The following is a 259,746-nucleotide window of genomic DNA, read 5'->3' as shown; positions in this document are numbered from 1 at the left end:
AAAAAAAAAAAAAAAAAAAAAAAAAAAAGAATCTGTGCATGGAGCCTGCTTAAGATTCTTTCTCTTTCTCTCTCCCTACCCCCGTCTCTCTCTGTCCCTGTTTACTTGCACACACTCTCTCTCTCCAAATAAAAATAAGCAAAAAAAAAAAAAGCAAAGACACTTGTTTTCAGGAATGCCTTTAGAAAGGATACAGAAACCAACCAGCTGAAGGAAGAACATCTGATAATGCCAAATTGAAAACAATAATTATAGTTCATTAGAACCAAGTGAGGATGAAAGGCATCCTAAACCAAAGGCTAGGTGACTAAAACCAAAGACACTGCTACAGAATGTGTTAGAGAAATCACACAACTTCCAATGTGAGTTTGGATATCTCCCAACTGGGAGTCTGGGGGAGGGGGGTGTTAAAAAAAAAAAGTTTAAACACTTTGATATACATAATACCTTCTCCTCACTTGATAATTCAAATGGTTATTTGCTGGAGTTCCAGCAACGCTCCACAGTTCCAGGGGTCCCTGAAGGATGGACAGTGTCGGCGAGGGAGGGATGAGAGAGTCAGAAGATTCTTTCTGGTCACCAGCAGGCATTTCTGCACTGTCTGTGACTCAACTTTATTTTATGATTAAGTGTTTGGGGGGTGGCACATAAGTGGCATTCTGATAATTCTTTGATCCGTAAAAATTCTCCAGAACACTGATATGTATAGGTATATGGAGAGCAGCCCAGAAGTGGCATTCTGATATAAACAAGATAAATTTTTTAGCATAATAAAGGCAAAAGTTAGTTCTTTGTGAGCAGGGGTCAACAGCCTGTTTATCCCTTAATGGGAGGTAATAAGAAAAACAGGTTTTTCAGGTAAGCAATGTTGCTCCCATAACCACAAAAGAAGTTCCTACAATAAGTTCCTTCCCAAAGTGCAATCAGCATATCAAGGCCAGATTGAGTCACTCCAAATACCAATCAACAAGGTGCCTTGGGGTCTGAGCTCAATCAGGGGGTGGATATCTGTCACCATCTGACGGTAAGTGTCCATGCAAACTTACCTTAACCTCACAAGGAGCTTTTCTCAACTAGTGAGTTCAGAAATGGCTCCCGACAGTTATTATAGTAAAAATAAGGGGTATTTGTTGCGTTTACTAAGATGCTACAATTTCTTTTTTAAGACAAAAAGTCTAGACCTCCGAGTTAAGGACTCAAGTGTATAAAACTTAGGCAGTAGTGAAGACTGTAGGAATCAGCTTCAAACCAGTCTACAACTCAAACCACAGGAGAGAATGACTTTCAGGAAACAAACCTTGAATTCATACCCGCAGGAACACACGGAGTTCGGTTACTTGCACTTGCTGATCAGGCACTTACAAGCCAAACTCCAGAAAAGTCCAAAGCCAAGAAAAAGAAAGATTAAAGGCCCATGATAATGAAAGCCTGCTCAAGCACCCTGTGAGACTCTCACTCTCATCAAGCAGTATCATCCACCACAGCGCAGCTTCTTGGGGAACCGAGGCAAGGGCATTTCGCCATCTAACAGATGCAGCAAAGTGGGCACTCAGCTGAATGCAGGAAAACAAGTTCTTTATCCCCACTGAAGATATGCATGTTCTTTGTCTGTGACTACTAGCCTCTTCTGTCAGGCACCACGTTGGTATCACCAGCACCACTTGCTGCCTCGTCAGCCTTACTCTCAGCTTCTAGCACAAGAGCAACCTGGCCTCTGGCTCCCAACCCATAAGCAACCTGTAACACAATACAGACCCTCCACACTACGCCCTATAAATAAGATAAACCAAGGGCAACAAGTCCTTAAATAAGCAGCTGCCATTACCTGCTCCCGAAATGAGGCACCTCACCTAAGCTGGACCACAGCTGTATCTATCTAGAGTCCGTTCCCTGCCAAACTCCTGAACCCTGACCAAAGAGCAGGGGAGGTGACACTGTCACTCAGTCCACCTGCCTGCAGCCATACAGAGCACTCACATGCCACTGCCTAAAAGAGGTACCCTATCCATTAGGCCAGTCCAATTCCTGCCTTGAGGTTACCTAGAAACATTGCTTGGGGGGAGGGGGGGAGGGGCAGACTTTAAACATACACCTTTTATTTTCCCTCTGTGTTAAACAGAAATATTACCGTTACGTAAAATCCATACTTTTGTCACTAAACACTAACTCACAGGAGAGTTATTTTCAAAGGGAAACAGAACAGTGATATTTAAGTGAGAATCCAAGACAAAAGATAATACCAATAATGTCAAGATTACCCATGCTAATGACTGCTTTGCTGTTTCCAACATTAATGATGGATTCTTAGGAGCACAAACATCTGACTCTGCTCCCTTGTGAAACGCAACTAAAATGAGTTAAGGGGGAAACAAATCATAAATCAGAGACACCAGCAACAGAGACAAAAACGGATGACCTGTTTGAGTTCAAATGCTGACTCACTCATTTATAAATAACTTTGGGCAAGTTACTTAACTTTTCCAAGTCTTAGTTTCTTGATCTATAGAATGAGAGTACCAACACTTGCTTGACAGATATTTGGGAAACTGGGTGAAAAAACATGTAAATATGGGCATAGTACCTGATGTTTACTAAAATTCAAGAATTGGTAGCTGCTCACACGGCAATTACTATTATCACCATTACTTCCTCACTAGCCACCTGACTAAAATTTGCCCAAAACATTCCAGAAGACAGAAACACATTAGGCTGCTTCTCAAATGGCTTAGAAGACTCAATAAATTAAGATGCCCTTGAAGGTCATAATTTGAACATTATACACTAGAAGTAAAAGCAAAAACTCATACACAGAACAAAAAACTTCACTGAATATCACAGAACCAAATCCATCTTTAAAGGAACAGGAATATATATTTTTTTCCCTTACCTTGCTGAAGTCCACATCACTTCACAACTTATTTCAACACTTCACTATTTGTATCCTGGAGCAAGATCTACTGCATAAACTAAAACTTATCAGATAAAAGTCCTGCTGTTGGTCTCTACAGAAAAACACACCAGCAAATTAGGTGCAAAATATCCACAGTACACACATGCCAGAAAACCTATAGGAAGTTTTAAAATACAAACCATATTCAACAATTCAAATTATTTTTTTAAGTTTATTTTTGAGAAAGAGAGAGAGAAAGCAAGCATGAGCAGGGGAAAGGCAGAGAGAGACAGAAGAGAATCCTAAACAGGCTCCATGCTGTCAGCGGGCAGCCTGACGTGGGGCTTGATCTCATAAAAGACCTGAGCCGAAATCAAGAGTTAGACGTCTAACCAACTGCGCCACCTAGGCGCCCTTCAACATTTCAAATTATTTTAAATGTGAACTGAAATCATTTTAAAAGCACTGAATCCTAGAGACTAATTTAAGAGGTAGAAAGAACAATTGCCTGTGTAATCTGGCAGGTCTGAGCTCTGCCTTTTACTAACTGGTATGACTTTTAGCACAATACTAAACCTCCCGAGCCTCACTTTTCTTCTTACCTCACAGGAGGCTAACGTGAGAATTAAATGAGATAATATGCCCAAAGAGCCCTGTAGGTGCTCCAAAACTAAGAACTGCTATAATTACATTACTATTTTAAGAAATACAATTCTGGGTTACTTGTCTACAACTGACTCATTCACAATATCCTGGTTCCTCTAGTTATCCCTCTCTGTACTTTAACTGTAAAAGTTCCTACCTTATCTATCTGTTCTTCAAAAATGATAATGTAATGATCAGGTGGGGCACGCCATTCTTGATCTCAAGGTGGTAAATTCAAGTCACATGCTAGAGATAACTTAAAAATATAATCTTAAAACAAGTTTTCTTAATATGTATTTACTTATTTAGAGAAAGAGAGAACATGAGCAAGGTAGGGGCAGAGAGAAATAATCTCAAGCAAACTCTACATTGTTAGCACAGAGCCTGATTCCGGGCTCAGTCTCATGAACCATGAGGTCATAACCTCAGCCAAAATCAAGAACTGGATGCCTGACCGACTGAGCCACTCAGGTGCCCCTAAAAAAATTATCTCATTTTCTTTAACTATAACCATTTTTTCTTAAAGTTTATTTTACTTATTTTGAGATAGAGTGAGAGCACGGGAGGCACAGAGAGAGAGACAGAGAGGAAGAATCCCCAGGCTCCACACTGCCAGCATAGAGCCTAATGTGGGGCTTGAATTCAGGAACCATGAGATCATGACCTGAACGGAAATCAAGAGTTGGATACTTAAGCGATTGAGCCATCCAGCTGCCCCTGCCAAAAATTTTTTAAATAATGATAATGTAAAGGCAACAAGAGGTCCCAAGTGTACCCTAATACAGGGGACAAGAACTAGGTGACCCGCCATCACTCAGAGGTCCGCTCATGTAGCATTGGCCATTACCAAGTAGCAACCACTTCTTAAGCCTAAATCAACCACTCATCAAAGGGCAGACAGACTAGGCAGGGAAGAAAGTTAAACTTTCCGTCCCCATGATCAAATTCAGAAGCAAATATACGAACAAAAAAACATGACAGCCCACGTTCTGTAACCTGTTTGGTAGTTTATTTTACTATCTGCAGTTTTTTGTAGTTAGACACTACCAATTTTTAATTTCTTTACACATCCAGTAAGAAAGAAAAAAGGCAGAGGTAAGGAGAAAGAAACCATATATTCCCGTAGGGTGGCAAACTGGGAAGCATAGCAAAGCTTCTAGAGACAGTAAGGAAAAACGAGTATCTTCCAGAAGAATAGTACGCTATCCCAACAAGAGTGGTATCTGCACTTTCTATATCACTGATGCACACATTTCGTAAATTCAGTCCTTGAAATTAGAGGAATTTTACTTACAGAATGTACTAACATCATTACGAATATGCTAGTGAAGAACCTTTGTCAGACTCAGTTCTTTTCTGCAGTCTCCCTTAGTAAGCATTTACTGAACACTGTAGTCGCCCAGGGTGATCCTGCAACATATGGTGGATTCCTGCCCTCAGAGATCAGATCAGTAGGCAGTTGGGGGCGAGGAGTCAAATAAAGAAATCACTACCAGGAAGAGTAAACCCTAGACATTCTCATTCCCAGGTACAGTCTGGCCATTAGACAAGCTGGCTGCACAAGCACATGCAGGTGGATATTTTCTCACTGATTTGTTCAGCAAATAATGAGAGCCATAAGTAAACAGGCAGCTAGGTCCCAGCTCGGGCCCTAATTCCCCTCGTGACTTCAGACAACTCACTTCCTGCACTGGCACTGGTTTCCTCAAACACCAGGAGACCCTTTCTCCCTTTAAATATAAGGGACTTGCCTCTGGTAGTGGCTCCACCCCGCCCTACTCAGAGTGGGTACTTTAAAAATATATATATTCTCAGGGACCAGGAGTCAATGGTGTTGGGAATTAAGCACTAGTGTGACTAGTGTGACCGTCGTACCTCATTCCCTCCACTTACACTGAAAAACAGGAACTTAACTATTCGTTCATGAAGCCTCTTCTGTGTAACTTACTCTACCTTAGAGATAAAAACAAAAAACTCTATACTAACACGAAATAAAAAACCCCCTGAGCTCCAGAGTTCTCGACCTGGATGAATAAAAGGATCAAATGTGAAAAAAGTACAACCAAGGCCCTAAGAGTAACCACTGCACAGCTAAGAGCAGGTGAAACGGAGGGGGCCGGCCGCACGCGCGAGCGCAGTTTCAATACGAATCTGGATTTCTTAAAAAGGGTGTGATCTCCGTGCGGGAGGAGCACAAAAAAGGGCCCCACTCTACTCGACCAGAGAGCCGGCACCAGGAAACCCGAGCCGAAGGAACGGCGGCGGGCCGGCCCGGAGCCCCTGCTGGGAGCTGACTGCGGCGGGCTGGCAAGGAGCACCCGCGGAGGGGCGGACCGGCGGCGGGCGGGCGAGGAGCACCCGAGGGGGGCGGGCGAGCGAGAAGCACCCGATGGGGGAGGATCGGCGGCGGGCGGGCGAGGAGCATCTACGGGGAGCGGACCGGCGGCGGGCGGCTGGGAGCATCTACGGGGAACGGACCGGCGGCGGGAGGGCTCGGGAGGGGCTGGGCGGCTCTAAGGGAGGCTCTGGAGAGACGAGGGAGGGGAGAGGGCGCGGCCGAGGGCAGTCCCTCCAGAGACGCGCATAGGTGGGCGGCTCTACGGAAGGTTCCGGAGGGGCCAACACTGTGGGAGAAGAGGGTGCGCGGAACTGGACGGCTCTAGCAGAGGCTCTGGTGGGGCCGACACCCCAACGGGAGAAAAGGATGTGTGCCGGGGGTCAACTCAGAGGGTCGCCGAGTGGGCGGCGCCGGAGGAGGCTCTGCTGGGACCTACGCCCTGGAGGGCGTTCTCTCAGAGGGGTGCGGGGCTGGGCGGCTCAACGGGAAGCTCCTCAGGGACCGACATTCGGGAAGGGGAGGGCGTGCGGAACCTGGCAACTCCAGAGGAAGCTCTGCGGGGACCGACAGCGGAGAGGGGCGGGACGCTGGCCGAGAGGGGGTCTTCTGGGAGGAGGACGGGGCTGAGCGTCTCAGGAGAGTCTCCAAGGGGACCAACCCCGGGTGGGTGGAGAGGAAAAGGGGCGCAGACGGGTGGGCCCGGCCCGAGGGGGCTCGGGGTTCGCGCGGGCCACACAGGGACAGTTAGTTACCTGCGAGCTATCCGGCAGCCGCCGCGTACCACCGAAGCAGGACCGCGAAGCGCAAGGACGCCACCGAGGCTTTTCAGAAGCAAATGACTCACGCCTGCGTCCTGGCCGCCGTCCAACGTCACACCGCCGTGGCGCGCATGCGCCTGGCCGCGCGGGGCATGCCTGGAATGGTCCTGGGAGGGGGGACGGAGGCAGCCTCAATTCTGCTGGAGTAGAGGCTTAATTTTCAACTGAAAAGGAATTGTTTGCACCCTGATCTTGCGTCTAAATATAACCCTCCAATAATAAGAGCCATGGCTCCATAGAGAAATGAGTGGCTCTAGAGGTGGGGCAGGAAAAGTACAACCTAGAGTCTGGAACTTGATGTAGCGCCAGAAATAAGGAATGCTCAAAAAATAAAATCATGGAGGCGTGTCGGAGAATACAGAAGTCAACCTGAAAGAGCACTCCATGGCCAAATCTGGAACAATTTGAGCAGTAAAGTTATATAGTATTGGATTATAATTTAGAGTATAAAACAAGTCAACTCTTTTGTAAATAAATGACTAAATTAATGGGGAGAGAAATCTTTTTTATAGAGGAATTCTAATTAATCAGCCCCCATCCACCCCTCAAACTGCATAATGACTTCCTCCCCAAGAGTGAAATGTGAGAAGGGGAAAAAATAACTTTACAGTGAAAAACCTGACAAATGCTACTAAACCATGTAATCAAGGTTGACCTCAGCAGTGGTAGTAAGTCATGTTGGTAATATTTACCCCTGACATGATGTAATGGAAATGTCACTTTTCCGGTGGTCTTCCGCCCCATTTAGTGATGAGAAAAACATCAGGCAAATCCCTATTGAGAGATATTCCACGAAATACCTCACCAGTACTCCTCAAAACTATGAAGGCCATCAAAAATAGGGATACAAGATGGTGTCCTGGAACAGAAAAAGTGATGTTAGTGAAAAAATTGGTAAATTCTAAATAAAGTCTTGATTTTAATAATAATTACTGGTGATTTTGGTTTTGAAAATTGTGCCATGATTATGTAAGACTTAAGCATCATGAGAAACTGAAGAATATACTAATTTTTCTGCAAATTTAAAATTATTTCAAAACAAAAATTTTATCTAAAAAAAAGCGAAGATAATGGAGGTGGAAAAGGGGAAATGTTAGTTACCTCTACCAAGAAACTTTTATGATGCTCTCAAGCCCCTGTGGGACCTCTGGGGTCAGGGTAGGGACACTTCCTGAAAAGTGGCCTGAGGGAACCTTGGGCAACCCTACTCCAGAAAAGTAAATACTGTGTAAACATTCATCAAGCTGTGCACTTAAGATTTGTTTTCTTTTCTGTGATAAATAGCAAACATTTAACTGAGTAAATTTAAAGATCAAATTGATTTTATTCAAGGATTCATGAATAGGGTAGCATCCTATCTAGTAAACAGAAAGGAACTCCAATGAACTGTAGAAAAAGAAATGTTTTTAAAGGTGGAAAGAGGATAGAAAAAGAAAATTATTAGCAAAAAATGCATTGTTTCAGGCAAGGATGCCTTGCTAAGGAGATCAGAAGGGGTCTATCAAGCAGACTATCTCTCTATGCTGACCAAGTAATTCCATGTTGTATGGTTAAAGGTTGTATTCCTGGGAGGCTGAAACTACACTTAGGTTAGGTATTAAGTCTTGGTTTGCTACTGTGGAATTTAGCACAAGTGACTCCATTTTGAGACTGCTTTCTTATTTTTAACATCAGCATGTAAACTCTCCTCTCCCCTCCCCCATCACAAAATTTTTTTAATTTAAAAATTGGGAGAAAGGCAAATTTAATGGTCTTCAAAAGTCGAAACTGTGATGGCTAGAGCTCCTGCCTTAACCTAGCTTTTCTCTGGGAAAAAAAATCCAGGATGGGGAGTTCTGTGATGCTTTCCAATCTAATCTTTTGTAAAATAGCGTGACTTAGTCAACAAAGAGTTCAGAGATTGGAGTCTTCTATAATTCTTCTGGTTCCACCATCCAAAAATGAGCTTAAACATATTACCTGACATCACTGAACTTCCTGATCATCTCTCAATAAATAAGACTAGCCCTATCTTCTGTGTTAATCTTAGGTATCTTTCAAGGCTTGGAGTTGAAGTGTCCAAAAATACACAAGCATTTTGACTTTGAGCAATGGGGCTGTGGATGACTTATTTCTTCTTCATACTTTTCTGTATTTTCCAACTTCAATTAATCACTTAGACAATAGGAAAAAGGTAATATTTGAAACTTATTTGGTTTAAATAGATGTTCCAGGAGCTGGAGCAGAAAGTGTCTTCTAGTAAGTTTTCTGGTTTAATAAAATTGGCTTGCTTTCTTTCCTTCTTTTTTTTTTTAAATTTTCCAATCTCTTTAATCTAAATTCAGTTCAAAACAGTTCTCTTAGACTATTAATACACTATTTCACCATACATAGCAAAGCTCACAAGCACTCACCAACACCATATCTTGTGCATAGTTACAAACACTTTGTTCAATAAATGTGGATTGAAAAATCACAGTGTGCCAATTGCTGGTGATATAAACAACAGCAACTTTCAGATCCTAATCATCCTGGACTCCTGGGACTCCATAAGTGGAAGCAGGAGGTAAATGAAAGTCTCCTCTGGAGTGTTCTGACATGCTCTCAAATCACCTAAGTCATTTTGATACCAGCATGCCCAACTTGCTGCCACTAGGCCTGGTGCTGCATTTGATCCAAAGATGGTTGCAGGGTACTCTCATGAGGAGCAGTGCTCAGTAAAATGGGTTTTCTGTCCAAGTTTACTGACAAGAAAGTATAGGAGGAAAAAGGCCAGCTGTGGGGGTATGAACACCTGCTTTCCATTCCCATATCTGCCAATACTGAATATGTGGCCACTGGTCTAGAACTGAAAGGGAGTTTCAAGGAACCACGCTAGGACTCTGTATTCAGTGGTCACCTGGCAACGTGGCTACATAGAATTTGTGGTCCTCAACTTAGTCAAACCAAATTACGTGCTCCCTGTTTACCAGTACTAAAACTGAAGAAAGAAAATGTTAAGTTTTTTTGTGGTTAGAAAAGAAATTCTAAATAGGACACGGGGGTGCCTGGCTGGTTCAGTTGGAAGAGCATGACACTGGTCTCAGGTTCATGAGTTCAAGCCCCACACTGGATGTAGAGATTACTAAAATAAATAAATAAATAAATAAACTTTAATAAAATAAATAAGACAAGACATGACGTAATATGTCATGTCTCTCCAGGTCACATCCAACTTTATTTGGAATGGAAATCTCATGAAAACAAGCTTGCTTCTTGGGTCAAGCCAAAGTGAAGTCTAGCCCAGGACTAGGAAGCCCTTCCACTCAGCTTGCTATACCTTTGCTCTTCCTAGATAGACTCTGAAACGGTTTCTATTGGGTAGGAAACAATGAGTTTTTGCATGTTTAAATTTGACTTTATTTTGCCCTCAACATGCACTGAAAAGCCTTAGTTTTCTTTAGACAATTGAGCCCATTTCTTTTGAGGAGAGCAATTGGGTTTTTGCCCACTATAAACATGAAACTGTCCATGCACACAAGAATGGGGAAGAGAGACAGGGCACAGCTGTTATTGTCCCTGTTTATAGGCCTATTTCTCACCACATTTCCCTCTTCTACCTCACACCTGCTCTGCCTATTTAAACCATTTATATTAAAGTGAGTCCCTCTCCTCCCCTATTCATCATGTCCTCTATTACTGCTTCAGTTTGCTGTGTTGCTTATTAAACACCTACTTTCTATTTTATAGAATTCCTAGGAGAGAATAGAAAACCAAAGGGTGTTCCTGGTCTGCTGTCTTGAGTCAGAAGCTTCCAACCCTAATTGCTTTCTACTGTGTTCAACTGTCTCTAAATATCTGGTTAACCAATAGTACTCTTAAGTTCTTTTCCAGGACTATTGAGGATTCCTTCTTTTAAAAATACCTCTTCTAGGGACACTTGGATGGCTCAGTTGGTTGGGCATCCAACTTCAGCTAGGGCATGATCTCCTGGCTCCTGAGGTCAAGCACACGTTGGGCTCTGTGCTGACAGCTCTGCTTCAGATTCTATGTCTCCCTCTCTCTCCGCCCCTCCCCCACTCACATTCTGTGTGTGTCTCTCTCTCTCTAAAAAATAAATAACTATTTAAAAAAATAGTAAGGGGCGCCTGGGTGGCTCAGGGCTAAGCGTCCGACTTCGACTTAGGGCATGATCTTACGGCTCATGGGTTCAAGCCCTGCATCAGGCTCTGTGCTGACAGCTAGCTCAGAGCCTGGAGCCTGCTTCGGTTTCTGTGTCTCCCTCTCTCTCTGACCCTTCCCTGCTCACACTGTCTCTCTCTCTCTTTCTCTCTCTCAGAAATAAAACATTAAAAATTTTTGAATAAAAAAGAATAAAAATAAAATAAAATTAAAATACCTTTTCTAGCCTGGCTGGCTCAGTCGGTAAAGCATACAACTTTTGATTTCAGGGTCCTGAGCTCAAGCCCCACGTTAAGCATGGAGACTACTTAAAGTGCTAATAAAGTCATTAATGAAAATAAAATTAATAATAATAAAAAACTAAAAATGCCTTTTCTTTTCCCTTAACTGCGCTTGGAAGGGAAGAGTAGATCCCTATACTGAATCCAGTATGCAGAACCAAAACAGTTTTGCACTCTCAAAAACTTTGCCTCCAGCTAGATGGTAAAGGGAAAAAAGTCCTGTTTTCCTATTAGCCGCTCAATTTTTAAGCAGAAGGAACTCAAATAGATTGACACAAAAAACCCTAAGACTCCAGTAGAGAAACAGGCAAAAAAAAAATATGAGCAAATCATTCACACAAGAGAAAATGCAAATACAACAAATGAATCTTGTAAATGAAGCTTGCCTGTAATCTAACAAATGCGAATTAAAACAAATGGTTTTTCAGTGATCAAATTTTGAAAGGTTCTTAATGAAATGTTCAATACAAGGATTTGATGAGACAGGGAGTGGCATCCAGTGCTTGTGCAACTATAGATCGCTGCCATCCTTCCAGAGTTAAATCTGATAGAAGGTTTAACAGAAGTTTAACATAGTTCATACTCTTTAAACCAGTAATTCTTTGAGGCAATGATCCCATAATAAACAGAAACTCTGGTCAAAAGTTGTTTAGAAGGATTATATCAGGTGGATAAGAAATAAGAGTTAAAACAGTTGTGACATAAAATTGCACATTCAGCTTATTGGCAAAAATTTTAAAGTTTATACTAAATGTGACAAATATGTGAAGCTATCAGAACTTGTATTTTACTGCAGATGGTATAACGTATTCTAAAAACTTTAGAGAGCAATTTGGCACTATTTAGTCAGTTTTAAGATGTAGGTACCCTATGGCCAAATAATTCTGCTTCTTGGTCAATACTGCAGTGCAGTATTTTCCAATTTTTTGACTGTCGCCTACAGTAATGAATTTACTTCATAACCCAGTACATAATATATGTAAAAACATGTATACTAAAAATGGGTGATGGGCACTTTTTGGGATGAGCACTGGGTGTTGCATGTTAGCGATAAATCACGGGACTCTAACTCCAAAACCAAGAGCACACTGTATGTTAGCTAACTTGACAATAAATTATATTAAAAAAACATATATATGAAGAATTACAACGCAATACTTAACCATACTCTTGTGCTAGGCACTCTATCTTGCTGTTTTCCAGTCTAGTTCACTCTAAAATGCAGGCAATAAATGACTAGGTTGATTTCATGACCTGGGACTGATATTGGGTTGCTCTTCAAGAGATGGTTGCTCTGATTATGTACTGATGCATAGCAAGTCACCCCAAAATTTAATGGCCTAAAACAGCAATTTATTATTACCATGTCTCATAACCTGGACTGATATTTCCCTTTATATTAAACAGTAAGATTTAAGTGAAATAACCTTGTTGGTACTTCACTTGCTTGTCAATGACATGAGTGACTTCTTTCCTAAGTAGGATAGTAGTTTTTTGATATTAGAAGAATATTTCCTAATTTTTGTGTGCTATTCATAAAGGGAAAGCTATAGACATCACGCCCTTTGAAGTTTAATCTATATTAATATTTTCTCTTACATATTCTTAAGTCTGTAAAATTGGTAAGCAATAAATTAAGCAATATGAAATTGTTTAGTATTATTCGACAAGTTGCATGGTGTAGATAGTCCTTCCATGGTCGAGTTCAGGCTACATTGTGACCTCATGGAGAGGAGGCAGGAATGGGAGCCCTGCAGCCTAGTGTTATACAGCATTTCCACCAGGCAGGTCCAATAGTCCCAAAGAGCCTCAGGGCACAGGCAGCAACAAAATACAATAACTAGGAAGGGATATGTTTTTGAGTCTTTTGTTTTTAACATCAAATTTCTATAACCTATTCTTAATAATTGTGCTTGCCAAGTGTCTTGCCAAATTCCTGAAAATGTGTCGTGTGGCTTTCAGGAACCAGTGCAAGCCACTGTAAGCAGGTCCCAGGCACCCCACTGAACTGGCTCAGCTGTTCTCCTGGTGATACATGTGTGGGCTTCTTCCCATTTTTGGCTATTATCAATAAAACTGCTATGAACATTGTACAATTTCTTTGAATGGATGTATGTTTTCATTTCTTTTTGGCAGATACCTACAATTTATTAAGTGGTAGTATGGGTATATGTTTAGTTTTTTTAAGAAATAACAATACCTTTTCCTAAAATAATCATGCCATTTTATACTCCTGCAAATTTGTGAGATTTTATTTATTTATGATTTAATGCTAGAATGTGTAATATATTCATATATTTCACAAGAAAAACAAACTGTGAAAATTATTCCTCTCATCCCTGTCTTCCATTTGCTCAGGGCCCACTCTGTCCCTTGCCTCATTACAGGTAATCACTGGTGTTAGTTTCTTGGATGTTAGAAATCATGTCTGTATTCACACACAAGTAAATACATAGCTTCATTTCCCTTTATACATAATGTTCTTTAACACAGTTATTTTAGTTGGCTAGGGCTGCCATAACAACCACCACACACAAAATGACAAAAATTTATGTTCTTCCAGGTTTGGAGGCTGGAAGTCCAAGATCATTGTGCTGGTAGGATTAGATTCTCCGAGGCCTCTCTCCTTGGCCTATAGATGATCCCCTCTGTACTGTGTCCTCACATGGCTATCCATTCATCTGTGTTGTCTCTACCCTAATCTCCTCTTCTTAAAAGAACAACACAGATGAATGGAGGACATGTGAGGACACAGATTGGTTTAAGGCCCACCCCACTGACCTCCTTTTAATTTGACTATTTCTTTAAAGACCCTGTCTGCAAATACAGATTCTGAGGTACTGAGGGTTAGGGCCTCCACATAGGAAGTATGGTGAGAGAACACAATTCAACCTGTCAAAACAGTTCCATCCTTTGCCTTGTCCACTTAACAATCTACCTTGGTGATATCTCCATTTCAGTTTATAGAAAGGTTGCTCATTTCTTTGAGTTATAGAGTAATTATTGTATGGATGACCTAGTCCCCTATTGATGGACACTAGGATTGTTTCCAAGATTTTGCTACTCTAAACAATGCTGCAATGTATAAGCTTGTACCTATTTCATTTTACACCAGCATCTCTGTAGACAAATTCCCAGGAGTGAATTGTTGAGTCAAATATTTTGTGTATACTTGTCATAATACATCATCAAATGGTCTCTTCTCGGCTCCAGCAATGTGCCTACTTCCCCAGAGCCACATCAATAAGGTATACTGTCAATTTTTTGGATGCTTGCCAATCAAATAGGGGGAAAATGCTATCTCAAAGAAATTTAACCTGCATTCTTCTCTTAATGAGCGAAGTTGGATTTTTTTTCACATGATTAAGAGCCATTTACTTTTTTTTCTGTGCATTCCTCTCACTGTTTTTCATTAAGTTGTAGGATTTTTTTCTTATTAACTTCTGAAAGTTCCTTATGCTAGGTAGATTAGTTCTTTGTCTACCATATATGTTGGAACTATTTATTCGTTGTTAATCATCTGTCTTTTGACCAGGTTCATGCCACTTTTTGCTAAATCAAAGTTTTTCATAGTGTGGCTTCTGGATTTTGAGCAGGAGTTAGAATGGCCTTCTTTACTCCAATATTAAAAAGGATTTTTTCCTGCGTTTTCTTCTTGTCCTTTTATGATTCCATTCTTAAACACTCATATCTTTCTTCATTTGGATTTCATTCTAATATGGTGTAAGGTCTGGACCCAATTTTATGTTTTTTTCAGATGGCTATATTTTTGTCCCAATACCATTTATTGAATAATCGATATTTATCCCCAGCGATTTCCCAAAATTATTCGGGTGCATTTCTGGATTTTCTGTTATAAATCATTGGTCTGTCTATTCACTTATCAGTGACACACTTCTTTATTGAGGATTTTATTTAAAAAAATTTTTTTAGGGGCGCCTGGGTGGCTTAGTCGGTTAAGCGTCCGACTTTCGCTTGGGTCATGATCTCGCGGTTCGTGGGTTCAAGCCCCGCATCGGGCTCTGTGCTGACTGCCAGCTCAGAGCCTGGAGCCTATTTCGGAGTCTGTGTCTCCCTCTCTCTCTGACCTTCCCCTGCTCACGCTGTCTCTCTCTCTCCTAGAAAAAAAAAAACTTATAAAAAAAATTTTTTTAAAACTCATGACCCCAAGATCAAAAGTCAGATGCACTACTAGCCAGGCAGGTGCCCCTTTATTGAGGCTTTTAAATATGTTTTCTTATTTTGTAAGGTCTAGTTGCCATCCCCCTCCCTATTACTCTTTATTTCCAAAGTTTTCCTTGGCAGATTCTTTCTTTTACTTCTTCTTGTTATTTCCTATAGGTAAATTAGCATCACTTCATCTAGTTAAAAATAGTTATTGGTGTTTTATAGGAATGGTACTTTAATTCAAAAATTAATTTAGAGAGCATTGACACGTCTTTGGTGTTAAATCCACTTATCCAAGAATATGATTTTTTCCATGTGTTTAAGTGTTTTTTTGTGGAATTCAGGAGTTAAAGTTTTATTCACATAGTTCTTGTGCAATTCTTATAAAAGTTTATTGCTAGATATTATGTCATTATATTCATATATTTATATATATTTTCCTGTATCTTTGTATAATATTGATCTTTTATATCATTTCATTATATCTTCTAATTGGTTATTTAGATACGATAGCTATATTTTTTCATTTTGATTATTGCTTATTGCCAAATGCTCTTATTGTTTATATAGTTTTTCAGACAATCCCACCTGCTTTTTTTTTAATGTTTTATTTATTTTTGAGATAGAGAGAGAGCATGAGCAGGGGAGGGTCAGAGAGAGAGGGAGACACAGAATCCGACGACAGGCTCCAGGCTCTGAGCTAGCTGTCAGCACAGAGCCCGATGTGGGGCTCGAACCCACGAACCGTGAGATCATGACCCAAGCTGAAGTCGGATGCTTAACTGACTGAGCCACCCAGGGGCCGCAATCCCACCTGCTTTTGACCTCATGTGTAAGTGAGAAGTAGAATTTTGTTGTGTGAAGACACTGAGATTTTGGGCTTGGAGCACTTCCTAGCTAGCCTGACAGAAACAAGTGAAAGAAAGAAAAAGAAAGAAGGAAAGAAAGAAAGAAAGAAAGAAAGAAAGAAAGAAAGAAAGAAGAAAGAAAGAAAGAAAAGAAAGAAAGAAAAGGGGGTATCTGGGTGGCTCAGTCAGTTAAGCATCTGACTTTAGCTCAGGTCAAGATCTGATGGGTTTATGAGTATGAGCCCCATTTCGGCCTCTCTGCTGTCAATGCAGAGACTGCTTTGGATCCTCTTTCCCTCTCTCTCTCTGCCCCTCACCAGCTTGCTCGCTCTCTCAAAATAAGGAAATAAAACTAAAAAAAAAAAAAATTAAAAGAAAAAGAAAGAGAAGATGCTCAACACACAAATATTTTAGGGTAAAATTCTTTGGGAGGAGTGGAAGAAGGAGAAAAAGGAGCAATTAAATTTTTAGTTACAGAACTTACTCATTTATTTTTAAAAGGAAAAAAGTAGGAATTGAATTACCATAGTGTTTACATTCTCAAGGATGTTTTAAAAAGTAACATTATGGGGCGCCTGGGTGGCTCAGTCGGTTAAGTGTCCGACTTCGGCTCGTCCGATTTCGGCTCGGGTCTTGATCTCATGGTTTGTGGGTTCAAGCCCCGTGTCGGGCTCTATGCTGAAAACTAGCTCAGAGCCTGGAGCCTGTTTCAGATTGTGTCTCCCTCTCTCTCAGACACTCCCCTGCTCACACTGTCTCTCTCTCTCTCAGAAATAAGTAAAAAAGTTTTAAAAAAGTAATATTGTTTTTTAAAAAATTTTCTTAATGTTTATTATTATCGAGACAGAGAAACACAGCATGAGCAGGGGAGGGGCAGAGAGAGAGATGGAGACAAGAAACCGAAACAGGCTCCAGGCGCTGAGTTGTCAGCACAGCGCCCGACGCGGGGCTCGAACCCAGGAACTGTGAGATCATGACCTGAGCCAAAGTCGGAAGCTCAACCGACTGAGCCACCCAGGCGCCCCAGCATTGTTTTGGTTTTGGTTTTTTTTTTTAAATGTCAACATTTACAGCTTGTCAGAAAGGACCTCCTTTGCAACTACTTTAATCTGCACCGAACTCTTACAGACATGTTAGGTACAGTCTTAAGGAACTGTTTGTAGTGAGTGTCCCTCCAGATCTGGTTGTTCTTTGCACAGTCAGCAAGGTAAACTGCCCGCGTTCTCTCTGTTGAATACAGGCCCACAGGGTTGTCCTGTTCTCTTCAGACCCCTAAAAAAGACCCATCTCAGCCTGCACCTCAGGATTCCTCCAGCTCTCTCCACAGCGGACTCACTCTCAGCTCAGGCTGGGACCTTGGAGGTTCTATTAATGTCAAGCATGCAGCTAGAGGTGTTCTGGGAAACTAAAACCCAGAACTACCCCTTTAAGAGCAAGCGCTCTGACGCTAGATGTTGGGGTTTGAACCCTGAGTGGGCTTTCTAACAGCGTGTTTTTCAAGGCTTGTCAGCCTCTTTGTGTCTTAATTCTGTCATTTGCAAAATGATTTATCACAAGCATTAAATGACTTAATGAATGCAGACCACAGGAAACAATGATTTGCAGAGTGAATGCAGCGCCCGTAGCTTCTACGTGGTGCCCCGCGTCGCTGGGACATGCTTCGTTGCGACGTTCCATGAGGTGTTCAAGGCCGGGCTCCCTGTTGCTCTGTGGGGCAGCACTTCGCCTCGCCTGCACGCCCCTACATTACACCAGTTCCTGGCTGGGGTGCCTAGGGAGCCTTGTGCTGTTATCACCATGGGGCACCACAGCCAGCACACCAACCGCCACTGCACCTTTGCGTCTGCATTTACACACAGTTTCCTGCAGTACGGTGGCAGGAGCTTAGGTATTTTAAAAATACGAAATTAAATACATTTTTTCTTATAAGAAATTAGTCCACTTCTATGATTCTGTTTCAATACGTTTCCGTATCGCATTAGAACGGCAAAAATAACGCGAGGAAAAGTAGTCCATAGTGAGCACCTATTCCGAAAGGTCAACACAGACGTCCCCACGAGTGCCCCCGGCCACTCAGGCCTCTCTCCCTACAGCGCCGCACGCCGCGACCATCGGGAAGCCCAGCCCGGGGTGACACGCCGCGCAGCTCCCTGCAGACTCCATCCGGGCGCCTCTCGACGCCGGCGGGAGCGCGCACGCCGCCTCCCCAGTCTGGGCGGAGCCATACAGTCACGTGCCCGGCGCGTCCTCGCCGCGGCGCGCTCCAGGCGGAAGTGAGGTCGGTGGCTCGGTGGCTGCGCAGCGTCGGCGGGGAGCGCGGGCTGCGGAGAGGCGGGCCTGGCGGAGCGCAGCGACTGGAAGCGCGAGCCGGGGAGGCGGCGGCAGCGGCGGAGACGGGGGCCTCGCGGCTCAGCCCCCGCATCAGAGCAGACCTCCGCGGCGCTCGCCCCTCGCTGAGCCCCACCGCCGAGCCCGCCCCGGGCCGGCGTGCACTGGTCACCAAGGCCCAGGTCGCCGCCGCCGCGGCGCGGTGAGTGCGGGCGGGCGCCCCCGGGCGGGGGCGGGGCGGGACGCTGCGCCCTGTCGGGCCCCGGGCCGCGCGCGGGCCCAGGCGGCGGGCTCGGGCGGCGTCGCTGCCCGGCCGGAAGTGCGGCGCTTTGTGCGGCCGGCCTGGGGCGGCGCCAAGGTCGGGCCGGCGGCTCGGGGTCGCCTGGCGCCCGGGCAGGGGGAACGGCCTGGCGGCACCCGCGGCGGTAACCCAGGCTGTGCTTTGTCCGGTGGGACGGATCTAGCCTCTGGGAGCCCGAGGGAGGCGGAACTGGGCGCGGACTGGTACGCGGGCAGGTGCGGTGTGGGCGGCGGGGGACTGCTACCCAGGTGGCTGGGGAGAGGTGGAGTCAGTGCACAAGAATGTTCTCTGGGCCTTTATAAGGACCGACTTAGATCAGGTCAGGAACACGTATGAAAAATGGGGAAGCAGCAGGGTGTTGTTTTCTGTAACTTAGATTTGGGATTCTTGTGGTTGCAGTCATTTCAAATGTGTAAACTAGTCACCTTGTCTACCCACAAAATAAAAATGATTCTGTTTGCCTGGCAGAAGCTTCGTGTTCGCTCTCCAACTTGAAAGGCTTATTAATTTCTTCAGAAAGGATGTTTCGTGGCCCAATCTGGGTTAACTTTAAAGAGGTGTATCTTTGCAGCAAGTCCACAAACGGTGTTTTTCTTCTGCGTACTCAAGTGTGCGTCTTAATGGGCCGTATGAGTTAATGTTTTATTAAAGTCATACATAAAAATATTCGGGAGTGTTTTTGGCATGCAAGAAAAAATTTTAAGTGAAAAGGTTTGTCTCATTCCCACACCTTAAATTTTCAAGGCTCCTTGTGTAATTTGAGATGATTTTCTCAAATAATTACGTGAAAAAGTTTAAAAGTTTTTTCTGTAGACAATAATAGGGATCCATTTTGCAACTTTGGTAAGTAAAGAAGTAGTGGATTATTTTTGCTTCGACAGCCAATTGGACTTTTTCTAATGCTGAAGCTACTGTAGTGCATCTTGAGGATTTCTCTTAAGCTTTAAAGTGGGCTGGCTTTGGTGGGAGCGTGGTTACTTATCTTTAGTCGTGTTTGTGAGTAGATGGAAGCTAAGGTTTGGTAGCGGTCCTGAAGGCCTTAAGAGTTGGAGACAGCCGAGCCAGCTGCCAGTGCCTTCTGTTGGGTGTCCTTGTGCAGCGATTGCTAAAAGTGTTGAGCAGGTAGCATCCCCTCCTCCTGGCTCCTGACCCTGGAAATAGTGGAAAGATTGGGATATGTGTCTGAGGCAATTACCTGCAACTCAGGAGGAAGCACCATCTGCTGCTGATGCTGCTCCTGCCTTCTTTTCAGGCCCTGATAAATTTGTTAAGATTTTTAGTTACTGTTCTGCTCTACATCTGCCTTCAGCTCATTTCCACTTTAAAAATTGTAATGCCAAAATTCCTTGAATTTTCAAACACTGAGAAAACTGGTAGAGATAGAGGATTAGAATTGGAAAATAAGAATTTATGTGCATTTTAAAATATTTTAATTTTTTATATATTCTGTAGTTTAAAGGGAAGTTTTATTTCTCACATAAACAGCTTCTTTTCCTAGATCAGTTGAGAGCACTTTAAAAATATATTTTTTAATTTATTTCTGAGAGAGAGACAGTATGAGCAGGGGAGGGTCAGAGATAGAGGGAGATACAGAACGTGAAGCAGGCTCCCCAGGCTCTGAGCTAGCTGTCAGCACAGAGCCCAGCGCGGGGCTCGAACCCATGAATGGTGAGCCGAAGTCTGATGCTTAACCGACTGAGCCACCCAGGCTCCCCGAGAGCACTTTTAAAACAATACACCAGTGTAGTAGAGTGATAGTTATTTTTCTTATGCCTGTGTTCCATTGTACAGGTATGTCTTTGAAGTCACCAGTCCTGTGCAGAAATACAAGAATTTCTTCCGATTTCTACCTCAGGAGTGAAGGTAGAGTTTGAGGGAGTTGAAAATTTTCTCCTCTTAAAAAAAAAAAAGTTTATTTTGAGGGAGAATGAGTGTGCACACTTTAAATTTTTTTATATTTGATTAGTTAGATATGAAAGCTGAACCCACTGGCCAATCTTAACATCATCATAACAAGTCAAACTGTTTTAACACTACATGCATCCTCATGTGATAGAATTACTCTGCATCACCTAAGGGGTACTGCTACAAAAAACATTACCGTATGAATCTATAGATCCTATACATCCAACTTCTAGTTTACGGAGAAAATAAAGGAATAGGATGAACAACACCATGGAGCAATCAGACAAACCCAAAAGTTGGGGCATTCTAGAGGACAGTTATTTTTATAACTAAAATCTTTTTACAGTTTTTTTTCAATATAAATCAAAATCCTAACAAAATCCACCTAATGGCTTGTATGTCTAAATCTATTTGAATCTAGATCTGCCCTCCCCACCCCTCTATCTTTTTTTAGACCATTGACTTACTGAAAAAACTGGATCATTTGATTTTTAAAATGCCCTCTTTTAGTTTTTCTGATTGCTTCAGGGTATTGTCCATTCTGTTCCTCCAGTATCTTTGTCTGTAAACTAGAAGTTGAATGTATAGGATCTATAGATTCAGACTGTAGTGTGTTTTGTAGCAGTACCCCTTAGGTGATGCAGAATTAATTTATCACATGAGGATGTATGTAGTATTAAATAGTTTGACTTGTAATGATGATAAGATTGGCCAGTGGGTCCAGCTTTCATATTCACTAATGAATAAATAGAAGTGTTTCAACAATTCTGAGTTACATATTTTTTAACTTTAGTTTGAGAGAGAGAGGGAGAGAATCCCCTCAGGCAGGCTCTGAGCTCTAAGTGCAAAGCCTGGTGCCAGGCTCAGCCTCACAGACTGAGATCATGACCTGAACCAAAAGCAAGAATCACATGCTCAGCTGACTGAGCCACCCAGATGCCCCTAAATTTTGAGTTATATTTTAAATAAATGATAAATGTCTGAGCTTCGTGGTTTTGTTTGTTTGTTTGTTTTAAAGTAAGCTCTGTGCCGAATATGAGGCATAAACTCAACCTAGAGATCAAGAGTCACATGCTCTCCTGACTGAGCCAGTCAGGCGCCTCTCAATTTCATATTCATTGCTGTGAAAAGTTATATTTTTTGTTAGTTCTTCTATTCAATAATATTCAGAAGATACACATAAGCTACCTGTATGCCAACCATTGGTGAAATGCAAGGAGAAAGAGCTAAGAAAATTATTTTCCCTATCCTTGAGGCTCAGAATTTTGGAGGAATCTCAGTTTTTGAATAAGTAACTTAAGAACCTTTTGACATTAATTCACAGACTTCGTCTTTATATTATTCAGGCCTTTTTATTGAATAAGAGAGGGAAGTGCATCATTTTCTTTCATCAATCTTGTTGTATTTTCTAAGCCTGTAATTTTTAATTCATTAAGACTTTTCATTCACTATAGGAAACATTATTAGCCTCTGGGGAAGTAAAAGTGCTTTTAGGAACTATAACTTCTGAGTAGTTTGGAACTTATGCTATTGAGAATTCAAGTGCAATTCTGTACATTTTTAGTGGCAAATGCATAGTAGAACTGTGTTATTGGTTTGCAGTGAGATCCTTATGGCAGGAGAGCTTTATGTTATTCAGTGCTTTCCTGAGTTATTTAAAAATTTTGGCTAGTATTGGGGAGCCTGGGTGGCTCAGTCGGTTGAGTGTCCAGCTTTGGATCAGGTCATGATCTCATGGTTCTTGGGTTCGAGCCCCGCGTCAGGCTCTGTACTGGCAGCTCAGAGCCTGGAACCTGCTTCGGATTCTGTGTCTCTCCCTCTCTCTCTGACCCTCCCCTGCTCACCCTCTCTCTCTCTGTCTCTCAAAAATAAACGAAACATTAAAAATTTTTTTTAAATAAAAATAAAATTTTTGGCTGTTATGAATAATGTTATAAACATTTGTGTACAAATTTTTGTGTGGATGTATGTTTTCATTTCTCTTGAGTATTTACCAAGGTGTAGAATTACCAGGTCATATGGCAAGTTTTGTGTTAAATTGCTATGCTGTTCGTAAGCTTCATTGCCTACTTGAATACATCTCCTATTCAGCCCCACTTCCATAACCATATTTGCTGATTTCCTACAAGTCCAGTTGCCCAATATTCCTGAAGTGCATCTTGCATTTTCTTATTTCTATGACTTTTTGGGATCCTACTTGTTTAGAGCCTGTTGGAAATACCACCTCTATAGTCAAGTTTTTTCTGTACATTCATTTCCCCCCCTCACCTGTTGAATTTTTGTTCTCCTCACCCCCTCAGAACAATTTATTCTTTTATGGTTCTTAATGTGGTTATTACTAGTGTTTGCTGTATATCATCATTATTCATGTCTTTTGTATTTTAGGACTGGGTCGTCCAGTACAATAGCCGTCACGTAGGTGTGACTGTTGAAGTTAAACTAAAATGCAGTTCCTTACGTGTGTGAGCCACATTTCAAGTGTTCACTAGCAAGCCATTAGTGGCTACTTTACATGGACAGAGTACCATATGTTTTCTTCACAGAAAGTTCAATTGGACAGCACCTTCCTCAATTGTAAACTCAGAACTGGGACTGGGACTTGGTGTTTTTTTTTTTTTTTTTTTTTCTCTCTGTGGCCTTTGCATAGTGCTTTGCTTATCTTGAATTCAGTTGAAAAAATGAAATTAGATCCTGGCACTGAATAGAGAAACAGTTTTGGAAAGTATGCACATTCTTGAGAGATCATAGTCGAACTACAGAGATAAATAGCATTTGTGAGGGCTTCCACAATTCTTATGTTGTACATCCACTAAGAATGGGTTAAAAGTGCAGGATAATAGGGATTGGCAGTTGCCAATTTATTTTTTTGCCAGTTTGCTTATTCTTAAACTGTGGGATAAAATACATAATTAATTCTCCTGCTTGCTTTCTGTGCCTTCCTATTATTTTCTCTCATCTATGTTGTAGACATGTACTGTCCATTATGATAGCCTCTAGCCTCAAATGACTATTTAAGTTTAAGTTGAAGGTGCCTGACTGGCTCAGTCAGAGGAGTGTGCAACTCTTGATCTCAGGGTCCTGAGTTCAGGTCTCACTTGAGTATAGAGATTACATAAATAAACAAACTTAAAAAAAATAAATTTGAGTCAGATAAAATTTAAAAATCAGATTCTGCAGTAGCCAAGCCATATTTTGGGTGCTCAGTAGTTACTTTTAGCCAATGGCTGCCATATCGGAAGGCATAGAGAGCATCCTCATAGTTGGAGAGAGTACTGTTGGCCCGTACTGATCTAGACTTATCTCTTAGCTGTAACTGTGGATGTCATGGTAAAGTTGGCACCCGCCTTGTGGTTTAGAAGTTTAAAAAAAAATTAGTTCTTCAGATAATGAGTATCTGAATCACAAATATTCCTCATTTATTCCTAATTTAGACTAGAGCTTATTACAAAGGTTAAGGATGGGAAGGACCTTAATTATTTTTTTGTGTGTTGAGCTGCTTGATTATGAATATGCTACGTGAGTCAGGTAAGCTGAGGCTTTGAGGTAATTTTTGTGGTATGTCTTTGTAATGGAATTTGATACCTAGAGTGTTTGAAAGTGTATGTGTTTTTTTTAGAAAGTCAGCAGGTACTTGCACCTGTTTTGTACTAGACACTGTTATTGTTGCTGAAGGTATTGCAGTAAATAGGACCAAGTCCCTTTCCCTGTCTGTGTGGGGCCACTTTCTATTGGGGATGTGATGAGGGTGTTTTACTAAACAAGTAAATATATGTACGTTTTATTTATTTGTATATTTTTAATTTTTTTTTTTAGCATTTATTTTTTGAGAGAGAGAGCGCTAGAGTGTGAGCAAGGGAGGTACAGAGAGAGAGGGAGACACAGAGTCTGAAGCAGGCTCCAGGCTCTGGGCTGGCTGTCAGCACAGAGCCCGACGTGGGGCTCGAACCCACGAATGGTGAGATCATGACCTTAGCTGAAGTTGGACGCTTAACCGACTGAGCCACCCAGGCGCTCCTACAGTAGACTTTTTAAGAGCAGTTTTAGGTTCACAGTAAAATTGATTGGAAAGTACAGAGAATTCCCTTATACCTGTTGCCTGCCATCCCCCCAACCTGTGCTGTTTTATTTTTAAATTTAAGATCTCCCATAATCCTTACTGCAGTGTAAATCAGTGAGTGACTTACTGGATGATGAATACAGAATAGTATTAATTGAACTCACTTTCAGAATACATTGGGTGATAGAATTCAGAGGAGCTTGCTGAAGATACCAATGAGAATCATGTTTCTATTGAGGAAAGTAAATTCATGGTTGTAGCTGTGTAAGTTGAACTTTACAGGGTAAAGTTTATGAGAAAACATTGGATGGGTTAATAGAGTTGCTGGTTTGTAGCTGATTTGTCTTTTAAGAAAATATATATTTCACCAAAGTTATTTAATAAACAGAAAAGTGCAAAAAGAACACTAACCCCACCCCATCTAGAGACAGCCTCTGTTCATATTTTTATGTTCTCCCAGACCTTTTCTGTTTGTGTTGTATGTATACTACATACTACATGTGGGTGCAGATTTGAGATCATACTAAATAATGCAGCATCGGTCCCTTCCTTTTTTCATATAACATGTGTCAGTCATGTTCTTAAATATTTTAAAAAGTAGCTGTGTAATATTTCATATTCTGAATAGATCTGGTTTACTTAACTATTCTTTGTTACAGGGACATTTAAATTATAAGGACATTTTCTCACTGTTTTAAGCAGGGCCATAGAGCACTTTTTCCCTTAGCTTCCTGTGGACTGAAGAAGCTGTGAAGGAAAGTTTACAGTGTTAGGGGGGTGCTCATCAGGACTTCTGGCCTTTCTTTGCTAAATTGATTGGCAGCAGCTTGAAATGCTTTGGTTTTAGTAGACAATCTGAGGAGGGACTCTTGCTATTTGCTCTTTTGAGACTGATGTTGGAGATAAACTGGAGAAAAAAGTGTTTGGCTAAATCACTGTTCTGTTTTTTTTTTTGTTTTTTTTTTTCCTTTTTAGTTCTTGAAATCATGAATCCTGTTTATAGCCCTGGTTCTTCTGGGGTTCCCTATGCAAATGCCAAAGGAATTGGTTATCCAGGTAAGCCAAGTATTTTGTTTTGTTACAGAACTTTGAACACCCAGTAAATTGCCATGTCACTAAGAATGCTTTGAATTGACAAACCTAGCTCAATGTGAATTACACAAGGAAGAAAATGTTTTGGCTCATGGAACTGAAAAATCAGGAGCTAGGACTGACTGGTCAAAGCTTGATCTGGTGGCTCCAGCAGGTGGTACTGGGATCTAGCTTCTGCCTCCTGGACTCAGCTTCACTTCCTCAGGATTGGCTTAGTGTTGATCATGGGTTACACTTCTCCCCATTGTGGTCTCTCTCTGGTGTTCAGCCCCTCCCAGTAGTATACCTGCTATGAGCCTCTCTGTATCTGCTCTACAGGAACCCTTCCTGGGGCTTCTTGTTCTCTTTTCAGACCAGTCCTGGGGTGTGTTCTGATTGCACTCAGCTTCTGTCCCTGGGCCAAGGAGGAGATTCTACTGATTAATTTAGGTCTTAGGCATATTCTTCCCTTATTGGAGTCAGCTAGTCAAACTTGGGCCTTGAGGGAGGCAGTAAAGCAAATTTGGGGGAGTAGGAGCTGGTTGGTTCAACACAGCAATGATCATCCTAGTTGGTGACATCCAACATGGGATAATTTGATTTTTTTTTAATTTTTAAATTTTATTTATTTTTAATTTTTTTATTTTAGAGAATGCATGTGAGCAGGAGAGGTGGGCAGAGGGGGAGAGAGAAAATCTTACGCAAGCTCTAACCTTAGTGTGGTGCCTAACTCAGGGCTGGATCCCATGACCCTGGGATCATAACCTGAGCCAAAATCAAGAGTCGGTTGCCCAATCCACCAAGCCACCCAGGCACCTCAAGGAGCAATTATTTATAATGTTAAAATTGTTTTGTGGATTTTGATAATATGGTGGAACAGATACCCTTAAAATCCTGTTGCTAAAAAAACTCTAGAAAATTCAGTAAAACATTTAGGGTCGCCTGGGTGGCTCAGTGGGTTTAAGTATCCAACTTCGGCCTAGGTCATGAACTTACGGTTAGTGAGTTCAGGTCTCACTTTGGTTTCTCTCCTGTCAGTGGGAGCCTGTTTCAGATCTTTGTCTCCCTCCCCTGCTTGTGTGCTCTCTCTCAAAAATAAATACTTTATAAAAAACTGAATAAAACATTTTAAAAATAACTGAACTTGGCAGGGTAGTGAGCAAAATATCTGTAGCTAAATATGAAAGTGACATAAAAACCAGTGCATTTGGCCATTGAACTCATAATGAGCTTGTCCTAGGTGCATTTGCTAATTGTTGGTTTTAACAAGCCACATGGGGACAGAAAGTGAGGCCTTAGGCTGTTGTGAGGCTGAGAATTGGGAGTGGCACCCCTCATCAATCTTGTTCCTCCTGAGGGTCATACTCCCAGGGAAGAGGTAGACTAAAACAATTCTTTCACTGGCTCCACCAGGGAATTTTATTTCTGCTTGGGCTCTAGGAAGGGGGAAATCTTTCCTAAGACTTTATAACTAGTCAGGGATGTTGGAGGCTCTACTGTGTATTACTCAAACTTACCAGGGGGTCCATAATTGAGAAACTAACATAAAAAGTGGTCTGCAGCCTGCATTACCCCCAAGCACCTAACAGCAGCAAATGCAGAACTGCTCTAGAGGCATATGTTCACATTCCAGGTTATGTGAGTTTTCCACAAAATTCTGCCTGTTAACAATGCAAGTAAGAGTCACCAGTCATGATGGGGCGCCTGGGTGGCTTAGTCGGTTAAGCGTCCGACTTTCGCTTAGCTCATGATCTCGTGGTTCGTGGGTTCGAGCCCCGCGTCGGGCTCTGTGCTGACTGCCAGCTCAGAGCCTGGAGCCTGTTTCAGAGTCTGTATCTCCCTCTCTCTCTGACCCTCCCCTGCTCACGCTGGCGCTCTCTCCCCTAGAAATAAATAAAAATATTAAAAAAAAAAAAAAGAGTCACCAGTCATGATAGACTGCAGAGGTAGAACATCAAGTAGAAACCACATCACATAAACAAGTTTAGAATAGTTGAAGATCTAAAAGAAAGAATCAGAATATAAGAGGGGAATAAGACACTGAGTAGGGAACATAAGGAACCAAAGGAACTTAAAAAGGAATGCCATTTGAAAAAACATCAGGTTAAATTGCAGGTAAAACACTGCTAAATGGGGGAACCAGGATATCAAATAAGGAAAGCAGGGGAGGGCTATAGGAGAGCAGTTGAGAAATCAAGATGTCAGAATGAGAAGATTTGGAGAGAATTAAGAGCTCCAAAAGGTTGAATAGAGAGACTAGAAGAAAAGGAGTGACAGAATTTTCTGGAATTGATAAAGGGAAATTTAGTAATAAGACTTACTGTCTTTAAGTCATCAGACTAGTTTAAATAGAATGTCAAATAGTTGAGGAGAATCCTAGGTGGATCTGGAGCAAGGGAAATTGGCAAAACTCTGTGGTATTAGTATTGCCTGAGAGTAATAAAACATCGTTGCCTTTCATATTCCAGTTCTGTGCAAGGCACCTAAATTCTGTTCCTGTTCTTTGGTTGGTCAAAAGCAGGGATTGGCACACTTTATGTAAAGGTCCGGATGTAGTATATAATTTAGGCTTTGTGGGTCTCTGTTAAAGCTACACAACTGCGACTTTCCAGAACAAAAGCAGCCATAGACAATAGTGAGTGTGTGTTTCAGTAACACTGGAAACCGCCTCAGTAGGTTTATTTTTTTTTCAAAATAGGAGTGACTCTTCATGTATTTTTTTTCTTGCTTCCTTCTCTCTTGGGACTTACATTTACAAGTGTATTCAATCATTTTACTTTGTGTCTTGTCTTTTGCATCTTTTTTATCTTTTACATTTTTTTCCTCTCTAAGCTTTAATGTGGATATTTTGTACTAATCTGCTTCCATTTCACTAATCTGCTATTTCTTCTCCAGTTAGCTATAAAATACATTTATTGAATTGAATTTTTTCATGAACTCCCATGTTCTCTTTTTTCCAACGTACTAATCACAGCTATTTTAAAGACCTTGTTTGGTGACTGCAGTCTGTGAATCACCTGTGGGTCTGTTTCTGTTGTTAGTTTGTCCCTTTTTGTGTTTGTTTCTCAGCCATGTGGTCCTGTCTCGGCATATCTACTGTTTTTTCATTCAATGTAATACACAGTGTATTAAGAATTGTAGGTGGGCAGTCCCTATCAAAACCTGTCAAACCTATCAAAGTCCCTATCAAACACCAGCATTCTTCACAGAGCTAGAACAAACAATCCTAATTTGTATGAAACCAGAAAAAAACCCCACATAGCCAAAGCTATCCTGAGAAAGAACACTAAGGCTGGAGGCATCACAATTCCGGACTTCAAGATGTATTAGAAAGCTGTAATCATCAAGACAGTATGGTACTGGCATAAGAAGAGACACATAGACACACAGATCAAATGAACAGTATAGGCAACCCAGAAAGGGATCCACGAACATATGGCCAACTAATCTTTTTTTTTCTTTATTGTTTGTTTTTGAGAGAGAGAGAGAGACAGACAGACAGACAGAAAACAAGCAGGGAAGGGATACAGAGAGAGGGAGACACAGAATCTGAAGTAGGCTCCAGACTCTAAGTTGACAGCACAGAGCCCAACATGGGGCTTGAACCCACGAACTGTGAGATTGTGACCTGAGCCAAAGTTGAATGCTCATTGACTGAGCCACCAGGCGCCCCAACTGATCTTTGACAAAGCAGGAAAGAATATCCAATGGAATAAAGGAAGTCTCTTTAGGGGAGCCTGGGTGGCTTAGTCGGTTAAGCGTCCGACTTTCGCTTAGGTCATGATCTCGCGGTTTGTGAGTTCGAGCCCCGCGTCGGGCTCTGTGCTGACTGCCGGCTCAGAGCCTGGAGCCTGTTTCAGTCTGTGACTCCCTCTCTCTCTGACCCTCCCCTGCTCACGCTGTCTCTCTCTCTCCTAGAAATAAATAAAAATATTAAAAAAAAAAAAAAATTAAAGGAAGTCTCTTTAGCAAATGGTGCTGGGAGAACTGGACAGTGACATGCAATAGAATGAACCTGGACCACTTTCTTACATTATACACAAAAACAAATTCAAACTGGATGAAAGATCTAAGACAGGAAGCCATTAAAATCCTAGAGGCGAAAGCAGGCAAAAACCTCTTTGACCTCAGTTGCAGCAGTTTCCTATTCAACATGTTTCCGGAGGCAAGGGAAACAAAAGCAAAAGTGAACTATTGGTACCTCATCAAGATAAAAAGCTTTTGCATGGCAAAGAAAACAATAAGCAAAACTAAAAGGCAGCTGATGAAATGAGAGAAGATATTTGCAAATGGCATCGGATAAAGGGTTAGTATGCAAAATCTGTAAAGAATTTATCAAATTCAACACCCAAAAAACAAATAATCCAGTGAAGAAATGGGCAAAAGACATGAATAGACACTTCTCCAAAGAAAAAATCCAGTTGGCTGACAGACACATGAAAAAATGCTCAACATCACTCATCATCAGGGAAATAAATACAAATCAAAACCACGAGATACCATCTCTCACTTTTCAGAATGGCTAAAATTAACAATTCAGGCAACAACAGATGTTGGCAAGGATGTGGAGAAATAACCCTTTTGCACTGCTGGTGGGAATGCAAACTGGTACAGCCACTCTGGAAAACAGCATGGGAGTTCGTCAGAAAATTAAAAATGGAACTAACCTATGACCCAGCAATTGCACTACTAGGTATTTATCCAGAGGATACAGGATTGCTGATTCGAAGGGGCACGTGGCACCCCAGTGTTACAGCAGTGCTATCGACAGTAGCCAAAGTATGGAAAGAGACCAAATGTCCATCAACTGATGATTGATAAAGAAGATGTGATACGTGTGTGTGTGTGTGTGTGTGTGTGTGTATGTAAATAGGTATAATGGAATACTCAGCAATAAAAAGGAATGAAATCTTGCCGTTTGCAACAACGTGGATGGAACTAGAATGTATTATACTAAACGAAATTAGGGCAAGACAAATATGACTTCCTTCATATGTGGAATTTAAAATACAAAACAGATGAACATGAGAGGGGAAGCAAAAATAATATAGGGAGGGGGACAGACCACAAGAGTCTTAAATACCGAAAACAGGGTTGCTGGAAGGGTTTTGAGTGGGAGGATGGGCTAACTGGCAAGGGGCACTGGGGAGAACACTTGTTGAGATGAGCACTGGGCGTTAAATGTAGGGGATAAATCACTGGATTCTACCCCTGAAGTTATTATTGCACTATATGCTAACTAACTTGGATGTAAATTAAATAAATAAGACTTGTAGGTGATCCAGTTGACGTCTTCCTTTGTGAGGCAGGATAGCATGCTGATTGAGCTTTTTTTTTTCAACCCAGCTTAATTGAAGTATGATTGACAAATAAAAATTACATATATTTAGTTTGTACAGCATGATATTTTTAAAGGTATAAATGATGATTTAATATATGTATACACTGTGAAATAATTATCTTAATTGAGTACCTTCAAATGTCATCACATTTGGAGATTAGAGTTTGAACATACAAATTTTGGAGGGGACACAAACCTTCAGTTCATAGCATGCCCCCACACCAACATGTCCATATATTCTCATGTCTCTTTCTGTTACACAAAAGGTAATGGACACAGATGGAATTAGAAGTGGGCATTTTGGGGGGAAGGATAACACTTGAGAAAGATCTAATGAAGAGGAAGCAGAATGAGGTAGAGAGCTTCAGGACTGTGCTACAGTTGCTGAAGTCTTAACCAGCTCTTGGGAGAGCCATGAGGGAAGTATTGGTGGTTAAAGGAGGCCCTCATTAGGCAGAAGTCTCCTTGGGAGTCAGCCCACATACTCCTCATGGCTGAACAGAGGGTTCTTTTCTGGAATAGAGATGCAGGTGGTGGTGTTCACTTTGCTTTGTCAACTTAAGATATTATAGGAGTCATTCCACGTTGGTTCACAAGGTTTGCCTTGTTCTTTTTTATATTTTACATAATGCTGCTGTGTAATCTTGTATCTTGTGGAGTTTCCAGAGTTCATTCAACCAGTTCTTTGGATAGATGTTTGAAGTATTTTGGTATTCCAGCAATATTGCACCTTATGTTGATTGTGGGAATTATTTCCACGGTGGATTCTTTGAGATGGGATTGCTGGTTGAGAGAGTAAACGAATACGTAATTTTTAAAATACTGACGATTTCCCTTCCACAGGATTTTTATTGTTTTATATTCCTACCAGAAGCGTGTGAGATAGATGGTGGTTTCCCCACAGCCTTGCCAACAAAGTGTGTTTTCAGCTTTTGGATTTTTGCCAGTCTGATGTTAGAAATGGGATCAGTGTAGTGGTAGTTGGCAGTTCTATCCATGTCTTCTATTGATTTTTTTTCTATCGGGTTTTTTTTTTCTTAGTTTTAATGATTCATATATTAAGAGTATTAACTTTTTGTCTGTATAATTTGCAAGTATTTTTGCTTTGTATTTTTTTTTTTTTTAATTTAGCTTATGGTATCTTCTGAACTTTTATTTTCATGAAGTGGTTAGTCATAAAAGTGATTAAGATTTGGGATCACTTCCAGTCTCTTATAAGAGTAGAGTCTGGGTAGTGTAATTTCTAGCTCTCCAGTGTTTCTGTCTCAAAAGGGAGCTAGACTAGATGTTGAAGGAAACAGTCTGTAGTACTTGCTGTGAGGGGCATTTTTAGGAAGACAGTGCTGTGGCCAGGAAGATTGACAGGAATAGGGAGGCACAGTGCTTCTCAACCTTATTTATTAGAGCCCTGCAGATTAGAATTAAGAAACTGAAGATGCTACAACCAAGACCAGTTAAAGCAATGTTTGCGAGGAGCTGGGGAGGCAGTCTTTTCAAGTGTTTCTGTGTGAGGGTTTTGTGTGGCCACAGTGAAGAACTTTGGACTAGAGTAAGTGGGGTGAGCTGTGCTGGGGCCCTGGGTCAGGGTGGTGATATGCTAGTAGGATTTGGTGGTGTGAGTGGTGTGCGAGTGTGGTGTACAGAGGATGTCCTGTTGCTGGTGTTTAATTACACTGTTTTAAATACTTGTTATGTGGGTTTTCTCTTTCATTTTAGAACACAGTAATTCATTGTTGGAAGGTTAGGATAGGAAGCGCCAAACAAACATAATAGTAGTGTTCCAGGAACCTCTTAGACACAAGACAAGTACAGGAGCAGATGATGCCCCTGGAGGATTTATTGGTAGAATTTATGGAGAGGACATTTGGATTTTGAGGGAGTTGTTGCAGAGGCCTACACGATAAGATCTAGGTCAGTAGTATTTAAAATTTTCTTTTTAACCATAAACCTTTGGAAAAGATTTGTAAGTGGATCCATAGTACTGAGAGAAGTTAAAGCAGCAGGGTGAATCGAGGGCAGGCTCCAGAGCCCGCCTGACCTCCTGCTGCTCACAGTTGAGGCCTCTGAGGAATTGTACAGGGTTCATAGGACACAGATTAAAAAGTACCTTCCTGGTCTTTTTAAAATAGACATTTTAAGTCTATTTCAAATGGAATCTGTCCTTGATGTCCAAAATGAGTGAATCTGGTAAACATTTGATCTCCTCACACTGTTTTCTAAGTAACTGGCCAAATGGGAAAGTGATAATATACGAAGGAAACTCAAAATAGCTTCTGCTGAGGTAGAGGAGGATCAGTTTTGTGACAGAGGAAAGCGACTCCGAAACAGAGGATTGTACGTGAGGTGAGACATAGGCACTCACAAATGGGGGTTCCTTGGGAGCGGTAGGTCAGAAGCCCCTGCTTTGCGGGGAGACCCGTGGAGCCTACAGGGCTGCTGCTGGAGCAGGAGGCGCCGCAGACCCAGCGCCTCCAGGCTGTGCTGTGTGCTGGAGACTGCGGGGCGCCTGTAAGGCCCTCTGCCCACCTCTGCATGTGACCACCAGACCCACAGAGATTCTGCTTTGGGAATTCTGTTCAGAATTCTACTCTGTTTTCTCCTTTGTTACTCTTGTGGTTTTTCACTTTGGTTACTCTTACAACCACGATGCCTTAAATATCCCTAGGAGACACTTTCTCTGCATCTCCTTAATACAGTGTCTTTTGAAGTCTGCTGTTCCATTTCAGCTTTATTTACAGGGGAGGGAAAGAGGAGTAGAGAAAGTAACCGCTCTTCATAACTACTCCGTAGACAGTAGTAAAGACTAGTGAATCTGGAGCCTCTTCATTGGCTTTGTGCCCTGAATATAAGGAAGGCTTTCTAACACCCCAGTTGTCACATGAATGGAGTGTTCTGAAGTGTGAACCAGTTGGGTCAGGGGTAGTCCTGGGCATGGGACTTGGAAGTGTCCCTAGGCTGTGAGGAGGCCAGGAACAAGTAACAGGCCCCACTGCTGGTGGGCACCTGGTGACCAGGGTTTTGACTCTAACACTTCCTGTCTCATTTGATGTTTTTGTTGTATTCACATTAGTAGTGGTTGTGGTTTACTGTTATTAAGGATTTCTCATTTGTAATTATTTGTAATTAGGTTGCTTGCAAGTGAGTTGTGAGATTAGATTTTTCCCATTTCCATGTGTCAGTGATGCCAGTTACAGCCCCTTCACCATACGATCTCTTAGCATTCTCATTACTCTTGCTAAGTAGTAAATTACATGATGAAAATCTAGAATAAAACTGGTAAGTTTAAAAGACTTGATTATGATTGCGACCCATCCTAATTCTGAGGAAAGGAGACAACTAGTGACGTACTGCTTAGCATACATACTGCTGTTGGGCTCCTTAAGTCAGTCTGTGGAGAAGGTAAAAACAGCTGGGTCTGTGGGAGCCATGGTTGTAAAACTGTGTTACTTTTCAAGTGGTGACATCACATTGTTCTGTTTTTCTCCAGCTGGTTTCCCCATGGGCTATGCGGCCGCAGCTCCTGCCTATTCCCCCAACATGTACCCTGGAGCAAATCCTACCTTCCAAACAGGTATGCATCTGGTATATGGTGGGTGGCAGAAGTGCTTTGCATGGCTGTGGGAGAGGGTGAAGTGGGAGGGTTTTGAGAAGAGCGGTTACAGAATTAGGATTTGGGGTTGAATTGATTTCTTGGTTCATAAGATTAGCCTTGTTGGGTGCAGTAAAAGCTTTATTCATACTGCATGTAAAGCTCTTGACACTGCCATTACTAGTGTTTGTCCACAACGTAGATCTTCCTTCTAATCACAGGTTACATGATTACAGGTAACTAGTATTTATGAAATAGTATGATTACTAGAAACTAAAGATTATTTTGCCTACTTAATAGGTGGAATTTCATGTTGCTAACATATTCAGACATAACTGATTTCTCCCATATTTTAGCACTTTGGTTATAGTTTTTTATTTCTTTTCTCTGAAGTATAATTGACAATGTTCCATTAGTTTCTGGTGTACAGCATAGTGATTCCACAAATCTGTAAGTTATGCTGTGCTCAAAGTGTAGCAACCATCTGTCACGAGACGGCCCTATTATAATACCTGATTATATTCCCTGTGCTATACCTTTTATAGTTTTAAAAGTCTTATTTCCTCTACATGAGAATATTTTTAGATTTTAGACATTAGTGGTAGAGTTGAAAGTTAACTTGGTTTGGTTCTTAACCCTGTAAAGAGAGTGGGACTTTCCTCTGTGAGCTTGCATTCTGCTCTGGGCTCGTTCCAGGCTCTGTTCGCCCAGAGTGGACTTCGTGATTCTGTTGCAGCAGGAGCCTACACTGACCTACAACTTGGCCTTATTAATCTGCTGAGGTGCTCCTCTTTTTTCATCTCAACTCCTAGCTGCACACAGTTTGATAGAAAAGCAGTTAGCAATATTGTCCTTTCCTTGAATTCTCCTTATTCTGGTAATCATAAAATTCTTCCTTCTGTGATCCTTCTTTCCTTTTCTCCTTTTCTTAAAAAAATGTGTCATTTATTTATCTATTTATTTATTCATTTATTCATTCATTCATTCATTTATTCATGCGAGAGCATGAGCAGGGGAGGGACAGAGAGAGAGGGAGAGCGATAATCCCAAGCAGGGTCTGAGTTGCCAGCTCAGAGCCCATAGCGGGGCTTGAACCCACGAACTGTGAGATCATGACCTAAGCTGAAACCAAGATTCAGATGTCCAACCAGCTGATCCACCCACGTGCCTGCCCTTTCTCCTTTTCTGTTCCTACTCTGACTGTAGTTTGCTCAGCTCATAGCTCACAGGCTTTGACCTTCTTGGCTTGGTCTTCCTGCTCCCAAGCTTTCTCTCTGGTTCATGTTCCCTGCCTGCTTACAGCAGACTTATGTTCCCAGATGAAGGTTTCCTGTGACTGAAGGTGAGACTCTCAGCTTTAAATCACTAGTTATTTGCCACATCGACCTGTTTTTTCCAGAATACTTTTTGTTTTGTGTTTTTGGGAGCTTTTAATTACTGTGTCTCCTACCTGGCAGAGAGTACCTGCTATCTTGTTGCCTATATTTTGGGGTCTGTAATAGAAATCCCTTTCCTGGGATCAGCAGTCTTACATTATTACTCACTGGATTCTCTAACAGCTAAATGACACCACTTTTGTAAACTTCTTTTGTGTAACTTTTTGAAAATAGGGGTCTTGAGGTACAGACGGCATACAGCAAATTGTATGTATTTAAAGTGTGTGATTTTGTGACTTTTGTTATATTGTATATAGTCCTTACAGTAGGGAGTGACCATAGTCTTCATCTCTAAAAGTTTTCTCCTGCCCCTTTGTAATCACCGTCAGGATCGAGGAAGTCACTGATCTATATTTTCTCTCACTATAGATTGTATTTTAAAATTATTGTACAGAGGAATCATGGGATGTACTTTTGGGGGGGAGGGGACTGGCTTCTTTCAATCACTGTAATATCCATGTTGTAGTCTTTTTTTTTCTTTTAATTTTTAATGTTTGTTTATTTTTTTTTTTTGAGAGAGAGACAGAACTTGAGCAGGAGAGGGTCAGAGAGAGAGGGAGACACAGAATCTGAAGCAGGCTCCAGGCTCTGAGCTGTCTGCACAGAGCCCGATGTGGGCCTCGAACCCATGAACCATGAGATCATGTCCTGAGCCAAAGTCGGACATTCAGCCGACTGAGCCAGTAGGTGCCGCATGTTGTAGTCTTTATCAGTAATTCATTCCTTTTTATTGTGAGGTTCCCTTGTAAGAAAATAACACAATTTACTTATCCGTTTCCCAGTTGGTGAACATATGGATTATTTTCAGTTTGGGGCTGTTACAGATGAAACTGCTATGAAGATCTGTGTACCAAGTCTGTGAATATATGCTTTCATTTCATTTGAGTAAATACAAAGGAGGGGAGTGGCTGGTTCTTGAAGCAGGTATATATTTAAATTTGTAAAAAATAGCTAGATTGTCTTCCAAAATGGTGATTTCATTTTATGTTCCCTATCAGCAGTGTGTGAGAGTTCCAGTTCCTTTATATCCTTCCCAACACTTGGTATAGTCATTCTTCTTAATTTTAGCCATCCCAATGGGTGTGTGGTAATACATCATTCTAGTTTTAATTCTAACTTACCTAATGACTAGTAACATTGAGCATCTTTTCATGTGCTTATTTGCCATTTGTAGTGCCTTTGGTCAAGTGTTTGTGTACACCTTACACAGTATGTCAGTTTTGAGTTTGTTTTCTTATTGTTGAGTTTGAGAATTGTTCTTCAGATACATGATTTGCAAATATTTTCTTCTGGTCTATAGCTTTTTTCATTCTCTTAATAGTGTCTTTAAAAGCGCAAGAGTTTTTATGTCTTAACTTATGTTTTTCTTTAAAGATTTTATTTTACATAATCTTCATACCAAATGTGGGACTTGAAATCAGAACCTTGAGATCAAGAGTCACATGCTCCACAGCTGAGCCAGTCAGGCACCCCAAGAGCAAGAGTTTTTAAATTTAATGATGTGCAGATTATCATACTGTTCATTTATGGGTTGTACATTTGGTATCATTTCTAAGAAATGTTTGCCCAACCCAAATCACAAAGACGTTCTGTTTTCTTCTAGAAGTTTCAGAGTTTTACATTTTATATTTAAGTGTGTGGCCCATTTTGGGTTTAGTTTTTGTATGTGATGGTAAAAATGGATTGAAGTTCATTTTTTGCATAAGAATTAGTTGTGGGGCGCATGGCTGGCTCAGTCAGTGGAACGTGTGAGTTTGAGCCCCGCATTGGGTGTAGAGATTACTTAAAAATAAAATTCTTAAAAATAAAGAAAGAAAAAGGAATCAGTTGTTGGTTACTATGTGTGATCATGCTGCAGACTACCCTTAACATGTCATTCTAGAATTTTTCAGAGCAACTCACTTCTACTCATTTTCTTCTTGGAGTATAAGTTAATGTAAAAGCATTCCGACTTTTTTATTCTTTACCAAAAAGCTTCAGATTTGTTTGAGGCTGGCAAAGCTCTTCTCTTGCCCAACGTGTGTAGCTCCCCGAGAGGAAGCTTGGTGTTTCTAGATCTGGTCAGCTTCCTCCTTTGGGGTGCTTCTGGATGTCCTCAGTCTTCTCCCATGTGTCTCCTTTCTCTTCTGGAGATGGGTCCTTTCTTGCTACTTGGCCAGGACTGCTTTCAGGTTGCTGTTGTAACCAAGAATCTGGGGCAGGCAGCTGGGAATAATGGGATTGTTGGGAATGATGCCTTCCTCATTCAAAGGGGTATCTGCTGATAGATGCCAGAGAGTTGTCAGCTGCCAGACTGCTGGCAAAGTATTGTCAGACCTTCTGATTTTTATGAAAAGTTGGGAATAAAGATGTATATGAAATTTGTGAATGACAAAATAAGCTGGGAAGAAACCAGGGATAAAGATGTATATGAAATTTGCAAATGAGAAAATAAAAGGCACTTAGAAGGTCCTTCTCGTGTCCCCCCAGTGCTTGCAGTCACCTTACCTGAGTCTGGGCCACGGCTGTGCTCCTGTCTTTTTCTAGGATCTGCTTGATGTTTTCATACTGTGAATTTTAAAATTTCCCCTTTCTCTTTGCACCAGATTTGTAGACACAGCTAAGGTGTATGTTTGTGGTGTTTGGCTGTCAGAGCTTTGACAGTCCTGATATTGCTTATTTCTTTATTCTTCTAAGTGTGACATTAGAGACGTTGTGATGAGATGTCCTGTCTTCTGCTCAAAGACTCCACGACTCCCCCTCTAGGCGGAGGCATCATTCGTTTCATCCTCATGGATGCGTGTAACAGGCTGAGTACCCATGCAGCAGAGTGGGCTGTCCTTTACTTGGGATCGGAGCAATTTATTGGAAAGAGTTTGAGCTGCGGAGTTAGTTTGATGTGGCTCAAATCCAGACTGTATTACTCCTGGGAAAGTTACTTTATTTCATTTTTGGCATTTGTATAATGTTTTTCTTTTTAATATAATTTATTATCAAATTGGCTAACATGCAGTGTATAAAATATGCTTTTGGTTTTGGGGGTAGATTCCTGTGGTTCGCTTATGTACAACACCTGGTGCCCATCCCAACAAGTCCCCTCCTCAGTGCCCATCACCCATTTTCCCTTCTCCTGCTGCTCAACCCTCAGTTTATTCTCTGTATTTAAGAGACTCTTATGGTTTGCCTCCCTCTCTGTTTGAAACTATTTTCTCCCCTTCTTTTCCCCCATGGTCTACTGTTAAGTTTCTCAAATTACACACATGAGTGAAAACATAGGATATGTGTCTTTCTCTGACTGACTTATTTCACTTAGCATAATACCCTCCAGTTCTATCCACATTGTTGCAAATGACAAGATTTCATTCTTTCTCATTATTGGCATTTGTATAACATGTTTCTCAGCTATATTATTTGAGGATTCTGGTAAGAAGCATGCACAATCAGACTCCTGTGGCCCTGAGGATGCACATTTAGACTTCTCTTCTACTCCCATTTACAGTCGTGAGTATCTGAAATTAATATTTACAGTTATCATATAAAGTCATAAAGCATACAATTCTTTGTAGTAAGCTCTATTTAAGAAGTGGTTTTAACACTAGATTAGCACACATTTAGGTATTTTTTCCCCTGAGTTTTTATTTTAATTCCAGTAAGTTAACATACAGTGTAATAGTAGTGTCATGTGTAGAATTTAGAGATTCATCACTTATATATAGTACTCAGTGCTCAATCAACAAGTGTCCTCTTTATTACCCATCATGCATTTAACCCATCTCCACCCACCAGGACAGATTTTTTACTTTTTAAAAAAATGTTAGAGAGGTGTGCACACGAGAGGGGGAGAAGCAGAGAGAGAGAGAGATAGAGACAGAGAATCCCAAGCAAGGTCTGCACGGCCAACACAGAACCTGACACAGGGCTAGAACCCTGTGTAATGAACCGCAAGATCATGGAGCAGAAATCAAGAGTTGGATGCTTAACCGATGAGCCAGCCACCCAGGCGCCCCACTTGCACACATTTTAAAGGGAGAAAAAGTGTTATTAGGAGTAATGAAGTAGTTTCCTTGGTTGCTTGCCCTACAGGGCTGGATGGAAGATAAATTGGGAAACAGTGAAATTATTTCCGTGAAATAAGACCCCAGGTTTGTTTAAAAAATAAACTTCATTTATGGCAGCCACACAGGAGAGAGAAGTCTTTACAATGTTACCAGGTTGTGGAGTCATGAGATCTGTTTCTCTCTTGTTTAAATTAAAGGTTTAACATGCACATAGTTTACAGATAACCTCATTCTCCTTCCCATCCCTGTTACTGTGACCACATGAGCATCCTACGGTCAATGGCTATTTTCTTCTCCCTGGACCTGGTATCCTAGTGTGGGCCTTATCTTGGGGGTGATTCTTCTCCTCCATCTTGGATTTTTTGTGCCCTTGCCTTCTGCTTGATTTTTTTGTCTCTCAGTTTACTCTTCGGTTTTGTGGAGGATCCCCTTCAGTAGTTTCCCAACGGTATGGGAAAATCACAATTTTGAGATTTTTCATGTCTGAGGACATTTTGTTCTGCACTCACACTTCCAGTAGTTGGCTTATAGAATTCTGGGCTCACAATTGTTTCCTCCCAGAATTTTGAGGATATTGCTTAATTGTTTTCTAGCTTTTGTTGTTGCTGAGAATTTTGATATCTTGCTGACACTTGATTGACAATAACTTGTGTTTCTCTTTGGTACTCTGTAATATTTTTTTTGTGTTCAGTGTTTTGAAATTTCATGGTGCTGTGTTTTGGTGCAGGTCTTTCCTCCTCACATGTATTTTATGATCTGAATTTTCTTTATTCTTTTTATATATTTTTTAAAGATTTTTCTAAGTTTTTATTTAAGTAGTCTCTACACAAAACATGGGTCTTGAACTCAACCCTGAGATCAGAAGTCACATGCTCTTCTGACTGAGCCAGCCAGGCACCCCTTTTGTTGTGAATTTTCTAAATAAACGTCTTTTATGCTCAGAAACTTATTATATAAAATCTTGTGTGGTATATAGTACTTTTGGAATAAATGATTTATTCTAATATTAAAAGTTTATGGCACTGCACAGTTAGCAGTGTAAGAACAGTGGCACTATACATGAGCTTTCCGCTGAGAGGCAGTCAGCCAGCAGTGACTCACTTGTTTGATGAGTGAAAGGAGAAGGGTTCTAATCACCTTGTTGTCTGTGTTGCAATGGTATGGTTGGTCTTTTTCGGAAAGGAGAATCTGGAAAGTTACTAATATTTTTAAAAGACTGGGTAGTGAACGTATTTGGTTTTGTATTGTGGATGGTAGACAAGTGTAACAGTTATTTTAGGAGACCGTTTCAGTTTTGGATACTGTGCGATGGGGTGTGTGTGTGTGTATTTTAAGTTTCCTATTGAGGTTCTCCTGTGTGATATAGTGCTATATGGAACAACAGCAACAAAAAGAAGGTACCTAGCCTAGCATACACTCAGTTCTTAACTTGACTTGAGAGAGGTTTGCTTTCCTTGAAACTGATTTGTCTTAAGTGTTGGATAGAAGGTGCCTGTACAAAAAAACCAAAATTTTCTGGTTAGTGTTCAGACATAGCTCATAGGTATAAGAGTATGCTGTAAGATAACATACATTAAAAACCATTGCTGTCATTAGTAGAAATAGTGGGTGACTATTTTTCCAACATTTTATGGTGAAAAATGTCCAATATACAGAGAAACTGAAAATAAATTCATAGTGAACTTCTTCATGTGGACTGCCAAGATTCCACAGTTAAACCTTTTAAAATCAACTTTTATTTCTTTTTAAGTTTTATTTATTTAAATTATCTCTACACCTCACATAGGGCTCAAACTCAAGATCCTGAGATCAAGTGTCAACATGCTCCATGGATTGAGCCAATCAGGTGCCCCTAAAATCAACTTTTAAAATTAACATTTTACTTTTGATGTGTTTTTACATTTTATATTCTTTACATTTGATGTGTTTCAAAGTAAGTTTTGGACATCAAATACACTTGACCCCATTTACACATGTCGTTAATATTTGTAGCTCTGGGGCTCCTGGGTGACTCAGTTGATTAAGCATCTGACTCTTGATTTAAGCATTTGACACTTGGTGAATTTGAGCCCCGTGTTGGGCTCTGCGCTGATAACACAGATTCTCTTTGGGATTCTTCCTCTCTCTCTGCCATTCTCCCACTTGTGCTCTCTCTGTCCCTCAAAAAACAAACAAACAAACATATATATATACTTATATATATATATATATATATATATATGTACATGTATACACACACACACATGTATCTATTTGGAGTTTTATTTTGCTTTTGTTTTCAGGTGAAATTTACATATGCACAGATTTTAAGTGTACCATTCAATTGTATTTGGACAAGTGCACACACATAGTAGCTTCTTGGGGTCATCTCATCACCTTCAACAAAGCATATCTATGAGACAGATGTTGCAAAAGAAACCTTAAGAGACCTGGGGCAGCTGAAGGGGTTTCTTGCAACAGTAGGCCCCTGGCCTCCATTAGAAGAAGAAAGGAAAGGCATTTTAGGTTGACCATTCATTGGTTGTGAGTGAAGGACTTCACCTTTTTTCAGTGGGTGTGGTTGACCAAAAGTGATTCTGAATCAGAGACCTTTCTGTGGAGGGCTGTATGGCTAGGTTTTCCTTGTTTGGGCTTACACTGTATTCTTGGAAGCCTGCTTAGGTGTGTGCGGTCCAGACTCCAGGCTCTTTGTGCGGTTTGAACAGTGACAGAGTCTTGGACTTTCTTGTTAGGAATAGTGATAGAGTTTTTAGAGGCTCTTTTTTCTCCAGTTTTTCATCTAGGTCGTGAATTCGTTGCTTGTGTGTTTTCACTTCCTCCAACAGCTTCTTTTTCTGAATCAGTTTATCACATTAGGATCAGTGAGATGATGGTGCATGGTGGGCACGTTTGTGACCAGTCATGTTGATGGAAGCACTCACCTGAGGAGAGTGGCTGTTCATTATTTTCACTTACCGTTGATCGGGCAGTTAAAACGAATTTCAGAATAATGTAGCGAAACCTGGACCTGGAAGGATCTTTTCACTCTTCAGGGTGAAAACGGAAAGCAGCTGAGCTTGGGAGTTGCCTGGTTTGGACAGAGGAGTCAGGACTCCCAGTCAGCTCTGGGTTTGTACTTGCTCCAATACCTGGGTCTGGGTGACCTTTTGAATAGTAGCGTCTTTATCAGTATCTTCATAATGAACACCATGAAGGGCATTCTGTGGAGTGAACCTAGGCACACAAAGTTCATGACAATTATAAGGAGGACCTCTAGGACTGACTTGGTCCTTGTAGGAAAGGGGATTTCTTTATGTGGCTTAAGGAAAGAATCATTTAAAGCTGGTGCATTTCCTGGGAGTCCTTCATTCTTTCTCTCTCTTAAAATTTTTTTTTAAGTTTATTTATTTATTTTGAAAGAGGGAGAGAGAATCCCAAGCAGGCTCTGCGCTGTCAGTGCAGAGTCTGATCTGGGGCTCTGTCTAACAAACAGATCACAACCTGAGCCAAAATCAAGAGTCAGACCTTTATCTGACTGAGCCACCCAGGTACCCCTCTCTTAAATTAAAAACAAAATATATGTATACTTCTAACTACAGTCCTATAATTATAATTAAAATTTTTCAACTTTTTTTTTTTAAGTTTATTTTTTGAGAGAGAGGGAACTTGCTTGTGAGCAGGAGAGGGGCAGAGAGAGAGGTAGATAGAGTATCCCAAGCAGGCTCCATGCTGTAAGCACAGAGCCCAATGTGGGGCTCAAACTCACAAACTGTGAAATCATGACTTGAGCTGAAATCAAGAGTTGGGGACACTTATTGACTGAGCCACCCAAGTGCCCTTAAATTTTTCAACTTTAATTTCTTTCTTTTTTTTTTAATTTTTTTTTTTTTTTTTTTTGTCATTGAGAGGCAGAGAGAGACAGAATGTGATCATGGGAGGGGCAGAGAGATAGAGAGACACAGAATCTGAAGCAGGCCCCAGACTCTGAGCTGTCAGCACAGAGCCCAACGCAGGGCTCAAACTCACAAACCAGGAGATCATGACCTGAGCCAAAGTCGGACGCCCAGCCAACTGAGCCACCCAGGCTCTCCTCAACTTTAATTTCTTAATATTCAGCTTGATTTTTAAACTTGAGGTATAACTTATGCAAAAAGCCCATATATTAACTGTTCAACAGATTTTGACAATTGTACATAACCTGAAATTAAAAAAAAAACAACACTTTGATCATCCCAGATGCTTTCCTTTAGCCTTCTCCAAACCACCCCTCCTGTTTCTGCCTCCACATTTATATGCTGGGTATTTGTACAGTGTGTGCTCGTGTGTGTGTGTGATCTTTGTGATTTTTCTGACTAGTGTTTATTTGGATGTAGCATAATTTATCCAATCTCCTTTTGATGAACATTTTGATTATTTCCCAATTTTTGTCTATTATGAATAAGTTTGGTGAACATTTTTTTAATCAGTCCTATTGTGAATGTATGTTTTCATTCTTCTGGGGCAAGTATCTCAGAGTGACATGCTGGATCCTATGGAAAGGATTTCTGTAGCTTTCTTTATGAGAAGCTGTACTGACACTCCCATGAAGTACATGTGAGCCATTGTAAAGAATGAGAAATGGTATCTGACACTTTTAGAAAGCAGTTTTATTGATGTATAATTTATGTATACAGTAACTTAAATTTACATATATAATAACTTAAAAGTTATTTTAAGCATACAGTATGGTGTGTTTATACAGATATGTACAGATGTGTAACACCATCACAGTAGACTGACTTTGTTCCCCTGAAAAGTTCCCTCATGCCTGTGGTCCCCGGGCACCACTAACTGATTTTCTATCATTGAAGATTAAGTTGGTTTTTCCTAGCGTTTCCCTTCAGTGAACTCAGCATGCATTCTTATGTCTGCCTTCTTTTGTATAGTGCTTTTTGAGATGTATCCCATGATGTATGTCATAGCAGTTGTATCATTTTGGTTGCTGACTAGTATTTCATTGTAGAGATGTACTGGTTTGCTAGTACACATTGGGTCATTATGAGTGAATGACCCTCTCCTGCCCGCCCAGAGAATAAGCCACTGTTCTGTGCTGGGTTGGGGAGTCAGGCATCTTCCTGCTTACTAGATAGTCTCTAGCCACTCTTCCAGATTGTAGATGTCTGTCAACTCCTGGAACATGTGCCAACAGTGTCCAGGTGTGCGGGAAGGGGCGTTCCTGATAGCAGGCTCTTCTCCACCCCATCCCTGCTGGCTGCAGTGCAGCTTCTTGAGTCTACCAGATCATTTTCCACTTCTGCTTTTTAGGTTTCAGAGTTTTGTCTTCTCTTCCATTCTTTCTGTTTGTGGCTTTACATTTTTTATTTATTAATCTGACTTATTTTCCCTTTGTGTGGGGACAAAGTCAAATGTATGTATTCAATTTACTGTCTTTTAAAAAAATTTTTTTTAACGTTTATTCATTTTTGAGTGAGAGAGAGAGAGAGCAGGGGAGTGGCAGAGAGAGAGGGAGACGCAGAATCTGAAGCAGGCTGTCAGCACGGAGCCTGATGCGGGGCTCGAACTCATGAACCAAGATCATGACCTGAGTGGAAGTTGGATGCTTAACCGACTGAGCTACCCAGGTGCCCCCTGCGGTCTTAAGTCAGATCTTTTTACTTACCATAGCCCTGGTGTTTGATAAGTACCCACCCCCCCTGCACTTTTTGCTGTGATAAACACTGTGATAAGCATTTTTACAGTTGAGTCTGTTCCAGTCCATGCTTTTTTGGTGGACTTATGGGATATAAAGACATACTTTTAATAAATATAAAGACATACTTTTAATGCCAGGTTGTGCCCTAAGAAAGTGTAACCATTTGTATTCCTACACAACAGGTATCTTTTCTCTTCCTGTGTTGAGTATACTCTCAGAACTTTCTCCTCCGTTTTTTCCTTCTCCCCCAAATGCCACCTGCACTCCCCCCCCCCCCAATAACATGTATCAGGTCTAGAAAGGAGGTCAGATCTTTGTGGAGGATGGACTGGTCCATAGTGGTGTCAGATCTTGACTGTGGTCAGGGCTAGGACACTACTTGGCTCCTCCCTGTGCCAGGCTGAAAGTGGGTTTGAATTAAAGCTTTTGTTTCTTTTCTTTTTAGATTTTATATTAGTTTCAGGTGTATAATGTGGTGATCCAGTTCTGTGTATTGCTCATTGCTCAGCACAATAAGTGTACTCACCTCTCATAGAGTGTCATTACAGTATTATTGACTGTGTGTATTCTGTCTGCTGTACTTTTTATTTATCTCCATTACTTACTTATTTTATAACTGGAAGTCAGTACTTGTTAATCCCCTTCACCTATTTCACCCAACACTATCACCTGCCCAGCCCAGCAACCTCTGCTTTGTTCTCTATGAGTCTGTTTCTGGTTTCTGTTTTGTTTTGCTTTTTAGATTCCACATGTAAGTGAAATCACATGCATCATATGGTATTTGCCTTTCTCCATTCAACTTATTTCATGTAACATAATACTCTCTAGGTCCATCCATGTTAAGGAAATGACAAGATCTCATTCTTTTTTATGGCTCAGTAATATTCCTCTGTGTGTGTGTGTGTGTGTGTGTGTGTATGTGTGTGTACGTACGTACACGTGTACATGCATATACATGACATCTTTATCCATTCTGTCATTGGATACTTGGGTTGCTTCCTTATCTTGGTATTGTATAAAATGCTACAATAAAAATAGGAGTGTATGTATTTATCTTTCCAAACTAGTGTTTTCATTTCTTTGGGTAAATACCTAGTAGTAGAATTATTAGATTACATGATATTTCTGTTTTTAATGTTTTGAAGAACCTCCATACTGTTTTCTGGCAGCACCAATTTACATTCCCACCAACTGGACCAGGGTTCGTTTCCTTTGCTCCACATCCTCCAGCACTTACTGTTTCTTGTCTTTTTGATAGTAGCCATGCTGACTGGTGTGAAGTGATACCTCATTGTGATTTGATTTGCATTTCCCTGATGATGAGTAATGTTGAGCATCTTTTCATGTGTCTGTGAGCCATTTGGTCTCTTCTTTGGGAAACTGTCTATTCAGGTCTTCTGCCCAGTGTCCATTTGGGTGGTTGTTTTAGTGTTCTTTATGTATTTTGGATATTAATTCCTTTTCAGATTTATTTGCAGATCTCTCCTCCCATTCAGTAGTCTGGTTGTCTTTTGTTGATGGTTTCCTTTGCTCTGCAGAAGCTTTGTAGTTTGATGTAGTCCTAATAATTTATTTTTGCTTTTGTTTCCCTTGCCTGAGAGATCCGTAAGTATGTTGCTAAGTAAGGCTAATGTCCAAGAGATTATTGCCTAAATTTTCTTTTAGGAGTTTTAAGGTTTCAGGTCTCATATTTGGTCTTTAATCCATTTTGAGTTTATTTTTGTGACTAGTTTAAGAAAGTGGTCCAGTTTCATTCTTTTGCATGTAGCTGTCCAATTTTCCCAGCACCATTTATTGAAAAGACTGTCTTTTCCTCATTGTATATTCTTTGCCTTCTTTGTTGTAGATTAATTGGCCATATAAATGTGGGTTTATTTCTGGGCTTTCTATCCTGTTCTACTGATCTATGTGTCTCTTTTTGTGCCAATATCATACCGTTTTGGTCACAGCTTTGTGTAGTATATCTTGAAATCTGGGATTGTGATACCTCCAGCTTTGTTCTTCTTTCTCACGATTGCTGGGGTTCTTTGGGGTCTTTTGTGGTTCTATACACAAATTTTAGTGGTATTTGTTCTAGTTCCGTAAAAAATGCTATTGGTATTTTGACGGGGATTGCATTGAATCTGTAGATTACTTTCAGTAGTATGGAGATTTTAATGATTCTAACTCTTCCAGTACATGAGTGTGGTGTATCTTTCCGTTTATTTGTGTTTTCTTCAGTTTTTTGTTTTTTTTTTCCATCAGTGTGTCCTACAGTTCTCAGAGTATACGGTCTTTCACCTCTTCGGTTAAATTTATTTCCAGGTATTTTTACTGTTTTTGGTGCAATTGTAAATGGGATGGTTTTCTGAATTTCTCTTTCTGCTACTTTGTTATCAGTGTATATGAATGCAGCAGATTCCTGTATATTTTATGTTTTGCAATTTTACTGAATTCATTAATTCTTTATTATAATTTTTTTTTTTCACTTTATTTTAGAGAGCGTGAACTGGGGCAGAGAGAGGGAGGGAGGAGGGTAGAGAAAGTGAGAGAGAAGGAGACTATCCCAGGAAGGCTCCACGCTCAGCGCGGAGCCCAAAGTTAGGCTCAACTCCCTTGACTCTGGGATCATGACCTGAGCTGAAATCGAGAGCCGGACGCTCAACCAACTGAGCCATACTCAGGCTCCCCAGTGAATTCATTTATTCTAACAGTTTTTGGTGGAGTTTTTAGTTTTCTGTATATAGTGTCATGTCATCTGCAAATAGTGATAGTTTTACTTTTTCCTTACCAGTAGAGATGCCTTTTATTTCTTACCTGGTTGCTGTGGCTAGGACTTCCAGTAATATGTTGAATAAAAGTGGTAAGAGTGGACATTCTTGTCTTCATCCTGATCTTAGAGACAAAGCTCTTGGTTTTTCACTGGCCACTGGCTTCTTTGTTTCAGGTTACACTCCTGGCACACCTTACAAAGTGTCCTGTTCCCCCACCAGTGGGGCAGTGCCACCATACTCCTCCTCTCCCAACCCCTACCAGACCGCTGTGTACCCCGTGCGAAGTGCCTACCCCCAGCAGAGCCCCTACGCACAGGTAGGCTTGGGTGTGCTGTGGATCTCTTAATTAAGTGCCCTTGGGCATTGTGCGTGTGGGAAGGGTTGGTTCTCTCTGGGCTCTGACCCATGAGGCGTGGAGCCCTGTGATATTGGTCTCTCCTCTTCCCTGCAGCAGGGCACATACTACACGCAGCCCCTGTATGCAGCACCCCCTCATGTCATCCACCACACCACAGTGGTGCAGCCCAACGGCATGCCGGCGACAGTGTACCCTGCTCCCATCCCTCCACCTAGAGGCAACGGCGTCACCATGGGCATGGTGGCTGGGACCACTATGGCCATGTCAGCAGGTGAGTCCTGAACCTGGGTTGCCTATTTTATAATGGCATGAGAGCCAGGAGAATGGATAGCTCACTAATTCTCTGACCTTAGTTTGATTTTTCATGGCTTAACTTGTGTAGAAGGACATACTTTTTGGGAAAGGAACAGCATATGATCCTTCTTTCCCTCCCTTTCATTTCCTCCCCTTCTCCTTTTGGTTGAGAGGAAAGGTGTGGGGTTTAGGGTGGTCAGCCAAGAACCAAGTACCCTCCCCATAGGGTATGACTGAATAGTGATCAATGTATTTGACAGGTGAGTTGAGCCCTTAGTAGTAGGGCTGAGGAGCATACCAATAAGCCTACCAAGCTAGAGCAGAAGGTGATCACTTTGTATCTGGGCGAGCTGGCCTTCCTGGTACTCCATTTAGTGTAGGCTGCAGGGCAAGTTGTGTGAATATTGGTGTTTGCATGAGTCTAGGAAACCTGGCTTTGTATTCATGGAGATAACAGCTGCTTATAGAAAATCTTGGCATTGGTCAGCTTTATTTCCCAAGGCTTCCTTGCTCGATATTAAATCATGGAGAGAGGAGACTCCTGGCTAGGCTGTGCATATATCCCTGGGACTGTGGAGCCCCCAGTGGGCATATAGGTTACCTGTGTCAGGCAGCCAGGTATAGAAAATGTAATTGCTTGCCCATGGCTGTGTGTGTGTGTGCGCGCGCGCACGCGTGTTTTAGTACTGTTCCCTTGCTTTTCCACGCCCCCCACCACCACCCTTTTCACTATAGGGAGATTGTGCCAGAGAGGAAGATAGCATGTACATTTCTGCTCTGAGCCTCCCTTGTATTTGGTTTTCCCAGACTACTCTGAAGGCACAGACAGAAGCTGCATATTTGAGGCACGTGGAGGGAAGAATGGCAGGCCTTGCACTGCTTGTGGGCAGGGAGATGGGAAGTGAGGAAGAGCAGGGTGAGGCTGTTAGGTTGGAGGCTATGCTTATCCACAGGGGACTCAGAGTGCTGAGTTTTCTGCAGTTCTAGGGAAAATACATTCATTTTCATGTAGGTAGAAGGTCATGTAGTTTGGAATCTCCCTGCTTCCCTCTCTTTAATTTTTACCATCTTAACCATTTTTACTGTATAGTTTAGTAGGGTTAAGTTTATTCACATTGTTGTAAAACAAAGCTCTTTCATCTTGCAAAACTGTAGATCTGTGCTCATTAAACAACAGTTCTCCTTTCCCCTGCCCCACCTTCCCAGTCCCCAGCCCCTGGCCACCTCCATTCTACTTTCTGGCAGTTTGACTACCTGAGATACCTTATGTAAGTGGAATCCTGTTGGATGTGTTTTTCTGTGACTGGCTTATTTCACTTAGCATAACATCCTCAATATTCATCCATGTTGTAGCATGTGAAAAATTTTCCTTCCTTATTTGTTTTATTTTATTCATTTTGGGGGACGGTAGGGAGGAACAGAGAGGGAGAGCATCTTAAGCGGGCTCTACATTGTCCCTGTGGAGCTCAGCGTGGGGCTCACAGTCATGAAATGTGAGATCCTGACGTGAGCTAAAGTGCAACGCTTAACTGACTGAGCCACCCAGGTACCCAAATATTTTTTCCTTTTTAAGGCTAAATAATGATTATTTTGTTGATTATCATTTGATTTGCAAAAATCATCGAGTATGCTCATATGAAGGGGAGGCACAAAGCCTTCTACAGACATTATCATATGAGCTTGCTGTGTTTATACGACTTTGAGTTGTGTATGACCAGAATTCTGACAGCAGTCTAGATCACACACACACCCCTTCCCGTGTACCTCCATTCTTTTAAAGCAGGCCAGGCCAGAGCTCTCTGGTCAGGCAGCATGGAGCTGCGTGGTGACATAGGCTAGCCTCGTGTGGGTGGTGCTGCCTGCCATTGAGACAGCTGCTCTTTCTTCCAGGTACCCTGTTGACTGCCCACTCCCCAACTCCTGTTGCCCCCCACCCAGTCACTGTGCCCACGTATCGGGCCCCAGGAACGCCCACCTACAGCTACGTGCCCCCTCAGTGGTGATCACCCTGCAAATGTAAGTGATTGGGGAAGCCTGGGTTGGCTTTTTTTCAGTACAGAATGGCAAATTACCATATTTTAAGCACTAATGAGAAAAGTGCTTAAATGCGCCTGTTAATTCAAGGGCAGTGTGGCATTTAAAGTTTTGTTCTAATTTGGACTCTTTTACAAAGTAGAAGGAAAGAAACCATTGAGTACTTGCTGTGTCCACTATATACTTTGTTCCTTTCCTCGTCTGTGCTCTAATCTCCCACTGCCTCCTACAGGAACTAGGATTCTGGGTGTCTGGTTGTAACCAGAAGTCTCTCTAAGGTCTGCGGGAACCAGGAGCAGTGGCCTTTCCCACTGCTGCCTCCTACTGGGTTTTATTCTCCTCCACTTCAATGAAATACCTTTTTGGAGTAGCCATGTGTGCTGTGTGTGACCGTGTGTGTCTTTCTCCCCCTGCCAGGTTTGAGGATGGAGCTGTGCAGTCACATCATGGAGGTTCCACAGCTGGTGCTGCAGGCCTCGCGCCTCCAACCTGGACTTTCTTCTTAATGCTCTCAACACTTAGCTAAACACTAGGGCCCAGCCCAGCAGGTCCCAGCGCCATTAGTTTCCAACTAACTCTGTGGGTTGGTCTTAAAGCAATTCCTGTTTTGTGGGCTGCCTGGCAACTTTAGCTAACTGTAATGATAAAAAGGGAGTATTAATCTATTCTGAATCATATCTAGTTGAATGCATGTTTAAAAACAAACAAACAAAAAACAAAGCTTGCTCAATCTACCTGCAGTGACTGATGCAAACCATCATATGCAAAACCCAAAGGAATGGAAAAGCATTTTACAACTTGTATCACTAATGCACTGTTGTAATGTATGCAGAGTCTTAAAGTTTTAGGTGTTAAAGTGAATTTCTTCATAGAGTATCTGAAATCCCGTAGATGGTTCTTCAGCCTTTGGGGTTGATGTGGGTTGCCAGTTGGTAATGTGGACTTTGAGTTTTCAGCCGTCTGTTTCTTTCACACTGACTGCACGGAAGAGAGTTACAGGGACAGGGAACGTGCAGGGTGGGCCACCACCGCCTGGGGCGCAGCCAGCTTACTGAACATCCCTTTCTTGCTGTTTAGGCTTGCCAGACATTGTGGTGTGGACATTCTTAGAGATGATCATGAAAGTGTAGAGTTGTATGGCCAGTACAGTTAGGGGTAAGAGGTCATCTGTGTATCAACAAAGCGGTTTTCTCTGCCATCTAAATTTTTATTACAAGTCTCCTACACATAGAGATGAGGTTTTATGTATCTTTATTGGAAAAGTCCTATGTAGAACTAAATTATTTTCCTGGGATGGAAGATATGTGAAGGAGAAACAGCCACACTTGGAGGAGATAGTGGTTTCTCCTTTGTTTAGCTTAGAAAACCATTCCTTCCCCCCCCCCCCCAAGAAGTTTCAGTCCACAGAAAACCTATGTAGGCATTGCTGTTCTCCAACACCCCCCCCCCCTTCCAAAGAAGGGCAAAGATTTCAGCTGTCTGTTATGAAGAAAGTTGAATATCTAAAAGAACTATTAAAAGGGAACAAAACTTGGTTTGAAATGGTTTCTTGTAGAGAGGCCGGGCTGTGGCTGTGTTTGGGCCCATCCACCTGATGGGGACTTGTCATCTAAGACCATCTGAAGAGGACTTCTGGACATGAGTCTGGGGAGGGAGGGGCTGGTGCCTCTGGTCTGTGAGCCATGTCTGCCCTGTGTAGCTGAGGGCTCTCAGCACAAAGCAGGTATGGACAGCAGCGGCCCAGGCAGTGTCAGAATGCCTTTGCCTGCCACGTTTTATTCAGAAAGGATTTTGTGTTTAAAGTCAGAATATTGTACATAAGAAATGAAGAGGATTTTTTTTTTCTTTGCTTAAGTGTGCCCAACTTGTGTCAGTGGCATTGTGTCTGTTCACAGAGGGGGTGGGAGGGTGAGGGTTGTGTTCCCTTTTAGTAGTCGGTCAGGTGGGGTGGGGTGTACTCCTGTTCACCCCATCATTTCAAGTGTATGGGCTTCGGTGGGGAGGGGACCCTGCTCTTACGTCTCTGGCAGCTAGGTCAGGGCTCTGGCACTGGTTTGGCATTTGGCCCCATTTCGTGAGTGGGACACCTGACCCCTAAGCCTTTGGTAACCTTATTTTTTTTCTGGTAAATACCCCATAATTTTCTTTTTCACATTTTGTTTTATAAGAAGTTTAGGAATATTTTTGCATGGATCATTGTAAACAGAAAGTTCCTTATTCCTAATGTCTATTAACATAGTGTGCTTACTGATGAGTACTTTAAATTGCTTCATTAGCACTTAAACCACGTGTGTGTGTGTGTGTGTGTGTGTGTGTGTGTGTGTGTATGAGAAAGAGAGAGAACCATTTACCCCAGGCGCAGTTTGTGTCCACTTTAACTCTGTGTTGGTTATTCCTTCTGTACATTGGATGGTTTATAATATCCATGAGGTTCTAAGGGTTCCAGGGCTGAACTGATCAGTAATAGAAAAGTCAGTTTCTCCAGTTTAGTCTAACAGATTAGGAGAAAATATGATTTTAGTATCTATTTTTAAAAGGCCCTAAATATCAAAATGGGAACACACACCCCCACCCACCCACCCCTGTGTATGAGGGTGGAGTCATTTGAGCAGAGTTGTGTAGGACGCTTCATTGGGCTTGCTTGAGACATGGTGTACACAGGGTGAGCATTCTCACGAGCACTGAAGTAAATGGGGTTTTCAAGAGGAAGAAGGTTGGGTTGCGTTTTGCCCCCATTTACATCAGCTTCATAAACACTGTCCCCCCCCAAATTTTTTAAAAATCTTTTTCGCTTTTGTGAAGGGGAGTTGGGAGACTTTATCAAATACTGTTGCATAATGGAATACGTCTGTGTGGAAATCTTTTCACATCAGGGCATCAGCTATCAAATATAATGAAAGGTAGATCTTGTCTAGTAGGTAAGAATCTGGACATACAAATAGTAGCAAAACTATCATAGACTGTAATTTTAACAGCAGTTCCAGTAAAATTAAGGAATAGAACTTCTGTTATAAAAGTGTATAATTTGACATCCCAGTCCTAATTGTGGAACATTCAGAGAAACTGCTTTTTTTTGTATGTGACATTCCTAACTTGATACTCTTTAGCTGAATTATGGTTCTTTTGGAAGTGGAGACAGGCAAGCAAAGGACCTAATTCCTCTAAACATGAATGTCATCATGGATAATTTTAAAAAATTGTTCTACAGCCTCTCTGCCAAGGTTCATCAGGTCTCTTTCTCTGCTTCTGGAAATTTTGTTTGGATCTGGGCCGAGGCGACTTGAGTGTTTAGTAACAAGCGATGGTCCCATCAGCCTGCTGCCTCTGAGGAGTGAGGCCAACATCAGGACCAGGGCCATTCGTGGGAGGCATGGAGGCAAGGCTCCTCCAGAACCTTTTATGTCTTCTGTATTAAATCTTGTCAGAACATTCTTGTTGAGATGGTTATGAGGCCTACCAGTTGCCATTCTGTGAATCTGTTTCTTGAGAGCTATGCAAGTGTAGTATTTACAGGAGATGAGAGAGGTCTTGAGACTTGGGCTGGGCACTTGGCTGGTTAAGCATCCTGCCCGTCCCACTCTGGGCATACAGTGCCTTGCTCCATCTGGTGGTACCATCGCTTCTATACTAAGAGGAAATATGTTCTTAAGGCATTTTGCATATGCTGATATCTGGTACCTGAGTTTCTGTGAGGTGCCTGCCAGTCGGTGGTGAAAGGGTGGCACACACCAACCACGTCAACATTGGGGCCTACTGCAAAAAGGAAATCCACACTTCCTCACCTGTTCTTGTAAACATTTGCAAACAGTATTACTCTGACCAGTTGGTCCACTTTCTCCCCATCTGGCAGCTAATGGCTGGATGCCTCAGTCATTGCCAGCCTGGGTATTGCCTAGTCAGGACAGGATGCCTGTCTGACCCCTTAGCAGGCTCATAGGCACTTTTAAGGGCGAGTGCTTTGAGGGCAAAGGGCAGCTTCTGGTTCTTTCTGGTGCTTTTTAAGTAAGGGTGTGTGGGGTTTTCTCTAGAGAGGAGTGTAGCTCTGAGGAAGGGCAGACTGCTTAGCTCTCTCTAGCATATCTCAGATGTTTGTGTTTTTTCCCTGAGCTGTTGATTATTCAGCCTGAGCTTTCTGAAGGTGCATCAGACTTTTTTGAACAGACTTGCAGATAACCTGCTGGAGAGGAGGGTCTAGTCTTTTTGGGTAGAAAGTTGCAACGTTGATCTTACATGTTTTCAGAGGATTTGTCTGCCCTACCTCCACTCATCTGAAGAACAGAAAACCCTAGGGGTAACCTTAAAGTTCCCTGACGTGGAACAGGGAAACAGGATAGGCAGGCATCTGTTCAGGTGCCCTGCAGTGGTTTCAGGGCTGTCGTGGTGGAGATGACGGTGTCTTGTTTGGGACTCCTGAGCCCTGTCAGTCTCCCATGGGTTCTTGTGTAGACTGGTGGTCAGTAAAACAGATGGGCCCTGCTGTGCCCCAGCAGAGTCGCCTTGACTGCTCAGAGGAGAGGCCCCAAGGAGCCACGTGGGTTGTGACTATCTAGGAAATGTTTCCCCCCTCCTTTTTTTTTTTTAAATGATTTTTAAATACTGTTTTTTTAGACCGTTCTCTTGGTACTTTTTTTAAGCTTTCGTCAACATTGTCTTCCAGTGTTAAAGGCCTCCCTCACCTGCATTGAACTTACGGTGTCAATCAGTACAAAGGAATGGAACACCCATCCTGAGCCAGTTCCATTACGTGTAAATTCATACTATTTTAATTTTTTATGCAATCTGATGAGTAGATGAGCTCAGATTTAAAATTCTTAAAAGCACGTTTATTGTAACAAGAATTGTTATGTATTAATACTGCAGTTTTCAATAAAGATTGACTTGTGTTGCATAGTGTGATTTTTTTTTTTTTTTTTAATGATTTTTTTTCCCTGTAGGTTTCATTTTGAGGTGGCATGGCCTGGCTTGGAGGTGGTGTAGCTTCTTTCTAGTTAGGAAATGCAGGGTTTGGGGGCAGAGGCCTTGTGCTCTGCCCCCGTGACCTTGTGTAGCACTGTGACAGCACGGTATGTAAGGGTGTGGAGGCCTGCTTCCTCAGGGTACGGGGGAAGGAAGCTGTCCCTGTTTCTCTCCTGGTCCTGTGGCCTGGTCCCCCTGAAGAACACATTCTTCTCCATTTCAGTGAGGAGGTTGCTAAACGCAAGAAAGATTGCAGGCTGTCCATCCCCCAAATTCACATTTGCTAACATCAGCTAAACATGGACTCTGGGGGCAGTTGAGGGGGTGGGGGGACAGGCTTCCAGGCCCGAGGGGTTGGAGGGGCTGAACCAGTGCTCTCCCACAGCTGGATAGACCCCAGGCCACACACACTGTTCTCGCAGGTCCAAGCACTTCCACCGCCACCTTAGCTTCTTTCCACCAAAGCTCTGAGGGTATGGTTTGCAAGTGAGCTCCCACCACACTGGGTGATGGTGGGCTCATCCTTTCTGTTTAAGGAGAAGCCCAGGGCAGAGAAAGGAGACGGGCATAGGAAGGATGGAGCATGCAGAGGAGAAAATGCATAGACACAAGTGGAAAAACCAGGGCTGACACCAGGTTATTTTTCACAAGTTTCTTTATGAAATTAAATGTGGCTTCTGGCTTGGAGAAGGTATAGTGCAAGAGTGACTGACTGTACATGCTGCTGAAGTCCCTTAGGCCAGAGGGGCAGCTCAGCATTCCGCACCCACAAGCCAGGTCCGGGCTGCACTTGGGACCCTTCTCGGCAGGATATGGGCTTCTCTCTAACTCACATGCCCACCAGACTCTGGGTTAGTGGGTCAGTCCTGGATGCTGGGCCCCAGAATTCAGTCCTTATGGCTTCTCACACTCACTTAGGGTAAGGCAACCTTTCTGTGTCACTAATAACAATTACTTTTCCCCATTAGAAAAACAGCACAATCCAGACAAATCGGGGGCAGGCTCTGGAGTCAACCCACAACTACACATGGACTGGTCACAAACCCTGACAGAAGTATGCAGCGACTATGGTTTTGTTTTCTTTCCACTATGAACACATCATGAGTGAAGAGGGTGTCCACAGCCGGGAGCATCTAGAGACAGGTTGGGAGGCAGAACAGGTGGGCTCTGGCCATTTTTGTGCACAGAATTCTGGTTCCCACCCTCCAGGGATGCAAGTTGCCTGGCACCACCAGCTGGGGACGGGGGGCCTGAAGGACAATTGGAGGCAGAGGGGCACATAGCCCAACTTTATAGGGGCTGGAGGCAGAGTCTGCCCAGAGACAACAGGAGGAGGGATGATGTCCAGAGAAGAGGGTCCAGGGCGGCCAGTCTTCTCATGTGTGTTGGCCTGGCCGGTGGCTCTGAGCTGTGGCTCCTAGGAGGCCCCACAGAGGTCCAGAGGGTGGCGGGAGGCTCACCACCATGGGTCCTGCCCCTCCAGCTGGTGTCTTCAGTGTACCAGTGGTGGGGAAGTAACGAAGAATGGGGTGCCAAGCAGCTCCCTCACTCAGCCTGTAACTTCAGTGTGCGTGACACATGCCATGGGCCTCGGAGAAAAAGCTGGAAGCCCGCTGGAGGGCCAGGTCCATACAGTGCTGTTGGGTGGGGAGCTGGCTCACTTGCGGAATGGTGCCAGCCGGCTAATGCTGTGCCAGAAGGTGGATGGCTTCCTCTTGGGCTCCGCCAGTACCAAGACCTGTTGCTGGGGCAGGCTGGCAGGCAGTGCTGGGTGCTTCTGGCGTGCCAGGTAGTAGGGCCGGCTGAGGGCTGAGCGGGAAAAGAAATCAGGGATCATAGGTGCCTAGGGAGCCAGGTGGCAGAGCGGCAGCCTCTGCTTGGTAGGGGGTGGAATGGGGTCCCTCCCATGGGAGGGAACGTCCTTTGTGGGGCTGACCACACCCAGTGGCCTGGGCCACCCTCCTGCCTGTAGAGGGGAGGGCCAGGAACCCTGGGACGTGTGGGGCCCTGGAGCTCTTCCATGGCACAGGCCCCTCGCCAGGCATTTATCAGCTCTTCTGGAATGGGGATATGATGAGCTCCTTGCCAGGTGGCTGTACGCAGGCTTGCCAGAAGGCAGTCCTGCCGGGGAGGTGTGCTGTCACTAATGCTGCTGCTCTGGGGGATGCCAGGGGAGTGACAGCAAAATTATCAACTGAACTCTGACTAAAGCTTTGTCACCAGTGGCCCCTTATCACCCACCTTTGGGAACAAACACCTGGAAAGGGCAGTGGGCAGCAGATGGGACCTACGTGTTAGTTGGCTTTGTTTTGGGGTTCAGAGAAGAGTTTGATCTTGATCAGGTGGTAGGGCCAGGCTGCTGTGGGAGGAGGTAGGGTACCATCCACTTACCTTTGGGCTTCCCAGTGGCCTGCTGCTTGCTGGCATTCAGCATGGCCTGCTTCCTCTGCAGCTCGGTGATGGAGAAGCCTGGGAGGGAGGACCGCAAATGAGACTTATGCTTATTTTGAGGACTTGACTTCCACTTCCTCCCCCTCCCCAGCCAGTGTTCCTCTTGTCCTGTGCCTCCTGGCACCTGGTGTATCCTGCACTTCCCACAAGGTCTGGTGTCCCATCATGCTGCAGATGCTCAGTATCCTGCTCAGCCAGTCGGCCTTGGCTCAGGGGGCCCTCCCTACATCCTTGCCCTGCCCCACCTCTCACCCAGACCCAGTCCTTGATGTATTCAGCATGTAGTGTCCTTCCTACCCTGGTGGAGGCTCTTTCCCAGACCAAGAGTCAATCTGGTCACTCTGAGTGTGAAGTTCAGGGGCCCATGGAGAGAAGAGGAATATGGTAGGGAGGCATGTTGCTTATGCTGGGTTGGGTGAGGTTTCTCAAACCAGTGCCCAAATCCTATTTGAATGCTTTGTGCTGGAAAGGGGCCTCACCAGGTCTCTTACGGAGTGTGTGTGCATATGTGCATGTACACGTGTGGTAGAAGCAAACCTGGACAGATGAACAGGCCCATTCCATGCCTTGGGGCTGAAATGAAGAGGGGCCCTGGAGCACTACCACGCTCTGAGGCCCTCGGGTTGTGGCACAGGGCCACCTCACAGTCTAAGGTTGCCCTGACCTTGCATTCAGGGGAGAGGAGGGCTGGGTGGGCCCTCACAGTGGATCAAGGCTGAGTGGGGACTCGCACCTGTCTCCTGGTCCAGCCGCACCTGCTCCCTCTCCCTGGCGAAGGCCTTGAGCCAGCGTTGTTTTTGCTCAGGCTTCCTGGCACACAGCAGGTGACTCTCTCCCATGGTGCCGCAGAGCAGACGAAAAGCATTCTTGACACTCACGTGGAGATCTCTGTCTTTCCCATCCTCCAGGTCCACCACCTCCAGGCCATCCATGTCCACTCGGCCCTTATAGTACAGCACATCCCGGCGGAGAAGGTCCTGCCAGAGACGCTGTGAGCTCCTGGCCTATATCCTGCTTTTCAAGTCCTTACCTCTGAGGCCTCTGAGCCACTCTCCTGACCTATTTATGCCTTACCGCCTGCCCTGCAATTGGAAGGGCCAGTGGGCTGCACACCCACTTTCCCAGCAGATGGTAAACTCACAAGCGCAGAGTGAGTGTGGTCTGGCTCACAGCTGTGTGCTGAACCCAGGATGGAGGAGTCTTGCCCCTTCAGCGAAATTACTGACTGGCCTGGAGGGCACCCACAGTCTCACGGAGAGGCAGTCATGGACACAGTGGGCCAGGGCCCATACTACACAACAGAAGAGTACCAGGCCTAACAGGCCAGGCCCAGGGACAGTTGCCAGGAGGGTTTCCTGAACAGGGCCACTTGGGCCATGTGCTGAGAGGAGCAGAAGCTAACAGCAAAGAAGAGGCAGCAGGAGCAGAGGACGCCAGGGCTCAGGGGGAGCTGAGGTTTGCAGAGAGGAGAGGTGGCTTTAGAAGCAAGCAGAGGCTAGGTCAGGAAGGAGTGTTCTCAACAGCACTGGACCCTGGTGTGGGCCACCCATGGTCCTTGGACTACTTGGCTTCCTCCATAGAGAGCCATCCTCATTCTGGCCCTATGGGGAAGGGCCTGCTGTACCAAACATCCTCAGGACGTGTCTGTGGTTCCTTTTCTCTGGCAGCTCCTCCCAGCCCTCAGCTTCACCCCCTCCCCCCGGCTCTAAATGGCTCATCCACCAGGACACAGCAGCGCAGTTACCTTCTTGCAGTAGATGAGCTGGTGGTCAAAGAGAAAAAACATCCTCTGCTGGCTCTTGGCTTGTGGTTGTGTAACACGAGTCAACTCCCCCGAGTAGATGAGTTCCGAGCTCCTGACCAGGAGATCTTCCCCCTGGTGAATCCCAAGGAAAACTGTGAGCTGAGTGTATCCAAACTTGGAAGCCCACTCCACTGGGCACTGCTCCCAGCCTCTATCAGAAGTCGGGCGGGCTCCCCACTGACCTGGCCTGCCTGTGGCCCCCACTGGGCTAGGGTCTGCAGTGAGCAGCAGGCCACAGAGGGAGGAGTTGCTCTTGAAGCCCAAGGAAGTGGTGGGGGCAGTGGGGTGGTAGGGAGTAAAAAGGTAGTTTAACAGACAAGTCGGTTGTCTCTGCAGAATGGGGCCCAGTGTTAGCCAGCCATGTGCACACTTGAAATGTGGCTCATCTCTACTGAGAGTAAAATAACACCAAGTTTGAAGACTTAGTATAAAGAATGTGAAATATTTCACTAAGAATTTTGTTGATTACAAGTTGAAATGATATTTTGGATGTGCCGAGTTAAATAAAACATTATTAAAGTTAACTTCACCTGCTTTCTTTCTGTTTCAAGATGGCTACTAGAACATATAAAATTACCTATGTGGCCCCCATGTTACTGCGATTAGACAGCGCTATGCTCAAGAGTAATTAGACCTGGCTAGTCACCAGTGAGCCTTGTCTTTTAGGGACTTAACAAAGTTTTCTCAGCTAAATGTAGTTAGTACCTGAAGCCCCATCATCGGACCTCAAACTTTCAGGCTAAGCACCACCCCACTCTGATTCCTCCTTAGAAAATGCAAACCATAGCCAGTTCACAGCAGCCATTCAGTTTGGGAAAAGTGAGTTTGTAGGGGTCCTTAGCCAGGGCTGGGCCTCAGAAGCAGTCACCAAGAAAACAAAACAAAACAAAACAAACAAAAAACAAAGGCTACATCACTCAGCCCTGCCACCAGGGATTCTAACTCTGTATTTCTAGGGGAGGAAGGGAAGGGTAGGAATCTGTATTTTCATAACTTTTTATGGCTAGTGGGTGGAGGTGGAGAGAATAGGATAGGAATGTCCCCATTAGTTCAGGTCTTTGGGTTCCTTTAGAAGGTGAGACTGTTGGGTATAAGGGGCACGGGTAAGCCCGAAGAATAGAATCAACAATGGAACCCGTTTTGGGTAATGCTGAACCCTTCTGTTGGGGAGTCCCAGTAGTTACTAAACACTGAGGATCTGGTCTGTTCCCTGAGGGCTGAGGACCAGCTCCTCCTGCTGGGCCAGCTGACTGCATGGGGAACAGCATCCTGTGTCACACATGCCAGGCACTCCTGACCAGGAAAGAGGCCACTGGGCCTGCAGCTTAATGCTCCAGTGGCCTGGGCAGAGGACCAGCTTTCCTACTGCCAGCTCCTAGAGCATGGCTCCCACTTCAGCTCCTTCCTAGAGTTTTCAGAGGCAAGCATGATTTTAAAGCAAGGGGCCATGCCCCATGGTATTTTCTGAGCTGTGGGGCCCTCACCTCCCAATCCTCTATGGAGCTCTGCCACTGAGCAATCTTGTCAATGTTTTCAAGCCTCCGTTTCCGTTCATTGATGAGCCGGGCCACATTCTTCATGGCATGTAAGGCTGCTTCCACATCCTTGAAGTCCCTGGGGCATAACAGAGATGGAAGAAGGCTGCACTAGGGAGAGGAGAGAGGGGCTGTGGAACTGCCTCCCTCCGTGGCTATGCCTGTGGCCATTCTTCACTTGTCAGTGCACACTGTCTGGGCACTGCAGAAGTTAATACCCTACTTCTGTCCTCTTCTCTCATTGTAATGACAGCACGTGACAGCTGGGACTGTCTTACTGTGCACTGTCAGTGCATACAGCAGTGTCCACACACTATAAGAACTCAACACACTGGCCCACCCAAGGCCTGAAGAGCCTCAGACTCTGAAAAGCCCCGCCTCTCCAGCAGCCTCCTACCTGTGCTGGGGGTGTGTATACTTGAGCAGCTCGGCCAGCTGCAAAGGGTACTTGCAGATCTTCTGCACTGGTGTCAGCAGGAATCCGTCCAGGGAGATGTCTATCATCTTCTGCAGTAACCGGCAGGCCTCGAAGAAGTACACATACTTGCTGAGCTTGGTAAGCCTGGAGAGCTCCACACAGGCGTTGGGGTGATTGTTGCAGTATTCCGAGTAGATCTGGAAGTCTGCTTGCTGGGGGCATAGCTGGAGGTTAGGACAGTGACCTCCTGCTCCCTCAGGCCACCCAGGCAACTCAGGCACAGCATAGGAGAGGGAGCAGGAGCCTCTGTATTTCCCTCAGAAGCTGGGCTCAGAGGGTCCAGGCTCGCTCTACCTACGTCACTAGGCACAAGCTATGTGGAATTTGGCACAGGGATGTTAGAGACCTGAAAACTCAGGCATGTGTGTGCCCTGTTGCCACCCAGCATTCTCAGAAGATATTTTGGCTGTATGTCAGTTTTTTTTGATGAAATCAATGATGCTAATAAGGAAGCACTACCAAGGCCCAAAACTAGAAAGAGAGAGAGAGAGAGAGGGAGAGAGAAGGAGGTTAAGGGAGATTAAATGAATGCCAGGGTCTATGGCTGTGCCCCCTGGACTGTTTTCGTCCTCAGCCCAGGGCCTTGCTTCTTCCTAACAAAGCTCTGGCTTCCTATCTGAAGGACAGCCACTGCTACTCTATTCATTCACAATGTGACAGATATGTCCATGTGTGTGTATTGTTGTTTTTTTTTAATTTTTCATGTTTATTTATTTTGAGAGAGAGACAGAGCATGGGCAGGGGAGGGGCAGAGAGAGGTAGAGAGAGATTCCAAGCAGGGTCCACACTGCCAGGGCATAACCTGATGTCCCATGAACTATGAGATCATGATCTGAGCTGATATCCAGAGTTGGATGTTTAACCGACTGAGCCACCAAGGAGCTCTTGTGTGTATATTGTACATGAGACTCAGTGTGCCTTTTTAAAATAAGTTCTATCTACCTGACCCAGAGAAAGACTGGGTGTGCCCTTTAGTGACCAGGACTTCATGGACTTAGGTGGGAAAGGAGGGTGGCAGCAGTTAGCTGACTGACCAGTTGCTGTGATGATCACACTGGGTAATGTCGATAAAGTGCTGATCCCCCCCCCCGACCTTTCGGCCCCCATCACAACTCTGCCTGCTGAATCCAGGGCTCCAAATCCCACACTCACTCAGGTACTCTGACCCCACCACACATTACTGCTCAGGGAGTCTAAGGTCTCCTCTTAGAGTTCTGATGCTGGAACCAGGTAGGAGGGCCCTTCCAACAGCCCCCTCAACCACCACCCCCACATACACTGGTAGTAGCCAGGAAGGAACCCACATTGTCCTTGATGGTCTGGCCTTGGCATCCTCTGCTCAACCCCACATAAGTGCCACAGGAGACAGACAGAAACAAGTGCTTTCCTTACCAGGCAAGGCCAGGAATCCATCCAGCCCACACCAATCCAATTAAATTGGCTAGATGCCAGTTGGCATTTAAAGTGGAAATAAGCACTGTACACTACACACATTCCAGTCTTCTCACCGTGTGGGGGAGCCCAGAATCCACTATGACAGCTCTGAGGATACTCAGCAGGTGGCCCCAGCTCAGCTCTGCCTCCTACTTACTGTAGCCCAAGAAAACTTTCAGGCTGATGCTTAGGGCCACCTGCTCCAAGGAGCCTTCTCTGACTTGGTTTGCCTCCCAAACAAGCAGAGGCACTGCTGAAACTGTTGGAGGGTAAGGGCAATTGGTCAGTAGGGGAGTGAGGCCTGGGAGCTTCTGGGAAAAGAGGAGCGAGTTGCCTGGGCTTTAGACTGCAGGGCCCACTTCGGTCTGAGAGGAGGCGGGAATGGGGGAGCCAAGGGCGAAGGGAGGCTTACATGCGCTGGGGCCAGGGTGTGTGCGCGTGCAGGGCGGAGGAGGGGAATGGGGAGCACCAGCAAAGAAGGGCGGAGGGGGACTGCCTGGCTGGGAGGCCTGGAGGGTGGGTCCTGAGGAGCTTGGGCGCTGGGGCGGGGCGTGCTCACGTGCTCCAGGAAGCAGGCGCCCAGCTCGCTCAGGTGGGGGCGCTCCCTGTTGAACCTCTGCTCCAGCGCCTTCACGAACGCCTTCTGGCACCGGTAGATGTCCTCGATGTTCCCAAAGATGGTACGCAGCTGCTCCTCGCTGAACATGTCCGCACGCTTGCGACACTGCCTGATGTAGCCCTGCAGCCCACAGCCCGTCAGGTCTCTCTCCGGACCCCCCCTCCCCGCCACCCTCCTCACCTCCTGCTAGGCCTCACCTCGCAGATGTCGCGCAGGTGCTTGATGTAGTCCCGCTCAGTGCTGAGGATCTCGTTGATGACGTTGGTCCGCATCTGGTCCTTGCTGCTCTGCGCCTCAGCACCTCCATCCTCAGCCCCGCCGTTGCCCTCCCGCAACGCCTCCTCGTCGGCGGGCTCGTCCTGGTTCACCCGCAGCTGCAGGCAGCACGGGCCGGTCAGTGCCCTGAGGGTCAGCCCCCGCTGAGGGTCAGCCCCTGCGTCCCTCACGCCTGGAGGACGGTAGACATGGCAGCCCCCTGCCCCTAACACCTGAGACTCTCCAATTCCTCCAGAGGTGCCCCGCCCCCCCCCCCGTCCCCCCCGTCCCCCAGCGCCCCTCCGCTCCCGCTCCTGCGGTGGTGCTGGACTCAGTGCTGGGAGCAGAGGGGATGCTCACTCTCTTAGGGGTTCGGAACCAGCGCCTGCTCACACCAGCCTCTCTAGGGCCTGTGACAGAAGTGGATGGGTGACCGGGGCCTTTGTGGCTCTGTGAGCTGTAAGTAGGACAGGCTTGGGATGGAGACTGGGCAGTTTATCCATGAGGTCTGAGGCAGGGGAAGCAATGAAACCCAAGGTCTGAGAACTCTACTCTCCATTGCCTTCTGCATGGCCTTTGAGATGTCACCTGGATTCCTTCCTTGGAGACCAAAGGCCACCAAAGGTAGGCCCTGGGTCCCCTCCCTGTGATCTGTTGTGCTAATGACTTAACTTGTCTATGCCTCAATTTTCTCTTAACAGCCATACTGACTGTCCCCAGCCCCCAGGATGTTATGAAAGTTTGAGATGCCCGTCCAAATTTCCTGAACAGTGTTTAGTAAATGCCTGCTACACCGAGTTGTTTGTGGTTATGGCATTCTAACATGCATATTACCCCTGGAGGAATCCACACACCATCATTCAGACCCATTCCCTTCTGGACACCAAGGGCACCTGGTGGGAGGGGTGGGGCAGAGAGGATTTGGTGATGGCTCTGCGGGTGGAGGAAGGTTGAGTCACAATTCTGTGGCTGGCCTTCTTCACATCCCCCTATCCCTACCATCCCCCGCCCACAGCCTTGGGTGGGTGGGGGTCCACGCCCAGCACTTCTGACCCCAGAGCAGTTTCAGGTTTGCACTTCTGAGCAGAGCCACTAACTCCAATGGATGTAGGGAAAGCACAGGCTGGTGCCATACCCGCACGAAGCTGGCTGGAAACCAGCCCTCGCCATCAGCAACGCGACCCCACCACCACTCTCTGTTGGTGGCATCCATTACTTCGATGACATCTCCAGCTTTGAAGCCCAGTTCCTGGTCATCCATGGTGACATGGTCCCAGAGTGCTTCAGCACAGACCACACTGCCATCACTGATGAGCTGTGGAGAGAATCACAGACAGGCAGATCAGTGGGGTAAGGCTGCCCTGGACCTCTCTCCATGGGGCAGGCTGTTCCTGCCTTCTGCCCCCCACCCCTCAGCAGCCCTGAGAAGAGAGGGTCCTATCATGGTACACAGGAGTGGATGGAGGCTCCCCTGAGCCAGCCATTCTTCAGGGAATAGGACTATGCCCTGGGCATGTCTAGACTGGCAGGGCTCATGATGAAGCCCAAAGTGAACTTGACCACTAGAATACTGGTGAGCCACAGAATCTGAGAGGCAAGCACGTTGCTCAGTCCCATGCATAGGGCACACCTTCCTTCCATTCCCATCAGACTACTGATTAAATTATTGCTCTCAGCTTCATTTACCATCTCAGCTCTGCTCTGTGATGCTGGAGCTGAGCACAGCAAGCTACATTTCTTCTGTGCCAGCTGCTCCCTGTTAGGTTCTCCAAAAGTGGCGTTGGTGGGGACCATGAGGCTGGAGGGAGAAGGGGCTTGCTCTCTCCTGCTGGCTTCTTTAGATTTGCATATCGGTGAGGTCACCTGGCAAGCAACAGTGCCACTTCCCCAGGTAGCTGTGGTGCCCAGCCATCATGGTAGCTGGTTTGCAGTGTTTTTCACACTGGCAGAACCAGTCTGTTGGCCCTCCCCTGCCACAGCCCCCAGCACTAGCTGAGCAGCACCTGTCCTCAGACATCTAGGTCCCAAGCCCTACAGGATCCTCAGGGTTAATTATTCCACCTCTTTCCTATATTCCCTAGCTGTGGAGAGGTAGGTACATCTTGCAGCTGCTACCTCTGTAATAGATACCTCACGATTGTTCTAGTGTACTTGGGTTATGGAGTCTAGCACTTTATACCTGGCTCATAATTCTTAATATTAATTTCTCTCTGCTGAAATAACTTGGTGTGTTTCCTTATTCCCATATGGTCATGGACCTCACATCAGGAGGGATGCTTCCCTACCCCAAAAGGCCAGAAGATGGAACTCTCTCCTTAGCCCCCCAGGCAGCCCTTGTGCTCAGAGCTCCATTCCCTGTTGGGCTGATACCTGCTTTCTTGTAACATGGGCTCAGTTTCTGCTCCATGAATAATGAATGGCTCTGGGGGCTTAGGACAAGAGGAGGGGTACATTGGGGGCTATACAATTGGTGAGATTCATGCCCCTTTCTGCTGGGAACCAAGTGTTAGCTCTGACTATCACAGCCATGGGCTGGCTCTTTGGTTAAGCAGTCACAGCCTCAGAGCATCACCAGTTAGGATCTCTGCACCAACTATTTCCTCCTCTGAGCTGCTTGCCTCTGCCCCAACTCATGAATTGTGAATTGTCCCTTGGCTTCAGGTCCAGTAGGGCCTTTCTTGGGTGCTCCCAGGGCAGTGTGTGTGCTGTTCCTCAGACTGAAATGGGAACCAGAGCAGGGCTGCAGCAGGACTAGCTGGGTCTTCATCTGAGAGTTCCAGTAGCTAAAATGTTTCCCCCAAGCCCTGAATGGGCAGGGCAAAGGGTAGGGTGGGTACCCAAGTACCAGAGCCCACTCAGGCTGGAGCCTTCCCTAGGGTAGGGCCTGACCAAGCACATTCAGAAACCTTCTGTTCATGTTTTCTGGGAATGAAACCTGCTCCAATCCTCAGAATGATTTAACCTTTCCTCAGAATGATTAAAAGTACATTTACTCTCACATGCAACAGCCATTCAGGGGCTGCAGATTCCCAAGGCCCACCCAGAGACTCTGGGCACCAAGCACTGGGTTATTTCTGGGGAGCTGCATGCCTCCTCAAGGGACCATTACACTCACCCCAGCTAAAAAGACCTACTACAGGAAGGTCCTCTTCTGCAAGAAGGCCTAGCCCCCAGGACCAAGACCTCTTGGCTTCAATATGGACAAGATGAGACAAGATGACTCAGTGAGGCCACATGAAAGGGGCCAGCCTGCTGTACCTAGGGAGCGAGCACTAGACTGGGCAGCCCATAGCTGGCACACCCCACACAAGCAGGCTGCCACTCCTAGCCTTGGAAGATCTTGCCTGAAGACGAGGAAGAAGCAGAATATTCAAGGGTGGTATGGGTGAGCCAATGAGAATGTGGGCCGCAGGCTAATGTCCTCTCTCAGGGACAGTGATCACAGGTAAAAGGATGTGCATCAGGACTGAAGGTGTATGTGACCAGGGGTGAGTGTGAGCATAAAGATAAAGGGTTATGTGTGTGTGATATGGAGGGATATGTGACTACAGGCTATTTGGGTAGTTTTGATCCTTGGGAGGTGGGTGTTCTGAGACCCCCTCTTCCTGCACACACCATGACATGCACCTGCCAGCACATATTTACATACTCACTAATGGGATGCTGCACTTTGATCTCCTGAGAACAGTATGCCATATTGCAGGTGTATGCTATCCATCCTCAGTTCACACCAGCTACACATGCAGGTCTCTGGGACAGCATGGAGGCTGCCTTCACTGCTAGAGCCCAGCAGAAGTGATGCAGACATACTCACACAGCCCAGCGTCCCACCATTTCTCTTTCCAGGTTGTTTCCTACTAATACTAACCAGGCTTCCTAACCCCAGGTTTTCTCAAATGAGCCCTGAGCAAAAACCCCTCTTGTAAGGCCCAGTGCCTCCTCCCTCTGCTTTATTCTGCCAGCCCTTGCAGAGAGGTGCACATCATCTGCAGTGGTTTCCTGTGTGGCTGTGGGGGAAGGGCTCCCAGTATGGGACAAACAGGTAGGGCTTCCCAGAGAGACCATGGTTCCTGACCTTTATGGACAAGCCCCAACACCTGCCTTGTCCAGTCATCCAGAAGCCCTTGGTGGTGGTGGTGGGGGTGGTGGTGGTGGTGGTCACTTTTGTCACTTCCTTGTCCTAGTACCTTGCTGTGCACAGGGGGTACTTGACAGACTCACAGCCTTGAGAAAATCCCCTGATCTCCCTGTGGTTTGGTCCCCATCCAAACCCACAGTAACAATGTGCTCTTCCTGGGCCACAAAGCTCCCCTATAGATCCACAAATGGGAGGCACTCTGGCACCAAGACAAAATGTAGCTCCAAGAGGTCAGAGATGCATTCTACCTCCAGGACAGTCCAGAGACCATCAGGGCCCACACTAGATGGGTTTCTGGGCTGAGGCCCTTCCTGAAGCCCTCTGTCCAAGGCACAGCTGCACAGAAGCCCAGATTGGAGTCCAGTGGGCTGAGGGGCAAGGGTCGTAGGTTCATTATTGGCCTGCAGTGGGGAGCAGAAGCTGGCTCTGAAACCTGGGCTGTTAACTGGAGGCAGGTGGGGAGAGGGAGGGGGCAGGATCCAGTGCAGTACCCTAGAGATTTTGACAGGCTGGAGGAAACCAGTCTTTACCTCAAAGTTCCTCCTGATGCCCACTCACCACCCTTCCCACCCTGTGCTCCCTCGTCCTGTCTCTCACACATGCAGGCTGGTGGAAGATTCCAATCAGACAGTCTGGGAAGGAGTAGGTTCAGCTTCTTCAGGCCCCCACCCAGTAGGGGATACGGGGTTTGGGAGTGCCCACATTCCAGGGGTGCAGGAGGGGCTCTGCCAGTAGTGAGGGCATACTGGCTGAGACCACTTAGACCCAAAATGGATAAAACGACTGCAGATGGCATTTGCACAGGAGCCTACTCATCTTCCCAGACATTTTTCAACCCACACAGAAACGCGCATCCAGTTCCCCTCACACAGCAGTCACATGGACATTTTCCAGAAAGCCACAGACAGCCGTGTCCACAGCTGCGTCCGCATCCTCAGTTACACACCGGGACGCGCCATTTTAGACACACACACACACACACACACACACACACACACACACGGCACAAAGGACAGGCAGAAGAACCCCGTGGCACAAGGGTCACTAAATCGCAGGGTCACCTGCGGGGCCGCACACACCGGGCCATGGCACATGGAGCTGGCAACGGAGGCCTCCCCCTGCCACCCTGGATGCAGGGACCACACGGGCCAGGCGGGGTCAGCCTGCGCACCTTAGGCCACTGCGGGCTGGGAGGATGCAGCTGAAAGGGAAGATGCTCGGCGGCCGAAGGAGCCCAGCGCCGGCTCCACTCACCCCTGCGCTATCCCCCGCGGCGCTCTGCCCCCAGCGGTCAGCGGAAGGCCAGCAGGAAGATCAGCACGACGTTGATGAGGACCAGGAGCGCCAGCACGGCGAAGACCACCACGCGCTGGGCGCCGGGGGGCAGGTTGCAGCGCAGCAAGGCGCGCAGGGCACTCCCGGGCGCCGCGGGGCGTCGCCGGGACTGCGGGGCCCTGGCCATGGCCCCGGCCTCCCGGCCCCGTGCGGCCCGGAGATCCCGCCGCGATAGGGCGGGAGCTGGGCGGCCCGGAGCGCCCGGAGGGGGGCGGAGCCGCTGCGCTCGCCGGGCCCGGGGCTTCTCCAGCTCCAGCTCGCAACGTGCGCGCCGCGTCTCCCAGGCCCCGCAGCCCTAGCAACGGAGCCGGCCGTAGGGGCGGGGGATCCGGGGCGGGAGGGGTGAGGACTCTCGGGCTTGCGTGGCAGCCTGCCCCGGGCGCCTCCTGGCGGGGAGAGGAGGGGAACCTCGACGCCCACCCACCGATCCGGCCCTGCAAGGACCAGGGGCACAGGACCGCGGTGGTGCTTGGGGCAGGGGGTGGGAGGAGGTGCTGGGGGAGGGCGGGGAGGAGGTGCTGGGGTGCCGCAAGGCTTCACAGGTATTGGCGCACCGGGGCCGTGCAGATAGGTCACGGGGCTCTGATTCCCAATACCAAGAGCTGTCTTGGCCCTCACTTCAGAAGAGTAAATGCATCTCGGAAAGGTCAGGTAATATGCTCACTCATAAAGTCGCCTAGGAATACAGGGATGGCGGAGTTAGGATTTGAACTCAGGACATATTGAGGCATCATTCACATGGAGGTACTCCAGGAAGGTCCTGACTCAGGACTTCTCCTTATTGACCCATCCCAGCAGCATTTAGTTCCTTTGTGTTTTTTTTTGTTTTTGTTTGCTTGTTTGCATTTAGTTCCTTTGGGAAAGTAACTGGCTTCTTCAACGGCTACTCCTCTTCCCCCCCACCTCCAGCCCCAGTTTTATTGAGGTATAACTGACAAAAATTGTATATATTTAAGATATATACAAGATGATCTTGATGTTTTGAAATAGGTATATTATTGTGAAATAATCACCACAATCAGGCTAATTACCGTATCTATCACCTCACACAGTTATGTATGTGTGGTGACAACACTTAAGATCTAATCACTTCACACATTTCAAGTAAACAACACAATATTTGTTAACTATGGTCACCATGCTACACATTAGATCTCCAGAACTTAGTTACCCTGCATAACAGAAACTTTGTATCTTGTGGCTGACATGTCCCCATTTTCCCCTCCCCCAACACCAGGCAATCACCATTCTACCTTCTGCTTCTATGACTTCGTTTGACTTTTAGATTACACATATAAGATCACACACTTTCATCTTTCTGTGTCTGACTTATTTCACTTAGCATAAAGTCCTCCAGCTTCATCCATGATGTAACAAATGGTGGGCTTTCCTTTTTAAAGGCATACTCCCTGATACATATACCACATTTTACTCGTCCATTCATCACTCAATGAACACTTAGGTTGTTTCCAGGTCTTTAATACTGAATAATACTGCAATGAAGATGGAAGTGCAGATATCTCTTCGAGATCCTGATCCCATTTTTTTTGGAACACCCGTGAATAGGACCACTGGATCATATAATAATTCTATTTTAAATTTTTTCAGGAGCTTCCATACCGGCTGTACCAATCTACATTCCCACCAACAGTTTATAAGGGTTTCCTTTTCTGCACAATGTCACCAACCATCTTTTGTCTTTTTAATAATAGCTACTCTAAGAGATGTGAGGTGATATCTCATTGTGATTTTGATTTGCATGGCCCTGATGATTAGCGATATTGAACATCTGTCCATATACCTGTTGGCCATTTGTATGCCTTCTTTTGAGAAATGTCTATTCAGGTCCTTTGTCCATTTAAAAAATGGATTATTTGGGGTTTTTGCTATGGGGTTGTATGAGTTACTTATATATTTTGAATATCAGATATATGGTTTGCAAATATATTTATCAGATATATGGTTTGCAAATATATTCTCCCATTCCACAGATTGCCTTTTCACTCTGTTGATGGTTTCCTTCAATGTACAGAAGCTTTTAGGCTTGGTGTAATCCCACTTGTCTATTTTTGCTTTTGTTACCTGTGCTTTTGGCATCATATTAAAAAAACCACTTCCCAGACCAGTGTCGAGAAGCTTTCCTCTGTTTTCTTCTAGTAGTTTTATGGTTTCAGGTTTTGGTTTAAGTCTTGAATTCATTTTGAGTTGATTTTTGTGTATGGTATGAGATAAGGGCACCATTTCATTCTTCTGTGTGTGGTTCAGCAGCTTTTTAAAAAATCCTATGTCAGCTACACAGGAGTTTCCACTGTCTCCCTGACAGAGGCTGTAAACAGCCCTGTAGGCTTCAAAGCTCATCTGCAGGTACCTGTCATTCCATCCACAAAGATATGCTATGTCACAGTCACCATGCCCCTCTCATGGATCAGAAGGATGTAGCCAAGGAGCCCAAGGAGACTTAAAAGCAGGTCAGAAAGACGTGCTCAGAGTTTTCCAGGCTCTGTGCTCAACACTGTGCCTCCTGGGGCAGGAGGAGTCATGGAGCATGTGCAGAGGCAGGCGTTCACACAGGAGTGACTGTTTCTGTATGTTCAGGTTTCTGTGTGCATGTTAGTACTACATGCATGTGAGTGAGTACAGATGAGTGTACCTGTGGGCACCACCATCCTGCGGAACACCTCAAGCAAGTGCTGGGATATATGTGTGCATGTGGGTACCCATGTGTGTGAGCCAAGGGGAGGGTTAGGATGACATCCAGAGAGGCTGTCTGCCTTCCTCAGATCTGAAGGTTCTGTTCCCATCTGTCTGGTTGTGAGGGGAAAGCCTTTTTTTCTGTTCCTATTCAGTTCAGAAAACTAGGCTCAAGATTTTCTCCCCCAAGTTCTCAGAAGGATGGTGGGATAAAAGAAGTCATCAAAGGCTCCTAGCCACCCCAAATCCAGGGCTCATCTGTAAGACTGTGTGATACTCCCTCTTGGTAGGGTGTGGTTCAGAAGCCCTGACTTTGGGCCAGATGTTTCATGGTGGTCCTGTGATTCCAGAGCTACTGGACAACAAGGAATAGGGCACAGAGAGGGCTGTTCTGGGAATCCACTAGGCAGCACAGTGCTGAGTGCTGTGGGTGTACAGCATGCTACCTGCTGCTGCACTGGCCTCCGGGGCATGTATTAGGGCTTCAGCCATGGCCCAGTTCTGGGACATGACCTCTGTCTCCCCTGTAGCTGACCAGCCTGTGGCAGAAGAACCTCTGAACCTGGGTCAGGGCCAAGAACTAAGAGGTGGCCACTGCCTTGCCAGGCGGCACCCAGACTTTAGATCCTGGTGAACTGGAGTGATAGCAGGGAACACATTGGCAACATCTTTTTGTGTATGTTTCTATGACCAAAAAAGCTAAGCCAGAAAAGCTTGAAAGCAAAGGCCTCAGCCCTTGAGGGGTTCAAACTGGATGGTTCCAAGCCGGGGAGGGGAGGGTAAGTGGAGGTGGTAGCAGGGGGTTGCAGGGAGCGATGGAGGGTGACAGGTGTTTGCACAGATGAGTGCCAAGCCCCCAGCACTGTGGCTTGGGGAGGGATGAGGAAAACAGCTCTGACTGTGCTGGCCAGCAGACAGCTTACAGCTCTGGCCCAGGGCCTCATGCTATCCCATATCATGGAAAGTTAAGTGCAGTTGTTACCCAACAACAGGGATGCAAAAGGTATCTGGGGCACTGACCAGTATCAAGCTCTTCTCTTGGGCTGGTGCAAGAAGAGGTTCAAGAGCCAGGTAGGCCTTGGGATGGGTCTCCAGGGTCACAGCCACTGGGGAAGACAGAAACACCTGGAGAGAAGGTCAGACTGTCTCTATGGAAGAGACACAAGCTGGTCTGGGGTCCTGAGTGTCCTCTTAGTGTTCCACAAAGAGTTTCTGAGAGCTTGAGGGGAGCAAGGCTGTTTTCTATCCTCAGGTGACCCTACGGCCTGATGGGCCAGGACAGTCCTGCTTCCCACCTGCTGTGCTGGCCTAATTATTGGTTGAGCTCCTATTATGCTCTAAGCCCCAGGTTAGAGGACACGATTTATGTCTGTCTGCCCTCTAGTTCACACTTCACCTCTTCTCAGCAGCAGGATCCAGGAACTGTCCTTGACCCCCCCCCCCCCCCCCCCCCCCCCGCCCTCCTGGAGCAGGGGCATCAGGTGCTTAGAGCAGGCCTGGATACAAGGCCCTCAGAGCCATGCAGGCAATGGGCAGAACTGAGAGGAAGACTAGCTCCACACATGTGCCCTCTGTTAATGCAGCTGTGACCTGGCCCCTAGAGAAGACGCTGCCAGCCATAGCACAGAGGAGTGGGCATCAGCAGACCCCAGGCCTCCGGGCTAGGAGCCATGGCCTCCCCTCCTCTGGTCCCATGTCACAACTTAAGCGGAGGAGGTAGGGCTGGTGGAAATGAAAAGAGAACAATGTCTTCTAAGATACCTCCTCCTTTCAGCCCTCAACCCTGGAACAAAATCCTTGGGTTAAGGATACCCTTAGGCCTGACTCCAGCCCAGCAAAGCAGGCTCAGAGCTGTGTGAGGTAAGGAAAGGCTGGGAAGAGGGTGAGGAATTTGGTAGACAGACCTAGGCCTCAGTCATGGTTGTCTGGACAAGGCACCAGACAGGATGATGCTGAACAAAGAAAGGGACACTTCTAAGCACTACAGTTAACTCATGTTACAGGGTCTGGACAGTCACAAGGCACAAGGGAGATGCAGGGAATAAAGAATGAATGATTCTGTGTCCCCTTTCACTTTCCGCAGGGCATAGACATGCACTGCCTGCCCCTGTCCTTGACAGTCCTACCTATTCTGTATCTCAGGGCCTGGGATATTATCTGACATTAATTAAATACTCAGTAAATATATCACATGCAACATACACATATACACATCACACCCACAACCTGCATGTGGATGTGTTTGTGGGCAATGCACTCACTTCTTCTGTATCCAGAATACAGAAATGCTTCACAATTCTCCCCTGTGTCTACTGTGCTTTGGGCGGGTTTGAGCTCCCTTCTGCTTAGGAAACTGAGATGTGGCATGTCCTTATGAGGTCAATACAAACAAGAAGGTGCCACAACTTAGAACATGATACTCAGATGTGTTGGAAAAATTCAAGTGAATATGTGATTTTACAGCATAATAAATATTCTTTAGTATGGGCTCTTCTCTGACACCTGTTGCTCTATAATCTCTAAGTATGAAACTCATGTTGACCCTAGCAAATCAGCTTGCCATACATGTGAACCAGCAGTGAGTGCTAGTGTGTTCAGGGGATTCACAGTGGGACTTCATTGCTCTTGGAAGGCCAAGCGAACTAGTCTTATTGCAGAACCACATTTTATATCTCTTCAGTTTCTAATAAAGTGGGTCTATTCAATGCTGCCAACAAATGGGTGCTGCCTTTCCTAAGAACCTTATACACCTGGGTGCAATGACCCTCCTACAGCTGCCAGTGGGGCTCAGGGGGCACATCCACCCGACAAGAGAAAACTGAGGCCCTGAGGGAATGACTTGCCACATGTCCTACACTATCCAGGGGCAGGGTGGGAGGGCAGATGCAGTGCGGTCAGCCTCCAAACCCAGGGCCTGCCCTTCATCCTGTGTTGCCCTGAAAGGGGATTAGAGGTACTGGTGGGTCTCAGGAAGGAGAGCGGCCTGGTGGTGACTGGCCAAGTCAGGAGCCCAGCCTCTAACCAGCATTAGCTGGCTACATCACTGGAGAGGGGCTCCCCAGTCTGACCCAGCTGCCCTCCTGCATGATGTGACATGTCCTTCCCCACAAGGGCATGTCCAGGAAAGACAAGTACCCTGAAGCACTGAGCACTCTAAACATAGGATACCACATCACCACCCATCCACTCAGGAGCCTCAAATACCAAGAAAGACCTTTGAACCAAACAAGAAACAAACTCTCTAGGCAGCTAAAATAGGTGCTATCCAATTCATAATCATAGAGGTGGCCTCTGCTGGAGCCTATTTGTTCTCTTAGAGCAGCCCTAGCTCTTGGCTTTCCTCATCCAAAGCATCTTGGAATGAAAAACTTGTCAAGGGCCCCAGAAGGCACTTCCTTACCAGCAGCAAGATATGACAGACCAGAATTTCACCATCAGGTAAGAGACAGGCAACTACGTAAAACAGATGCAAGAACTCTAACCATGCAGCACTGATGGCCTTAAAAATCCCCACACCTCTTCAGAGTCTCTAAAAGCTTTATGTTAGTATTCCTTCTTTGCTATCATCCTCATTACTGGGAGTGTACTGAGAACCCACCACATACCAGGTTATTTACATTATTTCAGTTAGTCCTTATATAAGCTCATGGCTATCCTATTTTACAGTTAAGTAAACCAGCATTCAGAGGGTTAGCTGCTCAGAGCTCTACACCTGGTACTGGGCAAGAAGGAACTCCCATCCAGGTATGGGAGGCCCCAAAGTCCAGATTTCCTCTGCCTACACCACACTGCTCCCCACCAGGGCTGGGGCCCAAGACTGAGGAGGGCAGCCTGAGACTTCAAGAAAAAGCAAAACCACTATCTGTGAATTCTGCTTAAGAAGACATGATTTTAGGGGTGCCTGGGTGGCTCAGTCGGTTAAGCGTCCAACTTCGGCTCAGGTCATGATCTCACGGTTCGTGGGTTTGAGCCCCGCTTCGGGCTCTGTGCTGACAGCTGGCTCAGAGCCTGGAGCCTATTTCAGATTCTGTATCTCCCTCTTTCTCTGATCCTCCCCTGTTCATGCTACCTGTCTCTCTCTCTCTCAGAAATAAATAAAACATTAAAAAATTTAAAAAAAGAGGACATGATTTTAGAACATCTTCCATTCAAAATAGATTATGAGAAACACTTAAAGAAAGGCTTTATGTTTTGGAAAAATCAACTCATTTAACTTATTTGAATATGTATTCTTTAACAAATGGATCTTGAATAAAGCATTATTTAATGACTGTTTTAAATCATTTATTCAAACCTGGGCCTGGGGAAAGAGTTCATCCACCATCAACAGTTTGTATCCATCTGTCCAGTAGGTAATAAGGACAGCACACTCCTTGAGGGTTTCTGAGAAGCCCACCAGCTCATTCATTCACTCAAACTGTAAATTGATCCCTTTCTGGGGTGCTGCAAGATCCTGGGTGGTCAAATTCTGGTTTTGATGAAGCAGAAATGCATACTGGCTCATGACCAGGAAGAGAACAGGGTGTTGTTATGGATGTGGGTTATGGACCACATTATGTTTAATGCCCCCCATCCTGGAATTAAGTAAAAGAGAAGAAGGGGAGAGAATAGGTGTATAAGTGAGAAAAAGAGAGGATTCAAGGTCTCAAAATTTCTCTGTCCTTGGAGAATGAAAAAGGAGTACTCGATATGGGAACCAGTTTTGCCTAGAGGAAGTTTGTCATTAATTTCTTCTGCTTAGGTAGGAAAAGGAAGAAAAAAAAAAAAAAGAATAACTTACACGCAGTTGTCATAGCAACCACAATAAGTTTTGAGCTCTTGGACTCAATAGGAAAGAAATCAATTTTCACTTGCCTCACTCCCCATCCTATCCAGACAACTTCTTGGAGGGAGGGGGCTAAACCCTGGCCTTCCTTCTACCAAGCAGGGTTCTTGCATCCAGGATGGCTTACAGGGGCTATTGGGTAGGATAGACCAGTACACTTTCATCACAGGTCCTGGGTCATGCCTGCCATTCTGGGTCCCCTGTAGGCCCAGGAGGACAGAGGGGTGGGCCCTGCGTTTGGGTAAGATCTGCTGGTGGATACCATATCCTAAAGAGAGAACCACAGACTGAAACTGTTGTGTGCATGCTGGTGCCACTGCCATCTGCTTAGAACACAGAGCTTGTGGACATCTAGGTCTGTGTGAACATGCTGGACTCACCCTGACAGCCAGGCCATCTGTCCCAGTCCCATCCCTTCACCCACGCAGCCCTGACCCTACCTCGTTGATGGCCAGCTGCTCACCACCCCCTCCAGGGTGGCTGTAGTGGTGGCTGGAGCTGTGCAGGTCCTCATACAGGTCTTCCTCACTCCCCGCCTCGTCAGCACGGATGCCCGTGTCCAGAACTCCATCAGGGATAGCTGGAAGGAGAGACACCAGCTGGCAAAGAGGAGCTGAGGAAGAGGGGCAGGCAGAGAAGGAGACGAACTTTTTTGGGATAAATGCTCCTTTAAGAGGAGGGAGAAAGACCTGAGAACTAGTTTCTCAAACCATTTTTGCTGTGAACACATTATTTAGTTGAAAGAGGACCCTGGTTGCCTTTCACCCCATCACTGTTGATCACCTACCATTCAATCCCCACCAACTCCATAAACAGGGAACCTTGGGTATCGGCTAGACAGAGTATGGCACTCAAGAGCCCCTCCAGCTGAGCCAATGTGCCAGGTATGGTAGAAGACCCTTAAGAATAATGCTAACACTTTATTATGAAATATATATATATATATCTCCAAAGAAATATATGGTATATACATTTAAATATAGTTAGAAAATTAATAAAATGAACTCCCATAGTACTTATTCTGCTTAAGAAAAACACCAGTCTTAGAATTCGACCGCCTGTATGCACTACTCCAATCATATTCCCCTCTCTTCTCTCTTTCCTTTAGAGCTATCCAATATTTCAAAGTTCTATAAATCATACCCATTCTGTGTTTAGCATTTATTTCTGTCAAGTTTTGCATCGTTTGACGTTACATAAATGGGACCATCCAGTAGCTTTTCTTTGGCTGACTTTTCCTTCCTTCCTTCCTTCCTTTCTTCCTCCTTCCCTCTCTCCCTTCCTCCCTCCCTCCTTCTCTTCCTCCCTTCCTTCCTTTCTTTTTTACTCAACAGCTTTTTTTGGGTTATGCAGCTGTGACTGATTCAGTTTCACTGATGCACAATCTTGCATTTTATGAATATGTCAAATTTTACAAATCCATTGCACTGCTGGAGAGCACTGGATGCTTTTCTGTGTTGTTGCCAGTGTGAACAATGTCATTGCAAACATATCTACAGACCTCCTGGGCACATGTCCCAGAGTTCCACTTTGGACAGTGTTTCTCAACTCCTTTTCATTATTAACCCCTAAAGAGCCTTTTATACTCTAATCATCCTAATCATCTCAATGAAAATTTAATACCACAAATATATCAAATGTTATGTTCTGTGGCTCTTTGGAAGGCCACAAACTATTGCAATACCTAAGATTTTTGCCCCATTTGTCAAAATCATTACCCTGGTGTGAATTCATGCTCTAGGGGGCAGGTGCCCAGGTATGGCATTCCTGGGTCGTAGGTATGCCGAACTGTTGCCCAAAGCTATTTTACCTCTTAAGACCTCCGACAGTGTGTATGAAAGTTCCCATCACTCTGAGGACTGGCATTGTCAAACACTGCTGACAGGCTGATGGGTATGGAATGGTATCTTACTGTGATTTGAATTTACCAGTCTCTGATCACTAATGAGGTGAACAGCTTATTTATGCTTTAGGGTCACTAGTATCTCCTTTCATATAAAATATCTATGTCAACTGAGCTTGTTGATCTTTAATGTAATCATTAATGTAAAAAAATCTATTTCTATGTATGTATATATGCACATACACTGTCTCCATTCTCCATACTAAATCTTTGTCACCCACATGTATCATAAGTACAGTCTCCCACTTTGTGGTTTGTCTTGTCTCTTTAAGTTGCTTTTGATGAACAGAAGTTCTTAATTTTCATATAGACAAATTTATCAATCTTGTCTTGCATGGTTTATATTTTTTGTGTTTAGGAAACTCTTCCCCACCTCAAAGTTATAAAGATATTTTCCTATGTTATCCTTCAATGTTTTATAGTGTTTTTTTTTTTAAGTAGGTTTCATGCCCAGTACAGAGCCCGACATGGGGCTTGAACCCATGGCCCTGAGATCAAAACCTGAGCTGAGATCAAGAGTCAGACGCTTAACTGACTGAGCTACCCAGATGTCCCCTATAGTTTTTCTTTTGACATTAGGTTTTTATTGCACTTGGGAATATGTGTATTGTATATTATGTATTGTGTGGGTTGGAATCTGCAGTACTGTGGTTTATCATAAATATATATTTGGTCTTCCACTCCATCCAGGCAAAGAGCTCCTAAAATCCTTGGGATATCCAGTGATAAGAAAGAGAAGGGTTTTTTTTTTTTTTTATGTTAATGATGACTTCTAGAAAGCCCCTAGGTAACCTAGGATGGGGCTGGTTGCCAGGGGAAACAACCCTGAGATTAGAGGTTTAGAACCTTTAGTCCACCCCCCAACCTACCTCTGGGGAGAGAAGGGGGACTGGAAGTTGAGCCAATGGCCAGTGATTTAGCCAATCATGCCTGTGTAATGAAGCCTCTTTAAAAACCCCAAGGACAGTGTTTGGAGAGCTATTGGGTTGGTGAACACAGGGAGATTGGGGGAGAGTGGCGCACCCGAAGAGGGCATGGCAGCTCTGTGACCCTTCCTGCATAATTTGCCTGTACATCTCTTCCATGTGGTTGTTCCTGAGTTAGACGCTTTTATAATAAATCAGTAATCTAGTCAGTAAAATGTTTCTCTGAGTTCTGTGAGCTGCTCTAGCAAATTACTTGAACACAAGGTAGGGATCAGTTGGAAACTCCAATCTACAACCTGTTGGTCAGGAGCACCTGGGGTTTGTGACCAGTGTCCGAAGTGGGAGAAGAAGGGCAGTCTTACAGAGCTGAGCCCTGTTAATCTGTGGGATCTGATGCTATCTCCAGGTGGAGAGTGTGAGAATTTAGTTGAATTGTACGACACCCCGCTGGTGTCTGAGAATTACTTGGTGGCGGGAACACACATGATAATGGGGTCCAGAACCTTTAGAATCCAATTTCATTTTTTTCTTTAAGAATAAGCATTTGTCTGAGCACATTTATGGAATAGACAGTCCTTTCCTATGGATCCACAATGTCTGCTCTGTCCTTAAGTTAAATTGTTGAATCTATTCTTGTGGGAGGCAGAGTAATGGACCCCAAAAGATGTCAAAATCCTAATCCCTGGATCCCATGAATATGTTATTTTACATGACAAAGGGGAATTAAAGTTGTAGATGGAATTAAGTCTGCAAATCAGCTGACCTCAAAATAGGGAGATTATCCCGGATTACCCGGGTGAGCCAAACATAGTTGAAAATATTAACTTTCAAGACTCACCTCAAGCATTACCTCCTCTGTGCAAGTCTTATATGACACCATCACTCCAAGGACTGACATCGGCTTCTATCTCACTCCCGAGGTGCTTTGTACAGACAATGGTTATGGCATTTATCATACGTCCCCTATATATTGCATTGTCTGACTGTCTCTCCCAAAGGCAGTAACCATGCCTTATTCATTGATGTAGACTTCTGTAAGTGTTAAAGAAATGAATGAGTAGACAGATGGGTGGGAGAATGGTGTACAGAGGAATGACAGAACAGATGAATAAAAAAGTGGAGAGATGAATAAATGAACACAGGGAGGGCTGGAAAAGAAACAGATGAAGGCAGAGCCTATGAGGCCTGGCAGAGCCAATACCAGGAATACAGTTAAAGCTTCATGCACGTGGCTGAATATGGTGACAGAAGCACATGACTTGATGAGAGCAACGCCCTGTCTCTGGAACTGACCCAAGAAGCCCTGGCAGCAGTGGCCTGAGCCCACCCTGGGGGCAGGAGCTAATAGCTCTGCCCCAGAAGCACATGACTTGATGAGAGCAATGCCCTGTCTCTGGAACTGACCCAAGAAGCCCTGGCAGCAGTGGCCTGAGCCCACCCTGGGGGCAGGAGCTAATAGCTCTGCCCCTGATCCACATAGTCGACAGTCCCAAGGAGCCCTCATTATTTTTATTTCACTTATGTTTTAAACTGTTTTATAATGGAAAGTTTGAAATATGTACAAAGGGAGAGATGACAGTGTAATGAACCTTGTACACCGATCATCCAGCTTCAACAATTCTCAAACATGAGGGCAATCTGGCTACACCATCTATAATCCCCTCCCCACAGATCCAAGGTGTGACATAATTCCATCTGTAAATACTGTAGTACATATTTATAAGAGATGAGGATTCTGTCTTTATATACATATAAAAAGATAGCTGCAATACACATCTAAAACAAACTGTACCCGTCAAAATTTGTCTGAGTGGCATAACTTCTCCTCTAGGGCATTAAAGAACTTTTTTATTTTGAAATAACCATAGAGTATAGGGAATTGTAATGGTAGTGAAGAGGTCCTGTGTACCCTTCACACAATGATTACCACTTACGGAATTCTAATATAATACCACAGCCAGGAAAATGACCTTGGTACAATGTGTGTATATGTTTCTAAGTCATTTTCTCACATGTGTATATTTGTGTAACCACCACAACAACCAGTATGTAAGCTTTGGAGGTTGGCTTTTTTCACTCAGCCAAAGGCCCTTGAGATCCATCCAAGCTGTTTGTATTTAAACCTCATTCCCTTTCATTGCTTACTAATATTCCATGCAATGGGTGTACAGGTTTATTTAACCAGTCAACTCACTAACAGACATACAAGTGATTTCCAATTTTACACTGTTACAAATAAAGGTACTATGAACACTTGTGTACAAGTTTTCATTTCTCTGGGATAAATGTAATTGACCACGAGTGTAATTGCCAAGTCATATGGCAGAGCTCAAGGCAGGGCTCGATCTCATGAACTATGAGATCATGACCTGAGCTGAAATCAAGAGTCAGACATTCAACTGACTGAGCCACCCAGGAGCCCCAAATGTTTAGTTTTTAAAAAACTGCCAAACTGTTTTCCAGAGTAGTGGTACCATTTTACATTCTCACCAACAATGTATGTTTCTCAAGAATCCTTACCTGAATTTGGTATTGTCACAATCTTATATTTCAGACATTCTGATAGGTACAGTGATATTGCATCACGGTCTTAACTTGCATTTCCCAAAGAGCAGGTGCTGTTGAACATTTTTTCATGTGCTTATTTGTCATCCATATATCTTTAATGGTGCAGTAGTCCTTCAGGGTTGTTTTTTTTTTTTGCCTCTTTCCTAATTAGATTGTTTATGTTTTTGTAATGTTGAGATTTGAAAATTCTTAAAAAACACTTTTTTTTTTTAAATAAACTCTGCCCTCACATGGGGCTCCAACTCATGATCCCAAAATAAAGAGTTATGTGCTCTCCCAACCGAACCAGTCAGGAACCCCTGAAAATCCTTTTTTTTAATTTTTAATTTTAAATTATATATATTTTAAATATTTTATTTTATTTTTAAAGTTTATTTATTTTGACAGAGAGAGAGAGTGCAAGTGGGGGAGGCTCTGCACTATCAGTGTGAAGTCTGACATGGGGCTCAAACTCATGAATTGTAAGATCATGACCTGAACCAAAGTCAGATGCTTAACCGAGTCACCCAGGCTCCCCTAAAGATTTTATTTTTAAATAATCTCTACACACAACACGAGACTCGAACCCACAAGACTAAGATCAAGAGTCGCATGCTCTACTGACTGAATCAGTCTGGTACCCCTGAAAATTCTTTATATTTTCTAGATGTGAATCCTTTGTCAGATATGTGATTTGCAAATATTTGCTCTTAGTCTGCAGCTTATTTTTTAATCCTCTTAAATAAAGGTTTTTATGGGGGAAAAATTTTAATTTTGATAAAGTTCAATGCATTGATTTTTCCTTTCATGGGTCATGCTTTTGGAATCATGTCCTAAGAACTCATCACAAACCCTAGTTCCAAAAGATTTGCACTTACATTTTCTTCTAAAAGCTTTTTACCTTTTACATGTAAATCTATGATCCATTTTGAGTTATTTTTATTTTTTTATTTTTTGTCAACTGTTGTATACCTAGATAAACTAGATGATATGGACAGATTCTTAGGAACACACACTTAACGAAACCAACTCAAGAAGAAACAGAAAATCTTAATATACCTAATATTAGTAAGGAGATTGAAGCAGTAATCTACTCAAAAGAGAGAAGTCTAAGATTAGAGGGCTTCACTAGTGAATTCTACCAAACATGTGAATAAAAATTAGCACCAGAGGTGCCTGGGTGGCTCAGTTGGTTAAACGTCCGACTTCAGCTCAGGTCATGATCTCATGAACGCTGGGATCGAGCCCTGCATCTGGCTCTGCATGGACAGCTCAGAGCCTGGAGCCTGCTTAGGATTCTCTCTCCTTCTCTCTGCCCCTCCTCTGCTCATGTGTGTCTTCTCTCTCTTTCTCTCTCTCAAAATAAATAAACATTAAAAAAGGAAATAATAAAAATACTTAGAAATAAGTTTAATGAAGAAGGCCAATGATGTGTACACTAAAAATTATGAAACACTGCTGAAAGGTGTTACAAAAAAACCTAATAAATGGAAAGACTTTAGAACAATCAAGCAGATAATAGAGTTTCTGTATACCCCACACTCAGTTTCCCTTATTATTAAGATCTTGAGCTACATTAGTTACAATGAGTGAACCAATACTGATATATTATTATTAACTATAGTCCATACTCTTCTTCAGCTTTTCCTTAGTGTTTCCTTAATACCCTTTTTCTGTTCCAGAATCCCATATCACATTTAGTGATCTCCTCAGCTCAAGATTTTTTATTTAGGTTACACAAAGGCTCACTTATTTAAGCTTCTGAGAGTTTTGTTCATTTGGCAAATAAAACTTTATGGCATCTATAGCACCAGACCTGAATCTCCTCTGTCCCACAAGGTCTGCTTGTAGGGTTTTATCATAGGAAAGACCCTGAACTTCTCTTGTCCCTGATAGTCTCTTATCCTTTTATGGAGGGAGAGAATAACTTTTTCTGAACATTTAGAATGTGTTGTTTGCTTTACACATTAGATTCAAGCCTACCTATGAGATGGGTAATATTAGACACATTGCATAGATTAAGACTTGAGGCCCCTGGAGGTTAAGATGCTTGTGAAGGTCTCACAGACAGCTAGTAGCAAGGGCAGGATAAAACTTGCCCAAATGCCCGCACTCTTTCCTGAACCTCCTGAGGGCCTCCTTGCTGTCTTGCATTCATGTGCACACAGCTTCTTGCTTCCCACTGTCCTTCTTGTGCATCAACCACCCTCCTACACCTGGCTGCTTGATGTTTCCCTATTACTCAAAGAATTAAGTACCTGGGAAATCAAAGTGCAGGTCTCCATATCTAAAAGAGGCTTTGTGATCACACTTACTTCAAAAAGCAGCTACATTAAAAATGTGACATGTCATGCTTTAGCAAGAAGTGAAGTGTGGTTTTTGACACATGGCAATTTTATGTTAGGCAAATGCGAAGTGCTAAGTTTGTCAATAACTGTTCCTCTAAGTTTAGACTCACAAAGTTTACATAATGACTTTGATTTTGTATTTAATATAACCAGCCCACAATATCCTAGATCATAGACATTTGGAGTACACATCCAAAGGTGGCAATATCTTTCACCAAATTTCTGGTAAAGTTTTAGTAAATCAATATAATACACTACCCTGTAATATAATAAAATGCTATCACATGCTTAATAAAAATTTTCATCTTTACCTCAATACCCTGCAATGCAATAGAATTATATCATATATTACTGTAATAATAAACTTCACTGCAAAAAATTAAGTACCAAATAAAATATCATGATTGTTTATGGTAGGTTATAGCTGAGTCAGTTATTTTATTTTTTTTTTAATTTGCCATTTTGTTTTTTTTTTGAGTCAGTTATTTTAAATAAATTGAGCCTTTAAAATGATGCAACTTCCTTCTTTTAGTGTATAAACTGCTTAAATTAAATGCAACAGCATAATCTCATGTTATTTAAAAGGTGCTTCTGCACAAACATTTAAAGAAGACTTAATGGCAATCTTTCTCAAACTCTTCCAAAAAACTGAAGAAGTGGGAACACCTCCATACTCATTTTATGAGTCCATAATTACTCTGATGCCAAAGCCAGACAAAGACAAAATGTGAAAACTGTAGACCAATAGCCCTAATGAATATTGATGTAAAAGTCATCAAAAAAATACTAGCAAACCAAATTAAACAGCACATTAGGAGAATCATGCACTATGACCAAGTAGGATTTATCCTTAGGATGCAAGACTGGTTCAACATATGATAATCAATGAATGTGATACACCACATTAACAAAATAAAGGATAAAAATCACATGACCATTTCAAGAGATGCAGAAAAAGTATTTGACAAAATTCAATACCCAGTCATGATAAAAAAAAATCTCAACAAACTAGGAATAGAAGTACCTTCACATAATAAAGGCCATGTATAAAAGTACCACAGCTGGCATGGTAATCAATGGTAAAAACATGAAAGCTTTTCCTCTAATATCAGGAATAAGACAAGGATTGCCCACTCTCACCACTTCTATTCAACACAGTACTGGGAGTTCTAGCCAGAGTAATTAGGAGGGAAAGGCATCCAAATTGGAAAGGAAGTAAAATTTTTCCTGCTTCCAGATGACATTATCTTATATATAGAAAACCATAAAGACTTTTAGAAAAACTATTAGAATTAATGAGTGAATTCAGTGAAGGATGGATATACAAAATCAAGATACAAAAATCAGTTGTGTTTTTTATGCACTAACAAACAAAAACTATCTGAAAAGAAAAGGAAGACAATTCTGTTTAAAATAGCACCAAAAGAATAAAATACTTAGAAATGAGCCTAAGGAGATGAAAGACTTATCTACTGAAAACTATAGAACACTGAATAAAGAAATTAAAGAAGACAAAAATAAATGGAAAGACAACCTGTGTTCATGGATTGGAACACTTAATATTGTTGAAATGTTCATACTACTCACAGTGATCTATAGATCAATGTAATCTCTATCAAAATCCAAAAGGCATTTTTTTAGAAATAGAAAAAAAATTATATAATTCATATGGAAACACAAAAGACCACAAATAGCCAGATCAGTCCTGAGAAAGAAGAACAAAGCTGGAAGCATCACACTTCCTGATTTTAAACTCTATTACATTATAAAACTATACTACAGTAATTAAAACAATATGGTACTGACATAAAGACAGACATACAGACTAATGCAGCAGAACAGGGAACTTGGAAATACACCCATGAATATATGGTTAGCTGACCTTTGACAAGGATGCCAAGAATATACAATGATGAAAAGACAGTCTCCTCAACAGACGGGGTTGGGAAACTGGACCTTTATCTTATACCTATATCTTATACACAAAAGTCAACTGGATATCTTATACACAAAGGTCATACTGGACCTATATCTTATACACAAAGGTCAACTCAAAATGGATTAAAGACTTAGATGGAAGTCCTGAAACTGTAAAGAAGAAAACACAGGGGAAAAGCTTATGGCATTTATGTTGACAATGATTTAATGAGTATGACTCAAAAAGAATAAGGCAACAAAAACAAAAATAAGCAACTGGGATTACATCAAATTAAGAAGCTACTGCTCAGCAAAGGAAACAATTAACAAGGTGAAAAGGTAACCTATGGAATGGGAGATAGTATTTGCAAATCATATATCTGATAAGAAGTTAATCTCCAAAGGAACTTCTACAACTCAATAGCAGAAAAACTAAATAACCCGATTAAAAAATGGGCTAAAGACCTGAATATCTTCCAAAGAAGATATACAAAAGGCCCACAGGTAATATAAAGATGCTCAACATCACTAATTATCAGAGAAATAGAAATCAAAACCACTTTGAGATATTACTTCACACCTGTCAGGATGGCTAGTATTAAAAAATAAGAACAAAAAAACAGAAGACAAGTGTTGGAGAGGAAGTGGAGAAACTGGAACCTGTGTATACTCTTGATGGAAATGTTGCCATTATGGAAAACAGTGTGGAGGCTCCTCAAAAAATTAAAAATAGAACTATCATATGATCTACTAATCCCACTTCTTTTTTAAAAATGTTTGTTTATTTCTGAATGAGAGAGGGACAGAGTGCAAGCAGAAAGGGAGATACAGAATCTGAAGCAGGCTCCAGGCTTTGAGCTGTCAGCACAGATCCCTATGCAGGGCTTGAACCCATGAGCTGTGAAATCATGACCTGAGCCAAAGTAGGACGCCCAACTGACTGAGCCACTAAGGCACCCCTACTAATCCCACTTCTGAGTATTTATCTAAAAGAAAAAAATCAGAATCTCAAAGACATATTAGCATTCCCATGTTCATTGCAGCATTGTTCACAACAGCCAAAATGTGGAAACAATTTAAATGTCCATTGACAGATGAATAAAGACAATGTAGTGCATACATACTATGGAATAAAAAAGAAGGAAATTTTGCAATATGCAACATGGATCAACCTTAGGCACATTATGCTAAGTGAAACAAGCCAGTCACAGAAAGATAAATATCGCATGATTCCACTTATATGAGAGATCAAAAATAATCAAATTCATAGAATCAGAGAATGGAATTGTGGGTTGCCAGTGATAGGAGAGAAATGGTAGTTACTAACAAATGATCATGAAGTTTCAGTTAAGCAAGATCATAAGCTCTAGAGATTTGTTCTGCTGCATTTTACCTGTGATTAACAATAATTTGTTGTACACTAAAAAATTTGGTAAGAGGGTATATCTCATGTTAAATATTTTTACCAAAATAAAATAAAAATTAAAGAAAAATTGGCTTTGGTTCATCACGAGGTTGTCCTGCAGCAAGGTGAGGCCATGCATGTAAAGCTTTAATGTTCAGTTCATGGAGGCGAAGCATGGCAGTATCAGTTTCAGGTTGAGGTACCTTCTCAAATATTGTTATGTCTTCACATGCACAATGGAACCTTCAGTGTTAGCTGGGCTTTCCTTTTGATGGTTATTCTAGCTAACCTCTTTGTTTGGAAGATCTGTACCTCTCTTCAGCTAAGATGGAACATTCATGCATGCAGCCTTTCTTCAGCCTATAACCAAAAAAAAGGACCCTGCCTAACATACAGTTATACATTTTAAATAACAAATATAAATAAATATATTGCTACATTGGAGAGACCTAGAAGAACTTATGCCTTATACCAATCTTGATTATCATTTCTTTATAAATATTATTATAGGTATCCTTATGCCTCTTTCTACTGAGGCTAATGATTTTTCACTTTCAGCATTTAATATTTGAAGACATTGTATTTATCATTGGTCCCAGATAACTGCTGAAGTGAATCCTTTTGCAGTGATTATAGTTTTTTTTTTTAATCAGAATAGTTTCCTGGATCTTGAAGATGTAGTTTTTATACAAGTCTTTCATATTGTACATGTAAAGGAAATATTGGTAGACTTCACTTCCATCGTTCTGTCCACAGCGTCAGCTGTAGAATGTTCTTGCAACACGCCTTGACTCTTGTTGTATGAATAACTGGTTTCATGATGAAAGTGCTTTTCCACCCTGTGCTCTGAAGCCTATGGCTGTGTAATCATCAGCATGAGCTATCTTCTACTTGCCACAGCTACACCTGGTTTTACATTCAGATATGTGGACATTTTTGCAACATAGTCATTGTAACAGTTTCCCATGGATGGTTAGGATGTGCTGTGAAGCCTAGATTGTCATGTGCCCATGACGTGCTCTGCGAGGGCAGTGCTAGACAACAGTGAGGTAGCACCTGCCCGTGTCCCACCAGGTTGCTGAGCACTGCTCTCTCCTGGTGGTTTCACATCCTTCTGGTATTAAAGACTCACTTTGCTTCTCTAACCTGGTGCTTTCTCTTAAATTCCTGGCTCATAAATCCAACCTCGCTGCCTCTTCTGCTTGGAAGTCTGAGAGAATCTCAAAGTTCATATGCCTGAAGCAGAACTCCTGACCATCCACCCAACCTGCTTAGCTGACAGGCATCCTTGTCCCAACAGCTGACAACTACACTCTTTCAGTTGCTCAGAATGAGTCTTAGAGTTCTCCTTGACTCTTTTCTCTCACAATTCACATCCAAATCTATCAGCTCTGCTTTTACTTTTTTCCCCCAGAATCCAACCATTTCTCATCCCTCTACCACCAACCCCAGATGCAGGTCATATCACTGCCCCCTTCTTACAGAGTGACCAAGAGCCTCTTCGCTGTCTCCCTGTTTGAGCCCACGTCCTCTACACAACAGCCATAGTGTTCCTTGGTACAATACAATCAGATCACATCACTCCTCTGCCCAATACCTGTAAATGTTCCTATTTACTTTCCAATAAAAGTCAAATTTTCTTCCTGGCTTGTAGCCTGTCTGGTCTCATTTCTTCTCAAGGCCCCCACCCCTCCACTCCAGCTCTCCTGGGTTCCTGACCAATCCAAGGATTAACCAATTAAGAAAACAATTTTGATTGAAGCTACTGGGAACCACTAATGTGGACATTACTAGCATGCACTGCTGGCCAAAGTAGTTGACACAGAGAGGCATGTGTTTATATCCTGACATTTGAGGTTCAAGTCCTAGAAAATTGCTGCACTCAGACTTCCCAGAAATTCCATTTTTCTTCTTCTCTGCTACCATCCCTTTTCCTATCAATCTTGACACTGTCTATTCAAATGATCATATTCTTTTAGACAGATAAAATAAATTTACTGAAAACTACTTTTCTCCCATTGTCAAAATATTTTTCATAAAAATCCTGGCCATGGGTATGAACACTGTGAAACTTAGAGTAATCTGGGGATGGGGGAAAGGGGTTAAAGTTGGGATAAAGAGGGCTAAAAGAACAGGTATGCTAACATGCTTGGACTATTTTGTTTTACTACAAAGAAAATGCAGCCTAAACCTTTACGATTCAGATTCAGCAAATACTGCATTTATTCCTCTGTCATGTGAACTAAGTTATTTGTCTTCATTTTGCATTAGAGAAATGCTATAGCCTGGAGAGCTTGCCAAAATCACAGTGGTAAACTGTGGCAGAACGGACTTACAAACTTGAGTCTTATGTCTTCAAGTCTGACACACATATCTCTGCACTATCAATTTGCCAACTTCTTGGTGCTTTTCTTTTTCTGAAGATATGTCCAGAAAAAAGACATTGTCCATTTTGGATCTACTTTTAAAACACAAATGTGAATGAATTTGATTTCTGCAGTAGAAAAGTCCCCTGAAATATGATAAAATGTAGGACTTTATTACCAAGTGTGCAAATAACTTAATCTCAGTTACAATACTAACGCTCACTGTGACTTACACCCATCCTTAATTATTCTACTTAGAGGTGTTTAAGGTTAGGTAAAACTTATTTTCCCATGTCAGAAAATGTCAAAATATCTCCCTCAACTCAATAAATAAAATATTTTTATCTCAAGGGCTTCTAGTTAATAGTGCAATAAACTATCAGGAAAAACTCTTCCATGGGTAATTATACCCATTGGAAAAAATGTAAATGTCAACAATTTGATGGCCCAAAGCAGGATGAAACTAGAGGTGAGAAAAACAGAACACTACTGGGTGAGTTTCCTGCCCTTCTTGCTTTTTACCTTAGGGCAGACTCCAAGAGCTGGCTAAAACTCAGGTAGGAACCTGAAGTCACAGTCTCATTGTCAAGAGAATCAGAAAACAGGATTCAGGGTGATCATAAAAGCAGGAGTGAGGACGACAATCCCAGAAAAGAGACAATTGAGAAGAAACAGCTACAAATAATTTCTGGGTGGAACTCTGCCCAAATCTCTGGCTGACTCCTGAATTCTGGAGGTATGGGGAAGAAGTCTACCTAAGGCTAAAAAACTGAACAGGAATGTGAAGTTCTAATTCAGTCACCTTAATATCTTGATAAAAGAAAAGCAAACAAACAAACCCATACTACTTTTCAGACAAATAGATTACAGAGACTCTACAACTTATCATTCAATGAGCAATATACAATCCAAATTTATTAGATACATGAAGAAAAGGAAAATGTGACTGGTTCTTAAGAGAAAAGTCAGTCAAACAGTGATACTAACACTTAGGCAATCCAGATGTCAGAATTAGCAAATAAGTTATTGTGAAAATGCTCAAAAATATACAGGAAAACATGCTTTTAATGAATGAAGAAATACGAAATGGCAAAGAAATAGAAATTATAACAAAGAATCAAATGGATATTCTAGAACTGAAAAGTATAGTATCTTCGATAAAAATATTCACTGGAGATATCAGAGGAGAGAGTCAGTGAATTTTTTTTTAACGTTTACTTATTTTTGAGAGAGACAGAGTGCTAGCAGGGGAGGGGCAGAGAGAGAGAGGGAGACACAGAATCCAAAGCAGGCTCCAGACTCTGAGCTGTCAGCACAGAACCTGATGTGGGGCCCAACTTTGTGAACTGTGAGATCATGACCTAAGCTGAAGTATGACACTTAACGGACTGAGCCACCCAGGTGCCCCAAGAGTCAGTGAACTTAAAGATAAGCCAAAGAAATGATACAATCTGAAAAAGAGACTTTAAAATGTTGGAAAATAATGAACAGTACCATAGGGACTTGTGGAACAATATAAAATGATTTAACATTTGATATTTAACAGGAGAGAGCGAATGGGGCAGAAATAAGTCTTAAGAAATAATAGCCAAAAATTTCACAAATTTGGTACAGAGTCAAGGTTATCAGTGATCTCCAAGCAGTATAAATAGAAACATAATTAGATAGATGTTAGTTGAATGACAGTTGACTTCTCATTACGAAGACAGAAATGTGTGAGAGTATCTTTGAATTGCTGGGGGCTAGGGGAGAAGCTGTCAACTCAGAATTCCATATGAGCAAAAATGTCTTTTTTAAGAATAAAAGTAAAATAAAGACAACTAAAAAAATGAAAACTAAGAGTGTTAGTGATCAGTTGATCATTATTGCAAGAAATATTAAGTTCCTCAGATTTCAATGAAATGATAACTGATGATCCTTAAGAAGGAATGACAAGCACCAGAAGTGGTGAAAATGTTGGCACACACAACACATTCCTTAAAAAAAGTTAACTTCTTCAAAACACTTAAAGCAAAAATTATAACATTATTTTGTGAGGTTTATAGTTTATGTAGATGAATATATATGGCAGCCCTATCATAAAAGATGAGAAAGTGATAAATATCAGGTTCTTACATTTTACATGAAGTGGTATAGTTATTATTCTTGGTAGACTGTGAAAAGTTATATATGCTATATTCTCTAAAGCAAGAATTATAAAAGAATGCAAAGGAATAGTAGCAAGCCAATAGTAAATAAAAATGAGATTTAATAAAAGGAATCAATTAACCCAAAAGAAGACAAGAAAGAACCCAGTTAAAAGACAGAGACTGTTGTGAGAATAGTCCTTATTTCTTGATCTGGGTATGGGTTGCACAGGAATGAAAATTGTGAAATTCATCAAACTATACAGTAATTATTGTTGTACTTTTATGTATGTGTATTATAGTTCAAGAAAAGTTGTACAAAGAAAAAACATATTGATCTAACTTTGCTGCTTCTAGGATTTTATCCCAAGAAAATAAGTACTTATATAATAAAATATCATGCAGCCAAATTCAAAAGGATGATTTGTCTCTCTATATATTAAAACAGAAAGTCACTAAAAACATAGTACTGAACAAAAAGTAGGTTACAAGCTGATAAGTAGAATGTAACCTTATTTTTTAAAAATAGTGAAAAGACAAATAATAAAAAGATATACACATACAGGAAGTTATTTACCAAAGTGTTAACAGTGTTAATTTTTTGAATGGTGGGATTTCAAGTGAATTTAACTTTAATAATTTTCTGTTATTTTGAATTTTCTAAGAACATGTTATTTTCATAATTAGGAAAAGCAATAAAGCTGTTTATATTTAAAAAATACTTGGGAAAAGTCAATAAACTAGTTTTTAAAAAAGTAGGAATAACAGCTAAGAAAAGTTGGGTGAAATATAAAAAAAATCTGAGGGTACTAGGGAGATATTAAAGAAGTAGGAAATTACAGGGCTACGATGGAGGAGAGGGTGAGGTTAGGAAGGCATATGCAGCGTTTGGGCCAATTTTCATTTCAAGGATTTACCAATTTCAAACACAGGGACTGAAAAGCTGAGCAGAAATTTTGAACAGACACATGGGGCTGAGGGACAGGACATTCTAATGAGGAAAGACCCTAGTAAATTCCCAAAGCTTTGGGTTGGGACCTTGAGACCCACACCCTAGAAGTAAGAACAATCCAGACAGACCAGCTCTCATACAGGGTCTGATCCCAGATGTGAGGTGATTTAAGATTGATAGTGCCACTAGCTAACTGCCCATAAGAAATAAAGGCTTCTCTAGTGGGAGATGAGATCACTCAGAGCCACAAATTATTTCTCAAAGTGTTCATATACTATGTTCAGTATTCAATGAAAAATAATTAGGCATAAGACAAGATACAACCATGACACTGAAAGTTAAGAGAAATAATCAACAATAGAAACATATCCACAGTGCTCAAAATGAAGATGTGAGACCCAGGCTTTAAAATAACTATGGTTAACAGGGCGTTTGGATAGATTAGTCGGTTGAGCGTCTAACTCTTGATTTTGGCTCAGACTGTGAATTCAGGGTTGTGGGATGGAGCCCCCAGCTGGGCTCTGTGCTGAGTGTGGAGACTGTTGGGATTCTCTCCCCCTCCCTTTGTCCCTCTCCCGAGCTCACACACTCTCTCTCGCAAATAAAAAAAATAATTCAAATAACTATGTTTAATACATTGAAGAATTAAAAGAAAAGATTGGGAAGTTTAACATAGAACTAGAAATTATAAAAAGAACAAAATGGAAATCATAGACCTGAAAAGAGAAATAAGTGAAATTAAGAACCCACAGAAAATGTAACAGTGTATAGATATAGTTGAAGACAAAGATTTTTTTGTGAACTGGAACACAATTTGGAAAGAATATTGAGACTGAAGCACAAAGAGAAAGAAGGTGGAAAATATAGTAAAGAGTGTTGAGAGCATAAAAGATACAGTGAAAAAGACTAATATGGATGCAATTGGAGTGAAGAAAGAGAGGAGAGAGAACAAGGGCAGAAGAAACAGAGATACGGTCTGGGAATCATTCCTTACTGACAAAGGATGTGATGCCATAGTTTTAAGAAGCACAGTCAAACCTGATCAGGATGATTACAATGAAAAGTACTTCTAGCTCATCAGAGTAAAATTATTGGCAAAGACAAAGGGAAAATTATGAAAGCAGCCCTTGCTTTTAAGTAAAGTAAGACATATTGTTGCTAACAATAACAACAGGCCAGGAAGGAGTAAAGAAGCAGGTCAATCTAGGTGGACGTTGACTGTGCGCAGTAACAATATCTTGTGGAGTTTAAACTATAGAAGTAAAATACAAACAACAGGGTATAAAAGGTGGGAGGAGGTAAATTGAATGAAAGTGCACTGTCTTCGCATTGTCATGGAAGTGGTAAAAGTACCACATTATACTTTAACTAGTCAACAATGTTGTAATATGTAGGCTAACCACTAAATACATAATAAAAGAATGTATAATTAATTAAGTTAATGGAAGGGAAAATTGGGGGAGAACTGACTTCTTTACAGTAATGGATCTTCTAATCCCTTACCAGGGTATATCTCTTCATTGGTTCAGGTCTTCTAATTTCCTTCACTTATTAGTATAGCTTGCTGTGTACAGGTCTTAAATAACTTTTATTAGATTTATTCTTAGTGATTTCGTATTTTCAAATGCAATAGTAAATATGTTATTTTAAAATTTCATTTCCTAATTTTCTATGTAGAAATACAATTGATTTTTGCATATTGGGTTTGAATCTAGTGCCCTTAAAAATTCACTTATTAATTCTAATTGTGTCCTCGTATTTCTAGGCGCATCACTATCCTTCCTGATTACTTTCCAATGGAAAGACTCAGATTTCTTGAATTATGAAATCATGTCATTCTGAAATAATGAGGTTTTTCTTCTTTTTCTTTTGCCATTATTATTTCTTTTCTCCTGCCTTGTTGTTCTGGCTAAGATATCCAATACAATGTTAAACAGAAGTGGTGATGACCAGCAGCTGTGTGGTATTTCCAATCTCCAAGGAAAAGCTTCCAATATCTGACCATTAAGTATAGTGTGCAAGGGACTTTGTTGTTATTGGTCACACTTTTTAGTGTTAGTTTAAGTTAAAAAAAGCATGAATCAATGCTGATTTTATCACATGCTTTTTCTAGACCTATTAACATGATCTTATGATTTTCTCCCTTATTGTCATGGTGGTCAGTTACATGGTGGTCAGTTACCAATTTGTTTTGTTACTTTGTGGGATATAACTGACAAAGTATAAAACTGATGTATGTTGACATACATATATACCTGTGAAGCCATCACTACACTCAAGATTACTTACATTTGTCATCCCCAAAGGGTTCCTCATACTCCTCTGAAATCCTGTCCTCCATCTATCTCTGCGGCAAGTGCCACTATGCTTTCTATTAATATAGACTAATTTGGATTTTCTAGAATTTTATATAAATGGAACCATTCAATCTTTTTTGTCTGCTTCTTTTGCTCAGCATGATAGTTTTGAGATGCATCCATGTTATTCTCTGTATCTGTAGCTCATTCTTTTTTATGTTGAATAGTATTCCATTGTGTGGATATACCACATTTGTTTACCTATTCACCTACTAATGTACATTTGGGTTGTTTCCAGGTTGTTGTATTTTTTTTTTAACTATTTTTTAATTTTTATTTTTATTAAAAAGTTTTTAATGTTTATTTCAGAGCACAAGTGGGGAAGGGGCAGAAAGAGATAGAGAGAGAATATGAAGCAGGTTCCAGGCTCTGTGCTGTCAGTGCAGAGCCCGATGTGGGGCTGGAACTCAGGAACCACAAGATCATGACCTGAGCCAAAGCTGGATGCTTAACCAAACCAACTGAGTCACCCAGGTGCCCCTACTTTAAAGGATTTAATTTTTTTAAGTAATCTCTACCCCCAGATGGGGGCTCCAGCTCACAACCCTGGGATCAAGGGTTGCATGCTCCACCACCTGAGCCAGCCAGGTGCCCCTCCAGGTTTTTGACTATTAAAAATAAAGGTGCTATAATTTTTAGATTTATATTTCCATTTCTCCTGTGTAAATACCTAGGAGTGGAGCAGGTAATACATTAGCTGTATGTTTACCTTTTTAAGAAACTGCCAAACTGTTTTCCAAAGTAGTTATACCTACCAATAGATTTTTGAGAATTTAATCAGGTTAGATATAGTGGGTGATGGGCATGGAGGAGGCACTTGTTGGGATAAGCATGGGGTGCTGTATGTAAGCCAATATGAAAATAAATTATGTTAAAAATAATCAGGTTAGATGTGTCCCTTTTTTTTTTTACAATGCAGAATCCGCATTGTTTGTTAATTTTTTTTGTTTAGAGCTTTTGCTCTACTCTAATGAGTACGTCTTGTAATTTTTCAATGTTATATGGCCTCAAAAAACAAACTGGGAAGTATTTACTCCTTTATTATTCTCTGGAAGAGTTTATATAAGATTGGTGTTATTTCTTTCTTAAAAGTTTGGTGAAATTTAGTAGTAAAGCCACATACTCCCATTTTCTTTTGTGAGAAGGTTTTGAATTATGAATTTAATTTCTTTTTTAGAAACAAATCTCTTCGCATATTGTTTCTTCTTGGTTAAATTTGCTAAGTTGGTTTTTCTAAGATTTCAAAGTTTCAAGTTTATTGTCAAAATGTTGCTCAAAATATGGTCTTTAGTCTTCTTTAAAGTCTGTATGCTCTGTAATGAATTCTTTCCCCATCTTTACACTGGTAATTTGTGTCTTCTCTCTTTCTTACCCTCTGTGATCACTCTTGGTAGGGGTTATAAATTTTAGACTTAAAAAAATTAATTACTAGACTTTTCAAAGGAACATTTGTTTTTGTTGATCTTCTTTATAATATGTTTGGTTTTATATTTAATTAATTTCTTCTCTCATATTTAGTTTTCCCTTCCTTCTATTTAACTTTGAGTTTAACTTGTTCTTCTTTTTCTAACTTCTTTAGATATATACACATATCTTAAACAATCTAAGGAGGTGTAAGTTCCATTGTGTCTGACCGAACACATTTGGAATACTATGTCTGGTACTTGGTAACATACTTTCAAGAGGAACCCTCACAAATATGAGCATGTCTGGTAGAAGGTAACTAGGACAATGATATGGCTATAAACATCAGGAACAGTTGTAACTATTGATGGTTATCCTGGCAAAGGGAAAACTTGGAGGCAGAGGAGATGAGAAAGATTTTCAGGCTTCTGTAGGGCTGTCACATTTAAGAGCAATAAAACTTTATTTGAATTATTTCAAAGCATAAACAACAATGAAGAGCTACAGGAAGGCTGATTTTGGCCCAGTATAAGGATGAAGCCTTCTCTTAAAGCAGTAAAGTTTTCCAAAATTAAAATTAATGTGTTCAATCAGGGAAGAGGGGAATAATAATAATAATAATAATAATAATAATAGTGAGGGGATTCTTGCCTGTGGTTAATGATTAAACCAGAATGGCCTTTAGCCATTTGGGATATTCTTCTCCTAAGCCAAAGGCTAGCCTTAGTTGTATGCACATATTACCACTACATGCCTATCCCATGAGTATTGTTAAAAAAAAAACAAAAAAAAACACCACAGGCCCAAAATGGAGACACATTTTGTTAAGAACCCCATATCATCAAGCAAGACTTAATACCTAACTTAATTGCAATTTCAGCTCCTCCTCCCCCAGGAATGTAATCTTTAATCTTTAAATCAATTTGAATTTCCTGGTCAGCACTAGGAAATTTACTGATAGACCCTTTCTTTCCGGCCCCCTGAGGAGGGCGGCCTTGCCTAAACAATGGATTCTTTGCTAATAATTTCTTTTTTTCTGCTCCCTCTCTACCTTTAAAAACGTTTCCTTTTCTGCAGCTTGATGGAGCTCCTTTATATTTGCTAGATGAGATGCTGCCCAATTCATAATGGTTCTATTAAATTATTCACTTGAGTTTTTGTTATTTAACAGTGTAAATGAATATAAACAGTTTCACTAAATAGAAGAGGGGACCCCTGGACTGGCTCTCACTGCCAGAGCATTTCCAGCAGAGCCCAGGGTGTGTCCTATCCTCTTAGAAGGAAATGGGGAGGCAAGGCTAGAGCAAGCCAGCGTAGCCCCAGGACAGATTTTTTAAAGTCAATTTCTGTTCTCCTCCCATCCTGCCATGTCCCACGACCCTAGGACACCTCATTAAAAACAAAACTCCTGCATATAAAATCATGATTGTAGATGAACGGAAGAAGGAAAGTCTTTACGAAAGGATTCATAAGATTCCTTTTAATGGTGGTAGGAACCCACTCCTACATCCAATGCATTTAAACAGCTCAGCTTTTCTTTTTTTTCTCTAATTATGAAACAAATATGTTTTCATTGTAAAAATTTTTTAAATGATATTTAAAGTAAATAGTGGAAGACTGCCCACCATACTCCCTGTATAAAACACTATCGATAATTTGCCACATATCTTTCTAGATCCATATTCTATACAAATGCATATGCATACAAGTCAAGATTCAGCTTTTCAAAATGTAACTTATATATCTGATTCTTAATGTTAATCCAAGGAAAAACAGAACCAGTGAGCACTGAATGCTTCTTAAATGCAGGGCATTTTGGCAGGAACTTTAACATTATTTATAGTGCTTAATTCTCATAAAAACTCAGAAAGTAGATTTTATCGTCCCCATTTTAAATCTGAGAAAGTGGACATGAAGAAAGATAGTGATTTTCATAGTAAGTGCTTGAGTCCAGAGTTGAACCCAAGACTTTCTTCATTAAAAATCATGCACCCTCTACTGTTTGGACTCCTAGTCTCTCGAAGATTGCAAGAAGCATCACTCCATTATTGTGCTTCACAACCAATATACTGATGAAGAAATTTGGCTCCTAAACAGAGAGAACCTTGAGTTACATAAACTAGACATAAACTAAACAGTCGCAACAAATGGCAGCTCCTTAATGTTTTATTAGGCAGATCCTATAACTCCTTTCTAATGCATGTGACCATGACTTGTGAAATACAACCTTTCTTTCAAAGGCTAACCCGCTCACCTGTGAGGATGCAATTTTCTCTCCTCCTCAGTATCAAAGCTCCTCTCCCCAGTCTCTAGTCACAAGTCTTCCAAAGTCTGCTGACAAGGCAGTTCTCAAATGGGACACGAGGTCCTAGGTTTTAACTGTATAGAGAGAACCTGGATTTTCCCTTGAAGAGCCAAAAATTAAGTCCTCCATTAAGAGAAACCTCGGGCTGCACATAGCCCCAGTCCCAGTTCCAGGAAAAGCCTCAGATTGTTCAAGGCTAAAGCCATCCTCAGGCCTCAGATCAGCTAATCAAAAAAACATTCCTATGGTCTGAGTCAAGGCTGGGAACTGCAGATACAAACTAGCCAATTTCTCACTGCTTGCCTGAACCCCACGTGGGCCCTTTGAACTCACCTCATAATTGGTCATTTTCAAAGGATCCCACCAAAAGTAATGAACACCTCACAGATACTGAATGGTCAAAGCTGTTACCAGGGGTGCTGTACAGTTGTAATTGGTGCTCATGTGATGATGCTACATGTACTGTAACACCCCCATCCCTTACTCCTTAAAAACCCTGTTCACTATTGTTCTTGGCTTCACCTTGTTGCCATGACACGGGTAGGCTGGTGAGCCCCTGCTCCAGCTTGTCATAAAGACCCTTTTGTACTTGCATCGGTGCAGGCTCCTTGGAGGTCTCTGGGACTCGCGATTCGGGCACAACACCCTCAGTTTTTATTTTGAAAATGGCAAACCTGAAAGTGTGCTCTTCATCTGGATTCACCAGCTGTTCACACTGCCACATTCACTTTATCTAGTTTTTTTTTTTTTTTTAACTGAGATACAATTGACATATAACATTGGGTAAGTTTAAAGAATACAACATGTTGATTTGAGACATTTATAAATTGTAATGTAACACCCCATAGCAGCATTAGCAAATACTTGTAATCAGGCACATAAGTCTTTCTTTTTGTGATGAGAACAATTAGACTCTGGTCTCTTAACAACTTTCAAGTATGGTATTGTTGACTATAATCACTCTGCTGTGCATTACTTCTCCAGAACTTACTTAGCTACCAGTTGCAGGTTTGTGCCCTTAAAATAACACTTCTCTCACACATAAGTGATTTATTTCGCACACTTTGTTTTGTGCTAAACCATTTAAAAGTAAGTTGTGGCCATGGATACCCTTCACCTTTCAAAGCATGAGCATGTATTTCTGAGGAAAGACATTCTCTTACATGAGCACAATACCAGTATTAAATACTAGAAAACTAACATTAGTTCAGTAATATCAGCTAGCCTATAGCTCACATTAATGCTCCCAATTTTCCCCTAAATAAGTTTTTATTACTGGTTTCTGTGCCCATAGTATCTCAGTGCCAAGGGCAAAGCCTCAATAACAATTTGATGAATGAATGAACCTAACACTTGGGGTCAGGTAGGGTATCAGGTATCAGGTGTCAGGAAAAGGCCACAATATTTACACTCTGCATTGATTGTTATATCTTTTCAGTTTCTTTTAACTCAGAAAAGTAGGCCACCATGTTTGGAACACCTACTTTTGTGTAACTGGCCTCATGGTATTCTAAACTTTTTCTTCATTCCATGTTTCACAAATGCCAGTACCTGACTACCTCCATGTACTGTTATGCATGCCACACCTGTCATGTTTGTTGTTATGCCCTTAGTTCTAGCACAGTAACTGAAGAACATTAGAAAATGCTCAATATTTGTTGAATAAATGAATGAACTGAACTAAGTAGAATTTTTAGATTAATTTAGGAAAGAGATGAGGTTTTACCTCATATTTAAAAAGAAGTTTTCTAACTTTCAAGTTTTGTTTCAGTAGAATTTTAAAAGCTTCTCTATATAGCTCCATCCCATTTCTTTTCAAGATACAAAGGTATCTTGTAATTTTTGGTAGAGATACATGTGATATCTTTTCTTGCATTATTCTTGTTTACATATTAAAAATAGTTGATTTTTAACATTTTATGTATTTTGCCTTTTATATTGGAAATATAGTTCTGTGCACCAATTTTGTGACCAGTTACATTACTGAATCTGTTTGCATCTAATAGTTTATTTTCTTTAGTTTTCCAGGAATAAACAATAATCTTCAAACTATAATACCTTTACCTCCTCCTTTCCAATTTTTATGCCTTTATTTTCTTTTTATAAAAAAATGTTTATTTATTTTGAGAGAGAGAGAGAGGGAAAGAACATGCATGCATGAGCAGCAGCATGAGCACAGGATGGGTGGAGAGAGAGGCAAAGAGAGAATCCCAAGCAGGCTCTGCACTGCCAGCTCAGAGCTTGACAGGACTTGAACCCATGAACCATGAAATCATCACTTGAGCAGAAACCAAGAGTTGGACACTTAACCGACTGAGCCACAAAGGCTGATTTATTTTCTTATCTTACTGCATGTGTTGGTACATCCAGAATAATAATAATAATAAAATTTGAGTCTTCACTATGTATTAGAAATTCAGTTAGTGCTTTATTATAATCTCACTTAATCAAAAAAAAAAAAAAACCTTCTAGATAGGCACTATTGTCTCAGTTTAAAGAAACTGAGATACAGAGCATTTAAATTAACCTGCCTAAAATCACATAGCTGAAGAAACAGTGAAGCTGGATTCAAATCTGGACATTCTAGCTCCAAAACCCATGCCCCTCAAGCCTGACTTTAAGCTGAATATAAAATCCATGCTTTGAACCAAAAATACTCCAACTAAACTTTTTCTATAGAATAAGCCCACTCACATTGCATACAGCACAGCTCAGGACTAGATATGTCCCTCAGAAAGGCAAAACCAGGGGGGCAAACACCCCTCATGTTTTAGGGGTTAATAAATCCTCAGAGGATCCCCTCCCCCTGCCTCTTGCAGCCCTTTCTGAGGTAGCTGAAAGTGGAGAGCACTCACCCTAGCCCACCCCTAACCAGAATAAAATCCTAAGCTACTACCCACTCTTTGCTTCAGCTATTCCAGACATGCTGGGAGTCCACCCTATTCTCCCAGAGAGCCCCCTATGTGAGCAATAAACCTTTTCATAATCTCTTGGTGTATGTGTGGTGTCTTCAGACTCAATATCTATCCCAGGCTGACCAAGTAATTGATCCTGTCTTCCATGAGGCAACCATGAAACAATATGCCAACACTGGACTAAATAAAAATGTGGAGATGCTGTCTCCAGAAGGTATCAGTTGAAACGTGGGTACAGATCATTCTTCATTCTCATATTAGCACAGAGATCTAGACCTGGGCTCTGCAAGGATGTGGGTGGTACAGAGGCCACTGCGCACACTAGAGGTTGGCTGAGGGTGGCAAGTGCCTGTGGCCCTAATGTACAAGCCATGGAGGCAGAGCCTGGGGCTCCGACTTGCAAGGACTATTGACACCAGCTCTGGAGGTGTGCCCAGGAGGGCTTAGCTCTGCTGCTAAGTGAGCTCTGTCAACCACTGCCCTTCCTGAGCCTTTCTTTTTGTTTTGAGGAGAAATGACAGGGGAGCCTTGGGTGGCTCAGTCAGTTAAGCATCTGACTCTTGGTTTCGGCTCAGGTCATGATCTCATGGTTTGTGAGTTTGAGCTCCATGTCCAGTTCTGTGCTGACAGCTCGAAGCGTGCTTGAGTTTCCTTCTCTCTCTCTCTCTTTCCCTCTCTCCTGCTCTCTTTCAAAAAATAAATAAATAAACATTAAAAAAAGGAGAAAAGTCAATCATAAAACGGAAACATTTCATAATGTAGTTTAAAAACTAACATATCTTGATTCCAAATGTGTGCCCAGAATTCACACTACAATTGACCCAGGCTCCTCCCTAACTTATCTCCCCCACAGGCAGGTCCAGACCACCAGGGGCTTTGGGAGGCTCTGTGGGGTGAAGCTACCCTCCTATGATTCCCTCCTCAAGATGGCCCTTTGGCTGTTAAAAGCTTTGGGGCTTAAAAAAGCCCTACTTCAACAAAAACCCTTTGTGAAGGATCTCTGCATAACTATTTCAAAGGCATTATCATCCAGTTATCCTTCTTAAGTTCTTTCTGACTAAGCCCATCAATTTCACAAAAGCCTATTTTCTAGAAGACAGATCTGAAAGCCATCAGCTGACAGACATATAACTGCTTAGGTTTGGATTTCTAGGCTAGGTTGTCAGATATTATTTTCTCCTCAGTGTTTCTGCATTTTAGCAGCATTCTAGCAAGTGTTGTCACATATTATCCAGAGCAGGGCAGACTGCTGGCTAAGTCAGAGTTCAGAAAAGATTATCTCAATCTTAATATCAGGGTCACTTGAGTCTCTGAGACAGAGCAGACCTTCCTAGGCAGCTGGGTTGTCATCTTTCCAGATCCAGGAAGTCTGGACAGAGTGTCATTTAGAATTTTTTCAGCCACGTGCCCACAGGCCATTCATCCTAGTGCTTCTGGGGACTCAGTGAACCATACATTCCCATCAGACAATGTTTACTGAGTGTCTCTGCTTTGACAGAACTCTGCTCAGAGGAGAGAATTCTCTGCAGAGATTACTGGAGAAATTGTAAGAGATGGTTCTCATGCTCAAGAAGGAAGAAAATAGGAGTGCCTGGGTGGTTCAGTCGGTTAAACGTCTGACTCTTGACATTGGGTCAGGTTGTGATCTCACAGTCGTGGGGTTGAGCCCTGCATTGGGCTCAGTGCTGAGGGTGGAGCTTGCTTGGGATTCTCTCTCTTCCTTTCTCTCTGTCCCTTCCCTGCTTGCGCATGCATTTTCTCTTTGTTTCTCTCAAAATAAACAAACATTTTTTAAAAGGAGAAAATAAAACTAACATTTACTGAGAAGTTATGATACATCAGGAATTTCATATATATTATTTTACTTACTACAAAGATAGGGTGAAACAGGGATCACCACTGTCTTATAAATAAGGAACTGAGTGAGGCTCACAGCAGTTGTGATCTGGAGTAAGTGGGAGGGTGTGGATGTGAAGTAGAGCTATATCTAGAGCCAACTACTTTCTGCTGAGAAACCAAGGTGAACAGGATGATAGTAAACAACCAAATGCAGAGGAATTGCAGGCACTCTCATGTACAAGGCACTAAGGGAGACATGTGGGCTTGAGGATGTTTCCAAGAATCAGTGTCTCTGGAGCTGGACCTTATATAAAATTGGGATTTGGGATAGCGAGAGGAAGGGGCAAGGAATTTGGGCAGGATCAGGAGTGGGAGAAGCTCTGAATTGTCAGGAAGACTGTGAGGGGCTCTGGACCACTGGAGAAGAAAGGTTTGTTTGCAGAACTTTGGAAAGATGAAGATGGAGAAAGTTGCTATGAGTACAAAGACTCCAAATCCTTGTGGAATTAGCCATTTTGATGATAAATAATTTTGGCTCCAGATTTCAACATGGCCTTTGGAGTACACAATTGTGTCCCCATATAAAAGAGTCAGTAGAACCAGTAAGGTAACAGGCATTCTTGAACTATAACCATGTGCCTAATACTCCTGTTATGATCTATGGAAAATGGGGCAGTCTCCTTAATGAGACTACCAATGCATGATAAACAGTGAGGCAACAATGTACATAACTTCAACCAAGCTGTTAATAGAAATCGCAGATATTGGCAGTCTTGCCACTGTCCATGATACACATCAATAACTGAGCACAAGACTGAAAAGTTGTCCAGGAATGTTATAGCTGATGATCTATGCTCTCCATGGGGGCAAATGAGTAACCAGAAAGGAGCTAAGAAAGACAAATATGGGCTGGCATGGCCAGGGAAGGGTAGGTATGATCTGGAGAGCAAGAGAAGAGAGGGGAAGGAACTCAAAATGAGGTTACTAAGTGCATGGGTGGAGACACACAAATAGGAACAAGCATGCCGGTACTTAAGAGTCTATTTTGGACAATGCAGCAGATGTATGTAAGGGATCAGAGGAAGCGCACCCATGTGAAGAGGTCCACTCAGACAAGGGAAAGCCCTGGATGGGAAGCAAAAGCACCTCTGTTTTATTCACCTCATGGCACCCAGAGAACTGGTCTGTCTGTGCCTGTACACCACCCAAGGGAAGGGATAGTGTTACTAAATATATACAGAACACAGATCTCAAAGGAGGTGCAGACACAGCAGAGTGAGCCTGGTCACTCTTCTGAACATACTCTGAATCCAGATTGCTCTGCCCTTCCTATATTGAGGTACACATATCCTCAATGTCTCAGCAATGACCTAGTCAATCACTCCAAGATTAGATTCCAAATGGCTCTACCTAATGCTGGGAAGAGCATCTTAATTTGCTTGAACCCTCCACCCAATGCTGACCCCTTCAGTTTTCAACTAAAAGTCTCAGTAGCTTTTCTCCTATGGAGCCATGTCTCCCATATCCTGCCCTGTGCAGTGACAGTTTTAAAATTTAAGCTCTTATATTTAGGTCTATGCTGTATTTTGAGCTAATTTTTGAATATAATATAAGGTAGGGGCCCAACTATATTGTTTTGTGTGTGGATGTCCAGGTGTCTCAGCACTATTTGTTGAAAGGCTATTCTTTCATCCAGGGAATGGTCCTAGCACACTTGTTGAAAATTAATTGAATAGATATTTAGATCTATGTATGAACCCTTAACTTGATTCCATTGACCTATATGTGTATCCTTTATTTTTTTTATTAAAAATTTTTAATGTTTATTTTTGAGAGAGAGGGAGAGGGACAAAAGGAGAGAGACAGACAGACAGAGAGAGCAAGCATAAGCAAGGGAAGGGCAGAGAGTGAGGGAAAGAGAATCTGAAACAGGCTCTAGGCTCTGGGCTGTCAGCACAGAGCCCAATGCAGGGCTTGAACTCACGAGCTGAGAGATCATGACCTGAACTGAAGTCAGATGCTCAACTGACTGAGCCACTCAGGTGCCCTGACCTGTATGTGCATCCTATGGCAGTTCCTGTAGCTTTGTGGTATGTTTTGAAATTGGGACCTCTGACTTTATTATTTTTCAAGGTTGTTTGGCTATTCTGGTTCCCTTGAAAGTCCATATGAATTAAGTTCAAGATCATCTTTCAATTTCTGCAAAAAAAGGCAGTTGGGATTTTGATAGGGAAAATACTGAACCTGTTGATCATGGGAAGTTTTTCCATTTAGTTAGGTCTTTAATTTATTTCAGGTATGTTTTATAGTTTTCAGTGTGTAAGTCTTGCATTGTTTTTGTTAAATTTATTCATGAAAGTTTTCATTTTGATGCTACTGTAAATGGAACTGCTTTTTAAATTTCATCTTCAAATTGTGCTGTGCTAGAGGATAGAAATAGAACTCATTTTTGTGTGTGATTCTGTATCCTGGAATTCATTTATTAGTTTTGATTTTGTGTGTGTGTGTGTGTGTGTGTGTGTATGTGTGTGTGTATTCTTTCAATTTTCTTATAGAAGATAATGTAATCTGTGAATAGAGATAGCTGTACTTCCTCCTTTCCAATGTAGGTGCCTTTTATTTCTTTTCCTTGCCTCATTGCTCTGGCTAGAACCTCCAGTACAATGCTGAATGAAAGTGGTGAGTGCAAACATTCTTGCCTTATAAGTAGGATGTTAGCTGTGGCCTTTTCATATATCCCCTGAATATCTTCTGGGACTTTCCAGACTGATGAGATTCCTCTTTCCTCAGTGTTCACAGCACCCAGTACTTCTGTCTACAGAAATACAAACAACATCACTGTGCAAACATTCCTGATAATGTGTGTTTCACTGCCCCCTTTACTGGTCTGGTTCCTCCTTTCTGTGAATGCCAGGAGCAACTTCTTGTTCCCAACTATATCCTGCCACCTTGCCCAAGGACTGACCCACAGTAGGCACCAAACACACCTGGTGCAAACATCCAACTCAGACATTCCAGCTCTCAGACATGGATCCCAGAGGGTCTCCTTTGGCTGGCACCCTGTAGCTCTGTAGCTTCATGTGAAGTTCTGAGGGGAAGGACTGTCTCCAGCCCTTTGTTCTGGTCACACACAGCTGCCACTAGTGGTCTTTGCTTTGCTCTGGGCCTCAAACACCCTGTTCAGAAGTAGAAGTGAGACTGACCAGGTCCTCAGGAAAGAGTCCCCCATCCAGGGGAAGTCTGGAACTCAGGTCATGCCCAAGGAGCATTGGAGCATCTGGGAGAGGTGGAGTGAGAGGCCTGAGGACAACTGGTCCTCACTAACTCTGGAACACGGCCTGTGGCAACTCCCACAGAACTGGCAGAACCTTGCTATGACACTTGCACGTGTATAGACTCGTCAGTGTCTGTGCTGAGATAACCACATGCTGGCTCATGATGCTGCGCATCCCACACCAGCTACCAGCTGTGAATACTGGTCTTTCCCAGGGAGGCTTCTACACTAATTTGGGTACACAGTGGTTTGCACCATCAGGCAGTGCTCTTGTTTTCAGTCTTGGACAGACTGGCAAGCCCAGAGCACAGAGGCTGCCTGTAAGGCCCACTCAGACCCTTGGCTCAGCAGCACAGGACACTGCACTGGCTCCTTATTCACCTCCTCCCATTGTGTCCACAAAGCACGGGTACTGGGGTTCTGCCCTTGGCCTTCTCCTGTTGTCTCTCTTCCTGCGTTTTTATTTCCCCTTTGACCCTTTCAAAAAAATCTCCTATGATCCATGACTAGCTTGATATCCACTTTCCCTCTCCTGAGTACTCTGCTGCTCTGACATTTCCTGGGCAGGCCCTGGAACTCTAGTCAGGCCATTCCCTCCGTTTGAAAGGGCTCATCTTTTAGGGGCCTCCTTTATCATCCCTTTCTGATGCTTCAATCACTACTGACTCCCCAGATCTCTGGGTACAGAGTACTGTTCATGGCAGTCCTTGAGTGCACTGGCCACCCAGTCTTCCAGGTCTTTCAATAATTGATGCAGGAAGTAGAAGAGCAAATGGTCACAGCTGCTGTCACTAATATTTATTATTACCGCAAACAATATTGGAGCTCTGGGATCAGGGATCTCTGCTTATTGCTCTCTGGTCCCTGTGGCCCCTTATCCAGGTCTTGCACAAAGTAAGGATCCCCAAATACGTTCAGTGAATGCAGTAATTAGAAGCCATCTTGTTTATTCATTAAAACAGTTCCCATAGGTGACTATTTACAAAAAGTATGAACTTAAAAGTATAAACCACAATGTTGAAAAACTAATATAGGAGGGAGACCAATAGCTCATTTAGATTGTACATTCTATTTATGAAGGCTGATTTTACCAAGAGCTTTCTTCCCCATAGCTTTCTTTTCCATTTAAATAGACTATTTTGGGGACACCTGGGTGGCATAGTCAGTTAAGCCTCCAGCTTTGGCTCAGGTCATGATCTCACAGTTTGTGAGTTCAAGCTCCTGCATCAGGTTCTGTGTTGACAGCTCAGAGCCTGCAACCTGCTTCAGATTCTGTGTCTCCCTCTCTCTCTAGAGCCCCCTCCCCTGCTCATGCTCTGTTTCTCTCTGTCTTTCAAAAATAAATAAACATTAAAAATTTTTTAAAAATTAAATAGTTCTTTTTTAAGTTTATTTATTTATTTTGAGAGAGAGTGTGTATGTGAGAGCAGGAGAGGTAGAGAGAGGGAGAGGGAGGGAGAGAGAGAATCCCAAGCAGGCTCCATGCTGTCAGTGCAGGACTGGATGTAGGGTTTGAACTCACAAACCATGAGGTCATGACCTGAGCCGAAGTCCATGCTGAGCCCACTGAACCACCCAGGTGCCCCAGTAGACTATTTTTAATAGCACTTTTAGGTTCACAGCAACAGCAAAACTCAGCAGAAAGTACAGTGGGTTCTTATACACTTCTTGCTGCTTGCAGCCTCCTCTCAATGTTCTGCACCAGAGTGGCATGCTTGTTACCCTCAGCTTTTTTTAAATGTTTATTTATTTATTTTGAGAGAGAGAGAGAGAGAGAGAGAAAGAGAAAGAGAGAAAGGGAGGGGGAGGGGCAGAGAGAGAGGGAGAAAATCTCAAGCAGGCCCCATGTTCAATGTGGAGCCCAACATGGGCTCCATCCCATGACTTCTGCTTTGGTAATGGCCTATTATAATTCAAACAATTCTTTTATGGGGAACAATTAGAAAAACTAGACAAAGCAAACAATACATGTGTTTCAAGACATGCAAGGGTGATTAAGATATGAAGAACAACAAGCTCAAGATCCAGAGGAAAACAGGCATAAGCGAAGAAGCCAAGTGCTGTATTTCCCTGGGAAAGAGGGGTCCTGATTTCTGATAAAACAGAGGAATGTCAGGAAGCCTGGGTGGGTCAGTTATTTAAGCGTTCGAGTTTTGATCTAGGCTCAGGTCATGATCTTGTGGTTTGTGAGATTGAACCCTGCATCAGGCTCTCTGCTGGCAGTGTGGCACCTGCTTGGATCCTCTCTCTCCCTCTTTCTCTGCCCCTCCCCTGCTCAGGCGCACATACACTCTCTCAAAATAAATAAATAAACTTAAAAAAAAACCCAAAGTAAACTCAGAGGGATGGTGGAGGGGCTAGAAAACCTCAAGGAGTAAGGGGGAGGAAATGAACACAATGGGGTGGGGCGGGGTCTATCCTTGTGTTGGAACTCTGAAGGACTATATCCTAGGAGGGTGGATAAGTTATAAATAGATAGGTCCTTGAAGGACTTGGCTTAGCTTTGAATAATTTCAAATTGGACTAAAGCAACTCTAATTGCTAGTGCCCAGAAACTTGGCAGAAACAAATACAAATCTGCTCTGGAGACAAATAATATCATCCTAAACTAAAAATTATTTCTATAAACAATTCTGCAAATACTGTGTTCATCACCAAATATAATCAGGCACATGTGAAGGAAAGGTAATATGAACAAAAGAAATAACTTCAACAATTACAGACCCACAGGCAATCCAGAGAATGGAATTATTAGATACAGATCTTAAAAATAACATACTTTTAGGTTCAAGGAAGTAAAAGACAAGAGTAATCATTTCAGCAGGGAAGTTAAAACTATAACAGTAACAATAACAACAACAATAACAATAACAACAGCAACAACAACAAATGGAAACTGTAGAGCTAAAAATTCAGTAACTGAAGTCAAGAACTCAGTGAATGGGTTTAATTGAAAATTAGACACAGCTGAATAGAGAAGGTGGGTAGATAAAAATAAAGCAGAAAGAAAAAGATGGAAAGCAAAGAAGCGAAAGTAAAAAGACACTGCAAAATCACTGAGAAGGTCTACATGTAATTATATCTCAGGAGATGAGAGAGAGGATGTGCTAGAAGGAATATTTGAAAAAAAATGGCCGAATGTGTAGCAACATGGATGGACCTTGAGGGTGTTACGCTTAGCGAAATAAGTCAGGCAGAGAAGGACAAATATCATATGTTTGCACATATAGGAGGATTAGGAGGAACTTAACTGAGGACCATGGGGGAGAAGAAGGGAGGAAATGGTGGGGGAAAGGGAGAGAGGCAAACCATGAGAGACTATTGAATGCTGAGAAACAAACTGAGGACTGATGGATGTGAGGGGGAGGGGGGAGATGGGCATGGAGGAGGGCACTTGTGGGGATGAGCACTGGGTGTTATATGGAAACCAATTTGACAATAAACTATTTGTAAAAAAAAAAAAAAACAAAAAAACAAAAAAACCCCAGAATCTCTCTTCTTCCTAAAAAAAAAAAAAAAGAAAAAAATGGCCGAGAATTTTCCAAAACAGATGATACACATCAAGCCACAAATTTAAGAAGCTCTATGAATCCTATGTTGAGTAATAAATTTAAAAAAAAAGAAAAAAAATCTATATCTGGGTGCATCAGCAATACTGCTGAAAACAAAAGGCAAACAGAATACCTGGGGAGATGACAGATTGAGTTTACTTTGATTCCCAAGCCAGACAGAGACCCAGCAAAAAAGGAGAACTACAGGCTAATATCCTTGATGAATACGGATGCAAAAATCTTCAACAAGATCCTTGCAAATCGAATCCAACAGCACATAAAAAGAATTATCCACCATGATCAAGTGGGATTCATTCCTGGGTTACAGCGCTGGTTCAATATTCGCAAATCAATCAATGTGATACATCACATTAACAAAAGAAAAGATAAAAATCATATGACCCTGTCAATAGATGCAGAAAAAGCATTTGACAAAATACAGCATCCCTTCTTAATAAAGACCCTCGAGAAAGTGGGGATAGAAGGAACTTACCTAAACATCATAAAAGCCATCTATGAGAAGCCCTCAGCTAACATCATCCTCAATGGGGAAAAACTGAGAGCTTTCCCCCTGAGATCAGGAACAGAACAGGGATGTCCATCTCACCACTGTTGTTTAACAAAGTGCTGGAAGTCCTAGCATCAGCAATCAGATAACAAAAGGAAATGAAAGGCATCAGAATTGGCAAAGAAGAAGCCAAACTTTCACTTTTTGCAGACGACATGATACTCTACATAGAAAACCGGGCAGACTCCACCAGAAGCCTACTAGAACTGATCCATGAATTCAGCAAAGTTGCAGGGTACAAAATCAATGTACAGAGATCGGCTGCATTTTTATACAAAAATAATGAAGCAACAGAAAGAGAAATCAAGAAACTGATCCCATTCACAATTGCACAAAAACCAGAAAATACCTAGGGCAAAACCTAACCAAAGATTTGGAGATCTGTGTGAGGAAAACTATAGAAAACTTATGAAGGAAATTGAAGAAGACACAAAGAAATGGACAAACATTCCATGCTCATGAGTCGGAAGAATAAATATTATTAAAATGTCATTACTACCCAAAGCAATCTACACATTCACTGCAATCCCAGTCAAAATTGCACCGGCATTCTTCTCAAAACTAGAACAAACTATCCTCAAATCTGTATGGAACCACAAAAGACCCCAAATAGCCAAAGTAATATTGTATAATAAAATCAAAACTTTAGGTATCACCATCTCAGACTTTAGTCTCTACTATAAATCTGTTATCATCAAGACAGTATGGTATTGGCACAAAAATAGACACATAGACCAATGGAATAGAATAGAGAACTCAGAATTGGACCCACAAACGTATGCCCAACTAATCTTTGACAAAGCGGGGAAGAGCATTCAATGGAAAAAAGACAGCCTCTTTAACAGATGGTGTTGGGAGAACTGGACAGCAACATGCAGAAGAATGAAACTAGATCATTTTCTCACACCATACACAAAAAGAAACTCAAAATGGATAAAGGATCTGAATGTGAGACTGGAAACCATGAAAACTCTAAAGGAGAAAGCAGGAAACAACCTCCTTGACCTCCACCGCAGCAATTTCTTACTTGACACATCCTCAAAGGCAAGAGAATCAAGAGCAAATATGAACTACTGGAACCTCATCAAGATAAAAAGCTTCTGCACGGCAAAGGAAACAATCCATAAAACTAATAGGCAACCAATGGAATGGGAAAAGATAGTTGCAAATGACATATCAGATAAAGGGCAAGTATCCAAAATATAGAAGGAACTCATCAAACTTCACATCCGAAAAACAAATAATCCAGTGAAGAAATGGGCAAAAGACATGAACAGACACTTCTCCAAAGAGGACATCCAGATGGCCAACAGACACATGAAACAATGCTCAGCATCCCTCCTCATCAGGGACATACAGATCAAAACCACACTGAAATACCAACTCACACCAGTCAGAATGGCTAAAATGAGCAAATCAGAGAACTCTAGATGCTGGTGAGGATGTGGAGAAACGGGCACCCTCCTACACTGTTGGTGGGAATGTAAGCTAGTACAGCACCTCTGGAAAACAGTATGGAGGTTCCTCAAAAAATTAACAATAGAACTCCCCTATGACCCAGCAGTAGCACTGCTAGTAATTTAGCAGGGATACAGGAGTGCTGATGCATAGGGGCATATGTACCCCAATGTTCATAGCAGCACTCTCAACAATAGCCAAAACATGGAAAGAACCTAAGTGTCCATCAACTGAAGAATGGATCAAGAAGATGTGGTATATTATACAATGGAATACTACATGGCAATCAGAAAGAATGAAATCTGGCCATTTGTAGTAACATAGATGGAACTTGAGGGTGTTATGCTGAGCGAAATAAGTCAGGCAGAGAAGGACAGATACCATATGTTTGCACATATAGGTGGATTAGAAGGAAGTTAATGGAGGACAATGAAGGAGAAGAGGGGAAAAATATTTAGGGAGATAGAGGGAGGCAAACTATGAGAGACTCTTAAGTGCTGAGAACAAACTGAGGTCTGAGAGGGGGTGGGGTGAGGGGAAGGAGGTTGATAGGCATGGAGGAGGGTACTTGTTGGGATGAGCACTGGGTGTTATATGTAAAGCAACTTGACGATAAACTATAAAAAATAAATAAAATAATAATAAAATATAAATAAAATAAAATTTAAAAACTTTTGTGATTAAAAAAAAGGTGGGAAAACTAGACCAGCAGCTGATTTTTCAATAGAAACAATGGAAACTATAACATAATGTAATGATATCTTCAACATATCAATTTCTATATCAAAAATGAAGGAATTAAAGCAAAAGGAAGTCATCTTCAGACAAAGAAAAACTGGAAGAATTCATCACTAGCAGATACACTTAATAAAAAACACTAGGCATGTTTATCATGACAGAAAGAAAAGCATCCCAGGTGTGAAATTGGAGATTCAAGAAGAAATGAAAAGCAATAAAAATGTAAATATATGGGAAAATATAAATAAATTAACATTCACTCTACAAAACAATAATGTCTTTTTGATTTAAAAAAAACATTAAAAAATATATGACAATGATGGCCCATAAGTCAGTAGAGGAGTAAATGTAATAAATGTTCCAAGGTTCTTGCATTATTCAGAAAGATATTAAAAGTACTAATTTATTTTAGACTTTTATAAGATGTAGGCAGTTTTATGATGTGGTCTCTAGGATAACCACTGACTGATTAATAAATTTTATAACTTCCAAACTGACAGAAGATTTTAAATAAAGGAAAATAAATAGTTAATCCTAAAAAAGGCAAAAAAGGTACCAAAAAGCAACTCAGAATAGATGGGACAAATGAAACACATTTATTAAGAAGTTCTATTTAAAATCAAATATATTACTAATTATATTGAACTAAATATTCCAATTAAAAGAGAGGTTTTCTTTTCTTTTCTTTTTTTTTTTTTAAATATTTTTATTTATTTCTAGGAGAGAGAGAGAGAGAGACAGCGTGAGCAGGGGAGGGTCAGAGAGAGAGGGAGACACAGAATCTGAAACAGGCTCCAGGCTCTGTCAGCACAGAGCCCGACGCGGGGCTCGAACCCACGAACCGCGAGATCATGACCTAAGCGAAAGTCGGACGCTTAACTGACTAAGCCACCCAGGCGCCCCAAAAGAGAGGTTTTCATACTGGATTTTTAAAAAACCCTCACTTGCTATTTATAAGAGATATGTCTAAACTAAGAGAAAGATTAAAAGTAAATTAATGGAAAATGAAATGTCAATGAAACACTAACAAAAAGGAAGCTTATGCACTCTATTTACATCAAGGTGTTTGTTAAGGCAAAATACATTATTAGAGATTAAAAAGAACATTTAATAATAACAAATGCTAATATTCAAGGAAGTTATAACCCAAATCTAGATGTGTATATATATTCCTAATAACATAGCCCCTAAATATATAAAGCAAGTAGAAATATTAAAAATCCAAATGGAAAATTTAAGCATACTTTTCTCAGCATCTGATAAAACAAGCAAACAAATACAGCAAGATTTTACTTACTGACAAATATTGCCTTCAACACGGACAGAATACACATTATTTTCAAGTATAGCTAAAACACTGAAAATACTATGAAAATCAACCAAGTTTTAACAAATTCAGAAGGGTTGAAATCATTCAATTGTTTTCTATGTCTTACCGCAAATAAGTCAGAAATTAAGGACAAAAAGTTAATTAGAAAAACTACATATACTTAGAAATTAATAATTCATTTCTAAATAACCCATAGGCCAAAGAAGAAATTTAGATAGAAATTAGAAAATATTTCAAATTGAATGTTAATTAAAATAATATAAACATCTCTAGAATGCAACTTAATCTGCTTGGAGAAAAATATATAAACTTGCATTAGAAAAGAAGAAGGGCCTCGCTGTCTTTATTTTAACCCCACTCTTTTTTTTTTTTATTTTTTTTTTTAGAGAGAGACAGCGTGAGCAGGGGAGGGTCAGAGAGAGAGGGAGTCACAGACTGAAACAGGCTCCAGGCTCTGAGCTGGCAGTCAGCACAGAGCCCGACGCGGGGCTCGAACCCACGAACCGCGAGATCATGACCCAAGCGAAAGTCGGACGCTTAACCGACTAAGCCACCCAGGCGCCCCAACCCCACTCTTGAATGATACTTTATTTGCATGAAGAATTCTTAGCACTTTGAAGAACTTTAAAGTTATTTCTGATGTTATTATTCTTCTGGCCTCTACTGTTACTGCTAATAAGTAGGCTTTCAATCTAATATCATTTGAGGGTGGGTGCTCTGGTTGCTTTTAGTATTTCCTACTCATCTTTGGTGTTCTGTAACTTCACTATGATGAGCAGCATATTATGATTATTGAATTAAAGACTCTTATCTTTCATCTATTTTAGAAAATTTGTAGCTACAAATCCTTCTTATTCTATTTTTTCCCTTTTTGAACACCTTTAGATATATGACTGTTTCTCAAGTGCCCTGAATTATCACTAAATAGAAACTAATTTTTAGATGATCTTCCAATTTGTAGGTTCTCAGACTGCATGATGGAAATTGGAATCCTATATCCATGTAAGGTACAGGCCCAAGACTTCAAATTCCCAAGGAGAGTGTGTTTTGTTTTGTTTTGTTTTGTTTTCCCCCTAGAACCCAGAGATAGCAAGAGTTGAGTGGAATTTAAAAATCCACCCTCCCACTGATAGTGCGGCTCTTAGAGAACCTGAGTTTTGAGTAAGGGCTTTATTCCATCTTTCGCCTTGCATAGGCCCAAGGCCAAATCTTCCATTCCCAAATGAGTAACAACAACAACTCTAGCTGCTATTTCAGGCTAAATATCCCTCTCTTCCTCATCAATTCAGTGTCACAGTGTATGACTGTCGACTTTCATCTTTGGAGCCTCATGATGTTGGCACCTGGAAGTTCTCTTCTATTTTATTAATAGAGTCATGCAGTTAAGGTAATTTTTCCTGTATTTTACCCAGCATATTTAAGAGTTTATAGCAAGTAAGTTTTCAGATTTTATCAGTTTGTCATTTTGCAGAACTGGAAGGTGTAATTTTATCGTTACATAAAACATTAGCTAAATCGAGGGTGCCCGGTGGCTCAGTCGGTTGATCTCAGCTCAAGTCATTATCTCACAGTTTGTTGGATCAAGTCCTGTGTTGGGTTTTGCACTGACAAAGTGGAGCCTGCTTGGGATTCTCTCTCTCTCTCTGTGCCTCCCTTGTTCACACTTGCTCTCAAACATGCTTTCTTTCTCTCAAATAAATAAACTTTAAAAACAACAACAAAACACATTATCTAAATTGCAGTTTCTAAGACTGCAAACTCATCAAGAAGCTAATAAGAAATTAAATTCAATTTCAACAGAGAAATCATGAAAATATTAGATTGGTGAATTAAAAAAGCAAACTTTTTTTTTTTTACCAACACTCAAAACATTTCTACTCAAGGATGTTTTACACACCTTTAACACTGTTTACAAAACATACTCTCCCTCCAGCCACAGAGATAAGAAGAAACAGAATTAGCAGAGAGAAGCTTAAATTTCAGATATAGTCAATTTTCATTAGGAAAAAAATAAAGGTAATAAAAGTAACTGCTATTAAGGATTTATTTAAAAAATGTAATGATTTAATATCCAGAGACCATTATTTATGTGGGCTAATTTCCTAGGTCTTTTATTCTACAGCTCTTGGCTAGTTTCTGATATCAGGGGTGATAACTTCAGTCCTAGATCATAACCACTTATGATGGTTCTTAGGGAAAGCAGAAAAAAAGATTAAACACTGATTAAACATCTACTATGTCCCAAATACTATATTAGGAACTTTGCATCCAATATTTCAACTAATGAAGTATCATTAGTCTTATTGTAGAGATGAAAAAATTCAAGCTCCAGATTAGATAACTGCTCAAGGCCAAGTAGTTCACCAAGGAAGGAGCCAGGGTTCAATCTCAGGTGGGTCTGACCTTGAAGTCCATGCTAGGTCTACTGATTACAAAAACTTCTTCAGTGTATGGTGATATTTAATTAACACATAAAAAGTTAAATCAAAGTCTCTAGACTCACCTAAGGAAGGGGAAGAAATGGATTCAAGTTTAGAGTCAAAATGCAAAAATCCTCAAGCAGAAAGAGTTTACTGTTTAGTCCTTGGCCAATCAGAATATTTTTCTCAATAGAATTAGCAACTGGCTCATCTGAAGAAGGCAGACTCCTGTCTACATTCCTTTTATGTATGCATATTTTCCTGGAATGTGTCAAACTCGAAAAGCTTATCTGAAACCAAAATTCAGGTCCTAAACATCTTTAGATTCCAAAGCTGCATATCTGAATGAATCCCAACACACAACAGGGGTTAGGAAGCCCCAGGTAAACTAATGTGGAACTATGCAGGGAAAAAGATCACCGTCCATGCTGTGTTTGCTGACAGAGGTAGAAAGGGATCTGTGTATAGGGAAACGCTTTTCTCCTGACTTCTGAGTTGGGGCAATGTGAGTTAATCCTGGAAGGACAGAGCCATCTTTAAACTCCAAGGCTTAACATGGTAGTAATTCCCCTCCCATGTGGCCACAAGACTGATTTTACCTTTGCTTTTCCTGACTCTCAAATCTGTTCAGAGAAGATCTATATAGAGCACCTGCTTGGTGTGTGACAGTGCTATGTGATGTCAGGCCACAAGCAGGGATAAAACATGTGCTCTCTCATCAAAAAGCTGATATACTAAGGCAGAGCACATTTCAGCACATACAAATCACACCAACAGAAGCACCAAGTGAAAGATATAGAATGATCTCAGTTGTTTTTAAATCCACAGAAAAAAAAATTTGGAAGGAAAATATTAAAATGTTAAGAAAAATCTAATTGAGAAGAGGGATTAGGGGAAATTTTGTACCATTTCTTTATGCTTATTCATTCTCAGATTTTTTTTATCATAGTCATGCTCACTTCTAAAAATATAATGTGTTTCTATTAAATATTTTAGAAAATATGTTGTTCATGATATAGTATAGTTTCCTAATATAAATGTACCAGCTCCAAAATATTATTGAAATTATAGAGAATAATCCTGTTCTAGGGATTCATAGCAAGGTGAATTAAAACTGCAATCAAAATCTAATTCAAACTTATCAGAAACCTTGAAATTTTCTATATATTTTGACTCAGCAAATCTATTTCTAGAAGTTTAGATTAAAAAAATAATCATGGTGCACACGGGCACATTTACCCCAATGTTCATAGCAGCACTCTCAACAATAGACAAAACATGGAAAGAACCTAAGTGTCCATCAACGGACGAATGGATCAAGAAGATGTGGTTTATCTATATAATGGAATACTACATGGCAATGAGAAAGAATGAAATCTGGCCATGTGTAGCAACATGGATGGACCTTGAGGGTGTTATGCTGAGCGAAATAAGTCAGGCAGAGGAGGACAGATACCATATGTTTGCACATGTGGGTGGATTAGGCAGAACTTAATGGAGGACCATGGGTGAGATGAAGGGAAAAAACAGTTGGGGAGAGGGAGGGAGGCAAACCATGAGAGACTCTTGAATGCCGAGGACAAACTGAGGGCAGACGGGGTGGGGGGGAGGGGATGGGGGAGGGTGATGAGCTAGGAGGAGGGCACTTATGGGGATGAGCACTGGGTGTTATATGTAAAGCAATTTGACAATAAACTATTTAAGAAAAAAATAATCATGGAAGGCTCAATTGACAGGGTAGCTCAGTTGGTTAAGTGTTTGCTTCAGCTCAGGTCATGATCTCACTGTTCATGAGTTCAAGCCCTGTATTGGGCTCTACACTGACAGTTCCAGTGTCTGCTTGGGATTCTCTCCCTCTCACTCCCTCCTCACCTCGCTCTCTCTGAAAATAAATAAATAAAATTTTTTAAAAATCATGGAAGAATACAAAGAGATATGAAGGATACCCAGTAAGGTACTTTTTTAAATACTAAAAAATTATAAATAAGACCTTAATGATCAATAGTAGAATATTAACTAAAAGTACTATGACATGTCCATAAAATGGACTAATATGTAGCCATGAAAATTATAGGAATATTTAATGACTTCTAGAGAAGCCACAATAGATTGAGTGGAGAAAAAAAACAGATCCCGAAACAAACAGAAGGAGTTCCATTTTGTTAATAAAAAATTTATACATGAAATAATGATTGTCCAAATATATATCAAAATGTTAATAGCAATGGTTTCTGGGTTGGGAGATTATAAATGGTGGAAAAAAATTCTATACTGAACATACATTGCTTTTGTAATAATAAAATTCAATTAAAAGTTAATTCTTAAATCTCCTAAACCCCAGATCCAATTTCAGCTCTCTGTGTCTATATAGCACAACGTTGCAGGTAACCCTAATTCCCAACCTGCCATGAAGGGGCCTGAGCTGCTTCCAGGGAGGAAATACTGTGTACACAGACTCAGCTCTGGAACTGTGAGTTCTGGTCGTCAATGGCCAACAGGACGCTTCCAATCTGAGGCCGACTCTGGCGAGGGCCCTGGGATGGCCCTCCTCTGGTGGCCTGCCAGGGCCTGCACTACAGTGCCCAGCCAGGCTCCCTGGGTACTCCTGGGGCACAGATATCCACATAGACTACCAGGAATTCAGTCATTCATTCCATACATTTATTGAGCACCTAGGGTCTATGTGTTAGGCAATAAACTAGGAACTTGACACACATTACTGCCTTCATTTCTCATGAAAACCCTTAGAATCATCTAATGCATATGAGTTTACAGATGACAAACCTGAGGGCAGGGAATTAGGTCGCTTGTCAGCTTGTCACAGCAAGAGGCACAGCTGGGATCCAAACCCTGTGTCTGTGTGGCTGACATGTCTAGTGTCCTTTGCAATCGTCCAGTACCTCCCATGGGCTGTTTCTTTTTAAAACATTAGAAGATCATACGTGATGTATAGCACATTAATCCATATATTTTACTACTTTCACAAGCTGCATTTCCATTAAAATATCACAGCTAATGTGGCCTTGACACAGCTCATAACACCTACTGCTGAGGATTTGCAGGCTCTCAGCCCACGACCCCATGAGAAGCAGCATTGGAACGTGGAGGTCATTCTACAGGAATGAGATCCACCATCACATGGGCTTGGGAAGAGCTCCTTCCTGAACCTGGAAAAGTTGGCTACTTTCTCACTTCACAGAATGGTCTCTCTGTGGCCCTGCGTGGATGTGTCCAGTCCAGGACTGCACTCTGCTTCCTGGGCTGCGTCGTGGGCCCCCTGCTCATGGACCGGCATGAGCTGCACAGGGCGAGGTCAGTGCCCTTTCACCGTCTGCCCATGCACACTGGCTGCACTCTTGTCACTGGTCACGGGCTGCTGGCATACCATGGCAGACACAGGAAAGGAAAGCTGTGTACAAAATACAGAAGAGCAGCCAATCTACTTGCAAGGTGGATGACATGTGACAACACACTGAAGGGGTCTCATTCTCCCTTGTGGCTGCTTCAGAGCCAGGGAAGTGTTCTTCCCAACTTTACCTCCCCCATCGGTGCAGACCACCTGGGTCAGTGCACCCCAAGGCACTCTAGACAGTGTTGAGAGAGGGAGGGAGGAAGACTGCTTCGAAGCCTGGTGAACTGCCTGGGGCAGGAAAAGGGGAAGAAGGCAGATGAAGGGATGCACCGGAAGAGCAGATACTTGGAGGCAGTTATTACGCATTTACTGCCAATTATTTTCCCAAAATTTCACCTGTCTCTCACATCTAACCCCTTTAAGATCCTTTTCTCTTGGGGGAGATGGATGTAACCTGAAAAGTTGGCAGAGGCACCAATGAAATGAAGTGTGTCCATAAGAAGAGATCCAATCTGTCCCTATGGCTGCTAGTGGAGGTCCTGAGCTCTGTCCCCAGTTCCCCACCAGCCCCCTTCTTCTTCCTGTGCACAAGTACAGACCAGCTGCGCTTGCACACCCTTCCAGCTGGAACCCCTCAGAGCCAGCCTGGCCAGCCTGCTGGAGCCTTTCCCCATCCAGCCTCCTCAGCAGTGGTGTCTGAGCTGCTTTCTAGCAACAGTGTTTCCACTGCTTCTTGTGTATAAATAGCAGTTTTTTAATGAGACTAGAAAATCCCTGCTACAGATACCTCTTGGAATGATAGGCAATCATGACTGTGCTGGCTTCAGATGATTACAGTGTTAAGGCAATTGGGATCCTCCTCAAGGGACTTCAAATTGGGAATGTGAGGACGATTGCAACATCTGACCTTGAACACTGTGGGCTGCTCCAGACAACCTGCAGAAGGCACTGTTTTTCTAAGCAGACTAAGAAGGAAGCTGGTGCACAGAAAAGCAGCATATGACACATCTCTCTCTCTCGCTCTCTCTCTCTCTCTCTCTCTCTCTCTCTCTCACACACACACACACACACACACACACACACACACACTCACCCCTCCTTGACTCCCAGGCTTTCTGAAAGTCAGACTGCATTTTGCCTTTCTTATAGCACATCTCTTCTTTCACCTAACCTAGTATCTCTTATGTTACATCACCTGCCTCCAGTCTATGGGGTCCCATTTTTTCTTCTTCAGTGCATCTTAACATACGTTAAGTTTTCACTCGAGATTTATGGATTCATTGAGAGTTGTCTATCTGATTTTCTGAAACTTCCGGAAGTTTTCACATCTGGCTTCATGTTTCCTCCTCCCTTCAAAACCAGTTATTTGCTGGCACTATTATTAGCTGATTTTAGTGAGCATTATTCAGAAGGTTCCTTTAGAACTTCTCACCTGAGTGTCTAACCATCCCATCTCACAGCCCAGGAAATGGCACCCCATGGTGCAGATGCAAGCAGGAAACTAAAGGGTGAGGTATTTCCTGTGTGTACCTCAGACGTACATATACGTGCATGTGCATGCGCATGTGCGTGCACACACACACACACACACACACACACACAGGAATTGTAGAGTCAAATTAATTTTGAAAGCACTACATACAGATAGGAAAATTATGGTTTCCGAAACATTTTAACCTGCATTTTCCAAATGGTCTTGATCTATGGATTTTTTTTTTCCCACTGAACAATGCTCAAATCTAGTGCTCCAGGCCACATGCTCTCAGGTACACATTTCTAGTTTCACTTTCACCAAGTGGCCTCAGACAATCTCCCCATGAATCAATGTTCTTGTTTTTCAGCAGAATCCAAATAGGAGCCTCAGATCAGAGGCAGCTAAAATTGAACAAACATGGAAATCTGAGGGACCTGAGGTCAACTCTAAGATAATCAAGTAGCTGTGTGATGTGATTACCGTAAATTAGTTACTTAAACTCTGTGAGATCCCATTTTTCTTATTTATGAAATAGGATAGCTGTGAGGTGGCCTTAAAAAATCCTTAAAGTGGACTTTCTTCTTTCTCTTCCTCATAAGCACCTTTCAACTACTGACTGCAGAGGTGGGTGGAGAGGTACCTAACTGACAAGTCTGGAAGTCCAGATTTCCTAAACTGGTGTTTAAAAATGTACCGCAGACTTGTTTTAATCAGGTATGCTAAGACATGTGAACATGGAAATGACTTTCATGAAGGAATAAGTTAATATTCAGAGTTCCCCATGAACAGAAAGCATGGTATGCCATGCAAGGCCACATGGGGAAGCACCAGCATCAATTAGGCGGTACATGGAGTGGGGAAAAACATGGGTGGTTTCAGGTGAGGTGGGGTAACTAGGCTTAGAATAGGCTCATGTGAATAATTTTAGCATATTGAAATAAGATCCAGGGGCTGTCCCTAGTCGTCTAGTCTCTGAACCTGGGATGATTAGGGCAGAAGGATAGATAGCGGCATTGAGTGTGAGAACCCCATAAAAGAGGGGGTTGGGAGTGTGGGCTCTGGATTGATTGGTCTTCATTAGAAGAGAATGGAGTGTTTGCTCTCTAGGAAAGAGGTAGTCTGGGAGTGGCTTTCTCTATAATGTCAGCAAGGGCCCAAGATGTCAAAGCTTTAGCAAATAAAAACATGATTAACACAATTAATTCTTTATATGCTTAGAAGAAGGGGATCTGATTATGTTTACTGATTTCTAAGTTGTCAACATGTTTAGAACTTAACTCAGTATCTTCCTCCCCTAAACCTGTTCGTCCTGGACCACTTACCTCAGTGAGAGCATCTCCATCTACCCAGGCATCTAGATCAAACATCTAGGAATTATAGACTCCCTTTTGCTGTGAGCCACCACTCAGTTCTCCTTTTGATAAAAGACTTGCTTCCCAGTGCTGGAAACTGAAGGCAGCCTTCAGTGACAGTCCTTTCAGTGACTGCCATAGCCTTAAGGAGCCACCTTACCAAAGGACTTGCCCCTCTATCCAGGTCCCCTACAGCAGTCGATGTGGAAGGACAAAGGCCAAACCATCTTGGCCCATTTCAAGACAAGTCTGAAGGTCCTTCCCTTCCTTTCATGCCTATTGATTCTCTCTGAGTCTGTTTCTCAGGTAACCCAACTCTGACACCAATCTATTACCAGTCCTGGCAACACCTCCTACTCAACATCTGTGAAATCTACTTTCAAGTCTTCCCCTATTATTAGTGTTTTAGCTCATGACCACCATCTTGTCTTACTTAGATATCCACAAGAGACTCTAAGAAGTCTGGTTTCTGGCCAGAAACCTATGTGGGATCTTTTAGGTCTGATCATTGGCAATCACAAAGACTTTTCCTGGGGAAAGCTATTCCCCCCTCTTTGCCCACAGCAGACTTGGTGGCAGCCAGTACACTGCTGTCTCTGAAGGGAGCTGTAGTTAGGGCTCAGACCTCCTGGCCAAGAGAAGCAGCCATGCTCTCATATATCCTTGCATTCCTAGCCCAGGAGCCTCCATTTGGAGACCTCTTTATTGGGAGCCTTCAGGCAAAGCATTACTCAGGTGCCTCTGCAGAGACCTCCTAATAGTGGGGAGGAGAGAAAACTTGAAGATTTTTTCTCCACTTTGACTCAGTACCCAGTATTCCTATCTTTTCCCTGCTCTTCACCCCTCACCCCATATCCATTAGACAGTAGGAGTCTTTTGTTCTGTCCTCTCTCAGCAGTGAGACACTATCCTCACCTGCCCTGATAATTGGGAAAATGGAACACTGAGGGAGCCAGAGCTTTTTCTTCTTGCTTATATATCATAGTGAGTGATTAAGGGCTTGCCTTGTGCTTCATTCTGGCTTGTCTTTTTTTTTTTTTAATGTTTATTTTTGAGAGAAAGAGAGAGAGAGAATGAGCAGGGGAGGGGAAGAGAGGGAGGCAGACACAGAATCCGAAGCAGACTGCAGGCTCTGAGGTGTCAGCACAGAATCTGATGTGGGGCTCGAACTCACAGACCATGGGATCATGATTTGAGCTGAAGTCAGATGCTTAATCATTTGAGCCAACCAGGTGCCCCCATTCTTGCTTGTCTTAATTAATTACTCCAAAACCTGGGAGCTCAACTCTCTCCAGCTCAGCTTATTCATGCTAGACTCCTGATTGTTCTCCTTATATAATAATAATGATGATCTTTTAAGATGGAATTTGCACCCAACATTAACCGAGATAGACCATACTCTGTGCCACAATATAAAGCCTTAAAAATTAAAAGGAACTAAATCATACAAAATTATGTTCTCTGACAATAATTGAATTTAATTAGAAACCAATAAAAGATATTTGGAAGAATCTCTAAATATTTGGAAGTTTAAAAAAAGTGAAATAATCTATGGATAAAAGAGGAAGTCACAAGGGAAACTAAAACATATTTTTAATTGGATAAAAATAAAAACATAACATATAAAAATTTGTGAGATATAGCTAAAGCAGTGCTTAGAGGAAGACTCATAAGTTTAAATGCTTCTATGAGAAAAGGGGAAAGGTTTCAGATCAATTATCTACACTTACACCTTAAGAAATTAGGGGAAAATAGCAGAATAAACCCAAAGAAAACAGAGGACAGGGAATAATAAAGGTAAGAGAAGAAATCAATGAAATTAAAAACAAGAAGATAGGAAAAAGTAAATGAAACCAATAGTCGATTCTTTGGAAAGTCAATAAAACTAAAAACCTCTAGTTAGATTGTGCGAAAAATAAAAAAAGAAGATACAAACTACCAATAACAAGAAGAAAACCAAGAACACTCTACCAAACCATAGTAAGGGAAAACTAGGAACACTTTATGCCTATACATCCAAAAATTTAGTTGAAGTGGACCAGTTCCTTGAAACACATGAACTATCAAAGGTCCATAATTTGAATAATCATATTTCTATTAAAGAAACTGAATTCATAGTAAAACAAACCCTTCTAACCACAACAGCCCAGTCCTCCAAGGCCCAGATAACTTTACTGCTGAATTTTTTTTAATAGTTTATTGTCAAGTTGGTTTCCATATAACACCCAGTGTTCATGACCACAAGTGCCCTCCTCCATGCCCATCACCCCCCTTCCCCTCTCCTCCACCCTCATCTGCCCTCAGTTTGTTCTCAGCATTCAAGAGTCACTCATGGTTTGCCTCCCTCCCTCTCCCCAAATATTTTTCCCCTTCTTCTCCCCCACGGTCCTCCATTAAGTTCCTCTTCATTCATCTATACGTGCAAACATATGGTACCTGTCCTTCTCTGCCTGACTTATTTCACTCAGCAGAACACCCTCAAGATCCATCCATGTTGCTACACATGGCCAGATTTCATTCTTTCTCATTGCTGAATTCTATCAAACAGTGCAGGAAAAATAACCTCAAGTCTACATAATCTCCTGAAAATATAAAAGGAAAGAACAGTTCTGACAATGCTGAGCTTCAGCTAATCCCTGTGGTCCCAGAAAACAGAAAAAACTCTCTCCTTTTGGATCCTTTTGTGTTCTGTGAAAGGGCTACCACAAAGTACCACCCTATTCTCCCATATCCTGAGGTAAGATCACCTTTGCCCTTCTGTAACAACTCCCTTGTTTTATAAAAGCCCAAGTTTTCTCCCTCTTCTCAGAGACTTTCCTTGGTAAGGAACATTCTCTCTACTGCAGTAGCCTGAATAAAACTATCTTTATTGCCCAGTGCTCTTTATCTTTGGCAATTTTGGTTCTGTGACTTGTACAGTACCAGAGTCTGCCTTCAGATCCCTGGTTGCTCCACCTAGTGGATGAGCCTCTTCTTTCCAAATGGTGCTGGGGAATCAAGGGTGTGTGGGGCTCCTGGTCCTGGGCTCTGGACTTGTGGCCATCAGTAGCATGGTAAGGATTTGATTTTGATACCTTTTGAATGTTCACTTGATTTCTGGTGCTGGATTCTTTTGGTTTCTTGGTTTGATCATTTGGTGATCTCTGTAAACAGATAATGATTTATAGAGATCTTGTTTCTGTTGAGTGAAGATGGCAGAGAATCTGGTTTGTTTGCCTTCTGCTTGTCTATTTGTCTACCTTAAGGTCAAATCAATTAAGAATTTCATGCCCACCAGCATGTGGCTATCTGGACTGGTGAGTTTTGTGTATGCTTGACCCATGGCTGAAATTTTATGATTGAAGCTTATAAGCTTTCTCTCTATGTTCAGAAAGGTCTTTCCCTCTCACTGTGTATGTGTGTAATATTTTCCTAACTTCAGATAGTATTACCAAATTAGATTATAAAGTCTCTTAAAGGAACTCTATTCTGATCAACTTGAAAATAAATTAGCAGGGTGCCTGGGTGGCTCAGTAGCTTAAGTGTCTGACTTCAGCTCATGTCATGATCTCATGGTTTGTGGGCTTGAGCCCGTCGGGCTTTGTGCTGAACGCTTGCTCAGAGCCTGGACCCTGCTTCAGGTTCTGTGTCTCCTTCTCTCTCTGCCCCTCCCCTGCTCACACTCTCTCAAAAATAAATAAATGTAAAAAACTTATTTAAAAAAAGAAAACAAATTATCATTTGTAATAATTGAATATTCCTAATATTAAAGAAGTTAAGGAAATTGAACCTCAAATTTTTTTTTTAAATTTTAGTTATTTAAATATTCTCTATATCTAATGTGGGGCTTGAACTCATAACCCCAAGATCAAGAGTAGGATGCTCTTCTGACTGAGCCAGCCAGGTGCCCTGAACCTCAAACATTTTCAAGGTGAAAAAAATAACTCAGAAACAGTCTAACTGTTTAAGGTCAGATAATTTAGGTAAATCTTTGGCAGACAAGACTAGTTAAATATTTGGCTTAATAAATGGAGTGATGTTTTCTGCATGTTAAATAATTATTAGTGTTAACTAATAATATGTATAGGTTTTTATTCTATTGGGTAAGTACCTCCTAAACTTATACAGTCCTACTGATTGTATAAGCTAGCATTACTGTAACTAAATGTTACCATTATGAAAAATATGAATTTGTTTATTTTTAAAAGAGAGAGAGAGAGAGCAAGCAAGCATGAGCTGGGGAGGGGCAGAGAGAGAGGGAGACACAGAATTTGAAGCAGGGTCCAAGCTCTGAGCTGTCAGCATAGAGTCTGAAAAATATGCATTTGTAATCATTACTCTAACAAATTTTCTTTCAATAGTAAGTATGTCAGCTTGAATATAATTTCCAATATTTTTATATCACTTAACCTTGGAGTTAACTGATGGATATTCAATAGATATTTAGATTATTTCAGTAAGATAGAATACTGAATCGTTCATTGATTACTAAACATAAAGTTTATGTATTCTTGTTTTTTTAATGCTACAGAGAGACTATATATATACATATATATATGTATATATATATCTATATGTCTTTTAATGAATGTGTTTTTCCATTTTGGAAAGTACACTGTGAGGGACATAGACAGAACTAGAAAGTTGTGAGAGAAGAGTTCAACTTGTCATGGTCAAAGATGATGAAAGGTTGCTAGGTTTTATAAGATTAGCAAAAAGAGCTATAGTATCAAATATACTTATGCAAAAAAAAAAGAATTTGGTTTTCTTTGTTAAAATGACAAAAATTTCTTGGATTACTGTTTGCTCTTAACATGAGGTTGCAAAGGGTTATTTATTGCTTTCTGTGTACTGTGCCTAGACAGCTGAGATTCTGTAGATTCTGAAACCAATCTTTGTGTTTTATGTGGACTGTGCCATGTCTCTGATTACTCCAGGTCACAAAGGTCTCTTAGAAAAGAGCTAAGATTCCTTACAGTTATGTTTATTTTATTTTATTAAAAACATTTTAAAATGTTTATTTAGTTTTGAGATACAGAGAGAGAGACAGAGTGTGAGCAGGGAGAAGCAGAGAGAGGAAGACACAGAATCTGAAACAGGCTCCAGGCTCTGAGCTGTCAGCACAGAGCCCAATGGGGCTTGAACTCATGGACCATGAGATCATGACCTGAGCCGAAGTTGGACGCTCAACCAACTGAGCCACCCAGGTGCCCCTGCAATCATCTTTATTTTAGAAATACACTTTGGTTAAACTAATAGTCAAGTGTTCAGTAACCCATGATCCTATCATAATCACTGTTCAAATCTCTTGACAACTTTTGATATTCTGTCTTTCCAAAATTAAATCCTTAAAATAACTTTTGAACCTGAAACTGCCTTTGGAATCTCCCAGAGGGTCCTTGGAATATCATAAAGCATTTGTTCTTTCACCTTGTAAAAAAAGATAGTTGTTAGAAATACTTATGTTTATTTGACATGTTACCATAGATGAGTTGAATGGGAAGAGCTATCAAGTCCAGAAAAAATGTCTGACCTTCCCTAGGTTAAATGTGAATGGGTAAAAGGTTAAAATAAATATTTCAGAAATTGTATGCTTTATGGAAAGTTCCTGTAGAATTGCAAATGCCCTTGCTGTCCATGATGTGTTCCTATTTACCAGAGAATTGAGCCTACTTTGCCTGGTATCATTCAATAATAACATAGTGTGATAGATCATGATTTCATTTAATTTTAAATGTTAACTTTGTTGCAACTTTACTTTTTTAATTTGAATCTAGCATTTTTTAGGCCAGTGGTTTCAATTGGGGATTGAAATAATAAAATTTACACAGTTTTATTAATATACAGATGTTTAGGACCTGCTCCAGACTTATTCAATCTTGTTACAGATATTCTTGCTATATTCTAACTACATGGTTTATATATTCATAATAAATTTTCTCAGGATTATTATATATTATATCAGAAGATTTTTTCTCTGTAAGGATGTTCATTTATTTTAATAAATTAGCTATCATGTTAGCTGTTTTCTTTGAAAATAGGGATAATCATTATGTTTATAACTATGTCTGAAAAGTTTTGATTGCCTTTGTTATCTTGTTTTGTATATGGCAGAAAGATCCAAATTCCTTGTCTGTTACACTATTCTTACTATGAATTCTGATGAGTTGTTTTACTTTAAAAATTATTAGTAATAATTTAACCACACACACTTTAAGTCTTCTGCAGATAGTTTTTTGTTTTATTCTGATGCTTCAGCTACTGGCCCAAGAGCTTCATCTTCAACAAAGAACTGTCTCAGAACCCCATAAGAGGGACTATGCCAGGTACCTTTGGGTGTAGGGTTCTGATGATATGACATAATCGACTTTGAGACTGTAACAGGGTTTTCCTAAAACTCTAGCAGAAAAGCAGATGGGTTTAAGAGACTGCAATACCAAGACAGACCAGAGCAATAATTAATTATATTAAACTGAATGAATTGATGAGGGATGATTATGGGTTTTCTTTGAAACATTGTCAATATTTTAATTTTCTATTTTCTGAATACATAAGGAATCACTTTTTTCCTCTTTAGCTGAAGAAAAACCATTTCGTACACCATGCTTTTGTAAAATGAAACATTTGTTAATCATAACTTTCTCTCCCTGCCTGACCCCTCTAGAATTAGGACACTCTGAGTATTCTTATTTTCATAGCAATATAACTGTTTGCATAGGTTCAATAAGAATCTGTCCTTCTAACAAGGAGGCACACCCGGAAACTTGGCTATACAACCAAAGCCTTGCATGGAATATCATTTTTAAAAATATGAATTAAAGAATATGAATTCAATGAAATATACCCAGATGCTTTTAAGGAGTTAAAATTGACTTCATGCAGTCAATGCTCATAAAGCCTTCTTGGAAAAACTGGTTTGATTTGGGGCTTATACAGTTGCCAGCCCTATAGGTCAGTGAGGAAGGTAAGATTCTGGCAGGCTCAGGAACAGGAGGATATTTAGGAAACCTCTAGAAGGGAGGGATTCACTCAAATCTAGAGGTACCAGAGGTGAGATCTGGAGGGTGGTCCATGGCTTGGCTTCTTAGCCTCCAAGGTACAATATCCATAAATTGATAGACTCCATATTGTCAAGATTTCAATTCTCCTGAAATTGATTTACAGATTCATCATACTCTGCATCAAGACTGAAGGGCATTTTGTAGATATTGATAAATTAATTATAAATTGCACATGGAAAGGCAGACAAAATACAATAACTACAGTAATATTGAAAAAGAATAAAATGAGAAGGTTCACATATCTTTCTCAAGACATACTACAAAACTACAGTAGTCAAGACAAATGGTGTGGGCAAAAGGACAGGACCCTTACATCAATGCGACAGAACAGACAGTCCAGAAATAGAGGCACAAATGTAGACAGCTGGTTTTTGACAAAGGTACAAAGGCAGTTCAATGGAGAAAGGACAGTCTTTTAAAAAACGGTACTGCAAAAAACTGAAATTTGACCCTCTCAAACTATATAGAAGTTAACTCAAAATGGATAAAAAATCTGAGTATAAAATATAAAACTATGGAACTGTGTAGAAGAAAATATAGGAAACTCTATGTCCTCAGGTTCAGTAAAGTCCTCTGTGTTTAGGTTCAGTATATCCTGGATATAACAGTAAAAGTATGGTCCATAAAAGAAAAATGATAAATTGCGTTCCACTGAAATTACAAACTTTTGGTCTGCAAAAGATACTTTTAAATAATTAAAATACAAGTGATAGATTGGAAAAAATATTGGCAAATCACATATCTGACAAGGTACCTGTATTCAGAATACATGAAGAACTCTCAAAACTCAGAAAACAAATAATCCAATAAAAACTGGGAGAAAGATTCAGGCACTTCACCAAAGAAGTGACAAATAGCATATGAAAAAATGTTCAACATCATACTCACTAGGGAAATGCAAATTAAAACCAAATGAGATATCACACAGATAAAACACTGGCAATACTAAGTACTGACAAAAATACAGAACGATGAGAACCATTATACTTTGATGGTGAGAATGAAAATTTTCATGGTACAGCTACTTTGAAATAGTGTTTGATAGCTTGTTATAGTTAAACATACACTTACAAAATGACCCAATAATTTACTCCCAGGTATAAACTTATGTCCATACAAAGACTCGTACACTAATGTTCATAGTAGTTTATTTATAATAGACAAAAACTGGAAACAACCCAAATGCCCTTAAATTAGTGAACAAACTGTAGTATATCCATTCAGTGGAACACTATTCAGCAATTAAAAGGAAAAAGAACCTGATATATGCAAAAACACAGATGAACCTCAAATGCATTATGCCAGGTGAAAAAAGTCACCCTCAAAAGGCAATATGATATGAGCCCATTTATATGACACTTTGGAATAGTCAAATCCATAGAGATGGAGACTAGACTGGCCAGGAACTGGGGGTGGAGGGGTGAGGGGTTGACTACAAAGGGACAGCATTGAGTTTTTAGATTAGTGGGACTCTTCTGTATTTAATTATGGTGGTTACATGACTGTATACATTTGTCAAAGCTCGTAGAACTGTACAGCAAAACAGTAACTTTTACTGTGTATAACTCCAAAAATAAAATAAAAAAGGAAAAACAGTATGCAAGCAATTTGTCCACATCAACGTCCTGCTTAAAACCTTTCCATTGCTCTAAGAACTGTCAGTACACAATTGTTAGCATGGGGCCACAGCCTGGTCCTCCTTCTTTCTTGTTATGCTCCTCATTCCATATCATTAGCAATTCCTGTATATTTAAAGCACCTGATACAGTACCCAGCACAGGTATTCTGTAAACACAGGCTCCCTTTCTTTGAACATCTTACTGCATTTGTTTATGTTGGCTCTTCTTCCTGAAGGTTCTTTCTACTCCTCACTCCAGCTAACTTGCAGGCATGAAGACTCAGGCAATACCTTCTCCTGAAGGGCTTCTCTGACTTACTTCCTCTTCATCTCTGCTCCTCAGAACAGGTAGACTCTGGTGCCTCTCTTCTGAGCTTCCTCATCTGTGCAGTAAAGGCTTGGGGATGTTCAAACCTTATGCATTTTGAAAAAAGGGCTAGCCTTCAGCTGTTTCAAGGAAGATTGACTCTAAGTGTCTGAAATATCCTGCTTGATAAGAGTGGCTTTGTATACCTGGGGACTTCAGTCACCCTGGACAGTTTATACTAACAGTGTGATTTACCATGGGGTCCCTGGGCTACACTGTATCAGTGTGACCTATGGAGAGCCTGGAGACTAAGTAACTAAGGTCAGTCTTATAGGCACTACATACCTAAGTAACTGACCTCCAATAAAAACCCTGGACACCAAGGCTTCAAAGTACTCTCCTGGTTGGCAATGCTCCTACATACTGTCACACATTTTTGCTGGGAGAACTAAGCATGGTCCATATGGGAGGAGACATCTGGAGGTTTATTCCTGGTTTCTCTTGGACTATGACCTATGCTCCTTTAGCCTTGGTTGATTTTAACCTGTATGCTTCCACTGTAATAAACTGGAATCTGGGTGTAACAGCTTTTCTGAGCTGTGTGAGTCTTTCTAGAGAATCATCCACTGAGAGTGGCTTGGAAACCCCTGACACAACATCCCACTGGGTTTACTTCTATCAGAGCACTTATAATGAGCTGTCACTGTCTCTTTCTGTGCTGTCATTTATTTAAGAGCAAGAACCTTGTATGATTTGCCTACCATCTCTAGCGCCTAGTGCTGTGCCTGGAACATGAAAAGTGTTAAATAAATGTCTGACTGCAAGAGAGGCCTAGCCCTCTCGTGAGTCTGATTCCTATCCAAGTCAGAAAAATGCCTCAGGGACTTGTAGAGGAATGTGGAAGTTGCAAGCATTCTCTCCCAAGAAGAAATCATAAGGCATTAACCATGCAAAAGCACAGGTAGAGAAAACTGTCAACCCCAGAAGCCTGAACTGAGAATTAAGTCTGTCAGACAAGACACCTGGAATAGGAATTTTAAGAGCCTGAGCCCAGGAGCAGCAGTGTGATAACATGGCTGAGGGCGGTGGAGACTATAGGTGCTTGCTTAGGCGGAGATGAGAACAGTGGGACAGAAAGAAGTTACAGAAATTCCACCATGTCAACTATGTTTTATTTTCAGGTTCTGCCTTTAAGGAAAGCCCTCTCTACACCAGGAAAAGTGAGATTTCAATGGAAAATGCCAAGACTCTACATTTAAAATTCAAGAAGTCTTTTGGAAATAAGGAGTCCACATGTCTCTGGTAGATTCCTTGGCTGATGCTCCGCCCTGCAGGTGAGCTGCAATTCCAGCCTCAAGTACTAGCCCTTCTGGTTCTTGCTGACAACCACAAAAATGTTCAGCAATACACTCCATTACAAAAATCACAAAAACAATAATTAAGTTTGCTAAGGATCTTTTACTGGTAATTCTTAATCTTTCTTAAGAGAAAAACACAGTTCAATTAAACACACACGTGCTTTGTCTTAGAGCCAGAGACCAAACAGAAACACAACACAATAAATGCCGACTCATGTAGGGTATCCACCCCAAATCAATAGCTCTGACTGGAATCATGGAATTTTATGGTTGATTAGAAAAGAGGTCAGGTCTTTGATTTCAATGTCTTCATTTTGAAAATGGGGTAACTGGGATCTAGAAAAAAACCGTGACTGCTGAATAAAGATAACAGCATGCAAGTAGTCAAGACACCACTTTGATATCGAATCACACGGATCCAGACCTGGAGCTCTAGTGAGGCATGACCTCGCTAGGCAGACTGGGATAAGTTGCTGCATCTCTCTGGGCCTGTTTTTGTACCTGAGTTGTAGGTAATAATGCTTACCTCACTGGATTTTATGTGGGGAAGGAGGTAATATACAGCATCATACCTGGCATATAGAAGATGCTCAAAAAATTAATTTCCTTTTGCCCTTCCCATTGAATCTCCATCTATGGCAGCCTTTCCAAGAAGATCTCTCCATCTAAACCACAGATTCAAAGAGTATTACATGAGTGCTTATTTTCTCAATTCCTCCCAAGGATGGCAAATAGCTAGTACCATTCCAGAAGAAGAGAAGAAAGTTCTTGCATTGCATACAGTAGATGTCTTAGGACATTAGGGCTTAATTCTCTCTAGGAATCCAGTTGAGATGGCTTCATAGACACGCAAAGCTCTACGGCGTTCATGGCAGTACACTGTTACAAGTCTAGTTTTGAATATTACTGATACAGCGCTTCCAAAATAAGGCAGGCAGTAGAGGGCTGAGGGATGGAACTGAGGGCAGAGGGTGAAGAGGGAATTCAAAATGCTTTCAAGCCCTGGGTTTCTGTAGTTGGTTACTGACTAGCACTCCTTGAGCATGAGCACTGTTCTGTCCACACGCCTAGTGATATCTGTGTTCTGTGAGGGGCATGGCATTTCACTCTGGGCCTCACATAAACTCTTCCAATATCTCGCTGCTTTAAACCCTGCTCTCCCATTGTAGGGGCATCTCTGAGGCCCTCAAGAAGCAGCTTTCTGAGCCTTAGCTTTTACCTTGTCCTACCCTCCAACACACACAAACGGTGGTCCATTATCTCTGAAACTCATCCAGGCTGCCTCTGTGCCCCTGGTGTGGTCTGGGGAGTCCCTGAATCTCAGGGTCACCTAATAAACCTGGGTTTCTGCCATTTCCATCTGCCTCATGCCTGCTCTGGGGCAAAGGAGTCTTTGCGGGCACCAGGGACAACCGCTGGAGCTTCTCTGGGCCCGTTTGTCATTGCTAAGGTGTAGCAGGTATGTCTTCTCACTCTGGAAGTGGAAGGAAAGCCATTTGGGCAAAGAGGAAAAAAAAAGGAGTCCTCTGCCAGTTTCCTTAAAGTCTCACTTACGGTATTATCTAGTTTGGTTTTTCTCAAGTGGGGTTTCTACTTAAGTACCCCAGAGAGGAGAGAGAGTTTCAAGGGAATTGGGATGGGAGGGTGTCAGAGCTGCAGAATTTTGAAAAACTTTTATTTGGAGGAGACACCAACCTTTCTGAGTTTCATGTGTTTGTTTTGGGACAGGGCAGATGAGAATCACGGAGTGCTCAATACAAGGGTCTGGGCATCCTTCACTTTCCTTGTCTAACCAATGATTTTAGAGCAGAGTCCCACCCCTGTATCTGTCAGTAAGGTACTCTCACAACCTTTGGGAACCAACCTTTAACTCTCCAACATGGTCTGTGCTGCACCCTGGGGGAGGGCGAGAACTGCTGTCTGCATTCCTCTCTACCTCCTCCCTGCTCCTCTCTGGGTTTGCAGCTAGACCAGCGAACACATAGAGCCTCACCTCCACCTCCACCACTAGGTAGGACTACAGGCAGCACCCTCTACCCTACGTACAAGCATAATGCACACATTACTTCCTGCCCCTACCACCTGATTTCTCACATCTGGGCAGCACCTGTCTTCCTTTACAGCTTCCACCTCAGGGGCTCAAAAATAACTTTTTGAATGTTTACAAGAAGCAAAATACAAAGAATCCAGCTTGTCAACTAACCAAGGGCTGGCGATCACCATTTATAAAACCACTCTGGACTTCCTTAAATAATATGTAGGGTCAAAGTCTTCCCAATTTGTACCCAGATCTCAATCCTCCGAATAGAACGGGAGCACTAAGTCCCTGGGGACGCCAGAACACTCGTATCTCGGAGAGACAGCACTGCTTGTTTCAGTGTATCCAAGACAAGCCCCCTCCTCTGGGTGGGGAGCCTCTGTCCTGAAGCCAGGACCAAACACAATGAATCTGGTCCACCCCTGACCAGCGAGCCCTTTCCCACCTTCTGTTTTACAGAGGTCAAAGAGCCAGCGCGTGCCATTGGTCAAGAACAGCTGCATCAAAGACCAAATACTAGTCTCACCTTAAACACTCAGTCTCCCAGCTGACGACGCGCCCTGCTACGGGAGTGGGGTGCAAACAAGGTCTCAGCTGTAACAGGTAGCCCACTGGTGAAGTGCAGGAAAGAAGGGGCAGGGATGACGGGAGGCGGCGGCGGCGGTGGTAAATCAGAAGATAATCAGGGGAAAGAAAAGGAGTATTCCTGGAGGCGGCGGCGGTGATAATCAGGGGAAAGAAAAGGAGTCTAGAGGGCGAAGTAACGGGCAGCAAGGAACCAGAGAATGGAAACGAAAAACAGATAAAGTGAGGGAGGGGAGCGGGGGAGGCGAGACAGTGTCGCGGGGAAGGAGGGAGGCGGCAGCTCACGAGAGGACAGACGTGGGGCGCGGCAGGGGCGCGGTCGGCGCCCTTACCGGCGGTGGCCGAGCGCAGGCTCTCCAGGCTCCAGGAGCGCGACAGGGCGCCGCGCATGCCCCCGCTGCCGCCGCACACCACGCCGCTGCTGTCCGAGTCCGAGCCCGGGGACAGCCCGGCGCTACTGCCCCCGCTGCTGCTGCTGCTGCTGCCGAGGTCGCCGCTCGTCTGCCCGCTCGACTCGCTCGGGCATTGCTGCGCCCTGGTGCAGGCGGGCCCGAGCTCCAGCCACAGGCTTGGGGGCGGCGGGGCCGCGGGCGGCGGGGCGAGCGGGCCGGGGGCCAGGCCGGCGCCGTCGGAGGGCGAGGGGCGTGCGGGCGGGCGCGCGGCTTCCCCGGCCCCGTCCCCGCCCGGCCGCCGCTCCGGCCCCGCTGACATCATGGGGCTCCGCTAAGGAGGCTCGCGGCCGGGCGCTCGGGCTCTGCGGGCGCGGGGCGGGGACCCTCTGCGGGCGCGGGGCGCGCGGCTCGGGCAAGGCCGGACGCCTCCGGGCAAGGTCCGCTGGCCGCCCACTCCCGGCCAGCCTGGCGGGCGCAGAGCCGCGGCGGCCACCGGGGTGCGGGTCGCGGGCCCGGTCGGCTCGCGCTCACGCACGCGCGCACGCAAACCTGGAGCGGCGGCGGCGGCGGCGGGCGCGGGCGCGGCGCGCGGGGGCACCGGCCACCCTCGTCCCCGCAGGGCCGCGCCCCGCCGCCAGCATTCCTGCGCGCGTGTGAGGCTGGGGCCATCTTCGGAGGGGACGCCCCGAGGCCACGGGGGTGAGTAGGGCCGGTGGGCGCTCCCATTTGCTCGGCAAGGACCCGGCTCAGACTGGGGGCAGCGCGTCCGTGCCCATCCGGGGCGGGAGCTCGGGGCAGGGACTCGGGCAGAGGTCCGTGAACACCGTCTCGGGGGAGCGCGCTTGGCCGGGACACGCCCCTAGCCACCGGGCCTGCCGCGCGCACGGTGTGCGGAGGGGACGGCAGTCTGCAGGAACGTGCCCCGCTCGCGGTACGCTGTCCCGATGCTCTGCAGTGATTAGAGACCATAAAGGTGGGGTCCTCCTCCCCACCATGGAAGTGTCTGAAACAGCCCAGTGACAGGCACAAATGAAAATGGGAGCCCCAAAGCACAAGACAGAGAGCCAGGGATTACAGGGGTTTGTTTGGGGGAGGATAGGGATTATTAGGGAAAAAAGCTGCTGTTTCCTTGGACCCTCCCAGACAGTCGTGAGCATTTTGCACGTTCTTGGGGTGTGCCTAAAGGGTGAAGTACCTCCGCTGTTGCTGTTTCAGACAAGGACAATACATCAAGAAGTACTTATAGGAAATACAAAATCTAGGAGGTGAAAACAGTGGGAGACTTGGTCTTGGAGGTGAGCTATGTTAGCGGAAGTCCTAATATGGATTGTATGGGCTGATCGGGATCAATGACCTTCCCTCCCAATCTCTTAACCTCCCTTCCCCCTCCCCAGCAACATCCCTCCTCCAACCCCTCCAAGCCCTAGGAAGCTGGTTTTAAAGTGGCAGAAGTAGTAACAATAGTGAAGATGAAATGTGAGGTACTTGCCACATACCAGCTGGTATAGGGTGGATGCTGGAAAAGTGGTCATTTTCTCCCTTCCTCTGCATTTGGGGTCCATTTCATGTTGCCTGTCTCCTCCTCTGTGTGCTCCTAGCTTTGTACCATGGGGGACACTGCGTCTTCATAGATATCTGTCTACTCTCCTTGTAGGCCCTCTGTTATCTCCTCTATCAGATTAATATATTAATAATTGCTGCTTTTAATAGACTTAGGGGCTGGGGACAATGGCATACCAACATTTATATAAAGCACAAAGCCCTATACAAGCATACAGTAATACCGACATTGTTGGGTGTGCAGTTGATGGGCCTTGGGGGGTGACTTAGCCAATCTGCATCTTGAAGACCTCCTCCCTCAATATTCTCTACTTGTCTGGGGAAACTGTACTTTCCTAACCACCCCATACCTGGAATGCACACTGCTTATCCATGCCTCTATCCTTTCCTGCCCTTAGGAAGAACAACTCTTCCCTCCCCTTGTTCCTGATCATGGGCAGTTCTGCAAGGAGGGTCCCCTCACGTTCTTATGTGGCTGTCAGGTTGAGGGTTCTGAGTAAGCTCCTGTGGGTGGGAAGAACTATCAGGAAGGAGATGGTCACTGCCAGCATGAGGCACAGATCATGAGACACCACTCCCAAATCATCAGCAAGTCTGGGTTCTGCCTCTAGAATAAGTGTCAAAGTTGTCCATGTCTTTTACTGCTGCCACTATCATGCTGTGCTTGGAAGACAGCTTTAGTCTTTTAACTTGTTCCACAGAGGAGCCCCAGAGAGCTCTAAAATGTAATCATACCGTGTCATGCTCATGCTTCAAACCCTTCAGAGGCATCTCTTCACAATTAGCCAGACCCACAAGACCCTGTGTTCTCACCTGACCTATCTCTCCAACTCTGATCATCTCCCCTATCCTTTGCTCTCTGCCCTCCAGCCACGGAGGCCACCTTGCCTTCTAGTCTCAGGGCTTTTGCACTTATTGTTCCTTTCACCTGGAATGCTCTTCTTTTTGCTTTTCAAGGTACATGCTCCTTCTCAGCATCAGATCTTAGCAAATGTTACCTTCTCAGAAAAACTTTATTTATTTCTTCCTAGGACTCATCTGTCAATGGCTGGTTGTTTATCTGTTGTCTGTGGATGCTGTGAGTTCAGCAGCTCCTTACCTACCACTGTGTCTCAGTGTGTGCAGAGCACCTGTTGCAGGTTGGGTGCCTGGTAAATGCCTGTGGAGGAATGAGTGGGGGCATGGAACTGAGCAAGAGGCCAAATAGGCAGGAAGGGAACATTCTTCTGGGGGTTCAGGCCTTTGAGCAGATGATGTGTGATCCTAAGTGGATAGTACAAAGGTGGTGCCTCCAGATGGCAGCAGCATGAACTGATCTAGCCTGTGTAAGCCACTGTCAGCCAGCCAGCCAAGCACCATGCTTTTTCTGAGTCCATTTCTCTTTTAAGTCTTCTTGAGACTTCAGTAATTCTTACTTGAACCAGCTATCCTGGTCTCAGCTCTACTGCAGGGAAGATCAGAGTATCCTCGTTTGAGCTATGGTATGAAAAAGGGATCCACATTTCTTAAGACCACAGTGGTGATGGCAGCTGAAATTACTACATACTATCCAAGGTTAAGGGAATCTTGGGGAATAAAAGTTGATGCATGGGAACCCATAAAACTCATCCATTTCTGATACTATTAAGGAAGAGAGGAAATTTTGGTTCTCTTGCCATCACATGGTAGGTTTATAATTATCTATCTATCTATCTATCTATCTATCTATCTGAATTAATGTTAATACACCATCTTTATGAGAAAGATCATCACAGAAGGATCACTGTTTGAGACTGGTTAAATGATGTGAAAATTGGAGCTGCAATTCAACTGTACATGTAGAAACAGATACTTGTCTAAATTTAGAGTAGCTTCTGTTCTGTCTCTCCTAGCTAACCCTGTACTTCAGTTTCTACCATAGTGTTAAACAGAAAGAAGCTTTAACACCAGAGAGATCTGGGTTCAAATTCTGGTTTTCTCTTACTACTTGTGACTTTGGGCAAATTATTGACACTTCATAAGTCTTTCTCCCTTCACCCATCAAATAATGATACTGAGAACTATTTTTGCAGGATTATTGTAGGGATTACATGAAGTGATATGTGCATATACAACAGTGCCTAGCAATGTCTGAACTATTAGCAGCTATTTATTAAGTATATATTAGGCATTAAGTAATTTGCATATATTATTTAACTTCCACAGCAGCTTTAACTAGTAGGCACCGTTATTAGCCTCATTTTTCAGTTGAAAGTAACAAGCTCAGAATAATCCAAGGACACATATATGGAAGTGGTGGAATTGATTTCAGTGCTCACCAACTATGCTTTGAACCACTGTGGAATTGTTAATTCCTTTCTTTCTGATTTTGAGGATTCTCTAGACAGTTATTGTTGGACTATTATCCATATCATTGGCAAGAGACACTGTGAGCCTACTTTGTACAGAGCATACTGCTAGCTATTGGGGATATAATGAGGAAGTTTAAGCAATGGATCTTGATATTGAGTAAGTATGATATAGGCTCAGTCATCCAAATTATCTCCTTTAAGACTCTTCCTGAGATGAGTCACAGTTATAATAATAAGGAAAATTGAGACTGTCTGCAGGCAAGCAGGACAATGATGAGTGCTACTGAGCCACTCCCCAATGAAACTGGTGGAAATTACTTAAAAATAACCACTTAAAACCTCTAGATATGTTCCTAGGGGCAAATAGCAAATAAAGAAACATTTGTTCAAGAAAATCAATGAAAGTTTACTAAGAAATGTGAGAGTCTGTGATATTTGAACCAGGACCACTCCTTCTCCCCTTCTTCCCAGCTCAGTGAGTTGGAGATTCTTCTCTAGATGGCTAAATCAAAGAACATAGAGCTCCCTGTCTTATTTCCCAGCTGGAGAGCTTACTTCCCTAGAGGAGCAGTGTTTTTCACTCTGTCCTCTGCTACCTATTATTGAGACTAAGTCCTGGGCAAGAATGGTTGAGCAGTGGGGACTCCCTTCTTCAGCACACTGAGAATATTGAGGCTCTGATATCTCTTCCCCCTGCTTGTGAGGCTGGATTCCATGCCAGGAAAGCCCAGGGAACCATAGACCAATGTACACTCCTTTGGTGATTGTCACTCAGAGAGAAGCCTGATATTATCCACATACCCAGCTCCAGAGCTCTTACTCAAATATTTTACCTAAGGGGAGAATTTTGACTGCTGGGAAGGCCGTAAAACAGATTATCTGCTAATCTCCTCCCAGAAGAACTGCCCTTATTTGTATCAAAGCGTGGAGAAGTTTAAACTTAAAGGTGCTCCCAAGAGCAGCAGGGCTTCTGGTGAAAGGCATTTGGGAACATATTCATGGATCTAATGAAGATATAGCCTAGAATTATAAGCCAATTACTTTGCAAGCGAGAACTAGGAATAAGCCCTTCTGGGATCAGAACAAATGCCAAACACAGATCTCTGAAACTATTCCTTCAAAGGAGCCAGAATTTGAGCAACTTATGCCCCAAAGAATTGTTGTGAAGAGTAGAGCAATCAGCTGCCAATCAGTGGAATTTAAAAGCTGAGTTTAACAATAAAAGGGTCAATCCATCAGGAAGATATAACAATTGAAACACATATATACATAATAACAGAGCACCAAAATATATAAGGCAAAAAACCAATAGAAATTAAGGGAGAAATAGATAATTCAACAATAATAGTTGGAGGTTTCAATATCCAAATTTCAATAATGTATAAAACTGTACAGGAGATTACACAAATAGAAGACTTGGACAACAGCAAAAACCAATTAGACTTACTAGATATCTATAGAATACCACCCAAAATTGAAGACACATTAGTCTCAAATGCACATAGGACACTTTCTAGGATAGACCATGTATTAGTCCATAAAACAAGCTTCAGCAAATTTAAAAGGATAGAAACAGTACAAAACATGTTCTTTGACCACATGGAATAAAATTAGAAATCAGTAATAGGTACTTTTAGAAAACTCGTAAATATGTGGAAATTAAATAACACACTCCTAAATAACCAATGGGTCAAAGAATAGACCAAAAGAAAAATCAGAAAACATTTGAGAGAAATGAAAATGAAGACAAAATATACCCAAACTTTTGGGACACAGCTAAAGCAATGCTTATAGGGAAATTTATAGCTGCAAATGCCTGTATTAAAAGAAGACAGATCTCAAGTCAACAACCAAATTTGCACCTTATGACACTAGAAAAAGAAGTGCAAAACTGAAAGAAGTGCAAAACCTAAAGCAAGCAGAGGAAGGAAATAATAAAAGTTAGAGTAGAAATAATTACAGAAAAAAACAGAAATATAGAGAAATAGAAAAAAACAGATACAGAATAGAGAAAATAAAAGAAACCAAATGCTGGTTCTTAGAAAAGATCAACAAAACTGACAGACCTTCAGTTGAAGAAAGAAAATTCACAAAGAAGAGGATCCTGTAGTTCTCTTTTTTGCTGGATCTCTGTCTGGCTTGGGAATCAGAGTGATGCTGGCTTCATAAAATGAATCCAGGAGTTTTCCTTCGATTTCTAGTTTTTGGAATAGCTTGAGAAGAATTGGTATTAATTCTGTTTTAAACTTCTGGTAGAATTCCCCAGGGAAGCCATCAGGTCCAGGACTCTTATTTGTTGGGAGATTTTTGATCACTGATTCGATTTCTTCACTAGTTATGGGTCTGTTCAGATTTCCTATCTCTTCCCGTGTGAATTTTGGTAGTGACTGTGTGTTTAGAAATTTGCCCATTTCTTCTAAGTTATCCAATTTGTTGGCATATAATTTTTCATAGAATTCCCTGATAATTGCTTGTATTTCTGAGGGGTTGGTTGTAATAAGTCCATTTTCATTCATAATTTTGTCTATTTGGGTGCTCTCTCTTTTCTTTTAGAGAAGCCTGGCTAGAGGTTTGTCAATTTTGTTTACTTTTTTCAAGAAACCAACTCTTTTTTTTTTTTTTTTACAAATAGTTTATTGTCAAATTAGTTTCCACATAACACTCAGTGCTCATCCCCACAAGTGTCCTCCTCCATGCCCATCCCCCCTCCCCCCCCCCATCCATCAGTCCTCAGTTTTTGTCAGCATTCAAGAGTCTCTCATGGTTTGCCTCTCTCCCTTTCCCCCACCATTTCCGCCCTTCTTCTCCCCCTTGTTCCTCCGTCAAGTTCCTCCTAATCCTCCTATACGTGCAAACATATGATATTTGTCCTTCTCTGCCTGACTTATTTCGCTCAGCATAACACCCTCAAGGTCCATCCATGTTGCTACACATGGCCAGATTTCATTGTTTCTCATTGCCATGTAGTATTCCATGGTATAGATAAACCACATCTTCTTGATCCATTCATCTGTTGATGGACACTTAGGCTCTTTCCATGTTTTAGCTATTGTGGAGAGTGCTGCTATGAACATTGGGGTACATGTGCTCCTATGCCTCAGCATTTCTGTATCCCTTGGGTAAATTCCTAGCAGTGCTATTGCTGGGTCATAGGGGAGTTCTATTGTTAGTTTCCTGAGGAACCTCCACACTGTTTTCCAGAGGGGCTGTACCAGTTTACATTCCCACCAACAGTGTAGGAGGGTGCCCGTTTCTCCACATCCTCGCCAGCATCTAGAGTTCTCTGATTTGCTCATTTTAGCCACTCTGACTGGCGTGAGGTGGTATCTCAGTGTGGTTTTGATTTGTATTTCCCTGATGAGGAGGGATGCTGAGCATCGTTTCATGTGTCTGTTGGCCATCTGGATGTCCTCTTTGGAGAAGTGTCTGTTCATGTCTTCTGCCCATTTCTTCACTGGGTTGTTTGTTTTTCGGGCGTGTAGTTTGGTGAGTTCCTTATAGATTCTGGATATTAACCCTTTATCTGATATGTCATTTGCAACTATCTTTTCCCATTCCGTTGGTTGCCTATTAATTTTCTGGGTTGTTTCCTTGGCTGTGCAGAAGCTTTTAATCTTGATGAGGTCCCAACAGTTTATTTTTGCTCTTGATTCCCTTGCTTTTGGGGATGTGTCAAGTAAGAAGTTGCTGCGGTGGAGGTCAAGGAGGTTGTTTCCTGCTTTCTCCTCTAGGGTGTTGATAGTTTCCTGTCTCACGTTCAGGTCCTTGATCCATTTTGAGTTTATTTTTTTGCATGGTGTGAGAAAATGATCTAGTTTCATTCTTCTGCATGTTGCTGTCCAGTTCTCCCAACGCCATCTGTTAAAAAGGCTGTCTTTTTTCTATTGGATATTCTTTCCTGCTTTGTCAAAGATCAGTTGGCTATATACTTTTGGGTCCACTTCTGAGTTCTCAATTCTGTTCCATTGGTCTATGTGTCTGTCAAAAAACCAACTCTTGGTTCATTGATCTGTTCAATTGTTTCTTTGGTCTCTATGTTGTTTATTTCTGCTCTGATTTTTACTATTTCTCTTCTTCTACTGGGTTCTACAAGGGCGTTCTTGTTGCTCTGCCTCTAGTTCCTTTAGGTGAGCTGTTAGATTTTGCACTTGCACTTTTTCTAATTTCTTGAAATAGGCCCGGAATGCAATGTACTTTCCTCTTAGGACTGCCTTTGTTGCATCCCATAGTTTTTGGATTGTTGTTTTTCATTTTCATTTGTTTCCATATATTTTTTAATTTCCTCTCTAATTGCCTGATTGGCCCATTCATTCTTTAGTAGGGTGTTCTTTAACCCCCATGTTTTTGGAGGTTTTCCAGACTTCTTCCTGTGATTGATTTCAAGTTTCAAAGCATTATGATCTGAGAGTGTGCATGGTATGATATCAATTTTTTTTATATTTAGTGAGGGCTGTTGTATGTCCCAGTATGTGATCTATCTTGGAGAATGTGCCATGCATTTGAGAAGAATGTGAATTCCATAGCCTCAGGATGTAGGGTTCTAAATATATCTTTCAAATCCATCTGGTCCCATGTGTCATATAAGTCCATTGTTTCTTTAGTGATTTTCTGTCTAGTTGATCTGTCCATTGCTGTAAGTGGGGTATTAAGCTCACTTGCTATTAGCACATTCTTAACGATAAGACGGTTTCTGTTTGTGATTAATTGTTTTATATATTTAGGTGCTCCCATATTTGGTGCATAGACATTTATAATTGTTACTCTTCCTGATGGATAGACCCTGTATTATTATATAATGCCCTTCTTCATTCCTTGTTACTGTCTTTACTTTAAAGTCCAGTTTGTCTGATATAAGATACCCACTCCACCATTTTTTTTTACTTCCTGTAGCCGATAGATATTTCTCCATCCCCTTACTTTCAATCTGATGGTGTCCTCCTGTCTAAAATGAGTTTCTTGGGGCATTTGGGTGGATTAGTCAGTTAAGCGTCTGACTTTCGCTTGGGTCATGATCTCCCGGTTGGTTGGTTTGAGCCCCACATCAGGCTCTGTGCTGACTGCCAGCTCAGGGCCTGGAGCCTCTTTCAGAGTCTGTGTCTCCCTCTCTCTCTGACCCTCCCCTGCTCACGCTGTCTCTCTCTCTCTCTCCTAGAAAAAAAAAATGAGTTTCTTGTAGAAAACAAATAGATGGATTTTGTTTTTTTATCCATTCTGCTACCCTCTATCTTTTGATTGGGGCATTTAGTCCATTTACATTCAGTGTTATTAATGAGATATGTGGGTTTAGAGTCTTTGTGTCCTTTGTGGGGTACATGTTTGTGGTGGTGTCTTTGGTATCTTTGTTCCTTGCAACATTTCCTTCAGAGCGTCCCCCTCAGGATTTCTTGTAGGGCTGGCTTAGTGGTGACAAATTCTCTCAATTTCTGTTTATTTGGAAATACTTTTATCTCTCCTTCTATATTGAATGACAGGCTTGCTGCATAGAGGATTCTTGGCTGCATATTTTTTCTGTTCGTCACATTGAGGGTCTCTTGCCATTCCTTTTGGCCTGCCATGTTTCAGTAGATAGGTCTGTCACCACTCTGATAAGTTTCCCTTTGTATGTTAGGGCCCTTTTCTCCCTAGCTGCTTTCAAAATTCTCTCTTTGTCCCTGTATTTTGCCATTTTTACTATGATATGGCATGCAGAAGGTTGATTCAAATTACGTCTGAGGGGAGTCCTCTGAGCCTCTTGTATTTCACCGTTTACCTCGTTCCCAGGTTGTGGAAGTTTTCTGTTGTAATTTGTTCCAGGACTCCTTCAGCACCTTTCCCTCTCTCTTCCTCTTCTGGGATTCCTATATACAGATATTGTTGCATTTGACCGTATCGCTGAGCTCTTGAACTCTTCTTTCCTGTTCCTGGATCAGTTTGTTTCTTTTTTTTCTATAATGGTGTCTTCTAAGTCACTTATTCTCCTTTCTGCCTCTTCAATCCGTGCATTGGAGGCCTCTAATTTATTATGTATCTCATTTATTGCATTTTTAAATTCATCATGCCTATTTTTATTCTCCATGTTGTCTGTAGCCATAGTTTCTTTGATGTCCCCTATCCTTTTTTCAAGCCCAGCTATTAATTTCATGATTATGATTCTAAAATCTTGTTCAGTTAACGCTGCTTATATCTGTCTGAGCAGTTCATTCGTTGTCAATTCTTCTTGGAATTTCTTTGGAGGAGAGCTCTTTCGTTTTGTTATTTTAGTTAGCTTTCTCTCTCTTGTTAGTATAAAGACTTGTTATGCTCTCTGCACCTGTGAGCACTGCTGTACCCAAGAAGACTCTTTGACTGTCCAAACCCTATCCTTTCAGAGAGTGTTCTTTGAATGGTATAAGTTGGTCTCTCTTGTTGAGACTTTGGTTCTTTTATTTTCCTACTCGTAGTGATATTTAGGACTCTCCACCATGTGTACTTTGGCTTGTTACTTGAGGTATCCCTGGAGAAGAGAATAGACAGACAAATACAGGGAGCAGAGGCACAGAAACGCACAGACAAATCCAACTAACATGCAAACTGTGAGGGAAAATGAAAAAGTTAAGAGAAAAGACAGAGGAGGGAAGGCAAATAATAGAGAATAAAAAATACATAAAAAGGTTAAAAAGGAAGAAAACAAAGGGAAAATAGAAGAAAACCGATGGACAAATAATGGTTTAAAGCATATAACCGGATTTCCCAGCTACAATTAAATAGCCGGGTGTATGCAGTGCTGGTTGAAGAGTATAGAGAAAGAGAGAGAAGACAGAGCAGGTATGAGGCAAAATTGGAAATAGAATGAACAGGCAGAAGGGATAAGTAGCTTTTTTCAAAGAGCTAAAGGGTGGAATATAGTTGGATAGGTGAGAGAAGGATGCTGGTGTTATTCAAAGAAACTATATAGTCTAATTATTCCTGAGAGAAAGAGATGAAAAGGTCGGTAGGTGGAGAATTTACATCTACAGAATGGAGTAAATGTGACTGTTTAAGCAAGCTGGTGACCAGAGTTAATCAGGTCAGTGTTCCGGGGGGAAATTAAAAAAAAAAAAGGAGGAGGGCAGCTCTTTAGCAGGGATGGGCGTGGTGTGATCCAATGTGTCAGGAGTTCTACCTTGGCAGCTGTGGGGAGGAGAGTGGTGGCGCTACAGTCCCTTCTTGAACCAAGCGCTGCACCTTGCTTTTTTATGTGTGTAAACTCCCCTTGCCGGGGGCGCAGCGAAAGGGGGTTGCGCTCTTTTACCCAGGCTAGGCCTAGTTTCCAAATCCCAGTCCCCACTGAAATTGCCATAGAGCAGGCGATCCCCTCAGGGCAATTCCATGCCTCTTGCCTAGCCCAGGGCATGGAGCCAGAATTGCTGCTCCCTTCTCCTCCAGGTTGGGTTGCCGAGCAACGATGGGGTTTGCCTGAGGGACGCGCAGGCCCACTGGAGGGAGGGAAACCAGGTCCCTCTGTGTCTCGTCACCCAAAACACGAACTTGCAGGCAAATCTCCCAGTTTTAAGCCCTTCGCCTTCCCTCTAGAGTTCCAGCTAGCCAGGAGTGCGGAGGTACGCACTAGGTTCCTCCAGGGATCCAGCCAAGCCAGGGGTACAAAGAAGCGGTGCGCACGCGTGCAGCCCCTCTGGGACAAGTTGGCGCGCGGGGACCTGGCGCACAGGGATTTGGTGTGCACGGTCCTTCTGTGCCCCGAGCAGAGTTTTTTCTGTTTCCCAACGACAGGGACCGTATCTTGAGTGGTTTCGGACTCTCTCTTTTTCCCCTCTCACTCCCCGCAGAGGGGGATCGCCCCCGTCCCTGGAGTCTCCGAATCCAGCCTGATTTTATCTTCCCCAGTTCACACTCATGTTAGACGGCTTTCTCAGTGGATTCTGCGTCCTTTTTCTCCCTATCTCTTGGGTTCTGTAAGGTATCCTATAGCTTCAGATCTTTTCCGTGTGAGATATGGGGGCGAGTTCAATGCACGGAGCTCCCTACTTCTCTGCCATCTTGCCCCTCCCCTAATTGTACACTTTAAATGGGTGAACTGTATGGTATGTGAACTATAGCTCAATAAAGCTGTTTGAAAAATAGAGAAATTCACCCACAAGGTATAATTGGGTTGAAGAAAGAAGTGACCCATACCTTTGAAATAACAGTGGAAATAGAAGGCAAGTAGGTAAGTGCCTGGTAGAACTTCATCAACCTTCCTAAGTCATAGACAAGGACTCTGGAGGTGCAGAGGGTTTTATATGGTGCTATGTGTGTCTGCTATGCTGGCGACTCGCAGAATTGTAACTGGCTTTGCTGGTTGCACTGAGAAAGAAGTGAATGTGGTGCAATTTATCCTGGGCACCAGCTTGTGGGACAAAGGGTGGCATGCTCCCACATCAGGCTAATTCTTGGCTACTCCAGACAGGAAAGAAGCACAGTTCCTGCTGGCACTGCTTACAGCTCCCTCAAGGTAACTGAACTTGTGATACACATTACAGGAAATCTTAACTTTCTACTTACTGCTTCAACTGTGTTTGAAGGATTTTAACAGGACTCTATAGCAGTCTGTGAAAGATGTTTCTAGTACTACTTGAAAACAAGCCCTTTTTGAGGAAGGACTGATGTCTGTAAGAATTAGCAAGTTCTTACAGAAATAGAGAAATTTCACCTACAGAAAAACACCAGGCAAAGGTAATGCAGATGAATTTGGAAATAAATTTATAAAACACGAACAGGAGAAAATTTTTACAAAATTCTCAATTTTCTGTTTTTAACAAGCCTCTAGACGGCATTGAAAAGATTTATTGGAGATTAAAAGTATGATCATTGAATCACAAATCCAGGAGACAATAAACATGTAAGTAAAACCAGAAAAACAAAGTAGAAGATAAAACTGAGAATTTCTCACAGACCTAAGAGGGAAAAAATTTTAACAATAATGAAAATGATGAGAGAGGTTCTGAGGATAGAGACTGGAAATATAATCCCAGAAGATTGGAACAGAACAGCTGGAGTAGAAGTGATAAAGATAAGAAGACTTTCCTAAGCTAAATTCAGAGACACACGCCCAAATTAATTTGACTGTCAATATTAACATGATGAAATGGAAAAACAGGAATTATTATTCCCTTTTTGATTAATAAGGGAATTGGAAATACAGAGAAATGAGGTATGTGCATGATTTCTCACCCCTGTATCAAGTGCAGCTAGAGCCAGAGCTCTGATCTCTGACATCCAGAGCAGTACCCTTGGTGTGCAAGCATGCCAGGACATATGTGTCACTGAGGTTTTTTAATTATTCTGCAATAAATTCACTTGTCATTTTTTAAAAGTTTATTTATTCTGAGACAGAGCATGAATTAGGAAGGGCAGAGAGGGGAGGAGAGAAGTGGTGGGGAATCCTAAGCAGGCTCCGCAGGGTCAGGACAGAGCCCAATGTTGGACTTGAACCCATGATACTGTGAGATCATGACCTCAGCCAAAATCAAGAGTCATACGCTTAACTGACTGAGTCCCCTATGCACCCCCACCTATCAATTAATTCAAAAGAACCTCTGAAATTATAGGAACATACGATTATTAACCTTTGGATTTGTAAGAAAGTTCTAACTTCAAGGGGCAAAGTTGGCCTTGAGGATTATCACTGGAAAAACACTACTGTCACCAATTACTGCTCCTACCATGAGCTTCTAAATAATCCCATAACTTAATGAAGACCTCTGTTAGAAATATCTTTTTCCTTTGAAAAGATACTTGTAGCAGTTGTCAAACACCTTTTCATGATTTTGCTTACTGTGAATTTAAGATCACAACCCTATCTGGCAAAGAATAAGTCCCCTGCATGATGCACCATAAGCACATATGTTTGCTAATGGAAAATGATCATGTCCACCATCTAATCAGAGCAGCTAGTTCCCCCAGGACCAGCATCTAGTATGTACTGAGTTGGATTCAGAGTTCAGGACTCAGTTCTGCATCAGAAGGATGTGCATCCTTCCTCAGGATGGCTAATCCCCATCTAATCCCCAGAGCCTGGCTACTATGCTCCTATCATCTTTTGCCTTGAATGTCAGGCCTGTTCCTACTCCCCAAGTCTGGACAAAGTACATGTGTGACAGGGTTAGCTATTTTGCTTTTTCAACCGTGTCAAGGGCTTTACCATTCTTTATCTTTAAAAAAAAAAAAAAAAGTATTTTTGGGTGAGTGTAAGCGGGGGAGGGGCAGAGAGTGGGGGGCAGAGTGAGGGAGACAGAGGATCCAAAGCAGGCTTTGCACTAACAGGCTGACAGCAGTGAGCCCAATGTGGGGCTCAAACTCATGAACCTCAAGATGATGACTTGACCCGAAGTAGGATGCTCAATTGGTTGAGCCCCCAGGTGCCCCCCATTCTTTATCTTTCTTAAACACTAGATTGGCCTCTGCTTCCAGCCAGCTTTTAGACAATAAGGTTGCTAATATAATCTGCACCTGCTTAAGATCTGACACTTAACACCAGAAGCATTTTCAGCATATCCAGGCCCCTACTGGGTTAGGTCTGGGAAAGGGTGGTGGCTTGTGCATGAGGATGCCCTATCTTGGCTCTCACCAGTTTCCTTCTGGCACAAAAGCTAGTCCTTTTATGGGCAAATATGTGATGTGATGCTGTTTGCCATTGATTTGGGAAAGAGACTCAGAGAAGCAGCCATAAAACTCATGGAAGAGGCTTGTCTGTCAAAGGGAAAACACATTCAAATTCCATTCTAGATTAGACAAAACTCTCCATGTGTTTATTGCTTCTGCAAGTTATGTATCATATAGTTATATCTTATTGCTAGACCCAAGAGATGATCATTAGTTCTACTCAAAATAAACAAATGGAGACAGGTCTGGGGATTCAATAATGGAATCTTCCTCAAGCCAATAATTCCCTTTCTCTGGGTGCTAGGGACCTCTTCCTAATTGAAGGAACAAGAGACACTGGTTTATCTGTCTCACCTTCAAGCTACTTCTGCCAGACAAGTAAACATAGCAGTCAACAACACTCTCTCACTTCTTGTTCTTATTTCTAGGACATCAGAGTATAAAATAAAAGAGAGAGGCACATAACTCACCAGTGTCTGGTAGGTAGTCTGGCCAGCCCATGCAGTTCAGTCCTGTTGGGGCACTCTGGGAGAATGGATGGCTTCTAGCACGACTCAAAGATTCTGGAGAGGTCACAGTCATCTTCCTCCAACACTGGGAGAGGAGGAAAGAGGCACAGAGTAAATGCAGAAAAGATATGCTATACTGTCATTGCCACATCATACTTTTTTCATTGTCCAGGATCTTTGTTATGACCAGGGTACATAGCCAAAATGCACATAGCTTCAGGAGGTGCCATTTACATCAAAATCCATGAGGGGAAAAGCCCCACAAAAACTTCTGGAGTCTTTAACCTGTATGGCCATATGTGTTAATTGTGGCAGAACAGGTTGTCATTCAACAATGTGAAATAAGGACTGTTGAGAAGGTCTCCAACCCCTCAAATCTCCAACTTCTCTGTCTCACAGCCTGACATTCCTCCAAAAGCATGACTGTTAGTTTTAACTAAGGCATATTCTTCTAGGGGTGCTTAATTAAAATACAACCCATGAAGTCCTGGGCATTTCATAATTATGAGACAGAACTTACCCTTCAAATTTTAAGGACCAGTGTTGCATGGGGTCTTGGGAAGACAAGAGATATTGTCCCTTTCTTTATCATCCCATCATCCAGATATAAAATTGGCCCCTTCCAGTTTTATTTACTTTGTAAGGTTATTGTATTAGCTTAAAGATTTAGGTATGTAGGGGCACCTGGGTGGCTTGGTCAGCTGAACGTCTGACTTTGGCTTGAGTCATGATCTTGTGGTCTGTTAATTTGAGCCCCAGGATGGGCTCTGTGCTGACAGCTCAGACCCTGAAGCCTGTTTCAATTTCTGTGTGTGTGTGTGTGTGTGTCTCTCTTTCTATCCTTCCCCTACTTGTGCTGTGTCTCTATCTCAAAAATACATAAATGTTAAAAATTTTTTAAATTTGGTACATATTCAAATAAATGTTTGTTCCTTTTCCTTTTCTTTTGTATCCCTGAAATGATGAAGCAAGTAGTGCTTCCTATGATACCCTCTGGCTTGACCTTAATAGCAACTTGAAACTGGGTGTGCCTAAAAAAGACTCCAAAAGAAGTCTCTGTGGTCTGAAGAGAAGGAAAGGGTGCCCCTAAGAGTATAAACAAATGGGGAAAATCTTTCTGTTGTTTCCTCCCACCCCAAATTCCCAGGAAATCCTATTATAGTATGACAGTGATGGCCAGGTAGGCACCTAAAACTCTGAGGAAGGGGAATCCTCCATGACCAGAGGAACTGTGGTCCTAAGAGCACGGAGGTGGGAGGAGAATCGTGTTTCATTTTTCAATCTCTGTTTTCCTGCCACTTGGCTCTGGATTTCCACATTTGCAGGAAGTTTATGGAAAAGTAGGAAAACAAAAGCCCAGCTTTCTTGCAAAAAGATCAGGAATGTAGGGCCTCCTGCAATCAGAAAGTGTCTGGAAGAATGCAGAGAGAAAGGAACTCAAGAAAGTGATCCCAAAAAGTGTTTATAAACTCCAGGACTTACCCCAAACTGTGCATGGGTGGATCTGACCCTAAACAGGATACTAAAGTCTTTGAGAACTGAACTATGAAATAGAACATTTTATAGGTCCCACTGAATGATCTACATTATCCAAATAGCACTGAAAAAACCTTGAAAACTGAAATGACATAAGAAACATAGCCCCTGAATGCCAGTAAGAACTTGTAGTCTAAATGGATCAATTGCTTTAAAAATGTAATAGCCATTATTCTCCATAGCAACTAAAAAAGGCCCAGAGTCTCATAACAGTATGCAAAATGTCTAAGATATTGTTCAAAATTACTTAACATATAAGCAACTATGAAAATCTCAGTAATGTTTAAGGGAAAAGACAACCAACAGATCTCAACACCAAGGTAACATGGTAGTTAAAATTATAAGACTTTAAATTGCTCCTGTAACTAGGCTCTAAGAACTCATGAACACTCTTGAACTGAGTGGAAAATAACAGCAGGGAGATATAGTTGACACTTGAATAACTAACACAGGTTTGACTGCATGGGTCCACTTACATTGGATTTTTTTTATAACTACAGTACAGTGCTGTAAATGTATTTTTCTCTTCCTTATGATTTTCTTAACGTTTTCTTTTTTCTAGTTTATTGTAAGAATAAAGTATGTAATATGACATAAACAAGAAGTGATAATTGATTATTTATGTTATCAGTAAGGCTTCTGGTCAACAGTAGGCTATTAATAAATTTGGGGGGAATCAGAAGTTATGTGTGGGTTTTGATTGTGTGTGAAGTTGGCACCTCTAACTCTTTTGTTGTTCAAGGGTTGAATATAGATGAAGAAAAAAGAATGAAACTGAAATATTAGAACTGAAAAATACAATAACTTAAAAATTTACTGGTAAACTTCAATTACAAAATAAGATGATTGAGGATAGAATCAGTAAACTAAATAGCTCAAAAGAAATTATCTAGTCTGAAAACAGAGAAAAAATAATACAGTAAAACCTTGGTTTGCTAGCATAATTAGTTCTGGAAACATGCTTGTAATCCAAAGCACTCGTATATCAAAGTGAATTTCAAGAACCATTGCTCATTTGTGATCATGTGATGTTTGGCATCACATACTACTTGTATTGCAAGACATCACTCATTTATCAAGTTAAAATTTATTAGAAATATTTGCTCATCTTGTGGAATACTCGCAGAACAAGTCAGTTGCAATCCAAGGTTTTACTGTATTGGAAAAAATAAACAGAGCCTCAGGGACCTATAGAACGACAATAAACATCTAACATTCTTCCATCAGAGATGCAAGAAAAGAAGAGAAAGTGTTGTGCAGAACAATATCAAGAAGTTTCTTGGAGGAAGAGTTAAGATGGCAGAATAGTAAGGGGACCTGGCCTTGTCTGTCCCTCAAACACAGGGAGATCAACATCAAACCATTTTGAACACCTAGGAAATAAATCTGGGGATTAACAGAACAATCTGCATAATTTGAGGGAAAGAACACAGTAGGTACATAGTGCAGAGAGGGGAACTGGGGAAGTGAAGAGCTGCAGTGCCCCAGAGTGGGAGAGCTGTTTCATGGAGAGAGAGAGAGAGAAAAAAAAAAAAACAGAGGTGAAGAGAGAGCACTGCATTTGGTGGTGCTCTGGTGAGGTAGCAGGGCAAAGCCCGAGGAGCAGGTAACAAGGTTTCAGGGTCCCCTGGATCACGTGAGGAGAAGTTGTTCCTCTGCTTGGAGTGCATTTGGTAGAGGTGATACGGCCTCTCCACAGGCAAAAGACCCAGTAGGCACCATCAAGCCACCATGTTCACCCATAAAGGAACAAAGGATGCTGGCTAATGACAGCAAATCCTGGTGCTGGCTATGTGTTGTGATTTACCATAAACTCTGAACTGCTGCCACTCTGCAGTGGCATGACTGCTTCCTAGGACAAGCTGGCCCTAGCTATGGCTCAGTGAGACTTTCCCCCTGAAAATTACTGCAGGTCTGAACATGGGGGTCTCTGATGTGTGGTTTTGAAACACAGCTGCACCTGAAATAAAACTCTTGAGAGAGGTGCCACCTTATAGGCAGACAGCTCAGACACAGGAGAAAGACAGAGAACTGACAGAAGTGGGATACACAGGAGGGGTGACTGATTGTGTGTCTGTGAGGGTGCAAACTTCCCACTTCAGAGACTGAAGAACAGGGTGAAACCATTTACACTATTAGCCCACAAACACTGATTGACACAGTGACCAAAACAGTGCCACTATGTGAAAAACAAGGCTGCTACACCAAGCCTTGCCCCCCTGTTCCCTCCAGGTACATCTCCACTAGGGCAAGTGTCACTGGGAATAAGATCAGGAGACCCCTTGCCCAGAAGACCAGTATAAACCCCTTCTGGGAGCTTAGCCTACTGATCATAGAGTGCTACAAAGATTCAGCTCTAGGGGAAAATGGATCTAGCTTCATTTGTTTTCTTTTTTGTTGTTGTTGTTGGTTTGTTTGCTTTTTTGTTCTGTTTTTGTTTTTGTTTTTCTTTTCTTTTGTTTCTTGGACACAAAATCAGCAATGTATTTTATTTTACTATTTTTTAATTTAAAAATTTTCTCTCTTCTTTTCTCTCTCTCTCTCTCCCTCTCTCTCTCTCTCCTATCAAGCTTATCTTAACAAGTAGACCAAAACAAGCAGACCAAAACTTCTTTATTTGATTTAAAAATTTAAATTTTTATTTCATTCTATTATTACTATTATTGTCGGTTTTTTTCTTCCTCCAAAATGACAAGAAGGAGTTATTCACCTCAAAAGAAAAAAAACAGGAAGAAATGACAGCCAGGGATTTAATAAATGCAGATATAAGTAAGATGTCTGAACTAGAATTTAAAACAATGATTATAAAGATACTAGCTGGGCCTGAAGAAAGCATAGAAGATACAAGATAATCCCTTTCGGCAGAGATAAAAGAACTAAAATCTAGTCAGACTGAAGTTAAAAGTGCTATAACCAAGACGCACAACCAAATGGAGGCCATAAAAAGGAAGATCAATGAGGCAGAGGGGCAAAATAGCGATTAGGAGATAAAATTATGGAAAATAATGAAGCCAAAAAGAAGAGGGAAACAAAAGTCAGAGATCTAGAAGGCAGACTTAGGGAACTCAGCAATTTGTTAAAACGTAATAACATTTATAACATAGGAATCCCATAAGATGAAGAGAGAGAAAAGGGGGCAGAAAGTTTATGAACAAATTATAGCTGAAAACTTCCCTATTCTGGGAAAGGACACAGATATAAAATCCAAGAAGCACAGAAAAGTCCCATTAAATTCAACAAAAGCCAGCCATCACCAAGACATGTCATAGTCAAATTTACAGAATACACAAACAAGGAAAGAATACTGAAAGCAGCAAGGGGGAAAAAGTCCTTAACCTACAAGGAAAGACAGATCAGGTTCATAGTAGAACTGTCCACAGAAACTTGTCAGGCCAGAAAAGAGTGGTGAGATATATTCAACATGCTAAATAGGAAAAATATGCTACCAAGAATACTCTGTCCAGCAAAGCTGTCACTCAAAATAGAAAGAGAGATAAAGAATTTTCCAGACAAACAAAAACTACAGGAGTCAATAAACCAGCCCTACAAGAAATTTTAAGGAGGACTCTTTGAGTGGAGAAAACAAAAGACCAAAGCCAACAAAGACTAGAAAGGATGAGAGAGCATCACCAGAAACACCAACTCTACAGGCAACATGATGTCACTAAATTCATATCTTTCAATAATCACTCTGAATGTAAATGGACTAAATGCTTCAATTAAAAGACAAAGGGTATCAGAATGAATAAAAAAAGATTCATCTATATGCTGCCTATGACTCATTTTAGACCTAAAGACACCTGCAGATTGAAAGTGAGGGGATGGAGAATGCTCTAACATGCTAATGGATGTCAAAAGAAAACTGGAGTAGCCATACTTCTATCAGACAAATTAGGGTTTTTTTTTAATATTTTTATTTATTTCTAGGAGAGAGAGGGAGAGAGAGACAGCGTGAGCAGGGGAGGGTCAGAGAGAGAGGGAGACACAAACTCTGAAATAGGCTCCAGGCTCCGAGCTGGCAGTCAGCACAGAGCCCAACGCGGGGTTCGAACCCATGAACCGCGAGATCATGACTTAAGCGAAAGTCGGACCCTTAACCAACTAAGCCACCCAGGCGCCCCACAAATTAGGTTTTAATTAGGTTTTAAAACAAAGACTGTTACAAGATACATCATCCAAGAGATGAAGAAGGGAATTATATCATATAATGGGGTCTATCCACCAAAAAGATCTAACAATTAAAAATATTTATGCCCCCAACTTGAAACATCCAAATATATAAATCAATTAATCACAAACATAAAGACACTCATTGATAATAATACAATAATAGTAGGGGACTTTAACACCCCACTTACAGTTATAGACAGATCATCTAAGCAGAAAACCAATAAGGAAACAATGGCTTTGAATGACACATTGGACCATATGCATTCTACAGATATATTCAGAACATTTCATCCTAAAACAGCATAATACACATTCTTCTTGAGTATACATGGAACATTCTCCAGGACAGATCACATACTGGGTCACAAATCAGCCCTCAACAAGTACAAAAAGATCACACCATGCATATTTTCAGATCACAACACTATGAAACTTGTAGTCAACCACAAGAAAAATTTGGAAAGCCCTCAAGTACATGGAAGTAAAAGGACATCCTATTAAAGAATGAATAGATTGACGAGGAAATAAAAGAAGAAATTTAAAAAATACATGAAGCAGGGGTGTCTGGGTGGCTCAGTTGGTTAGGTGTCTGACTTTGGATTTGGGCTCAGGTCATGACCCCACAGTTCATGAGTGAGCCCCACATAGTGCTCTGTGCTGACAGTGGAGCCTGCTTGGGATTCTCTCTCTCTCCCTTGCTTTCTGCCCCTCCTCTGTTCATGTTCTCTCTCTCTCTCGATCTCTCTCTCTCTCCTCTCTCTCTCTGTCTCTCTCAAAATAAATAAATATTTTAAAAAATACATGGAAGCAAATAAAAATAAAACCATGATAGTCCAAAACCTTTGGGATGCAGCAAAAGGAGTCCTAAGAGGGAAATATATTGCAGTTTAGGCCCATCTCAAGAAGCAACCAACAGAATGGGAAAAGATAGTTGCAAATGACATATCAGATAAAGGGTTAATATCCAAAATCTATAAGGAACTCACCAAACTTCACACCCCAAGAACAAACAACCCAGTGAAGAAATGGGCAGAAGATATGAACAGACACTTCTCCAAAGAGGACATCCAGATGGCCAACAGACACATGAAACGATGCTCAGCATCCCTCCTCATCAGGGAAATACAAATCAAAACCACACTGAGATACCACCTCGCGCCAGTCAGAGTGGCTAAAATGAGCAAATCAAAGAACTCTAGATGCTGGCGAGGATGTGGAGAAACGGGCACCCTCCTACACTGTTGGTGGGAATGTAAACTGGTGCAGCTCCTCTGGAAAACAGTGTGGAGGTTCCTCAGGAAACTAACAATAGAACTCCCCTATGACCCAGCAATAGCAGTGCTAGGAATTTACCCAGTTCCTAGCATAGGAGCTATGTACCCCAATGTTCATAGCAGCACTCTCCACAATAGCTAAAACATGGAAAGAGCCTAAGTGTCCATCAACAGATGAATGGATCAAGAAGATGTGGTTTATCTATACCATGGAATACTACATGGCAATGAGAAAGAATGAAATCTGGCCATGTGTAGCAACATGGATGGACCTTGAGGGTGTTATGCTGAGTGAAATAAGTCAGGCAGAGAAGGACAAATATCACATGTTTGCACATATAGGAGGATTAGGAGGAACATAACTGAGGAACAAGGGGGAGAAGAAGGAGGGAAATGGTGGGGGAAAGGGAGAGAGGCAAACCATGAGAGACTCTTGAATGCTGACATAAACTGAGGACTGATGGATATGGGTGGGAGGGGGGATGGGCATGGAGGAGGGCACTTGTGGGGATGAGCACTGTGTGTTATGTGGAAACTAATTTGACAATAAACTATTTGTAAAAAAAAAAAAAAGAAAAAAAAAGAAACACAAAAAACAAAAAAAAGATACAAAACAGATGAATATAAGGGAAGGGAAGCAAAAATAATATAAAAACAGGGAGGAGGACAATATATAAGAGACTCATAGAGAACAAACAGAGGGTTTCAGGAGGGATTATAGGAGAGGGAGATGGGCTAAATTGGTAGGGAGTATTAAAGAACACATTTGTTGGGATGAGGACCAGATGTTATACACAGGGGATCAATCACTGGCATCTATTCCTGAAATCATTGTTTCACTATATGCTAACTAACTTGGATGTAAATTAATTAATTAAAAGTAAAATAAAATCAACATGCAGAAATCTGAATTTCTATATACCAATAATAAAGCAGCAGAAAAAGAAATCAAGGAATCAATCCCATTTGAAATCGCACCAAAACTAATAAGATGCCTAGGAATAAACCTAACTAAAGAAGTAAAAGATCTATGCTCTTAAAACTGTAGAACACTTATGAAAGAAATTTCAGACGACACAAAGAAGCAAAAAAGCATTCCATGCTCATGGATAGAAGAACAAACACTGTTAAAATGTCAATACCTCCAACGCAATGTACACATTTAATGCAATCCTATCAAAATACCACCAGCATTTTTCATGGAGCCAGAACAAACAATCCTAATTGTTGGAACCACAAAAGACCTCTAACAGCTAAAGCAATCCTGAAAAAGAAAAATAAAACTAAAGGCATCATGATTCTAGATTTCAAGTTATATCCCAAAGATGTAGTCACGAAGATAGTATGGTAATGGCACAAAAACAAACACATAGATCAGTGGAACAGAATAGAAAACCCAGAAATGGACCCACAACTGTATGGTCAACTCAACTTCAACTAAGCAGGAAAGAATATCCAATGGCAAAAAGTCTCTTCAGCAAAGGGTGTTGGGAAAAACTGGATGCAACATGCAGAAGAATGAAACTGGACCACTTTCTTACACATACACAAAAACACATTCAAAAGAGAAACCATCAAAATCCTAGAAGACAACATGCAGCAACTTCTTTGTCCTCACCTGGAGCAACTTCTTACTAGACACGCTGCTGAAGGCAAAGGAAACAAAAGCAAACATCAACTATTGGAACTTCATCAAGAAACAAAGCTTCTGCACAGTGAAGGAAACAATCAACAAAACTAAAAGGCAGCCTAGGAGTGGGAGAAAACATTTATAAATGACATATCAGATAAAGGGCTAGTATCCAAAATCTATAAAGATCAACACCCAAAAAACAAATAACCCAGTTAAGAAATGGACAGAAGATATCCATAGAGACTTTTCCAAAGAAGACATCCAGATGGCTAACAGACATATGAAAAGATGCTCAACATCACTCATCATCAGTGAAATACCAATCAAAACCATGATGAGATACCCCCTCACACCTGTCAGAAAGCCTAAAATTAACAACACAAGAAACAACAGGTATTGGTGAGGATGCAGAGAAAGAGGAACCCTCTTACGTTGTTGGTAGAAATGCTAACTGGTGCAACCAGGGTGGAGAACAATATGGAGGTTCTTCAAGAAACTAAAAATAGAACCATCCTACCATCCAGCAATTGCACTACTAGGTATTTACCTAAAGGATACAAAAATACAGATTCAAAGGGGTACTTGCTCACCAATGTTTATGTCAGTATTATCAACAACAGCCAAACTATGGAGAAAGCCCAAATGTCTATCGACTGATGAATAGATAAAGGAGATGTGGTATATATATACAATGGGATATTACTCAGCCATCAAAGAGAATGAAGTCTTGCCATTTGCAATGGCATGGATGGAGCTAGAATGTATTATGCTAAGTGAAATAAGTCAATCAGAGAAAGACAGTTAGGACATGATTTCACTCATGTGGAATTTAAGAAACAAAACAGATAAACATATGGGAAGTGAGGGGAAGAGAGGGAAACAAACCACATGAGACTCTTAATTATAGAGCACAAAATATGGGTTGATGGAGGGAGGTGGATAGGAGATGGACTAGATGGGTACTAAGGACGGCACTTATTGTGATGAGCACTGGGTGTTGTATGTGTTGTATGTAAGTGTTGTTTGTAAGTGATGAATCACTGAGTTCTACTCCTGAAACCAATATTGCACTGTATGTTAGCTAACTAAAATTTAAATTTTAAAAAAATGAGGAAGGAAAAAGAAATTTCTGAAAACATTCTAAATGTGGTAAAAAAAAACAAAAACAAAAACAAAAAAAAACCTTAGCTTATAGAACAAGAAACTCAGCAAACTTCAAGCAGGAAAACCCAAGCGTATCAATGCCCAACACATCATAACTGAACTACATAAGACTAGAGACAATGAAAAAAGTCTTGAAGGCAGCCAGAAACTAACATAGAATCTAACATAGAAACTAACAACAAATCATATATATATAAAGGAACAATCATTCAAATGACTACACATTTTTTGTGGAGGCCAGAAAGAAGTGGAACAGTATTTTTTAAATGCTGCATCAACTGTCAACTCAAAATTTTATATCCAGCAAAAAAATACTTTAGAGAAGAAAGTGAAATAAATACATTCTTAGATGAAGAAAACGAAGATCCTTTAGGTATATGGTTCAATTATTCATTTGAGATTATACTTGTTTTGCAAGATAGGCCTGTATTGCTGTGAAGTTCTCTCTTAGAACTGCTTTTGCTTTGTCCCTTAGATTCTATAAAGTTGTGTTTCCATTTTTATTTGTCTTGAGGTAGTTTTTGGTCTCTCCTTTGATTTCTTCATTAACCCATGTTGATTAGTCACCACATATTTGTCATATTTCCAGTTTTCTTCTTTGAATTGATTTCTAGTTTCCTATCATTATGGTCATAAAAGAGGCCTGATATGATTGCATTCTTCTTAAAATCTTCTTGTTGAGATTTGTTTTGTGGCTTAACATGGGATCTATCCTAGAAAATGTTCTATGTATACTTGGGAAAAATGTGTATTCTGCTGCTTTTGGATGAAATGTTCTGTGTATATTAGTTAAGTCAATCTTGTCCAATGTGTTGTTGAAGGCCACTGTATCTTTATTGATTTTGTTCAAGATGACCTTTCCATTGATGTAAAATGGGGCTTTAAAGTCCCCAATTTTTATTTTATTGCTGTCAATTTCTCCCTTTATGTCTGCTAGTATTTGCTTTATATATTTTGGTACTGCTGTGTTGGGTATATATATATTTATAAATGTTATGTCTTCTTGCTGATTGATCTTTCATCATTGTGTAATGCCCTTCTTTGTCTTTCATTACAGCTTTTTTGTTGTTCTTTCAAAGTCTATTTTTTCTGATATGAGTATAGCTACATCAGCTTTCTTTTGCTTTCCATTTGCATGGAATACCTTTTTTCATCTCTTCACTTTCAGTCTTTATATATTTTTAGGTTTGAAGTGAGTCTCTTGTAGGTAGCAGATGGATGACTATTGTTTTTAATCCACTTAGCCTCTATATCTTTTGATTGGAGAATTTAGTCCATTTACATTTAAAGTGATTATTGATAGGTATGTACTTAACGCCATTTTGTTGTGTTCTGGCTGCTTTTATAATTCTCTGTTCCCTTCTCTTGCTCTCTTCCTGTGTGGGTTGATGATTTTCTTTAATGTTGCATAGGCTTTTCATTATCTTTCATATATCTATGACAGAGTTTTGCTCTGTGGCACCATGAAGTTCACATATAATATCCTAACATCATATATATATAGCAGTCTATTTTAAGTTGACAACAATATTATTATATCTATTTATTTATTTATTTATTTATTTAGAGAGAGAGAGAGAGACAGAGTGCGGTGAGGGATGGGCAGAGAGAGAGGGAGACACAGAATCCAAAGCAGGCTTCAGGCTCCGAGCTATCAGCATAGAGCTTGATAATGGGGCTCAAACCTACAAACTGTGAGATCATGACCTGAGCCGAAGTCAGATAGTTAACCAACTAAACCACTCAGGTGCTCCTCCTTGGCTTCCAGTCTTACAACATGCTGCCCACTACACTTTGTTTGTTAATATCTAGACTTCTTTTATTTTTTTTTCTTAAATAGTTTATTGTCAAGTTGGTTTCCATATAACACCAAGTGCTCATCCCCATAAGTGCCCTCCTCCATGCCCATTACCTGCCTTCCCCTCTCCCCCAGCCCCATCAGCCCTCAGTTTTTTCTTAGCATTCAAGAGTCTCTCATGGTTTGCCTCCTTCCCTCTCCCCAACTATTTTCCCCCTTCTTCTCCCCCATGGTCCTCCATGAAGTTCCTCCTAATCCACCTATACATGCAAACATATGGTATCTGTCCTTTTCTGCCTGACTTATTTCACTTAGCATAACACCCTCAAGTTCCATCCATGTTGCTACAAATGGCCAGGTTTCATTCTTTCTCATTGCCATGTAGTATTCCATTGTATAGATGAACCACATCTTTTTGATCCATTTGTCAGTTGATGGACACTTAGGCTCTTTCCATGTTTTGGTTATTGTTGAGAGTGCTGCTATGAACATTGGGGTACAGGTGCCCCTATGCAGCAGCACTCCTGTATCCCTTGGGTAAATTCCTAGCAGTGCTATTGCTGGGTCATAGGGGAGTTGTATTGTTAATTTTTTGAGGAAACTCCACACTGTTTTCCAGAGCAGCTGCACCAGTTTACATTCCCACCAACTGCCCACTACACTTTTTTATGGTTTTACATCTCACAAGTCCACCCTTTAGCTGCATCTTTTCCATAGTTACATCATACACTACAGCTGTTACTTTACCACCTTCCAAAATGACTTCATATACAAATCAGTAAATTTCCTATTCCTTTTTTCTGAATGTACCATATGATTAATTCATTAATATTGAATTCATGGCCACTTTCAATAGAACTTATGCCTGAACAAAGCTTATCCAACATATGTATTTTTTCTGTAAGGCAATCACAGTTTTCTTGTGCTTAGAAACACTAGACATCACTTCAGCACTAGGTGTGGAAGCCATTTTAAGCACCAAACTCACCAACAATAAGCACAAAAATGCCAAAAAAACATAGTACTAAATAGACCACAAAAGGACATTTGTTTAGTAAAAGAGCTTAAACACAAAGGGAAAACATCACCTTGTTGCGCCTGAACTGAGGACCTGACACTCAAATGAGTCAAATGTTTTGCTGCTCTGCACATGCCTGTGAATGACTGCAAAAGTGCCTTGAGTATTGACTTTGGGGTTACAAAGAAATTCTAGTGAATAGGTGAATTCACAAATATGGAATCTATGAATAATAAGGAACTGTATTTAGTTTCATACTTTGTAGATTCCTCATCAAAATTAGTGGTAAATCATTCTTTGATTGTTAGAATAGCATGGAGGAAAACATTCTTAGCTCATACTGAGTCACCAGACACAAAGGGCACTGAGGAATGAGAAGGGGCTTTCTGAGATTCTGTGCTGGAGGCAAATACACTCTTTGGAAACATCAGGCTTTGAGTCTCAGACAGGTATGTGGCCTTTGGTTTCAGAGGTTTCAATTATTCCTTTAAACTGAAATGCATTGACTGTTAAGTGAGTTCTTCCCTGAAGGCAGTATAAATCTTAGTATGAAAAAATGGTAGTGTAGCAGGAATTGAGCTATTTTCTCATTGGATAGTGATTCTGGCAGGTACATCTTTCATTAGGAATCTAGAAGCCAGGAAAGTGTCACATTAATTGTGCTGCATTTGTTCTTGACCTATGTGGTTACACACTTCCAACAATTTTTCTACATATAAACTAATTAAAATGAGAACTTAACAGTAAAAAATATGTGAAGTTTCATCCCATCATTCCACAACCTACATAAAACAATGCAATTTAGAAAAGAGAAAAGGCATTGGAGACACACAAATAGGGTTAAAATCCTGTCTCTGCCAATGTATGACCTTAAAATTTGGCAAGTTTCTTAAGAATCTCAGCTTCTTCATCTGTAAAGTAGGGTGCATAAGGACCACCTCACAGGATTGTCATTATAACAAAATTGTTTATACTCATAGGTTGACTTGTTATGACCATTTTGACATGGCCAGTTTGCGGTGGTATCTACATCAAAACACTCATTTCAAAATATAAAACAATACTTTTAGTTTATAAGTAGTACATTCAACGTATATCTCTGACCTTCAGTCATGTCTCCTATACCCCCTTCCCACCTTGAAAGTTATAGTTAAAGGACAAAAACTGACCTTATATTATGCACTATCCCCATTTCTGAATTTTACCTCATTCTCCCTTGGATTCCCAGCTATAGGTCTGCATTTTCCCTGGTGTGGGATTTGGCGAGATCCTAAACTGTTTGCTCCATTTATGTTGTTGTCTAGAGGTACTATCTGATAACATCCCAAATGAGTGTGTTGTCGGAGGCCAGCTCCAACAGGTCCAGGGGTCCCTGAAGGATGGACGGTGTCGGCGAGAGAGAGAGAGTGAGAGAGCCCCGAAATTCTTTCTGATCACCAGGCAGGCATCTCTGTCCTGTCAGTTTTTGTGTCTTTATTTAAAGGTTCAGCAACAAGATGAGGTCAGAGAAAGGAATTTCCTCCAATGAGAGGCCCTTTGTGATATCAATTGCAGAATTATTCCGACCAAGGAAATAACAGAATGTTTTTAGTGAAAAACAGGATAACATATAGGTCAAATTGTATATAGATAAGTTAGGAGTATTTTGTCTGGCTCTCAAGAGGATGAATGTTGCTGAATTGGTTTGTTTGTGGAAACCATGGGGGCCCTGAATGGGTCAGTCTTTTGCCCCTGGGTTATGTTTTAGCTACTCTTATCTATCCTCTTCCCAGTTGCCAGTGTAAGGGAGGGTGTTTGTGGAATATAGGCCTTGAGGAAGGGCTGTTATGTTTCACCAATTAGCAAAGATATATGTGGTAACTATGTTTTGCTCTAAACCCCAAAATAGGCTCTTGGTCCCAGGGCCAGGCTCAATTGTAATTCTTGTGTTCTTAACCCCCTAAGTCTCGGATCTGCAAGTCCCATAGGAAGAGCTTTTTGACAATCACCCACAGAGCCTTCATCTAAAATCTCTTTTATAAAGGCAGGAATATGCTTTTCCTTATGAGGATCTGTGTTCAGAATATGGGTCTGATATGGAATATTGTGAGGCCTGGTCAATACCAACATGAGCCAGTAGTAGCAGAAGGAGATACCAGTTTTCATTTCTCATGGCAGGAGCTGTGCAAACACTGCCATTTCCTTGCTGTGACTGCCATCCAGAGAGGCCGGTGCGGCTCCCGGCAGTGTGTTACTCATATGCAGAAAAAAAGCAAACAGCAGACCTGAGACTGTTATCTTTACCAGGGTCTATGTGCAAGGTTGCTATCTTGGCTGGCATCTTAGAAATGGCTCTTGAGCCATTCCCTAACTAATAAGGATAGGTTCACTGTGCCTGGACTATCTGCATAATTTTTATATATCAGCAAATTAAAATAAGAACTTACAGTTTTCAGTTGTATAGTATGCTTTATGCCAAACATCTGCTTTCCTTCTAGTATTCTGAAATTCAGTATGTGTTAGGCAGGGGGTTGCTGTGTAACAAACCTCCAATAAAAACCTTAAGCTCTCAGCATCTAGAGGGCTTTCCTAGACAGAAGCATTGGGCACTTATTACTGCATTTTCTTCTCTTGTTGGAGAAAGAAGCAAGCTCAGTGTGAACTCTTACAGAAGAGAGAAAGCATGGGAAGACTTCATGGGTCACTTATCCAGACTTCACCTGTGCCTTTTTCCCTTCCTGATCCTGCCATATATACATCCTTTCACTTCAATAAGCTTCACCATAAATATGATTATATGCTAATATAATATAAATGACACTCAGGAGTCCTTTTAGCACATTATTGAATGTGAGGATGTCCTTAGGGACCCCCTCCCCCACAAAAAAACCACTTAGTTCTTAAAAAACAAACTATTAGATATTTCTGATTCTGCTAGGATAGAGTAACCCCACTCTTTCAAGGCCTTTCCTCTTCCAGCTAAATTTCTTAGATATAATACAAAAAACATATGTAGAAAGACTGAAAGGTAGAAAGAAGGTGGGCTGTCTAGAGACCTCAAGACTTGTGAGGCAATGGGGTGCTGAGTGACCTGTTCTCCTTATGCCTCTCATATATCCTAGACAAGGCACTACAGAAGCCTCCAACCCAGAACCAATGACAGACACAAACAAGAAAAGCTCAAGGAAAAGTTTGTTTCCCTTAAACAAGAGAGAAAACATAAGGAGAAAGATGGCTTTTGTAGGCAGAACAATATGCCCTGTACACACATCATAATCCCTGCCTGTTATCTTACTAAACAAACTTGAATATATGATTAAGGTTAAGGATCTTGAGAGAGGAGATTATCTAGGTGGGCCCAACCTGATCTTAAGTCCTTAAAATAACCTTTCCCAGCAGAGGTCACATTCAGAGAGAAGTAAAAAACAGTCAGAGAGATGCCATAGTGGTGACTTTGAAAATGCTTAAGTGGTCAGAACAAAGAATGTGGGCAGCCTCTAGAAGCTGGAAAAGACAAGGAAATGGATTATCCCTCAGGTTCTCAAGAAAGGAACACAGCCTTACTGATGTGGTGATTTTACCTCATCAGAGGTACAGAACTGTAAGATAATAGGTTTGTGTTGTTTTAAACCATTAGATTTGTGGCAATTTGTTATAGCAGAAATAAGAAATGGGTAGAGATTTTGGTACCTAGATGGGGAGTGTGACTGTAATAAGCACCTAAAAATGTGGAAGTGACTTTGGAACTGGGCATGGGCAGAGGCTGGAAGAATTTGGAAAAGCATGATAGAAAAAGTCTGGATTTCCTTGAGTAGACTCTTAGTAGAAACATAGATGTTAAAGTCATGCTTAGCAGTGAGAGCTCATAAGGGAGTGAGGAGCATGACAGAGAAAACATACATTGCCTTAGAGAACAATTAAAATATTTTGAACAGACTGTTAGTAGAAAATGGATTAAGGGTGCCTCTAGTGAAGGCTCAGAAGGAAATAAGAATCCTTGTCATTTAGTGGTAGGAAGCTTAAGCAGAAGTATGTCCTGTAGTTATATAGAGAGCACAATTGGTAAATGATGAACTCGGATATTTAGGTGGGGAGATTTCCAAGCAAAGTGTTGAAAGTACAGCCTAGCCTCTTCTTGCTGCTTATGGTAAAATGCGAGAAGAAAGAGATAAATAGAAGGAAGAGCTATTGAACAATAAAGAACAGGGCTTGATGATTTGGGAAATTCCCAGTTTGTCCTGATGGCAAAAAATACTAAAATTAAGATATCACTTTCATAAAACTAGGTCTAGAGAAAAAAACTGAGTGTCTAGACTATCTTTTGCTAATACCTAAGAAAGACTGAAAGTCAGAGTATTCAGTCATACAAAGGTAGATGCTGGATACAAAAGGTGGACGCTGGATCTTTGAAGACACTAAGCATGTGACTCACAGATACCCTTAGCCATATCAAAAGAAGCCAAAAATAGAGAGATGAAAGATCTTTGGAAGAACCTCTTGTTTAATTGAATGAATCCCTGTGGCATATATGTGAGACCTAAAAGGTTCTTAAGAATTTTATACCAGCAAAATCACTACCTGCTTAACCAAGGGAAACAGCATGAAATGAAAGCAGGGAGCTAATCTTTCACCCCATTTTCCTGTCTCACAGAAGCAGATGGCATGCTCTTATTCTCTCTTAGGTGGTTTGGTTGGTAGGGCTGAACAGGAAGCTATATCCCAACCTGCACCTAGCAGAAGCAGGTAATGCCCCACTCAGTGATGTTTAAGGAAATGAGTCGGAATTTTTTATTCTTTTCCAGCAGAAGTAGATGGCACTTTAATTTCCCCATGAGGTAGTGTTAGCAGGCCAAGCAGGGAACTGACTTTCCATCCTTGCCTTGGGGAAGCAGTGGTGATCCAATTTGCTTGCCAGGGTAGTGTCTGCAGGTCCAGTGGAGAGCTGAGCCTCACCCTCATGCAGCAATAACTAGACAAGGAGGCAATGTGAGGTGGGGTGAGGCACCAATAAGTTTTACTGCCCTCACTTTTGTGTCAGTGGGATGCCTCTAGGTTGATTTCTACCACAGTTGGAATGAATGAGACTGAATGATGTCATGTAAATCAGGAGTAGTTACCACCTTAATATCTACCTGCTCCAGTGTTAGAAAGATAGGCGAAGTGAACCTCCATACCCACTGGACAGCAAAAAGGCAGGGGAAGTAAAGATAGGCAAGCCTAAGTGGTATTCCACTTTGTTTCCTCTCTCCTTGTGTTGGCAGAGCCCAGCAGGGAGCTGAGTGTACATGCTGGCAGCAATTAGGTGGAGTTGGTGCCCCCCCCTTTACCATGAAGTTGTAAGTAGGGATGAGGGAGGAGCTGAAGTTTTACCCCACTCGATTGCAATGAGGCAGTGAGTACCCAACTTTCGTCAGGGGGACTGACTGCTAAAAAAAAAGAAAAGAAAAGAAAGAAAGTAAAATTGGATGCAGAGTCTAATCACATAATACAGAGGATACAAGAGACTTACTCCTTATACAAAGAAATAGGAAAACCACAAAATGAATGAAAAAAAAAAGACAACATATCAACACTGAGATGAATTAGATGCTGGATTATTTGACAATGTAAAGCAATCATTATAAAAATACTTGAATAATCAGTTACACAATTCTGGGAACAAATTAAAAAACAGCAAAGTTATAAAAAGAGCCAAAAAAGAATCAATACTGATACAAAAAACTATTGGAGAGGCTCAGTAGTAGAGTGGAGATGACAGAGGATAACATCATTGAACCTGAGGACAGATCAATACAGTTTGCTTATCTGAACAACAGAAAGAAACAGACTGAAACAAAACAGAGTCTCAGAGACTTGTGGGCTAATAACAAAAGAGCAGAGTCTCAGAAGGAGAGGAGAGAGAAATGGGACTGAAACAGTATTTAAAGAAATAATGGCTGAACACTTCCCAAATTTAGTGAAATTTCAAATTTGAAATTTGAATTCACAAATTCAAAAAGCTTAGTGCTATGGACTGAATGTTTATGTCCCCTCTCAACTCATGTTGCAGCCCTAATCACCAGTGTGATGGCATTTGAAGGTAATATGAAAGAGAAGCCTCATTAATGGGATTGGTGCCCTAAAAAGAAAAGACACAGGGGAGATGATCTGTCTTTCTACCATTGAGGATACAGCAAGAAGCCATCTCAAAACTAGGAAGCAGGCTCTCACCAGACACTGAATTGGCAAGCACTTTGATATTGGACCTCTAGCTTCCAGAACTGAGTAATAAATGTTTGTTCTTTAAGCTACTCAGTCTGTGGTATTATGTGATAGCAGCCCAAGCTAACTAAGACACTGAGTGAACCACAAAGAGGGTAAATTCAAAGAAATGATGTCTAAGACATATCACAGTTAAGCCTCTGAAAACTAAAGAGAGAAAACATGCATTACTTAAATAGTAACACCCAAACAATGAGTTTGTCATCTGAAGCAATGTGGGCCAGAAGGAAGTGACCCAACACATTTTAAGTACTGAAAGAAAAGAACTAGCAACTGCTAAGCCTGTATTTTTTTCCTTCAGGATGAAAGGAAAATAAATACATTTTTATTTGAAGGAAAAGTAAAAGATATACTGTTCACAGACTTACCCTTAAAGGGTAGGTAAAGAAAGTTCTCTAAAGAGAAAGGAAATGATGATCAAAAAAAAAGTCTAACTTTCAAAAAGAAAGAACACTGGCATGGGTAAAAATTACAGTAAATATAATAGACTATTTCTCATGAAGGCCTTTCATCATTTTTGATGACTGAAACAAAACAAGCCCCTTTGATATGGTGCTCAATGTACATAGAGAAAACACTTTAGACAATAACGAAGTGGAAAGGGTAAATAAGCCTCAGTTGGAGTAAGATTACTATAGTTCATTGGAAGTGATACAATGTTGATAATGGTTGACAGTGATTAGTTATTTATGTATACAACAACACTTTTGTCAACCACTAAGAAAATTACACAGAACCATACATTCAAAATACTACAAATAAATTATAATGGAATCCTAAAAAATATTCATGTAACTGACACAAAAGTAAGAAAAGAGTACTGGAAAACAGAAGAAACAATCAGGGAACTAATAATAAAATGGCACACTTAAATCCTAACACAATAAATCATTTCAAATGGAAGTGGTCAAAATACACCAATTAAAGGAGATAAGCAGAATGGATAAAACAAAAACATCTAACAATGTTGCTTACAAGAAATTCACTTCAAATTAATGACAGGTTGAAAGTAAAAGGTATATGTAAACATAAATTAAAAAAGAGGTGGTTATATTAATATCAAAATAGACTTCAGAGCAAAGGAAAACAACTTTATTGGGGTGCCTGGGTGCCTCAGTTGGTTAAGCATCCGACTTTGGCTCAGGTCATGATCTCATGGTTCTTGAGTTTGAGCCCATGTCAGGCTCTGTGCTGACAGGTCAGAGCCTGGAGCCTGCTTCAGATTCTGTGTCTCCCTCTCTTTGTGCCCCTCCCCTGCTCATGGTCTGTCTCTCTCTGTCTCAAAAATAAACAAACATGAAAAAGAAAACCAACTTTATCAATCTGTTCAAGAATATAGATGATGAGAGAATATTTCCCAACTTATTTTATCAAGTCCACATTACCCTGGGTAGGGTAATGAATAGATATTTTCATGGGGAGGGTAAGGATAGGGGGCCTGAATAGACATTTTTCCAAAGAAGACATACAGGTAGCCAACAGACACTTGAAAAGAGGCTCAATTTATCATCAGGGAAATACAAATCAAAACCGCAGTGAGGAATTTATAACTTGTCAGAATGGCTGACAACTTACTGCCAAAAAGACAATGTGTCTCCCTCTCTTTCCCTCCCTTGCTCACGCTCTCAAAAAATCAATAAACATCAAAAATATATGCACTTGTTTACTGTAGGATTATTTACAATAGTCAAGATATGGGAGTAACCTAAGTATCCATCAATAGGTGAATGTATAAAGATGTGGTATACACAAATACAATGGAACATTACTCAGCCATAAAAATGAATGGAATCTTGCCATTTGTGGTGTGACAACATGAACGGACCTAGAAGGTATTACACTAAGTGAAATAAGTCAAACAGAGAAAAACAAATACCATATGACTTCACTTATATGTGGAATCTAAAAATCACATATCAAAACAAATGAACAAACACAAACAAACAAAAAGCAGAAGCAGACTCATAAGTACAGAGAACAAACTGGTGGTTGCCATAGTTGGGGGTTGTGATGGGCAAAATAGGTGAAGGGGATTAGATAGACCTGTAGACGCCCAGGTATAAAATAACTAAGTCATGGGGACTAAGTACAGCATAGGGAATATAGTCAATAATACTATAATAATTTTGTAGGGTGACAGATGGTGGTTACATCCACTGTAGTGAGCATTTTATAATGCATATAATTATCAAATCACTGTTTCACCTAAAACTAATATAATGCTATATGTCAACTATACATCAATTAAAAATCTGAAGAAAAGGGGTATCTAGGTAGCTCAGTTGAGTAAGAGTTTGACTCTTGATTTTGGCTCAGGTCATGATTTCACGTCATGAGACTGAGCCCCGCATCAGGCTCTACACTGGGCGTGGAGCCGACTTAAGATTCTCTCTCTTCCTTTCCCTCTGCCCCTTAAAAAATGTTTTTTTGAAAAAAATACTTAGGAAACATTTTAACCAAGGATGTGTAAGACTTCTAAATTGAAAACTACAAAACATTTTGTTTTGTAAACAAAATGCTAAACTGGTAAAAACAGTTTTTAAGAACAGTTTTTCAAGAACACCTAAAACATGGAAAAACAACCTGTGTTCATGGATCCAAAGATTTTATATTGTTAAGATGGCAATACTCTCCAAACCTATCTACAGATTCATTGTAATCTTAGCAAAATACCAATAGCCTTCCACACCATACATATAAATAGCAAAGATAACTCATACATACTAATTTTAAAACTTAATACAAAACTACAGTAATTAAAATAGTTTGATACTGGCATAAGCATAGATATATAGACCAATGGGACAGAATTGAGCATCCAGAAATAAATCTAAATATTTAGGGTCATTTGATTTTTTTCCAAGTGTGCCAAGACCATTCAATGAGGGAAAGGATAGTCTCTTCAACAAATGTAGCTGACACAACAAGATATCCACATAGAAAAAATTGAAGTTGGATTTCTGCCTCATACAACACACAAAAGTTGATTCAAAATGAATAAAAAACCCAAAGACTCTTAGAAGAAAGCATGGAAATAAGTTTTCATGACCTTGGATCTGGTAATTGATTCTTAGACATGACACTAAATTCACAAGTAACAAAAGAAAAAACAAATTGGATTATATCCAATTAAATAGTTTTGTGGATCAGTATATACTATCAAGAAAGTGAAAGGCAACCTACAGATGGGAGAAAACATCCGCAAATCACTTATTCAATAAGGGGTCTATTATCCGCATATATAAAGAATTCTCACAACTCAACAACAGAAAGACAAATAGCCCAGTTAAAAATGGGGAAATGTCTTGAAGAGACATTTTTCCAAAAAAGTATACAAATGACCAACAAGCATATGAAAATATGTTCAACATGACTCATTAGGAAAATGCAAATCAAACCACAATGAGGTACCATTCTGACCCACCCAAGATGCTGTAATTTAAACAGAACAATAAAAGACCGAAAACAAGTGTTGGTGAAGACGTCGAGAAGTTGCAACCCTCATACATTGTTGGTGAGAATGTAGATGGTGGAAAACATTGCAATCCATAGACCACAGAAAGTGGATTTGTGCTTGCCAGGGTTTAAGGAGGGGAAATGGAGGTGACTGCTTAATGAGAGAGGAGTTTCCTTTTGGGATAATGAAAATGTCTTGGAACTACATAGAGGTGATGCTTGCAAACCCTTGTGAATCTACTAAATGCCGTATTTAATTAAATTCTAAAAATGTTTTTATTTATTTCTAAGAGAGAGAGAGAGAGTGAGCAGAGGAGGGTAACAGAGAGAGGGAGACACAGAATCTGAAGCAGGCTCCAGGCTCTGAGTTAGCTGTCAGCACAGAGCCCAACCCGGGGCTCAAACCCACGAACTATGAGATCATGACCTGAGCCAAAGTCAGATGCTTAACAGACTGAGCCACGCAGGTGCCCCCTAAATGCCATTGAATTGTACAGTTTAACATAGTTAATTTATATTATGTGAATTCACCATAATTTAAAAAAATGGATGAGGGAGACTCAGGGATGTGTACTTCACAAATACTTGATAATAAAAAATCATTATTTTATAAAGGGAAAGAACAAGAAACAGAGTTGGGAATGGGTAAAAAGTATGCTGTGTGCACTATTAAGTATTTTTTAATAGGATGATAGTTTCATACAAAAATCATTAATTGACTTAGCATAATTTTGTTTAATTTTAATTTAATTAAGATTATATAATAATATCGTGGTTCTTAGTAGTAGAGCTAATACTGTCCAGTGTCTAACACAGTGTTTGACACAGAGTTGTCCCCACTAAATGGTAATCACTACAGAAAAGCTTGAGGGCTGGCCCTGCCTTCTTCAGTTCTGCTCCAATGCCTTGCAAAGGGCTGAACACAGGCAGAGACACACTGTAGAAAGGAAGAGAAGCCACAAACTGGCTCTGGGACATACCACTGCAGTCTGTGCTAAGGCTGAGGGGGTGGGGAAGGGTGTCATTGTGCTGTATTCAAGGGCAACAAACTATAGCACAGGAAAGAGTCAGGGAAGAGCTTAGCAAATGTAAGCAGCTGCAGAGGAAGAGGGGATACCAGGCCAACTCTGATGACACATGGCTTGTGAACAGCTTACTTGGACTCCATCTTTGTTTGCTATCTCTGCATGCATCTTCCTTTCAACCTGGACCTGCTTCTTCAACCAGCTCCTCTGCATCTTCTCCAGCCACAGGTCATCTAAACTGATGCGTGAGTGCCGAGGGATGATGCTCCTAGGTTGTGAAGGAGTCTCCCTGGGGACATCCTCTGCAGAGACGGAGGAGAGGGTCCATGCCACCATCTCAGTGGTAGAGAATGGCCTCTGAATTGGCTCAATGTGAATAGCTTTCTGACTGTGGGAGCAATTGGGCTTCTTGCCTTGTTGTTCTTCCCACCGCATATGGTTCTAGAGATCAGAAAGGAGAACATATCAACTGGGCACAATGTCCTTTCTCTGTTCAGGTTTTTTTTTTTTTTGGGTATTACCCCCATCTTTTGGTTAATACCTCCAAATACATATTCCAGTGAAATACCTTATTCACAGTAATTTTGGATAACGTGAAGATTAGGAATAAAACAAATCTTGTTGCTGTTAAAATCTGTACTTTCAAGACTATTTAAAAAGATCAAGTCTTCTACTTTAATTAAAGAATTAAGTCTTCAAAGTGATTACTGAACTTGGCATGCTCATTAGAAATACTTTAAAGGTCAGTAGTTGGGGCAAAAGCTCTTGCTTAAACAATATACCCTGAGAACAGAATTTGAACACAAACACACTCAGGTACTTATTACTTCTTGGCACAGATATTAACTAAATGTACACACAGCTGCATCTTACCTGTGTTGCCTTCACTGTGTCCCAGTTTACAGTTATCCACTCAGGCACCCTAACATAATTCAAAATAAAGTTTGTCCCTACTAACAGAATACTTGGACTTTGTGTTGACATGGCCGTGGTCAACATGGCCATCCTTGGTCATCCTTTGTGTTTGACATGGCCTCTGGGATCAACCCACAGGCTCTGGGACAAGAAGCTCTTTTCTTCATAGTGTTCTTCAAGTCTCACCCCACCCCTGCACCTGGAGGACACCCCTTTCACAACACTTCTTTGGAATGTCACCTCCAAATACTTTGTGTATACTATTTGGTGGAAACAAAGGTGAAATTTCTGTTAACTATTTCAGGAGTCTGCCTTAAATAATGTGTACATGTACATATATATGTATGTATGCATACACATACATGGGGAGAGAGAAGAAGGTAGAGGAGGAGGGAGCATAACTATTACTTATGGTTTTGGGGTACAGCCTGGGAACTGGGACTTTTCAAAGCTCTACTGGTGATTCTAATATGCACCCAAGGCTGAGAATCACTGTTTAGTTTTGTTTCATTTTTTTAGCTCCCAAATATTGCTCTTAAGTTTAAAAAGTGCTTTCATTAAGTTTTCTCTCCCCAACTCCACTGAGGGCTAGAAACAGCTGGTATATTATCCATATTCTACAGATAGAGTTCCAGAGAGCTTAAGTGATTGCCTGAGTTCACATGGCTGTGTGTGTCATCCTATTGTGACTATGCAGTCCATCTCCATTCACAACATTGTACAAATTCCTGTATCATAGGCAGATAGAATTACTCCATAATAGGCAATCACAACACCTCAGACTCTAATAACTCTCAAAGTCCCCCCAAAAGGAATGGATGTTAACTGAGCACATCTTTATGCAAGACTCCCTGCCTTCTAGGGCCATTCTGCAAGTAGGTTACATAAGCCTTCTGCAAGGAAGACAGGCCCACCGTGGTACTGGCACTTCCACAAGAATGTAACTTAGGGCCATTAGAGATGAACTCACTTATTTTCAAGTTAGAAGGCAACTTGGATGTTTCCATCACACTACTCCATAGCCTTCTACCAGCTTGAACCTGAGTTGTTGGCTAGGGCTTCTTCATGCCATCAGTGATGGTTTTATCCTCAACTTCTGTTTTATCCTAACTTTAGAACATTATTACTTTCACAGCTTGGTTATGGGCCATTATAGAGAATGCTGGCTGGAGACTAAGTGTCCTAAGTGCAAAACTTCACCTTCATTTTTTCCCCATATGCTCAATGGAAAAGAGTTAACTCCTCTCTTGTTCTTTTTCCTACCTTGAGAGGTGGCTAGGGTCATATATCCATTTACTTACCAAAGAGCTTTGCTCTTAGGAAAAAAGGTCTTTGTTCTGAGGCCATTAATTAGAGCAGGAGTTTGAAAAGTGCAGCCCCAGAATAGCAGCACCCAGTATGATGAGCACCCTCTAAGATGGTCCCCAAAGACCTCGCCTCATTGGTGTAGGCCATCGTCTGAGCCTCTTTTCTTGAAACTGGGCTGGACTTAGTGGCCTGCTTCTAATGAAGAGAGTACAGCAGAAGGGATGGGATGCCACTTCTGAGATTAGGTTATAGAAAGGCTGTGGCTTCCAGGGCACCTGGGTGGCTTAGTCGGTTATATGTCTGACTTTGGCGCAGGTCATGATCTCACAGTTTGTGGGTCTGAGCCCGCACCAGGCTCTGTGCTGACAGCTCAGAGCCTGGAGCCTGCTTCAGACACTGGGTCTCCCTCTCTCTCTGTCCCTCCCCCACTTGTGTGCGTGCTCTCTCCCTTCTCTCTCTCTCTCTTTCTCTAAAAATGAATAAACTTTAAACAGAAAAAGAAAGACTGTGGCCCATTCTGGGGGGCCTCTCCTGGACCCCTTGCTCTGCAGGAAGCCAAACGACAGACACACTGCAAGCATTGCTGTGGAGACACTCACGTGACAGGAAACTGATGTCTCCAGCCAACAGCCAGCAGAGATCTGTGACCTGTCACAGAGCAAGTATGGGGGCAAGACATCCTGCGGTCCAGCCTTGAAACGAGGGCCAGCACTGCCAACACATTGACTACAGCCTTATAAGTGACCCTGAGCCAAGGTCACCCAGCTAAGTCAGGCCAGTTATACAGCAATGGATAAACTGCACCCTTGGGAATCCATTAAAAATGCACATTTTCTATCCTTGAGAGTCTCTGAGTTATATATTTTGGGGGTGGGGCCAGCAATCTGTTTATAATGCCTTCTAGGCATTATGTTTCGAGGCTAGCTTGAGAATCACTATGCTATAGACACAAGCAAATAAGAGAGGGGCAAGACAGATAAGGCTGATCTGGTGTTTCTTGTGTGCATCCTGGGATGGAGGGTCAGGGAGCAGACTGTGGTATTAGATAAGCTGAGGCTGAATCCTGGCTGTGGCTCCTAGCAGCAGTATAACTCTGGGCAACTTTCTTTAACCTCCTCTCTAATTCTTTATCTGTATAATGGGATAACTGATACCTCTCAGAAATGTTATATGAATTAAATGAGATAGTGAACATACAGCACTTAGCAGAATGCTTGTCACATATATATTAAATCAATATATGGTAAACCAATATTGTGGTTTGTTAATAGGAAGATAGAGCTGAGTTGGCTCTGTGGTAATAGAGTCCTATCTCTCTGGAATAGAGAGATTTGCTTTCAGGTCCCACCTCAGCACTTCACTGCAAAAATGCTACTTGGATTAAATTCATTCTCTGATTTTTCATTTCTTTTGGGGTGTCTTCAAGGCTTTCTTTGGATAAATTTCTAGTACAAATCTGTAACTCTCCTTATAGTATTGGGTAGTACAGATTTAGTTTATCCAGTTTGCATCCTTGTAAAGTAACCTTGTTACCACAAATTAACAAAATGCTCTTCTAATGTCTGTCTGTTTAATATCAGATATTTTATCAGCCAGCATAAACAAGGCAGATCAAAACCCACCATTACATAGTGTAAGACATAGGTTCATATCTTGTGAAACTAGAACTTTATAGAATAAAGGAATATTCTTGTATGTAGATCACTTTCTGAAGTCATTCCACAAACCTTTCTTGAGCACATAGTATGTGCCAGATAGCACTGCAGATGCTAGAGATTCTGCCGGGAACAGAACAAAGTTTGCTGCCATGGAGTTTCTTAAGCAATGTGAACACAAAGATGGACAAAACAATCCCAACTCTTCAGGAACTCAAAATATAGTGGGTGATAGAGACATATAAATGCATGAACTTCTTTATATAGATTAAAAGTAGATGGCAGATAGTAGGTACTAAACCAACAACAGCTCCTCTGTTCTTAACTGCTCATTTAAACACTAGAGCAGCTTTTTAGATAAGACAGCTAAGCATAGACAGAGCTATCATTAGTTAAGTACCAACTGTCCATCTCTATAACCTCAAAAGAGAAAAATTAAAAAAAGATGAGACAATGGCTGGTGAAGAATTACAATAAAATCTGGAAAAGGGTAAGTGGATGCAGAAAGGGTAAATGACATAGCTGAGCACAGGAAGCTGTCTAAAGGAAAGAAGTTATCAGAGACTGTGCAGGACAGACACAAGCATCAGAGAATTTGGGTTAAAGTCTGTGTGTGAAAGTGTGGCCACCCAGTAAGCTCCTCTAGCTCAGTCAGCCCAGGGACTATGCACACTTCCCTTTCCATTTCTCCATTCTCCTCTGTCATCTGTCAGCCAAATTAAAACAGCAGAAACTTATGGGGTTGGATATTTGTTCAAGAGGACTCAGACTCTGGGATAGCCCACTTATTGGTGAACACAGTGGAGAGATCTGGGATGAAAACAGGGATAACAACAACAAAAAAAAATCTGCATAATGAACTGTGGGTTTGTCACTCAGCTCCCTGCTGCATTCCCAAAATGGGGCTATAGCCCCTGGGTAGGAGATGGGAAGATACTTCTCTGGTATCTTTGCTCACCCAGGAGAAAAGACCTCCAAACATAAAATAAGCAACTTCTCACTCAGTTGTCCTCTAGTGAAGCCCAGTAGTTGATTAGCTCCAAAGATGCCCATAGACCTAATAGATGTTTGGTGTCTTACCCTTAATAAGTGTGAAATGCAGCCAAAGACTGCCACACATTTAGGGAAAAACTCTAATACACTAAAAAGACAAAAAAAATTTTTTTAAATAGGAAAAGAAAAAAAAAGAAATAGAAAATGTAGGGGAGAGAAGACGACTTCAAAAAAGCTAAAATTGGTAACTTCAAAAAGAAAGAGTAAGACACTAACCATGACACAAGAGAATGATGCTATGAAAAAATAAACGGTTCTGGGCAAGAGGGCACTGACACACCACTCCCTCTTCTCCCTCCCTCTCTCCTACTAAGTACAGCTACAAACTTGAGATGTTATATATAAAACAAAAGTATAAAGACTGTGAATGGTACAGAGAAAACAGCACACAAGCTGGGGATCCCAGAATACAACAAACAACGCACCAGCGAGTTCCCCAGGCTTTCTTTTCCATTTATTTATGCCTCACATATGGATGCTGGAGAATCTTGCAACCTGGAAATGCCACAAGGTACAGACATTAAAGCCCCAATGAAAGCTTGCTTTCCCTATCTAGAGGACTGGCCTAGCAAGACAGAAAACTTTTAGACAAGAATTGCCCTTAGCTAGCATGGTGAAAACCATGCAACATTTCTTCCTTCCCTGCTTTCCTCAGCAAAACATGAGTGGGGAACTTCCAACCTCACCTAGCCATACGGTGCATAATTCTCCAGGCAAACAGTGTTGAGAAGGCCTAGTGGGAAGTGGAGACTCTGATCCCATTATTGGTAATGAGGCTCTCCTCCAGTGTGTCTTCCATCCCTTACCTGGTGGTAGACAGGTATCTCTCTCCTGCCCTGCTAGGGTGATGTAGAAGATGACATAGTAGAGAGCCAAGACTTTCACCACCACTTAGCATTAACAAAGCTTTCTGACCCTATGGGTATCAGTCTTCTGCTCAACCAGGGCAGGGTTAGTGGAGTACTGGTTGTGAACCTTAACACACATCCCCACCAGTAACAAGACATCCATCCCTGGATCACGTGGCCAATAAAGGCCACATGAGAAACCTATGAGTTCACCCACACCTGACAGTAATGAGGCAGTTCTTACTTTCTCCCACTGGAGTAGCTGTAGTAGTAGTAGTACCTGTACTGTAGTAGTACAGGTGGTCTGCAAAAGAGAAGGTTTAAATAAGATACAGAGACTCAAGGGTGCCTGGGTGGCTCAGTCAGTTGAGCATCCAACTTCAGCTTAGGTCATGATCTCATGCGTGTGTGTTAGAGCCTGGCATCGGGCTCTGTGCTGACAGTTCAGAGCCTGGAGCCTGCTTCAGTTCTGTCTCCCTCTCTCTCTGCCCCTCCCCAACTCTCTCTCTCAGAAATAAATAAGCATGATTAAAAAAAAAAAAAAACAGATACAGAGACTCAAATTCACTGCCTAGAATGAAATTGGAACTTGTCATACCAGGATATGAAGAAAATCTCAACTTGAATAAGAAAAAACAGTCAACAAATATCAACATTGAGAAAACACAGATGCTGGATTTATCTGACAAAGATTTTAAAGCATCCATCATAAAAATGCTTCAACAAGCAATAGAAATCCTCTTGAAATGAATTAAAAAAAATAGAACATCTCATAAAATGGAAAATCTTGACAAAAATAGAAGATATAACTAAATGGAAATTATAGAACTTAAAAATATAATAAACAAAATTTAAAAATTAAATGACTTCAAGGGAGAATGGAGAGGACAGAGAATCACTGAACTTTGAGATAGAAAAATAGAAATCCCAGATTCTGAACAGCAAAGAGAAAACAAACTGAAAAAATAATTAACAGAAGCTCAGGAACCTGTGAGACTATAAAAATCAAGCATTACAGGAATTAGAGCCCAAAAAAGAGAGAAGAAGGTGGATGGCAGTGAAATGTTTTCAAAGAGATTATATAATGGCTAAAATTTTCCAAAATTTGGCAAAAGACATAAACCTACAGACTTAAGAAGTTGAGCAAATCCCAAAATTGGATAAACCCAAAGAAATCGCATGAAGAAACATCATGATCAAACTTTTGAAATCTAAGGACAAAGAAAAATCTGGAAAGCAGTAAGATAAAAAAGAATTTCCTTTTAAGAAAAAATAATTTAAATGACATCCTCAGAAACTGTGGGTGCTAGAAAGAAGTGGTACATTTTCAAGTGTCATTTTTTTTAAAGGAAGCAATTGTTAATGCAGAATCCAATATGCAGTGAAAATATTCTTTAGCAATGAAAGAAAAATCAAGACATTCTCAGAGAAAGGAAAACAGAGAAGTTATTACCATCCAATATGCCCTTAAAAATGGTAAAGGATACAACAATCAGAAGAAATAAATGGCATCCAAATTAGTAAAGAATTGTCACAATTTGCAGACAAATGATACTATCCATAGAAAACCATAAATAATTCACCAAATAACTATCAGCACTAATAAGTGAATTTAGTAAAGTTACAGGACACAATTAATTTACAGAAATCTGTTGTCTTTCTATATAAATAAGGAATCTGCAAAAAGGGAAATTAAGAAAACATTTTAATTCATAATTACATCAAAAAGAATGAGATACGTACTAATAAATTTAACTAAGGAGGTGAAAGACCTGTACTCTGAAAACTAGAAGGCACTAATGAAAGAAACTAGGGATGACACAAATAAGTAGAAAGATATCCTATGTTTTTGGATAATAAGAATTAATCTTGTTAAAATAGGCAGCTACATTCAAAAGAATGAAACTTAATCACTTTCTTAAGTCATACACAAAAATAAATTCAACTCTAAATGTCAGACCTGAAACTATAAAATTCCTAAAACAAAACATAGGCAATAAACACATGGATATTGGCATTAGCAATATTTTTCTGGATCTTTCTCCTCAGGCAAGGACAGCAAAAATAAACAATCAGGATTGTTTTGACAATCCTGATTTGGCAAAGCAAAGGAAATAAGAAAATGAAAAGGCAACCCACTGAATGGGAAAAGATATTTGCAAATGACATATCCAATAAGAGGTTAATATCCAAAATACTTAAAGAACTCACGCAAATCAACACACACACACACACACACACACACTCCAATTTAAAAATAGGCAGAGGACCCAAATGACATTTTTTAAGGATGACATACAGATAGCCAACAGACACATGAAAAGATGCTCAACATCATTAATCATCAGGGAAATAAATCAAAACTACAATGAGATATCACCTCACACCCATCAGAATGGCTAGTACCAAAAGGACAAGAAATTAGTGTTGGTAAAGATGTGGATGGGTTCCTGGGGGGCTCAGTCAGTTAACCATCTGACTCTTGATTTTGATTCAGGTCATGATCTCACAGTTCATGGTGAGAGAAGATGTTATAATAACTAAGTTAAGTCAAAGACAAATGTCATATATGTGGAATTTAAAAAACAAACAAATGAACAAACAAAAAACTAGAAACAGACTAAGAAATTACAGAGAAGAGAGGGTGGGAGGATGGGTGAAATAGGTGAAGGGGATTAAGAGGTACAAACTTCGAGTTATAAAATAAATAGATCCTGGGGATAAAAAGTATAGTGTAGAGGACATAATCAATAATGTTGTAATAACTTTGTATGGTGACAGATGGGAATTGCACTTGTTGTTGTGAGGGTTTCATAATGTATATAATTGTTAAGTCACATGCTATCCACTTGAAACTAATACAATATTGTATGTCAACTAGACTTCAGTTAAAAAAATGGCTAAAGAAAGTATTGAAACAGGTGATAAAAGTTAGAATCTTGCAACAAACATTAGGAAAGAAAAAGAGCAATGTAAGAGTAAAAGCATGGGTAAATATAACAGACATTCCTTCTCCTCTTGAGATTTATGAATTATGTTTTGATATCTGGAGCAAAAATTATAACATTACCTGATGTGGTTCACAGTATATTTAGAGAAGATATTTAAGATAATTATATTGTAAACAGGGGAGGGTAAAGGGAGGTAAGGTTTCTACACTTTACTTGAACTGGTAAAATGTGCACACCTGTCGAATTTGGTAAGTTGTATATATACAATGTAGCACCTTAGACAGCCACCAAAAACATTATAAAAAGAGATTAAAATATGCTATAAATACATAAAAATGGAATTCTCAAAAATATGCAAGTAACCCAAGGGACTGAGGGATAAAGACATAGAAACAATAAACAGAAAACAAAAAAACAAAAATGTTAAACATAAATGGTCAATAGCATATGGTTAAAAGACCAATTACAAGTGGAAGAGGGCAAAGTAGATTATAAAAACACAACCAAGTATATGTGGGTTGTAAGAAAGTCATTTCAGATATAATGATATAGGCCAGCTGAAATAAAAAGTGGCTAGGGAGCACATATAGAAAACCGCCCGGTCTGTAGGCAAGGGACGGAACTCAAGCTTGTGTTCTGGGGATCAGAAGAATGTGTACGAACCTGAGAAATTACCAGAAGAGGAAACAAGAAGCATGAAGCAGGTTAATACAGAATCTGAAGCCTCAGCATCACCAGAAGAGCTGACAGCAGGTATTTCTATCCTGAAGGCAGTAAGTCAATTTGAAGATAGGAATGCAAAACTTCACAGAATGTGAAAAAATTAAGGGAAAATAACACTCCCAAGGATCATTGTAATATTCCAGTAACCAGTAGAATGTTGGTTACTGAAGAGCCAAAAATTAAGTCCTCCATTAAGAGAAACCTCGGGCTGCACGTAGCCCCAGTCCCAGTCCCAGGAAAAGCCTCAGACTGTTCAAGGCTAAAGCCATCCTCAGACCGCCCTCAGTTCAGTTAATCAAAAAGAAAAAAAAGAAAAGAAAAAGAAACATTCCTATGGTCTGAGTCAAGGCTGGAAACTGCAGATACAAACTAGCCCATTTCTCACCACTTGTCTGAACCCCACGTGGGCCCTTTGAACTCACCTCACAATTGGTCATTTTCAAAGGATTCTCAAGAGTCATGATTGGGTCCCACCAAAAGTAATGAACACCTCACAGACACTGAATGGTCAAAGCTGTAATTGTAATTGGTGCTTATGTGATGATGCTACATGTACTGTAACACCCCCATCCCTTACTCCTTAAAAACCCTGTTCGCTATTGTTCTTTGCTTCACCTTGCTGCCATGACGCCGGCAGGCTGGTGAGCCACTGCTGGAGCTTGTAATAAAGACCCTTTTGTACTTGCATCGGTGCCGGCTCCTTGGAGGTCTCTGGGACTCATGATTCGGGTACATTACCAGTGGCTGGGGGTGGGGGTAGGAGAACTGGGTGATGCTGTTAAAGGTACAAACTTGTACCTGGTAGATGAATGATCCTAGAGATCTAATGCACAGCATAGTGATTACTGTATTATAAACTTCAAAGTTGCTGAGAGACAAGATCTTAAGTTTTCTCATCACAAAAAGAAATGAAAATCATATGATGTAGTAGAGGTGTTAGCTAAGGCTGGTAACCATACTGCAATTCCATCAAATGAACATATTATACACGTTAAACTTATGCAATGTTATGCCAAGTATATCTCATTTTAAAAAAAGAACTCTCAATAATCCACTGTAAAAAGTAAAAATTCAGTTAGAGAATGAGGAAGACATGAAGGGACATTTCACCGAAGATATATGCATGGCAAATGCTACAGGCTGAATGTCTGTCCTCCCAAAATTCAGGCTGAAATCTTAACCCTCAAGGTGATGGTATAGGGAGGTGGGGCCTTTGGAGGTGATTAGTACATGAGCATAGACCTTCTTGAATGGGATTAGTGCCCTTATAAGAGAGGCCCCAGAAGGTTCCTTTGTTCCTTCCTGCCCGTGACATTACAGTGAGCAGAAGGTCATCTAAGAGTGGACTCTCACCAGACACCAAACTTGCCTGCACCTGATTTGGATTTCCCAGTCTCCAGAACTGTGAGAAATAAATAAATTTTAGGCTACCCAGTCTGTGGTATTTTGTTACAGCAGCCTGAGCCGACTAAGATAGCAGATAAGCACATGAAAAATGTTCAACATCACTAGCCCTTAGGGAAATGTAAATCATAATCACAATGAGATATCACCACATGCTTACAAATACACATAAAATGAAAAATATCTAAAATTCCAAATGTTTGAGGTTGCAGAAAATTGGGTCTCTCATACACTGATGGTGGAAATGTAAAATGGTATATCCACTCTGGAAGAATTTGGCACTTTCTTAAAACAATAAAAATATACCTACCATACAACTCAACAACCACACTGATGGATTTATCCCAGAGGATTGAAAACTTTTGTCTACCCAAGAACCTGTTCATGAATGTTTATAGGAACTTTACTTGCAAAGCCCCAAACTGGAGACAACATAAAGTTTGTTAACCATGGCTCTGTGCTGACAGCTGAGAGCCTGGAGGCTGCTTCCGATTCTGTGTCTCCCTCTCTCTCTCCCTCCCCCACTCATGTTCTGTCTGTCTCTGTCTCTCTCTCAAAAATAAATACACATTAAAAACAAACCATGTGTTAACTAACCATTTACCTACAGAAGGACATCTAGGTTGTTTCCAGTTTGGGGGCTATTATGAACATTTATTTGTAGATTCATCTGTAAACTAAGTTTTGTTTCTCTGAGGTAAATGTGCAAGGGGGCAATTGTTGGGTCGTATAGTAAACCCAGGTTTTGCTTCATTAGAAATTGCCAAACCTTATTTCCAGAGTAATTGTACTGTTTTATATTCCCATCAGAAAGGTTAGAAAATGTTCACAGTATATTCCCTCCCCCAGACTCCATTTAAAAATCTCTAAATAGAAGCAGTACCTTGGATCCTTGCTATCAAAATCAGAGAAGACTATGGAGGGAAGGGCAGGAAAACTATACACCATCCATTCATAAAGTTGATATTTACAAATATCTAGCAGAGGTCTAAGAGATCCCCTCCAACCCTGCAGATACAAAAACAGAGGTCTTACAGCAAGGTTCAGGGTTAGGAAGTAACAGACTGGGAATTGTACATTCACAGGTGTTCAAAGCTTCTAGCTTTTCCCCATTCTTCTCACACATCCACAGTTCTTTCTCGTGCTGCTCCCTCTTGATCTTGGTCTCCTTCCTGAGCTCCCTTAGGGTTCAAACCCTCGCGTGCGCAAATAAGATTATAGATAAGATGCTGAGCTTGCTTCCCCTGGAATCATACATTCTTTGCCCCTAAACCTGAATTAAGAAGGGAACAAATCTCCCTCTCTTCTCTTTTTTTTCCCCTCCCTTCCCATAGGAGGTGGGTGGGGGATGGGCTAGACGGATGATGGATGTTAAGCAGGGCTCTTGTTCTGATGAGCACTGGGTGTGTTAAGTGATGAATCACTGAATTCTACTCCTGAAACCAACACTGCACTATATATTAACTAAATTTTATTGAAAAATTTTTAATGTTTATTTATATATGAGAGAGAGAGGGAGAGGGAAAGAACACGAATGGGGGAAGGGCAGCGAGAGGGAGACAGAATCTGAAGGAGGTTCCAGGCTTTGAGCTGTCAGCATAGAGCCCAACAGGGCTTGAACTCTAGAGCTACAAGATCATGACGTGAGCTTAGGTCATAGGCTTAGCCAACAGTGCTGCCCAGGTGTCCCAACTAATGAAAATTTAAATAAGAAATTTAAAAAAAAAAGCTGTCTCAGGGGAAAAAAAGGGGGAACAAATCTCTACAAGTAAAGGGTACCTTTCATAGGCGAAGACTGCCTCCTCCTGTTCTCCATCCTACAAACACACAAACATGCTGTGGTTTCCCAAGTGTGAGGTGATGTTGTGGAGGGCTAAATTATATGGCAGTGTGTAGGCAAGGGAAATCTCCCACGGCACTGAAATGTTCAGCTTGGCCTGAAAGTCCCCCTTTTCTGGCTCCTCATGACCCAAGTCTTGGCTCAACTGTTAGGCTCCAAACCTGCAAGCTAGGGAAGCCCCTAGCTCACAGCCCCTCTCTATCCCATTAACCTTGTCAATTTCTTAGTTACATTTTCATTTTTTACAGTCCCTTCAATATATGAAATAATCTTATTTGCTCAATTATTTATTTACTCTCACCATGCCTGCCCCACCTTTGAGGACAGAGAACTATATATTCTTCCACACTGTATCTACAGCACCTAGAATATGGCTTGGTAGGTAGTTGGCACTCAGTAAGTGTTTATCATATTGAAGAACCAGGTGGGAGGATTTGGCCAGCTGGACAACAACACTTCCTACACAGCTACGGTGATGAGACGCTGAACTTCCACAGGATGGACAAACTGACCAATGGAACACAGAAGCCAGTTTTAGGCATCTCGGAGACCTACATGTAAGAAAACAAACAAACCCAGGAAACCTTTGATGAAAGTGATTTACGGGATTCTATTCATGACCTTGGGGTAGAGAAAATACGGATATACTTGAAAACATTAAAATTAAGAACTTCTGTTCATCAAAAGATACCATTACCAAGGAAAAAGATAAGCCATTGAGTGGGAAATTGTATTTGTGGCACATTTAATTAATCAACAATGGGCTTGTATTCAATTAACAAGAAAAAGGCAAACCTAAAGACAAATGGGGAAGAGATTAGGTAAGACTTGTCCTCAAGCAGGATATCCAAATTGTCAGAAAGCATATAAAGGGTGCTCAGCCTCTTTAGACATAGAGGAAATGCAAGATTAAGGCCACAACAGGATGCCTCTACCCACCTAGAAGAATGGCTAACATCAACAAGACTGACAATACCAAACAAATGCTAATGAGAATACAGAGCAAAAGAAACTCTTAAGGAAGGAGTATAAATTGGCATAATCACTTTGGAAAAATATTTGACAGTTTCTAATAAAGCTGAAGATCTGCACCCCCCAATGACCCAGCCATCCCACTCCTCAGAATACACCAGGCAGAAATGCATGTGCCTGTGCAGTAGGCACCTGGATGTGAACAATCCTAGCAGTTCTACTCACCAGACCAAACTGGAGAAAGCCCCAAAGTCTAGCAATAGCTGACTAACAAACACAGGGTTGTGTGCTAATTCAAAGTAATTCTATATAACAATGACAATGAAAGAACGTTAAACACAATGTTAGGGATGAGTCTTAACATAATTAGAGCCAAAGAAAGCGGACAATAGAATGGATAGGTTTAATGGAATTCATAAGGTTTTATTTACATAAAGTTCAAAAGCAGGCAACAATAAACTATGTTGTTTGAGGATGTAAAGTTAAGCAGTAAAATTATAACGAAAGGTAAGGAAGTGAACACCATAAAAGTTAGCAGTGGTTAGGGCCAGAGATGAGGAAGGGCATGCTGAGCAGGAAGGGTCTGGGGACTGGGTAATGTGTTTCTTGATGGGTGGAGGTTACTCAGCTTTTGTTTTTATGACAATATATTGTCTATACATTGTCTTTCTGCGTGACTTTTTAATTTCTTACCTTAAAAGAGCTTTCAGTAAACAAACTGCAGGATGCAAACTCATAGAAAGTTAAAGCCTCTATAGATGGCATTATCACAACCATGTTAAATATATAAAACTTATAGAAAAGAAGCTGGAAGAAAACTTAACCAAATATTAAGAATGGTTGTCTTAGGGTATTGGAATCAAAGAACTCTTGCTCCTTAAATGCACTGTGGAAGGAAGAAATGGGAATGCTAACTGAATCCCTTGCTAATTACTCCATCACTGACTGCTCTCCCAGAAGCAGCCACAAGAGGGAGCGTTCATGTCTCCAAGTTGAGTTTCAATTTCCATGATGGCTCAGGACTCAGCCAGAGACAGCAAACTTCAAAGCTTTTATCCCCTTCCCATTCCTGCGTTCCGGTATCTGTGACTCTCTTGTCTTCCTACATGTTCTAATGTGCAAGCACACTAGGACTTCCCTCTCCTCCAGTAAGATAGGTATTAGGAAGAGGAGGCAAAGAGGAAACAGGAACACAAGGATCTGTCAGGACAGAAAAGTCAGGGGCGCCTGGTTGGCTTAGTCGGTTGAGCGTCCGACTTTCGCTTAGGTCATGATCTCACGGTTGTGGGTTCGAGCCCCGCGTCGGGCTCTGTGCTGACTGCCAGCTCAGAGCCTGGAGCCTCTTTCGGTCTGTGACTCCCTCTCTCTCTGACCCTCCCTGCTCACGCTGTCTCTCTCTCTCCTAGAAATAAATAAAACATAAAAAAAATTAAAAAAAAAAAAAAAAAAGAAAAGTCTGAGAGACATGCAGAAATGACAGAAGCTTTTGAAGCCAAGGAACCAGAAGGATCTTCAGGAGATGAGGACATCTCTGGTAGGACAGCAAGTCCAGAATTGGCCTCCAGCACCACTGAGTTTCTTCAAGCCAGGCAACTTCAGTTTCCGAAGTCAGCCCCACCGCCTAGCATTGCCATCTTATCTTCAGAGCATCTGGAGCCTCTTCCGACCAGGCTTCCTCCCGAGGCCAGAACCCTTGGCCCCAGGCCCTGTCAAGATCCCTACAAGACTGGACTGAGCCACTATGTGAAACTCTTCAGCTTCTATGCTAGGATGCCCATGGAGAAGAAGGCTCTTGAGATGGTAGAGAAGTGCCTGGACAAGTATTTCCAGCATCTTTGTGATGACCTGGAGGTGTTTGCTTCTCATGCTTCTCATGTGTCCTAAATGTGGACTAACATTTATTAAGTGCCTGCTTGAAACCTGGCCCTTTCCTGGGCACTTTACAACCATATCACTGCTTGTTAAGACCCACGCAGGCAAGCACCTGGAAGGTACCCAGAGGAGGGCCAAGCAGGAAGTGGGGTGACTGAGAAATGTTAGCTCCTATTCCATGGGCCCTACCTGGAGACAACCCTGGACTTGAGGTCCTTCTACACCAGCGCAGTGCAGGACACAGGCGAGACACAATGCCATGTGTTTAAAGAAACGAAGGGGTGAGGGCACACGGATGCAGGAGTGGACCGCACATAGGGAGGTCACTTTCACAGTCCCAGGGGTATTCTTTCTGGAATTTCTGAAAAGCTACCTCCTTCTGAGGGCAGCAACTCATGAGAAACCCCAGGCTGGTGTGGCCTTTCTTGTGCCTGACCCAGCACCATGTTACCCTGTTCTGGGTAGAGCCTTTGCTTTAGGGGAGAGACCATTTTATTTTACCAGGAGATTCCAAAGCACCAACTATCTCTTTATACTAAAACATATCCAATTGTATCATATCTAAATTTAAAAAATAAACATATTAAAAATATTAGAAGATAACATAGGGAAATTTCTTTTTTACAAATTTTACAGTGGGGAAGGATGAAGGCAGACACCAAAAAATGCCTGCATCAAACACCTGGTGGCAGACTGTGAATAGGGAGTTGATAGAAAAAGGAATTCAAATAGCTGGATTTATCAAGAAAAACCCCCCAGAAACACAAAATTATAGTGAAACACCAATTCTTACTTGTTAGTTACTAGTTAGCTAGTTTATTCCCAGAAGTTGGTCTCACACTGTGTTGACTGGGTTGGGAGTCTGGGAGTGAGTGGTGCATTCTCCACAGAAGGCAGACTGGCCTTCCTGCTGCACCTCTCCCCTCACTTAGGAACATTTCCCATGTAGCTCCCTCCTCTTGCACTTAGAGGTAAATAAGCAGGTTGGTGCAAATCACAGGTAACTCACCTCCCTCCCCGGAAGGTCCCTGAGTGAGGGTGCTGTGTTCAGGCCAGGGTGATGCCAGCTTCTCTTCCTGCTCTCTTCCCTCTGGTTGTCCTGGTCTAGTGTCTGCAGAGAAAGCAGGAGGCTTTCTGGGGTCTTGGGGGTCCTGGGCCTTTCGGAAGCCTCTGGGCTGTTATCCACATCCAGGTAGCTTCCAAGGGAAACCATGGACACAGCCGTGCTCCTGCCAGGGTAGTGAAAATCTGCCCGGTGAGCCGCAGGCCGGGGGCTCCGGGGCTTAGGGCTCATGGGTTTGCAGGGCATGCCTTGGCTTCCATATGCCAAGCAACAGGCAGAGCTGGACGGAAGGGTGAGGCTGATCCCAGTCTGCTGGGCACAAGGGCTGGCGGGTGACATCAGCCAGGACTTCTCAGGAAAGATACCTGAAGTTAGGTACCTCCCACGTTCCTGGGGGCTTGTGCATTTGATGGTTGGTTCGCTTTTTCTCCTGTTATCTGGAGAGACTGAACTGCTGGCTAACAAAAGTGTGGAGGGATGTGGGGGTGACCAATGACCTCCAAACACACAGCTTTCCTGAGGTTCTACCTGCTCTTGACAGTCAATATTGGTCCTCGGTGGAGAAGGTCTGAGGGGATTCAAGATTTCCGGTCCTGGAACCAGACTCACTGCGGCGGGCCTTTTTGGGCCTTCCGTATCTTTGCTTTTCAGAAATGCTCGCCAGGAACTCTGGCGCGGCCGGCTCTTCTCCTTCTGGCCCTTGAGAGAACCTGGAGAACATTCATCCGTGTTCTCTTTTTCTAAAACCTTTGACTCAAAAAAATTTGCAAAGGTCTTATGAGCTGAGGCCAACCTTGCCCTGAGCCTTTTCTCTGGAGTTTTGAGTCTCTTGGCATCACACCTTTGTGAGGACAGTGTCCTGCCGCCGAGGTCCTCCGGCGGGGCCGCCTCGTCCCCTTTCCGTAGCCCCGCAGCACCCCCACCCGCGCGCACCTGGTGTGGAGGGAACCGGGCGGGGCCGGCGGCCACAGGGCCCCGCGCACCTGCGCGCAGCTCCTCAACGCCCGCAGACCACGCGGTCGGGGTGCAGGCGCTGCGTGCAGCGGGGCCTGCGGGCGGCAGACGCCCGGGTCCCGGCGCGCCGGCCTCCCCTCCTGGGCTCTCAGAGGTGGACCTGCTTTTCCTGAGCGAGGTCACCTTGGGAAACGTCAGGCGCTGCCTGGGCTCCTGCAAAGCCGCGCCGGGGCGCCCGGAGGGGCCCCGGGGCGCCGGCGGGAGCGCGAGGGCGCGGGAACCCGTCTCCGCTGCCTCCGCCCCACCGGCCCGGCTCCGGGTCTCGGTCTCCGGGCGAAGGCCCTGGGTCTCTTGTGCATCTTCAGGCCTGGAGTCGGTAGTCCCGGGACCGGGGATCCACCTTGCCCCAGGCGGCTTCCCTTCCGCAGCCTCCCCTGTGCTCAGCCTGGCCTGGGCAGCCTCCTGGGAACAAGTCTCTTTGCCCAGGGGCCTCTCTTCGGAGGCAGCTGCAGGGACCAGCACTACTCCCAGCCCTGCCCCTGCGTCTCGGCCCCCTCGCCAAGGAGACCCATCAGCATCTCCCAGTGGGCTGGCCTCGGGCAGCTCACACTCATTGCCGCAAGTTTGTGGTCTCCCAGCCCTGGAAGACTCCCAGGGGCTCGCTCCAGCCCTGCAGGAAGATCCTGCTCTCTCCTCCAGAGATTCGGACGGAATTTCTGCAAGAGGACCTACTTTCCTTCTAGTGGCCTGCTGACCTTTCTGCTCAACAGCTATAATGATGAGTGTGCAGCTGCCCCTAGGTGTGTCTACCTCGGGCTCTAGCATCAGGCCCTCAGGAGAGGGCCAAGCGCCACCTTGGCCACACTCATCCCCACCACTGCAGTGAGACACGGTGGCTGCTCTGGTTTCTGAAAGTCCCTGCAAGGCACTTTGGGTGCAGTGGGAGTCTAGCACCGTCACATCTTCCACCTCCTTTGAAGTGTCCGCTGCACTTGATGTCAGGGTGATCTCTGGAGTATCTGAACTCACTTCACAGCCGCCCATCCAGTCTCTGGTCCACACCTGTGACCCGCTATTGCTAGAATGATGTGGGAACTTGGCCCTAACAGGTGGCTTTCTTTTCTCACTGAGAATGTACTTTGATCTGTAATTACTGGTTTGGTTTCCTGCCTCAACAGAAATGTCCTGAAGGTGCTTTTGTCTGTCAGTCACATCAGCATCATTTGGTGCAGGGCCAGTGCCTTGGGGTTCCTCTTGTAAGCTTTCTGGGCTGTGTTCTGACTTGCACTCTGTGGGCACTGGCACTTCCTCTGTGCTAAAGCTCACCGAGTCCGCAGTAAGGCATGAAGAGACTGGGCAGGATCTAGAATCCTGTCTCAACTGGTTTTCCAGCCAGAGATGTTCACAGGGTGTGTCCTGAAAGGCCCTTTTCCAGCTAAGAGCACTGGGTTTATACTGATCCTGCAAATAAGGGGCCCTCCTTTGGGAAGCAGGAAGCAAAGGAGACAGTCTGGTGAAGACAGGGTGGAGAGGGTTTTGAGTTCTTGGATCTCGCTCTGCTTCAGTCCCTTCCTTCAGATGAGTCCCAAATTTCACAAAGTTCTTCTCTGGAGGATTCTCAGGGTATCTTAAAGGAAACACTGCTATGGAATGGGCCCTAGTCAGTCTCCTCATGTGCTGACAGCAGTGCTCTGTGGATGCTCTGTCCTTGTCATTAATATTTTTGGGGACGCTATGGTGAAGCTTGGCACATAGGGGGCTAGGCGTCCCTAAAGGAAGCTGGCATGGGGCATCCAAGCAGGGCTGGAAGCAGAGCAAGTCTGTGTACTCTTCCGGACCTAGAGTCCTTCCCTTCTTTGTTCTGGTTCCCACAGGGCCTGTGCTGTGCAGCAGGCCCCTGAAAGGCAGCCCTGGTTCCCTGGCCCTGCTGTGGATATGTGGCCAGCTCTGGCCCAGTTCACAGCACCAGAGAAGGAAGGGCCAGAGCACTGGGATCCCTAAACAACTCTCAGACCTGGATTTCTGAAGAGAAAAAAGAGAGAACCCTCTGAGGTCTTGTGCAGTCACCTTTGCAGGCTGCTGACTGTAGCTGCCTGTGGTGCCCTGTGAGCAGCCCTGTGTGTGGTGAGGAGACCCGGACAGCAAAGACTCTCGCCACAGGCTGGCCACGCCGTTCTCTTGGAAGTGTTCTGTCTTCTCTTCTCCAGTAACTGCAGCAAAGGTTTGGAACCCAGTTTTGTCAGACTCTTCCTTGAAGTCAGGGGACAAATCTAGTTCTTCCTTTGGGTCAAGCTCAGGGACATCAGTTGAATGCTGCTCCTGAGGATGCCTGGTTGCTGGGACATCAGGGCACCCTTTTCTGTCCCCAGAGGTACCACTTAGAGGAAGGCAGGTTCCCCCGGTGAAGTCACCAGGCAGGGACTCTGTGTCAGAAGCACTTTGAAAGGGGTCGGTTTTTGTGTCTGATTGACTTTCGCTCTGGTGAGACAGTGTCTCAAAATCATCATGGTCTATTTCCTGACTCCATCCCTGTTGCTCTGGTTCTGCAGGAGAAGTGGGGAGCTGCTTATCTTCAATCTTGTCTTCACCGGGTGGGTGTGCACCTGGCTCTGGAAACTGGAAGGGCAAGAGGAAAGGAATCAGAGACAAGGCCTCAGGATATTTGCACACATGTTTCCATTGTACCAGCCTTTGTCAGAAGGAGGAAGGTTCAGAAACAACTCATTAGTTCCCCATGTGCTCCTCAAAAAAGATAGGTAAATATGAAGAGCTACCTTTTATTAACACAGAAAACAAGTGATGAAGCCAAATTCAAACAGCAGGGGGAAAATGTAGCTTGTAGTTAAAGCAACCCTATTAAAAATCAGAATAGGCCAAATAAACATGTGCAGTTTAAGTAAGTATAAATATGTTGTGTGAGTCATGGCAAAAAGCATCTCTCTGCCTAATGTTCTCAGCAGGAAAGAACAAATTAATATATGTTTGTTTTGTGTTGTTTGTTCTTATGTAATCAACTGGATTAAAGTCAAGACTCCTATATTTAGAAGTATTTTCTGAGTTAGGTTTGCTGGAGTAAAAAAAAAAATAAATATATATATATATAAATAAGAATTATTGAATTTCAAACATATTTAGTGATATTATAAATGCCCGACATGGGGCGTCTAGGTGGTTCAGTCGGTTATGTGTCTGACTGCGGCTCAGGTCATGATCTCATGGCTCTTGGGTTCGAGTCCCACACCAGGCTCTGTGCTGACAGCTCAAAGCCTGGAGCCTGCTTCAGATTTGGGTCTTCTCTCTCTCCCCGTCTCCTGCTCATGCTCCATCTCAAAAATAAATAAACATTAAAGAAAAAAAAATATAAATGCTTGACAGCTTTGAGAACAGGAAGGAAAAAAGAGAACTGTGCAAATATTTGCAAATTTTTCTTGTCATTACACATTTCTTCAACATGTTGAGATATAAATTTATATGTATCCATTTAAAGTGGATGGATCTATGCATTTTGACAAATGTGGAAACCCATGTAACTACCACCATGATAAAAATCTAGAGTATCTCTATTTCTCAGAAAAGCCCCTGACCCTTTCTAGTCATCCCCACCTCTTTCCTTCCCTTTACGCCCCAGTGTAAGATCTGTCTTTTCTGGAGTTTCTCAGATGAGCAGAATATGCAGTATATACTATTTAGGGTCTGGCTTCTTTCTTTCAGCAGAGTATTTCAGAGCTTCATCCAGAGCTCATGGTTGTAGCATGTATTATACAGATAGTGCCTTGAACTCAGTGATAATGCTGTACCCAATATTCAATCACCAAACTCCCCCAGACTGCTTGGACCAGGAGTGGGGCAAGCACTTGGCTACGCTTGTAGCAAAGGCACCTCCACACAAGTTTTGTATATAAGCCATTCACTCAACCAGCCTTCCTAAGCATGGTTTCTCGGGATTTGTCTTCAGAGACTTCCCAAAGTAAAATCCTTTTAGTCCTCCTTAACTGAGAAGAGAAAAACAGACAAACACCAAAGCATATGATGTCTGAGGATTTTAAGGCACAAGATAGATTCAGAATATCAGGAATAACATGATACTATAATTTTGATTTTGTTGCAAAGCAGGAAGAAGTGGGAAATAGGAGAGGAAACATTAAAAATCAAACCATTTGGAAAGGAGTACCATGTGGTTGCTGTGCGGTCCAGGGGAGAGAAGGGTTAAGAAGCTAGGGTCCCCAGGGTCTCCAGCAGGGGCGTGCTTTGGTCACCTGACTCCCAGGTGCCAGTGACTCCCAGGAGCCAGGCACCTCCCATGGCCCGGGGAGGATGAGCAAGATGTGGATGTGAACACGCCTTGGTAAGCACGGAGGCCTGTTGTCGGGAACAAGTCAAGAGAGAAGGCCAGCTACAGGCCTGTAGCGTGCTCTTGCTCAGTAAATGCTGCCTTCGGAACACCTCCCTTCCCTCATCTTGCCAACCGTGTCATTAAGCCAGATTGACCTCCTGACCGTGGAGCCTGTGAGCCGTCCATTCAGCACTGTCATAGCCTGAAATCACCTTACAGACTTACAGTAGCATACTCACGAGCATCACCTGACACACTCATAGTGGGACACATAGTGGCCCAGAGAATTTCAAAATCCCAAATTCCAAATGACTGATGACCTGGGTATAATGAGTATCCTAAAATGCCAGAGGTTCCATTCCTGTCCCCACCTCTGCCAGCATATCCTCCAGAACACTGCCAGTAAGGGGATGGGTTCCTGCCAAGGAACTGGGCTCCCTGGCTGACTGTTGCTAAGGATCAAGCCTTTCTTTGAGTTCCAGGTCATTTTGGCAAGAGGTCTCATTCTGTCTCAACAAAAATAAAAGACTTTGTGAAAAAATATAAAATAACTTTTCCAGATCACAAAATTGCTGTAGTCTCTGAAAGGGCACTGGAATAGCAGGTTTAATTTTCCTTAAAGTGAACAAATGCTGAAATATGAAGAATATATATATATATTTTTTTTTAAAAAAGCATTTGATTTGTTTGAATATTAGGTTCTAAACCTTTTGAAGAAAGACTATTTTTTTTCTGACTTGATTCAAAAGTAATCCTCAAGTAATTTCTCAACACGGATCCATATAATTCTCTAGGGTTATCTCTAAAGGATGGCCATAGGTTAAATCTAGAGGCAAAAACATTCTTTTTACTGAAGTTTTTTGTGTGGGTGAGTGGTAGTCAAATTTGAATGTTTTTAAAAGCAGAAAAGCTCTGTTTTGTCAACGCCCTGGTACTTCCCAATTGTCTTGCATTTGTAACTATATGCAGCTTCAAATACTAGGGCAAAGTGTTTGAACCTCTCCCTGTATTATTCTTGTAACTGCCTTTATGATTTGCTCTTTGACCCATGATTTATTTAGATATATATTTTAGTTATCTTTTTGTTTCTGATTTCTATTTAATTATATTATAATCAGAAATGTGGTCTGTATGCTATTGATCTTTGAAATTAGTTGAAAGTATCTTTTATGGCATAATACAAGGTTTTATTTCACAAATGTTCCATAGATATTTGAAGAGAATGTGTTTCCCTAACAGGTTCATGCAGGGTTTAATAGGTGCTCATTAGCTCAAGTTTGTGAATTGTTAAATCCTTGTTAAATTCTCAGTAATCTGACCAGTTTTTTATATACTGTTAAGAGAAGTGTTAAAATTACCCACTGTAACAACTTGCAGCCCCTCTGAAAAACAGTGTGGAGTTTCCTCAAAAAATTAGCAATAGAACTCCCCTATGACCCAGCAATAGCACTGCTAGGAATTTACCCAAGGGATACAGGAGTGCTGATGCATAGGTTCACATGTACCCCAATGTTCATAGCAGCACTCTCAACAATAGCCAAATCATGGAAAGAGCCTAAATGTCCATCAACAGATGAATGGATCAAGAAGATGTGGTTTATCTATACAATGGAATACTACATGGCAATGAGAAAGAATGAAATCTGGCCATGTGTAGCAACATGGATGGACCTTGAGGGTGTTATGCTGAGCGAAATAAGTCAGGCAGAGAAAGACAGATACCATATGTTTTCACTTATAAGTGGATCAGGAGAAACTTAACAGAGAACCATGAGAGAGGAGAAGGGGAAAAATAGTTGGGGAGAGGGAGGGAGGCAAACCATGAGAAACTCTTGAATGCTGAGAACAAACTGAGGGCTAATGGGGGTGAGGGAGAGGGGAAGGGGGGTGGTGGGCATGGGGGAGGGCACTTGTTGGGATGAGCACTGGGTGTTATATGGAAACCAACTTGGCAATAAACTATGAAAGAAAAAAAAAAGAATGTGAGAACAAATAAATTACCCACTGTAGTGGTACATTTATCAATTTACTTTTTAACCCTATCATATTTTGATTTACATATTTCAGCACTGTGTTAGTAGGTACATAACAAGTTTATAATTGTACATCTTCTCAGTGAGAGGCTCTTTTTATTATTACATAGTAACCTTCTTTCTCCCTTTATACTTTCAATGCTATCTTCTCTAATATTAGTAGACTTACAATAGCTTTCCTTTGGGTTAGTATTTGCCTTATATACTGGATTTTCAAAGCTCAAAATTTCAATCACTTTTAACTAGAGAGTTTAACCAGTTAGTATTTATTGTGATCACTGGTATATTTGGGTTTCTTTTTACCACCATATTTTTTTGAGCCCCCCCCCTTTTTCCCTAGGGATTTCCCTTTTTGGGTGAACTCCACAATGGTTTGGTTAAGAGCATATCCTTAAGGGAATGTTATGCTTGTTTTATGTGTTTTTGTTGCAGTGAGTATTTTGTGGAATTTACAATCTGCAATAATTCTAGAATCAGAAGTTCCCATCACTCTGCTCACCAGGGTCTTGCTGTCTGCTCACTAACAGATATCACTCTGGCAGAGGTCCCTTGAGATCTCTGCATTTCCAAATCCAAGGGGCTGGTTTCCTCTCTCACTCACTTTTTTTTTTTTACTTTAATTTTTTACAACTTTATTAAGGTATAGTTGACATAAACTGTACATATTGCAAGTGTACACTTAAAGTTTTTACATACATCCAGGAAGCCATGACCACAGTCAAGATCATGAATCTTTCTCTTGCTTCCTAAAGTTACCTTATGCTTTTTTGTTATGAGAGAGAGATGTTCCCTCTCATCATCCCCCTCCACCTCTCCCTGGCCACTCACCTCCACTCCCATGTGATCTTTACCTGTTTTCTGCTACTATAGATTAATTTGAATTTTCTAGAATTTCATAGAAATGGAATCATACAGTATGTATTTTTTGTCTGGCTTTTTTCACTCAGCACAATTATTTTGAGAGTCACTATGTTTGTATCTGTTGATAATTTGTTTTATTGCTGAGTAGTATTTCATTTTATAGAGATAACACAGTTTGTTTATCTATTCACCTGTTGATGGACATTGGGTTGCTCCCAGTTTTTGGCATTCCAAATACAGCTGCAATGAACATCTGTGTACAAATCTTTGTATGGATGTGTGCTTGCATTTCTCCTGAGTAAATACTGAGGGATGGAATGCCTAGATCATATGGAAGGGCTACATGTTTAATTTCTTACAACAACCTGCTTTCCTTTCCATTCCTTTTTCACACCCCCTGACAATATACAGGAGTGTGCTGCTTCACACCCCCACCCACCTGCGATAGTCAGCTTTGTTCATTTCAGCCATTCTAGCGGTTTTTAAGCGTATCTCATTGTGTTCTTAATTTGCATTTTCCTAATGACATATGATGTTGAACATCTTTTCATATGCATTTTTCCATCTATACATCATCTTTGGTTTCATATCAGTTCAAATTATTTGCCCATTAAAGAAATTGGGTTGTAGTCTTATTACTGAGTTGTAAGACTTCTTTATGGATCCTAGATATAAGTCTTTTGCTGATACAGATATCATTTGCAAAGTTTCTTCCAACCTGTGCTTTGCCTTTTCATTTTATTATTAACAACCGTTTTTTATTTACAGAGTGAAAAGTTTTAATTTTTATGAAGCCCAATTCATTGATTTTTGTGTATTGAATTTTAAAGACTGTTTACAACCAAAGACTTTTTCCTATCATTTTTTCCAGTGAATGGCAGATAGATATCCGTCTCCCCCAAAAGATGTCCATGTTCTAATCCCTGAAATCTGTCAGTGTTACCTTTTATAGCAAAAGGGATTTTGCAGATATGGTTATGTTAAATATCTTGAGAAGATTATGTTAAATTATCTGGCTGGACCTGATATAATTACAAGAATCCTTTTAAGGGAAAAACGAAGGTGAGAGAGTCAGAGAAGGCGATGTGATAATGGCAGCAGAGGCGTGATTCAGGGGAGGGCCTCAAGCCAAGGAGTGTGGGTGGCCTTCAGAAGCTGCAGAAAGCAGGTAAAGGATTCTTCTAGAGCCTCTGAAAGGGAACACAGTCCTGCTGACTCCTTGGTTTTAGCCTGCATGAGTTTTCCATGGTTATCTAACAGTGGGCATGTGTAGCAACACTGGCATGAAGCCCAAGCACTGTGTCACATAGAACCATGATGCTTTCCAGAGAAAAGTCATGGTCCTTTCAGTGCAGTAAGGAGTCTGGGTCACAGGCCGGTTTTTTTCACTTGCCTGAGTCCACATCTCTGTCAATGACGGCCACAAGGCCAAGTGTGCTCATGCTACTGGATTTGGGGAAGATGAAGGAAGGGTATCAGAGCCCTCTGAAAATTCTAAACATTCTACCACTCTTATCTTGATTTTTCCATGTCAAATGTGGAAAATAAACACCCCATTCAATCAGTTCTTTTCACAGCTAGAGGCGCCTGGGTGGCTCAGTCGGTTAAGCAGTTCTTTTCACAGCTAGATTAGTTGCAAATAAACTATGGCCCATACCTGTTATTTCCTGTAGCATCTAGCACAGGGCTTGGGACAAAGTAAACACAAAGTAGTATTTGAGGGACACAGGATTACACAGTATCACCACTGCAAGGAATGGCTGTTTTAAACTCTGGCTTGGAGCACCTGGGTGGCTTAGTCGGTTAAGCATTCGACTTCGGCTCAGGTCATGATCTCACAGTTCATGCGTTCAAGCCTCGGATACGGCTCTGTGCTGTGCTGACAGCTAGCTCAGAGCCTGGAGCCTGTTTCAGATTCTAGATCTCCCTCTCTCTGATCCTCCCCTGCTCATGCTGCCTCTCTCTCTCTCAGAAATAAATAAAACATTAAAAATTAAAAAAAAATAAACTCTGTCTAAAGATCTGAAAATTGCATTTTATTTTCATATGTATTTTCCCCAAACATAATATTCAAAGGCACATTCAGATTTACATACACATGTTCCACTTATTGTGTTACCTGTGCCAGCAGAGGCAGAGTATCTTCTTTTTTTTGGGGGGGGGGGTCCAATTTGTGAATATATTTTGCTGCAGAAATGAAATATCTTACTATTCTATTTGAGTAAAGAAGTGGGTTTTTTTGGTTTGTTTTTACAAAAGAAGAGTCTTATTCAAATAATTGAACTTAAAGTGCAGTTCTTATGAGGCCTCAGACAAGAGGGAGGGTAGGTGTCCCTGCAGTCTGTCCTCTGGCTGCTAGAGGAGCACCTGATGACCCCTCAGTCATAGCTCAGGTCATGGCACATAGTGGGCAAGTTTTTCCAGTCAATGTCTGGAAGGTGAATTAACGAGTAGGAGGCAGTGACAGTTACATAAGGAGGTGGAGAGAGATGGACAGGACCAGAAGAAAGTAGAGGAGGTGTGAGGAGCCCCAGAGACTCCCTGCTCGCCTCAGTTTCAGAGCCAACTATATCAAATCACCTCCAGGCACATCACCTTGCTTGCCTAACCTCACTCCCCATCCATCCTTGACATTTGACACTGAGCTGATCATATTTATTTTTTCACTCTCTGGAAGGCATGGGTTCCCAGGCAATCATTCCCATTGATGGGATTATAAGGAGGATGTATTCTCTGCACTTTCCAAGGGCTCAAAGTTTCTACCTTCACTGCACCTAAATGCACTTACTTATTACCCATTTGTTAGATGACAGGATTCTTCTACCTGTAAAGTCCTTTTAGGCAGTTAATGGGAGTTACAGTGTGATCCTGGAAGCATTACTATTATGTTTACTTAAGAATATTCTAGAATCCCAGGGTTCCTGGCCAGCTCAGTTGGTGGAGTGTGTGACTTTCGATCTCAGGCTTGTGAGTTTGAGCCGTACATTAGGTGTAGAGATTACTTAACCATAAAATCTTTAAAAAAGTGAATATTCTAGAATTCCAAATTGCATTTCCCCTTAGCAGTCCTGATTCTATACACTCAGGATGAATTTCCACATATATCAGACACCTCCTATTTTATTTGTTTCCTTTTTAAAAACATGTTATTTATTTTTGAGAGTGAGACAGAGACAGAGAGCATGAGCTGGGAAGGGGAAGAGAGAGAGGGAGACAGAGAATCTGAAGTGGGCTCCCTGACGACAGTGAGCCAGATGTGGAGCTTGAACTCATGAACCACGAGATGATGACCTGAGCCCAAGTTGGATGCTCAAACAACTGAGCCACCCAGCTGCCCGACACTTTATATTTTCAAAGGCCCTGTAATTATCTGCTGCTTTGTCTGATTTTTTCTGGAAGGGCACAGATGCATTTGCCAAAATTCTGGATTCATAGCTACTTAAGAAGTTGCCATTTTGTAGGAACTATTATGTGCCAGAAAGAATTTCAGATAAAAGACACACAAAACAAAGTCCCTTATATCAGAGCAGTTGTAAATTAACAAAGGAACAATCACCTAGACAACTAGCAAGAGTGAAACGTGTTCCATGAGCTACCAATGGTATGAACAAAAACTACACACACACACACACACACACACACACACACACACATGTGAAAATGAGTGATTTCAGGGGGAGGATGGTCTTACAGGGGCTTCCCTTTGAGCTGTGCTATGAGAGATGAAGTTTCATGGGTGTTCATATAAAAACCTGTACACAAATGTTAATAGCAGATTTATTTGTAATAACCCCAAACTGGAAACAACCTAAATGTCTTTCAATGGGAAAATGATTAAACAAATTGTGGTAGATCCATAATGTGGAACACAACTCAGCAGCGAAAAGAATGGACTATTGATACCAAATAATAAATGGGATAAATCTCCAGGGAATTACCCTGAGTAAAAAAAATCAAATCCCAAAAGGTTGAATACTATATGTACCTATTTGTAGAACATTCTTGCAGTGATAAAAATCACACAAATCAAGAAGAAATTAGTGATTGCCAGTAGTAAGGATTAGTAATGGGGCCACTGGAGGAATATGGTGTGTTTATAAAAGGACAACATAAAGAAACCTTTTGGTTATGGAACTGTTCTGTGTTTTGACTATGGTGGTAAATACACTAATCTATATATGATAAAACTGCATAGAACTAAACACACGTAACTGAGGGATATCTGATCAAGAGTGTAACAATGTCCTGTTTGTAATATAAGATACTATTATTGAAGGAAACTGGGTAAAGTGTCTGTGGGATTTCTCTATTATTCCTTACAACTGCATGTGAATCTACAATTATCTCAAAATAAATAGTTACAAATTTAAATTATGTAAACTTATCATTAAATAAATTATATAGAAGCAGAAGTAATGAACACTTAAAAGTAAAATAAAGAGAGAAAGAAAATTGTGAGAAATGCATAGCCTCACTTCAACTAAAGATGTACAAATAGAGATGGCTCTATCTACTAGCATATAACAATATTTTTCAGACCCCAGAGCCCAGGCTGTGTGGATATGATGGCACTAGAATTCGTCTTTATTTCTTATAGAGTCTCCTGCAATGTGTAATAAGAATGTTTAACGTTTTGTTTTGTTTTGTTTTTGTTTTTTGGCATATGGAATTGTGTTAAAATTTCTGGCCCAACAATTTCTGGCTGGGGACCTTGAGAAATGGCATGCCCTCAGGGCCTCACTTTTTTCATCTCCAATGACCGGGATTATTCCTTAAGAAGCTGATATACAGATTGAATAAGCTTATGTATAAGAATCTAGTACAGTTCCTGTAACATGTTAAATTCTTCTCTTAAAAAAATTTCTATAAAGAAAGTACCACACGTATATGGTCTTAAAGGAACATTCTACCATTCAAGGATCAGATAATTCCAGTCTCACCAAAGAAGTGAAAAAAAAAAGATTGTCCCTCAGATCATTCAACAAAGATGATATTATATGAACATTAAACTCAACAGAGACAGCACATCATACTTATTAATCTTACCCACAAACACAGAAGCAAAAATTCTAAACAAAATATGAACAAAACAAATCTGATTTAAAAAAAAAAAACCACTTCATTATTCTCACATAAATTAAGTTTGAAAAAAAAAACAGATTAAAGGGGAAACAAAACATATAGCCATCTCAACAGAATCAGAAAAAAAATATTGAAAATATTCAATATCCATTCCTCTTGTCAAAATAGAAAGAGAAAGAAACTTCTAGATCTGATGAAGGGTATTTTAGAAAGTCTACAGAAAATATCACATTCAATCTTTGAAAGCACCTTTTCAAATTAGGAACAAATCAAGGGGGTTGCTATCACCCTGTCACCATTGTATTAAAGATCCTATCTTGCACAAAAGACAGAAAGAAGCAAGAAAACACAAACAGAACTATTTTATTTTGCCTCACTTCATTGAACTTCACAGATACCACTTTTTTTTTTTTTTTTTTTTACTAATTGAAGGATTATGTCAACTATGTATTTGGAAGTTGTCAGTGACATTTTCCCAGTAACATCTACTCACTCTATGGGTCTGCACATATCAGTAATTCTTCCAATATTTCAAAGTTTTTCATTATATTTGCTGTAGTGATTGTGACTTGATGAGAGCTCAGGTTATGGTTAGCTTTTTAACCAGTATTTTTTTGTTAAAAATTTTTAAATGTTTATTTATTTGGGGGGGAGACAGAGAGAGGGAGACAGAATCTGAAGCAGGCTCCAGGCTCTGAGCTGTCAGTACAGAGCCAAACGCAGGGCTCAAACCCACAAACTGTGAGATCATGACCTGAGCCGAAGTTGGACATTTAACCGACTAAGCCACCCAGGTGCCCCAACCAGTATTTTTTAATTAACTTATGTACATTGGTGGGTTTTTTTTTTTTTTACATAATTGTAATACACACTTGATATGGTGTAAACACAACTCTTAAATGCACTGGGAAACCAAAAAAAAAAAAAAATTCCTTTCACTTGCTTTATTGTGATTTGCATTTTATTGTAGTGGTCTGGAGCCAAACATGCAACATCCCTGAGGATCGCCTGGTATATGAATTGCTAAAGAAGTGGGGCACCTGGGTGGCTCAGTCAGTAAGGCATCCAACTTCAACTCAGGTCATGATCTCACCACTCGTGGGTCCAAGCCCTGCATCAGGCTCTGTGCTGACAGCTCGTGCCTGGAGCCTGCTTCAGATCCTGTCTCTGCCTCTCTGTCCTGCCCTGCTCACTCTCTTGTTTGTCTCTTTCAAATATAAAGTAAGATTAAAAAAAAAAAAAAGATTGCAAAGGAAGAAATGAAGTTACTGCCATTCATATATATTCTCATAGAAATTCCAAAAGAATCTTTAAGTAAATTATAAGCATTTAAAAGATCAATGTTATCAACTGAATTTCTATAATCTATCAAAGAATGGTTAGAAAGTGCAATTTAAAAAGACATCTTTTTTTTGGCTTTTAAGTTTTTATTTTAATTACACTTAGTTAACATAGTGTTATATTAGTTTCAGGTGTACAAGATTCAACACTTCCATACCTCACCCAGTGCTCATCACGATAAGTGCAGTCCTTAATCCTCATCACCTATTTCACCTATCTTCCCACCCTTCTCCCTCTTTGGTAACCATCAGTTTGTTCTCTATAGTTAAGAGTCTGTTTCTTGGTTTGCCTTTCTCTTCCCCCCCCCCACCCCATGCTTGTTTTTTTTTGTTTGTTTGTTTGTTTGTTTGTTTCTTAAATTCCACATATGAGTGAAAAAATATCATAGTTGTCCTGCTCTGCCTGACTTACTTTGCTTAGCATAATGTAGTCTAGTTCCATCCATGTTATTGCAAACAGCAAGATTTCATTTTTTGTGATTGCCAGCTAATATTCCATTGTATATATATACCACATCTTCTTCATCCATTCATCAGACAATGGACATTTGGGCTCTCCTATAGTTTGGCTATTGTTGAAAGTGCTGCTATAAGCATTGGGTGCGTGTGTCCCTTCAAATCAGCATTTTTGTATACTTTTGATAAATACCTAGTAGTGCAACTGCTGGGTCATAGGGTAGTTCTATTTTTAACCTTTTGAGGAAACTTCCATACTGTTTTCCACAGTTGCTGCATCAGTTTGCATTCCCACCAACAGTGCACATCCTTGCCAACAACTGTTGTTTCTTGCGTTGTTGATTTTAGCCATTCTGGCAGGTGTGACATGATATCTCATTGTAGTTTTGATTTGTATTTCCCTGATGATAAATGGTATTGAGCATTATTTCATGTATCTATTGGCCATATGCATGTCTCCTTTGAAAAAAAAAGTTTATTCATGTATTCTGCTCATTTTGAAACTGGGTTATTTGGTTTTTGGATGTTGAATTTTATAAATTCCTTATATATTTTGGATACTAGCCCTTTATTAGATATGTCCATTATAAATATATTCTCCCATTCAGTAGGTTGCCTTTCAGTTTTGTTGACTGTTTCCTTCACTGTGCAGAGGCTTTTTATTTTGATGTAGTCCCAATAGCTTATTTTTGTTTTTGTTTTCTTTGCCTCAGGAGATATATCTAGAAAGAAGTTTCTATAGCCAATGTCAAAATGTTACTGCCTGTGTTCTCTTCTAGAATTTTATGGCTTCAGGTCTCACATTTAGGTCTTTAATTTATTTTGAATTTATTTTTATGTGTGGTGTAAAAAAGTGATTCAGTTTCATTCTTTTGTGTGTTGCCATCCAGTTTTCCCAGCATCACTTGTTGAAGAGACTTTCCCATTGGATATTCTTTCCTGCTTTGTCAAAGACTAGGTGCCCATATAGTTGTGGGTTCACTTCTGGGTTTTCTATTGTGTTCCATTGATCTGTGTGTCTTATTTTTGCACAAGTATCATGCTTTCTTGGTCACTGTAGATTTGGTCACCACAATATAACTTGAAGTCTGGAATTGTGATGCTTCCAGTTTTTATTTTTTTCCAAGGTTGCTCTGGCTATTTGGAGTCTTTTATGGTTCCATATAAATTTTAGGATTGTTTGTTCTAGTTCTGTGAAAAAATGCTGTCAGTATTTTGATAGGGATTGCATGAAATCTGTAGATTGCTTTGGGTAGTGTAAACATTTTAACAATATTAGTTTTTCCAATCCATGAGCATGGAATATGTTTCCATTTGTTTGTGTCATCTTCAATTTATTCTGTCAGTATTTTATTGTTTTCAGATTATAGGCCTTTCACATCTTTGGTTAGGTTTATTCCCAGGTATCTTATTATTTTGGATGTAATTATATATGGGATTTCTTAATTTCTCTTTCTGCTTCTTCATTATTGGTGTGTAGAAATGCAAGAGATTTCTGTGCATTGATTTTGTATCCTTTGACTTTATTGAATTTGTTTATCAGTTCTAGCAGTTTTTTGGTAGGGTCTTTATATATATATACATAAAATTTCATCTGCACATAGTGACGGTATTACTTCTCCTTTTCCAATTTGGATGTTTTTCATTTCTTTTGTTGTCTGGTTGCTGTGGCTAGTATTTCCAGTACTGTGTTGCATAAAAGTGGTGAGCATAGACATCCTTGTATTGTTTCTGACCTTAGGAGAAAAGCTCTTAGTTTTTCTAACCCATTGAAGATGATGGTAGTTGTGGGTTTTCATAGACGGCCTTTATGTTCCCTCCATACCTACTTTGTTGAGGGTTTTTAGCATGAATGGATATTGTATTTTGTCAAATGCTTTTTATGCATCTAACGAAGTGATCATATGGTTTTTTCCCTTTCTCTTATTGATGTGATGTACCACATTGATTTGTGAACATTTAGCCACCCCTGCAACCCAGGAATAAATCCCAGTTGATTATGGTGAATGTATTGTTGGATTTGGTTTACTAATATTTTGTTGAGTATTTTTGCATCTATAATAATCAGGGATATTGGCCTACAGTTCTTTTTTCTAGTGTCATTATCTCATTTTGGTATGGTATTGTTGGTCTCATACAATGAATTCAGAAGTTTTCCTTCTTTTCCTATTTTCTGGAATAGTTTGAGATATGTATAGGTATTAAATCTTCTTTAAATATTTGGTAGAATTTGCTTGTGAGGCCATTTGGTCCTTAACTTTTGTTTGTTGGGAGTTTTTGATTACCAATTCAATTTCCTTAATGGTTATCAGTCCTTTCAAATTTTCTATTTCTTCTTGTTTCACTTTTGGTAGTTTATATGTTTCTAGGAATTTATCCATTTCTTCTAGGTTGTCCTATTATTTGGTATATAGTTTCTCATAATATTCTCTTTAAAAAAATTTTTTATGTTTTATTTATCTCTGAGAGAGAGAGAGAGAGAGAGAGAGAGAGCGAGCAGGGGAGGGTCAGAGAGAAAGGGAGATACAGAATCTGAAAAAGGCTCCAGGCTCTGAGCTGGCAGTCAGCACAGAGCCTGACACAGGGCTTGAAGCTATGAACCGTGAGATCATGACCTGAGCTGAAGTCGTCGCTTAACCGACTGAGCCACCCAGGTGCCTCTCATAATATTCTCTTATGATCATGTTTCTGTGATGTTGGTTGTGATCTTTCCTCTTTCATTCATCATTTTATTTATTTGAGTCTTGTCGCTTTTTTTTCTTGAGAAGTCTGACTAGAGGTTTATCAATTTTATACATTTTTTCCTCCCAAAACCCATCTCCTTGTTTAACTGATCTGTTCTATGTGTTGTTGTTTTTTTGTTTGTTTTGTTTTGTTTTTTAGTTTCTATTATTTATTTCTGCTCTAATCCTTATCTCCTTCCTTCTGCTGGCTTTAGGCTTCATTTGGTATTCTTTTTCTAGCTCCTTTAGTTGTAAAGTTAGGTTGTTTAGTTGAGATTTTTTTGCTTCTTGAGATTAGCCTGTACTGCTGTATACTCCCCTCTTAGAACTGCTTATGCTGTATCCCAGAGGTTTGGGACCATTGTGTTTTCTTTTTCATTTGTGTCCATGTCCTTTTTAATTTCTTCTTTTATTTCCTGGTTGACCATTGATTGTTTAGTCGTATGTTACTTAACCTCCAGGTATTTGTGCTCTTTCCAGATTTTTTCTTATGGTTGACTTTTAGTTTCTTTTTTTTTTTTTTAATTTTTTATTTATTTCTAGGAGAGAGAGAGAGAGAGACAGCGTGAGCAGGGGAGGGTCAGAGAGAGAGGGAGTCATAGACTCTGAAATAGGCTCCAGGCTCTGAGCTGGCAGTCAGCACAGAGCCCGACGCGGGGCTCGAACCCACGAACCGCGAGATCATGACCTAAGTGAAAGTCGGACGCTTAACTGACTAAGCCACCCAGACGCCCCCGACTTTTAGTTTCATACATAGCATTGTAGTGGGAAAAATGCATGATATGACTTCGATCTTTTTTAATTTCTTGAGACTTGTGTTTTGGTCTGTTATGTGATTTATTCTGGAGAATGTTTCATGTACACTTGAAATGAATGTGTATTCTGTTCTTTTAGGATAGAATGTTCTGAATATATCTGTTAAATCTGCCTGTTCCACAATGTTATTCAAAGCCATTTTCCCCTTGTTAATTTTCTATTTAGATGATCTTTTAATGTAAGTGGGATGTTAGAGCACCCTACTATTATTGTATTACTATCAATTAGTTCTTTTATGTTTGTTATTAACTGTTTTTTTAATTTAATTTACTTAAAAATTTTAAATGTTTTATTTATTTTTGAGAGACAGAGAGCGAGCAGGGGATGGGCAGAGAGAGAGGGAGATACAGAATCTGAGACAGGCTCCAGAGTCTGAGCTGTCAGGACAGAGCCCGACAGGGGGCTCGAACCCACAAACTGTGAGATCATGACCTGAGCTGAAGTTGGACGCTCAACCGACTGAGCCACCCAGGTGCCCCCACCCTATGTCTTTTGATTAGAACATTTAGTCCATTTACATTCAGAGTAATTACTGATAGATATGTATTTATTACCATTTTATTTCTTGTTTTATGGTTGTTTCTGAAGATTTTCTCTGATCCTTTCTTGTAAAAGAGACATCTTTTTATAAAAGCAACAACAACAAACCCTCAGTACGTAAGAATGTATGTAAAAATATGTCTAAGAGCTTCATGGAAAAAATTTTTTACTTTAAATATAAAACTTCAATTTCAATTTAAAAGTTTATTGAAAGACGTGACAGAACTTCTGGTTCTGCCAAAGATGGAGCAGTCCCATTGCTCCCACATCCTTTCCTTACAACTAAATAACTGTAGACACAAGACAACAAACAAGCATGGTAAGTCTCTGAAAAGTGGGAGGCAGAAGGTGGCTGCTTATGAACTTCTAGACTTAAGAAATGACATGACGGGCACCTGGGTGGCTCAGTCGGTTGAGCGTCTGACTTCAGCTCAGGTCATGATCTCACAGTTCGTAGGTTTAAGCTCTGTGTCTGACTTTGTGTTGACAGCTGGCTCAGAGCCTGGAGCCTGTTTCAGATTATGTATCTCCCTCTCTCTCTGACCCTCCCCTGATCATGCTGTCTCTCTCTCTTTCTCTCAGAAATAAGTAAAACATTTTAAAAATTTTTAAAAAAAGAAATGACATGAGTCAATTGGTTTTCTTATCGCCTCCCATATATATCAAAGAACTTCCAAATCTGAATGCGCAACAGGCTCACACAAAACCAGCCCTAAGAAAAGGGCCAGGACAAGGCAGCCTCACAAAAGGACACCTTTTTGGCAATACCTGCCCTGCTTCAACCAAACACCAAAGAAAAACACATTCCCCTTTGTTTCAGCAAGGTAAGTGCCCAGATGATATTCCACTGCTGCCAGGAAGCAGGTGGTACTCAAGTTTTCTCATTTGCGGGTGTCACCTCTGGTGGGCAGTGTCAGTGACCCAACAGAAAGCAAATCTCCTGGTCAGTGGAAGCAGGTGGTGCTCTGGCTGCTCTACCATCAGACTGCCATCAGGGTGCTGAACCTTAACCCCAAAAACAGTAGCAATCAGACTTAACAAGGCAGAATGAGGAGGAAATAATTACCACCATGCTTTACCATTACCTCCTGCCCCCCCCCCCCCCCCCCCCCCCAACCAAGCTTCTGCCCTGTCCCAGCATCACTGAGGTGGAAGGAGTGGTGAAAGTTTGGCTTGCTAGCACTTTGTTTAAACTTCCTCACCCTTCCCCTTCCCATTTCTTCTCTGGTATCATTATGGCCCAGCTGGGAGCTAAGCTTCCATCCCTCTCTGAAGCAACAGTGTGGTATGAGTCAGCCCTCTGCCTCCCCTTCTTGTCCAGACAAGGAGGCAATGTCAGTCAATGTTCCACTTTTATTGGGGTGTTATTGTCAAGGTCTAGTGGGAAGATGAATATTACACATTCACCGTGCTCTAGTAGTACATCTTAACTGGGGACTGCCTACTAAAAAAGAAAAATTAAATAGGAATCAAAGTCTTATAATATCCAAATGTCCTGGATACAACTGAAAAATCACTGGTCCTACCAAGATCCAGGAAGATCACTACATGGATGAGAAAAAACAATCAACAGATACAAACACCAAGATGACTCAGAGGTCAGTTATTTGACAAAGAGTTTAAAGTAGCCATTATAAAAATGCTTCAACAAGCAACTATGAATTAATTTTCTTGAAATTAAATCTAGAAAACCTCAACAACAGCCAAAAATAGAAAATCTTTTTCTTTTTAATAAAAAAACAACAAAAAAAAGGGGCACCTGACTGGCTCCATCAGTAGAACATATGATTCTTTTTTTTTTCCTTGAATAAATCAATTGTTTTTTAAGCTTTGACACATATTCATTTTATTTTTTTCTTTTCTCTAAATGAAAACTTTTTGTTTTTTGTTATTTATTTATTTATTTATTTAATAGTTTATTGTCAAGTTGGTTTCCAGGTAACACCAGTGCTCATCCCAGCAAGTGCCCTCCTTCATGCCCATCACCCCCCTTCCCCTATCCCTCACCCCCATCAGTCCTCAGTTTGTTCTCAGTATTCAAGAGTCTCTCATGGTTTGCCTCCTCCCTCCCAACTATTTTTTTCCTCTTCCTCTCCCTCATGGTCCTCTGTTAAGTTTCTCCTGATCCACTTATGAGTGAAAACACATGGTGTCTGTCCTTTCTGCCTGACTTATTTCACTCTGCATAACACCCTCAAGTTCCATCCACGTTGCTACAAATGGCCAGATTTTATTCTTTCTCATTGCTATGTAGTATTCCATTGTATAGATAAACCACATCTTCTTGATCCATTCATCAGTTGATGGACATTTAAGCTCTTTCCATGATTTGGCTATTTAAAGCATGGTTATGAACATTGGGGTACATGTGTCCTTATGCATCAGCACTTCTATATCCCTTGGGTAAATTCCTAGCAGTGCTATTGCTGGGTCATAGGGGAGTAGAACATATGATTCTTGATCTCAGAGTTTTGAGTTCAAGCCCTATGTTGGGCATGGAGCCTACTTAAACAAATTATAATAAAAATTTTTTAAATTTTAAATAGGACCAAATGGAAATTATAGAACTGAAAAATACAATAACAGAAAGAAAAACCTGTCAGATAGGCTCAGAAGCAGAGGGGAGATGACACAGGATAGAATCAACGAACACTTGAATACAGATCAATGGAATTCTCCCAATCTCAACAACAGAGAGAAAATAGGTTGTAACAGTATTAGCAGAGTCTCAGAGAAACATGGGATCATAATTAAAAATCTAATATTTGTATCATCATCAGACTCTCACAAGGAGAGGAGAGAGCATAGGACTGAAAAACTACTTGAAGAAACAATGGCTAAAAAATGTCAAACTTACAAAGGTTCAGGAAGCTGAGCAAACTCCAAGTAAAATAAACAGGAAGAATCCCATACCAAGACACAGCAGAACTGAACTTATGAAGACTAAAGACAAAGAAAAAACCCTGAAAGCAGCCAGAGAGAAATGACATACTCTTTAGAGCAAACACAATATGGATGATAGTGGTTTCTCATCTAAAACTATGGAGGTGAGAAGAAAGTAGGTATTTTTCAAGAGCTGAGAAGAAAAACTTGTCAACTGAAAATTCTACTTCTAGTGAAATACCTTTCCAGAATGAAGAAAAAATAAGGACATTAGAGAAGACATTTAAATGGAGAGATATGCTATACTTATGAATCTTAATAATTTGGCCATGTCTGGAGGGTCCTAGAGCACTGATTCATGATCTGTAATGTGGTTACTTAGTAATACTGTGAAGCATGTACCCACCCCTGTGAACTGCAGTAGTCCAGAATATCACTAAAGGAAGAAACAACAGAGGTGAATCAGAATGAATGTCTCTCCAGCAATGTCTGATCCTCCTACTTGGGGACTTTTATTTTTGGCGTTTATAAAATTCACCATGTATTTATGAAATTTCTTTAAAAATTCTATATCTTCTACAGAGCCCAGACCAGTTTACATAAATACCAGGAGACTCACATTATCTTTTTCCTTTGAACATACGTAAAAATTATATACCTAAATTAAATACCATTACAGGGCATCTTGTTATATTTGTAGGGCATTTTAGCTATATCATTAATGACATTAAATGGTTATTTCATTTATCATGTATGTTCTTCTATATAAATTCTTTGATGAAGGGGATCTCTAGTTCATTGTTTTAATACTGAATACACTGTCATGGAGGAGGGAACTTGTTGGGGTGAGCACTGGGTGTTATATGGAATCCAACTTGACAATAAACTATGAAAGAGAAAAAATAAAATAAAAAAATAAAAAAATACCGAATATACTGTCACTGGCAAATAGAAGGTGCTCAAAAAATCTTCATGAATGAATTCATGAATTAACTGAATATTCTACTTTTTCAAGTTCCAAATAATGCATATACTATTGCTTAACATTATCTAGATCTAGGGAATACTTGCTTGATTAATACATAAATGTGCCTATTGGATACTTACTGTCCTAAGGATAACAATATGATTATGTATCACATTTCAACTCTCACTGACTGGTAATGCCAGGAATACACTGTTAAGAAAGATTCTAAGGCCAATTCTGAGCCTAGACAACATGAATGCCATACCAAGATTTGCTGGGAGTGAGGGAAGAGGGAATGATCTAACTCTTGCTCCAGCCCTTAATCTAATTAAAATTATATCCAAGGGGGAAAGTATATTTTTTATATGGATTGCACTGACATTTTAAAATTTCTTGAAAATCTGTTTTTATTTCCCTAAAGAAAATGTTTTTCCTTTCTCTCCTTCGTTAAGTGTGCACTTAAGCAGATGTAATGGGAAGAACAAAACTTTTGGGGCTCCACAGACTTGGGTGTTCACCACTGCCCTGAAATTCTTCTTTATTCCAACAAACACTCTCCCATTCCCCACAAGGCTACTTCAGAGCTTCCTGCTACCCAGTTCTCCTACTCCATCTCCTCTCTTCATCTCTTCCAGAAGACAATCTGACTAAGTCCTTTACAGAGACCACAACCTTGTCACTCAGGAGCACCTTCAATCTTGTCTCCTCCTTTACAGGCCCTGAAGTGTCACACATACCTTCCTCCTTCCTAGTTCCACCCCTTCCTTCCTGTATGTGTTCCCAGTCACATCTTCTCCTGCTTATCTAGGGCCCTCCAAACTCCAACGGTTATCCTGTCTTTTCTGTATGTTCACCTTTCCACTGGTTTCCTCTCAATAGAACTTAAACATAATCTTCATTATCTCACTTAAAATACTCCCCCATCCCAACTTTCTTTTCTTAAATTTTTTAAAAACGTTTTTATTTATTTCTGAGAGAGAGAGAGACAGACAGACAGCGTAAGCAGGGGAGGGTCAGAGAGAGAGGGAGATACAGAATCTGAAGACGGGCTCCAGGCTCTGAGCTATCAGCACAGAGCCCGATCCAAGGCTCGAACCCACGAACCATGAGATCATGACCTGAGCCGAAGTCCAACTTTCTTGACCTTGGTTCCTTCCAGCTACCATCCTCATGTGTCACCCTTTAATGCACTGCCACCTGATTCTATCCACCAACTATGGGAAATATTCTTAATAGGTCACCAGTGACCTTGCTGGTGCTAAATCCAATGGACAAGTCTTCATCTAACTTGACCTTGCAAAAGCACTTGACTTCAAATTCTTTCTTGAAACTCTATTTCTTTGGCTCTGGGCCACAGTACTTCCCTGATTTCTTTCTTCTACGCCTGCTGCTTCTTCCCACTTTTCTGGCTTCCCTTCCTCCCTCCTACCATTGAGAATGCTTTCAATCATTCACTGCTGACACTCAAAGCTTATCACTATCCTACAGCTACCTATGGGACATCACCACTCACTGTCTCACAGCAACCTCAAATTGTTAAATATTTCTAAAACTGGCTCATGTCTCCCATTATTCTGTCTCTCCTTCAGTCTCTGTGAATGATACCATTTTGCATTTAGTCAGCTAAGCAAGAACCCAGGAATCACTCATAACTTGGTACATCTCACACTGAATCCCACATTGTATCACATTCACCTCTCTCCCCCACACTGGTATTTCCATATTTCAAGCCATCATCATATTGCTTGGATTACCACAACAGCCTCCTCACTGGTGTGCTACCTTCCTTTTAGGCACAATCCTGTCCATTCCCATAGTGCTCTCAGACAACCATTCAAAATATAAATCTGATCATCTCAGCTCCCAGCTGAGAGTCATTGGTAGCTTTCTCATCTGTCCTTCCACTGTCCACTTCTCATCTGTCCTTCTACTCCATCTGTCTGCTCCCTGAAATCAATTCCACAGGCTGACAACAGCAGATGTGTATGCTATTCTTCCTTCCCTCCCTTGCTAAATTCTACTCATCACATCAGGCTCAACTTAGATATTCTTCCTCTAGGAAGCTGCCCTGCTTCAGTTAGAGAGACCTCCCGTATATGCCACAGCACTGTGTTTACTCTTCTTGTAGCATTCATTAGGTTGCATCATAACTGCTTGTTATTAAGTCTGATTCCCCCATTTGAATTGGAGGCAAGAGCAGAGCAGGAGGCAGAATTTTTGCCCCCAGTATCATGCCCATAAATATGTTACATGACAAAAATGATATTGCAGATATAATGAAGGTTAATAATCAGTTGATATCAAGATAAAGAGATAACCTGGATTATCTGGGCAGGCTCAAAGTAGTCATATGCTTAGAAGCAGAAGAAGGCCGTGAGATGGGGCAGAAGGTAGAGAGATTCCATATGTGGCAAAGCTCGGACACTCCCCCATAGCTCTGAACTGGAGGGGACATGTGCAAGATGAAGCTGTGGTAAAGAATTCTATGAATTGGGGAGAAACTGTGAATGTGAGATATGCATATATGTTTGAGAGTGGGATGAGATTTTCCAGGGCACCCTCACATCAAACTGAACCCATGCCATGCTGTAGGCTGGCAATAAAACAAATATAATGTGCATAGTGGCTAATAACATCTGTCCTATCATCAGGAGTGCATTTGTGTGAGCTGCAGAACCCTTTCCTATACTCTTGACTCTGCTTTAGTCCAGAGAAAGGAGCAGCATCTGTCTGCAGCTTCTCATTGCCTATCATTTCCCTGTTTTTTACATACTGTTTCTCATGGGTGTGTCTGGGCTCCTCCTGAGGCCTTAAAGGGTCTGTCCAATCTGAGTACTTACCCATTGCACCTAAGAACCCAGGCCTCCCTTTTCTCTCTGACCCACTCATCAACCTACTCAGGGTTGCCACTTCTTGAAGTGCTCCCAGACCCAAATCCACAATTATGTATTTCTTCTATCATTTTTATTCCATTCGTTTGCCATCTGGTATAGAGTCTGTTCCACGCCAGGCTCTGTGCTCATCGTTAGGGATGCTGTCAAATACAGGGTTAACTCACCCCTCCACTATTCATTCCCTCACCTGGGAAAGTGATATAACTTCTTTCATCCTGGGCCCATACCTATGAAAGGCTTCCATCCCAGGCCTGTAATAGGACTTGAAATATGCATGTAGCACACTGTCCAGACCTCAAATGGGCTTTAGCTTCACCACCCCTACTGCACAGACCTTTGGCTACATCTGTGTCTTACCTCCACATCTAGAACAGTATTCAGAAGATCTGTCTATGCTCCTGGTCTAGCTAGGGCTCTCATCTGGGTGCATGATAATAGCATTTTTATGTTCATGGCACAGGAGAAAAATGGGGATAAAATGAAACTACTCTACAAATAAAAGAAAATGCAGTTTTCCTATTTGTATATTTTTTTCAAGTGTATTTATTTATTTTGAGACGGAGAGAGGGAGAGAGAGAGAGAGAGAAGGAACAGGGGAGGGGCAGAGAGAGAGGATTCTGAGCAGGCTCTGCACTGTCAATGCAGAGCCCCATGTGGGGTCAAACTCATGAACCATAAGATCATGACCTGAGCCAAAATCAAGAGTCAGATGCTTAAGCAACTGAGTCACCCAGGCGCCCCTTCCTATTTGTATATTTAAATACTAATCTTAGCATGCATATGCATAACCCTCTATTTTGCCTGAACTTGTATATTTCTTCTGGCATGTTCACTGTATAGTTAATATAAAGATTTGTTTAGGGGCGCCTGGGTGGTTCAGTTGGTTGAGCGCCAACTTTGGCTCAGGTCGTGATCTCACAGTTTGTGAGTTTGAGCCCGGCAACTGGCTCTGTGCTGACAGCTCAGAGCCTGGAGCCTGCTTTGGATTCTGTGTCTCCCTCTCTCTCTCTGCCCCTCCTCTGCTTGTGCTCTATTTCTCTCTCAAAAATAAATAAACCTTAAAAAATTTTTAAATTCATTTAGTTGCTTAAACATAAAAAACCATAGATATAATGAATGGTCCATTGTACTTAACAGTTTGTAATCTTTGTATTCATTATCTCATTTGATCTTTACAATTAGTTATGTATTATATTACCCTCAATTTTGAATTAATAGTAGCACAATGTTTCAAAAAAATTAAGACTCTGCTGTCAGAAAGAGTTACTACTTAGCTTTGTGTCAGTGGGTAATGTATCAGACTTGCCAAACTTCAGTTTCCTTATGCACAAGACTGAAGGAAAAAACATCATATTGTGCATGTATGTTTGTGTGTCAAATGAAATAGGAGGTGTAAAATGTGCAGCAAATAGTAGACATTCAAGAAATATTGGGTCTTTTCCTCTTTTATTTTAACATGAGGACAACTGAAGCCGGGAAAGTTAAGCAGCTTGGCAGGGTGGTCAGGACATAAGTCCATGCCTCCTGCTTCTGGCTTTAGTGCCCCTCAGGCTGGCTCACACTGACCCACTGTCATTCAGCCCCAAATATCCACACTGGAAAGCAAGTCTTTCTGTAGCAGGAGGCTAACTAACATTCCTAAACTTGCAGTCAGCAGCTTGGGCTCACCTAGTAACCAGCAATCACTTATGCAAACACTACTTGTCCTTTGTTTCACAGGAGGCAAAGGGCACATACATTTTCCTGAGTGTGCGCCAATTGAAAAAACAGAGCCATGTTTAGCAATGAGCTGGAAGTACAGTGCCACAGAAATGTTTCCATCCTGGTAGCATTAGGGGATGGGAGCTAGCATTTATGGATTTCACTGTGTCCCTTTCATTGAAATTCCACAGGAACTACATTCCTCTGTCCTCCCCCAGTCTGGTGATCAGGGCCAACAGGCTAACAATAATTTATTCCTACCACATGCCAGGAATTTTACGTGTGCTATCTTATTCAGTCCTCACCACCCTGGAGGTTGATTGCCACTATTATCAACAGACTTAAATTCTACTGAATCAGTGGACAGTCCCTGGCATGAGCAGCCATCAGTGTGGACCCATATGGAGCTGAAGACTGCTGACCCTGGATGCTGCTAGATGCAGACACCTACCCTCATGGTCTCTGGTCTACAACTTAGGCTTCAGAGGCTCATTCCCGAGCCTTTTTACCCTGAGGCTTGCCAAATGTACCCTCATTTTGTAAGTGATAGTTGGTTCTAAAATATCAGTAATGTAAAATCAATGTACAGAAATCGGTTGCATTTTTATACACCAATATTGAAGCAACAGAAAGAGAAATATAGAAACTGATCCCATTCACAATTGCACAAAAAAACATAAAGTACCTAGGAATAAACCTAACCAAGGATACAAGAGATCTGTATGATGAAAACTATAGAAAACTTATGAAGGAAATTGAAGAAGACACAAAGAAATGGAAAAACATTCCATGCTCATGGATAGGAAGAATAAATATAGTTAAGATGTCATTACTACCTAAAGCACTCTACACATTCAATGCAATTCCAATCAAAATTGCACCAGCATACTTCTCAAAACTAGAACAAACTATCCAAAAATTTGTATGGAACCACAAAAGACCCCGAATAGCCAAAGTAATACTGAAAAATAAAACCAAAACGGGAGGTATCACCATCCCAGACTTCAGCCTCTACTACAAAGCTGTCATCCTCAAGACAGTATGGTATTGGCACAAAAACAGACACATAGACCAATGGAACAGAATTGAGAACTCAGAAGTGGACCCAAAAGTATACAGCCAACTGATCTTTGACAAAGCAGGAAAGAATATCCAATGGAAAAAAGACAGCCTTTTTAACAGATGGTGTTGGGAGAACTGGACAGCAACATGCAGAAGAATGAAACTAGATCATTTTCTCACACCATGCACAAAAATCAACTCAAAATGGATAAAGGACCTGAACGTGAGACAGGAAACTATCAACACCCTAGAGGAGAAAGCAGGAAACAACCTCCTTGACCTCCACCGCAGCAACTTCTTACTTGACACATCCCCAAAAGCAAGGGAATCAAGAGCAAAAATAAACTGTTGGGACCTCATCAAGATTAAAAGCTTCTGCACAGCCAAGGAAACAACCCAGAAAATTAATAGGCAACCAACGGAATGGGAAAAGATAGTTGCAAATGACATATCAGATAAAGGGTTAATATCCAGAATCTATAAGGAACTCACCAAACTACACGCCCGAAAAACAAACAACCCAGTGAAGAAATGGGCAGAAGACATGAACAGACACTTCTCCAAAGAGGACATCCAGATGGCCAACAGACACATGAAACGATGCTCAGCATCCCTCCTCATCAGGGAAATACAAATCAAAACCACACTGAGATACCACCTCACGCCAGTCAGAGTGGCTAAAATGAGCAAATCAGAGAACTCTAGATGCTGGCGAGGATGTGGAGAAACGGGCACCCTCCTACACTGTTGGTGGGAATGTAAACTGGTACAGCCCCTCTGGAAAACAGTGTGGAGGTTCCTCAGGAAACTAACAATAGAACTCCCCTATGACCCAGCAATAGCACTGCTAGGAATTTACCCAAGGGATACAGAAATGCTGATGCATAGGAGCACATGTACCCCAATATTCATAGCAGCACTCTCAACAATAGCTAAAACATGGAAAGAGCATAAGCGTCCATCAACAGATGAATGGATCAAGAAGATGTGGTTTATCTATACCATGGAATACTACATGGCAATGAGAAAGAATGAAATCTGGCCATGTGTAGCAACATGGATGGACCTTGAGGGTGTTATGCTGAGCGAAATAAGTCAGGCAGAGAAGGACAAATATCACGTTAGCACGTATAGGAGGATTAGAAGGAACTTAACTGAGGACCATGGGGGAGAAGAAGGGGGGAAATGGTGGGGGAAAGGGAGAGAAGCAAACCATGAGAGACTCTTGAATGCTGAGAAACAGAGGACTGATGGATGTGGGGGCGAGCGGGGTGATGGGCATGGAGGAGGGCACTTGTGGGGATGAGCACCGGGTTTTATATGGAAACCAACTTGAAAATAAACTATTTGTAAATAAATAAATAAATAAATAAATAAAGTATCAGTAATGTATTGGTTAGTTTTATGTGTCAATGTGACTGGGCTAAGAGGTTCCCAGATAGCTACTGAAACATTATTTCTAGATGTATCAGTGGGGCTGTTTCTGGAAAAAAATATTAGCGTTTGAAGGGGTACACTTAGGAAAGAAGATTGGGCTCATCAATGCAGGTAGATATCACCCAATTTGTTGAGGGCCCATATAGAACAAAAAGGTGGAGGAAGGGGGATTCACTCTCTTTGCTTGAGCTGAGATGTACATCTTCTCCTGCTCCTGAACATCAGTGCTCCTGGTTCAGCTATTTGGACCCAGATTAGGACTTACACCATCAGTCCCCCAATTCTCTGACCTTTGTGCCCAAACTGAATGACCCACTGGCTCCCCTCGTTCTCCAATTTGCAGATGGCAGATCATGGGACTTGTCGACCTCCGTAACTGCAGGTGTCAAGTCCTATAACGAATCTCCTCTTATATACATTTCTACATATCCTGTTGATCCTGTTTGTCTGGAGAACACAAACACAATTAGTATAGAAAAAAAAAATGGGAACATTGCCAGTATTGGTGGATGCATTGTAATAGAAAGAAAAGGTGTTCACATCCAAGCTCTGATGTGTGTTTCCTGTGGGTCAGTTAACCATCCTCTCTGAGGCTCACATTTGATATCTGCAAAATGGGATAGCCATTCTCACTTCATGCTGTCATTGTAAGAGTTAAATTAGGTGCCTAGAAGATAGTATGTGCTCAATGAACAGTAGTTGCCTTCCCATGTACACATACTTCCCATGTGCTATAAGCCTTGTATAGCTAAGTACTGTAAAGGTCCTGAGTCGCTGCTGCCAGAAGAATGGTTTCTGCTTGGACTCCAACAAATAGGAGGCTCTCCCTGTCTACTCCACATAAAATCTCTCCCATTCACCAGCATGGAAGTCTCTGTGTAACATAAGGAGTTATAAAACTATGCCATTTCAAGTATTCCAGAAAAAGAGAATGAACAAGGGAGGTACCATATTTTTCCAGTGCCTTAGATTAAAAACAAATAAAAAAGACAATATAAAAACCAAACCCTATAATTTACTGTAAAAAGAATATTAGTCTTTTAAATAAATGGTACTACAGGATGCCCGGGAGGCTCAGTCAGTTAAGTGTCAACTGCAGCTCAGGTCATGATCTCACAGCTCTTGAGTTCGAGCCCTGTATCAGGCTCTGTGCTGACAGCTCAAAGCTTGGAGCCTGCTTGGGATTCTGTGTCCCTCTCTCTCTCTGCCCCTCCCCTACTCGCACTTTGTCTCTCTCTCTCTCTCAAATATAAATAAACATTAAAAAATCTTTAAATAAATGGTACTAGAAGTATAATCATATGCAAAACCAGGCAAAATACATGGTTTTTCTATGTAAACAAAAATCCCTCTATCTTACACCATATATACAACTAAGGCAAAATATATTATATTCCTAAGTGTTAGAACTAAACAATAAAACTCTTTAAAATAAATATAAGAGGGGCACCTGGGTGGCTTAGTCGGTTGAGCATCCGACTTCAGCTCAGGTAATGATCTCACAGCTTGTGGGTTCAAGCCCCACATTGGGCTCTGTGCTGACAGCTCAGAGCCTGGAGCCTGCTTCCAATTCTGTGTCTCTGTCTCTCTCTGCCTGCCACCCCTCCTCCCCCAACCCTGCTCACACTCTGTCTCTCTCAAAAATAAGTAAACATTAAAAAATTAAAAAATAATAAATATAAGAACATCTTTTTCATCTTGGATTAAGCAAATAGGATGTAAAAAGCTCATACAACATGCAAAGAAAATGACAATCCAACTTCGCCCAAATTTAAAACTTTTGCTGTTTAATAATTACTGTAAAAGAGATGAAAAGGTAAGCCAGAGACTGGGAGAAAGTATCTGAAAAATATACATCTGACAAGCATTGTATTCAGACTATTTAAAGCACTCATACCTCAGTGATAAGACAAGCAACCCAGTAAAAAATGGGCAAAAAATGTAAACTGACACTTTACCAAGAAAATTATGCACATAGCAAATGAGGATGTGAAATGGTGCCCAACATCCTCAGTCATTAGGGAAATGTAAATTAAAACCAAATTCTTACACACCGCTGGTGGGAGTGTAAAATGGCACAGCCACTGAGGAAGAGCTTGGCAGTGTCTTATAAAGTTAAACATACACTTACCATGCGACTGGCAATTTGACCCCTATGTTTTCACTGACAAAAAACAAAAACAAAAACAAAACAAACAAACAACAACAAAAAAAAAAACCTGAAGCACATATCCACACAAAGATTTGTAAGCAAAGATTCACAATATATTTATTCATAAAGCCAAGCTGGCAGCAATCCAAATGCCCACCAACTGGTGTGTGGTAAACACACAGTGACATGACGGAACACTACTCAGCCACGGTATGGGAATGGACTTTTCACACTCACAGCAACATGGTTAAGTCTTGTAAGTGTTCTAGTAAGTAAAAGAAGCCAGACACCAAAGGCTGCCTATCTTACCATTTATGTGAAAGTCTAGAAGAAAGGGATACTCAGAATGGGAAGAGCAGAACCTTTTCAGGGAACAGAAAAGTTCTATATGATGATTATAGGGATAATTATGCAATTGTGCATTTGTTAGAACTCACTGAACTGTACATTTAATTAAAAGTGGTGGGTTCTTTTATTTATATATATATATGTATATATATATATATATAATATGTCAATAAAGCTAATTTAAAAAAATCCATGCTGTAATCTTTAGGACTCTCAGGGAAAGAACCACAGAAGAAGCTAATGGGTGTGTGGGGGGAGGTACCTTGAATAACTGCATACATAAAAACAAAGGTTAATCTACTTAAGAGGATGTGAACTAGCTAACCTGACACCATGGGACAGGGTAGGCCATGCAGGGAGCCACAGACTAGGGTCTTGGAAGAAGCAGCAAAACTTGGACTGGATGAAATTGTTAAAGATTTTCACCAGTTCTTCTTCTCCAGAAAAAAAGAGGGATTTTTTTTCCTAAAAATGTAGACAACATCCTTATGGTAATTTCTGTGTTTTCTATGTAACTAAGTTAAAGTTCAGTTTAATTTAAAAACCAGTTTTTACAGAAAACAACCACATCCATAGCAAATTGACACATATATCCAGTTTGTAACACATAGTTTCAAAATTCTGAAATTATATTCAATGACCAGGTGTGCTCATACAGGGCCTGTCTGTGCCCCATCACGGCCTCAGTGGGCTGTGGATGGTCACACCCTTCATGGCCGGCACAGCAGGGCGGGGCAGAGCAGGCTGCAGGCTTCTGAGAATAGTAACAGGACCATCTAAAGTCTGAATTTATTCTCCTATCCAAATGTCTCAAAAAGTCTCTTCCCAGACACAAGGCTACTCTCCCCTCTTAGAAGTACTCGTGGCCCTTCTTACCTGTTAGGTCCAGCTGTCCTGGAACACAAGTAAACCAAGGTGTGGCCTTCACCAGCAAAGTGCTTTCTGCGGAGAACTGGGGAACATGTCTGGACTGGGTAAGGAGGGAGGCCTCGTGAAGTTAGGAAAGAGCCTCCGGGTATCTGCAATGCCAACACGTGCTTCCCTAAGCCCATTCTGGTTGGGCTGATTCACCAGGTGGGGCCACAACACCTGATGGATAAAAACGGAAGCACAGGTTTTCCTTCCTGAGCTCCACCCGCTGGCTCCGTGGGACTGAGTCCTGGAGGCAAAGCAGGGAGGAGATTATGTCTCCCCACCCTGCTGAGGCTACACTGACTGGTATGGAAGACTAAGTAGCTCAACCCAATTCAACACCCTAGTTCCTGAGGCCATGCTCTGTTCCCGGTCCTGTGCCAGGCTGTAAGACCAGCCGGAACAAAGCAGAAGAGAGTCAAGGCTGGCACAAGGTGAATTATTACAAAAAACAGTGCAGGACAGTTTATAATCAGGTAGAATACATTCATTCTCCATAATTCAATAATTTATTCAAACATTAATTTGTTGGATACCTACTCGGTGCCAGGTTCCATGCTAGGTAATGAAGATATAAAAATAAAAGACTCTAGGTTGACCCTTAGGGAAGTCAGCACAGAATTTGAAGCAAAAAAGAAGGCAGAGAATTATACGGCCAGTGATGAATCCTAGGTTGCCCAATGCAAAAGTTTGGTGGGACCTCCCAGGTAAGCAAGACAAGGCAGACAGGAGCAATTTTCTGAAGGAAGAATGCATGTACTAAACTTTGAAAGATGAGCTGAAATTCAGCCAGTAGAAACAGGAAGGCACCACAGACGGGAAATCTGGTGTTAAGGATATACTTGTAACAGAAAACATGCCATGAAATAGAGTCATTCAGCACAATTGGAAGACTTATTGGGAATGGCCAGAAAAAAAAAGTGATAAGGCTCAACTGGTAGGCAGGAGCCAGGATGCAAAGGGTTCTATATGCCATGCTCAGGGCTCTGGCCTTAACCTACAAGCCATTGCCTTTAAATAAGAAAGTAAATAAACATATTTTTGGGTGAAGAACATCCACTCTGGAAGCCATGTAACACAGGGACTTTCAGATATTGAGAATGAAGGCAGGGAGGGTAATGCCTATGCATGGACCTCAGAGGCAGGCCCAGCGACTACAGAAAACTCCCCGGATGAATGAGGTGGGGTTTAGGTGGGGTGTTGAATGCAGCAGAATCTTCACAGGCCATGAAGAGGAGAGCGGAGGCTAGAAGTCTAGGAGGAGAACCTGTGGACAGATATGCATTGTGGGGTGAGGTCTATGTGGCTCGTTGGTGGTGGTGAAGAGCTGACCTATCTGCTGGTTCTAGTCCTCAGTCTGCCACTAGTGAGCTGTTTGCTGCTGGGCAAAGTTTAGAGGTACCCAGCTTCGATTTTCTCCTGAGAGGGATGGTCTAGAAGAGGCTATAGTCAATAACCTTCATCTTATATTTGGGGTACAGGCTTGGTAAAGCCTGGAAAAGTGACTTGCTTAAAAACATGAGGTAATAGTAGAGGGCAAAGGTAAGATGAAAATTCAGCTCTTCATTGACCCAGTATATTCCAATACCTCTGTGTCCCATCCACCCACTCCTCCCACACCTGTATAGGGTGCAGATGCCAAGGCAGTGCCCGGTTAATGCCTGCTGGATGACAGCAGCATAGTGTACTGGAGCCACCTACAGGGAGCCATTCAAACCACTGTCTTCTCAGAAACATGTTCCCAGTAACAGGGTTGGCAGCCTCCCCTTTAAGAGTTGCCATCACATCCTAGTGAGCCAGATGTGAGGCCCTCTTATCCATCAGTATGGCCCCAGGTTTGTCACTGAAACTAGCAGTTGTGCATGAAACCCACCAGAATGCCAAAATCAGGAAGGAAGTGGTATAAGAGGACCTAACTCTCATAGTGAGAAGAAGCACTGAGGCTGATCATGCTACCTTTCCTTCTTTGTCAATCCAAAGAGCTTTTTTATCCCAAATGAAGACTCATTTCTCCTTATAATCCCAAAGTCCTCATAGGTCTTACTAACTTGCTAGACTTAGCAGGCCCACACTTATTGCATAAAATAGGAAGCAACCAAGAAACTCCATTCACTCAGGTGAAATGCTTGATTGCAGGCACCTCCCAAAAGGCATATATAAATAGAAATGAGTAAAAGAGTCTTGTGAAAGAAGCACAACCAAGGACTTATGGGCTTTCTTCAATGGTGCTATAATTTTGGCAAGAGCCATATCTTGTCAGCATGCATCAGGAGGTCAGGGTTTTGTCTGTCTTAATCACATCTATATCCCTGGCACTTAGAACTCTGTCTTACATACAGGAGCTGTTTAAGAAAATATTTGAATGAATATTTCCAAATGCATGAATTTGGAATGATACAGATTGTCTCACATACATTGCACCAACTGCCATTTAAACTAAAATTTTGTACTTTATTCTATAAGAAATAAAAGGACAGTGAAATAGAATTTGTTCAGGGCCTACTTACTGTAATTCATCACTTAGGTGCTTTTGATAAATTAGGCTCCTATCTAGGGAAGGCTAAGGTTAGAACGCTCAGCTGGTCAGTGGGGACAAAGCATCTAACCCTGGCTCTGCTCCAGATGCTGTGTTCTTCTTTCTCTATGTCAAGAGCCACTAGAGCCAAGAGTGAGTACCCTGAAGAAACATGATTTCAAATAAGTTTTGTCACATTTACATCATATTTATATATCTAGATAAGGAATTGGCAAAATGTAGTCCATGAACCAAATCAGCCTAATACTTGCTTCTGTAAATAAGGTTTTATTAGAAAACAGCCTTACCCATTAATTAATGTATTGTTTGGGGGGTGTTTTAGGCTCTGTTATGGACAGAACTCTGTCCTCTCCACCCCCACTACCAAGTTCATATATTGAAGCCCTAACTCTCAATGTAACTGTAGTATGAGAAAGGGCCTTTAAGGAGCTCATTAAGGTTAAAGGAGGTCATAAGGGGGAGCCTATCTAATAGCAATGATATCCCTATAAGAGGAAATCTCTCTCTCCCTCTGCACACACACACACAGTGGAAAGGTCACATGAGGACATAACAAGAAGGTGGCCATTTGCAAGCTAGGAAGAGTTCTCACCAGAAACCAACCATGATGGCATCCTGATCTTGAACTTCTAGGTTCCAAAATTATGTGAAAATAAATTTCTGTTGCTTAAGCCACCCAGTCTGGTATTTTCTTGTTATGGCAGCCATATCAGACTAATACAGGCTACAATGCTAGAGCTGAGTAGATGTAAAATACACCATATGGTCAGCAAAGTCTAAGATACTTATTATTGCCTCTTCATAGAAAGAGCTTGCCAAGCTCCAATCTAGATATTCATAGCCAGATATTAATAAATGCTCAACAGAAAAATAGAGTTCAAATGAGTTTATTTTAATTATATTGATGTTTTAGTTATTAATTCTTTTTTTTAAGTTTTTTAACGTTTATTTTATTTTTGAGACAGAGAGAGACAGAGTATGAGTGGAGGAGGGTCAGAGAGAGAGGGAGACACAGAATCTGAAACAGACTCCAGGCTCTGAGCTGTCAGCACAGAACCCGACGTGGGGCTTGAACCCATGGACTGCGAGACTGTGACCTGAGCCCAAGTCGGCTGCTTAACCAACTGAACCACCCAGGCGCCCCTTTAATTAGTTCTTACACATATATTTGCATCCTAGTTTTGTGCCCAGAACACTGAGTCATGTGATGACAAAATATTTATTAAGTTGTATCCTAAGCACTGTAGTGATGCATCAGACACAGTCCCTGCCCTCAGGGAGCTCACAGTGAATCATGGAAATATAAGTCTTAGTTCCGTAAAATCTTATTCCATGCTCAATGACCCTGCTTCTTTTGTATAGTTTGGGGGAGACTCTGTCAGGCAGAGGCAATCTCTCTGTAGATCCCCAGCAGGGATCAAATCCAAGACTTCTCTTTGGCTCAGAGCAATTTCTCAGACCTTCAGCTTCTAGCTGAAGGTAGATGATAGAAAAGGAACTAGTGGCCCTTGAGACAAATGTCTCTGTGCTTTTATCTCTATTATAGACATAATGATACTTCAACAGCAAGATCTTGAGGACTAAAGAAGACAACAAATGCTAAATGCCTGAAGCTAAAACAAGTATGTTTGCTATGTTTAAAGAAACAGAGACAAACTTAAGTACATATAGGGAACAGGAAACTAGATATTAACTTCTAGAAATCAAAACCCTTTGAAAGTAAACTATAATAAAAGGATTAAAAACTTTAATAACAAATTAGATATAGTTAGAGATAAAATTAGTGAATCAGAAGACAGGTCAAAATAAATTAACAAAATGGCACAGAGAGATAACAAGATGGAAATTATGGAAGAGAGTTTAGGAGACATGAGAAATAAAGTGGGAAGATGTAACAGGTTCAAACTGAGTTCCAAATGGAGGGGGAAAGAAGATGACAAAGAGGCAATATTTGAAGAATTAATTAATGGCTGAAAATTTTGTAGTACTGATGACACCCATTTATACATGTAAGAAGTCCAAAAAATCCGAAGTTCAATAAATAAAAAGAGAAATCTACTCATAGACAAATTAGAGTGAAACCAAAAAATTCCAAATAAGGGGGGGGTGTAGAAATATTTTAAAAATTGCAAGAAGGGAAATAATTACTAACTACAAAGAATTAGACTTATAAGAGCAACAACAGAAGTCAGAATAGAGTGGAAGAATATCTTCAATATTCTGAAAGAAAATAGATGCCCAACTAGACCAACACATTTCCGTGAAAAGACCTTTTAATAATAAGTAAAATTTAAGAAAACCAAAGGCTGAGAAAATTCAGAGCATCTAAAGGATGAGTTTCAGACAGAAGGAAAGAAATTCTAAATGGACAAAAGAAGGAAGTCAAAGAAAGTAGTAAACAAGCAGGTAACTAAAAATGCACACGAACTACATAAAATAATAACATCTAGTAGGATTAAAAAACAGAAGTTAAATACAGCAACAATATAAAAGAAGTCAGTAAAATTATAAGGTTCAAATATTCTGAGATCATTGTATTATCCATGAGGAAGATAAAGGAATTGAGACATTATAATTTGGTAAGTTAAACATATGTATTATAAGTCTTGGGGAAATATTTTAAAAATGGACACAGAATGTATAGCTTCTAAAAAAAATAGAGAAAAATATTATAATGATTACACAGTTCAAAAGACTGAAATAATTCCATGTTCATTCTTTGATCCAATGCACTTAAGCTAGAAATCAACAAAGGTCCATCTCTATATATTTAGAAATTAAGTAACAAAATACATGGATTGGAGAAAGAATACCAATTGAAATCAGATAATAGTTTGAACTGGATGATTTTAAAAATACCATAAATGAAAACTCATAGGATACATGCAGCTAAAGCATTACTTAGGGGAACAATTTTTAGTCTTAAATAATAGGGGGGGAAAGCCTGAACACTAATAAACATATTTTTTAAGAAATTAGAAGGCACTGGGGCGCCTGGGTGGCTCAGTTGGTTAAGTGTCTGACTCTTAGTGTTTTTGTTTTGTTTTGTTTTGTTTTGTTTTGTTTTGTTTTTTGACTCTTGGTTTTGGCACAGGTCATGATTTCATGGTTTATGAGATTGAGCCCTGCATCAGTCTCTGCACTGATAGTCTCTCTGACTCTCTCTGCCCTTCCCCCATCCCTATATTTCTCAAAATAAATAAAATTAAAAGAAGTTAGAAGGTGAATAGAAAAACAAAGCCACATAGTATAAGAATAAAAGCCAGAAAGTATAAGAAAGAATATAACAAAGCTAAGACCAACAATTAATAAAATAGAAAATCTATGTATAACAGAGAAGATCAGTAAAGGAAGAGTTTTTGTTTTTGTTTAAGACTAACAAAAATCTTTGTAGAATACACAGGAGAGTCGTACAAACCTATTTCTCTTCTTTCTGGGCACGCAGCTCCTTGACACTGCCCAGCACCCCCTGAATGGGGGTGGCCCTCTGAAAGTTCTAGTTGTAGAGTGTGAACAACAGTGGCACATGTCATTCTCAATCCAGCCCATTGAGCCCTCTCATGTGTGGCCCTCCATCCTCTTTCCCAGCAGGGTAAAGGCAAGCAAGACAGCCTTGGAAACCACACTGTGAAGATGGCAGGACGAGAGATGGAAAAAATCTGGGCTCCTGAGTTGTCACTTAGGGGAGATCCATTGTCAACTAGAAGCACCTATTTGGAGAAATAAATTTCTATAATATCACATTGTTGGTTGTTGTTGTTGTTGCAGAAGCCATGAGTGTCTTACTTAATACATTCACAAACCTCTGAAAAGATCAATCAAGGGAGAAGTGAGGCATACATAACTAATATGAGAAATGAAAAAGATGGTACCATCGCATATTTTGCATTTAAAAACATCACTAAGAACGGTTATTGGGGGGGAAGCCAATTAACTTGAACAGTTAAATGAAATTACAAATTCTCAGAAAATATAACTTAACAAAACTGGATTCAGTATTGTTAAGATGTCAATTTTTTCTAAATTGTTGTGTGCAATAAGTGTAATCCCAACCAGGATCCTAGCAGGACTCTTTAAAAAGTTTATCTATTTATTTTGAAACAGAGAGAGAGAGAAAAAAAGACGATGTGCTAGCGAGCAGGGGCAGGGGCAGAGAGAGAATCCCAAGCAGGCTCTGTGCTGTCAGCTCAGAGAGCAAGGCAGGACTTGATCCCACGAACTGTGAGATCATGTCCTGAGAGCCAAAATCAAGAGTCAGACACTTGGGCCACCTGGGTGACTTAGTCAGTTAAGTGTCTGACTTCGGCTCAGGTCATGATCTCACAGTTAGTGGGTTCAAGCCCCGCATCGGGCTCTGGGCTGACAGCTAGCTCAGAGCCTGGAACCTGCTTCAGATTCTGTATCTCTCTCTCTCTCTCTCTCTCTGGCCCTCCCCTGCTCACGCTGTGTCTCTTTCTCTCAGAAATAAATAAAAACATAAAAAAAAAAAAAAGAGTCAGACACTTAACAACTGAGACACCCAGGTACCCCACCAGCAGGCTTTTCATAGACACTGTAATGTGATTCTGAGACTGACACAGATACACAATTGTCTAGAATAGTTAAAATAATCTTGAAAGAGAAAGAACAAAACTGGGGTACTATACAGCCTGATTTACAGACTTTCAAGATTAAAGCTACAGTAAGCAAGAAAATGTGATATTAGTGTGAGAATGCTAGATTGGCAATTTAGCAATTTTAACCAGATATCCAAAAAATTAGTAATAAAAATTTTATACAATCTTTGAAATTATTTTAAAAGGTAACACTTGTCAATTCATTTTATAGGGTAAATACATCCTTGATTCTCAAAATGTAAAACATTAATGAGGATGAAAAGTTACCCACCAATCTCACATAAGAACAAAAAAACAAACTCTAAAACAAAGTATCATCATACCAAATCCAGCAATATAATAAGAAACAAAAACCACAGTGACCAAGTTTTGTTAATACAAAGCTTGTACTTTCAAATATGGTACCTCATTTAATTCTTCCCTATAGCACTGTAAGATAATGGATTTTGTCCTCATATTACTGCTGAGGACACTGAAGAGGGCCTGGTAAGGACATTTCCTGAGGATGACCCTCAGCCTGTAATCAGAGCCTTCAATCAGCTGTTCTGTGGGAGGCAGCAGGACTTGGCTTCAAGGGGCTCCAGCCAAGCCCTGGAAAAATAGTAATACACATCTTAGCCCATCAACAGTATTTCTCAAATCCCTCTGCCCTTCAGGGCACTTTGAGATATTGCTTTGTATTATGGTTACCTGTTCTCTTTAAATGGTTTGCATCTTCCAACAGACAACAGACAGCTCAGAGAAAATATGCAACCTGGTACACAGTTTACAATGTCACCTAACACTGTTGAGTCTTTTAAGTGCTTTTGATCACAGTCACCTTTCAGGTAGGTATTATAAACATCCCCATTTTACAAAGGAATCCACTGAGGAACAGAGCAGTTGAGTAACTTACATGATGTTATGTAGCTAATACACGGCAAAAGCAGTAATCTAACAATTGTAGTCTGGTTATGGAGTCTGTGCTCTTTAACCATGAAACTAAATTAAACTGAGTTTTTCTGAATGCTTTTCTGTCTATTCACATGCCACTACTTATATTTCTTCAGGCTCAGCTCACTTGCTGTCTCCTTCAAAGAGCCTTTTCAAACTATTTGGTGAAAACATTTCATCCTTTTCAGAATTCCTATGCCACTTTTTGCTTTCACAACATGAAGTAACATTGTAAGATGTCAGTATGCAAGGACATAATGATAATGATGCTGATGATGGTGATGACAATGATACTTTACATTTGTTGAACATTTATTATGTGCTATCCATTATTCTATGGACTTTACATAATTAATTCTCATTTAATTCTCACAAGTACCCTGGAAACATATACTATTATTCCATATTTTACAGATGAGGAGTAAGGCTTAGAAGGTTAAGCAATTCACCAAAGGCCACGTGGTTAATGGCAGAACCATTGCTAGCCCAGGCCCTCTGCCTGCAAAGGAGTAGGAGATCGATTTCCTGAGGCTCCTCAGAAAACCACCCTGCCCACTGCTGTCAGACACCTCAGAGAGGGAGCCCCATCTGTGTACAGTCATTTCACAGCAGCCTCTGCCTGTCCCACTCCCTGTCTCCCATAATTACCCATGGGTGGTGCCACCAGCTCTGTGGGTAGGTCACGGCCAGGAGCACTTGTCTCTGGTTTCCCTAGACCTGAACAACTAAGTCAACACTCATGCAGGAAATTTAGAAAAGTGTTATAAATAAGAGAGTACAGTATTTTCAGAGGGAGAGAGGAAGAAAGAGGCATTTGAGAAATTCATATACTCTTGAGTTGGACTTCTTTTTCTATAAGAAAAAAGATTTGTTTGATTATACCATAGCTGCCTACCATTTCAGTCCAATATTCCAAAGATAAGAAGAGGGAGCTCTGGCATTCCTAAAGGCATCAGGGCACCTTTATTATCAAGGCAGTGCCCACTCACCTGGATGTACTTAGCATCAGCAGGAAAGAAGACTCTTTGGAAAACACAGGGAGCTCCCACCCCCAAATCCGTAAGCCTCTTTCTTAAGCCCTGTATCTACCTCATTTCACTTCAACAAATACTTTAAGTTTGAATTTTGATCTTTTCCTGAGCTAGTGATATGTGATACTATTGATACTCTTGTATTTAAAATACTTCAAACAAAGGGCATCTGAGTGGTTCAGTCGGTTAAGCCTCCAACTTCGGCTCAAGTCATGATCTCATGGTTCATGGGTTTGAGCCCAGCATTGGGCTCTGTGCTGACAGTTCAAAGCCTGGAGCCTGTTTTAAATTTTGTGTCTCCCTCTCCTTGCCCATCTCCTGCTCTCATTCTGTCTTTCTCTCTTTCAAAAATTAATGAACGTTTAAATTTTTTTAAAATAAAATACTTTAAACAAAATGAAAATACAACATATCAGTTTGTGGGATGCAGCAGTGATTTTTGAGGAAAATTTATAGCATTGAATTCATATATTAGAAAAAAAGATAGATACAAAAAAACATAATTTAAATGTCTACCTTAGAAAACTAGAAAAAGAAGAATAAATTAGTTTCTAAGTATATAGAAGGGGGAAAAAGATAAAAATCAGAGTACAAATCAAAGAAATTGAAAACAGGAAAAAATACAAAAACAAAATCAAGGAAACCAAAAGCTGTTTCTTTGAAAAGACAATAAAAGAAAGAAACCTCTCACCAGAGTAACCAAGAATAAAACAGAGAAAATAAAAATTACTACTATCAGAAATGGAGAGGTGTCATTTTACTGATCCCATAGACATTAAGAATAACAAGTAGTATGAACAACCTTATGCACACAAATTTGATAACTTAGACAAAATGGATCAATTGCTTGAAATACATAAGGTTAATGACCTATAACAAAAACTCATTCAAGAATAAATAACCTGAACAGATCTATATTTATTAAAGAAATTAAAGCAATACTTAATAACCTTCTGAAACAGAAAGCACTAGGTCCAGATGGGTTCACTGGTAAATTATACCAAACATTTATGAAACCATTGATAATGATTCTCTACAATCTCTTCCACAAAATAGAAGCAGAGAGGACACTTCCTAACTTATCAGATTATACCAGCCTTAACCTAATACTAAAACCAGACAAAATAATATTATAAGAAAAGAAATCATAGACCAATATCCTTCATGAAGATGGATACTAAAATCTTCAACAAAATATTAACGACTCAAATCCAACAATGTACTAAAAGAATTAAATGCACCTAGAAACAGAATCAAAATATGTGAGGTAAAAACTGATAGAAGGACAAGGAGAAGTAGAAAAATCCATTATTACATAGTTGGAGATTTCAACACCCTTCTATTAGTAATTGATAGACCAAGTGAGATAAAGTTATGCATGACTGGTTCAATATTCTAAATGCAATCCATTATATAAAAAGATGAAAGAAAAAATATAATGAGACCATATTAATGATTCAGAAAAAGCATTTGACAAAATCTAATACAGTTCATGATAAAAAAAAAAACTCTAAAAAAATAGGATTATAGGAGATCTTTCTCAACTTGATAAAGAACACATAAAAACCTACAGCTAACATCATAGTCAGAGACAATGCTTCCCTGCTAAGTTAAGGATATTCCTTCTCACCATTTCTGTTCAACATTGTACTAGAAGTCCTAGTTAATGCAATAAGATAAGAAAAGAAATGTATGGACATAAAAATAAACTGAAAATGGATGAAATACCTATATGTAAGACAGGAAGCCATCAAAATCCTCGAGGAGAAAGCAGGCAAGAACCTCTTTGACCTTGGCCACAGCAACTTCTTACTCAATACATCTCCAGAGGAAAGGGAAACAGAAGCAAAAATGAACTATTGGGACCTCATCAAAATAAAAAGCTTCTGCACAGCGAGGGAAGCAATCAGCTAAACTAAAAAGCAACCGACAGAATGGGAGAAGATATGCAAATGACATATCAGATAAAGGGTTAGTATCCAAAATCTATAAAGAACTTATCAAACTCAACACCCAAAAAGCAAATAATCCAGTGAAGAAATGAGCAGAGGACATGAACAGACATTTCTCCAAAGAAGATGGCCAACAGACACATGAAATGATGCTCAACATCACTCATCATCAGGGAAATGCAAATCAAAACCACAATGAGATACATCTCACACTCATCAGAATGGCTAAAATCAACAAGTCAGGCAACAACAGATGCTGGCAAGGATGTGGAGAAAGAAGATCTCTCTTGCACTGCTGGTAGGAATGCAAACTGGTACAGCCACTCTGGAAAACAGTATGGAAATTCCTCAAAAAATTAAAAATAGAACTACCCTATGACCCAGCAATTGCACTACTAGGTATTTATCCAAGGGATACAGGTATGCTGTTTCAAAGGGACACATGCACTCCAATATTTATAGCAGCACTATCAACAATAGCCAAAGTATGGAAAGAGCCCAAATGTCCATCGACAGATGAATGGATAAAGACATATATACACACAATGGAGCACTACTTAGCAATCAAAAAGAATGAAATCTTGCCATTTGCAACTATCTGGATGGAACTAGAGGGTATTGTGCTAATCGAAATTAGTCAGTCAGAGAAAGACAAATATCATATGACTTCACTCATGTGGAATTTAATATATAAAAGGGAAGAGAAGCAAAAATAATATAAAAACAGGGAGGAGGACAAAAACATAAGAGACTCTTAAATATAGAGAACAAACAGGGTTACTGGAGGGGTTGTGGGGGGGATGGGCTAAACGGGTAAGGGGCATTAAGGAATCTACTCTTGAAATCAGTGTTGCACTATATGCTAACTAACTTGGATATAATTTTTTAAAAAATTAACAAAAATAAAACGTGCATCCAATGAGAAAAATTTTTTAATAAATTAAAAAAAAGAAAAATGTATAGAGATTGGGAAGGAAGAAATAAAACTGCCTTTGCCAACAGATAATGTAATTGTATATATAGAAAAATCCCAAAGAATCAGTAATCAATATCATCATCACCATCATCATCATCATCATCATCATCTCCAAGACCTAATAAACAATTATAAAAAGTTTTGGGATACAAAGTAATATGTAAGCATCAATTGCTTTGCTATATACAGTAATGAGCAATTGGGATTTTTATTAAAAATACAACCATCAGGGGTGCTTGGGTGGCTCAAATGGTTGAGGATTGGATTCTTGATTTTGGTCATGGGATTCAGCCCTGCATCAGGTTCTGTGCTAGTGTGGAGCCTGCTTGAGATTCTCTGTCTCCTTCTGTCCCTCTCCCTGACTCGCATACACACACTCTCTCTCTAAAATTTAAAAAAAAAATACAAACACCATTTCCATTAACACCTAATTAATTATCTAAATTTATACTTAATTTAGGTATAAATCTAACACATATGTGCAAGATCTAGATGAGAGAAACAACAATGCTCTGATAAAAAAAAATCAAAGAAAAGCTAAATAAATGAAAAGATAGTCCATATTCATGAATATGAAAGCTCAGTATTGTTAAAATTAAGTTTTTCCCAACGTGATATATTGATTCTATGCCATTCCAATAAAATCTCAGTAGGTTACTTTGTGTTCTAATTCCAAATTGTTTCTGATTCTAAAGTATGGAAATGTATATAAAGTGGGTCTAAAATTTATATGGAAAGACCAAGGACCTGGATTAGCCAACACAATATTGAAGAAGAGGAATATGGGTGGCTGTAAGATGGCAGAGAAGTAGAGAGCTCCGTGCATTTTGCTTGCACCCATTTCTTAGACAGAGACGCCTGAAGTCATAAGACACTGAGCCATAGGAGTTTGGGAAGAGAAAGAGACAGAATATACTGGGAAGGAAACTACATAAGTGCTTTGTGTGTTTATTGGATATGTCTGTGCATTTGTGTACCTTTGTTTCCTGTGTAGTTGTCTGGTTTCTTTTTCAGGGCTCCCTCAGAAACAAGCCAAAGTACACATGGTGGAGAGTCCCAAATACCACTACAAGTAGGAAAACAAAATAACCAAAGTCTCAATAAAAGTAGCAAAGAGACACCATTCAAAGAACACTTCATGAATGGACAGACCCTGGACAGTCAAAAAGCCCTCTTTAATACAGCAGAACCTGCAGGGACAGAGTGCATAACAAGCTTTTAAAATTAACAAGAGATAGAAAGCTAACCAAAATGATGAAACGGAAGAACTGTCCTCCAAGGAAATTCCTGGAAGAAATGACAGCTAAAGAACTGCTCAAAACACATATAAGCAACATAACTGAACAAGAATTCAGAACAATAGGCATAAAATTAATCGCTGGGCTTGAAAAAAGCATAGAAGATATCAGAGAAACTATTGCTGCAAAGACTATAGAGCCTAAAAATAGATGTGATGAATTAAAAAATGCTATAAATGAGATACATAATAAAATGGAGGTGTCCAATGCACGGATTGAAGAGGCAGAAAGGAGGATAAGTTATTTAGAAGACACATTTATAGAAAAAGAGGAAGCTGAGAAAAAGAGAGATAAATTGATCCAGGAACATGAAAGAAGAGTTTGAGGGCTCAGCGATACAAAGGGAACAATACCCGTATCTTAGGAATTCCAGAAGAGGAAGAGAGAGGGAAAGGTGCTGAAGAAGTCCTGGAACAAATTATAGTGAGAACTTCCCCAACCTGGGGACGGAAGTTGACGTTGATATTCAAGAGGCACAAAGAACACCCCTGAGACGTAACTTGAATCGATCTTATGCACGACATATCATAGTGAAACTGGCAAAATATAAGGACAAAGAGAGAATTTTGAAAGCAGCTAGGGAGAAAAGGGCCCTAATATACAAAGGGAAACCTATCAGAGTGGTAACAGACCTATCTACTGAAACCTGGCAGGCCAGAAAGAAATGGCAGGAGATTTTCAATGTGATGAACAGAAAAAATATGCAGCCAAGAATCCTCTATCCAGCAAGCCTGTCATTCAGGAGAGATAAAAGTCTTTCCAAATAAACAAAAATTGAAAGAATTCATCACTAATAAACCAGCCTTACAAGAAATCCTAAGGGGGACGTTATGAGGGAAATGTTGCAAGGAACACAAAGTACCAGAGACACTACCACAAGCATGAATCCCACAAAGGAAACGATGACTCTAAACCCATATATTTCAATAATAACACTGAATGTAAATAGGCTGAATGCTCCAATCAAAAGACATAGGGTAGCAGAGTGGATAAAAAAACAAAATCCATCTATTTGCTGTCTGCAAGAAACTCATTTTAGACTGGAGGACACCTTCAGATTGAACGTAAGGGGATGGAGAAATATCTATCATGCTACAGAAGTCCAAAGAAAGCTGGAGTAGCTATACTTATATCAGACAAACTGGACTTTAAATTAAAGACAGTAACAACTGATGAAGAAGGGCATTATATAATAATTACAGGGTCTATCCATCAGGAAGAGCTAACAATTATACATGTCTATGCACCAAATATGGAAGCACTTTAAACCAATTAATCACAAACAGAAACACTCTTATGGATAAGAATGTGCTAATAGCAGGGGACTTTAATACTCCACTTACAGTAATGGATAGATGAAGTAGACAGAAAATCACTAAAGACACAATGGACTTAAATGACACATTGGGCCAGATGGATTTGACAGATATATTTAGTTCTACGTCCTGAAGGCATGGAATTCACTTGTCAAGTGCGCATGGCACAGTCTCCAAGATAGATCACATACTGAGACATAAAGCAGCCCTCAATAAATATAAAAGAGTTGAGATCATGCCATGCACACTTGCAGATCACAATGCTATGAAACTTGAAATCAATCACAGGAAGAAGTCTGGAAAACCTCCAAAAACATGGAGGTTAAAGAACACCCTACAAAAGAACGAATGGACCAATCAGGCATTTAGAGAAGAAATTAAAAAGTATATGGCAACAAATGAAAATGAAAATACAACAATCCAAACTCTATGGGATGCTGCAAAGGCAGTCCTAAGAGGAAAGTACATTGCACTCCAGGCCTATTTCAAGAAATTAGAAAAAGCACAAGTGCAAAATCTAACCGTGCACCCAAAGGAACTAGAGGGAGAGCAACAAGAGCACCCCAAACCCAGTAGGAGAAGAGAAATAATAAAAATCAAGGCAGAAATAAACAATATAGAAACCATAAAACAGTTGAAGAGATCAATGAAACCAAGAGGTGGCTTTTGGAAAAATTAAACAAAATTGACAATCCTCTAGCCAGGCTTCTTAAAAAAAAAGAGAGAGCACTCAAATAGACAAAGTCATGAATGAAAATGGACTGATTACAACCAACTCCTCAGAAATACAAGCAATTATCAGGGAATACTATGAAAAATTATATGCCAACAAATTGGACAACTTAGAAGAAATGGACAACTTCCTCAACACACACTCATACCAAAATTCACATGGGAAGAAATAAATCTGAACAGACCCATAACTAGTTAGGAAATCGAATCAGTTACCCAAAATCTCCCAACAAATAAGAGCCCTGGGCCTGATGGCTTCCCTGGGGAATTCTACCAGACATTTAAAACAGAATTAATACCCATTCTTCTCAAGCTATTCCAAAAAATAGAAATCTAAGGAAAACTTCCAGACTAATTTTATGAAGCCAGCATCACTTTGATTCCCAAGACAGACAGAGACCCAGCAAAAAAAGAGAACTACAGGCCAATACCGTTGATGATTGTGGGTGCAAAAATCCTCAACAAGATAATTGCAAATCGAATTCAACAGCACATAAAAAGAATTATCCACTGTGATCAAGTGGGATTCATTCCTGGGTTACAGAGCTGTTTCAATATTCACAAATCAAGCAATGTGATACATCACATCAACAAAAGAAAAGATAAAAACCATTTGATCCTGTCAATAGATTCAGAAAAAGCATTCGACAATATACAGCATCCTTCTTAATAAAGACCCTCGAGAAAGTCAGGATAGAAGGAACTTACTTAAACATCATCAAAGCCATCTATGAGGAGCCCTCGGCTAACATCATCCTCAATGGGGAAAAACTGAGAGCTTTCCCCCTGAGATCAGGAAGACGACAGGGATGTCCACTCTCACCACTGTTGTTTAACCATAGTGCTAGAAGTCTTAGCATCAGCCATCAGACAACAAAAGGAAATCAAAGGCATCAGAATTGGCAAAGAAGAAGTCAAACTTTCACTTTTTGCAGACGATGTGATACTCTACATTGGAAACCCGACAGACTCCACCAGAAGCCTACTATACTGCTCCATGAATTCAGCAAAGTTACAGGGTGCAAAATCAACGTACAGAAATCAGTTCCATTTTTATACAACAAAAATTAAGCAATAAAAAGAGAAATCAAAACACTGATCCCATTCACAATCGCACAAAAACCCATAAAATACCTAGGAATAAACCTAACCAAAGTTATAAGAGATCTGTATGATGAAAACTATAGAAAACTTATGAAGGATATTGAAGAAGACGCAAGAAAACACAAAGAAGTGGAAAAACACAGAATAGAGAGCCTAGAAATAAACCCATATAAATATAGTCATGATCTTTGAGAAAGGAGCAAAAGTCAATGCAATAGAGAAAGGATAGTCTTTTCCATAAATAGTTCTAGAATAACTGGACATACACACACACACACACAAATTAATCTAGACACTGGCCTTCCATATTTGACAAAAAAAAAAAAAAAAAACTAAAAATGGGTCATAGACTCAAGTGTAAAATACTTTTAACTTATACAAGAGAACATAGGAGAAAATCTAGGTAACCCTAGGTTTGGCAATGAGCTTTTAGGTAAAACACGGAAGGCACAACCAAGGAAATTAAAAACTGGTAAGCTGGATTTCATTAAATTGAAACACTTCTGCTCTGTAAAAAAAAACAAAAACAAAAAAACAAAACACTATTAAGAAAATAAGACTTAGAAAATATTTGTAGACTGGTAGAAAATATTTGTAGAAAGGATAGTTGATAAAGGACTTATATTTAAAATATACAAAAAGCACTGAAATATCAACAATAAGAAAACAAATAATCTGATTAAAAAGTAGAATAAAGATCTGAAGGACACTTCACCAAGAAGATATACAGATGTAGACAGATGATGAATAGATGTTCAACATATGTCATTAGAAAGTTGCAACTTATGACAACTATGAGCTATCACTACACATCTGTCAGATGGTTAAAATCCAAAACACTGACAAAACCAGTGTTGACAAGGATGTGGAAAAACAAGAACTCTCACTCATTCCTGATTGAATACAAAATAGTACAGCCACTTTGGAAGACAATTTGGCAATTTCTTGCAAAACTAAACAGACTCATCTTACAATCCAGTAATTACAGTCAGTGGTATTTATCTAAATGATCTGAAAACTTATATCCATCCAAAAAAAGCTGCAGATGAAGCTTTCTAAGGGGCTTTATTAAAAAGTTCCCAAACCTGAAAGCCAAGATGTTCAACAATTGGTGAATGGATAAACCAAATGTAGTTTATCCAGACAAAGGAATATTATTCAGTGATAAAAAGATATGAGCTATCAAGTCACAAATGACATGGAATTAACAAAAATGTATATTGCTAAGTGAAAGAAGCCAGTTATAAAAGGCTATATAATGTGTGATTCCAACATTTTGGAAAAAGCACAACTATAGAGACATGAAAAGATCAGTTGTTATTAGCAGCTGTAGGAGGGAAGTGGAGCACAGGGGATTTTCCAGGCAGTGAAACTATTTTGTATGATATTGTAATACTGAGTACAGGATATTATGCAAGTTTCAAAATGCCCAAAAACTGTACAAAACATGGAGTGAACCCTGATTACATAGAGAATTCAGTGAATAATAATGTAATACTATTGGTGCATGAATGTAACAAATGTTCCATATCAATGCAAGATTTTAGTAAGTATAGAAACAATCAATGAGTGATGGTGAGAAGAAATACATGTGAGTTCTCTGTACTTTCTGTTCAGTTTTTATACAAACCTAAAATTCCTTAAAAGAAAGTATATAAAAAAAATTAACCCTCAAATTCCCAAGTAAGTAGATAAAGAAAACAGAGAAAGGCAGGAGGACAAACAGGAAAAAATTTAAAGATGGAAGACTTACCCTACCATATCAATATTTACATTAAATGTAAATCATCTAATTATAGAATAAAAAGACAGAGGAGCGCCTGGGTGGCTCAGTCAGTTAAACGTCTGACTTCGGCTCAGGTCATGATCTCACAGTTGGTGGGTTTGAGCCCCGCATTGGGCTCTGTGCTGACAGTTCAGAACCTGGAGCCTACTTTGGATTCTGTGTGTCTCTCTCTCTCTGACCCTCCCCTGCTCACCCTGTCTCTCTCTCTCTTTCTCTCAAAAATAAATAAAACATTAAAAATTAAAAAAAAAAAAAAGGGGGGGGCGCCTGGGTGGCTTAGTCGGTTAAGCGTCCGACTTTCGCTTAGGTCATGATCTCGCGGTTTGTGGGTTCGAGCCCCGCGTCCGGCTCTGTGCTGACTGCCAGCTTGGAGCCTGGAGCCTGTTTCAGTCTGTGACTCCCTCTCTCTCTGACCCTCCCCTGCTCACGCTGTCTCTCTCTCTCTCTCTCTCCTAGAAATTAATAAAACATTTAAAAATTTAAAAAAATAATAAATATTTTTTTAAAAAAGAATAAAAAGACAGAGATTGACAGAGTGGATTAAAAAGCATGATATATATACCTGCTGTCTACAAGAAATTTTCTCCAAATGCAACTGTAAGATAGGTTGAAAATAGACAAATGGAGAAAGATACATCATGCAAACACTGGTAAGAAGAAAGCAAGAAGGACTATTTTATAACAGAAAAACTAGACCCCAGAAAAAAGAAAATGACCGGAGACAGAGACATTACATAATGATTAAAGAGCCAGTCCCACAAAAAGACATAGGACTCCTAAATGTATATGCACAAATGAACAATATGTGAAGCAAGTACTGACACAACTAAAGGGAGAAATATATAGATATGCAATATAGTAGGAAAGTTCAACCCCTTCTGTCAACAATTGATAGAACAACTAGATGGAAATCGACAAGGATAGTGAAAAGCTCTACAATGCCACCAACCAGTAGAATTTGACAGAAATTTACAGAATACTTTTCCCAACAACAGCAGTTCTTTTCAAGAATGTACAAACACACATCAAGTTAGATCACATTCTGGCTATAGAACGAACCTCAGTACATTAAAAAAAAAAAAAAAAACTGAAATCATGTAGAGTGTTGTCTGACCATAACAAAATCAAACCAGAAATCACTAATAGAAAGAACAGGACAATCCAAACACTTAGAAACAAATCAACACATGGCTAAATAATCCATGGTCAAAGAATAAGTTTCAAGGAAAGGTATAAAAATAACTAAATGAAAATGAAAATGCAACATGCAAAAAATGTGGGACACAGCTAAAGCCATGCTGAGAGGGAAATTTATAGCACTAAATGGACACATTAGGGAAAAAATAAGTCTCAGTTATAACCTAAATTCCATCTCAAGAACTTAGTTCAAGAAGAGAAAATAAGTCTAAAAACAGACAGAAGGAAATAAAGGGTAGAATCAATGAAGTGGAAAACAAGCACAATAGAAAAAAATCAATGAAGTAAAAGAGCTGGTCCTATAAAAGTCATAAAATTGACCAAGCTCTAGCCAAACTGACAAAGAAAAATGAAGATACAAATTACTGATATTGGATATGAAACAGGAGACCCTGCTAGGATAAGAATACTACAAATAATTCTATATATATAGATTTGACAACTTAGATGAAATGGACCCATTCATCAAAAACACAAGCTACCATATAACCCAGCAATTGCACTTCTGAGCCTTTATTATAGAGAAATCAAACTTACATTTATACAAAAACCTGTACAGGAATGCTCATAGCAACTTTAATTCAAAGTACCTTAACTTCATAATAGATCAAAACTAGAAATGGCCGGATATCCTTCAACAAGTAAATAGTTAGACAAACTGGTACATCCATCCAGTGGAATACAAGCTAATGGTATATACAGCTTGGATGAATCTGCAGAAAATTAGGTTAAGTGAAAAAAATCCAAACCTAAAGTGTTACATACTGTATGAATCTATTTACATAATATTCTTTATTTTTTAAAGTTTTTATTTAAATTCCAGTTAATTATCTACGGTGTAAAATTCAATTCAGGTGTACAATATAGTGATTCCACACCTCCATACAACCCCTAGTGCTTATCTCAAGTGTACCTCTTAATCCCATCACTAATTTCACCCATCCCCTGACTCACCTCCCCTCTGGTAACCATCAGTTTGTTCTCTATAGTTAAGAGTCTGTTTCTTGGTTTGCCTCTCTCTCTTTGTTGCTTTTGTTTCTTAAATTCCACATGTGAATGAAACCATATGGTATTTGCCTTTCTTTGACTGACTTATTTCACTTGGCATAATACTCTCTGATTCCATCCATGTTGTGACAAATGGCAACATATATAATATTCTTTTTTAAAAAAAATATGGAACACTTCAGGAACTTATGTATCATTCTTGCACAGGCTAATCTCTGATCATTCCAATTTTAGCATATGTGCTGCCGAAGTGAGCACTATAATATTCTTGAAATGACAAAATTATAGTGATGGAGAACATCTCTCCATTGTGGTTGTCATTGGTAAAGATGGGGTCATGGGTGTAGCTATAAAAAAGCAACAGGAGAGATCCTTGTGGTAATGGCATTGTGTGTCTTGATGGTATCAATGTCAACACTTTGGTTGTGATATTGCTCTTTAGTTTTACAAAATGCTGTTGTTGGGGGAAATTGGGTGAAAAGTACATGGAAGCCCTCTGAATTATTTCTTATAACTTGTATGTGAATCCATAATAACTTCCTCCCTCCCCAAATTTAACTTAATTATTTAAAAAGTCTTATTCCTACCCGCTAGCTAATGTGAATCCTCAGGGTGCCCTTTAAGGAAGTTTGAGCAAATTTTGTCTCTATTTGCCATATAAGAAAGAGAAAGCACACACAGGCAGAGGCAAATCACGCTATGGACTCCTGCTGAGTGCTGACCCTAACAATGTCCTGGGTAGCCATGACCTGGGGTAGAAGACTAACTTTTAGCTCTACGCTGCACGCACAGCAATTCCTCTTTCTCCCAACACTTGGGGAGAAAACAGGAGAACAAACTACTCATGCTGCCACCTTGTGGTTTGTCTGCTGAAATAAAAATGAACAGAATGGAATTGACCATGGGCTGTCTGAGTGGGACTAAGATGCTGGTTTTACAGATGGGGAGATCCCTAAAAGCCTGGTAACTGCTCAAGCAGTTACTAAACTATTCATTAATTCATAAAGGGAAAAATCCAAGAACTAATTTGTGCTGTTGGGGCAGAGGTGCCAGGAAGGCTAAAATTGAGAAACAGAAAGTTCAAAATTCTTCATTAATCTGGAAAGCCAATTTCAGAATAGCCCCCTGCTTTCATCTCTTAGGGAAAGAGCCCCATGTGATCTGTTACCACCAGGGGCAGTAAGGAATCCAAAATAGTTGTCATTTCATTGCAAAGGGCCTTCTCAAAGCAGGTTATCCAGAGAACCTGGAGGTATTTCCTAGAAATCCAAGTCTGTGTACCCCTGAGCCAAATTACACCCCCATGAGCACTCTTACCAACCTTCTGTCACACACACTGTCCAATGTTACTCTATATGGTTTTTGATCTCCTACCAGTTGGGATTCATCTCTTTGACCATGAAAGAGCTGGCATACTAGCAGGACTGTAACTGGATCAGACACATGTCCTAGTTAATTCTGCCATGAGTAGCTAAGGGTTACCAGTGTCAATATCTGAGTCTTATTTTCTTCTTTCATAAAATGGGAGAAATGACAATAATATTTATTGAACCTATACCTTACACGAGTCTCATGACAGCCATATGAGGTATGTACTATATCCTCATTTTACAGAAGATGAAAATGGGAAACAGAGAAATCAAGTAACCAGGTCATGGTCACATCAGCTAGGAAGTGGTGAGTCAAGATTTAAACCCAGGAAGTTTGGCTCCAAGCCTATGTGTGCCCATTCCTCTGACGATTAAGAAAGGCAACAAAAGAAAATGAGTGCCCACAGTTAGCCCTGTATTAGTTGTCAGACTTGGAGCTTTACAGCCTTTGGAGCCTTTAAAAGCATGCTCTACAAGCTAACACTGAGTATGTGGACGAGTGGCACTGGGTGAGCATGTGGATAAGGTACAAGCAACATTTTCTGCACAGCTGCAGGCTGGGAGGCGCTCCTGGGCAGCCTTGGAGACATGGCTCCTGCTCTTTGAAGGTGGGCTACCATGGAGGCCCAACCACATCCCACCACGGCCCTGTGAGGTGCTGGTGTGCCCATTTTACACACATGGCACTGATATCCCAGCCATTCTTTCTTCTCTATTCCTTTGTATCTCCTTGTAATCCTAATCCCAAAACAACAGGGAAATTCTTCCCTCTTGTAAGGAGCTGGCAGAAAGACAGTCTCCTTTCTGAGTGACCCCATTAGAAATCCCTTTAAGATCCTTGCAAACATTAGACAAAAGAGTTTTCCAGCATTAAGACTGCAATTGTACCAGTAGTCATGGGGAAGGGACACACAATTGGTATAATTCAGCTCAAAGTACCTCAAAGAGGAAAGCTGGGGAAATAGGAGGAGCCAAGCTCTGGAGTAATTTCTGCTGACAAGAGGCTTGGGTCGGAGAACCAGAGGGCTTTTGCTTTAGAACTGAAGAGCCTGTGAGTACAGAAGTCAACAGTACCAGGTTTCCCGAGACAATCTGAATTTCAAAATTTCATCTGCTGTCAATCACACATTCCTAGTTTTATTACAAAAACCATGGTTATCTTCTAGGATGGGTTCTAGACTGGAGAAGTCTTTGAAAGCAAGGCTTAAAAACTGTGATGTGCCTGGTGCAAGGCTGGCATTTCTCCACACACCCACCCCATATTCTCCCTGAAGCCTGAGCTCTGCATTTTGATAACCAGCAAAGAAATACCTATTAACCCTTACCAACAAGGTAAACAACTTGAAATAGGCTTGAAGCCATTTTTAGAAAGCTAAGCCTATTCCCTGCAGAGGAAAGAATAGCAGTTCCCTTTCTGCTAGGTGCATGGCCTAGCAGAGCAGAGCAGCCTTGCAAGCCACATTGCTCCATTTTACAGAGATACAGTTTATGCTCCGCCAGGTGAAGTACTCACCTAAGGTGAAGAGCTGACAAGTGATACACCAAGATCTGAAACCACATTTCACCAGTTGCTATGCCCAACATGTTTTGTGGATCTTGAAGAAAGAATTAATGTCAAAGCCAGAGAGATAAGGTCTCTCCCTTTTTCTTGCTTCAGTGGCAACAGAGCGATAAGGGAGTGAGTCAAGTTGTTTGATTTTTTACAGTTTATTCATTTTTGAGAGACAGAGAGAGACAGAGCATGAGGGAGGGAGGGGAAGAGAGAGAGGGAGACACAGAATCTGAAGCAGGCTCCAGGCTCTGAGCTGTCAGCACAGAGACCAACACGGGGCTCAAACTCACAGACTGCAAGATTATGACCTGAGCCGAAGTTGGATACTCAACCAACTGGGCCACCCAAGCGCCCCAAGTTGTTTGATTTTCAACAAGAAGTTGGACGGTCTTCCCAGGATCTGGGAAAGTGGACCCGAGCTTCCTAGATTGTTGGCATGAAGCATCTTCTGAGGCAGGGTCCAAAAGATTTGGAAAACAAATGATGAGATTGACAGGTCATTTTGGAAAATGCCTTAAGGTTAAATCAATTTTTCCTTATGGACTTTTCAAAGTATCTGCATATTAGTAGGCATTTCAAAGCTCCAAGTGTAGGAAGCTGAGGTTTAGAAAAGTCCCTTGTCCAAGGCCAGCATAGAACTCGGGCAGCTGACCCACACCCCAGCTCTCCCATCCATGAGTTCATAAACCATGGCCTTTCATCAATAAAGTGAAGTGACTTTTATATGGTAATGTCTTTGGAGCTGCTCTTCCTTTCACATTCCATGGCTGCAGACATACTTCTGGGAAACCCCTTACCCCTACCCTAATGCCTACTACAGTGTTACCTAAGACCGGGTACTTCCTCCTCAGAACCTCTGTTCCTCATTTACAAAGGAAGGCTGACAGCACTTGTCCTAGGAGAGCTGACAATTAAATGACAACCTGTATTTTTAAAAATTTTCTAATGTTTATTCATTTTTGAGAGACAGGGACAGAGCATGAGGGGGGAGGGGCAGAGAGAGAGGGAGACACAGAATCTGAAGCAGGCTCCAGGCTCTAAGCTGTCAACACAGAGCCTGACGCAGGGCTCAAACCTGTGGACTGCGAGATCATGACCTGAGCTGAAGTCAGACGCTTAACCGACTGAGCTATCCAGGTGCCCCAAATGACATCCTGTATTTAGACACAACATATAAGTAGCACCCAAATAGTTCCCTCCCCCTCAGTTTCCATCTTGGAACTGGCTAACCCTAACTGCCATGACTTTGGGAGCTTGTTTAATTCTCTATCATTCACTCATCTCAATGCATACAATTCTGAAAGGCTTACGTGGGAATGGATGCCTGAAAATAAGGACCATTCAAACATGAAGCAATGTTCTGAGGAACATTGAGGAACATCTGAGGAAGGAGCAAGGCCAGAGAGCCCCTTCTCTGTCTCCTCTCTAGGACAGTGTCACGGCAGGTCATGGCCTGGGGGATACATGCCCTCTGGCTGAGCCAGTCTCTGGGCCCTGCCTCTTTATACTTTGTGCCTTCTTCTGCTTTTCCATCTTAACATGCCCATCCCCCCCATCTGAAATATACCCCTTCTTGACTACCCAGTTCTACCAAAAGTCCTATCCTATTCCCAGGAGCCATGTTAAGTCTCACCTTTACTGTTAGGACTGTCCTTCACATTTTGCCAACATTCACCTGTTCCTATCCTCTTATCTTCTCTTTTTTCCCCAGGGTTGGGAAGGAAGTTGCACAAGGGAAAGGCAGCAACATATATAGAAGAAACAGCCTCAAAGGCCACTGATCTCTCCATCAGAAGTATTTTTACACTAGGTCCTTGTATGGGAATGACAGAAGAGGATGAATATTGTTCTCAGAGGCAGGAGACTTCTGCATTGCACCAAAACCTTGAGCCTCTTCAGTGAATGTGCCCAGAAAGGGAAATAATAGAGCTTTTCAGTTGTTGCCAGGGAAAGCCTGAGAGCAAAACAGGTCCCGTTAGCCATGACTAGTTCCAGTGAGAGGGCCTCACTGAGCTCCTTCTATGTGTGCATGCACCTAATGTCCAAGAAACAACCCAACTCCCAGCCAGAGCCTCTGGCCCCCAAGATTAACAAGCAAAACACAGAACCATTTCTACCCTTTTCCTGAAGGGTTTCACTTGATAAGGAGTGGCCATTCCTCAGGGGAGAAAGGTTTCTGTTTGAGTGCAAATTCTTCAACTCTCTGTTCCAACACAGGACATACTCTGCTGATGCTCCCCCTGCCTCTCTGGCTTCCTCCCACACCCATATTTCTCCCTAACTGTGGAAGCCATTCCCCACCCCCACCCCCCAGCTTCTATGCTCTTTCTAATTCTAGACACAGTCCCTGGGTCATCTGGTCTACTGTGGCTTCAAGTGCTGCCTGTGTGCTCAGCACACCAAATAGCTGTCACCACTTTCCTCTCCAGACCCACAGACCTAACTGCCTACCAGGTCTCATTGCTTATCTCATAGACACCTCAAAGTCAGGATCCAAACAAAGCCAGTAATCTCTCTCTGCCCCTTCTGTATTCCCTACTCCTCAATCAGACCATCTGATACAATCATCAGCGCAACTGATGAGTGCAAAAACCCTGAGCCCTTCTAGACCTCCTCTCTCATCATCCCACATCTTAGTTGGCTCCAAGTCCTGTGGGTTATACCTCCTGAGTTCTCTCTATATATCCTCTTCTCTGTCCCATTGCCATTGATCCAGTTAAACGTTCTTATTACTGGCAGCTTCCAAAGTACTCTTCAGGCCTCCAGCCTTACTTTTCCCACTCTGTTGCCAGATGGATCTTTCTAAATTATAAATTAGACAGCTTATCACATCATCCCCTCCAATAAAACTCTGTGAAATAACTTCTGTGTAGGCTGAATAATAACACCCAGGGTGTTCATGTCCTAATATTCAGGACTTATGAATGTCAACTCTTATGGCAAAAGGGACTTTGCAGATATAACTACATTCTGGATGTTGAGATAGGAAGATTACCTGGGATTACCCAGGTGGGCCCAATGTAATCACCATGGACCTTCTTAAGGGGATGAAGGAGGATCAGGGAAGGAGACTGTGTGATGCTGAAAGCATAGATGAAGTGAAGATTTTGAAGTTAGAGCCACAGGCCAAGGAATCTAGGTAGCCACTAGAACCTGGAAAAGGCAGGGAAATGGATTCTAGAATAAAAGTATCAGACATCAGAATAATGTGGCTCTAGGAGGAGACATACTATAAGTTACCAAGCCTATTTTATTGAGTACCATGTGAATGGCCACCTCTTTATTTATAAGGCTGATCCTAGGTGGAATGAGGCCATCCTGATGTTGGTGGGTCCAAACCTCATCCAGATCCTATAGCAGACCCAGTGTTTTCATTCACCTCTAAAAAAGGTTTCCCTGTTCAAGTCACTGGACCTAAGTTGGCAAGGATTTTAATCCACAAAGGAATGTGGATGCCCAAAGAGCTAATGCCATCTTAGGATGCATCAACTGACACAGATAGTACAAGAAAAGAATGAGGTTAAGTACCATATGCCCCCGGACTAGTCAGGCCACAGTAGACTGATCTCAGTTCTGAGGCTCATGCTTCAGTAAAAGACTCACAGATTTGATCACAGAATGGTGAATAAGATGGGAAAGAAGCTCAAAATCATGCTAAATAAAGAATGATTAAGCAACTGAATTTGTTTAACTCCGGGAGGAGGGGGATGACTTAAAAGGCAGATAAAAGATAAACATCTTCACCTTTATTAACTATCACATGGTAGAGAAATTAGGCGTGTTCTGTGTGGATTAGAGGAAAGAAAGAACATCCACTAGTGACAGTACTTCAGGTGTACATGAGGAGGAAAGATCTGGGACTGTGATTGTGGGTACCTCTTGCAATACAGAAGGGTCAGGTTTTTTTCATCTGGAAAATAATGATAATGGTGAGGAGGATAATGACATCACCTATCTCATATGGGAAGAATTACTTGAGATACTATTTCTGAGGCTCAGCACAGTCTGGCAATAATAACTGCATTACAAATGGTAAGACAGTATTAGCAGCAGGAGAAAGATTCTATTTAATACAAGGAAAGACTTTCCAGTAATTAGAGCTGCCCAATAATGTGTGAGCTGCCTCAGAAGGCACCTGAGAGGGCTGTACAAGGAAGGAACACTTGAAAACAATTCTCTAAACCCCCACCATCTACCCAAAGCCCACCTATCTCTAAAGGCCTAATGCAAACATTTTCTTCTTCTGAGATGCCTGTTATGACTATCCTAATCCTCCCTGAATTCTTCAAAATCTTAAATCGTGATTGTAAATTTCCTAATCAAACCCTCCTGTGAGGACAAGGAACATAACTTCGGTATTTTATGGCACTACATGAGTTCTGCACACAACAAAGATGTTCAAGAAATGCTGGCCCATTGACTGGTTCCACTCCCAGAACACAAAGCCATTTCATGTCTCTACCATCAACTGGAAGGCATTTAATCCAGCTGTTGTCACTTATGCCTTCCCACCTTTTAAAATATTTATTGAAGTGTAATTTACATAATATATAAATTACCCATTTAAAGTAGACAATTGGATTTTCAAAAATAAACTCATAAAGTTGTACAATCATCACCACAATCTACTTTGAGAATGTTTTGCCCCTAAAAGAAATCCCATTATCATTCCCTCTTTATTACACATCCCAAAACATACTCTCAACCCCACCCTACTTTCTGTTTTTATACTTGCCAATTCTGGATATTTCCTATAAGTGGGATTGTACATCATGTCGTCTTTGTGACAGGCTCCTGTCACTAGCTATAATTATTTTGAGATTTGTCTATGTTGTATGTATCAATAATTCATTTATTTGTTGTTGAGCAGTATTTCATTGTGTGGATAGGCCACAGTTTATCCTCTTGACTGCTGATGGACATTTGAGTTGTTCACAGTTTTTGACTATTGCAAATGAAGTTGCTTTGCATATTCATAAACAAGTCTTTGTGTGGATGTTTGCTTTCATTTCTCTTAGATAAATGCATAGGAATGGAATTGCTGGGGGCGCCTGGGTGGCTCAGTCATTTGAGCATCCGGCTTCCTCTCAGGTCACGATCTCACTGTTCATGGGTTCGAGCCCCGCGTCAGGTTCTGTGCTGACAGCTCACAGCCTGGAGCCTGCTTCCGATTCTGTGTCTCCCTCTCTCTCTGACCCTCCCTTGCTCATGCTGTCTCTCTCTCTCTCAAAAATAAATAAAACGTTTTTTAAAAGAAGGAATGGAATTGCTGGATTGTGTGGCAATTCTATGTTTAACATTTTGAAAAACTGCTGAACTGTTTTCCAAAGTGGTTGCACCATTTTACTGTACTGCTAGGAATGTATTAGGGTTCCAACTTCTCCAGATCCTTACCAACACATTTTTGTGTGTCTATATTTTTTATTACAGCCATGCTAGTGGGTGTGAGTAGTATCTCTGTAATTTTGATTTGCATTTTTCTAATGACTCATGATACTGACAAAATTGAGATGTGTTTATTGGCCACTTGTACCACCTCTTTGGAGAAATACCTATTCAAGTCTTTTCCCTAGTTTTACATTTGGGCTGTGTTTTTATTATTAAGTTTAAGGCTTGTATATATAAATATATAAATAGGTATGTGTGTATATTCACATATACACACATATATATACACACAATTGGATTTTTTATATATATCCTGGATATAAATCTCTTATCAGATAAATGATTTACAAATATTTTCTCTCACTATGTGTACTTTTAACTTTCTTGATGATATTTTTATGTTTGCGGCACAAAAGTTTTTCCCTGGAGTAAACCAAATTTATACATTTCTTTTGTCACTTCTGTTTTTGATGTTTTATCTAAGAAACCATGGCCTAGCCCAAGATACAAAGATTTACTCCTGTGTTTTTCTTCTGTAACTTTATTCTTCTTTTTCAAAATTATTTTTGCTATATAGGGTTGCTTGAGATTCTATATGAATTTCAGAATGGGTTTTTATATTTCTGCAAAAAATGTCATTGGGATTTTGATAGGGGATTGCACTGAATGCGTAGATCACTTTGGGTAGTATTCTCACTTATAATATTAAGTCTTCCAGTCCATGAACACAGAATGTATTTCCATTTATTTTTGTCTTGTTTAATTTCTGCCAGCAACATCTTATAGTTTTCAGTGTATATATCTTTGGTCTCCTTGATTAAGTTTATTCCTAAGTAGTTTATTCTCTATAATGCTATTGTAAATGGAATTTTTAAATTTCCTTTTTGTACTGTTCATTCTTCTTTGCTAAATTAGGCATTTATAGCTATCACTTTTCTTTAAACTGTAACTGCTTAGCTGTATCTTGTAAATTTTGTTAACTCCTGATTTTGCTTCTATTCAATTAAAGTATTTTCTAATTTTCCTTGTGATTTTTTATTGATCTACTGTTTATTTAAAAGTATGTTTTTTAATTTAATGAATTTCTCAAATGTCATTCAGTCATTGATTTCTTAATTCCATTTTAATTGAGGAACATACTTTATATGATTTCAATCCTTTTATATTAAAAAAAATTTTTAATGTTTATTTTTGAGAGAGAGACAGAGTGCAAATGGGGGAGGGACAGAGAGAAAGAGAGACACAGAATCTGAAGCAGGCTCCAGGCTCTGAGCTGTCAGCACAGAGTCCAACACAGGGCTTGCACACGCAACTGTGAGATCATGACCTGAGCTGTAGTCAGCACTTGACCTACTGAACCACCCAAGTGCCCCGATCCTTTTACATTTTTGATTCTGGTTTTATGTAACATGTGGTATATCCTGGAAAATATTCCATATGCACTTGATAAGAATGGGTATTCTAGGGCGCCTGGGTGCCTCAGTCGGTTAAGCGTCCGACTTTGGCTCAGGTCATGATCTCACGGTTTATGGGTTCAAGCCCCGTGTCGGGCTCTGTGCTGACAGCTAGCTCAGAGCCTGCAGCCTGTTTCAGATTCTGCGTCTCCCTCTCTCTCTGACCCTCCCCTGCTCACGCTGTCTCTCTATCTCAGAAATAAATAAAACATCAAAAAATTAAAAAAAAAAAAGAATGGGTATTCTACTTTTGTTTGGGGTAATGTTCTATAGATGTCTATTAGGTCTAAATAGTTTACAGTGCTGTTCAACACCTCTGTATGTTTTATCAATTAATTAAAGTATGACATTGAAGTCTCCAGGTGTTATTATTAAATTATTTATTTCTCCCGTTAATCCTGCCTATTTCTGCTTCCTGTATTTGGGGACTTGGTTAGTAAGTACATATGTATTTATGATTGTTATATTATCTAGATGGATCAACCTTTTTATCATTATAAAATGTCCATCTTTATCTGCAGTAATATTTTTGTTTTAAAGTCTACTTAGGCTGATATGTGTACAGTCACTCCAGTTCACAGTATATTTTTCCACCCTGACTTTCAACATATTTGTGTATTTGAGTCTAAAGTGTCTCCTGTAGACAGTATACACAAATTGTCCTTGACTTACAGTGGAGTTACATCCCAATAAAAAACTCATCATAAGTTGAAAATGCTGTAACCTGAAATGCATTTAATATGCCTAACATACCAAACATCTTAGCGTCACCCACTGTACATGTGCTCAGACACTTATGTTAGCCTATAGTTGAGCAAAATCATCTAACAAAAAGCCTATTTTATCATAAAGTATTGAATATCTCTTGTAATTTATTAGATACTCTACTGAAAGTGAAAACAGAATGGTTGTAAACGTATCCATTGCTCACCCTCGTGGTGGCACGGCTTCCTGGGAGCTGTGGCTTGCTCCTCCTGCTCAGCATCATGAGAGAGGATCTTACCACACATTGTTCACTTGGGAAAAAAAATCAAAATTCAAAGTACAGTTTTACTGAATGTGTACTTCTTTTGCACCACTGTAAAGTAGGGAAAACTAATAAGTGGAACCATCATAAGTCAGGAACCACCTCAAGTTGAATGTAGTTTGTTGGGGTTTTCTTGTTTGTTTTATTAATCCATTCTGACAATCTCTGCTTTAGATGAGATCTGCCACTTTGCTTCTTGTTTTCTTTGTGTCATATCTTTTTTGTGCCTCTGTCCCTCCTTGCATTTAGAATATTTTCTAGCATGACACTTTAATTCCTTTAATGCTTTTTTTTTTTTTTACCATATTTTCTTAGCTGTTTTCTTAAGTGTTTACAATACTTAGCTTACCAGGATCTGCTTCAGAGTTATATGAACTTAATTCCAGTGAGATAAAAACACTCTACTTCAGTATAGCTCTATACTACTTTCTTTTTTTGGTGCTATTACTTTTGTTGTGCCTGTAAATATACAAACCCATCAACACACTGTTATAATTACTTTATATAATTTTGCATTTTTTAAAGCTGAAAGAAATATATATTTATAGAGTTATTTATATTAACCCTCTTATTTACCATTTCTGATTTTCTTCATTTCCTTTTATGGATTTGAATTATCATCTGGTAAGGTCCAATATGGCTTCATTCTCAATCAATCACATTGATTTCTGCTATAGACAACCGAAATCTGATGTCACTATTCTGGGTCTACATCACCCTCATTAAATGTCCAGGCTAAGACCCATCCTGGCCCTACTCTGCTTCCAGAACTCTCTCTTCCATGTCCCAGCATATACCCTGTGATTCTTCCAAGATTCTTACACTTGGAATACACACCCTCACTGATTCTTTCCTTTTTGCACGTTGTCCTTTCCTGCTTCACCAGGCTCCTTCCTTCTCACTCTTCAGAGTCTCCCTCAGGTATCACATTAGCCAGGCAGCCTTCTTTGAGTTTCTCTAGGCAGCAGGCACCCCTGACTCTAGTGATTCCCACCCTCCTGCATCATGGTCTGTTTATTTCTCAGTATCCCTGGTTCCCCAGGATTCTCCCTTTCTCCCCAGGCAGGGTTGAGTGGTTCCTTTCCAGGACACTCAGACTCTAACCACCTTTGGGCTCAGTCCCTGGCTGCACTGGTGTTGCTGTTATTGTTGCCATTGATGCTGTTGCTGCTGCTGTTGTTGGCTGATCTGTCTCTCCCATTAGACTTACAGGTTCTTTGGATGGACAGTATGTCTCAGCCCTTCTAGAACCCCAGTCACGGGACCTGCATAGAGCAGCAGCTCTGTAAACTCTTGAGTGAAAACTGTAAAATTGGTGGAATTTGTCCCTCCTATTATAAAAATAACATCTATAATAATAAAATAGCTATGTATGAAGTGCTCACCACACCCTCTGTACCTTTTATACATGATTTGATTCTAAAATGATATAGGTGGTATTGTCTTTATTCTACAGGATCCTTATGAAGTTCAAAACAGCAATCTGCCCAAGCTATACTTGCATGTTACTGACTGGTGGAATTTAAATCTGGATGAGGTCTTTCTGACTTCCAATCTCTGCATGTACGAACATTATAGAATGTTCATGTCTCGTGAATATTACAGAATCCCCAGGAGACTGGCACCGTGAGCCTTCATATCCTCATATTACCATGGAGGCCCTGCAAGGGTCTCTAGATCATAGGTGAGCTGATGATGGCAGTAGTCAGGAGAATTAGTAGTGGCATCTGTGTTGGTGATATCACTCTGCTTCTTCGTGTGACCCATAAAATGCTGGACTCTGACCTACAGCTTCGCAGATACACTGGAGGCCTGCAGCCTACTCTGCTCCAATTTCCTGGACCAGAGACAGCATAAAGCTGCCCATCCAAACCCTGACAGGCTCCTGTTCCTGGAAGGGGGAGGGTAGCCTGCTCTCCTCAGACTTAGCAAAAGAGATTTCCCCAAGTTCAAAGAACCGCTCCCAGGCTCTGTTGGGGGCACACTCTTGCCCACATTTCCTAGTTGTCCATCTCATGGAGAAGAGTGTGGCCTTCCTTTTTCTGAAAAGACATATCTGCCTGAGAAACAAC

General features: G+C 41.3%; 3 protein-coding genes and 1 pseudogene across 9 annotated transcripts in view; 1 reads left to right on the top strand and 3 right to left on the bottom strand.

Annotated features, from left to right (window-relative positions):
- The window catches only part of PLEKHB2 (pleckstrin homology domain containing B2), a 47,454-nt gene extending 40,728 nt beyond the window's left edge, over nt 1-6,726 (bottom strand). For both annotated transcript variants that reach the window (XM_039217643.1, XM_039217642.1), the window contains exon 1: nt 6,626-6,726. The gene's annotated coding sequence lies outside the window, so the exon portion shown is untranslated. The remainder of the gene's footprint in view (nt 1-6,625) is intronic.
- An 11,688-nt stretch (nt 6,727-18,414) lies between these two features.
- Nucleotides 18,415-56,190, top strand: FAM168B (family with sequence similarity 168 member B). Of its 4 annotated transcripts, none has more exons than XM_039217641.1 (7): nt 18,415-18,657; nt 25,694-25,774; nt 34,618-34,701; nt 48,790-48,932; nt 49,071-49,245; nt 51,159-51,284; nt 51,720-56,190. In XM_039217641.1, exons 2-6 carry the CDS (start codon nt 25,705-25,707, stop codon nt 51,269-51,271), a joined length of 585 nt encoding a protein of 194 aa, XP_039073572.1. In that variant the 5' UTR covers nt 18,415-18,657; nt 25,694-25,704; the 3' UTR covers nt 51,272-51,284; nt 51,720-56,190. The 4 variants fall into 4 exon arrangements, with proteins under 4 accessions (XP_039073572.1, XP_039073569.1, XP_039073570.1 ...); XM_039217638.1 differs by having other exon boundaries at nt 49,068-49,245; XM_039217639.1 differs by lacking the exon at nt 18,415-18,657 and adding an exon at nt 18,822-18,959 and having other exon boundaries at nt 49,068-49,245.
- Nucleotides 56,191-56,895: 705 nt separating this feature from the next.
- On the bottom strand, nt 56,896-192,872 carry ARHGEF4 (Rho guanine nucleotide exchange factor 4). 3 transcript variants are annotated; one of them, XM_039217646.1, is made up of 12 exons: nt 192,851-192,872; nt 152,948-153,071; nt 78,264-78,403; nt 65,970-66,149; nt 64,777-64,953; nt 64,520-64,699; nt 62,446-62,678; nt 61,998-62,127; nt 60,454-60,585; nt 59,443-59,686; nt 58,650-58,727; nt 56,896-58,067 (listed from the first exon to the last, which is right to left on the bottom strand). In XM_039217646.1, exons 2-12 carry the CDS (start codon nt 153,057-153,059, stop codon nt 57,916-57,918), a joined length of 1,758 nt encoding a protein of 585 aa, XP_039073577.1. In that variant the 5' UTR covers nt 153,060-153,071; nt 192,851-192,872; the 3' UTR covers nt 56,896-57,915. The 3 variants fall into 3 exon arrangements, with proteins under 3 accessions (XP_039073577.1, XP_039073578.1, XP_039073579.1); XM_039217647.1 differs by lacking the exons at nt 152,948-153,071; nt 192,851-192,872 and adding an exon at nt 137,929-137,957; XM_039217648.1 differs by lacking the exons at nt 78,264-78,403; nt 152,948-153,071; nt 192,851-192,872 and adding an exon at nt 70,227-70,282.
- Nucleotides 192,873-247,045: 54,173 nt separating this feature from the next.
- LOC120220518 lies at nt 247,046-247,141 on the bottom strand (annotated as a pseudogene).
- Between the last annotated feature and the right edge of the window lie 12,605 nt (nt 247,142-259,746).

The sequence above is a fragment of the Hyaena hyaena genome, unplaced genomic scaffold (assembly GCF_003009895.1).
Source record: "Hyaena hyaena isolate Hyena2069 unplaced genomic scaffold, ASM300989v1 scaffold_713, whole genome shotgun sequence".
NCBI lineage: Eukaryota > Metazoa > Chordata > Mammalia > Carnivora > Hyaenidae > Hyaena > Hyaena hyaena.
The sequence above is the reverse complement of the archived record's forward strand: the minus strand, read 5'-3'. Positions and strand labels throughout refer to the sequence as shown.

Coding starts and splice junctions, on each gene's coding strand:
- ARHGEF4 (XM_039217646.1), bottom strand. CDS start 153,059: ATGACTGTGACCTCTCCAGAATCTTTGAGTCGTGCTAGAAGCCATCCA. Junction 66,150..78,263: donor AGCAGCTGGCCATCAACGAG/GTAGGGTCAGGG, acceptor TTCTCTCCACAG/CTCATCAGTGATGGCAGTGT. Junction 58,068..58,649: donor GGCCACTGGGAAGCCCAAAG/GTAAGTGGATGG, acceptor TTTCCCGCTCAG/CCCTCAGCCGGCCCTACTAC.
- FAM168B (XM_039217638.1), top strand. CDS start 25,705: ATGAATCCTGTTTATAGCCCTGGTTCTTCTGGGGTTCCCTATGCAAAT. Junction 48,933..49,067: donor AGCAGAGCCCCTACGCACAG/GTAGGCTTGGGT, acceptor TCTTCCCTGCAG/CAGGGCACATACTACACGCA. Junction 49,246..51,158: donor CACTATGGCCATGTCAGCAG/GTGAGTCCTGAA, acceptor TCTTTCTTCCAG/GTACCCTGTTGACTGCCCAC.